At 40.3% G+C, this 275,628-nt stretch overlaps 2 protein-coding genes, 1 non-coding gene and 1 pseudogene across 7 annotated transcripts; 2 read left to right on the forward strand and 2 right to left on the reverse strand.

Moving 5' to 3' along the window:
• The first annotated feature begins 42,980 nt into the window (after positions 1 to 42,980).
• CXHXorf66 (chromosome X CXorf66 homolog) lies at positions 42,981 to 46,064 on the forward strand. The gene is made up of 3 exons (XM_087859638.1): positions 42,981 to 43,068; positions 43,732 to 43,888; positions 45,176 to 46,064. The coding sequence occupies exons 1-3, from the start codon at positions 42,981 to 42,983 to the stop codon at positions 46,062 to 46,064; spliced, it is 1,134 nt and encodes a 377-aa protein (XP_087715764.1).
• A 20,679-nt stretch (positions 46,065 to 66,743) lies between these two features.
• Positions 66,744 to 243,094, forward strand: ATP11C (ATPase phospholipid transporting 11C (ATP11C blood group)). Of its 5 annotated transcripts, none has more exons than XM_045805124.2 (30): positions 66,744 to 66,959; positions 149,369 to 149,488; positions 155,000 to 155,089; positions 157,440 to 157,520; positions 159,447 to 159,554; positions 171,399 to 171,527; positions 173,536 to 173,639; positions 175,807 to 175,857; positions 176,842 to 176,906; positions 177,246 to 177,327; positions 178,458 to 178,608; positions 179,453 to 179,650; positions 184,753 to 184,914; positions 185,606 to 185,757; positions 186,747 to 186,818; positions 188,685 to 188,758; positions 190,492 to 190,595; positions 191,027 to 191,208; positions 192,686 to 192,949; positions 196,573 to 196,747; positions 201,556 to 201,658; positions 203,063 to 203,208; positions 209,800 to 209,859; positions 218,709 to 218,836; positions 223,698 to 223,833; positions 226,003 to 226,068; positions 228,236 to 228,339; positions 231,310 to 231,463; positions 231,584 to 231,649; positions 240,354 to 243,094. In XM_045805124.2, exons 1-29 carry the CDS (start codon positions 66,933 to 66,935, stop codon positions 231,611 to 231,613), a joined length of 3,318 nt encoding a protein of 1,105 aa, XP_045661080.1. In that variant the 5' UTR covers positions 66,744 to 66,932; the 3' UTR covers positions 231,614 to 231,649; positions 240,354 to 243,094. The 5 variants fall into 5 exon arrangements, with proteins under 5 accessions (XP_045661080.1, XP_087715818.1, XP_045661078.1 ...); XM_087859692.1 differs by lacking the exon at positions 231,584 to 231,649 and adding an exon at positions 236,887 to 236,977; XM_045805122.2 differs by lacking the exon at positions 231,584 to 231,649 and adding an exon at positions 237,667 to 237,771.
• Positions 102,674 to 102,798, reverse strand: LOC123797328 (U6atac minor spliceosomal RNA). The gene has a single exon (XR_006780927.1). It is a non-coding gene; the product is annotated as a U6atac minor spliceosomal RNA (small nuclear RNA).
• LOC123797323 (small ribosomal subunit protein eS26 pseudogene) lies at positions 161,605 to 161,954 on the reverse strand (annotated as a pseudogene).
• Positions 243,095 to 275,628: the final 32,534 nt, after the last annotated feature.

The following is a 275,628-nucleotide window of genomic DNA, read 5'->3' on the forward strand; positions in this document are numbered from 1 at the left end:
AAAAAAGTCACAGGGTTGCAGATTGGATAAAAAGAAATGACCCATCCATTTGCTGTCTACAAGAGACTCATTTCGAACCCAAAGATGCATTCAGACTGAGAGTAAGGGGATGGAGTACCATCTTTCACGCAAATGGACCTCAAAAGAAAGCTGGGGTAGCAATTCTCAGATAGATTGGATTTTAAATTAGAGACTATAGTTAGAGATGCAGAAGGGCACTATATTACTCTTAAGGGAAGTATTCAACAAGTGGATATGACAATTATAAATATATATGCCCCCAACAGGGGAGCAGCAAGATACACAAGCCAACTCTTAACCAGAATAAAGAGACATATAGATAAAAATACATTAATAGTAGGGGACCTCAACACTCCACTATCAGAAATAGACAGAACACCCTGGCAAAGACTAAGCAAAGAATCAAAGGCTTTGAATGCCATACTCGACGAGTTGGACCTCATAGATATATATAGAACACTACACCCCAGAACCAAAGAATACTCATTCTATTCTAATGCCCATGGAACATTCTCAAGAATAGACCATGTTCTGGGACACAAAACAGGTCTCAACCGATACCAAAAGATTGAAATTATCCCCTGCATATTCTCAGACCACAACGCTCTGAAATTGGAACTCAACCACAAGGAAAAATTTGGAAGAAACTCAAACACTTGGAGACTAAGAACCATCCTGCTCAGGAATGACTCGATAAACCAGGAAATCAAAAATCAACTTAAACAATTTATGGAGACCAATGAGAATGAAAATACAACAGTCCAAAACCTATGGGATACTGCAAAGGCAGTCCTAAGGGGGAAATACATAGCCATCCAAGCCTCACTCAAAAGAATAGAAAAATCTAAAATGCAGTTTTTATATTCTCACCTCAAGAAGCTGGAACAGCAACAGAGGGACAGGCCTAATCCACACACGAGGAAGCAGTTGACCAAGATGAGAGCAGAAATCAATGAATTAGAAACCAGAAGCACAGTAGAGCAAATCAACAGGACTAGAAGCTGGTTCTTTGAGAGAATCAATAAAATTGACAGACCACTGGCAAGACTTATCCAAGAGAAAAGAGAAAGGACCCAGATTATTAAAATTATGAATGAAAAAGGAGACGTCATGACCAACACCAATGAAATTGGAAGGATTATTAGAAACTATTATCAACAGCTATATGCCAAAAAACTAAGCAATCTGGAAGAGATGGAGGCCTTCCTGGAAACCTATAAACTACCAAGACTGAAACAGGAAGAAATTGATTTCTTAAACAGGCCAATTAATTATGAAGAGATTGAGTCAGTGATAAACAACCTTCCAAATAACAAAACTCCAGGCCCGGACGGTTTTCCTGGGGAATTCTACCAAACATTCAAAGAAGAAATAATACCTATTCTCCTAAAGCTATTTCAAAAAATAGAAACAGAAGGAAAGCTACCAAACTCATTCTATGAGGCCAATATTACCTTGATCCCCAAACCAGGCAAAGACCCCATCAAAAAGGAGAATTACAGACCAATTTTCCTAATGAATATGGACGCCAAAATCCTCAACAAGATCCTTGCTAATAGAATCCAACAGTACATTAAAAGGATTATCCATTATGACCAAGTGGGATTCATACCTGGGATGCAAGCGTGGTTCAACATTCACAAATCGATCAGTGTGATACATCATATCAACAAGAAAAGACTCAGGAACCATATGATCCTCTCAATTGATGCAGAAAAAGCATTTGTCAAAAATACAGCATCCTTTCCTGATTAAAACCCTTCAGAGTGTAGGAATAGAGGGTACATTTCTCAATCTCATAAAAGCCATCTATGAAAAGGCTACAGCAAATATTATTCTCAATGGGGAAAAGCTGGAAGCCTTTCCCTTAAGATCAGGAACATGACAAGGATGCCCACTCTCACCACTATTATTCAACATAGTACTAGAAGTCCTTGCAACAGCAATCAGACAACAAAAAGGGATCAAAGGTATCCAAATCGGCAGAGAAGAAGTCAAAATGTCTCTCTTCGCAGATGACATGATACTCTATATGGAAAACCCAAAAGAATCCACTCCCAAACTATTAGAAGTTATAGAGCAATTCAGTAATGTGGCGGGATACAAAATCAATGCTCAGAAATCAGTTGCATTTCTATACACGAATAATGAGACTGAAGAAAGAGAAATTAGGGAATCCATCCCATTTACAATAGCACCAAAAACCATACGTTACCTTGGAATTAACTTAACCACAGACGTAAAGGACCTATATTCTAGAAACTATGAATCACTCTTGAAAGACATTGAGGAAGACATAAAAAGATGGAAAGATATTCCATGCTCATGGATCGGAAGAATTAACATAGTTAAAATGTCCATGCTACCCAGAGCAATCTACACTTTCAATGCTATCCCGATCAAAATACCGAGAACATTTTTCAAAGAACTGGAACAAATAGTCCTTAAATTTGTATGGAAACAGAAAAGGCCCCAAATCGCCAAGGAACTGTTGAAAAGGAAAAACAAAGCTGGGAGCATCACAATGCCGGATTTCGAGCTGTACTACAAAGCTGTGATCACAAAGACAGCATGGTACTGGCACAAAAACAGACACATAGACCAATAGAACAGAATAGAGAGCCCAGAAATGGACCCTTGGCTCTTTGGGCAACTAATATTTGATAAAGCAGGAAAAAACATCTGGTGGAAAAAAGACAGTCTCTTCAATAAATGGTGCTGGGAAAATTGGACAGCTACATGCAAAAGAATGAAACTTGACCACTATCTCACACCATACACAAAGATAAACTCCAAATGGATGAAAGACCTTGATGTGAGACAGGAATCCATCAAAATTCTAGAGGAGAACATAGGCAGCAACCTCTATGACATCGGCCAAAGCAACCTTTTTCATGACACATCCCCAAAGGCAAGAGAAACAAAAGATAAAATGAACTTATGGGACTTCATCAAGATAAAAAGCTTCTGCACAGGCAAGGAAACAGTCAAAATAACTAAGAGGAAGCCCACGGAATGGGAGAATATATTTGCAAATGACACTACAGATAAAGGACTGGTATCCAAGACCTACAAAGAACTTCTCAAACTCAATACACGAGAAACAAATAAACAAATCAAAAAATGGGCAGAAGATATGAACAGACACTTTTCCAATGAAGACATACAAATGGCTAACAGACACATGAAAAAATGTTCAAAATCATTAGCCATCAGGGAAATTGAAATCAAAACCACACTGAGATACCACCTTACACCAGTTAGAATGGCAAAAATAGACAAGGCAAGAAACAACAATTGTTGGAGAGGATGTGGAGAAAGGGGATCCCTCCTACATTGTTGGTGGGAATGCAAGTTGGTACAGCCACTCTGGAAAACAGTGTGGAGGTCCCTTAAAAAGTTATAAACTGAGGGGCGCCTGGGTAGCGCAGTCGTTAAAGCGTCTGCCTTCGGCTCAGGGCGTGATCCCGGCGTACCGGGATCGAGTCCCACATCGGGCTCCTCCGCTATGAGCCTGCTTCTTCCTCTCCCACTCCCCCGGCTGTGTTCCCTCTCTCACTGGCTGTCTCTCTGTCACATAAATAAATAAAATCTTTAAAAAAAAAAAAAGTTATAAACTGAGCTACCCTATGATCCAGCCATTGCACTACTGGGTGTTTACCCCAAAGATACAGATGTAGTGAAGAGAAGGGCCATATGCACCCCAATGTTCATAGCAGCAATGTCCACAATAGCTAAATTGTGGAAAGAGCCGAGATGCCCTTCAACAGATGACTGGATTAAGAAGTTGTGGTCCATATATACAATGGAATATTACTCAGCTATCAGAAAGAACGAATTCTCAACATTTGCTGCAACATGGACGGCACTGGAGGAGACAATGCTAAGTGAAATAAGTCAAGCAGAGAAAGACAACTATCATATGATTTCTCTCATCTATGGAACATAAGAACTAGGAAGATCGGTAGGGGAAGAAAGGGATAAAGAAAGGGGGGGTAATCAGAAGGGGGAATGAAACATGAGAGACTATGGACTATGAGAAACAAACTGAGGGCCTCAGAGGGGAGGAGGGGTGGGGGAATGGGATAGGAAGATCGGTAGGAGAAGAAAGGGAAGAAGAAAGGGGGGTAAACAAAAGGGGGGATGAACCACAAGAGACTATGGACTCTGGGAAACAAACTGAGGGCTTCGGGGGCGAATGGCATAGGCTGGTAATGGGTATTAAGGAGGGCACGTATTGCATGGTGCACTGGGTATTATACACAAGTAATGAATCATGGAATTTTACATCAAAAACTAGGGATGTACTGTATGGTGACTAACATAATATACTAAAAAAAGTTTAAAAAAAAGAATACAGTATGTAATATATAACATACAAAATACACATATTATGATACATATATATATATTACAATACATACATACAAAATATTGGTTGTTTATGTTATCAGTAAGGCTCTGGTCGACAATAAGCTATCAGTAGTTAAGTTTTGGGGGGGGTCAAAAGTTACATGCTGATTTTTGAGTGTGTCAGGGGTCAGTGCCCCTAACCCCTATGTTGTTCAAGGGTCAACTCTATGGTCAATAATACTGTAGTAACTGTATAGTGATATGGCAATAAGGCATTGTAGAAATAATTTCATAATGGATAAAAATATCGAAGCACTGTATACCTGAAAATAACAGGATATTGTATATCAATTATACTTCAATTTAAAAAGAAATAATGTATTAGAAATATAGCAAAAAAACCCTACACCCCATCACTCTCCAGTCCTATGTCTCCTGGAGTCCTGCAGTGGCCATGAATCATCTTTGTGCATATTTTTGTACTTTTCATACATATGAATGTAAGCAATATATTGTTTCACATAGTCCCCAAAAAAAAAAAATTTCTAAGTAGGCTTCCAAACCCAGTGTGGAGCCCAATGCAGGGCTTGAACTCACAACCCTGAGCTCAAGACCTGAGCTAAATCAAGAGTTGGACATTTAATTGACTGACCCACCCAGGCGCCCCAGCCTCAAAAAAGTTTAAATTGCATGATCCACATTTTACCCTTTTGTACCTTCCATGAAACATTATTTCTAAACCTTATTCATATTGATTAATGTTTCCCTGACAGTTGCCCTAGTTCATTCATTTTTAACAACTATATAGCATTCCATTCTATGACTAAATCACAGCTTATTTACACCTTCCCCAACTGAGGGACAACTAGGGTGATTTTACTTTTTAATTTTTATTTCATATTTCACTATTACGAAGAGTCCTGAAGAAAATGCTTTCATACGTGTTTCTTTGTGCCCATTTCTAAGAGTTTCACTAGAAAGGTACTGGTACAATTCCATATCCAAAATTGCTGGGTCATAGGATATACACATTTCAAATTTACTAGATTTTTGCCAAATTGTTCTCCAAAGCACTGCTCTGTTCTAAGCACTTTACATGTATTAACTCGTTGTACCTCACAACAACCATAGGAAGCAATTACTATTATACTCCTTTCCACAGATGAGGAAATAGAAGCTAGGAGAAGTTAAGTGACTTTGTCCAAAGTCACATGGCTAGCAAGATACAAAGCTTGTATTTGTATAGAGGAAGTCTAGTTCTAATAACCATACTTTTAAACACTATACTGCTCTATCTCCTATTCCAACCCCCTATTGTTTTAATTTGCATTTTTCCCATTACTAAATGAGGTTGAAAATCTCTTCTACCTTTTTTTCCCCCAGGAACAATGAGTACTACAGAAGCAGAGAGTGGTAAAGAAAAACAAGCCATGGCCCACCCACAAAGGCAGTGAGATCTCACAGAAGCCAGGCAAGTGATTTATCCAATAATGGATTAATATTCAAAATATATAAAGAACTTATACAACTGAACACCAAAACACAATCTGATTAAAAAATGGGCAAAGGATCTGAATAGACAATTTCTCCAAAGAAGACATACAGATGGCCAACAGACACACGAAAAGATGCTCACTATCACATCTTATGTGATCACATCATATCCCTATCACAGGGAACTGAAAATCAAAGCCACAATGAGATTATCACCTCACACCTGTCAGAATAGCTAATATCAAAAAGACAAGAAACAACAGTGTTGGTGAGGATGTGAAGAAAAAGGAACCCTCCTTCATGCACTGTTGGTGGTAATGTAAAGTGGTACATTCACTGTGGAAAACAGTACAAATTTCCTCAAAAAATTAAAAATTAAAATCGACATGATCCAATAATTCCACTATTGGGAATTTATGCAGGGAAAACAAAAACATTAACTTGAAAATATATATGCACCCCTATGTTTATTGCAGCATTACTTACAATATCCAAGACATGGAAGCAACATAAGTGTCCTTCAACAGACAAACGGATAAAGAAAATATGGTATATAAACACAATGGAATATTACACGGCCATAAAAAAGGATGAGCTCATGCCATTTGAGACAATGTGGATGGACCTGGAGAGTATCATGCTAAGTGAAATAAGTCAGACCGCGAAAGACAAATACCGTATTATTCCACTCATAAATGGAATCTAAAAAAAATAAATGAATAAGCAAACAAAAAGCAGAGTTAGAACTATTAGAGAACAAACTGATGGTTGCCAGAGGGGAAGGAAGTGGAGGGTTGGACAAAATGGGTGAAGAGGAGAGGGAGATACAAGCCTCCAGATATGGAATGAGTAAGTCACAAGAATAAAAAGCAGAGTGTAAGGAATACAGTCAATGATATCATAATAGTAATGTAATGGGATAGATGGTAGCTACAGTTGTGGTGAACATAGTATAATGTATAAACTTGTTAAATCACTAAGTTGTACACCTGAAGCTAATATAACACTGTGTATTAACTACACTCAAAAAAACCAACAAAAAACAAAGAAAAGCAACAGTCCTTTCCCCTTGGCATCTTGTGCTGCCAGAAACTAATGTCAGAGAATGATACAGACATCTCAAGAGAATACAGAAGCCAGCGGGCTTCCAGTGGTGAAATGTGGAATAATCTATTCATCAAAACAAATAATGATGGTAATGGGTTATAATGCATTGAATAAAATAAGAACACATGAGTCCATTCTTACATTAGTTAACTAAATTGTTAATTATTGGGTGAGAGGGAAAAGCTTTTCCTTAGAGTAAAATTCAAACATAAAAGGAATGATGGAGTTACAAAATCATTAATGGATGGCTGAACTAGTAGGTGAAATTTTGATAAAGAAAAAATATTTATGTAACATCAAAGTAGTTCCCCACGATTATTTATTAATTACAAAGGGGAAATAGTAACTTGACAGTGGAGGAGCCTGGTGGTTACCACATGTCTTAGTCCATTCAGCCTGCTATAACAAAATAACAAACTGGGTAGCTTACAAACAATAAATATTTATTTCTCACAGTTCTGGAGCCTGAGAAGTCTAAGTTCATGGCTCTGGCAGATCTGGTGAGGGCCTGCTTCCTCTTAGGTGGTCTGTTCACTGTAAACTCTCATGGCAGAAAGGGCAAGGAAGCTGGCTCTCTTTTGCCTATTTTACAAGGACACTAATCCCAATCATGATGGCTCCACCCTCATTACCTAATCACATTCCAAAGACCCCACCTCCTAATACCATTACCTCAGGGAGTAGGATTTCAACATATGGATTTCAGGGGGACACATTCAGATCCTAACACTACCTAAACCAAGAGATCAAGGCTGACAGAAGCAATATTGAGACAAACTAAAATCATGTACCTCTTGATATGACAAACAGAGAAAGATAAAATCTTACTTTTGTTATTCTTGCTGATATAACTATTTGGAAACAGCAGAAAAATGCAAATTTAGAGACAAAATGACAGGCCTTATTCTTCAAATATTCTAAGGTCTAAAAAAAGCCAAAGAGAAACTGAGGAATTGTTCCAGATTAAAGGAGATTAAGGAGACATGATAAATAATTGCAATGTATATCCTAGATTAGATCCAGGACCCAGAAAAAAAGAAGCTCTGAAGAATACTACTGGGACAATTGATTTGAATATTAACTATAGTTTAGATAATAGTATTATTTCAATGCTACATTTTCTGGTTTTGATAATCATACTGTGGTTATGTATATGGTTATGTACATGTACAAGAATGTCCTTGTTCTTAGGAAATACAGCCTAAAGTATTTAGGAGTAAATAAGCATGATGTCTTTATTACTTTCAAATGGTTCATGGAAGAGAGAGAGAATGATAAAATAACTGTGCCTCACAGACTGCCTACACTAGGGAGCATAGCTGGCCAAGCAGCACACCTGGTCAACCAATTTGTATAGATGACAAAGTGGCCTCAGGTGAAAATATATACAGACTATTGGTCAGTGGTCAATGGCTAGCCATGTGTTAAGGACCTGAAAGGAAAAGGACTAAAGATCAGGGATAAGTCATTCTGTATAGAGGCATGTGGATGGATATAAGGGAATGAGTATAAATAGGCACCGCAGAGGTGGCACTGAACAACCTAGTAGACAAGATAACCTGGAGAGTTAACATTAGCCAGCCATTGTCACCACCACTCCAGAACTTCCAAGATGAATATATGAATAGAATGGTTATAGTGGCAAAGACAGAAGGTACATATGAGCCCATCAGTATGAACTCCCACCAAAGAAGTCCAATCTAGTATCGTTACCTCTAAATACCCAATGTATTTGCAATACAGACCAACACTGTATGATACTATTTCTTGAAGACACCACTGGCCACTTGTTGGCAAGTTGGACTATATTGGCCTCCCCCCAATCCTAAAAGGGCCAGCAGTTCATCCACACAGAGATAGGTACTTACCCAGACACGAGTTTGCCTTTAAGCCTACTTGCTAGCTGCACTATCTGTGGGCTTTTGGAATTCCTGATCCATAGGCCTGGTATCCACACAGCATAGCATCTAACGAGACTACCCCCTATAGCAAGGGAGGTGATGGAATGGACCAATGGTCATGGTCCACTGGTCACATGACATACCATACCAGGCAGAGGTAGGTGGTCTCAAACAATGCTGCAACAGTTTTCTAAAGCTACAACTGAAGTGTCAGCTTAGAACAAACACTCTGAAAATAGAGCAAATCTTAAATGTATCGTGTATTTATTAAATCACAGACCTCTTTATGGGGTGTACCCCAGTATTAAGGATACATGAATCCGGGAACCTAGAGTTGGAAGTCGAGTGGCGTCAATTGTCTTTACTTCTAATGACCCACTGAGGGACTTACGCTTTCTGGCCCCTCAACTATGGGCTCTGTAAGGCTGGAGGTTCTGTTTCCCAAAGTGGGTACACTTTTCCAGGGGACACAGCAAAGTTCCCAATGAAATACAAGTCAGAGCTGATCCCAGAGCACTTCGGATTCCTTGTGCCCAGGGACCAGGAAGTGAGAGGACGAGTCACCACCCCGGCAAGGGTAATGGATCCTGGTGTTCTGGAGGAGGCAGAGCGGCTTTTACACAATGGTGGCAAGGAAGAATTACATGTGTATCCCAGGTGCTCTGCGTGGGTACCTCCTATTACTCCCTTGACCCACTGTAACTGTGAACGGAGAAATACAGAAATCCCAGACAGAGAAAGCCTCATACCACTCATGAACGAAGGTTTGGGTCCCAACCAGGTAAGGACCAAGATCTGCGGTAGAAACAGCTGAGGGCCAGGTAAATTTAGAATGGGTAGTGCACGAGGGAGAGGATGAATGCCAGTTGTGTCCCCAGGACCCACTGCAGTCACGGGTTTTAGTCCATCCCTCTAACTACCTTCTTCTGAGCTCTCCCTGGGAAAGAAACGTCCATGGGAACTACACAGAAGTGACTCCACAAACGTGTGGAGTTTATCTGTGTGACTGATGGTGGTGGCCATACAGTGTACCTCACAGACCTCCTACCACAGGGAACATAACGAACCAAGGGCCTCAGCTGTTGCACGAAGGCCACACCTCCCTCTGGCCACTACTCAATGCTGACTTAGTGGGACCTAGTGAGCAGAACTCCTCTGTCAACTGACTTTGGCTCAAAATTCCCTGAAGGCAGGGAATTTCTCAGACCAGACAGCAATCTATGATAATTTTCACTCAAGTCTTTCTCCTAGTCTCCTTCATCCAGAGTCAAAATTTCATTGCAGTCTGACGAAACTCTCAGACTCTCCAAGATCTTTCCTTACTTCCTTTCATACAGGCATTTTCCTTAGTAAAATTCTTGCACATTTAATCATTCATTGGCATCTGCTTTTCAGAGGATCTGGATTAACCCTGGGGGAAGATGTATATAACTGGTAAATCTTGGAAAAGGGTACACAGGTGTTCTTTTACTACTATCACAACCCTTCTTTAAGTTTGAAATTATATCAAAATAGAAAGTTAAAAACAACTGACCCCATGTGTTTAAAGGCACTTAGAATAAAAAAAAGTCAAATGCGAATCCTTTCTTTGTTCATAGATGAGAAGAGTTCAAGCTTGAGTACAATACTCAGATCACAGAAGAACATTTGGTCATTTTCTCCACCTGAATTTTATTTATTTCTTAATTAAATTTTTTTAGAGAGAAAGTATGCACATGGCGGGGGAGCAGAGGGAGAGGGAAAGAAAGAATCTTAAGCAGGCCCTACGACCAGTGCAGAGCCTGTCATGGGGCTCCATGTCACAACCCTGAGATCATGACCTAAGCCAAAATCGAGAATCAGATGCTTAACCGACTGAGCCATCCAGGCGCCCCTCCACCTGAATTTTAGAATTTGACTTCAGAGTACCAACCTTAATATTATATCCTTAAATGAAAGGTTTCTATCTACCTTCTCCGTACAGTTAAACCCAGATAAGTTTCTCAGTGTCAGCACTGGGGCTGAAAGCCCACACCTTCTTCCATACTTTTGACAAAGAAGGCAGCTTTTATGTGGAATTTATCTAGTCGCATGCCCAGACCCACATCTCTCTTCTTTCTTCTATGAGCAAACGCTTGCTGATGTTTACACACTGGTCCCGTTTTCCCTCTTTGCTGGTCTGTTTCTGCAGTGTTACCATTTTCAGTGGATATGTGCAATAAACAGAAGGCCCTATCCATTGTTTCCTTCCACTATGGTATTTGCCTATTGTCAGAGCTGCTCTGGCATGGCTGTGTTAGCTGTAAGAAAGATGGGGTTGCTTTTCCTGCTCCAACTCAAGCAAAAATTCTGGTAGAAACAATCTTTAAACTTATATTCACCTTTTAAAATCTTAAGTACTTTGAGTGATCTTTAAATACATGTACAGAAAAAAAGGACTGAGGGCTAAAAAAGAGACCTTGGAGACCATCTCACCCACCCTCTTCATTTTACCCATGGAGAAACAGAGGCACAGAATGGGGATATCACTTGACCATGGTGGCAGAGCTGGGATTAAAATCCAGGTCCCCAGATTTCTCAAACAAGTCCCCATTCAACTGCATCATAATGTCTCCCTGCTGACAACTTTTAAAATTATAATTTGCGGGGCATCTGGGTGGCTCAGTTGGTTAAGCGTCTGCCTTCGGGTCAGGTCATGATCCCAGGGTACTGGGATTGGGTCCCGTATTGGGCTCCCTGCTCAGCGGGGAGTCTGCTTCTCCCTCTCCCTCTCCCCCTCCACCCTGCTTGTGCGCTCTCTCTGTCTCTCTCTCTCTCTCTCATGCTCTCTCTCTCAAATAAATAAAATATTTTTAAAAAATTATAATTTGCAAAAACAGTATCATTGTATCCTTATTAATCAAAGTAGGATATACACACATACAAACATAGCTACTGACAAAAATGTTATAACAGCATTAAAAGAAAACTCAGAAAGCAGAGGGGAAACATAAACCATAATGTCACTGTTCTAACTTAACATCTTGGTTAATGGTCTGCAAGTGGCATAATTTCAACTACCACAAACACCTTACTGGCATGGCACATACACTATTCTTATGCTCTTCTTCTTTCTTTCTTTTTTTAATATTTTATTTATTTATTTGACAGAGCAGGAGAGCACAAGCAGCAGGAACAGCAGGCAGAAGCAGGCTCCCCACTGTGCAGAGAGCCCAATGTGGGGCTCGATCCCAGAACCCTGGGATCATGACCTGAGCCGAAGGCAGATGCTTAACTGATTGAGCCACCCAGGCTCCCCCTTACGCTCTTTTTGTTAAAGTAGTTCGTTCTGCCTGTCTTCATTACTAGTTTAAATCTGCACTGTCAGACATTTTGAACATATCTAGATTGTAACTCATTATATTTTTTAATGGATCATTTAAAATCCATGCCTTCACATTGTAAGAAAACATCCAAGTTGTGTGAATACAGATACGGAAAGTCGTACATTATTAAAATGCAGTTATAAAAGACCACAGGTCACATCCTAACCCTTTGGACGATGATGTTAATCTACTTTTTCACTACTGAAGGTGAGTTTTAGGACACAGCTGTTATCATTGCTGTAAGGATAGATTTTTGTTCTGATGCTTTAAGGATTCAGGAGGGCAATCTAAGACTTTTGAAATATATGTCTTTCAGATAAAGGGATGAAATTATTTTCTTTTACTAAAATGCATTCATTTTTTAAATTTTAAGATTGTTCTCACTTTAAGCAAACTCAAACCCAGAATTCAACCTGCAGAGCAGTACATTTGAAAAATTTGAGTTGCAAAGCATAACATTTTTACATAGTACATGAGAATTGTGTGTTAAACAAAGTGACCTCTACTGGGGGGGAAATGTGACTTGTTTTAGAAGTAAACTGTATTTAGGAGGAAAATAAACTTTAGACAAAAGCCTCTACACCTTTGTCTCCACAAAGCTGCAAAGAACCTAAGGAGACCACCTACTGAAGCCACCTGCCCTTCAGAGTAATTGTGTCCCTCTTGGTCTCCTCACCTACGCTCCCATAACTAATCCCCACCAAGGCAGTTGCTTAGTCGCATGGCTCGAGACGATAATGAAAGAATTTCAGGCACTTGACATGTGATGAGAAAAAGCTTTTCGGACAAGAAAGCCTTCCAGGTGCCCCTTAAACCACACAGTTTCAGTCCTTCCCACTTTCTTTGTTATTACCCACAAATGTATTTCTGAGCTTGATCTTCAACTCTTGCTAAACATGGTCAGAATTCGGAAAGGCACTTTGAGATATCTGACACAACTTATAAGCTACCTGAAATCACTTACAGGCCACTCTAAACTATTTCAAAATAGCTATTTCAATAAGACTTGTGTAAAGCTTCAAGGTTATCTCAAATTGCATTAGACTGTGCTTAGGAAACCAGGCCGGCAGCAATCAACTTGCGGTGTTTTTCGTTGCCTGACAATCAGCTTTGGTTGTTTGTTTATTGATTTGCACGTAGGGTAACTGCCTTTGTTAAACATTAAATTAAAAACATGTTATAAAGCAATTAGGCCCATTTCACTCACTAGCACTATCTCTGACCTTCCAATACACATTTCTAAGAAAAAAAAAGTGAGCCAGAAAAATATCTAACTAACCAGGTTCTCAAAAGTTGTTTTGAATGAACGGATGATATTAGGGCTTAATTAAACAATATGTTAACCAATTCCCTCTCCCCTTAATTTCCAGCCGATTTTTCTTAAGCATACTTGACAGGAAAAGAGAAAGATATTTTAAGGAAAAAGATATTCAATTAAAGCCTCCAATTAGCAGACCTCCAATGATGGACAGCACAGTGAAGAAAGAGCAAAAAATCTCTCTAGGCTATGCAGCAGAAGTCTGCAGTCTCAGCCCTGACTGCCCTGCCTTGAGCAAATCATTTCCAATCCCTGAGTCTCAGTTTTCTCTTCCTAATCCCTTTCAACTTCAAAAGTCTATGTATGAATGATGTTAAGGGAAAACTATTCTTTAAATTTCAAACTTCTAGGATATCAGTTGTATTAAACATATATACAAATGATTTTTCAAAAACCAGGGTGGCTATTCATCTCAAATGTTAATTTGACTATCTCTAGGTGGTGTGTTTCTGGGCAATATTTTTTATTTATGTTTCCAATTTTAAGAATAGTGAACATACACAGCGAAGGAAGCCACCAGTGAAATGAAAAGGCAACCTACCAAGTGGAAAAGATATGTGTAAATGACATACCCAATAAGGAGTTAATATCCAAAATATACAAAGAAGGGTGCCTGGGTGGCTCAGTCCGTTAAGTGGCTGACTCTTGATTTCGGCTCAGGTCATGATCTCAGGATCATGAGATAGAGCCCCACGTTTGTTTCTGCACTGAGCACGTGGAGCCTGCTTAAGATTTTCTCTTTCTCTCCCTCAGCCCCTCCCCCAGCTTGCACTTGCTCTCTCTATCTCTCTAAAATAAATAAATAAATACAATCTTTAAAAAAAAACAAAATACACAAAGAACTCACACAACTCAACACCAAAAAAACAAACAATCTGATGAATAAGTCAGGGGAATAAAAGGCATAGCACAGGGAATATAGCCAGTGATATTGTAATAGTGTTGTATGGCGACAGATGGTAGCTTTACCTGTGGTGAGCATAGCATAACATATAAATAAGTTGAATCTCGGGGCACCCGGGTGACTCAGTTGGTTGGGTGTTTGCCTTCGGCTCAGGTCATGATCCCAGGACTGGGATCAAGTCCCACATCGGGCTCCCTGCTCAGCTCCCAGACGCTCTACTTCTCCCTCTGCTTCTCCCTCTGCCTCCCCGCCCCCCCCAATTGGGCTCACATGCACACTCTCTCTCTCAAATAAATAAAAATAAAATCTTTAAAAAAAAAAGAAGTTGAATCTCTGTGTTGTAGACCTGGAACTAATGTAACATTGTGTGTCAACTATACTTAAATAAAAAAATTTTCTTTAAATGGGCAGAGGACCTGAATACATTTTTCCAAAAAGATGTATAGATGGCCAACAGACCTATGAAAAGATGCTCAACATCACTAATCATGAGGGAAATGTAAATAAAAACCACAGTGAGATATTACTGCACACCTAGCATCACAAAGACAGGAAATAACAAGTATTGGGAAAGATGTGGAGGAAAGGGAACCTTCATGCCATGTTGGTAGGAATGCAAATTGGTATGGCCACTGTGGAAAACCATACGAAGTTCCCTCCAAAAAGTAAAAACAGAAATACCATATTGGGGCGCCTGGGTGGCACAGCGCTTAAGCGTCTGCCTTCGGCTCAGGGCGTGATCATGGCGTTATGGGATCGAGCCCCACATCAGGCTCTTCTGCTGGGAGCCTGCTTCTTCCTCTCCCACTCCCCCTGCTTGTGTTCCCTCTCTCGCTGGCTGTCTCTATCTCTGTCAAATAAATAAATAAAATCTTTAAAAAAAAAGAAATACCATATTATCCAGGAATATTTATCCAAAGAAAACAAAAACACTAATTTGAAAGGATATATGTACCTCTATGTTTATTGCAGCATTATTTACAATAGCCAAGATATGGGAGTAATGGAGTATTACCTAGCCATAAAACAGAATGAGATCTTACTATTTGCCACAATATGGGTGGACCTAAAGGGTACTATGCTAAATGAAATAAGTCAGAGAAAGACAAATACCATGTGATTTCACTTATATGTAGAATCTAAAAAACAAAACAAAACAGAAATAGACGGATAAACAGGAAACAGACTTATGGTTGCCAGAAGGGAAGGAAGTAAGGGGATGGGCAAAATAGGTAAAGGGGATTAAGGGGTACAAACTTCCAGTTATAAAATAAATGAATCATGGGGATGAAAAGTACAGTATAGGGAATAAAGTCAGTAACATTGTAATAACTTTGTATGGTGATAGATGGTAACTGCACTTACTTATCATTGTAAGTATTTTGCATATATAAATGTCAAATCATTACGCTGTACACCTGAAACTGCTATAATATTGTACATCAACTATACTTCAACTAAAATTAAATAAATTATTCTAAAAATAAAATTAAAAATTAAAAAATAAAAACTCAGTGCCATCTCTAACAAGGAGAAAAAGATTTTTTTTAATTTGCTCTCAAATAATAACAATGCAGAACCATTAAACAAACTCTTACAATAAACAAATCTTTTCAAAAGTAAATAAAACCAAATCATGAACATAGGTACTTTATTCAAAAAAATAAACCTTTTTTTTTTTTGAGAGAGAGAGACAGCATGTGCCCGTGAGCTGGGGAGGGGCAGAGGAAGAGGGAGAGAAAGAATCTCCACCCAGTGAGCGTGGAGCCTGATGCGGGTCTCAATTCCACGACCCTGAGATCATGACCTGAGCTGAAATCAGGAGTCAGATGCTTAACCAAGTGAGCCACCGAGGTGCCCCCCAAAATAAACATTTTTTAAACTTTCAGTCTAATCATAATGATTCAGAAACTTGACATTATCTTAGAGTACAGCATTAAGTTTGCTTCTCATGAGTTGAAGACTTTATCTTGATAATCCCCAGAGCATCCCTGTGAGGATGGTGGATGGTGTCTCATTTCTGTAAATGAACAGTTCTCAACTGGAGTTCTGCAAGGAAATTAATCCCTGATCCCTAAGATATCCATTCTATGTAATGAATTAACTTTTCTCCTACGCATCTATAGTGGTATTAGTCATTTCTCCTTGGGAGTCATTTCTCCTTGGGAGAAATTGAGAAAATAGTCACTCAAACATTTCTATGTTCAACGTTCAGCTGAGGAACCCCAGCTGAAAAAAGATACACAGCAGGCGAACAAACCCTCACCTGAACATTTGGTTAGTAGTGTCTTAAATTAGACTTTGAGTCAGGTTAGCAAAACGTTTTGAATGAATTTTAATTACCACTCAAGGTTCCAGGAATGTACATAGAATGCTCTAAAGATTCTTTTTCCCTGGGTATTCTGAATTACTGAAATTTCCAGTGGCTTAAACAACAAACCTTTTTATCAGCACAATTTATTGATGTGATTAGTCGGGCTTTTAATGCACAAAGCACCTGTAAGAGCTCTCAAGTGAGCAGGAAACTTTTTTAGATAGAAAGAGAAAACTGAATAAGATCAGAGTCCAAAGGTAATGGTTTACCAAATCGAACAACTCCTAAAGTAGCTGATCATGGATCACATGGTTTCTTCTCGGTTGCATCCAGATCTTCATTTGCTGTATAAGTCTGAATTCCAAATGATGATGATGATGAGGAGGAGGAGGAGGAGGAGGAGGAGGAGGAGGATGATGATGGTAATGATGATAGCAGCTAAGAACTTCATCTATTCCTCAACAACCCCACCATTTTACAAAGAAACCAATGCTTAGCCACTTGAGTTAACTTCTTGAAGGCTTCAGTCTAATAATTGGTGGAGCTTGGGTTATTTGTGTCTTTCTAAGTTGCTGAATTTATGGGCATACATTTGTTTGTAATATTTCTTTATTATCCTTTTAGTATCTGTGGAATTTGTAGTGACAGAACTTTTCTCATTCCTGTTACTGGTCATTTGTGTCTTCTCTCTTTCTTCTGGTAAGTCCGGCTAGTGGCTTATCAATTTTAATGATTTTCTCAAAGAATCAACAGCATCTGGTTTCACTGACTTTTCCTCTATTTTGTTATTGTTGTTTCACATTTCATTTACATCTGCTCCGATCTTTATTGTTTCCTTTCTTCTGCTTATGTTGAGTTTAATTTGCTCTCCTTTTTCTAGTTTCTTATGCTAGAAGCTGAGGTCATTGACTTGAGACCATTCTCCTTTTCTAACATAGGCATTTAGTGCTATAAATTTCCCCCAAGCACCACTTTTTAGTAGCATCCTACAAATTTTAGTATGCTGTATTTTCATTTTCATTCATTTCAAAATACTTTCCGATTTCTCTTCTGATATCTCTTTTTGACCCACGGATTATTTAGAAATGTGTTATTTAGTTCCCAAATATATGGAGGATTTTCGATATATTTTTGTTATTGATCTTTAATTCATTATTGTAAAATAGTACAGTTTAAATCCTTTTAAATTTATTAAGACTTATTTTATGACATGGTGTATGTTCTATGTAAGTAAATGTTTCATGGACACTTGAAAAGAATGTGTATTCTGTTGTGGTTGGGTAGAATCTTCTATGAACGGCAATTAGGACAAGTTGGTTCATAGTGTTGCTTAATTCCTCTACATGCTTCCAGATTTTCCACCTGATTGTTCTATCAATAATTGAAGAAGAACTAAAATTTCCCCCTGTAATTTTATTTCTCTTTGCTGTTCTTCTGGTATTGCCTCATACATTTGGAGCTCTGGTTTTAGGCACATAAATGTTTGGATTATTTTTGCCTCTTGATGAATTGACCCTTTTATGATTACAAAGCAACTTCATTCACCTTCAATAATATTCTTTGGTCCTAAATCTACTTTGACATTAATATAACCATTCTAGCTTTCATTTGTCCAGTGTTATCATGGCATATCTTATTCCATCTGTTTGCTTTTAACCTGTTTGTGTCTTTATATTTAAAGTAGGTTTCTTGGGGCACCAGGGTGGCTCAATCAGTTAAGCATCTGACTCTTGATTTGGCTCAGGTCATGATCTCAGGGTCGTGGGATCCAGCCCTGTGTCAGGCTCCACACTCAGCATGGAGTCTCCTTGTCCCTCTCCCTCCTTCTCTGCCCCTCCCCTGACTCTCTCAAGAGTGCAATTGGGGAGCTCCTTGAAGATTGACAAATATCAAAAAAAATTGTCTTAGCTAATGACAGATGAGTGACCAGGTATATGAAATACTTGAAGGTAATAGCTTGGAGCTGAATGTGAAGCAGGTCCCCAGATGACAGGCAGAGTCTGAGGCAAGCCAAAAAGCCAAAGACTGTAGGAGATAGGTCAATAACAGTAATACAAGTGAATGGTGACTCTTCAGACCATAACTTGCTTGTTGTGGGTAGACAATGGAAAGCAAGCATTCTTGCAGACTCTATGTAAACTGGGACTCAGAGAGAGAGTAGGTTGAGTAATTTTCAGCTTTCACAAAAGGCTAGTTTGGCTAATTGCTGATTATCTAATAAAAATAAATTCCTTTTTTTTAAGATTTTATTTATTTATTTAACAGAGATACAGCCAGTGACAGAGGGAACACAGGCAGGGGGAGTGGGAGAGGAAGAAGCAGGCTCCCAGCAGAGGAGCCTGATGTGGGGCTCGATCCCAGGACTGTGGGATCATGCCCTGAGCTGAAGGCAGACGCTTAACCGCTGTGCCCCAAAATAAATTCCTATATGCAAAATAATTCAGCCACTCTGGAAAACAGTATGGAAGTTCCTCAAAGAGTTAAAAAATAGAACTACCCTATGACTCACCAATTGCACTACTAGGTATTTATCTAAAGGATACAAAAATACTGATTCGAAGGGGCACATGAACCCTAATGCTTATAGCAGCACTATAAACAATAGTCAAATTATGGAAAGATCCCAATGTCAATAAACTGATGAATGGATAAAGAAGATGTGGTATATATATATATATATATATAGTATGGACTATTACTCAGCCATCAAAAAGAATGAAATCTTGCCATTTGCAACGATGTGGATGGAACTAGAGTGTATTATGCTAAGCAAAATAAGTCAGTCAGCGAAAGACAAATACCATGTGATTTCACTTATATGTGGAATTTAAGAAACAAAACAGATGAACATAGGGGAAGAGAAAGAAAAATAAAATAAGATGAAAACATACAAACCAAAAAAGAGACTCTTAACTATAGAGAACAAACTGAGGGTTGATGGAGGGGAGGTGGGTGGGGGATGGGCTACAGGAGTGATGGGCATTAAGGAGGGCACATGCTGTGATGAGCACTGGGTGTTATATGTAAGTGATGAATCAATAAATTCTATTCCTAAAACCAAAAAATTAATTAATTATAGCTTTTTGAAATGACATTTATTCCTATAGCTTTATTTATTTATTTATTTTTTTAGAGAGAAAGAGAGAGCGAGCTCACACACAAGTGGGGAGGGGCAGTGGGAGAGGGAGAGAGAGAATCCCAAGCAGGCTCCATACCCAGCACAGGGCCTGATGCAGGGCTCAATCTCATGACCCTGAGATCATGGCCTGAGCTGAAATCAAGAGTTGGATGCTTAACCAACTGAGCCACCCAGGTGCTCCTCTTTCTATAGCTTTAAAGTAATCAGGATGTTTATGGTTATTTTATCTGCATAACAAACCTGGGAAGAGATAGGTACCATTTTGTCCTAATAAAGGAAATTTGTATATCAGGACCCACAAAATGGATGCTTCCCAGTGGCCTGGCCCACGTCATAAATCTACACCTAAGTCAGCCCACACATATGGGGACTGCCTCACTGTCCAGGAAACCTAACATACACCAAGCATGATCCTCCAACTCAGCTTTAGCTAGTTCACCTTACCCTATAAAACAGGACCTGCTAGTCTTACCAGAAAATCCAAAGGCAATCATGCTGTTTCCACAGTGCCTCTTCTAACATTCTATAAAACTCACTCTTGCCCAAAATCCCTGGGGAAGAGTGCTCCACTGCTTGTGAGGCACTGTACTCCCCTGACCCATGAACTGTTTGCTCTTAACTAAAGCACATCAAGGGGCACCTGCACCCCATTGATTATAGCAGCAATGTCTACAATAGCCAAACTACAGAAAGAGCCCAGATGTCCATCGACAGATGAATGGATTAAGAAGATGTGGTACATCTATCTATCTATACACAATGGAATATTACTCAGCCATCAAAAAATGAAATCTTGTCATTTGCAACAATGTAGATGGAACAAGAGGGTATTATGCTAAGTGAAATAAGTCAGTCACAGAAAGATAATTATATGATTTCACTCATGTGGAATTTAAGAAACAAAACACAGACACATAGGGAAAGGGAGGGAAAAATAAAATAAGACGAAATCAGAGAAGGAGACAAACCATAAGACACTCTTAATCATAGGAAACAAACTGAGAGTTGCTGGAGGGGAAGGGGATTGGGGGTGGGGCCACTGAGTGTTAGACATTAAGAAGGGCACGTGATGCAATGAGCACTGGGTGTGATATAGGACTGACAAATCAATGAACTCTACCTCTGAAACTAATAATATACTATATGTTAATTAATTGAATTTAAATTTTAAAATATAATTAAAAATTTTTTTAAATAAACAAGGAAAAAATAAAGAACATCAAACTCATTACTAAATTGTATTATTTTTGTCATTTGACTCTCATTTGACAGATTAACAAATTAAAGTCACAAAATGCTTAGATGACCTATGAAAGTTCTAAGCAGGAATTTGATCTGAGGGCCATCTGACTCCACAACCTAGACCTCAACGATTATCTGCTGCACTGCCAAAGCCTTTATTTAATTTATGTTTTAATATTTTGAAATACTAATTTTTTCTATTTTATTTTTTATTTTGATTGATTTGTTTTTACATTATTTTTTATTTTATAGAGAGGTACTTTATGGCTATGGGTCCTGAATATATATATATGGCAGCATGAGGTCATTTTGTTTAGAGGAGTAGATGAACAATGAAAGCCAGAAGCCAGAAGAGGTGTTTCAGCTACCTATTTTGCATAACAAAAAACCCTAAAACTTAATGGCTTAAAACAGCAACTATTTTATTATCTCACATGTTCTGTGAGTGAACTTGGCTCAGCTGAGCATTTCTTTTGCTGGTCTCACTTGAGGTTTCTGATTTGGCTGTAGTTAGATAGCAAGATAAAAGCTGCAGTCATTTGAAGGCCTGGCTGGAAAGGTTGGCCCTTTTTCCTTCTCCTTGTATCTCGAGGCCTCTCCACTCCAGGTGGCCTTTCCACCAGCAGGGTAGACTTCTTACATCTTGGCTAAGAAATCTCAAAAATAAATGTTTCCTTCAGCCTTCACTAACTGTTTCTACAAGGCCATTTCAGCTTTTGCTTGCTGCCACATGTTTTCAATTTTTGTTACATCAGCACTTCACTTTCACATACTGTAATATTGTGGTTTATAAGAAATATATATTTGGTTATTCAGATGGCCAAAATGTATTTCTTCTATAAATTTGGTCTTCATCCACAGTTCCTGACTCACAGCTCCCAAACCCTTGGAATTTCCAAAGCAATAAGAGCAATGGGACCATATTTGTCATAATATTTGGTCTCTTGTCCTCAGTTCCTGAAATAGTTTCAGAGCATAAAGGTGAAATGAGTGTCTTCTTATTCATAACTCTCCTTTCCACTACAACTGTATTTACGCCAATGAGTTGACTTTTGGAAAGCGCTTAAGGATGGGGATTTGTTGCCCAGGGGAACTAATCAAGTGATTAGAGAGTCAGAACTTTCAGTCCTATTTTCTCGACATCCAGGGAGAGGAGAGGGGCTTGAAATTGAGTTCAATCGCCAATGGCCAATGATTTAATCAACCATGCCTACATATTGAAGCCTCCATAAAAGCCCAAAAGGACAGGGTTCAGAGAGCTTCTGCGTTGATGAATATATGGAGATCTGGGAAAAGTGGCATGCTTGGAAGCTCTGTGCCCCTTCCCCATACCTTGTCCTATGCATCTCCTCCATCTGGCTGCACTGGTATCCTTTTAAAATAAACTGGTGATCTTGGGGTGTCTGGTTGGCTCAGTCAATAGAGCATGCAACTCTCAATCTCAAGGTTGTGAGCTCAAGCCCCACATTGGGCATGGAGCCTACTTAAAAGAAGCTAAAATAAACTAGAAAAATGTTTGTCTGAGTTCTGGGAGCCATTCTAGCAAATTAATCAAACTCAAGGAAGGAGTCGTGGGAACCTCTGATTTACAGCCAGTCAGTCAAAAGCACAGGTAATAATCTGTGCTTGTGATTGTGTCACCAGCTAGACCCCAAGACCTGACCTTTACTGCTCACCCGTTTGTACAATATATGCGTATATCGAATTCATCACATCGTATACCTTAAATTTACACAGTATTATACGTCAATTATATCTCAATAAAGCTAGAAAAAATGTTGAATGAAAAAAAAAGACTGGGTCTGACATGAAAAAATGTTCAAAATCATTAGCCATCAAGGAAATTCAAATCAAAACCACACTGAGATACCACCTTACGCCAGTTAGAATGGCAAAAATAGACAAGGCAAGAAACAACAATTGTTGGAGAGGATGTGGAGAAAGGGGATCCCTCCTACATTGTCGGTGGGAATGCAAGTTGGTACAGCCACTCTGGAAAACAGTGTGGAGGTCCCTTAAAAAGTTAAAAATTGAGCTACCCTATGACCCAGCCATTGCACTACTGGGTGTTTACCCCAAAGATACAGATGTAGTGAAGAGAAGGGCCATATGCACCCCAATGTTCATAGCAGCAATGTCCACAATAGCTAAATCGTGGAAGGAGCCGAGATGCCCTTCAACAGATGACTGGATTAAGAAGTTGTGGTCCCTATATACAATGGAATATTACTCAGCTATCAGAAAGAACGAATTCTCAACATTTGCTGCAACATGGACAGCACTGGAAGAGATAATGCTAAGTGAAATAAGTCAAGCAGAGAAAGACAACTATCATATGATTTCTCTCATCTATGGAACATAAGAACTAGGAAGATCGGTAGGGGAAGAAAGGGATAAAGAAAGGGGGGGTAATCAGAAGGGGGAATGAAACACGAGAGACTATGGACTATGAGAAACAAACTGAGGGCCTCAGAGGGGAGGGGGGTGGGGGAATGGGAGAGGCTGGTGATGGGTAGTAAGGAGGGCACGTATTGCATGGTGCACTGGGTGTTATACGCAACTAATGAATCATCGAACTTCACATCGGAAACTGGGGATGTACTGTATGGTGACTAACATAATATAATAAAAAATCATTAAAAAAAAAAAAGACTGGCTCTGGAACCAACACAGTATTCTTTCCACAGCATTCTACAGGTCAATGCAGCAGGGACTGCACAAGGACATGAATACCAGATAGTGTAGTTCATTGAGGGCCATCATCAGAATCTAGCTACTATAGACAGCCAAAGGCAAACATCACTTAGTTCATGATCATTAAAACCCTTATCTTGGGCTCTGTTTTTTATGTCTATATGTTGCAATCCAATGGGGAAAACCTGAGCTAGACCATCAGACTCACTCAACCAGCATCTCAATCTCCCAAAGAACAAAGATAACCATAATTTACAGCTGCTGAGTTTATAGGGTCTCTCCCTGTTCTGGGCCAAAGAAATGAAAGATAATTTTTAGTTCTAAAATAAATTCTTGAAAATTCATTCTCACACATCCTTCAGAACTCCACATGAGAGTCCACACGCATTTCAAAAATCAATTTTAAAGTAGCTTGATAATCAGGGGCGCCTGGCTAGCTTAGTCAGTAGTGTTTGCAAGTCTTGATCTCTGGGTTGTAAGTTCGAGTCCCACATTGAGTGTAGAGATTATTTAAAAATCAAATTTAAAAAATAAATAAATAAATAAAAAGTTGCTTGATGATCAAAGAAGGACTGGCAATGAACCAGTGATGGAATGATAAGAAAGATATTTTGAAATAAACTTCTGGAAGTTCATCCAAATGTTAAAGCTATCTGATAAAAGGAGAGTAAGACCCAGTTTGAATCGGCTTGGTTAAAGTTAAAACACAATTTCACCATATTATATGATGCAATAATTGAGAGCTGGCCAGAAGAGATCAGGCCTGGTAGGTGGGTTCTGGCAGATTCCACAGGTCAAATCAGGCAAGATGTGACCTACTGAGAGGTTAGCTAACAAGGCAGGGTCAAACTCATTATTCTCCATCTTAGTGACTTTTTTTTTTTCCTGTTCTATAAATGCACCAACCTCTTCCCTGACTGATAATCCTTTCTGCTATGGTCTAAATGTTTGTTTCCTCAGAATTCATATGCTGAAATCCTAATGCCCAATATGATGGTGTTAGGAGGTAGAACCTTTGGGAGGTGATTAGGTCATGAGGGTGGAGCCCACATAAATGGGATTAGTGACCTTCTAGAAAGGCTCCCAGAGAGCCCTAGTCCCTTCTGCCATGTGAGGACACAATGAGAAGTCTGTAACCACGGAGAGGGCCCTCACCCAACCATGGTGGCACTCTGATCTTGGACTTGCAGCCCACATAATTGTGAGAAATAAATTTCTTTTTTTTTTAAGCCACCCAGTCTGTGGTATTTTGTTACAGCAACTTGAATAGACAAAGATATTTTCCTAAGCGGTTCCCTCTGTCTAGAATGCTGTCTCTTTACCTCATCCAGTGATCCAGCTTCATGTCACTAAACTCGAAAACATACAAATTTTACAAACTCCTAGAAATCATACTGGCATACCATTTTGCACCCACTAATTTGGCCAAAATTTAAAGTTCTGGCAACTTCAAATGATAGCAAAGATTTGCACCAATGGGAACTTTCACACTCTGGTGGGAATGTAAATTAATACAACCACTTTAGAAAAGAATTTTAGATTATCATATAAAAGTTGAATATTTACATTCCCTGTCATGCAGCCATTCTCCTCCAGGTATATTCCCTAGAGGACCTCTTATACACACGCACCACGAGTCAAGTACATGGACATTTATAGCAACATTGGATGTAACAGTGGAAAGCTGGAAAACAAGCTAAGTGTCCACTAACAAGAGAATCGATGAGTACATTCTGGTGCTTTCATTTAATAGAGGCCTAAACATCAGTGAAAAAAAAGAACTACAAATACATACAGCAACATAGATGGAAGTCAAAGCAATTGTGAGTGAATAAAGGAGTCACAGAAGAAACGTAAAATATCTTTCCATTTTTATACATTTCAGAATTAAGCAAAACTAGGGACACACACTTTTTGAAATAAAATGTTAACGAAATTCAAGGAAATGAAAACAAGTCAGAATCTAAGGGCAGGGAGGCAGGAGCATAAGGACACACAAGGAACCTCGATGGTGTGGATGGTACTCTTTTCTGAAGTTAGTGGATTCATGAGCACTCATTTTATTATTTAACTTCATAGTTGATATATACATCACCTATATTTCTTTGTATGTAATGTCCTAATAAAATTTTTTATTTTATATTGCCCTCCCCTTTATTTTCAAAACATCCTGGCTCTGCTACTTACTAGCTTTGGGAACTGGGGCATACTACTCAGCCAGCCGTAAGCCTCACTAAGCTCATCTAAAAATGAAAATAATGCAATGATAATGCCTACCCAGCTGGCCACTGGGAAGACTACTATAGGAATTCTTTGCCGGGCACCTGGTAGCACTAAGTGCTAGCCCCTCAGAGAGACACTGCGTTCAGATGAGCAAGCCCCCCAGCCGGAACTAGTTGTAAAGATTCGGTGAAAGTAGGCAATCTTCCTTGATTTGGGACTCATATTTTCTCCCAGTGTCCTTCCCCCCTACTCCTCCACCCCTGAAGAGAAAAGTATCTCTAATCATTAGAACTCTTTTCAAATGAAAGTTGGATCATTATCTCCATAGCATTTGTGCTTCTTGTCCACACGATGGCAGAACAGGCAAAAACAGTTAAATGGATACTGGACTGACAAGATCTCCTTCTGCGGATGTTCAAGACCTTCTAGAAAACAACCTATTGCAATTTCATTAATGTCTGTGACGGAATAAATTGAGATTGGACAGGCAGTCGAGATCAAAACTGCTTTCCGCCCTTTATGTGGTAATAACTAGAGCACATTAACAGGCATATAGGATCAAAAAATAAAACATAATTTCTAGTCCTACAGATGCTTCCTATAAGTTCTCACCTGAGGTGTCATATATTTATGTATGTGTTTGTGAAGGTGCTTGAGAGTACACATTTGGACACATGTTGTGAGTGTGTGTAGGAGAGAACACACATGCTTTTGCACTGGCAGGAAAGTCTTATTGGTAAGCACAGAGGCATAAGGAGGGACAGCTGATAACAGTCTTCTTTTCTAAAAAGCTCAAGACTGCAAAGAGGAAGTATGCTGGTAACTGCTGGTAGGAGGAATGTGAAATTCCAGTGAACAGCGGCCTCAGTCTTGTTCTAACTCAGTAGCTTGTCCTGTGCTACAGAGGGGTAGCAGGGGGCTACTGTCCTGAGACCAAGCATATTAGGCCTGCTTTTGGCCTACTGATCTGAATTTATAGCTCAGGGCACCCTGTGGTATCATCCTATTGTTTACACACACACCACACCAATTTATATTAGTTCAAAATCTTATGGTTGCAAATGACGTAAGCCCAATTCGGATCAGCAAAACAAAAGAGGGAATATATGGATACATATAATCAAACCACCAAAAAGGCAGGAATGCAGTGGCCTCAGTAACAACTGGAATTGTGACTCTCCTTGGAAAACTCTCTCCATCATTCATGTTGATGTTTCTCTTTATAAGAGTTTTATTCTTTCAAATTAGCTTACTCCGGCCAACAGGGGCCATGGCACAAGCAACTTTGAATTCACACCCTAGTTGTTTGAAAAAACTGGGCGAAGACCTCTGATTGGCCTCTCCTGGGTCATATGGCAAACCGCAAACCAATCACTGTGGCCAGGGATAGAAAACTATTACTGGTCTAGCCTGAGCCACATGCCCACCCTTATGGCTTGGAGAGAGGAAATTGTATGATTGCTGGACCTTATTAGGACCAGGTTGAGGGGTGGAAAAGTACTTTTCCAAAATATTGGATTCCCTGTTCAAAGCAGATAAAAAAAAAGTCATCATGCTGTGAGAAAAAAGAGGGGGTGCAAAGTTCCCTGTATAAGATTGACTCTGTTGTGTTGTTTGTGGCTTCTACCTCCTTAATAATTTTGTGTCTATTTGATTTGTCTTGTAATGAGAGTAGTCTATTAAATTCTCCTTTATTACTATGCTTTAATCTGTGTTTCCTTGTATCTCCTCTACTTTTTTTTTCCCCATAAAGATGAATGCCAGATTTGATTGGCAGCCACTCACTTTTCTTTCTGGGGCTCCTCTGCTGTCCTTTCTGGCCCCCATCCTCAAATTCCCTCTAGCCCCTACTTCCTGCTTTTAATGTCACAGATATTATCTGCTATACTTGTATTATTTAATTTAATACTCAGTGCAGCCCCCACTCAGAAGCCCCCATTAACCCAGGCTGGCTCTAGACCTACGTTCTGTAATGTACGTAAATGCACAAAAAAGGAATTGAAAGGACGCACACCAGACTGTTTGAAAGCCATTACCTCAGGAGAGCAGAATAGGATGGGAAAGCGATCAATGGGGTCACTCGTGCTTTACACTGTAAATGTTTACATGTGAGTCTTCTACAAGGAAACCATTTAGGTATTAGTTGTGCAATTTTTTCTATTTTTTATTGAGGTAGAATACACACAACATAAAATTTACCATTTTAACCCTTTTGAGTGCAGAATTTAGTGGCATTAAATACATTCAGACTGCTGTACAACTATCTACAGAACTTTTCTATCATTCCAAACTGAAACTCTGTATCCATTAAACAATAGCTTTGCATTCTCCCCTCTGCCCAAACCCTAGTATCCACCATTCTACTTTCTGTTTCTATGAATTTGACTACTCTAGATACCTCATATAAGTAGACTCATGCAGTATTTGTCCTTTTGTGACGGGCTTATTTCATAGCATAATATCTTCAAGATTCTTTCATATTGTAGCATGTCTCAGAATTTAATTCCTTTTTAAGGTGAATAACATCCCACTGTATGCATATGCCACATTTTGTTTATCTATTCATCTGTCGATGAACATTTGGGTTGTTTCCTCCTTTTGGTTATTGTGAAAAATGCTGCTGTGAACATGGGTATACAAACAATTGTGCAAATTTTAAAACCCCAAAAAACAATATTTACAGAACGATCCCATTTATGTTTGGTATGTGTGTGTACATTATGTACATGATATGTATGTAAATGTGTAAAAAAAGATCTGTGAGACGCACCTGAAACTTTGAGTCATTATCTCTAGAATGGCAAAAGAGTGGGATAGTAAAAGAAAGGACTCTGTAATTTTTCATTCTGCATATTTCTGTATTTTTTATTTTTCATAATGAGAATAGACTAACATATTCCTCATGCAATTTTAAAATGCAATTAAAAATAAAGATGAAGATCTCAGGCATCTTGGCAGGCCATGAGTAAGGAATATTTAGAACAATTTTCAAAGGGTCAGAAGAACCGAAGGGATAAAGGAATGCTGAAATACCTCTGTGTGGCTTGAGATTTTTATAAGGTACATATGTTATTTTTCTAGTTAAAAAAATCTAATGGGGGGGCGCCTGGGTGGCACAGCGGTTGAGCGTCTGCCTTCGGCTCAGGGCGTGATCCCGGCGTTGTGGGGTCGAGCCCCACATCAGGCTCCTCTGCTATGAGCCTGCTTCTTCCTCTCCCACTCCCCCTGCTTGTGTTCCCTCTCTCGCTGGCTGTCTCTATCCTGTCGAATAAATAAATAAAATCTTTAAAAAAAAAAAAATCTAATGGGAAAATAACTGAAAGCCGAAGTGGGGTTGCACTGGCAATTAAGGCCCACAGGAGGGCAGTAGAAAGCCATGAGGTGGAAAACACAGAAAGGTTGTTCTGTGTCTCATTAGGAAAAGGGCAGAGGATTCATATTTGCCTTGTGGGAGCTAGGACAAGCTTGGGTACTACTGATTCCAATGGGAACGATGCTTGCCAGACTTTGGGAGCAAGACAATCAGATAAAAGGGGGAAAATCAGGAAAGTGGCAAGGGTTCGGCTAAGGAGAGCCAAGGAGAAAGAAAGTGGGAAGAGGCATTCTTTACAGAGAATCAGCAAACAGCCTCCCAGGAGCACAGCCCTGGGGCAGATGACCTAGAGAGATTTCTAGGGGTCTTGAGGACAAAGCCCTGTTTGGAAGCACTGGCTGAGTCCTTGACCCTGACCCTCTTCTTTTTAAAGTGGACAAGGATATTTTTTTAAAAAATGTTGGGGCAACTGGGTGGCTCAGTCAATTAACTGTCCAACTCTTGATTTCAGCTCAGGTCATGATCTCAGGGTCATGAGAACAAGCCCCAAGTCCTGCTCCATGCTCAGTGGGGAGTCTGCTTGAGATTCTCTCCCTCTGCCCCACCCCACGCAGCACTCTCTCTCTCAAATAAATCTTTTTTAAATTAATAAATAAATCTTTTACAAAAATGTTCCTAAAGTGGACAAGGATAAGGATAACCCTACAGGATAAAGATGCAGAGACAGGACTAGGGAGCAAGTACAGGGTCAGATCATATCTTTATTTAAAATGTTTGACATTTTTTACATCGTGGATTTTTTGCATTAATTTTTATTTTAAAATACTGCATTAAAATATTATTTATCTGTATTATTCAGTGTTTGAGCACCCCTTAAATTTTGTGCCAGAGGCAAGTGCTTCACTGGGCATCAGCCTAGTTCTGGCAACAATAATAATAATAACAAACCCAAAGCAACAAATGGGATTTTAAGTACATCTATTATGCACAATTTTAATCAAAATTCTACCCCAGAATTTCTTTTAAGATTTTATTTATTCATTTGAGACAGAGAGAGAGAGCATGGGCAGGGGAAGAGGCAGAAGGAGAGGGAGAAGCAGACTCCGCACTGAGTGGGGAGCCCGACGTGGGGCTCGATCCCAGGACTTGGGAGATCATGACCTAAGCCAAAGGCAGACGCTTAACCATCTGAACCACCCAGGTGCCTCTAAAATTCCACCCTGGAATTTCTAAGTGAAATCAATTTCTCTAACACGCCAGTCATGGAAACCTACAAATAAAATCATATGTATCTGCGTTAAAGCAAAAAAAAAAAAAAAAAAAAAGACAAGTGTTTTTGTAGCCATTGTGAATATGATGTTAATACTCAAATTAATTTGGAAGCTATTTCTGAAATATTGGCTTTAAGATATTGCCTATTGAAGACTAAAATAATATCAAGCATCTTTTCTGACCACAATGGCATAAAACTAGAAATCAATTACAAGAAAAAAACTGGAAAGAACACAAACACATGGAAGCTAAACAACATGTTACTAAACAACCAATGGGTCAATGAACAAATCAAAAAGGAAACCAAAAAGTACATGGAGACATGGGCACCTGGGTGGCTCAGTCAGTTAAGCACCCAACTCTTGATCTCAGCTCAGGTCTTGATCTCAGAGTTGTGAGTTCAAGCCCGTGTTGGGCTCCATGCTGGGTGTGGAGCCTACTTATAAATGAATGGATGAATGAATGAATATAAAAAATACATGGAGGCAAGTGAAAATAAAAACACAATGGTCCAAAATCTTTGGGACATAACAAAAGCAGTTCTAAGAGAAGTTTATAGCAATACAGGCTTACCTCAATAAACGAGAAAAGCCTTAAATAAATAATCTAACCTTATGCTAAATGTACTAGAAAAAGAAGAACAAACAGAGCCCAAAGTTAGTAGAAAAGGGAAATCAAGATTAAAGTGGAAATAAATTAAATAGAAACTAAAAACACAATAGAAAGGTTCAACGAAACCAAGAGCTGGTTTCTTGTAAAGATTAAAAAGGTGACAAACCTTCAGCAGACTCATCAAGAAAAAAAGACAGAGGACTCAAATAAATAAAATCAGAAATAAAAGAGGAAAAATAACAGCCAACACCATAGAAATACAAATAGTTATAAGAAAATATTATGAAAAATTATATGTCAACAAATTGGACAACCTAGAAGAAATGGATAAACTTCTAGAAACAATCTTCCAAAAATGAAATAGAAAGAAATAGAAAATTTGGACAGACCAAATATAAATAATGAAATTTAATCAGTCATCAAAAACCTCCCAGGAAATAGAAGTCCAGGACCAGATGGTTTCACAGGTAAATTCTATGGAACATTTATTAATAAAAGTTAATACCAATTCTTCTCCAACTATTCCAAAAAAATAGAAAAGTAAGGAAAACTTCCAAATTCATTCTACAAAGCCAGCATTACCCTGATACCAAAACCAGACAGACACTACAAAAAAAAAGAAAAAAAGAAAGAAAGAAAGAAAGCTATAGGCTGACCTCCCTGATGAACATAGATGTGAAAATCCCCAACAAAATAGTACCAAACCAAATTCAGCAATACATTAAAAGGATAGTTGACCACGACAAGGTGGGATTTATTCCAGGTATGCAAGGATGGTAGAAAATTCACAAATCAATTGATCTCATACATCATATTAACAAGAGGAAGAATGAAAACCATATCACCATCTCAGTAGATGCAGAAAAGGCATTTGACAAAATACAAAATCTGTTCATGATAAAAAAAAAAAACCTCTTAACATAGTAGGTTTATAGGGAACATACCTTCACATAATAAAGGCCATATATAAAAAAACCCAGAGCTAACATCACACTCAATGGTGAAAAACTGATTTTTTTTCTCTAAGATCAGGAATAAGACAGAATGTCCACTGTCACCACTTTTATTCAACATAATACTGCAAATCCTAGCTGCAGCAATCAGACAAGAAAAAGAAATAAAAGGTATCCAAATTGGTAAGGAAGAAGTAAAACTGTCACTATTTGCAGATAACATGATACTGTATATAGAAAACCCTCAAGACTCTACTAAAAAAAAATAGAACTAATAAATTAATTCCATAAAGAAGCAGGATATAAAATTAATATACAGAAATCTGTTCTATTTCCATACACTAATAATAAAGTAACAGAAGGAGAAATTAAGGAAACAATCCAATTTATAACTGCACCAAAAAGAATAAAATACTTAAGAATAAATTTAACCAAGGAGGTGAAAGACCTATACTCTGAAAACTATAAGACACTGATAAATGAAATTGAAGAAAACAGAAACAAATGGAAAGATATACCATGCTTATGGATTGGAAGAATATTGTTAAAATGTCCATACTTTCCAAAGCAATCTACAGATTCAATGCAATCCCTATCAAAATACCAAATAGCATTTTTCACAGAGCTAGAAAAAAATAATCCTAAAATTTATAAGAACCACAAAACACCCTAATAACCAAAGCAATCTTGAGGAAGAAGAACAAAGGTGTAGGTATCACAATCCCAGATTTCAGTATATACTACAAAGTTATAGCAATCAAAACAGTATGGCACTGGCACAAAAATAGACACATAGATCAACAGAACAGGATAAAGAGCCCAGAAAGAAACCCACAGTTATATGGTCAATTAATCTATGACAAAGGAGGCAAGAATATACAATGGAGAAAAGACAATCTTTTCAATAGATGGTGCTGGGGAAACTGGATAGCTACATGCAAAAGAATGAAACTGGACCACTTCCTCAGGCGATAGACAAAAATAAACTTAAAATGGGTTAAAGACCTCAACGTGGGGGCGCCTGGGGGGCTCAGTCGTTAAGCGTCTGCCTTTGGCTCAGGGCGTGATCCTGGTGTTATGGGACCGAGCCCCACATCGGGCTCCTCCTCTGGGAGCCTGCTTCTTCCTCTCCCACTCCCCCTGCTTGTGTTCCCTCTCTCACTGGCTGTCTCTCTCTGTCAAATAAACAAATAAAATCTTAAAAAAAAAAAAAAAAAGACCTCAACGTGAAACCTGAAACCATAAAATTCCTATAAAGAAACATAGGCAGTAATCTCATGGACATCAGTCTTAGCAATATATATATGGATATACCCCCTCAGGCAAAGGAAACCAAAGCAAAAATAAACAATTGGGACTACATCAAAATAAAAAGCTTTTGCACAGTGAAGGAAACCATCTACAACAATAAAAAAGGGCAACCTACTGAATGAGAGAAGATATTTCCAAATGATATATCCGATAAAGGGGTTAAATATCCAAAATATATAAAGAACTTATATAACCAACAGCAAAAAAACAAATATCAGATTAAAAAATGGGCAGAGAACCTAAATAGGCATTTTTCCAAAGAAGACAAACAGATGAGAAACAGACATATGAAAAGGTGCTCAACATCACTAATCATCAGGAAATGTAAATCAAAACCACAATGGGGGCACCAGGGTGGCTCAGTTGCTTAGGCGTCTGCCTTCAGCTTGGGTCATGATCCTGGGGTCCTGGGATGGAGCCCCGTGTTGGGCTCCATGCTCAGTGGGGAGTCTGCTTCCCCTCTCCCTGTGACCCTCCCCCCGCTCATGTGCATTCTCTCGTTCTCTCTCTCTAAAATAAATAAAGAAAATCCTTAAAAAAGAGAGAAACCACAATGAAATATTACCTCACACCAGTCAGAACGGCTAGCAACAAAAAGACAAAAAATAACAAGTGTTGGTGAGAATGTGAAGAAAAGGGAGCCTTGGTGCGTTACTGGTGGGAATAAAAATTGGTGTGGCCACTGTGAAGAACACTACGGAAGTTCCTCAAAAAATTAAAAATAGAAATACCACATGATCTAGTAATTCCATTCTGGGTATTTACCCAAAGAAAATGAAACCTTAATTTGAAAAGATATATGCACCCCTATGTTTATTGCAGCATTACTGCAGCCAAGACATGGAAGCCACCTAAGTGTCCATCAATAGATGAATGGATAGAAAAGACATGGTATATATACATACACACAATGAAATACTACCCAACCATAAAAAAGAATGAAATCTTCCCATTTGTGACAATATGGATAGATGGGGGGGGGGGTATTACGCTAAATGAAGGGTTAGGGGATAGGCAAAATAGGTGAAGGGGATTAAGAAATACAAACTTCCGGCTGTCAAATAAATAAGTCATGGAGATGAAAAGTACACCATAGGGAATATAGTCAATAATATTGTTTAAAAAAAGATATTGTTGGGGCGCCTGGGTGGCACAGCGGTTAAGCGTCTGCCTTCGGCTCAGGGCGTGATCCCGGCATTGTGGGATCGAGCCCCACATCAGGCTCCTCCGCTATGAGCCTGCTTCTTCCTCTCCCACTCCCCCTGCTTGTGTTCCCTCTCTCGCTGGCTGTCTCTATCTCTGTCAAATAAATAAATAAAATCTTTAAAAAAAAAAAAAGATATTGTCTACCAACTACCCATCATTAGAAAAAGAACTGACTTAAAGAGTTGACAAATATATTCTTTCACTTTATAAGCATTAAATTAAGATCATCTTATTTAAAAAGCAATAAAATAAAATTTTCCTTTTTTAGTTTTCTTTCTAGTTTTATGGAGATATAATTGATATGTAGCATTATATAAAAATAACATTTTCTGATCTTTATATTGTTAAAAGGTATTTGAGCAGTTATTTAGAGCTTAAGGGTAAAAGTGAGTTGTATTTTTCAAAGAATATTTAATTTTGTTCTATTCCAATGATCCCAAAAGTATGATTTCAAAGACTGCTACCCTTGTAAACCATGTCCTTTCATCACTTTCCTATTCATTTTAGAGATGAGGAAAAAGACTTAAAGAAAGGCCTTTTGTAAGGGTTACACTGCCCACCCACTCCAGCTTCATTTCCTGCTATCTCTCCCCACATTCTTCATTTTGGCCACATGGAAAAGAAATTCCCTCAACCATGCTTTGCACATGTTGATTTATCTGTCTGCAATACAACATTCTTTTCCTCCCTTTTGGGTTCAAGGAATTCCTACCCATATTAAAAAACAAATGAATTAAAAACCACGTCTCATGGGAAGCATGGGTGGCTCAGTTGTTTAAGTGTCTGCCTTTGGTTCAGGTCATGATCTCAGGGTCCTGGAATTGAGCCCAGGGTGGCATGGAGCCTGCTTCTTTCTCTCCTTCTCCCTTTGCCCCCCTCCCCCAGCTCATGTGTGCTCTCACACGCTCTCTCTCTTTCTCTCTCTCAAATAAATAAAATCTTAAAACACACACACACACACACACACACACACACACACACACATCTCACCTCAAGGGTCACCTTCTCCAGGGGTCCCCACTCTGAATAGATACTCTTTTTGTGTGTTCCTGTGACATCATACCTGCATGACATTACACACCTATGCTGCCTAGTGATTGGTTATTTCACTGTCTCTCCCATTAGATTCCAAACTCCTTGAAGGTAGGGACTATGTCTTTTTGAATGCTCCCTGCCTAACACAAAGCTTCCTGTCACATAATAGACAAGTCTTTTGTTGAATGAGTAATCAACCTTGATACCTCCCTCCACCTCATGCCCCAAAGCAAACCCATCAAGTCCTACCCACCATCAAAATATTTCTCAAATTCATCAATTTTTCTCCATCTTCACCACCACCACTATGCTTCAAGCCACCATCTTCTATCACCACTGTAACAGCCTCCTAATTATCTTACTATTTTCTCCTACTTGTGCCCCTCCAATCTATTTCCCATACAACAGCCATTGTGATTTTTCTAAAATGCAGATTTTATTATGTCAGTCTCTAAGCCAGAAACTCTTCAATGAAATCCCACTGTCCTTAGATTAGTTCAATGCACTTAAGCTGACCTACAAGGCCCAAACCTCTCGTCTCCACTCTCTTACCTTCCTTTGGGGTCTCCAACTTTCTGCTCTCCCTCCCACCACAGGCCCTTTGCCTTTGTGTCTCCTCCACTTAGGACATTCTCTCTCTTCTTTTCTTGATTCACTCCCACTCATATTTCAGAACACTGCCCCAGTGTTGCTTCCTTACGAAAGCTTCCCCTGACCCTCTTGATGAAATCAAACTTGCTATTGACTTTCCCAGAACCTTTATAGTATCTATCACTGCTTGTTTTTGTTTAATGTCCGTTTCCCACTCCCCTCAATTGTCTCTACCACTGAAACTCCAAAGGCTCATAAGAAACCCTCAATAAATGTTTGAAAATGACTTATTGTTATGCAACACAAAACTGAAAGAGCCAGTCCATTTGGGAAAACGCTTTCACCGTCGCCACAGGATCATCCAACCACACACACCTCTCAGGGAAAATTTCCTACAAATAGACTGTTCTTGTTCATATGTGAAGCTGAAATTAGGGCAGGCAGAGGACAGGCTGAACAAAGGGAGACCAGAGCATCTACCAAGCAAAGGTGTTGTGGTTACCCTGCTTTAAGGGCCTAGACTTCAGAGTTCCAAGATGAGTAAGCTCCTTGAACAGTATGCACTGGTTCATTAGTTATATATCCACAGAAAACGGGTGTCAGGGAAAACTTTTCAGAAAGTTAAATGCTACATTATGCAGCAGCCCTTAGTTATTTCCCAAGTAGTATTCATTATGCTGATTAATTTTTTAGCTTAGTAAACACGTCAACTACTATAGAAATAATTTATCATTAAAGGGAAACATATTTTTCTCATTAAGCCAGAGAAAGGGCAAAATTCCCAACCATATCTCATCAGATAGTTTCTTCAGTCTTTCTGTTCTCCACAGCATCTATTCAAAACTCTCTCCAGTCCTCAAACATCTCCCCCTTCTCCTTGCAAAGGATGAGTCCCCTTGTCATTCACTAGGAAAACAGAAGCCATCAGATTCTTCAAATTCCTCCCCCAGCCCCTTATTCCCCTTATTCCCATCCCTACTCCCATCTTCAATGGCTCTGTATCAGATTACAGCTTTTCCATCTGCAATTCTGTTCACTGGGAGCAGTGAAGTTCTATCACATTCTATACTGCCCCCCTAAGAAGCCTGCCTCTATCTCCTCTCTGTTTGGTGGCTTCCACACCTTCCCCCATAACTAGCTCTTTCTCATCAGCTTTTAATTGAGCTGGGCTTCTCCATTTTACAAAATGTCCTCCCTAGGGCTACCATATCCCTCCAGCAACCACCCTATATCCCCCCTTTGCAGTCAAACTTGAAAGAATTGTCTACACCAACGAACTTCACTTAGCTCTCAATTACTCTTCAACCCACTGAAATCTGGCCTCTGGCTCTACCTTTCCACTGAAAGAGTACTCTTGCCTAGATCACTAGTGACCTTTTCTTTATTCAATCCATTTTAACTCCTTGTCAGACATTTAGTAGTACTTTTCATTGTTGGCTACTCCTCATACCTTAAACAACTCTCTTCTCATGGTTTCTAGGACCTTATACTTTGTTTTCCTCCCTACCTCTCTGCCACTTCCTTTTTTTTTTTTTAAGTTTTTATTTAAATTCCAGTTAGGTCACATACAGTGTTATATGAGTTTCAGTAGTACAATAAAGTGATTCAACAATTCCATACATCACCAGGTGCTCATCACAAGCGCACGCCTTCATCCCCATTACCTATTTCACCCATCCTTCCATCCCCCACCCTTTGGTAACCATCCGTTTGCTCTCTATCCTTCAGAGTCTGTTTCTTTAGTTTGCCTCTCTCCTTTTTTTCCCCCTGTGCTCCTTTATTTTGTTTCTTAAATTTCACATATGAGTGAACTCATATGGAATTTCTTGATTTTCTTTGCTAGATCAGCCTCCTTTACTCAATTTCTAAATGTTGAGGTTCCTCGGGGTTTGGTCCTAGGCACTTTTCCCTCTCTACCTTCTCTCCTTGGGTTGATCATATCCATTCCAATGGGCTTCAGTTAGCTTCTAGATTGGGTTTCTGACTTGGGTACATGAATCAAATTCAGACAATTTGTAAACTTGAACAGGTAAAAACAGATTTTTTATTTTCACCAATCTCTAATGAAAATTTAGTATTTCTCCTAATAACGAATGTAGGCAACAAACCACGGTAGTATAACCAGTGTCAGTGACTTTGCCATTATTAGAAATCATGTATAGTTTAATATATCATATTTGTTACAAATATCTCAAAATATTTTTATGCTTATAATTATTTCAGTTCATAGCAGTTACTAGATCCACCACTAGATCTCTTTATTTAATGAACCAATAATTACATGTATTATTGCATCACAATTTTTGTATTTGATAACTATTTCAGTATAATTCACTTCGTTTATAATCCTATGCATTTCATTTTGTACATTTAAAAACATTATTCTGAGACGGGGTTCACAGGCTTCCCCAGATTGCCAAAGGCACAAAAAGTGTTAAGAAGCCTGTTCTATAAACTGAGGGCTTCAGAGGGGTGGGGGGTGGGGGAATGGGATAGACTGGTGATGGGTAGTAAGGAGGGCACGTATTGCATGGTGCACTGGGTGTTATACGCAACTAATGAATCATTGAACTTTACATCAAAAACCAGGGATGTACTGTATGGTGACTAACATAATAAAAAAATATTTTAAAAAAAGAAGCCTGTTCTAGATGCTGATGACTCCCACCCTGAATCCATCTTCTGAACTTCCAGTCCATATATTTAACTGGCTTTTGGACATGTGTACTTGGATATCTCATAAAAGCCTTAAGCTCAATATAACCCAGACTGAACTCATCAACTTCTACTACCCCCATTCTCCTCAAAGTCCAACTTCGCCTGTGTCCTCTGTCTCAATGAATAGGACCAATAGTCACTCAGTTATTTGAGCCAGAACTCTGAGCTATCCTCAACTCTTCCCTTTCCTTCCTTTGAACAATCATGAACCAAATCATGTCAATTCAATTTCTTTAATATTTCTAAAAATTCATCCATTTATCTCTATCCTCAGTACCTCAATTTTGGGAACCATCTTCTCTCTTCTTCCTAGTGGTCTCCCCAACAGACTGAGTTCCCTTTTAATCCATACTTTCCAATAACTGTTAGAATGATCTTTCACTCCCCAAGGACTGTGCTTTGTCTTAATATAGCCCACTTCACACTATCTTGTAATTACTTGTATTCTCTACTTGAATATAAGTTCCAGGGGTACAAGAATTTTTATCTTGCCTATTTGGGGATGTGCAGCATTAAGCATGGTATCTCGCATTATAGGAGCACTCCGTAAGTGTTTGTTGAGTAAATGAATGATTGGACTGAGCTTCAGCCTGATGGTTAGCAGCAGCTCAATAAAAAGGTTAAAGGATTATTCAAACCTTAATATTTTTTTCTGACAGATAAATAAGGTTACTGAAGTATAAGAGGTGGGGAAAGTTAATTTTAATTACTTTATTTGAAAACTTAAATTTTGGGGCACCTGGTTAAGCATCTGCCTTTGGCTCAGGTCATGATCTTGGGGTCCTGGAATCGAGCCCCTCATCGGGTTCCCTGCTCAGTGGAGAGTCTGCTTCTCCCTCTCCCTCTACCCCTTTCCCCTGCTTGTGCTCTCGCTCACTCTCTCACACTTGCATTCACTCTCTCTCAAATAAATCAATAAAATCTTTAAAAAAAAAAGCAAATTTAAATTAAAATTAAATTAAATTTTGTGAGTGGGTAGTGTGGCTTAGGAAAATTGACAAGACCCATTCCCTCAGTAATATTCATTTTTTTGTCAAAACATTTATGCCTGCCCCTAGAGTTTTATACTTGCGCAGAGTCAGGTTTTATTCTGGAGCTTGTGGCAGCAGCTTTAGTTGCTTTGCACAATAATCACACAGAACAAAGGCACCTCTTTGCTTTACCTGGTGTTTACTCTGTCAATTGGTAGATTTAATAAACAGAGAAAGGAACTAAGGTAAGGTGCACCAGAACAATGTGTAAATAACACTTCAGAATTAACAATAGAGGAGTTGAACACAGACAGCTTCTAATCAGCATCCAAAAATTGAACATTTTAAGGGAGCAATACAGATATGCTCAGTGTGGCAGTCAAGTTAATCCAAAGAATGAACTTCAGCTTTTCAACATTAATTTCAAAGCATTAAGAACACCGATGTCTAGGGGCACCTTGCTGGCTTAGTCAATAGAGAGTGCAACTCTTGATCTTGAGGTTGTGAGTTTGAACCCCACGTTGGGTGTAGAGATTACTTAAAAATAAAATCTTTTTTTTTAAAAAGAGAACACTGATTTCTAATCTTTACTGCCTTATATTAACTACAGACATCATTATTTTCACCAGCATTCACTAATCATTACAATTTGGGAGTGGGAGGTCAGAGGGGGAAGGAGAAAGAGAATCTTAAGCAGGCTCCATACCCAGTGCAGAGCCCCATTTGGGGCTGGACCCTGAGATCATTACCTGAGCCAAAATCAAGAGTCAGATGTTTAACTGACTGAGCCACCCAGGCTCCCCCATTACAATTCATTTTTAAGTAAAAAAACAGTTACTGTATTATAAAAGAATAGTTTGGGGCACTCTGAAACTTAGTTCACAAGGAAAAGATGAGGAGATCTTGAGGAAAAGATGAGATTCTCTGTATCATACCAAACCTTGATATGAATTGTAATTATTAATTTCTTTTTACCCCTTTTTAAATCATTTTATTATTTTTTCCATCATGATAAGTGTACTCTTTAATTCCCAACCCCTATTTCATCCATTCCCCCACCTAACTCCCCTCTGGTAACCATCAGTTTGTTCTCTATAGTTAAGAGTTCGTTTCTTGGTTTGCCTTATTTTTCTTTGCTCATTTGTTTTGTTTCTTAAGTTCCACATATGAGTGAAATCATGTGGTATTTGTCTTCCTCTGACTGACTTATTTCACTTAGCATCATACTCTCTAGCTCCATCCATGTCATTGCAAATGGCAAGATTTCATTCTTTTTTACGGCTCAATAATATTCCATTGTGTATATATACCACATCTTCTTTATCCATTCATCTATCAGTGGACACTTGGGCTGCTTCCATAGTTTGGCTATTGTAAGTAATGCAGCAATAAACATAGGGGTGCTTGTATCCCTTCAAATTAGTGTATTTGTATTTTGAGGGGAAAATACCCAATTATGCAATGATTGGATTGTAGGGTAATTCTATTTCTAATTTTTGAGGACCCTCCACACTGTTTTCCACAGTGGCTGCAGCAGTTTGCATTCCCACCAACAGTGCAAAAGGGTTCCTTTTTCTCTACAACCTTGCCGATACTTGTTGTTTCTTGTGTTTTTCATTTTAGCCATTCTGACAGGTGTGAGGTGATATCTCATCGTGGTTTTGATTTACACTTCCCTATGATGAGTGATGTTGAGCATCTTTTCATGTGCCTGTTGGCCATCTGGATGTCTTCTTTGAAGAAAACTCTGTTCATGTCTTCTGACCATATTTTAATTGGATTACTTGTTTTTTGTGTATTGAGTTGTCTAAGTTCTTTATATATTTTGGATACTAATGCTTTATTGAATAAACTATTTGCAAATATCTTCTCCCATTCAGTAGGTTGACTTTTTAGGGTTTTTTAATTGTTTCCTTCACTGTGCAGAAGTTTTTATTTTTATGTAGTCCCAATAGTTTATTTTTGCTCTTATTTCCTTTGCCTCAGGAGACATATCTAGAAAAGTGTTATTATGGCCAATGTCAGAGAGATTATTGCCTATGCTTTCCTCAAGGATTTTTATGGTTTCAGGTCTCACATTTAGGTCTTTAATCCATTTTGAGTTTATTTTTGTGTATGGTGAAAGAAAGTGGTCCACTTTCATTCTTTTGCATGTGGCTGCCCAGCTTTTCCACTGTATATTCACTCCTCCTTTGTCAAAGATTAATTGACCACATGATTGTGGGTTTATTTTTGGGCTGTTATATTCCATTGAATCTATGTGTCCATCTTTATGCCAGTACCATACTGTTTTAATTATTACTGCTTTGTAATATCTTAATTTTGTTAAGAAAAAAAAAAATCCGGGCGCCTGGGTAGCGCAGTCGTTAAAGCGTCTGCCTTCGGCTCAAGGCGTGATCCCGGCGTACCGGGATCAAGTCCCACATGGGGCTCCTCCGCTGTGAGCCTGCTTCTTCCTCTCCCACTCCCCCTGCTGTGTTCCCTCTCTCGCTGGCTGTCTCTCTGTCACATAAATAAATAAATAAAATCTTAAAAAAAAAAAAATCCTATCGACTTATACCCTAGGATGATTTAACCCCTACAACACTTAAGAATTACTACAGGCTGCAAAGTGTCTCCTTACCATTTAATAAGGAGAAATAGTTCTTCAATATCTAAAGCAATCCCATTTTACCTATCTTCTCTAAATATCTCCCTCTGTGCTTTTAATAATGCCCCAATCTTCTTGATTTGATTTTGATAGAATATTTGATGTGGAGAAATAAACTGTTAAAAAACATTTGACAGTATTTATACACAGAAGCTCAGGCTTCTCCATGGTGAGATTATGTTGTCAGAATATGACACAAAATGCTAATGATGTCATAAACCCCTAGAGCAGGCTGAACCATATCAAATACAGTAGTTTCCTTGGTAGAAGAAACATTTGAACAAATCCCTGGACATGAATCTTTTTATTTATGTCCTACTTTTGTCCATTTGGACAAACAGTTGTTTAAATACAAACCAAAGTGATGGATCTTCTACTACAGGTATGTGCCTAACCTTAAAACTTAGAAATGAGGATCTATTATATTACACACTTGAGCCTTAATTAGACAGCTAGCTGTGTTTAAGAAATCTGCTGTTTCTTGTATGTTACCATTAGTAGGTCTTTAAGAATTTCTAGGAAAACACCTGAGAATTTTACTTATGTGTGAAAAATCCAAGCAACATAGAAGCATAGGGTATAGACATATTGTCCCCCTTCACTCCCCTTCCCCACCCAAATCCACCAACCCCTGTCCTCAACTAATCTGGCATGGTACCTAACATATAGTAGGCTTCAACAAGAGTTTTTTCTTGTCCTATCTCCTTTTCCACCATACACATTCACACACAAACATTAACACTCAAGTGCATTCACATGTGCAAGACATACATACATTCAAAATCAGGTAATGGGGTGAGCAAGCCATGATGCAGGGGTAACCAAGGTAACTGTACTGATTAGCCAGCGATGCCTCTCATATTTGGCATCTAGACTATGGCTGGGGATGTGATAGAGGGAGGAAAATGACAGTGGAACACTTATCATGCTTTAAAAAATCAGTGATGAAAAGATTTGATTTTGACCTTTAATGGCAAACCACTATCAAATGGAAGAAAACTGGATTACCTAACACATTTTTCTGGTGAAACAGTCTCTTTGACAGGACCTAAGCACGTTGAATCAATGGAGACTAAAATGGACAATTTTAGGAGACGTCTACTCGTTATCATAATTGGTATTATGATCATTGCTTTTGTCTTTACCTGCTTTTGTTTTCTCCATTACAATTGTATGAGCGACGATGCACCCAAAGCAGGAACGTAAGTTTTACACCCTTAAATTAAGAATGCAAGGTGTGGGTATACATATGGTAGAGATTTCACTGTTGTTATGGTTACTTAATGTTAACCCTAGACTTCTAAAGAGCTCATCTTATGGGTGGATACCCTCACTTCAATATCAGCTCTTAAATATTCTCAAGTACGTTATCAATTTTAGCGTATTCTAAAACTATCTCCTACTGAGGGTTCAGCTGAGCCCCAGGCTATTAATTTCATTATAAATTGAGTCTAGGAAAAGAGGGCTTGACTTTCCGAATAAGACAGGGAGAATAAAGAAGGGGAGAGACTGAAACCAGTATTGCACTGTATGTTATCTAACTAGAATGTAAATAAATAATTTGAAAAGAAAAAAAAAAAGAAGGAGAGAGAGAGTTGGGTCTGTGCATTTCAAAAACAATAAAATATTTTGGATAATCCACCATTTTAAGACATAATAGCAAAAATTATTCACTGTCTTTTTTCTCATTGTCTCACTCCCTGCCTTTCATATAGGAGGATTAGGCTGGCCCTGATAAAATTTCCCAATATAAGGACCAATGACTAAAATATACCAGTGCTCTATTCCTTTAGTTTTAGCGGAAAATTGTGAATATAAATATGCATGGATAGATAACTTGATGGTGTAAATATGAGAGGAAACAGTGAATCTGGTCTAAAGAGTTTATTCTGTCCTTATGACAAGTTGTGACAGTTGTGTATGAGTTACATATCAACCTGTGACTTTTTTTAAAAAAAGATTTCATTTATTTGAGAGAAAGAGAGAGCACAAGGGCGGGCAGGAGAGGGAGAAGCAGACTACTCCGCTGAGCAGGGAGCCTGATGAAGGGCTCCATCCCAGGACCCTGGGATCATGACCTGAGCCAAAGTCAGATGCTTAACTGACTGAGCCACCCAGGCACCCCCAACCTGTGACTTTTTTTTTAAAGTTTAATTTCTAGAACAAGTGAAGCTCTCTCTCTCCTTCTCAACAATAGACCAGAAACAACTTTGTGTCATTCCATATGTAGGCTATATGGTTATCTAATGCATCTGAAATAGTAAAAATACTCTCAAGAAAAATAAAAAGTATTCAGCATGAGTTCATATCTATGTCATACCCAAGTCATGGTTTTTACTACACTTCAATTCTTACTGTGTTCAATTTTTCTACTAGAGCCAAAAAAAGACCAAGAAGTCTAAACTGACAGAGTAGCCTTTGTTTTCTAGTGACAGCAACAGTACTCTTTTGTTTAAAGATGTCACATTCCAAATTTTCTATATTTTCAGGGTCAAGAAAGAAGATATGACAGCCAAGTCATCCAGATCATCCAAAATATCACTTAGTGAATCCAAGATAGCCAGTCCATGCAGTCTAGAAAAACAATCTATGCTATCCAGTATAGACAAGTTTTCTGGGCCCTCAAGTCCAGAAAAGTTATCCATACCATCCAGTGCAGAAAAGTTTATCAGGCCCTTGAGTCCAGGAAAGCAATGTATATCATCTAGTACAGAAAAGTTAAACAGGCTACCAAGTCAAGAAAAGTCATATAAGCCATCAAAAACACAAAAAATACTCAGGTCATCCCACCCAGGAAAGTCATATAGAACACGTAATCTAGAAAAGCCACATAAGCTAGCTCATGCCCGTAAGCTAGGTCGTCAGGCCTGTTCATCCTATCCAAATAAGACAGTGAAGCCACCTTGGGCAGCTAGTCTACAATATCCAGTCAGGCCAACCAAGCCACCCCGTCCACAAAAGCAAATCTTGCCACCCAAGCGATCCAGTTTACAGAAACTAACCAAATCCCCTAGATATCGTAATCTAAAAAGGTCAGTTAGTACAGGTAAGGCAGGCATGTTATCTAGGCCTCGGTTAATCAGGTCTTGTCGATGCTATAAGGAAAAATGCCTTGTTTGCAGAAATTCTTCTGAGCCTTGGGTCAATAATATTTCTGAGGCAAAAGGTAGAAATGCTCAAAATTCACCTTCTCCAAGTGAAGCGAAGTCTTTTTCCAAGTCCCTTCATGAGGGAGATTACAGAAACAATGTATTCTGTGGCAATGTGAGTAGCAGTGATATCATGACATATGACAGTGATGACAGTGAAAGGGAGATAACCATTATTTGCAACATAAAATGCAATGAAGCCATCCTTAAAGGCACCCAAGAGAATTAAGGACTCAATAAAAATAAAAACCACATGTGAAAAAGCAAACTTATGCTAACTATTTTATGCTCACCATCCTTTAAAACACTGATAGTAGGAAATCTATCTGCAATCATTGTTGACATTAGTCCTATTCATCTTGGAAGCAATTTATTTAAAAAATAGTAATTAAATGCATGACATAAATGGTTTTACTGTAATTATTATTGCATTTTAGAGGCAAAAGATTCTTTTGATGTATCTTACTTAGATCTGGTCACTTAGATGGGAACCATGAGCATATGCACATACACAAATCTAAAAAGGAATTGCAAAATGGGTACCCTAGACTCCTATTTCCCTTGGATTAGCCTTCACATGAAGTCTCAACCCAATTAAGTTTTTTTTCAAGTTGATTTTTTAATGTTTACACACAGTCCTCGCAGTTTAAGACTATCTTCCTATAGCGCCCAGTGCTTGGCAGAAATGGCTCTGTGTGCTTAGTTCTGGTGGAGTTAGGGAAACACCTGATAGCCATTTCTAACATCACTGTCCCCTTGACTGCTACTTATCGTGGTAACCATTTAATAAGGTATGCAAATATGGAATCACTATGTTGTATGCCTGAAACTAATACAATATTGTATGTCAATTATTCTTCAATTAAAAAAAGAAATACTGGATTCAACAAAATTAATCAGGTCATGTTAACAAGAATAAAATAAATAAAAATCATTGTGGCGCTATGGATTTGATTTCCTACTGATATTGCCCTTTTTTAAAAGACAAACTATAAAGGATTAGAATTTTTCTGGGTTAGGGGCGCCTGGGTGGCACAGCGGTTAAGCGTCTGCCTTCAGCTCAGGGCGTGATCTTGGCATTATGGGATCGAGCCCCACATCGGGCTCCTCTGCTATGAGCCTGCTTCTTCCTCTCCCACTTCCCCTGCTTGTGTTCCCTCTCTTGCTGGCTGTCTCTATCCTGTCAAATAAATAAATAAAATCTTAAAAAAAAAAAAAAAAGAAAGAATTATTCTGGGTTAGAAAAGCCTGGTCTTTTAAAAATTCACAAATACAAGTGAAAATTCCTTTTTTTTTTTAAGATTTTACTATCCACTTGACAGAGAGAGAGACAGCTAGTGAGAGAGGGAACACAAGCAGGGGGAGTGGAAGAGGAAGAAGCAGGCTCTCGGCGGAGAAGCCTGATGCGGGGCTCGATCCCAGGACTCCGGGATCACACCCCAAGCCGAAGGCGGACGCTTAATGACTGAGCCACCCAGGCGCCCCAACAAGTGAAAATTCTGATTAAAATTTTAAACTGTTCACTATTTTAAAAAGTTCAAACATACACAAAAGTAGCTAGAGCAAGTATATAATGAACGCCCACATAAGCATTGCTCAGATTGAATAGTTATCATTATGTGGCCAATCTTATTTCATTTATACTCTTATCCATTCCCCTTCCCATTTATATCTTTAATGATGATGACTTTTAAAAATACATACACACAGGGGCACCTGGCTGGCTCTGTTGGTGGAGCATGTGATGCTTGATCTTGGGGTTGTGAGCTTGAGCTCCATGTTGGGTATAGAGATTACTTTTTAAAAAGTACATTCACACACTACCATTATCTCACCCAAAAATTAACAATAATTCCTTAATAATAATTATCTAGTCAGTATTCAAATTTCCCCATCCATCTCCTAATTTTTTTTTAATGGCTGCTCTGTTCAAATGATCTGATCAGGATTTGACAGCATCTAAGCCTGTTTTCAAAATTACAATTTCACTGGCTAATCTAGCTTCATATTGTGCAATGATTTTGGAGTTAATCTGAGTTGTTAGTAGCCTGGAAAATTGTAAAAGTTGAAATTGTATGGTTTTCAGTTTAAATTCAACCAACGCCTTAGTAGGCAAAACCAAATAATCTAAGCTCTATTCTCTTTCTCACTTTGAAGCCTAGAGATTTGTAATACTTTAAAATCTGTGAATATTAATATCTAATTAAAATGACTAACTGCCAGTGACAACCAATGATAATGACATCGTAAGAACAAGTTATCTGCATGAGTATCTATGTTCCTTTCTAAACCACATTTAATTATAGAGCAGGAGTCCACAGAATATTTGAAGCTCATTCAATATGCAAAATTCTAATGCATTAATGGGGGCTTCACACATAAAGCCAGTATAGAATAAGTAATAAAAATATGTACCATGAGTCAGAGAAGAACTTTAGCAAAAAAAAAGGAAAAAAAAGTTTACCAGTAGAAACTTGCCCAACCTAAGTAACTAAGTCCTATCACTTTAACAGATAGTCTTAGTACTTCTTGGAAATGTCCTGATTTAAGTAAAAGAGTCCTAAACTTCTATTTCCTGGCTTTCTTGTGGCATTGTCTCATCTCTCACGGTACTTTACTCCTTCCTTCTCTCTCGCTCTGTTTTCTTTTCTGCTGTTCAGCAAGTCAGGATCATATGCTTGGTGGGCCCATGGCTTCCTTATATTTCCATTCTCCCTCCAGAAGGCACTGTGACACCAGTTTCAAACATTGCACTTCCCTCTCAGACCATCCCCACTCTCTTCCTGTTGAATCCACCTTCCTTAACACTCATCTCCACAACTCATACCTTGCTCCTGGCTATGGGACTGAAATGGAATTGTATTTTGCTCCTTTTATTTAGTACAGCTTTTTCTAAAAACTTTTAAACATCACTTTAAAAAAAGGTGCTAAAAGATTAGATTTCAAACATTTCTCACATATATTTTCTACATGAAACTATATGATCATGGAGCTGAAACGATGCTTTGAGATCCTCTCTTCTATCCTCCTGCTTGAAGAGCTGAAGGAATATTCATTCAGCAAGAAGACCACTTTTTACCAGGGGTGGGGAGGCCAGATGAGCATTGCATGGTGCCAGGGATCACAGATCTTTAAGTGGCCAGAAAGAAGTGATACATCGCAAGTGGGATGTTTATGGTAGTATCAAGTAGTGAGTCAGTAAAAGTCTTCAGCTTTATCAATTCCCCAAATCCTACAGTCCCTGCCACACTGCATGCAATCCCTAAAAATTAAAAGTAGCATAGGAAGGAAAAGAGAAGTCAGAAAAAAGCTCCGTTGGATCTTCAGCCAAGTATCTCCTTAATTGTAACTCAATATACAACCCTCAATTATTCCTGTGCTGCTGTGACCTTAGAAAACAAGGGTTAAGCATGATTAATTGGTTTTGCAATTATTTATATAATGCACGGAAAGGACCATTTTTGAAACAAGCAAGGGCTAATTATAGCTTACATCTAAGAACTTTCAGATAGCTCTACTTGTTTAGAATTATCCTCTTATGTGCCTGAATCAAAATAACACATTGAAAAGGCTGAGGAAGGAGAAAAAATAAATTGCGATAAATGTCATACTTTAAAAAATAAAATGAAAATTTTAAAAATTAAACATTAAGGGGGCGCCTGGGTGGTGCAGTCATTAGCGTCTGCCTTCGAAGCAGGGCGTGATCCCAGCGTTCTGGGACTGAGCCCCGCATCAGGCTCCTCTGGTGGGAGCCTGCTTCTTCCTCTCCCACTCCCCCTGCTTGTGTTCCCTCTCTCACTGGCTGTCTCTCTCTGTCAAATAAATAAATAAAATCTTTAAAAAAAATTAAACATTAAAAAATTAAAAATTGAAAATAAAATATAGGGCACCTGGGTGACTCAGTTGGTTGGGCAGCTGCCTTCAGCTCAGGTCAGATCCCAGGTTTCTGGGATCGAGTCCTCCGTTGGACTCCCTGCATCTCCCTCTGCCCTTCACCCTGCTTGTGCTCTCTCTCTCTCACTCTCTCTCAAATAAATAAAAATCTTTTTTAAAAATTAAAAATTAAATATAGAAACAATATAGCCATTTTCTCTGAAGAGTAGAAATTTACTGATAAAAAAATTCATATATATCCTCTATCATCAACCTCTTCCCTTAGTCACCTATTTTCCTAGGCAAATGCACTAGTTTTTAGTAACTTATTGAAATGACCAAAGACAGGTAATCACAAAGAGTTAAAAGAAGAAACAAAGGCCTATGATGATGAATGGCTGGAATAATTAGTCCTGGAAATATTAATAGTGGACTGTATCTCTCTGCCATTTTGCAAAATAAGAAAATCAAGAGGTGCCTGGTTGGCTCAGTCAGTAGAGTATGCTACTCTTGATCTCAGGGCTGTGAGTTCAAGCCCCACATTGGGTGTGGAGATAAAACGAAAAAAGTCTTTTAAAAAATAAAAATTAAAAATAAATAAATTAAATAAATAAATAAATAAAAATAAAAATAAATAAAGAAAATCAATGTTAAATTGCTTGGCTACAAACTGGAATACAAGAATGTGACTGAGCTTCTTACCTTTAATTTCCACATATTCATCTAAATAAATATAAAGGCATTCACAGCAAAGTTAAATAAAATTCTAATGTACTACAGAACTAATGGCAGATACTACAGATTATTAACAATAAAGGCAGCCAACTTCTTTTTTTTTATTAAATTTTTTTTTAAGATTTTATTTACTTATTCGACAGAGATAGAGACAGCCAGCAAGAGAGGGAACACAAGCAGGGGGAGTGGGAGAGGAAGAAGCAGGCTCATAGCGGAGGAGCCTGATGTGGGGCTCGATCCCATAACGCCAGGATCACGCCCTGAGCTGAAGGCAGACGCTTAACCGCTGTGCCACCCAGGCGCCCCAGGCAGCCAACTTCTGAAAGTGATAGTTGTTGGTAAGTGATAGTAGTTTTGTTGAAAGAACAGCAATGACAAAGAGTGGAATTGCTGAAAACAAAGCTTTCTATGCTGATTTCTTGAGGTTACTATAAGAAATAATAAGAGTAGGGGTGCCTGGGTGGCTCAGTTGGTTGAGTGTCAGCCTTCGGCTCAGGTCATGATCCCGGGGTCCTGGGATTTAGCCCCATGTTAGGCTCCCTGCTCAGCGGGGAGACTGCTTCTCCCTCTCTCTCCCTCTGCCCCTTTCCCTGCTCCTGTTCTCTCTCTCTCAAATAAATAAATTTTTAAAATCTTGAAAAAAAAATAATAAGAGCATATTATATATCGACTTAAAAAATTGAAGTGATGGGGGTAAGCTATTTCAGGATCCATATGACAATTGCTAGACTAGCAGACTGTCAGTAAACCAGTCTGAACTACTATACTTTAATTCAAGCCACTTTTCTTGTTTCATTTACTGTTACCATGCACCAAACAATACACATCTAAAATAGAGATTTATGGTGCTCTAGAGTTTTAAACCACTTTTATGTTGTGGCCAGTCTCCCAAAGAATGCCTCTCCTATTCATTAAGTAGGTACTCGATGCTGGACAGGATGGAAAAAATATTTTTGTGTGACTATGACATCCCATGGGTCCTGTATATATGCCAGATTTTGTTAGTTTCTTTTTCTAAAGCTCACATTTTGTTATATACCTCTGTTGTACCACAGGTAATACAAGTTTTATTCAAGCATAAGGCCTCAGAAGGTCTGCCACACAAACCTCCACACTGAAACACTTTGTAAGAAGTACTCGAATAAGAGCAGAAAGAAATCCAGGAGATGCTGCAAGAGATACATGGTTTATAGGCTGAATTATGCCTCTCCACCAAATTCATATGTTGAAGTCCCAACCCCAGTATCTCAGAATGTAGCTTTATTTGGAAATAAGGTCGCTGTAAGTATAATCAGTTAAGATGAGGTCATACCATACTAGAGTGGGCCCCTAATCCCATATGACTGGTGCTATTATAAAAGGGGGAAAGCTGGACCCAAACAAGAAAACGGAGAATGCCATGTGAAGTTTGAAGTTAAGCTGCTATAAGCCAACAAACTACCAGAAGCTGGGAGAGAGACCTGGAAAAGATCCTTCTGTAAGTGACTTCAGAGGGGGGCACAACCCTATTGACACCTTAATCTCAGACTTCTAGCCTCTAGAACTGTGAGATAATAAATTTCTATTGTTTCAGCCACCCAGTTTGTGGTACTTTGCTATGGCAGTCCTAAGAAACTAATATACTTGGTGAAGATTGCTATTGCCTAGGGGGCCTGGGTGGCTCAGTCAGTTAAGCGTCTGCCTTCGGCTCAGGTCATGATCTCAGGGTCCTGGGATCAAGCCCCACTCAGGCAGCAGTCTGCTTTTCCTTCTCCCTCTGCCCCTCCCCCACCCCCACTCATGCACTCTCTTTCTTTCTCTCTCAAATAAATAAATAAAATCTTTTAAAAAAAAAGGTTGCTGGGGTGCCTGGCTGGCTCAGTCAGTTCAGCATCTGCCTTTGGCTCAGGTCAGGATCTCAGGGTCCTGGGACTGAGCCCCATGTAGGGCTCCCTGCTTAGTGGGGAATCTTCTTCTCCCACTCCCTCTGCCTTTCCCCCTGCTTGTGCTCACCCCCCCAATAAAGAATAAAATTTTTACAAAGATTAAAAAAAGGTTGCTATTGCCTAAAAAAAAATAGTTAAAATCAAATAACAGAAAAATATGAGGGGAGTGCTAAGGAGGAATGTGTCCTTTACACTCATCAATTGCACTGACTCCTCCCCCTAGGAAAAGGAGCGACTAATCTGATTGTTCAGAGGTTAGCATGCATTAGGTCACACGTCACTAGCAGATAAGGTCACTGCCTTGAAGGGTGATTCATGTTTCCCATGTTCTTTGCGTAACCTATGACTGGGTATGTGAGACAGCTCTGGGGTCCTCATCCATTGTGCTGGTTGGGCAAGCTAGACACTCTCTCCATACATGAATATACAGGTTGGCCCCAAGATTACAATTCCAGTGGAAAGATGGAGGCCCCCTTCCTAAGTGGAAAGTGTAAGTGGCATCTACAATCAACCTCATAATGGCACGTTGTGGTGGGTTATTGGGTCTTAGCCAGCCACTAATGAATAAATCAGTCCTCTGTAATCAGTACATTGCTTTTGATTTGGTTACTGAAGAGGAATGAGTAGTCCTGAAAACCTAAAACAAAGCCTACCCAAGAGCCACAAGCCCTGGTCAACACCACTTTAACTTCTTTTAAGAAACTCTTCCAGGAAAGCTATTTTTTGAAATTGTGACATTTGTTATGTATTCATGATGCTCCAAACACTATTGAGTGATGTACATAGAAATAACATTAGTTAGACTCTGCCCCCAAACAGCTTGATTTTATTTACTTATTTATTTATTTGAGGTGGGGGAGGAGCCAAGGGAGAGAGAATCTCAAGCAAACTCCTCACTGAGCACAGAGCACACCCAGCCCAAGGAGAGGCTGGATTCCCCCAACCCTGAGATTATGACTGAGCCAAAACCAAAAGTCGTACACTTAACTGACTGAGCCACCCAAGCACCCCAGCTTCTATTCTGTGGAAGAGATAGTCCATTCCCCTCCCCCCGGAAAAACTCTACTAAAATCAGCCTGAAAGAAAATAGCAAGTCTTCTAATATAGAGCCAATAATAGTAAAACATACAATATTCTAAACTTGCACTATTGCTGTGGACATACTGAATCTCTAACAGAGATATTTTAGTTTAGGATTTTTACCCACACTCTAAGGTAACAGCTATGACTTACTGGGAAAATGTCACTGTACCAGCTCAAGGAGTGAGTCCAGACGAAGACTCGGGGATAGGATTGACAGATGCAACAAATAAAAATACAGGATGCCAGGGCTCCTGGGTGGCTCAGTCAGTTAAGCAGTCAACTCTTGATTTCAGCTTGGGTCATGATCTCAGGGTTGTGAGATGGAGGCCTGCATGGAGCCCCACATCAAGCCTCGAATCAGGCTCCGAGCTCAACAGGGAGTCTGCTTCTCTCTCTCTCTCTCTCTCTCCCTCTTCCTCTGCCCCTCTCCCCACTTGTGCTCTCTTTCTCTAAAATAAATAAATAAATAAATCTTTAAAAACTACAGGATGCCCAGTTAAGTGTGAATTTCATCTAAACAATGAATAATTTTTTGGTATGCATAGGTCAAAGAATATTCATAATTAACCTGAAATTCAAATTTAATTGGGCATCCTGTATTTTATCTGGCAACTCTACTCAGGGAGGACAAATAGGAGAATATACGTAAGCAGATTAGATAGTCAATCTGCCAACTTCTTCAGGTATAACCTGCAGAAGCTTATAGCTTCTAAGAGGGACAGCCCTTCCTACAATGTGATTCCACTCCCCTAACCTCCACTCCCCCAACCCTGAAGAACCAAAAGTAGACAACTGGATACTTCCTAGAAGCCCATAACTTAGTTGGCCATCAGACATAGTTTCTTGAGGATTTTCAGTAAGAGACACAGGGACTCTAGAGAACTATGTGGATGTTTGAATTAAATAACATGTACAGTAAGGCTGGGAAGGCATGTTAGGGAGAAAGTAGATGATAGTTAAAAGAAAGAGGAGACAGAGCATAGAAGAGAGATACTATGTGGTCACTGAGAGAAAGAGCAAGCAAGCTGTTTTTGCTTGACAATTCTAGTTTCAATCATTCTATGGCCTGGCTATTCTTTATAGTCCAGACATTTGTAATATTGTCTGTTGTATTTTTATAATAAATGTCCCTTTTTAAAACTGGTTTGAGTAAGTTTGTACTCCTTGTCACCACTGATCCTTGACTAAGACATGGCATGAACTCTTAAGGTTAGAACAAGAATGACAAAAGGCTTCCATCTCAGGTGATCACTCTGATCGATTCATATAGCTGTGTAAGACGCCAGGATTGCAAAAGATCATGGGTTTACTTCCAAATTCAGTGACAAAGAGTACCAAGATTGACTAGCATTGTCTGCTATGAACTTGGGAGTGGGAAGTGACAACATATGTGCCATATATTTGCCATCCCTGCAACTGAGGAAGAAATTGAAATAAGCATACGTCTTCCTCCAAAATATGCTAAAGGTCATTGTGTAGCTACCTGAGGGAAATATAAGGTACACAGAAAACTCCAAATATATATAATTTCATCACCTATAATCACAGCAGTTTGTTGAACGTTTACCTGTTTCTATCTATTCTTTATAGTTATGCAATCCTTAATCTCTTTCTATGGAAGGTCACCCACAGAAATGAATATAAATCATTTATTTTCCTGGCAGGTTTCGTTTGGACTATATTGATATTTAAACAGTTCATGGAAAAGTATGTCGAGGCTATAAATAAATTCTCTGTACATTTGAGATCATGAATATTGTTTATGATTCGGGCCAAGAACAAAAGCTGATTAGGGAAATTACCATATATTCCTGAGACAGCTTTGGTTTAAACCAAAGAAGATATTGATTTTTCCCACTAAATAATAATTATTAATAACAACAGCTAATATTAATATGATAGAGTGGGCACTTAGTTAGATATGAGCAGGGAACAAATACTTTCTAACTGAATAAAAGGGAGGAAACCAAGTTCCAAACCACAGCTAAAGACTGGGGGAGGAATATGCATGCATTGTTCCCTATAACCACTGCCCTACAGCAACCTATAGCTTCGTTAAAATACATTTACACTGCAGTTTTAACCCTCCCTCCTCCCCCCACCAAGGGGGATGCCTGCCATGACAGTCCCGACAAGGACGACAAGGACCTTATAGGGCCAAAACTCGCCCTTTAGACCGATAGGAGCAGTCCCTTAGATGATTGGAAGCAACTTCAGTCAGAGACCACCCTAGTTATGATCAATAACCTATGCAAACATAAAAAGAAAAGACAACCCTGACCCCCAGTGCACTTGCCATCTCTGTGCCTGCCCACTCTCCCATTTTGAGAGTGTACTTTCTTGTTAACTGCTATTAAACTCTTGCTCACTTGAGAGTTTGGCTCTGAATTCTATCTTAGTCGAACTCAAGAACCACGGTTGGCATGGAGGCAGAAAAGGGACTCACTGTTGACAAATATGGCACGTCACAGACTGCCAAAATGTGAAACAGTCTCACATCTCTCTATTAAATACAAAATTGCTGATATCAGGACTCTGTACATATTACAAATACACCATCCAGGAAGCACTATCCTAAATTGTAGTGAATCAGGGCAATTACAGAGAGTCCTGCACTTTAGGGAACACTAAACTTGTGGTACACTGAGAAATAATTAATGGATGCAGCCCAAAGGAGATAATGATCTAGTGAGCACTTAAAAAGAAAAAGAAAACTGTTGCCTGACAAATATACACATATTTGGTTCATTGATCTATCAACCCTTCTGTAATTTTTCTATTCCTTTAACTGAATTTCATTTGGATAATCATGTTGGGTTGGGGAGGGGAGTGTGTCTGATGGAACCTCATAGTGATTAGACCTGGCTAAAAACGTCCTATGGAAGCCTGAGGGTCAGTAAAAGTATGCCTGCCCCATGGTAATGTAAAACAGTCATTAATGATAGGAGATTGCCCAGTAATCACAAAATGACAGTTACCAGAGAAATAGACTAACTATTAATTATGACTTTATAGCTGAGAAGGAGTTGAGACATTACCAATCACAGTCTCAGAAGTGATCTGTAGGAGAGGAGCTAATTAACTTCTTGTGAAGAATGACAAGACCATTATTCCTTTGAAGTCCATATTCTATCTGGTTGCCTGGGTGATTATGTCCAATCTATATGTACGTACACACAGAGAAAGAAGCAGTTTTACTCTGAATATTAATGAAATGTACAGTGTAAGTACTTAATTTATTTGATGGGTTCAGTCTTTTTTTTAAATTGGTGGGTGTTCTCTGTTCAAGCCAGGATTGGTTAGGAAAATTCTCATAAACCACAGATATGGCAGTGTGGTATAAGGAGGGTGGAACAAGAAGGAGGTACTGAATATCGAAAAGTAGGCTGAATGGGGCAGAGAGGACACTTGGCTTTCCCCACAACTGTAAAGAAGGTATTGGGCAGAGTAGCTGGCAGTCTCAATGTGTGAGCTGAAAGGCAGGGAGTGAGGGACACTTCACTACACACCTAAATAGTTTACCTATTGATACTTAAATCCCATCACCATAGACTCTTTACTTTGGTTTAGCATTGCTCATTCCCTGTGGTTCTTTATAAACATCTAAACACATTTCAAAGTCTCCAAATTCTTAGATTGAAGAGGTTTATCAGATCTCATTCCTCTATTCATAAGGGAGGATTGCAGAAGAGCCTTGGGCTCTTCAGGTGGGGGCTAGGAAAAGGCGTTTGAAAGTGAAGGGCATGAGAGTTTGAGAAAGTCTAGTAGACACCTGTTGGGATGTCTGTCTTGCTCACCTCAACTGATTTCCGATTTTGCTGGGAGCTCTCCTTTTGAGAAGAATCTCCTGGTTTGCTGATGGTTTTCTGGGGGAGACTGAATGCCTGGCTAGGTGAGGATAAAGACACAGGTTGCCGATCACAAACAGTGTCATCTAATCTGCCTGCCCATAAAGTCTGGTGTGCTGAGAACTATTCCATCATCCTGTGAAAGATGTATATGTGGGATAGAGCTGTAACGAACTAATAGGAGTTTGCTCCTTGGTAAGTCACAGAAACTACACAAGGTAGCGTGGTAGCACAAGGGAAACTTGATTTGCAGCAAATAATGAGATCACAGGGAATAACTTCCAAAGCTGTGACTCCCTAAGCGACAGTGAATGGGATCCTTTAATTTAGGGTTAGGATGAATATTGAATAGGGGAGCCTTGTCATCATATGTAGAGGTGGGCATAAGGTGGCGCATGAGCCTTAAGGAAACGTGCCTATGCATACATCATATGTTATATAAATGAGACGTGTGCTCCTCCTTGGGCAGAGATTTTTAGTATTATAATGCGGTAAAGGTAACTGTCAGTCACTTCATGGTCCACCTGTGCAGGTGTGAGTTGGGAGTTAAGTTCAAGCTGGTCTGGGTGCTCTAGGGTGACCGGAAACTTTTTGTCTGGACAGTTGCTTTTGCTTGAGGGGTAGTTTCGGTTTCCACCACAGGATGCTATGCCCTTTGGGTCTCTTGTTAAGAGATAAGCTGGAAAGAAGAGCTTAAGGAAAAATATGGGACAAAGGTTGGTGCGTCCAAGCAGGTGAGCAGTAGAGAACACGTCTTGGGGTCTAGCTGGTGACAGAGCCCGAGCAGCCCTGAAGGCATATGTTAGTTCCATACATGGGTGGCCCAGACTCCCACGGGCCCTTCCTCAATCCATACCTGTGGCTTCCTGGTAAGTTACCTATGACCAAATGACTTAAGATAAAAAAGAAATACATCAGCCTGGTTATACGTAACTTTGCATATTTAACCTGGCACCATCTGAAAGTAAAAGTAGATGACTGTAGCACTACAACCCCACCATGGGGTACCCTAAAAAGATACCAGGGAAGGGAAATCTTCCTAGTGGACAGAGGTTTGAGTAGCACCTCTGGTTGTCTACTTATGTCTAGGAGAGATTACCTGAGGTACAGATCTACTCTGTAGATCTGACCAATGAGTTAGTCAGGGACTTAGACAAGTTTCAAACAGCAATCCAAATAGTGCCACCCGGAAACCTGAAATTTTATCAGCTTAAAAATGGTAAATGTAAAATTTACCCTCATAAAATCCCCTCGTCTTCCCATGGAGAAAATAAGGTCCAGAGAATGTATGTGATTCGTTCAAGGGAAGCTCTAGATAACAACCGGAATTGACATCTCCTGGATCTCAGTTTAGGTCTCTCCCCAGAACAGCACACAGATTATCATTCATTCCTTTGTCAGCATTTCTTGAGCTTTAACAACATGTCACACTCTTCCCTGGAAATAGGGATACAGATAAATACGGCATGGCCCTGCCCTCGAGAAGCTCTTGTGTTTGTTATGTGTTTTGTGCATGTTGGTGTATTATAGTTATATCCTGTGACAAGAAATAAGTGAAACCAAAATGGCAAATACCTTTTCAAGTAGGACAGACTAAATACTTGCTGAAGAGTGCCAAATGAAATTAAAAATGCTAGAAAGTGAGCCAGTAAGAACTATATGACTTAAAACGGACACCAACAGAGATATTAATTAATTCAAGGTTGGATTTGATTGTTAAGGGGAGTTTACATCACTATCACTGCTGGGAAGAGAGCCATTTTTAATGGATTTTGATGGCATCCTGCCTGAGTCTTAGTACCTAAATGTTAGCCTGGGTGAGATAAAATTTGAATTAAGTGATCAGGAAGACTGATGGATGGTGCAATCTGCAATTATTTTAAACAGTAGAAAGTGGTGAAATAGGACCGTTGAGTACCCAAAAGCCTTGTTAATTTTCAGATCTGAACTTCAAATTTTATTCTTTGATTCCTTATGAGGATCCACCTTCTTCCCCAATTGACCTTCTCAGAAAAACTAAGCTCTACTCAAAAATAGATGCTCACTCCTGTGCATCCTCTTCATCTAAGACCATTTGATTCACTCTCAGCCTTCTTTACTGTCTTAGAGGAAAAAGGGTCCCTCCTCACCCCTCAACCCTGAGCCTCATGCCCTTACCTCATTTCACACCCTCCTTTCTCAATTATCTTCTCTTTCTGAAATCTTTAGCTTCTCCTTTCTACAGAATCCTTCCCTCTCTGCTTTTACACATATATAGGTCTCCTTCTGTTTGGAAAAAAAAGTTGCTTATCCTTACGGCCCACTTGTTATTGTACAATTTTTTTTCTTCTTTAACCATCAAGCTTTGAGAATGAATGGTTTACACCTATAAGCTACAATCTGGCTTCTGGCCCAACTACCATTGGAAGTATACTCCTAAAGCTCATGCATACTTTCTGAAGCATGAAATGAAATAGGCTTTCTTAGTCCTGATTTCCCTTGACCAGGGATAGATTTCTGAGGTTACAGCATCTTATACCAAGCTCTAATACCACATTTTCCTTGCATACTGGACATTTTCGAGCATTCTATTGCTACTTCAACGTAGTTAAAAACCGAACTCACAATTTTCTCCACCGATATTCCCACAAATGATTCTCCTATGTATGACTAATGGCAAGCTCTATGAGACAGGGATCACATCACTTCCATTCATTGCTGTAGCTTCACTGCGCTGCTTGGATGCAGTCAATTGTTAAAATGAATAAATATCATTCTCCCACTCACAGAGCCTTAATTCCTTAGAGTCATTTTGAATTCACCTCTCTCCTTTGTCCCATAAATTAAACCAGTGATCAAATGTTGTCAATTATGCCTTCAAAATATGGTGGTTTAGGGTATGGATTTGCAGTCTAGTAGATCTTTTTGACTCGTTGCTCTGCTATTTTCTAACTGTGACTTTGGGCAAGTTCCCTAACTTCTCCATTTCTTCATCTATAAAATGAGGATAATAGTGGTACCATATGGGGTTAGTGAAAATAAATGGGATAGTGTGTATAAAGTGCTCAGCACAGTACCTGACACATAGCAAGTGCTCAATAATTGATAGCTATTAAAATTATCTTTCACTACTCCCCATTGTGAACCCACACTCTGCTAGGGACATCTACTTACTACTTCATATTTTTGCAGTTTGTCTTGGCTAGAATGCTCTCCTTCCTTTCTGCCCATTTAGAATGCTATTTATCTTTTTATTAATGCTTATTTTTTTGAAAGTGATGCATATTCATAAAGTTATTAGGTTAATAAGACTTATAAAGAAAAAAGCAAACCCCTATTCCATCTCTCCAACTTCTGATCTGTACTACTAAAGCAACTACTGGAAAAATTTTAGCTATTTCTTCTAGTATTTACTTCCATATTTCTATATAATGTACTTATACTGATGTTTCTTAATCTTTCAATTTTTAGATAGTACTTATTGTCTTCTTCTTATGGAAGATACAGATTTAGACCTCTTACAACATTACCCTTTCCAACTTGTGTGCCCTTCATCCTACAAAAGAGTTGCAATTTAGTAAATCAGTAAGACAGTGTTTTCATTGTTACGGCTATGTAAATGGCTTTCACTTTGGAGCCAAGTAGCATTTTATCATGACTCATTTACTTTTTTGTGCAACTTTCAGTTTTTCCTGGAGTTACAAAGTGCCTTGGTTTTTCTTAGTTGGCTTTATTTTCTATGTATCAACCACTAATTCTTCACTAATTTCCCACAGAATTGTAAAACCTTTCTGAATACTATTCTCCACACGGTCAAACATATCAGGTAATCTATCAGTTAATTTTAAAAAATTTTTTCTCTAGAGACGTCCCTCCTATATCCCTCCATCTTCCCACTCTCCTTTAGCCTTGTTGCTCCCTAGGTGTGCCACACCGCTGTCTACCTCAAACTTTCTTTTATTACCATGTCGGGAATTCTCTTCACCTCTCTTTTATGTTTATCCCATTTTCTAGATCTCATGACTTCCTCTTTCTTGGTTTACTCTCTCACATGATGGAATGTGTATTCTATTTGCTTCCTGAGAAGGGAGGTTTAAATTTTACATCATTTACTACTCCTCAACATGGACCCATTGCTCCTGTAGGCAGGACTGCTTACCATTTACTGGAGTATTTTCACCTCCACATCTTTGCCATTTATCTTGGTTAGAATGTTCTCCTACTTCCTGTCTACATGTCCAAATGTTATTTGTATTTTCAAATTTATTTTTATTTTTATGAAAATAACGTATGCTCATAGTTTAAAAGTTAGTTATAAGGCTTATAAAGAGAAAACAGAGAAGTCCCTTAACCCATTCTTTTCCATTCTCAATCTATGCATCCAGAGGCAAGTATTTTTCATTATTTTAGCTGTTTCTCCTGGTGTTTACCTCCTTACTTCTAAATAATATAACTATACTGATATATTTTGACTTAATGACTTATTATGGAAGATAAAGGTTTACTCTTTTTGTGCCATATCATCTTCTCTGTCTCTAGTCTCTGTCTATCTTTCCAATATAGTTTGGGAGGATATAGAATTTTGAATTAGAAATCATTTTCTCAGAATTTTAAAGGCCAAACTATACCTCAGTGAATTCACTGTGGTTCCTATAGATTGCCTCTTCCACTGTACTAAAATACCCCATCCTTTTAATAGTCAGAGTTCTAGCTTGCATGCCTTTGGTATCATGATTATTAGAATACACCTTTTAATAGTCCGAGTTCTAACTTGCATGCCTTTGGTATCCTTTTAATAGTCAGAGTTCTAACTTTGGTATTATGATTACTAGAATACACCTGCTTCCCCATTTTGAAAAGCAAAACAACATTAGATGATCTACGATCCCTTTGGACTTCTGCTGTTCTCCATGATTACTAACCTCATTTGTCAGTGCCCTCGATGTAATTAATATGGGCTATTTGGAGCACTACAACAGGGAGCCCTGATCTTATCTGACAAAGTGACATCTAAGCTGAGATCTGAAGGATGAATAGCAAAGTCCATGAAAGCATTCCAGTGGAGATGGTTGCATGTGCAAAACTGTCAGGGGAAAAGAAGCTTTGGGAACTCAAGGGATGAAAGGTGACCAGTGGGGTGGAGCTTGGTGACTGAGGGGGGAGTAGGACCACTTTTAGGCTAGAGAAGAAGGCAGGGGTCAGAGAATTCAGGGCCTTGTAAGTGATGCTAAGGCAAGATTTGGGACTTTCCCTAAGAGTGATGAGAAGCTACTGAAAAGTCATTAAGTAGGGGAGTGATCTGATCTGTCTTCCAAAGATTTCTGGGGTTGCAGTGTGCAGAATGAATTGGAGAGAGCCAATAATTAGGAAGATATGGATAAAATCAGTCTCAAGTAAGTGTTAGGGCCAGACCTGGAAGGGAGAAAGAAATTTCAAATGGGTAAAATGTAGTCTTATAAAGTATGTTTGAAAACTCAGCAGAGACCGTTAAATTTTTTCAACTTGCTGATGGCAGTGATTTAGATGATGATATACCAGCTTCATTTTTTTTTCTTTTTTTAGTATTAGGTGGAAAAAGTGTCTCCTTCTCACCATTCCCTTCCTGATGGATCCATGAATTGCTGATCAACTGAGTGATCCCAGAAGCAGTTTGCTCCTCTCCTTCCCAGGTGTGGACAGCATCCTGTGCCCTAGTGGTTGTTCTGCCCATTCGCCATGGTGAGATTTCTGAGGGGTTGAGGTAGAAGGTGGGAAAGAGTAAGGGAAGCAATAGAGAAGGGCTTCTGAGGGGCTTGCGTAGAAATGGGGCAGCAGAATTGAAATGGTGGAGGAAGAACACTTTCCCTTTTTCTGACGGTAAGCATTGTATGTAATCAAGATGGTAATAAGGACAGAAGACTGCTTCCTCAGAATTCCTGCCTGCAGGAGACTGGGGCTTCTGCTGTAGTCAGCTGATACACCACAAGAGCTGGTGTTAATATACCACAGGTTCTGACAGTTTAGGCAGGAGGAAGTTAGTTTTTGCGGTTCTGTTTATGCAGTTGGCCAAATGAAAAATGCTGGCGGATGGGTTTGCTTTTCATAGTCATTGACAACAGCTTTCTACAACACCTAGGTTTTCTTTGGAAACTGTGAAGAGGTACTGAAAAGAAGAAAAATAATTTCTTCTTGTCTTAAAGAAGCTCACAAAGGAAAGTAGTTCTAAAGGGCTCTTATGAGAGTAATTTTAATTTCAAGTTAGGTTTGGATATGGGAAAAAATTACCTTGCATAAATTTTGTGTTTTGCTGAGCATATTTTGATTTGTGTATTGCATTTTTATAGTCAAGCAAATTAGTCTGGACCCATGAGTATAGGTGTTGTGATGAAACAATTAGGACATAGAGATAACAAAATTACAGTAACAAATGAAAATGTGACCAGCAATATTGCTATATCTTGGGGGATCCTAAATGCCTTGCTTTTAAACTGGACAACATAGCAACGGCATGTGAGATAATACACAATGGTGTGTGAGAGAATACTGCAAAATAATTTCTAGTTCTTTAATTTTTTAATTCAAATTTTTTTCTTTTTTAAAGTAATCTCTACACCCAATGTTGGGGGGGCGGTGGGGTCAAATTCATGTCCCGGAGATCAGAGTCACTTGCTCTATGGGCTAAGCCAGCCAGGCACCCCTAGTTCTCCAGTTTTTTTAAGAAGTTGATCTATTTGAGAGACACCTGGCTGGCTCAGCTGATAGAAGCATGTGACTCTTGATCTCCAGGTGTGAGTTTGAACCCTTCCCCCAACACTGGGTGTAGAGATTACTTAAAAAAAGAAGAAAAATTTTTTTGAAAAGTTGATCTGTTTGAATCTATAAGTACATTTTTTCCTTTTGTTTAACAAAATTTTATGTAGAAAGATATTACTTATTATTTACTAGTAAGTACTTGCATCTCCAACATCTAAATTCATTTTCTATTACCTATTTTATTGATAAGGATGTATTTTATTGATAAGAATTCTAGACTTATTCCTAGAACAAATGATAATCACTGCTCCCGCCTCCAAATTCCAGTATCTAGAACAGAGCCTGCCACATAGTAGGTGCTCAACAAATGGTTAGTGAATTAAATTATATTAGTTGCTGTGTTCAATAAAGCCAGAAAATAAACTCTATTCGAAAATTAATCTTTGAAATTGTAGAGAACAAAACCTTAGATCCATTTTGCCAAAATAAAATATCCTAATATCTGATTAATATACATCTAACATAAATCTTAAACATCATTAGATGCTAGCCTCAAGTGTGAAAAAACAGAAGGAACCATAATAGGGAAAGAATTGGCAATGTTTCCCATCGTATTACTTCTTGGCAATTAAGACAATTTGGGAACATACCTCAAGTCTCCTGCATTGGCACTTCATTGGGGGTGGGCTACTCAGTGCTCGCAGAATCAAGTTCAAACTTCATAGGGTGTTACTGAAGATCCTTTCGGGTTTTAATGTTCATTCGCGCCGCCCCACCCACACATCCCGGGCGTCTGCCAAGGCTGTGTGTTCTTTTTCTTAGCTTGCACGGCGCCTTCTCGCCCTCGGCCTGGACTTTGCCCACTGGGCTCCTTCGGTCACACCCTCTAAAACCTTCCCATTTTTCAAGGTCCAGTTCAATCTCCAGAGCCTTCAGGAAAGCTTCCCCAGCCCTTTTTCAGATGCAATACCGCTCTGCTGAATTTCCCTCAGCACTGGGAGTCTCTACTGGAGCAGCCATTACTTCAAACGTGGATTTTGCATGTCGCTATCCCCCCCCCCCCACATTAGATTGCAACCACCCTGGTGGGGAGGTCTTTTAAGAAGTCGCCGTGTCCAGCCCCTCACACGGTGCCTGGTACAAAGAAAATGCCCAGTAAAGATTTGCTGAAACGAATCTAAACCCCAGAGAGGAAAAGAAGCGCCTGTGCCCAGCGGCAAAGGCGCTTCACGACCTGAGGGGAGGCCTGTGGTGTAGCGGGACCCTGTCCCCAGCTCTAAACTGGCAGGAGAATGTGGTGCGGCAGGAGGCTGGTGTCAATGCTTCTCAACTCTCCACTTACTTCATCTTTACTTTTATAGAGGAATCTGAAAGTTCTTCTCCAGCAGCCTCGGGGCAAGCCAACAGGGCGGTGTAAACCGGCTGAGGTGGGGGTTGGGATGCCCGGTCTCGTGGTAATTCTAGATTCAGATTTTATATTTAATTTTTTAAGTTTCACAAATTCCAGTTCTAAACTAGGAGCCGAGAGTGTAGAGGGTTTCCTGGAGCATACATTTTGAGTTCTAGGGAAGGCTCCCAGCATTCAGGGATTTGCCTCGTTTATCCTCCTCACATTTCTCACCGCGGGAATCTACCGAGCACTCCTGGCCACCACATCCAGTCGGTGCCGAGAACCGCGGTTCGGCCCAGCGGTCTCAGCCGCTTCCTCCTTCAACCCTCTGGGCAAACCCCGTCCGGGCGAGTGGGGGAGCTCCCAGCCCGCAGTACGAGGCGGAACGGGAACACGGTTGGACTACAACTCCCAGGATGCTCTGGGAGATGCGCGGAGGAGGGGGCCAGGGGGAGGGGTTTGGGGTGGGGGGGTGGCAGGGAAATCCCGCCCCGCTGCGCAGCAGCAGCGACACAAAGCCTGACTTTACAACCTCATAGAGAAAGTGGAAGTAAGACGGTTTAGGTGGGGAGGCAGGACGGGAGAAAGAACTGGAGGAGGGAGAGCCGCGTAGGTGGGAGCGGAGCGAAGCGAGGGTAGTGGGGAGACCCGCGCCTTTGCAGATGAGGAGGGGGCGGCTTTCATAACTAATCCCCCCCGCTCCGCCCCGGGGTCTCCACGGTGCCCTGCCTGTCCCCACTCCTCACTGCGAGCCCGGCTCCTCCCCCGCCGCGTAGCGGGCAGCCCGGCTGCCTCGCGTGCTCCGGGCGGGCCGGCGGACTGCACAGTGGTTCCCCAGCCCGGGTGCGGGACGAAAGCGCGGGGCGGAGCGGCTGCCGCGGACCAAGAAAGGGCTGCGAGCGAAGCGGTGCCGCGGTCGAGTTAGGGCCGGGGCAGGGGAGTAGTGTGGAGCTGAGGCGAGGTGGGGCGCGGGGTGCCCCGGGGGGGTCCCCCGTGCCCCAAGTGGGGCGGAAGCACGCGGGCTAGCTGCCGAGGCCGGCGGGGAGGGAGGGCGGGCGGTGGCGCTGCGCCGGGGAAGAGTGCAGACAGCGGGGTGCCGAGCCCGGCGCAGGCGGAGAGATTGGGGCGCCCCCCTCCCCGCGGGAGGAGCCTAGTGCTCCTCCGCCATCCCTCCCCCGCGCGCCAAGCTCGCCTTCTCGGCGGGCTGCTGAGGGAGCAGCGGGGCGGCGGTACTCGGGCCAGACCAGGGGGAGCGGCGGGGCCGCCGCCCCCGGGACGGGCGGGCCGGGGGCGGGCTGTGAGTGAGGCGGGGCGGGAGCGGGGCGGGGGGGCCCGCGGGCGCCAGGGCGCGAGGGCGCGGGCGGCTGGGGGGCGGGGGAAGCGCGGAGAGCCTAGGAGGGCAGGCGGTGGCGGGGCCGACCGCCTCGCAGTCCGCTTCACGCCGCCGGCCCACGCCGCAGTGTGTTTTGTGGACGGCACCTTCCCAGACAGCTCAGTAGAGCCCAGCTCGGCGCCCGGCAACCTTCGTCGCGATGTTCCGCCGGAGCTTTAATCGTTTTGTAAGTACACTCGCTGCGGCTCCACGCGTGCGGTTTGCTTGCTCGCCAGCCCTTCGCTGGGTCCCTCGGAGCAATTTTCTAAGGGGATAATTGCATCTCTGGGAGCCACCACCACCACCCTCCTTTAGATTTTAACTGAACCACGTTGCCCGGGCGGCCGGGGTGGGGAGGCAGGTAGGGCTCCCAGAGTCCCCCTCCCCCCGGACAATTTAACCAGAGCTTCCCGGGGTGTTGCAAACTCTGTCTCCGACGGGGGGCCGCCCTCCGGCCGCATGGTGGTGGGATTCGTGGAGGGACCGGTCCAGGGGCCCCTCCGTTTGCCAATTAGTCGAAAATGGCGTTTTATTATCAGGGAGGTTGCGTTCTTTTGTTTCCTCTGCCACGAGCACATGGAGGTAAACCTAGACCTGTCACTGTGTCCCAAAAAAAGACCTGGGGGTTGAGGCGGCTGGAGGCGAGGGCAGGACTCATCCTTGCCCGGGGATCGGCCGGGCGGGGGTCTGCTGACCAGAGGCCGAGCAAACTTTGGAGACCCAGCCTAAGAACCTCACCTTTAGGGTATAATAAGAGCGAAGGCGATTGTCAGAGTGGGCTGGGTGGATGTGGAGACGCGAGGAGGCTGCACCGCGGCGTCTGAAACCTCACCGAGCACTGAACGCCCCGTACATTGAGCCCGTGAGAAAAAGCAGGCTCCGGCTGGATTCCTCCGTCCACGTTTACCTTGCAAATCCCCAGAAAAGGGAACTGCATTTCCGTGGGAGTTTGGCATTAGGGAAAAGCGATTTCTGGCTACTGACTTTTTTTTGAGTAACCTGTTTACTCCTAGAGAGTACATTAAGAATGGAGCAAAGCCGGGACCATTTACTTCTATGCTGCTATTTGTAGCAACTTCCTTAATTTCAAGAAGATGAGGTGGCGGGAATAGGATTTTATTTCTGCCAATGATGTGAAGGAAAGGGCTCATCTGTAAATTTTGATTTTTCAGTCGTTCAGAAAAATGGTTGAGTGCTGTGCGCTCCCACCCACCCCCATTAAAATACATGTTTGAGAACTTGTCGATTTGGCCCTTTCCATGTGATTATTCCTTATCAAAGCATTGCTAACATTTTTCAGGCGTCGGATGAATTTGCTCTCATTTTTTTGCTGCATTTGAAACTTTCACAAATGAACACTGGCTGAAAGAAATAATTGTACATCCCTTTTGAGGATATTATCACAGTAGTTCTATGTTAATGTTTTTCTAAATGTTTACCTCACCCAGAAAGAAACCTGTCTTATGAAATTGGAGCAGATTACCTGTGGCACAGAGCAAAAGAGGTTGTACATATCAAGAATCTTGAAATCTATAGGAATTGGCTTGTACTGGATGCTTTGCCAAAGCAAGTGACTAAAATTGGTTTCTCACATTTAGCCTGAGAAGGTACAAAAGCATTGTACTTCATAGTTCTGTTTCACATAGATTCTTGTGATCTCGGAGTGTTGTTTGGGGCTGACAAAAAGGGAAAGGTGACAAAGAGAGCTAATTGTAATAATTGGAGAAGGTTAATCTTTTCCCAGGGCACTTGAATAGTCGAAAACAACTGGACTCTGGTTCCTAATGAAGTCATTATCTTAAAATTGAGGTGCTGACATCCCCAGTGTGTTTTTTAAGGATTTGAACATTTGAAACCATACAACCCAAGTGTTGGTCTAAAAGCCCCCTTTGCTTTTCTTTTGCTAAGAGTGATCTGCATTGTATCAGAGTCTGTAATTAAGCAGTGCTGGCCCAGGAAGCTAGGGCATGCAGTAGAATTTGCAGCAGTCGTTGAGGTGCCAGCCTGCAGGTTTAAGGCCAGTACTTTGCATCCCCGACCAGGATCTCTGCAGAGAATCACTTACACGCACACTGAAATGAGCTTTGACCTCATTGTTCGCCTGAAATACCCGGCTGCTCACATTTTCCTACACAACCATGACTATGGTAAGTCTTGGGAATTTGTACCAGTGCAATAAGCTGGAAGGTTCTCAGGAGTTGTAGCTGAGCCGTAGGCCTAGGGCAAGGAATTAATCTGCAAACCATTGGACTGAATGTGAATTATGGTATTGAATACTCATTGCTAAAGAACGAATTGGAAATTGGGGAGGGGGGGCAAATTTTATCTCCCCTAGATCAGTAAGTCCGCTGTCCTCATCTTTTGCCTGGTAGAGATTATTTGAAGAGCACTTACATTTAAATCACTAGAAGGCTACAATTCAAGATTTAGGTTGTACTTTGAGACTTGCACAGCAATGTTGATATAGTCCAAGTTGTATGCTGTCTTATGATGGCTTTCATATTTCACAAGTGGGGCTGCGAATTCCTTTCAAAATTGTTTTTTTTGTGTGTACCTATATGTGTCTAAAATTGACTTTGAACATGACAGGAATTACAGTGGTGGTGATTGTAGTTGCTGGTCACTGAAAACTAGATATATGTTGCCATAGGGCTTTACATTTTAAACCTGAGGTGGAAAGTAAGTATCTCTTGGGAGTAGCATCATCTTCTATGGCTCAGTAGTGTTTGCTGAATCGTCTTAAAAATGCCATTTATTTCTTCAGGTTCTCCAATTTCAAGCTAAAAGAAATAGTACTTCATTGTATTTCTTAAAGACATGGCCTTGACTTCTTTTTTTTCCAATGAATTATGACTTTTGGTAGTTTTGAGGTAGAAAGAAATTTGGTGGATTTGGTGTAGGATTTTAGGGTTTAGGCATGTAGGGGGTGTCTTAAAAGATTTAAGAGTTGGGTGTCTGAGTATAATAAAAGCACCATCTGTTCCCAATCAACATCTCCATTTTCCATAAATACAATAATAAATAGTAGCTTTGTCTATACAATGTATTTCCTTTAAAGGCATGCCTAATTGGAAGTCTGGACTAGTTGAGACTTAGGGGTCAGGGACTTTTATGTTATCCTTTTAACTCTTCATGAAATTCCTAGTGATTACAGTAGCATTTTTTTTTTTTTAAAGATTGTATTTATTTGACAGAGAGAGAAAGCTAGTGAGAGCATAAGCAGGGGGCTGGGGAGAGGGAGAAGCAGCCTCCTGGCTAAGCAGGGATCCTGACTCCAGACTCCATCCCAGGACCTGATCCTGAGCCAATGGCAGACGCTTAACGACCAAGCCACCCAGGCGCCCCTACAGTAGCATTTTCACATGGGTTTTAAAGGCTTAATGAGAGGCTAAACAATGTGAGTCCCCCCCCTTTTTTAAAGAGATGTTTTATTTTACATAAGCTCCACACCCAATGTGGGGCTCAAACTCACCACTCCTAGATCAAGGGTCCATGCTCCACCGACTGAGCCAGCCAGGTGCCCCACCCCCAGACCTTTTTGACATTATTTCAGGCTAAAGATTCAAAATTAGACATTCCTTGATAAAGTAGGTTCAGGAGAGTTGGCCAAGTAGGTGCTGTCAATTTAGCTTGTCAGAGTGATATTAAACAGGCATGAATTTCTAGGTCATTGATAAATGAAAGCTTAAATTGTGAGTGTAAAATACTGGAAACAATTTGTCTCTGATTCTAGAAGCTCTCAAACTGCTTTGGTTCCATGAAGCATGCAGCATATAGTGATACCACACAGAAAATGTCGTCGAATCAAAGAGGCCCAGAACTGGAAGGCAATTAGACTGCATAAGGTGGAATGAAAATTCAAAATAAGACCAAAAATATTAAAAATAATTAATGAAATCGGTAACTAATTTATTACTTTGAGTCCAAGGCAAGGCCAGTCCAGTGAAGCAATGTTGGAGGCAATTAATAAAATAATTCAGGTAATTGCTGTTGTCTTTTTCTTTTTCTTTTTTTTGTTTTTGTTTTTGGAGCAAGAAGGTTCTCGGTTTCCTCCTTCAATTATCAGGGTAATTAAGCTTTTGTTCCCCCTGTTTCACTTCACTAAAACCCTTGCCCTGACATTGCTGAGCCTGGAAAATATGGATGAATTCATTTTATTATGTTTAGAAATTTACTCAGATGTGTGTATTGCAGTATTTTACATTCACACAAGCCTTAGAAGTAGTCTGTGCATCTTGGCTTCTACCAGGTAGTTCATACATGGCTGGATTTTTTTTTTTAATTCCAGCATACAGTGTTCCATTAGTTTCAGGTGTACAGTATAGTGATTGAACACTTCCATATATTACTCAGTGCTCATCAAGATTAGTGTGCTCTTCATCCCCTTCACCTATTTCACCCATCCCTCCATCCACCCATACATAGCTAGGTTTAACAGTTGAATTTGACCTTACTAAAAGCAACATTTTTTTATCTTACTGTAATTTCCTTTTAACTTGTGTGGCACCCTAGATCAGTTTTTTTTCCTTGATCAGTTTTTAAGAATTAAGCCCTCATGCCCTAGGGCATCCATTGCGTATAATAAACTGTATCCTATGCATGCATCCGCACATGAGGAATTCCAGTTGAGAAAGGCTGCCCTAACCTGAAAGCTGGTGGGGGCAGAAACAGCATTGTGCCAGGTGCATAGTAGGAGTTCGATAAGTATTTTTTGAATGAACAGCTTTTATGTGTTCCACATAAATAATAACTATCACTTATAGACAGTGATATTTAGAGCAAATTCCTTCTTATGAAGAATAATTAAAGAATGAGTTCTAGTTAATTGGGTATGATATTGTGATTTGTAAGAAGACATACATATTTGGTCTCCGTCCCCATTTCCGGCACAGAGCTCCTAAAATCCTTGGAATTTCCTGTGATGACAGCAATAAAGGTGCCTTTTGTTATGTTAATGAGGCGACTTTTTAGAAAGCACCTCTGGTTGGGGGCTGGTTGCCTGGGGATCCAACCTTGTGTTCAGAGGGTTGGAACTTTGAGTCCCACCCCCAGACCTCAGGAGGGTAGAGGGCCTGAAGTGTGAGATCTCTCACCAATGGCCAATGAGTTATGATACCAGTCCTGCCTCTGTAACAAAGCCTCCATAAAAACCCAAAAGGACAGGGTTTGAAGACCTTCCAGGTTGGTGAACATGTGGAAATTTGGGGAGAGTGGTGCCCCTGTGAGGACGCGGAAGCTCTGCACCCTTACCCCAGACCTTGCCCTGTGCTGCTCTTCCATCTGGCTGTTCCTGTGTTATATCCTCTTATAATAGACCAGTAGTCTAGTGAAATGTTTCTCTGAGTCCTGTGAGTAGCTCTAGCAAATTAATCGAACCTGAGGAGGAAGCTGTGGACTTGTGTGTGGTGGCTGAAACCCTAGGTGGGGGTCTTTGGAACCTCCAGTTGGCAGTCGGGTGGTCAGAAGCACAGATGTTAATGTGGACTTGAGACTGGCATCTGAAGTGTGGGGAGGTGGGCAGTGTTGTAGGATTGAGCCCTTAACTGGAGCCATCTGATGCTATCTCTGGGTAGATACTTCCAGAATTGAGTTGAATTGTAAGACACCACAGCTGGTATCTGGTCTGAGAATTGCTTGTTGGTGGAGGGGACCCCCCCCCACAACACACAAATTGGAATTGAGTGATCAGAACCTAAACATTGGGGTATACCATATACTGATTACCAATTTTCTAAATACTAGAATAAATACACCTAATGCCTAAACTATACTGACCATAGTATAATCTTTATTAGATGATTGTGTTATTTTATGATCTTGTAGAGCATTATTTCATTCAACAAATATTCACTGAACACCTACTCTGTGTAGGGCACTATGATAGGCCCTGTGGACACATGGGTGAGCAAGTCAAAGGCCCTGTCTTCAGAAGCTTTCATTATCATTATTACATGCACAGCTATAGAGAGGACATGGTGACTACACTATCTCCAACACATTTATGACGTACCACGAAACTTGATTTTCTTTCTTTTTTTTTTTTTTTTAAAGATTGTATTTATTTATTTGACAGAGAGAGACAGCCAGCGAGAGAGGGAACACAAGCAGGGGGAGTGGGAGAGGAAGAAGCAGGCTCCCAGCGGAGGAGCCTGATGTGGGGCTCAATCCCAGAACGCCGGGGTCACGCCCTGAGCCGAAGGCAGACACTTAATGACTGCGCCACCCAGGCGCCCCGAAACTTGATTTTCATGAAGAAGTTACTGTTGTATGCTTACTTATCAGTTGTCTTTCTACCAAAAATAGAGTGTATAATCCCATTATATTCCTGGTTGTTTGGATTTCAGATAAAAAGGAATTTGTTGTGTTTGACCCTCGGATATGACCTATACGTGGCACACTGCTCTTCTGCAAATAGATGCTAGTCTGATTCTGTGTAAGGTGGGAAATCTATTTAGGGATGAGTCTCTATTACTTGAAATAAATACTGTTTATTTACTATTGAATTATATATTAAATAGCCTGAAAACAAATTCGGTCCTTTTTTCCTGATTTTTTTTTTTTTTTTTGATTAAGCAACATAAAATTCTGAAGGTCTTCTAAATACCTTCTATAAAGGTTTACCGTTTGCTCCTGTTTATGACTGTGGCTCATTATTCAACCCTTTATTAGTGGGCAATATTGAGTGCCTACAAATCAGGTAGTTTCCAGTGCTCTTAATGAACTTTTAGCAGAGGTAAGATTTGGGCAGGTGAAGCTGGCCATTTTCATACTGATGCAGCTCTCCAAACGAGCTTGTTTCCTCACCTACTTTACCAGTTAACCACCAGCTGGGCAATGTGTTCTGGTAGGTAAAGGATGGCCAGTGGCCCCTGGGAGAGCCATGACTAACTTCCTTGTGTTTGGATGATATGTGAAGAACTAGCCCATGAGTGAATTCATATACTGGTTTATGGGGAAAATCATCAAGGCTGATTGCTTGTCTAATATGGTTGATCAGTTCTTCCCAGGGCGAAGGCATGGGACACAAAATAAAAATACTGTTTTGTTTTGTTTTTTCCATCGAGGAGGTGGAGTTTCCTGTACATCTGTAGTGCTTTATACGGATTAATCTTTTGCATCTGGACTCTGAGATTGAGAGGAATTTTCTAATTGGGTGGAGGGAGTTCCTGGGCTTCCATAAGTGAGTTAGGTGCCGTTTTCAAGTTTATTTCTGTTCACTTCACACTTAACCTTCTTGGCTTAGAACAGGGGTGGATCAGTGGTGATTGTAAAACAAACATTAGCATGGCTGCAGCATATGTTAACACTACTGCAGTTTAATGATGAATGAGCGCTCAGCATTGCAGATATGGGTGTGGGTTGCCCTATGCCAGCACATTGGCAAACAGCCCCTCGATTACTGCAGTGTATGGATGGATTGCTGGTTTGGCTGACTTCTTGATTATCTGGCTTATAGATAATGTTGGACCGTGGATATCCAGATTTGGGAGGTTAATCTGTATTTGTGAAGTACACATTGTCATCACATTTTTTGCCCCATATATATTTAATAGAATATAGGATTAGTGAGGCCTATCCTGTTCAAGCAGATATTTCTTTTTTTAGCCTCCTTCATTGTATGTTTAAGTATTATGGTGGCTTATTTTTCTAGTCTCTTCTTTGTCTAGGTATTCCTGAAAAAATCAGTCTTCTTGATAATAATCTTGCAGCTAGTGTAGCTTCAAGTAAAACAGTAGATGCTCAATAAATACTTCCAGTTTTGTTGTGAACTGAATTTTTTTTTAAGGTTTTATTCATTTGAGAGAGAGACACAGAGAGCACAAGCAGGGAGAGAGGCAGATAGAGAGGGAGAAGCAGACTCCCTGCGGAACAGGGAGCCTGATATGGGGCTCAATTCCAGGACCTGGAGCTCATGACCTGAGCCGAAGGCAGACACTTAACCATCTGAGCCACCCAGGTGCCCTGAACTGAATTGTTAACACAGTCTGAATCTGTAGTCGCAGGTGAAAATGATCAGAAAAAAAGTAATACTTTCATGCCTGCTTGAAAAGTAATCAGAAAAACCTTAGCGTTTACATGAGGCCGTTTTCCTAATTCAGAAGATTATTTGTAGTACCTCCCTCTTCCTTGGCCATACATAAAAAGCTATAATTAATATACTGTCCTCAACTTCTAAAATTATAAGCAAATTTATATATTTTTTGTTAAATGCCGTTCATAAGCTTATATTTTCTGTTGCCACCAGCACATCAAGTCTTTTCTGAAAAACAAAGCTGCAGTGTTTACTCTTCAAGAGCTGTGTATCTTTTGACTTTCCCTGGTAAGTGTGCATTATTTTAATTCAGGATATCACTTAGTATTTGGTGCTGGGAATGTAAAATACTTTCCTGTTTGCACCTCATTGCCATTAGTTGGGTGGATACCTGTAGCCAGAAGACAGCAGACCAGATGAACTATAGAGTTGAAGGGATTTGGAAGGAGTTTGTTATGAAAAGAGATTTAGTCTTGTTAAAAGGGTTGGTGCAAGTTCTAGTTCTGCCATTTACTGCCCAGCTTGGGAAATTGGGCACTGTGGTTCATAGACATCAATGCATTGATCAAAATGTCATCTTTGGACTCCTTGCATAAGAATCATCTGGGGTGCTTATTGTAAACAAATTCTAAGGACTCAAGCCTCCTGAATCCGAGTCTCAGGTGATAGGTCCCTGAAAACTGCATTTTTAGCAAGCACTCCAGATGGTTCTGAAATTCACTAAAATTTAAGAACACCAATGTCATAAACATTGAAATATTTATTTTCTGTATACATTCTCTGTTCACCTGTCTGAACTTTACTTTTCCTCATCAACAGAATGAATGTAATACTTCTTGAGGTTGTTGGGAAAATGTGTGGTAGACTATTGCACATTATTCCAGTTGTGTCAGAGGTCCCCAAAACCACTCCCAGGTTTCATGGTTTACTGGCAGAACTCATAGGACTTAGCATATAGTGGTGCTCACAGCAATGATTTATTAAGAGCAAAAGGATACAAAGCAAAGTCAGCAGAGGGAAAGGGCGCATGGGGCCAAGTCTGGAGGAAACCAGGTGCAGCTTCCAGTGGTCCTCTCCCACTGGGGTCACACAGGTTGTGCTTAATTCCTCCAGCAACGAGTTGTGATAACTTGTATAAAATGTTGTCTACCAAGGAAGCTCATTAGAGACTCCGTGCCCAGGGTTTTTATTGGGACCTGGTCATGTAGACCCCCTCTGCCTGGTATGTGCCAAAATTCCAGACTCCCAGAAGGAAAACAGGATTTAGCATAAACCATATTGTTTGTGTCAAGAGTTTAAGCACAGCTGGCTACTCTTAACCATTTAGGGTGGTGGGAACCTTCCCCAAATCCAAATCCCCAGCTGGATAGCAGCTTTGTAAGCAGGCCTTTTTTAAGAATAGCAGTCTCAGGCCTGCTATATTAGCTCTTTCCTGCACATTAATGTTACAAAATACTGGTATTTTTCAATGAAGGGAAATGACTTGGCCATGGTCTTTAAGCTAATCAGCAGAGTTGAGACTGAGACTCAGCAATCACCACCACCTTTTCTTTGCTGCACGCAGCCATGCTTCTGGATTACGGGTCATCGTTTTTCATATTGTTGCATGCGTTCACTTTTTGACTTTTTGTCACTTGCAGCAGAAGAGCAGCCTGCCGCTGGTAAATTGATGCCCCCAGTGGGGGAGCCAGGAAGTATTGATGTTTCTGCCAGTTTAGCGTCAACACTTGCTGGTTTCCTCTCTGGAGCATCACCAAGTTCGTGGATTTTCATTTTCTCCTGACTTTTGGATTTTCATGACTACCCCTCCCCTCCTTATTCCATTCATTTACCCATAGTCCCGACACTCATTTGCATCATTACCTCATTGCATTCTGTACGTGGCTAGCTGTTAGCTCATAGGCAGCTGACTTAAAAATTTGGGGGTGGGAGGTAACACAATTCAGAGTGCAGGCATACTGAAGAGTATTTTGTGAAGGATGACTATATAGGAAAAACCTACCAAAAGAAAAAAAAGGAATGAAATTCTTGGGTTAATAAATGAATTTTATGGCAATACTTATAAATATTGTTTGAATCCAGGAGTGTTTGGTTTTACAGTCATGAAAAACCCCAGGGATATCTCTGTTTATTCTTAAGTTTTTTTTTTTTTTGCTGTTATCAAAAAGGAAAATTAATAATTGTTTTATGATTTGGGCAAGGAATAAATCAGGAACTCGTACTGAAAGATGTAGTAATCCGACAAATCAACAGGGAGCAGAAGCCAGGAGCGAACTGTCACAAATAAGTAACAGCTGGGTAGAGCAGATTATGTAAGTGACACCTGTTGTGTAAGCAGTGGGGATGTTCTTTAAGCTTCACAATTAATGTAGTTGGCAATAGTATGGATTAAGGGATCTATATTATAGTGCAGAATTTACTCTGGCTTCTTTTCTGAAAAGATTCATATGAATCACACAGGCTTCCTTTGAACACTCATGCCCTGTGTGTCCTGTAGAAGTATATGTAAGGCACAGCCCTGCTCTCCAGTAGCTTGCAGTCTATTAGAGACAAGCTAATGTGCAAGACCAGCCTCCCTACAAGGCATTTGGTCATCGATCAGTGCTGCTCTCCTTTTAAGAGGCACACACAGTAAGTGTGACGGACTTTCAGAAGAGGGCGCTGAATCTCACTCTGCTGTGGCTGGGGGAGGGATTGGTAGAGAAGGTAGCATATGAATTGGGTGGTAAGGGACCCAGAGTATTGAAGTTAATGGAATTTTTGGGACGGACAGCCTCATTACAGGAAGAAGCAATTACCAGAGCAATTGGGCCAAGTTATTGCTTATGGTGCTTAGAGCAGCGGAACCAGTCAACGTCGAAGGCACAGGTTCCACCTCCATGCTGGAGAAAGACCAAAACCTTGGTCTTCAATGCCTTATGTTTGCTGCGGTGAAATTTAAACTTTAAAAAAGGGAAAACTAAAAATGGAGTTCAGGCAGCTTTTGGTCTTCAAAACAATAGCTACAGGAATCTTCCTGTAGACTCTTCTGAAATCCATGACTCCAGTGATGGTGGTCATCGGTCTTCTGATTTGGTGTGGGAGCCATAAGGTAGGAACTAGGATGGAAGCATCTGGGGTAATATTTCAAGACACTGCTTCATGTAGTATATAGTTATTTGACCTGCTTATATAATGAGTGCATACTTTCAGAAACTTTTACTATGTGGGGACGTTGTGGTCGATAGTTCATCATCTTGAGTACTGATGGTCATTTATTATTTTTTAAAAATATTTTATTTATTTATTTGACAGAGAGAGCACAAGTAGGTAGAGGGGCAGGCAGAGGGAGAGGGAGAAGCAGGCTCTTTGCTGAGCAGGGAGCCTGATGCGGGGCTCAGTCCCAGGACCCGGGATCATGACCTGAGCCAAAGGCAGACGCTTAACTGACTGAGCCACCCAGGCACCCCACTGATAGTCATTTATAGGCATACCCGGTTTTTTTGTGCTTTGCAGATACTGTATGTTTCTACAAATCAAAGGTTTATGGCAACCCAGTGTTGAGCGTACCTGTTAGCACCATTTTTCCAACAGCATTTGCTCACTTTGTGTCTCTGTCACATTTTGTTAGTTCTCACAGTATTTCAAACTTTTTCATCATTATTATGTTTGTTATGGTGATCTGTGAAGTGATTATGACTGGCTGAAAGCTCAGATGATGGTTAGCATTTTTTTTTTTAGCAATAAAGATTTTAGCAATAACATTTTAAAATTAGGGTATGTACATTGTTAATGCTATTGTACACTTAATAGACTACAGTATATTGTAAACATAATTTTTTTAAAGATTTTATTTTTAAGTCCTCTCTAAACCCAAGGTGGGGCTCAGACTCACAACCCCGGGATCAAGAGTCACATGCTCTGCTGACTGAGCCTGTGTAAATGTAACTTTTATATGCCCTGGGAAACCAGAAAATTAATGTGACTCACTTTATTGTGATATTTACTTTATTGTTGTGGTCTGGAACTGACCCTGCAGTGTCTCCAAGGTATGACTGGATTTAAAAAGCTGAGGATCAGGCCTTGGTCCAGGAGCACATTCTTCACAGTAACACTTCTGTTTCACTACCACTAGACAGCATGGCTCTTTAATAGACATTCAGCCTTGACCATGTCATTGTGCATTACCGCAACACGAGTTACATCTTATTCCCTCAACCAGTGTGTCTCCACATGATGTTGATGCACTTTTCTTTTTCTCATCATGACTGCTACTCTAGTCCAAGCCATCAACATCTCTCCTCTTTCATATTTGTTCCTCCTCCAGTCTTCCTCTTTCAGTAAATGACACCATCCCCGACCCACTTGTTCAAGCTAGAAACGGAGCAGTCATCCTTAACACCGCCTTTCCCTTCATCTCCCACATCTAATCTCACAGCAAATCTGGTAGGTTTGGTTTCTGAAAGAGCTCTCTAAGCTGTGCACTTCTCTGCATGTCCATCACTACCCAGGCCATTGGAGTAGATGATCTCATCTACTCTTGCCCTCTCTAGTGTATCCTCCATGCAGCATCAGAGGGATCTTTTACAAATGCGTATCTGAAAGCCTTCAGTGACTTTCCTCTGCTCCCTGGATAAAAACCCAACCAGTATAAGCTTGTACTCTTCTTCACTGTTTGTTGTTGTTCACTGTTGTTGTTCACTTTTAAAAATTGAGATATAATTCACATAGCAAACAATTCACTATTTTATTTTCTTTTTTTTAAAGATTTTATTTATTTGAGAGAGAGGGAGAGCATAAGCCACAGGTAGGGGCAGGGGGAGCGAGAGAAGCAGACTCCCACTGAGCAGGGAGCCTGATGTGGGGCTCAATCCCAGGGCCCTGAGATCATGACCTGAGCCGAAGGCAGACACTTAACCAACTGAGCCACCCAGGTGCCCCAACAATTCACCATTTTAAAGTGTATACTTAGGTGGGGTCTTTGGGGGGGGGGTGTTTCTTCAAGTTTTTATTTAAATTCCAGTTAGTTAATATATAGTATAATATTAGTTTCAGGTGTAGAATGTAGTGATTCATCATTAAGTGGTTTTTAGCATATTAAGTATTTTGTGCAACATTACCACAGTCTAATTTCAGAACGTTTTCATCACCCCAAAAAGAAATCATGTACCTATTAACTGTTAGTCCCAATCCCTCCCTCGAGGTTTGGCAACCACCCGTTTACTTTATCATCACTGTGGATTTGCCTGTTCTGGACATTTCATGTAAATGGACTCATCTAGTATTTGCTCTTTTGTGATTGACTTCTTTCATTTAGTGTGATATTCTCACGGTTTTTTACTCCATGTTGTAGCGTCTGTCAGTACTTCATCCCTTTCTGTGGCTCAGTAATCCACCACATGGATGCACCACATTTTGTTTGTCCATTGATCAGGTAGGTGATGGTCATTTGGATTATGGACACGTTACCATCATTATGAAAGATGCCACTTTGAACATTATTGTACATGTTTTGTGTGGGCATATGTTTTCAGTTCTCTTGGGTATATACCTAGTAATGCAATTACTAGGTTATGTGGTAATTCTGTGTTTAACTTTTTGAGGAACTGCCAAACTTTCCCACAGCTCTTCCTCACTTCTTACTTTTTTTAAGAGAGAAAAATTGGGGGGTGGTGCCTGGGTGGCCCAGTGGGTTAAGCATCCGACTCTTGGTTTCCGCTCAGGTTATGATCTCAGGGTCATGAGATCGAGCCCTGCAAATGGGGCTCCGCGCTGAGCTTGGGGTCTCCTTAAGACTCTCTCTCTGTCTTCCTCTGGCCCTCCCCCCCAAGATAGATTAAATAAATCTTTTTTAAAATTAAAAAAAAATTTTAATTGTGGTAAAAGCACATAGCATAAAATTTACCATCCTAAACTTTTTTTTTTTTAAAGATTTTATTTATTTATCCAACAGAGATAGAGACAGCCAGCGAGAGAGGGAACACAAGCAGGGGGAGTGGGAGAGGAAGAAGCAGGCTCCTAGCGGAGGAGCCCGAGGTGGGGCTCGATCCCAGAACGCCGGGATCACGCCCTGAGCCGAAGGCAGACGCTTAACCGCTGTGCCACCCAGGCGCCCCACCATCCTAAACTTTTTTAAGTGTATAGTTCAGTAGTGTTCATCACATTCTTGTGCAACAGATATACAAAACTTTTTCGTCTTGCAAAACTGAAACTTTATACCCATTAAACAGCAACTCCTCATTTCCCTCATTATCCCCACCATCCCCCCAAGCCCCTGGCAACTACCATTCTAATTTCTATTTTATGAATTTAACTACTGTAGATACTTGTATAAATGGAGTCATACTGTATTTTTCTTTTTGTGACTGGCTTATGTCACTTTTCTTGAGATTCATCCATGCAGTAGCATGTGACAAGACTTCTTCCTTTTTAAGGCTGTATGTATATAGCTCATTTGTTTATCCGTCCGTCCATTGATAGATGTTTGGGTTGTTTCCACCTCTTGACTATGGTGAATAATGCTGCTGTTAACAGAGGTGTGCAAATGTCTCTTCAGGATAATGATTTTAATTATTTGGGCTGTATACCCAGAAGTAGAATTGCTAGGTCAGGGGCGCCTGGGTGGCACAGCGTCTGCCTTCGGCTCAGGGTGTGATCCCGGCGATCTGGGATCGAGCCCCACATCAGGCTCTTCTGCTATGAGCCTGCTTCTTCCTCTCCCACTCCCCCTGCTTGTGTTCCCTCTCTCGCTGGCTGTCTCTATCTCTGTCGAATAAATAAATAAAATCTTTAAAAAAAACAGAATTGCTAGGTCATATGGTAGTTTTATGTTTATTTTTTTGAGACACCTCTGAAGTTCTCCAAAGTAGCTGAACCATTTTGCATTCCATCACCATCGCAGAAGGTTTCCAACTTCTCCCAAGTCCTAGCCAACACTTTTTTAATAGCAGCCATTTTAATTGGTGTGTGGTGATATTTCACTGTGGTTTAGATTTGCATTTCTCAAATGATTAGTGATGTTAAGCATCTTTTCACATGCTTTTGGCCATTTGTATATCATTGAAGAAATGTGTGTTCAAAGTGGTTTCCCGATTTTTTACCAAGTCATTTGGGTTTTTGTGTTCTGTTGTAGCAGTTCTTTATATACTCTAGATATTAACCCTTATATGCTCTAGATGTTGACCCTTTATCAGATATGTGATTTACAAACATGTTCTTTTATTCCATAGGTTGCCTTTTCACTTTGTTGATTGTTTCCTTTGATGCATAGCAGTTTTTTAATTTGATGTCCCATTTGTCTTTTTGCTTTTGTTTCTTGGGCTTTTTAGTGATATATCCAAGAAATAATTACCAAATCCAGTGTGTTGTGAAGCTTTTCCCCTATGTATTCTTCCATGATTTTTATCATTTTAGGTCTTACATTTAGGTTTTTAATCCATTTTGAATTGACTTTTGTATGTGGTGTAAGGTAAGGATCCAGCTTCATTCTTTTGCACGTGGATATCCAGCTTTCCCAGTGCCATTTGTTGAAAAGATTGTCTTTTACTTGTTGAGAGGCCTTGGCATTCTTTTTGAAGATCTTTTGACCATATACATGAGGGTTTACTTCTGCGTTCTATTTATTCCATTGGTCTGTATGCCTGTCTTTATGCCTGTACTACATTGTTTTCATTACTGTAGCTTTGTGATATCTTTGGAAATCCTCCAACTTTGTTCTTGTTCTTTTTTTTTTTTTTTAAAGATTTTATTTATTTGAGAGAGAGAGAGAGAACAGGGAGGAGCAGAGGGAGAGGGACAAGCAGACTCCATGCTGAGCGTGGAGCCCAACATGAGGCTGGATCCCACGACTGAGATCATGACTTGAGCCAAAATCAAGAGTCAGAATCTTAACCAACTGAGCCATCCAGGTGCCCCTGTTCTTTTTCAAGATTGTTTTGGCTATCTGGGGTCCCTGGAGATTCCATGTGGATTTTAGGATGGGTTTTTCTATTTCTGCAAAAAATACTCCTCATTTTTTGTGTTCTCTCTGCCACAGGACCTTTGTATATATATCATTTCTCTTGTCTGGTAAACTTCTCTATGGCAGTCAGTTGCCTCAATTCTTGCTCATATCTCAGAGCTCAGCTTAATCATCATTTCCCCCAAGGAAGCTGTCCCTGCCCTTCTCTCAGTGCCAGGTTTGCAGGTTCTCATAGCATTATGAACCTTCCCTTTATACTCTTATCACAATTGGCTTTACATTTGTATATTAAATTCCTTTGCTAACATATTTAGTATCAACCTCCTCCCTACATAGTGTTTCGTGAAGGTAAGAACTGTGACCATTTTTGGTTATTGCTGTGTCACTAATGCCTCAGTGCCTGATTTAAGCCTTTAATACATGAGGATGGAAATAATCTTATTATTTTATATGGATCAGAATTTGAAATGGGTTTTATTATTTTTTGATTTTTCATTTTACCTTCAGTACAGGCATTTGTGTTCTGTTAGGCTGTGTGCAGAAATAATTATTCCAGTCAGTACCTTGAATTACTGATCCTTGGCTTCAGTGATACACTGTAGGTTTATGGAATTTAGTTGTAAGTTGTCTTTGTCTATCGTTATAACAACAGCTAAAACCAGAGTGGTAAGTTCCTGGCATTAAGTGCTCTACAAGCATTCGTTCATTATATGCATTTGCTTATTGTAGATATGGTTTTCCAGAGAAAACAAGAGTCAGCAGGCTCTGTATGTGTGCGTGTAAATATTTAATGTTTAGTGTTATTTATATGTGTATATATAAATAAATTTCTTCATATATATTAGAACTTCATATATACGTGTATGTATATACGTATAAACTTAAGGAAATGACTCATGATTATGGAATTTGACAAGTCCTGAGACCCTCAGTCAGCAGCCTAGAGACCCAAGAGAGCCAATGGTATAATCTGAGTGGGAAGGCCCAAGAACCAGGAGAGCTGACAGTGGAAGTTCCAATTCCAGAGCCATTGTTTCAGTTTGAGACCAAAGGCAGGTTAAACCAATGTCCCAGCTCAGAAGGCTATTAGGCAGGAGGAGTTCCCCCTTACTGGGGGTGAGGGGAAGGCCGAGGAGGGGAGTCAGTCATTTTGTTCTCTTCACGCTTTCAGTTGATTCGATGAGGTCCACTAGCATTATGGAGGACAGTCTGCTTTACTGTCTCTGCCAATTCAGGTAGTAATGTTATCCAGAAATACCCTCACAGACACACCCAGTATGTTTGACCAAATATCTGGGCAGTACATGGCCTGGTCAACATAATGCATAAAATTAACCATCACACTTGGTTTTTTTTTTTTTTTTTAAGATTTTATTTATTTATTTGGCAGAGAGAAACAGCGAGAGAGGGAACACAAGCGGGGAGAGTGGGAAAGGGAGAAGCAGGCCTCCCACTGAGCAGGGAGCCTGATGCGGGGCTCGATCCCAGCACCCTGGGATCATGACCTGAGCCAAAGGCAGACGCTTAACCACTGAGTCACCCAGGTGCCCTAGCCATCACACTTATGTGATCATGTGAAGGTGAATGAACAATCTTAAGTGTATATAGATCAGGAATGAAAGACCTTACCATAAATAACTAATTTGCTATACTTTCCATCTATCAAATGAGGGGCTTAGACTGCTACGTGGTCTGTAAAGGCTCAGCGAGTCCTAGAACTGGTAAAGAGTCTTAGAGACCATCCAGTTTTCTAGCCTCTTCATTTTACAGCAGAGAAAGCGGACAGAGAGGGCAAGTGGCTTATCCATGATTATTCAGTGAATGGGAGTTCAGAAATACCAAATTCCAGGCCCAGCTTTGTCATCCATGTCCTGTTTCCTCTTCTGTGAATGTGAGGGCTCTTGGGTCATCTGTATTTAAGTTCTCTCCTAGCTTGATAATTCTGTTTTAAGCTTCATAGTCAAGCAGTGAAATTTTGTTAATGTTTTCTATTGGGTTGTTTATCAGTGTTATTCCTCAGGTCTCCGTCTCTTGATTGTTCATTTGACTGTACTCTACCCCAAACTTCAGTTTCTTTAATGAGCGTAGACTAAACTGCCTATACTTTGAATGGGAACAATGACAAATTTTAGGCTGTTCATTGGCTTTTAGTAGTGGTTATACTTTTTGGTTTTACACTGACCTGAATGGGGATCAAATGTAGACCTGTGCCTTTGTTAGTACTATGTTCTAGAATTAAACTCAATTCTGATTATATTGACCTTTAGCTAACAGCTCAAATGAAGGAGAGCATTTTTGGTGATGGTAAAATATGATAGGCAGTCTTCCTGGGGAGCACCACCCTTGTCTTTTTTGCTAGTGGCCACCTGACATTATTTCCCAAAGACATTCTTACTAGTCTGTACTCATGAACACAATTACACAGTAGTAGATGGAGAGGCAGCCCTTGGATTGGCTGAGTGACAGCTGTTAGAAGACAGTAGGGTGCAGTGAGTAGACAATTCGTATGTATAAATTTTAGAACCAATAGTACGGTGGGGTAGAATTCGGTGCTTGCTGTGTTTATTATAGCCAGTGATTCAACCAGAGGATAATAACCATGGCAAGGGAGCAGTTTCATGAAATGGCATTCTATAAATCTATTTTAAAAGTCATAATTATTTGTTTATTTAGGTTAGATCCTAGACCTTAATGGAAAGTATCAGTATAATATATATCCCTGTTTTAAAATATAAGGCAGTGCGATTAAAATATTCTTGTGCAAAATAAGGCATATTACATATGACATATTAAAGTTACTAATGAAAGCAGTGTAATCAAAATCAAATGAAATCAGTCAAAAGATTTATAGAATACATGTTTGGAATTAATAATTTAAGAAGTCATGAAACTCATGTTGCATCAACAGTTGTCTCTTTAGTTCCCAGTATAAACCTAATATTGTGGAAGTTGTCTGAGATACGGGACTGGAAACTTTTCTGTTCTCGTGCCTCCATTCACCATCAGTATAGCCTTAGGAAAATCACTTCCATATTGAAGAAATTATCTTTGTAAAATGTAATCTTTGGTGCATACAGAATATATTTGAAATATATGCATAATAATAAAATGAATACCTATATACCTACCACCTAACTTGAAAATGAGACCATTACCAATATAATTCTTTCTACCTCTGTGTTACCTTCTTGTCTCATCCTCCTGTCTCCCTCCCACATCCTCCTGCCTCCCCTCTACTCTTTAACAATTAACTGTTTCTAGGGGTCATTCCATTGCTTGAAAAAATAGTTTTAACACATATGTATGCAAACCTAGATAATATATTGTTTTGTTTTCTTAATTTGAGCTTTATAGAAATGGTATACTGTTTTTTTCTTACTCAGTATTGTATTTCTATGATTCCTTATAAGGTTTTACATAGCTGTGTTTCATTCATTGTCAGTACAGAGTAATATTCATTTGGAAATATACCAGAATTTATTCATTCTTCTGTCAGTGGACCTTTAGGTTGTTTGCAGGTGTTTTTTTTTCCTCATATGATCAGAAAATATGTGTCTTTTGGTGTATATTTGTAATGGGTGTTTTCCTGTGAGTCCGTGTATGTGTATGTAGAGGCTACACATACACACATGCAAACACACACACTTGGGTGTAAATATAAGAAGACATGCACACTCAATGATAGGTCTTGAAATGTGCAGCTGTACAAGAAGAGGTAAAATTGTTCTCCAAAATGGTTTTACCAGTATGCACTCCCATTAGCAACATATGAATTCCTATTGCTTCATACTTTTCGACACTTGGTATCGTCTGACTTATTTTTTGCCAATTCTCTGATTACTGATGAAGTCAAGCATCTTTGCATATGTTTATGGGCCATTTATGTTTCCCTTTGAAGTACTTATTTATGTCTTTTGACTATTTTCTCTTGGGTTTCGGACTGAATTATAATTATGAATCCTTTCTTTTTTTAAGATTTTATTTATTCATTTGAGAGAGGGGGAGAGGCAGAGGGAGAGGGCAAAGGAGACTCCCGCTGAGCTGGGAGCCTGACGTGGGACTCCATCCCAGGACCTGGAGCTGAAGGCAAACACTTAACCCTCTGAGCCACCCAGGCGCCCCTATGAATCCTTTTTATATTTGGGGTATTAATCCTTTGTTGGTTATATTTGTTGCAGATATTGTCTCAGTTGGTGACTTGTCCTTTCACTATTTTGTTTGGTGTCTTTTAATAAACAGGTTCTTAATTTTAATGTGGTTAAAAATTCAGTCTCTTTACAGTTAGTGCTTTATCTTGTTTAAGCAATCCTTGGCTATGCCAAAATTGGAAAGCTAGTCGTCTTTTTTTTCTAAAAGTTTTCAAGTTTGGCAAATTATTTCTTGAGCCTCATTTTTCAGATTTTTAAAATGCAAGGGCTTGAACTAGGTTTTCTGTAACAGCCTTTTATGCTTTGACATTGTGACCTGAAGTAGACTGTGAGGATATGTACTTGTATTTTCTGAGAGTGCAGTGTAATGTAGTAATCTGTCCCACTGTGAAGTTTCATGTTCACTCCTGCTTTCCTTCTCTTTGACTCATTTCCCCACCCTCTTCCTTCCTGTTTTCTTCAGAAACATAACCAGTTGAATTCTGCAGCATCCTAGAGTTTCTGTTGTTGAAGCAGCATTTTGAAATTGAAATTTGTATTGTGATAATTGTAGCTATGCATGCAGTTGTAAGAAATAGTAGAGAGCCCTCGTGTACCCTTTACCCTGTTTCTCCCAAAGGTAACATTTTTCAAAACCAGTGTAATGTCAAAATCAGAGTGTTGACATTGGTAATAGCCACCAATCTTACTCAGATTTTTCTAGTTATACTTGGCATTTGTGTGTGTGTGTGTGTGTGTGTGTGAGAGAGAGATATTCTGGTAAAAGCTGCTTTTGGTCCATCATACCAATAGGAGTCATTTCAAATTCTACCTGGTTGTTAGCAACTAAAAACTCATAGTGGAAGGGAGGAATGATAATCCTTCTAACACTTAAAAGTATACCAGAATGTGCATTAGTTTATATCCCCGTAGATAGAAACTTGCATTATTGTCAGGGTGGTAGTCAAGGACATTTGAAGACTGCGTTTATGTGAAGCTACATATGCTTTAACTCATGTCTACCTCAAAATATTTAAAAACAGTCATCTTTAGTGCATTCATTCATTCACCCCTTTATCGACTTCTGACCAGCCCAGCACTATGCTAAGCACCTCCCCGGAACCAAGTAGTGAGTAAAAACGGAAGTGGTCCGTGCCCTTATGGAGCTTATAATCTAATTTACAATTTAAAATCAAGCCAACAAATACTGTACTTACTCATTTTCATAACTTGTGAGTAAAATGAATAGAAACAGAAATAGGGTCTGTTTTTGATAAGAGTAGTGAACAGGTTCCACCTGAGGAGATAACATTTAAACAGATAGCTGAGGGAATGACGGACTACTTCTGCAAAGGAGCCTGGGAGTAGGTATTGGAACCAGCTTGTTCAGAGGCCCTGAGTTGGGCAAGAGCCTGGCACGTTGGGAAACTGAAAGGAGGCTCATGGGGCTAAAGGGCACACTCAGTGGAGGAGTGGGGACATGGAAGTGAATGGGGTATAGGAACTTCTGGGTCACTGTCTTGGGAGCAATTTGAATCTTGTAATCTGGACTTCTTGAATCCATAAAGGTGATTGGGGGAGATGAGGAGGAGTAATGATAGTAAAGTCTGTTTAATAATCAATTCATAAATATTTACTGAGTAGTCACTAAGTGTCAGGCACTATTCTAGCTCGGGATGAACTGGTGAGCAAGAGAGACAAAAACGCCTACCCCTATGGACCTTATATATTTTTTTAATTTTATTTTTTTATGTAATCTCTACCCCCAATGTGGGGCTCAAACTCACAACCCCGAGATCAAGAGTCGCATGCTTTACGGACTGAGCCAGCCAGGTGCCTCTGACCTTACATTTTAATGTGGGAGGGTGTTGTTAGGGCAAAGGGTAAACTGATGTAACAGAGAGCTCCAAAATGCAGTGGCCTTAAAAAGGTAAGCGTTTGTTTCTCTGGAGTAATAGCCCGCAGCAAAGAACCAGCCTTTGTTCCATGAGGTCATTCAGGGTCCCAGGCTAATGGGGCAGTTTTAACCTTCCTTAGCAGTTGATTTTCAAGTTCCAGCCAGCCAGAAGGAAAGAGGGAGTTCTGTGCAAACGTCTTTATGAAAATGACCAGTGAAGTTTCACACATCTCTATTACACACATACCTTTGAAGAAATCTTTTTCATACAGTCCACCCTAGTTGCAAGGGAGACACGAAATGTAGTTTCTAGCTGAAAACCCAGGTGCTCAAGAAGAATGAAGAACAGATTTGGAGGAGAGGACAATCAGTAGACAGGGAAACAAACAATAAACAAGATAAATGATGGAATAGCTTGTATGTGGGTGATGAGTGATGAAGGGAAAACGAAGCAGGGAAGGGAAGATAGGAAGTATCAGGTGGCAGGAGGTTGCCGCTTTTCACAGGGTGACAAAGGAAAGCCTCACTGAGAAGGTGCCTTTTGTTTTTTGTTTTGTTTTGTTTTTTTTTTTAAAGATTTTATTTATTTGACAGAGATAGAGACAGCCAGCGAGAGAGGGAACGCAAGCAGGAGGAGTGGGAGAGGAAGAAGCAGGCTCATAGCGGAAGAGCCTGATGTGGGGCTCGATCCCATAACGCCAGGATCACGCCCTGAGCCGAAGGCAGACGCTTAACCGCTGTGCCACCCAGGCGCCCCATGAGAAGGTGCCTTTTGAATAAAACCCTGAATGAAGTCTATGAGCAGGAAATACCATTCTGAGTTGTTGTAAGGCCCACTACCATAATGCCGGGCTGCCTTTAACATGCTCGAATCTTAGACCTTATCTGAAAGTGGCTAGTGGAAAGGCACCATTATGCCAGTTTCACTGAGAGCAAGCAATACAAGAAGGTCTTAACCGATGAATGCTGGATTGGTGGATTATAATGCTAGGACCCGGACTGAGACATTGGTCACAGATTTTGGATTATGGGATTTTGTCTTGACTCTTCAAGAGATGGTAAGCTTAACTCCCTGAGAAAGAAGGAACTAAGATCCCTTTGCAACACTCAGTTTAGACTGTTGCACATACTTGTTTTATGGGGGTTTTGTGGGGGGTTGGAGGGTGTGATTTTTTTTTTTCCTAAGAGTTAGAATTATTTATGACCTGAGCCTGCTGTAGAACTCACATTAATTTTAGTCAGCTGTTGTCAGTGCAGTTTTAGGGATGTGGTGACATTAAAAAGAATGGAAGTATTTTCCATGTTCCCCCTTGGTCATCCAAATGTTGTTTAAGTTGTTCTTCCAGTTACAGAAAGCAGTGCTTTACAACCCTTCACTATTTTCGTTATATTCCAGTGCTGATTTAAGTATATTCCAATGTAAAATACATAAATGAGCACCTTTTTCTACGCCTGTGCACCATTTTTAAAGGACAACCCATTTGGTTAGTGGGACGAAAGGAAAGGATTTTTTGCCTATTTTTTTTCTCTAATCCCCTTCCCACCTCCAGCACCCCTAGATTTCAGGACATAGATTGTCTCTGGAATTTCTTACTGTTGTAGTAATTATTATTTTTCATTAGAGAACTTACAGTTTAGAAAAAGAGAATGAGATACATAGAATATGTATCAAAAATACAAGGCAGAAAGCGATAGATGCCATGCAAAAAGGTAAAAATTAAATACTCTTCTAAATGTGAGGAGTAACCCTGTCGGTCTTGCTTCCACAGTAGTGAAAGGAGACAATAAGGTTCACTTTGGGCTTAATGTAGAATGCTCTCAAAAGGAATTTTCCCTTCTTGGAAAAGGGAAGCATCTGATCTGTCATCCTGCTGTTTATTTTTGTGAGTTGTCTCTTCCTAGGCACAGAGAACAACACAAGTCAGATTGGACAAGCATAATCCCTTCACAGCATATTATACAGTCGTAGAAGTTACCCTTGATTCTTTCCTTCACTCTCTCATTCCAGCTTATGCAGTCCATCACCAGATTCCAACATTATGCCTTCTGAATATTTTTTGGACTCACTCTTGCCACTCTTAACCCATCTCTGCAAAGCAGCTAGACTGATTTTTTAACTTACGTTAAAGTCATTTTCATGATAAGACTCCCTTGTGGGCTCTCCTCACACGTAGGGTTAGATTTAAACTCCTTCTTATCATGCCTGCCAGGCTCTGCCTGCCTGTGCAACATCTCTGACCTCTGACCCTTCCCTTGTGCATTGCAGTCACAGTGGCCTTCCCTCAGGGTTCTACCCTCCTGCTGCACACTGCTCCCGCCGTGTGGAACCCTCTCCCCAAAGACCCCATTCTTCAGAACTAAGCTCAAGTGTCACTTCCTAAAGGAAGTCTTCCCTTACCCCCTCCGAGGTCAGGCTACCCAGTCTCACAGGGTCACATAGCCCCTTGTACTTATCTTAAGTAGGTCTTTCTGCAGTTGTGATTAATAATGAGTCTTGAAATTGGTTATTAGCTGCCTCCCCCTGTAGAACCAGATCTAAGAGGCCAGGTGTGCTTTTACTTATTCGCTGCTCTATATCTAGAGTCAGTGTCGAGTGTAATCCTGGGCGCTGGAATAAACACTCAAAAAATATTTGTTTGCTGAAGAAAAAGAGCAGAAGATTCCCAAATCATTTAAATTTGGTTTTGGATTTTATTTAGGATCGTAGGTTTTCTAATGTCGGAATGTTGACAAAAGACAGGTATCAGCTCACGTTGGGAGCTGTCAGAGATGGAATTGTGAGGCCTCTGATTCAGACCTACTGCATCACAACCTCTGGGTGGGGCCTGGCAACCTGTGTTTCAACAAACCCTCCGGGTGATGCTGATGCATAATAATGTTTGAGAACCAGTGTTCTATAAATATATTGACTGAAGACTGACTCCGGCTAAATAAAATACGAAGTGCTGTTTTAAGCCAATTTTGAAATTAAGTTACATTGTTTCTAACCAACAATAGGCCATAAACAACTACTCAGCCGCTACCCTCCCTCTCCTGCTATTTTATCAGTTGATGTCTTCAGAGGTCCACTGCAATGTAGACAAGGCCGACTTGATCAGTCAACCCAAACCTGGACTTTAAAAATTGTATAGTATTTTCCAGCCTTCACCTCTGAATCTGACTTTTATCTAGTGTCATCCAATTCCAGGAAATGATTGTAAAACCGATAATGCCCACGATTCACATGTTGGAGCTCTGTGTTTGAAATTATACAGGGTCAAAAGTATTTTTTTGCTAAAGCTTAGGATGTCATAGTTTCTAGACTTATATCTAAAGCGTTTTGAAGTATTAGCAAGGTTTGATGTGCATATTCTTGGCTACATTTAGATTCTGGGGCTGTGCTACACCATCATACTGCTGATGGATTGACTACATTGTTAAAGGTCACTCGTCCTTGATTTTGCTTTTGACTTTTTTTTTTAAGATTTTATTTATTATTTTTTTTTTTTGAGAGAGAGAGAGAGTACGAGCAGGGGGAGCGGCAGGCAGAGGGAGAGGGAGAACCAGAAGCAGGCTCCCTACTGAGCAGGGAGCCGGAAGCCAGGCTCAATCTCAGGACCCTGAGATCATGACCTGAGCCAAAGGCAGATGCTTAACCGACTGAGCCACCCAGATGTCCCTTACCATTGGCTTTAAATTTGCTCCTTGTTTGACTCTAGGCCACTATTTTGACAAGACCATTCCCACCTGGTGACTATTAGGTGATACATAGAAAATTAATTGCAGGTGTTTTTTTTTTTTTAAGATTTTATTTATTTGACAGAGAGAGACAGCGAGAGAGGGAACACAAGCAGAGGGAGTGGGAGAGGAAGAAGCAGGCTCCCAGCGGAGAAGCCTGATGTGGGGCTCGATCCCAGAATGCCGGGATCACGCCCTGAGCCGAAGGCGGACGCTTAACGACTGTGCCACCCAGGCGCCCCTTGACTGTTTTCCTTATGATTAGACTGGGGCTATTGAGTTTTGGGAGGAAGATGGGGAGGTGAAGTGCCATTTGCATCACACCATATCAAGAGTACATATCCTCAACATAATTGCTGTGGGTGTTGACCTTAATCACTGTCTAAAACAATGTTTACCAGGTTCTGCCACTGTGAAGCTACTATTTTTTCTCCTTTCCATACTAAACTCTTTGGAAATAAGACTAAGTATATTCCGAGAGATTTTTTAAAAAGAAGATTGATTTATTTGAGAGAGCATGAGCGGGAGGGGCAGAGAGAATCTCTAGCAGACTCCCTGCTGAGCACAGAGCCTGCCTTGGGGGACACAGGATCTGTGGGTCTCAATCTCATGACCCTGAGATCATGACCTGTGCCAAAACCAAGAGGCCACTCTTAACTGACTGCGTCACCCAGGCTCCCCCAAGAGATTTTTTTAAAGTAAACTCTACCCCCAACGTCGGGCTCGAACTCATGACCCTGAGATCAACAGTCACATACTCTATTGACTGAGCCAACCAGATGCCCCCAAGAGATTTTTATTTATTTATTTATTTTTATTTTTTATTTATTCGACAGAGAGACACGGTGCGAGAGGGAACACAAGCAGGGGAGAAGCAGGTTTCCTGCTGAGCAAGGAGCCTGATGTGGGGCTCGATCCCAGGATCCTGGGATCATGACCTGAGCCGAAGGCAGACGCTTAACGACTGAGCTACCCAGGCGCTTCAAGAGATTGTTCTTTAAATGTGAGATTCCACATAACATCATTCTTACTGGGTGGAATCTCCTCCATTATTTTGTGGTATCTTCCTTTAAGTTTTTTTTTTTTTTAATCAGAGACAGGTATATGCAACTGACAAATTTCAAATGCTTATTTAAATTGTGAAGTGTATTCAGTTGGTGAAGGGATGTGAAATTAATGAAGATTTTTGTGAATATTTGTGCTGGGGGCAGTTAGTTAATGTGTTTTCAAATGTTCCCATGTCCAGTTGTTGCCCACATCCGCTCTTATTCCTCAGCTTCCAAGCCTCTGTTTGTCTGTAGATGTACCTAGAATTCAATTGCCAGCTAGCTAAAACCACTGGGAAAACACTTAGGTAGATAGAGTGGCGCAGGATTTTTTTTGCTTGGCAGGAACTCACTTGCTAAGGTGGTCTCTAATATGTTGTGCCTCTCTGCTATGCTTCTTTTGCCAGAATAGATGCAACTCTAAAGATTGTCTTGTCTTCCTAACTCCTTTTTTAATATCTCATAGCAGTGACTGAGCTATTGATCTGAAGGGATAATAACAACCCTGCATGTGCTTTTTGCAAGTTCCAATATTTTAAGAACTGAGAGCTTTGAAAAAGAACATTGCTTTACTTCACATAAACACAAAGCTTCTTCCAAACCAAATAATATACAGCATGTGTCATAAAAAAAGTTCGTTCCTAGAAATCGCCAGATTCAGAGGGAGCAAAGGATGATGGAGAAGGAATTCAAGCAAGTGATAATACTTGCTCAATGACTGATAACCAGGGTCAGCTACCTGGAAACATGGCCTGCAGCAGCCCCACTCCCTCTTTCCCCACCCATCCCTGATTCATGTTCTTGGCATCTGACAGACACTTAAAGCACTTCTCAGAAAGATGGTTCCAGAAGGAAAGGCACACAGAAAGTAAACAATTAGGTTTTTTGCTCAAGTTAAGCTTTAGTACATTAGTAATAGTTTTGGGGTTCTAGTTTGACTCCTCAGTAGAGGAAATAACGAGCAGCATGCCTTATTATGATTAGATATATTTTATATAACCGAAAACAACACGTTTGCCATAAGGCAAATAGAAAAAAATGGGTGGTTTTTTTTGTTTTGTTTTGTTTTTTGCTGCATGTATTTATTAATGTAAGTTCTGGCTAATGGGGTCTAAGAGGACTCCCTGAATTTGAGAGAGATGCCAAAAAGGGAGAGCTAAAGAGTATTTAGGTTTATACTCTTGATTTCTCAAGGTCACTGTCTGATATCTTTATTATATATCATAGCTATTCACTACATGTAAGAATCCAGTACTTATTTTTTTTAAAAGATTTTATTTATTTATTTATTTATTTATTTATTTATTTATTTGACAGAGAGCGAGCACAAGCAGGGGGAGCCACAGGCCAAGGCAGAGGGAGAAGTAAGCTCCCCGCTGAGCAGGGAGTCGGATGTGGGACTCCATCCCAGGACCCTGGGATCATGAACTGAGCCTAAGACAGATGCTTAACTGACTGAGCCATCCAGGCGCCCATCTAGTACTCATTTTCAAAATTTGTTTTTAACTTCTGTTAGTAAACTATTTTAGAATAGTTTTAGATTTACAGGAAATTTGCAAAGATGATACAGGGAGTTCGCATATATGCCCCACACCCAGTTTCCCTGTATCTTACATCAGTCAGTACAGTATATTTGTCACAGTTAATGAACCAATATAGATATTCTCTGAAGTCCGTACTTTTATCTTATCTCTTTAGCTAGTCCCTAATATCCTTTTTCTGTTCAGAATCGCATCTAGGATACCGTATTATATTTAGTCATCACGTCTCCTTAGGCTCCTCTTGGCTGTGACAGTTTCTCAGACTTTCCTTGGTTTTGATGACATTGACAGTTTTGAAGAGTACTGATTAGGGATTTTGTAGAATATCCCTCAGTTAAGATTTGTCTGATATTTTCCTCAAGGTAAGACATGGGTTATGGCTTTTTAGGAAGAAGACTAGAGAAGTAAAGGGCTGTTCTCATCGTATTGTACCCACCAAATATAGTATCAGTATGACCACTGATGGTATGAACTTGATCACCTAGCTGGGGTAGTATTTGTCAAATTTCTTCATTGTAAAGTACCCTTTTTTAAAATAGAGATTTTTATTGATTTTCTTACCTCTGTGATTCTGGAGATGAATGTGGTTCATTTCACTTATTTATTCAACAGAAGTTATTGTGAGTTAAAGAAAATGTGGTTTTAGGTGAATTTTAGGGTTTTTTATTCAAGGCCCACTCATTGGAAAAATAAAGCATACTTAAGGAAACAGCCTATACTTTGTAGGTAACGAAAGTTGGTCAAGGTTAAGTTTTGGTGTGCCATGTATATTTGTTTAGCTTTTCTAAATATACCAAGTTTTTCAACAAAATTCTATTTGATTACAGATGAATATTGTTAAATAATTTAAGTCACATTTTTCAAATGTTATAGCAACTCAATTATTCATGATTTGCCGGTTATTAGACTTTCTCACCTTCTCTTTTCATTTACTTTATATTCACAAGTAACAGTGAAAAGTATTCCTGTAAATGAGACCCTTTCTATCTCCCCAGCTTTTCATATAAGTACAAAGGATTATATAGATATTAGGGATCAAGCAACCTCCTGCTTATTTACATTTCTTCAAATGCTAGTCATAGTAACAGATGAAGATCAGAAAGTACTAGGAAAAGAAGTTACCAGCACATCTTGTGTTGAAATTTGTCGGGGAGTGTCGATATCAAGGAATGAGTGTGTCACGCAGCAGATGAGCCTCTAGGATGAATTTGATTAATTCTCCAAAGCAGCAAAATCTCATAATCAGATGGTGTTGCTTGAGGCTTTCTCTTGCTTTCAAGTTGGATAATCTAAATTGTGTAACCTCTAGTGGATTTCCATTCTGTCAATGTATCAAAGAATGTCTGTGCAGATGGAAGGAGATTTTCTGTTGGGCTATGTGTGAGCTCAGTGGGAAGGGTTAAAAATTAGAAGTGAATGCATTTTAACTCAATTTTGCTTCCTAATGACTGGTATCTCTACCAGATTTGTTGACACTGCAGACGTGGAAGGAGCAAAGGCATTTGGGTTGTATTGCTGGGTCTGCCACTAGTTTGTTGTGTAATTTTTGAGGTAGTTTTTTATGTAACTTTCCTCAGTGGTCCTCAGACTTTCATCTGTACAGTGAGAGTAGATAGGCCAGAGCATTGCTTAAACCCCTTAAGAACGTGTAAGTTGGTGTTTCGGAATGGGAAGCAAGAGTCGCAATATGGGCCGTCCCCTCAGTTACACGTTCATGATCATCCATGATCATGATACAGTACATTAGGAAAAAATGTGGGAATCTGATCTTCCCACAAAACGTTGTATATGCAGTTGGGGGCATGAATCTTGACCACGGAACTGATGCCTGATAAAAAGTGGACAGAGAAGATCTCTGTAATCGGAATTCTGTGTTACTCTTCCTTGCTCTTTCCCATGTGACACACTGTCTCTCTCTTTCGTTGGTATTCTTTTCTGCTCATGGCCTTGCCTCATGCTGTCTGATGTTGGGAGAGCCCTGAGCCCTGCTGACTTCCATGTCTTCACAGCTCTCTGGTGGACAGAGTTGGGGCAGGTCAGCCCTGAACCAGGCTCTGGGCCCCAGCCTGTTCTGAATTGGGGAGAATTTCAGGAACCTTAAGCTGCTTAGCTCAGCAGGTCAGCATGTCTGCTAGTCTCATTCTGACTTTGTGTGCTTAGGTTTTTGTAAGGCTTCTCTTGCTTAGTTCCTTGTGATTAAGACTGGATTTGTATTTCTGTGCTAGAAACTGGGCCCTGTTCTGTTTCATCTCTGTGAAGTCCTTATCTGGGTACAGTGCTTGGTACCCCAGGGTAGGAATATGCTTTCTTTTATCCAGGCCTCTTGGGAACTTCAGCTTTGCCTAGACCCATGCCTGTCATTGGGACTTTGCCAACCATTGATGGTAATGTTGATGCTTACTGCCTAATTGCTTTTTACCAGATTTTCCCTGTTGTCATCTTCTGTCTGTTTTCTCCTTGCTCAGTATCCTGGTGCTCACTGCTCACCTATGTGGACCTCTGCCTATTGCTGCCTACTCTCCTTTTCTAATTATGCACTCTTGCCTACTTCGATCTCCTTCTAGACCTTGCTTCTGGGTTTACACTCTCCCTCCCTCTAATATGGAAGGGCCTGATATGTACCTCACTGCCTGCCTTCAGAAGCTTAATTCTGACAATCAGTTGTTTTCTTTCCCTAGGGACTTTATAAAAAAAAAATCTATCAGCTTTTATTTCATTTTATTTTATTTTAAGATTTTTATTTATTTGAGAGAGACAAGCAGGGGGAGGTATAGAGGGAGAGGGAGAAACAGACTCCCCGCTGAGCCAGGAGCCCAAGGACGTGGGGCTTAATCCCATGACCCTGAGATCATGACCCGAGCCAAAGGCAGACACTTAACCGACTGAGCCACCCAGGCACCCCCAAAAATCTGTCAGCTTTTAGCTGTCTTAGTTATTTCCTGATATTACAAACTCACCCCTTGACATTTTTCATTGGACCAATTTTTTAGCTTTCTTTAGAACATCTCACATAGTCCTTTTTCAGCCATTTATTACTTTCACAGGGGAGTGGCCTTGAATCCTAAGATCTTCACATTGGAAGAGACTTCCAAAGGTATCCAGTTCAAATTTCCATGTAACGGGTAGCTTATCAACTTCCAAAATAACCCATCAGTGGCATTTTACAACAGCTCTCTAATGGTTTCTTGGGCCCAAACTATCAATTCAGTCACTTATTTATTTACTCATTCAGTCAGCCAACACAGTTACTAAACATCTATTGTTAGCCAAGCACTGGAAGTGTGTGTGTTTGTGTGTGTATACTACCATTCCTGTCCTTAGGAAAATGCTACTCTAGTGGGGGATAGAGAAATAAGCAATCACAATTGCTAGCTAGAGATGTACCATGGGTAGGAGAATGGGTCATTCCTTCTGCGTGACTGAGGTTTGGTTTGTGAAGGGGCTCTCTCCGCTGCCTCAATTAACACCATCTTTTTCTGGTCCACCACCAGTTTTTCAGCTACCTAAAAAAGAAAGGAGGGGGGACTTCTCTGCGTCTACCTTCTGCCTCTGTCTATCCTTGACTTGCCCTTGGAATCATCTTTCTAAATGCAAATCTTGGTTTGTTACTCTTCTGTTAATAGGCTTCCCATTGTCTCCCCTTCAAACTGACATCTAACTCTTTGGCACAACTTACAAAGCCTCAACCTTTCTGGTTCATGCCTACCTCTCTGGTCTCATCATACACCATTTTCACCAGACTCTCAGCGCCCCAGAACTTCGTGCAATTTCCTGGCTATATCATTTTACTTACTTACCTTTCTGTCATACATGCTGTTCCTGCTACCTGGAACGACTACCAGTCTTGTCGTCTTGGTGAACTCCGGGGCACTGAGAGCTAATCGAAAGTGGTGTGCAAGAAAGAATTAATCAAAACTGTAGATCTCCTCTTCAGTGAAGGTACACTCTGGCCTGTCGACTGGTGTTGCACCTGATACCTCTCGTTCATGCCCACCAGCAGATTGCAAGCTAATCTAGGCCAGGAATTGATCTCTGTCTTCAGCCTTAACGAGAGGCTGCCAGAGAATAGGCAACCAGTAAATATTTGTTGAACAAATGAGTGAAGAAATGAGGGCAAGTCTTCTATAGTTTATTTTTCAGTTTAGGTCTGTCTTGGGCTCTGAGAATGCTACTTACAAGACTCCTACCACTGTTTTGACAAGAGCTCCTTGCAAACCCAGGACCTTGCGTGCTGGTTTATCCACTGCTAGACACCTGCCTGCAACTATAACTAAATAGCCTGCCAAACAGGGAGAAAGGCCCTGTGGGGGGCTTGGGGCAACTCTTCACCTTCTTGCACCCTTACAGCCTTTGCTGCCAAGATAAGCTTCTACTGTGAGTCTGAAAAATTCTAATCAAGACAAAGAAATTGCATAGAATGAAAATGCTTCTTCCCTGCTCTTGTAAATCAGAACAGTTGTAAAATGAAGAAAATTAGTACTTTAACATTCCTGTCTCCTCAAGCAGTTGTTTTAAGTGAGTCATCTACAAACTCAAGCAATTGGTAAGGACAGTTAGTGGCCGTTTATCATCTTAAGTTGATTTGTTTCAAATAAATAGCAAATGGGCTATTTTGGTCCTAAATTATGCATTTATCACCTTCCTACCCGAGCCCTTTTTTACACAACGATATCAACGAACAGTGAAGGAGACACAGACAAAACTGTCATGATCCTTGTCAGTCTTCCCTTTCTGTCCTTTAATCACAATTCCTAAACTTATAATCAAAACTCAGCACTTTTCATTCTGATTAGTTGTAGATCTCTGCCTAAAATAGATGTCCATTTCTGAGGTGGTATGCATTTTTTTTTCTGGTTTATTGAGGTATAATTTACATACAGTAAAATTCACCCTTTTTGGGTATTTACAAATCTACGAATTTTGACAAAATTCTATAGGTTGTGCTTCCACTGAAATCAAGATAATAGAACTTTCTGTCACCCAAAATATTCCCTCCCTTTGTAGTTAACCCCCTCCCTATATGGCCAACTACTGCTGTTAACTTCTGTCTCTATAGTAGTTTTATCATTTCTAGAATTTCCTGTAAATGGGATCAAAATGTGTAGTCTTTGAGTTTGCTTATTTCACTTAACATAATGCTTATTTTAAAAAGAAGATTTTACTTATTTATTATTTAGAGAGTGAGTGAGTGTGAGCAAGGGGAAGGGCAGAGGGAGAGGGAAAGAGAAAATCCCAAGCGGACTTCCCGCTGAGCATTGGGGCCCAACATGGGGCTCGATCCCACAACCCCAAGATCATGACCTGAGCTGAAATCAAGAATTGGGCACTTAACCAGCTGAGCCACCCAGGTGCGCCTAACATAATGCTTTTGAGTCATCCATGTTGTTGCATTTATCCATAGTTTGCTGCCTTTTACTGCTGAGTAAAATTCCATTATATGAATGTATCAAAATTTGTTTATCCATTCACCATGATGGACATTTGGATCATTTAATTTTTTTTGTTATGAATAAAGTTGCTATAAACACTTATATTCAGGTTTTTGTGTGGATATATGTCTTTATTTCTCAGGTAAATACCAAGGAGTGGGATACCTGGGTTTTAGAATGTGTGTTTTTAACTTTATAAGGAATTGTCAAACTGCACTGTTGCTGATTCCTGCCAGCAATATAAGGTTCCAGTTGCTCCATATCCTTGACACTGTTGTTATTGTATGTCTTTTTCAATTTTAGACATTGTAGTAGATAGCTAGTGATATCTTTTTGTAATTTTATTCCGCATTTTTCCTAATGACTAATGATTTTGAGCAAGTGTCTCTTAACTGTTTCTCATTGGGTAAGTTTTTTTTTTTAATACAATTTTAAGGGTTCTTTATATATTCTGGTTATCAGCCCTTTATCACACTTGTTTTCTAAATATTTTTCGCAGTCTGTGGCTTGTCTGTTTTTTTGGGGTTTTTTCCTTACTGTCTTCCAAAGAGCAAAAGTTTTAAATTTTGATGAAATTCACATGATCAATTTTTTTTCTTTTATGGTTCATGTTTCTTCTCTCTTGTACATAATTACCAGATGTAAGATCATGAAGATGTGCTTGTATTTTTTTCTAGAAGTTTTTTAGCTGTAGGGTTTACATTTCAGTCTATGATCAATTTCAAGTTGTATGTCTAGAGTGTGGTTTGGGTTGAGGTTCACTGAAATATAAATATACCCCATTATTCCATCATTATTTATTGAAAGACTAAGACTGTCCTTTGTCTATTGAATGAAGTTGGCATTTTTGTCAAAAATCAATTGACTGTATATGGGTGGATCAATTTCTGGACTGTCTACTCTGCTCCATTGATCTATGTGTTTATTTTTTTGCCAGTATCACACTTTTTGAATAGTTGTAGCTTCATAGTAAGCTTGAAATCAGTGGGTTTGAGTCCTCCAACTTTTTCAAAATTGCTTTGGTAGTCCTAGCTTATTTGTTTTTCCATATAACTTTTAGAATCACCTTGTAAATTTTTTTTTAATTTTTTTTTTACCTTGTAAATTTCTTTAAAAAGAAGGTTGCTTGGATTTTATTGAGTGTTGGATTGAATACTGAGTTGGAGTTGAATTGAATCTATAGATGAATTTGGGAGAGAATTGCAATATTGATAATATTGAGTCCTCTGATCCATGAACATGTAGCTCTCTACTAGTATCTTGACTTCACTCATCAATGTTTTTCGTAGTTTTCAACATATAAATCTTACAGTACTTTGTTACATTGAGTATTGCATATTTTATTGGTGCTACATAGCAAATGGTGCTTTTAAAAATTTCAGTTGCCAGTTATTCAGTGCTGTGTATAAAAACAAAATTCAGTTTTGTATAGTGATCTTATATTTTCCAACCTTGGTGATGTCATTTACTAGATCTAGTAGTTTTTTTGTAGGTTCTTTTGGATTTTCTACTTAGATTGTTATGTTTTCTGTGAGGAAAGGCAGTTTTATTTCTCCTCTCCAGTTTTATCTGTATTTTTTTCTGTGCCTTACTGCATTAGCTAGGACTTCTATCCAGTATGATGTTGAATACAAGTGGTAAGTGTGGTTGCCCTGCATTGTTCCTGATCTTAAGAGGGAAATCATTCAGTCCTAACACCATTAAGTATGAGGTAGCTATAGGCTTGCTCTTCTTTTTCTCTTTTTTTTTTTGAAGATTTTATTTATTTGTCAGAGAGAGTGTGGGCAAGCAGAGGGAGAAGCAGATTCCCCGCTGAGCAAGGAGCCCGATGCAGGACTCATCCTAACACCCTGGGATCATGACCAGAGCCAAAGGCAGATGCTTAACTGACTGAGCCACCTAGGCATCCCTATAGGTTTTTTTCATAGATGTTCTTTATCAGGCTGAGGAAGTTACCTTTCATTTCTAGTTAACTTGAGTATTTTTAAAAATCAGGAATGGCTGTTGAACAAATGTCATACTTTTTCTGCATCTATATAAATAATCGTATGGATTTTCTTTCTTTGTCGTTATTGTCAGTGGCGTTGCTTGAGTTACAAATGTTGAACCAACCTTGAATTCCTAGACTAAATCCCCTGTGACCATTATATATTATTCTCTTACATTTTATAGATAAAAATTGTAGTTAGATGCCACAAAGTTGTTGGCAATTCCTTAATCATATGTGTGTTTTATAGGTCACTAGAACCACCTCCGTCTTTATTAAGGGAAGTTCTAACCTTACCTATAATGTAATATAGGTAGAGTGCTTTTCTTCATCTTCAATTGTTCTTTAAGCCATTAAAAGAGCAAGGGAACAGGCAACAAATATAGCAGGTGTCTTTGTACTAGGCAATGAGTACATTTATTTACTTTAACCTTATTTAATGGGAAATTGAGGTCCAACAAATAATTTGTATCATTGAAGTCTTGCAGTAAATGGTTACGGTCAGAACTTAAATGCATGTTTGTTTGGTAAAACTCCTATCAGCCCACTAGATTATATTGCCTCTCTCTGGTAATGAATGCATGTGTGGGGGGTGTTGGGGGTGGGCAGAGACAAGGGAGGGTGGGGGAGAGAGTGAGATAAGGAAAGGGAGAAATGTTCTACCACCTTTTATTGCTATTTGAAAATCTGGGCTTTTAGATAAGATATCTTGTTTGTTTGGTTTTTTTTTTTTTTAAGATTTTATTTATTTATTTGAGAGAGAGTGAGCACAAGCAGAGGGAACAGCAGACAGAGGGAAAAGCTGAGCAGGGAGCCTGATGCCGGACTCGACCCAAGGACCCTGGGATCATGACCTGAGCTGAAGGCAGACACTTTAGCCGACTGAGCCACCCAGGCACCCCTGGATAGCTTGGTTTTATAGCTCAGCTCTGCCATTTACTTGATTTGTGGCACATTTGTCTCCCTGAGACTCATTTTTTTTTTTTTAATCTGAAATGTAGAGGCACCTGAGTGGCTCAGTCGGTTAAGCGTCCAACTCTTGATTTCGGCTCAGGTCATGATCTTGGGGTCCTGAGATTAAGCCCTGCATTGGGCTCCGATCAGCAGGGGAGTCTGCTGGAGATTCTCTCCCTCTGCTCTTCCCTCCCATTCACACACGTGCTCGCTCTCGCTCTCTCTCTCTCTCTCTCAAATAAATAAATCTTTAAAAAAGTCTGAAATGTAAACTGTTAGCACAGGTTGTTATGAGGAGTACAGATGATATTCGTAAAGTGCCTTGCACATAGAATGTGCTCAATATAGTCATGTCCAATGTGCTCAATATAGTGGTGTCCATTACTATCACTAATTTCTTACCAGGAAATGCATTTTATAACTGGAAATAATTAATTTGGGTTTGGAAAATGCCAAATGGAACTTAAGATGATTTCTGTAGTTTATTCAGTTCTTTTACCAAAATAGCCTACAGCAAGTTCCTTTTTATAAAAATGGACTTAATTTCCTGTACTTTTTACCTACCTCCTCCCTAAGTCAAAACAATACCAATTTACTAAATCATTTTGCAAATTTGGAAGGCTTAAAAGGTACAGCCGAATGCTTTAGGCTCTGTGCTTGTGTGGTCTAGAAGTGATTGTCTTAACCAGGAGGACTAGAGATGCCATTTTCATTTTACATGGGCAACCAACCATGGATAGCTAGCTCTAGTCCCTTGGCTCATGCAGATCTGACCATTTCTGAATCACCGAAACTCACTTCTCTTAACTTGCACAAGCCAGTTCAGACTGTTTGAAGGTAGTGATTCCTTTCTTCAGTAAGGTGGTTTTGGTTATCACAAGTAGGGCCCAAGAGCTGTGTTTTCATCAGTCAAGTCAGGGAGGTAACAATTTTTAAAAATGGCTGAGTCTAAGAAAGGGCATCAGGCCATCATCAAATGGCCTTTCAGTGTCCAGGACCTCAGGAGGGCTGTTGGCTCTGGCTGCGGCTCCGGCTGCGGCAATCCATGGCTTCTGGGAACTGATTGTCATTGTTACTTAATTTCCTAGCAGTATCCTTCCAACTAAAAGTGCTGTTTGACAGATGAAAGTAAAGGAAAGTCTATTGTATTTCGGGATTTTTGTATAATATCATACCATTGCTTGGTGGTGTTGTAAATCAGAATTGGTAATCATTAGTCCTTTTAAATCAGGTTTATCGAACTGTGATCATTTTACAAAATACCGTGTATATATTTAATGTACACAATTTGATGGGTTCTGAACATATGCATACACCCTTGAAATCATCACCACAATCAGGGTAAATGTACATATTCATCATCTCCCAGAGGCTCCTCCTGCTGCCCTTATATTTGTTTGGGGGGTGGGGGGTAGGAACTCCTAAGTTGAGATCTACCATTCTAACAAATTAGTGACAATACAATAGTTCACATACACTGTTTTCAAAGCACATTGACCACATCTTCTAATTTAATTTTCACCTTATAAATTAAGGTCTTATTTCTCCTTTATGATGAAAAAAATAGACCTTAGCAATATGTTTTCTCAAAGATCACCGATATTGCACCAGTATCCGGAACCCAGTTCTGATTTTTGTTCAGTGTTCTTTGCATAAGACCTCTGGGCCTTGATCCTTATGTGACTCTAAACTTCATTGACCTGGTAAACATTCAAAAACTAAATAACTAATGACCTTTGTCTTTGCAATTAGGATCAGCAAATGTGATTAGATGCCGGGCTTCAAAGAGAGTTCATGAAATACCTAATTAGTGGAGGATAAAGTTTGAGGAGTAACTTCTACCCGTCATACATGCAACTTTCTTTTTCTAGATTGGCTAGACAGAGTTCCAGTGTCCAAGCAGGAATGTTCAAAGGCTGGTCATTAAACTTTTGAAAGGTGGTTTAATTTAAAATGTTGGGCAGTAAGGTGAGGCCCAGCCTGATAGATTTGCTGGGGTCTCTTGAGTAACTACTTTGTGTTAAACACTATTCCTATCAGTACGGGGGCACAGAGATTAAAACCAAAAAAATTTTAAAAATCTGATTCCACTCATTAGGACTTCACAAGCTATCAGACAAGGTGGAAGCATATGCAAAGAGGCTTCCATATTGTGCTTCCTCTAGTCCATCCTCCATTCTGCCAGTGGAACAATCTTTTGAAAACACATACCCTTTCCCTGCTTAAAACTTTCTGGTGGTTCCCTGTCTCCCAGAGGAACATGTCCAAGTTTCTTATCAGACATACAAAGCCTTCTCTGATTTGGCCCAGATTATTCTCCCTCTGTACCCACAGCTCCACAGCAAGCTCTAGGCACATACCACTCCTTGGGGCACTCAGAGCAGCTCATGATTTTTCGTGCCTCTGAGTGACTCATGCTGGGCGCTCTGGAGAATGCTGTCTTCATCTGGGTCCTCTGAGAAGCAGAAATTTAGGATTAAACTGGCAAGGATTTTGTTAAGGAAAACCACCACCTGTGTGAAAGACCACGAGGAGGGAGATGAGAAGGATGGGAGTGCCATTAGTCTATGATGCAAGTCTGACCCCTAGTGAAGAGAAGAGAGAGTAGCTTAGGCAGAAGCTTTCTAGGCTGCTATGCCTTTGAAGGAAGGTTCAGAAAAGCCTTTGGGTAATCCAGGTCAGTGGAGTCCTACCCCTGCTGTGTATTCACTCATGGGTCGGGTGCAGCCCATTGGAAGTATGGCTTCAGCACAAACATTAGGATGAATTTCTGAGGCAGCAGCTCAGTTGCGCTGCCTGTAATTGGAGGCCTCTTAGCCTCCGCAAATGCCTTTCTTCTTCCTTCTAATTCCTCTCACTTGTCCTTAAAAGGCCAGCTTTAAATAAATGCTTCCTCTTCTGGGGAATTTCTCCTTGAAGGAAATTCTCAGCAGGTCACAATGATGGTCCCACTGCCTACAATGACCATCCCTTAATTTCTGCCTGGTTAATCCCTAATACACTTATTTGAAGCCCTACTAGCTATTACAGAACCAAAAAAACTAGGAGGTGGTCAGGAAATATTTGTTGAATGAATGAATGAATTGGTAGGACTTGGATGAGCAGATCTAAAGGAGAAGATAAGTTGAGGCAAAGTGAACTGCTTGAGCAAAGCCATATCGGGACAAGAATGAAGAATTTATTCTGCCGTTTTCTTCTTTGCAAATGTGTCCCAAACCCATCATTTTAGGGAAAGTATATTATGATGCAAAACGGTGGGGGAAGGAGTATCTTCCTGGCACTTGAAAATGATTCATATTTGAGAACTTTGTTGAGAACAATGTTTTGAATATTTCCTGAGAGACTTCTTTCCTGAGAGGAAACAGTTGATGGAAATGGAATTTTACTGCTGCCAGGAAGAGTGCGATAAAGATCAAATCTCATACAACTACTACCAGAATAGAAATTTCCATAGAGCAAAGAGATTTCAAAGTCCCACCTAATGGCTCATATGTATTTAGTATTCATTGCAGCTGAACTGTAATTCTGTAATGGAATTTGACCAATTTGGACACTCCAGTTTGTAATGTATGAATTAGTGAAGACTCATTCATCTTGACGTTTGCTGACTGCCAGATGTTGGTCATATTTCTGATGGAAAGAAACAGCTGGCCAGCATCCCAAATCTCAGTACCACTGATGGCTGGCCACCGGCACATATTGCCAGAGGAAAGAGACCTGCTGAAGATAAGGTCCCACAAAATCACTATCGGCAACTAGAGATTTAGCCCCTTATCCTTATGTAGTGGTCTACCCCGGTGACCTGGGTTGAACCATGTATGAAGCCAGTGCTCCTTTTTGCCCAGGTCCGTGTCTGTCCTATGCAATCTCCCTCATGTCTTACTTCTCCAGAGTTTCCACTTGAAGGGATCCGGGTTTCTTATCTGCAGTGTGGGGGTGAATAATGGCACCTCCATCACGGGCTTGTTGTTAGGATTCAACCAGGTAATTCATGCTAAGGGCTTTAGACTGTGCTTGACATAGAGTATTTATCCAATAAATGGTAGCTAGGTTTTATTATGATTATGCAGTAGAAGCAGGGGTCTGAGGGTAAAACTTATGTTTCTCTATGAGTATTGTCAAAGTGGGTTCTTCATGCATTTGGTGAGTGCCTGTTCTGTGATAAAGCAGCAAGGGACTCTAGGGACTTGGGCTGTTATGCCTGTTCTGTAATTAATCTAACACAGTTGCTGATGTCCATCTCTTCTCTCAAGTGAGGACAGTTCATTTTGGCTTATACATAAGCAAAACCACTTGCTCCTCCGCTGTAGTCTGACCTGCTGTGGAGTACTTCTTCTTTTTCTCATTGACTTATCTCTCTCACCTTCAGATTTCTACTATAATTCTTCTTGAGGTGCATATAACTACTGTGTCCCAGACGTGTGAAAAAGATGGTTGCATGATGCATTCCCTTCCATGATGTTTGTTGATCGGGTTGAGAAGCTTTGACCTACGAGCCTTTGTCTTACATATCTTTTCCATTTTAGTAGAATAGTTCACTTGGGATGGTATTCGTTTACTTCTGTCTTTCACTACTACCGGTTGTTAATTTCACCAAAGAGCTTCCCCTTTATGTGTGTTTATACACATCTCTGTCTCTTTCTCTCTTTTTTTTTCCCCAGAAAACAGATTTTGTTGTTGTTGTTGTTAACATATAATGTATTACTTGTTTCAGGGGTACAGGTCTGTGATTCATCAGTCTTACACAACACACAGCGCTCGCCACAACACATACCCTATGCAGTGTCCATTACCTAGCCACCCTGTCCCCCCACCCCCCTCCCCTTCAGCAGCCCTCAGTTTGTTTCCTAAGATTAAGAGTCTCTTATGGTTTGTCTCCTTCTCTGGTTTCGTCTTGTTTCATTTTTTCCTCTCTTAACCATCTTCCTCCTTTCTTCCAAGTCTTACCATTACATCAAGAACTATTCCTGTCTTTTCTTTAAAGCCAGAAATATGAATCGAAATGAATTATGAGCGATAGGGAATAGAATATTACTATCAATAGATGTGTACCAGGGCAAAGGAAAGCCATAAATTTAAAAGGGCGGAAAGTAGTATTCGAAGTCCCAGAAGTATCAACATGTCCAAATCTGAACTCACTTATCTCTTCTCTAAGCCTTTGGCAGTCAGCTCTAAAGATGTATCTCAAATGGGTTTATCTCCTCACTCCCACTGTCCTTGCTCTGACCCTCATCATCGTTTATTTTTAGAGGCAATACCTTCTTTCTTATCTTCCTTCTAGTTCCCTCTTTTCCCCAGTCTGATTGTAATGTCACAAGAGGGTGTTTGCTTTCTCAGCTTTTTTTATTATAAGACTATGCAAGGATTCAACAAACCAAACAACCAAATACGTAGCTTAATACAATATTACAAGGCAATCATACTTAAAATCTCCATCCAGATCAAAAAAATAGAACCTTGAAGCCAGCCCAGAAGTCCCTCCAGGTGCCCCATCCCAGTCGTAAACCCACCCTCCATCCAAAATAACTATTATCCTGAGTTTGTTTTTTTTTAAGATTTTATTTACTTACTTTGAGAGAGAGCTTGCTGCACAAGTGCGGGGAGGGGTAGAAGGGAAAAAACTTTTTTTTTTTTTTAAAGATTGTATTTATTTATTTGACAGAGACAGCCAGCAAGAGAGGGAACACAAGCAGGGGGAGTGGGAGAGGAAGAAGCAGGCTCCCAGTGGAGAAGCCTGATGTGGGGCTCGATCCCAGAACGCTGGGATCACGCCCTGAGCCGAAGGCAGACGCTTAAGGACTGCGCCACCCAGGCGCCCCGGGGAAAAAAACTCTTAACCAGACTCCATGCCCAGTGGGAGCCCAAGGCAGGGCTTGATCTCGTCATCCTGAGATCATGACCTGAGCCGAAACCAAGAGGCAGATACTTAAGGGACAAAACCAAGAGGCAGATACTTAAGGGACTGAGCCACCCAAGCGCTCTTACCCTGACTTTTAAAGTAGTTATTTTCTTGGATTTATCACGAGGGTGCTTTTTAAAAAACGTGAGTCTGCCCTGTTCGATTACCTCTATGCTAAAGCCTAAGGGTGCTGAAATTCCTCTCAGGTTTTCTCGGGCCTTCCGTGGAGCCTCCTTGCCATGACTCCTCCTTTCCCCAATACCCTGGTCTCTGGCCATACTGGATTATTTGCAGGCTCCCAGGTAACTCAAGACACCTCTAGGGGTTTGCCAGATATCTCCAGGTATTTGCTCCTGCTGTTCCCGCTTTCTGAAGTTGTCTTTCTTCCCATTCCCTGATGAAGTCCTAGACCCAACTCAAATGACGTTTCTTCTGTGAAGCTGTCCTGAATCTCCCCTCTCAGACAGTTCCTGGGCCAGAATGAATCTCTTCCGCCTCTGAGCCCTGTGCCCATTTTAGCATTTTGCACATACTTCTGTTTTTATCATTTATCATTGTCTCTGGTACCTAACGTTGCTTAGTGTGTAGTAAATGTTCAATAAATGTTTGTTGAATGAATGAATCTATGCCGATGCTCTTGAAAGCCCTTTCAGGGTGTCATATTTTCTTCATAATTGACCCAGAAATTATATACTTAATCATATGATCAAGCTTACTTTTCCTTAGGTATTCCTGTTAACACATTTAAGAAAAGTTGTTTTACGGCGCCTGGGTGGCTCAGTCGTTAAGCGTCTGTTTTCGGCTCAGGTCATGATCCTGGAGTCCTGGGATCGAGCCCCATATTGGGCTCCTCCACTGGGAGCCTGCTTCCCCCTGTCCCACTCCTTCTGCTGGTGTTCCCCTCTCGCCGTGTCTCTCTCTGTCCAATAAATAAATAAAATCTTTTTAAAAAATTTTATTTTGTTAGTAACTAATATTTCCAGTATTTGGTTTTACTATTTTTTTTCTTTCTTAAAGTTTGCTATTTTGCCCACATTATTAGTCAGATAGGCCTTTTTCGGTTTTTTTGGCTACCTACACATCATTTTCATTGTTTTCATGGTAACAGCTAGTAATTATTGAGCTCCAGCTATGTGCCAGGCACTGTGCCAGGACCTGTCTGTGCATTCATTATATACTGACTCCTCTCCATATTTTCAGTGGGAACTGATGAAACAATGTAAAGTCATTAAAGCTTTCAAGGGGTAAAGGTAGGGTTCAAACCCAAGCAGCCTGACTATCAGTGTAAAACTCTTGTTCTTTTTACCGTTCTGTGTTACCTCTTGATAAGAAAGATAATGTGTTCCCAGTTGCAACACAGTGGGTTTTTGCAAGGCATCTGTGGCGCATGGCTGATTTGTGGAAGTGTGTTACCTATTACCTTCCTGGATTCTAGTCAGTTCTTTAACTTCTTTATTGCTTCTGTTCAGGATCCTGTCACCTGTACTGTCATTAGGTGTGTTTAGCTTGTGGTTAGTGGGCTGCAGCCTGGTCAGTGGTTCTCAGTGAGCGACTGAGCCACAAATAAGGACATTGCTCTCGTATTGACCATGTGTATTATTTAGCCTATGGCTGCCACCTTAAAGGTTGTTACCACCACAAATGATACAGCCTGTGCTTGGCAGGGTGATAAGTTGTGTCTTTTAAAATATCAGTCAATAATTTTTTTCTTTTTAAAAACTTTTTAATTTATTTGACACAGAGAGAGAGAGCACAAGCAGGGGGAGCGGCAGAGGGAGAGGGAGAAGCAGACACCCCGCTGAGCAGGGAGTCCAACATGGGGCTCAATCCCAGGACCCTTGGGATCTTGACCTGAGCTGAAGGCAGATGCTCAACCGACTGAGCCATCCAGGTGCCCCCAGTCATTAATGTTAATTGCTATTTCTTAACTTCCCTTTGAGGTGCTAAAAGGAAATCCAAGTATAAATAATTAAACAATGACGTGGAACAATGCCAGTAGAGGAATGGTTTTTTTTGGTTTTTTGGTTTTTTTAAATTTTTTAAAAGATTTTGTTTCTTAGACGATGGGGGGCGGTCACAGGGAGAGGGAGAAGCAGACTCCCTGCATGGGGCTCGATCCCAGGACCCTGAGATCATGACCTTGCCTGAAGTCAGACACAGCTTAGCCAACTGAGCCACCAAGGTGCCCCCAGTCATTAATGTTAATTGCTATTTCTTAACTTCCCTTTGAGGCGCTAAAAGGAAATCCAAGTATAAACAATTAAACAATGATGTGGAAGAATGCCAGTAGAGGAATTTTTTTTTTAATTTTTTAAAAGATTTATGCTCTAAGGAGCATGAGGAGGTGAGGGGGGGTCAGAGGGAGACGGAAAAGCAGACTCCCTGCTGAGCAGGGAGCCCAGCATGGGGCTTAATCCTGGGACCCTGAGATCATGACCTCAGCTGAAGTCAGACACAGTTTAACCAACTGAGCCAGCCACCCAGGTGCTCCCAGGAATGGTTTAATAGTTGATACCACACATGGGCCATGGGCCTTACAGAAACCCAGACCAGGGACCCTTTAAGAATTGGGTCTGGGACAGCAGCGGTAGGGCCTGAGCCCTTGCTGGTCACTGGCAAATGGGTGGAGAGGAACACAGATGCATGATGTGTGCCCTGTGTGGGTGTGGGTGTGTGGTAGTGTCAGTGTCTTTTTCTCTTGGTAGTATGTTCCATGGATAGGTCAGTGCTCACCTGCTAGCATTTCTTCTCTGTTTTAAAGAACTCTCTTATTGCATTTTGGTTTTTAAAGTCAGCTTTCCATTTCAATAAATTACCAGGATTAATCTACAATGTTTGATTGTGTTAAACTTTATTGCATGTAACTTTTTCTTAAAACTAACAGCAATGACAGCAGCTAAATGCTAGGTGCTGTTTCAAGTGCTTCACACACAGTTATCTCCCAGAATCCTCTCACAGATCCTTGGAGGTGCGTGATATTATTATTCCTGCTGTAAAGCTCTGGATGCAGATGTGTTATCACTTGCAGCTTAGATTTCTTCTTAAGAAGAAAGTCATTGTATTAGGAATTCGAACTGCACTTTCTGCCTCAGGTTCTGCTTTGTTTGGAAAGAGAACTTGAAAAACTTGATGTGGCTGGTAGGGTGCTTCTGGAGATAATGGTTTTCTCTAGGGTCACTTATATGTAATCATTTCAGGAAAAAACACCATTTTTGTTGATGTTCCTCTTGTTAGAAAAGTGGCTCTGGTGTTTTCTTTCAGTTGATACTTTATCAATAACTTTTCTAGTAAGTTGGGAGTGAAGGTTCAAGGTTAGGTGTTGCTGTTCTTGTTTCTTTTCCCAAACTGCCCTACTTCCTATTACAGTCTAAGCACTAGGGAAGGTTTTAGTGGCTGGTGGCAGACCGTTTGGCCCTTTTGTCAGTTCTTGATAACTGCAGATGAAATATTGTGTTTTCTTGTCAGGTAAAATGTATAAGGCTGCTGTTCACTTGACAGGAAGAATGAGCTAGAAGCACTTCTCAGAGAAAAGCATTTCTGAGAAAACTTGTGACTTTTCCTTTTTCATTTTCCAACCTTGTCTTCCTGTGTCCTAAAGAAAATTCCACACTTCCCCAAAGGCCAGGGTACTCTTCAGGTTAATAACGCTCCAGGATTATTGTCATTGTTCTCAAAGAGTCCCCAGGTTGGTATCTTGTTTTCCCTGAGGAAGGTTCTTCAAAGGTGCTTTTCTTTGCTTGGTTAAAGAGCATGAGAAGACCAATACCAAGACTTCAGTGGCTAGCTGAGAATCCAGGTAGATCCCAGAAATGGATATTAAAATACCTAAGTGTGTGCAGTTTTATTCTGAGTACATGACATTTGGTTTCATCTTCTTTTCCCACAATGGAAGTAAATAAACTGGTAATGAAAGTGGTATGATGGCAAGAGAATTGAGTCCTAAATTTGGCTTTTCCATCAAAGAATGAGATTAGGAGGAGGAGGAGGAGTGGTAAGAGAGGGAAGAAAATTAAATTAGACAAGACATTTGGCTGGTCGTGTAAATAGATGTCAAGATCCATGTACCATCTGCTGGTAAAGTTAATCAAGCAAGAGAAATTAGGAAGCCTTACTGCAGAGCCAGATCCCCTTTGGTTTGCCTTTCCCCTCATTTTGTCTGATTAGGGTCATATATGGATGTGATCCCCAAGTCTTACCCCCAAAGATTAGGATTCATGAGGTTTGGCTTGGGGCTGAGAGCTCTGCATGTTGACCAAATTCCCTGGGGATTCACTTTTTGCCCTTCTCAGAAACATCCTTTGAGAAAACCTGGATTCAACCTAGAGTCCACAAACCCCATAATTGGTCATCCTTTGGGGAGAACGCCTGGAATCAGCACTGAGTGTTGGTTTACAGCCACACACATCCACTTGTCCTCTTAAAACCTTTGCCAAAATGGGCACCAGTGTCTCTCTCTTCAGTTTGGGAAAATCAACTTTGTATATTCATGTGGTTGCTAATAATAGCTAGGGTTTACTGAGTGTCATGTGTACTCGACAGGTATTCTTTCAGTAATCTGTAGAAAAACCTGGTGAGGGGGGTGCCTGGGGGGCTCGGTCGGTTAAGCGTCTGACTCTTGGTTTCAGCCCAGGTCAGGATTTCAGGGTCATGAGATAGAGCCCCCGCATCACTCCACATCAGGCTCTGTGCTCAGCAGGGAGCTGGCTTGATACTCTTTCTGTCCTTTTCCCTCCCCCCCTCCACCCCCACCTCACATGTGTGCATGCACTCCCTCTCTCTCAGATAAATAAATGACCTTTTTAAAAAAGAAAAACCGGGTGAGATTTAAGTACTGTTATTTTCCATATTTTACAGAGAAGGAAACTGAAGCTCAAAGTTTAAATGACTTGTCCAAGTCACATAGGAGCAGAACTGGAAGTTAATCCAGATAAGCTGTGCCCATAGCACTCTATTTCTGTTCTTAATGGTCTTCAGGCTCAAGGAATTGGAATCATAATAATCCTTGGTTTGGTACTCGTTGGAGGCACTCTAACCCCAGTGTCGTTGGAGCCAGTCAGCTTTTTTTGGTAATGCTTCAGAAACAAGCCGATTCAGTTTTGTGGAACTATTTTAATTGTGGTAAAATACACACAACAAAAATTACCGTCTTAACTACTTTTAAGTGTATGGTTCTGTGGCATTAAGTGCGTTCACACTGTTCTGCAATGGTTGCCACCATCCATTTTCAGAATTATTTTTATCTTGTAAAACTGTACCATTAAAAAATTCCTCATTCACTCCTCCATCTCCTATCAACCACCACTCTACTTGCTGTCCTTAGGATGGAGCCAGTCAACATTTATGTTAAGAGTGCACCATTAATCTCCATTGTCATGCTGTTGATTTTTTTAGATAAAAATATTACAAATCAAGGGGCGCCTGGGTGGCTTTGTCAGCTGGGTGTCTGTCTTTGGCTTGGGTCATGATCTTGGGGTCCTGGGATCGAGCCCGGCTTCAGGCTTCCTGCTCAGCCAGGAGTGTGCTGCTCCCTCTCCCTTGGCCCCTCCCCTCCTGCTCATGCTTGCGTGCTCGCTCCCTCTCTCTCTCTCAAATAAATACATAAAATCTTTAAAAAAATATATTACGAATCAAACCCAGATTTACAAACATGTACTCAGTGTTGAAACAAAAAGCCATAGACATTTTAAATAGAATTTAGCATTCCTTGAACAATGTGCGATTGTATCACCGCACTTGAGGTCCGCCCTGTTGTATAAAACAACTATAGAGATTCATATTTGGCAACTTGCAGATAAGAAAGCTGCATTGAAAAGAAAAACAAGCCCTGTAGCTGGGTGGTTCCTTTACTCTTGGGAGGTCATTTTCTTTGAAAAATAAACACATTTCTGGTCACATGAATTCATGCGAATTGCTGCATCAGACTAAAAATTCGTTACGCTCAGTAACTTTAAATAACTAGATTGTATATTTGGGGATGCTTTGGACAAGGCAAAGCATTATATGCTAAAAGTACTGATTATAAAAGCTGAAGCCCCACTTTCTCACTGAAGCCCCCTTCACTCTTTCCACACATCAAATTTTTAAGTGACTTGTCCAGAAGTACCTAATACTTAGAAGATTGTATTGTCTAGATATAGGGGTGTAATACTTTCATTTCAAGCATTTGAAGATAAAGTTCCCCCACTCCACCCCCTTTTTCTTGTCTTTCTTGGAAAATCCTGAAAGTAGAAATTTCCTTTAATATTGTCGTAGAGCAGATTAGATGACAGTACAATAGAACCATAGGAAACCCATGGGGGGAGGGAGAGTATTTGGTAGGTTATAGGAACTGTTAATAAAGTTGGATTTTTACTTGGTGTCTTGGTGAGTCTTCGTCTACATCAAGCTTACTGTTGATCATTTCAGATGCTGCTGTTCTTTTGAAAGTTATTTTGGTCAAAATCCATTTTTAGTTGTTTAAAGATATCACTCCTGTACTTTAATTCCTTGGGTTGTCTTAAAATACTCAAGTTAGGGGCGCCTGGGTGGCACAGCGGTTAAGCGTCTGCCTTTGGCTCAGGGCGTGATCCCAGCGTTATGGGATCGAGCCCCACATCAGGCTCCTCTGCTGTGAGCCTGCTTCTTCCTCTCCCACTCCCCCTGCTGTGTTCCCTCTCTTGCTGGCTGTCTCTCTCTCTGTCAATGAATGGATAAAATCTTAAAAAAAAAAAAAAACTCAAGTTATGTCAGCCAAGCACAGACTAAAGTGCACTTTATTAATAACATAGAATTTAGATAAATTTTTATCTAATCCTTAAACCAATAACAGTGATTTCTTTTAATCCAGGGTCTGTCTCTTTAATTTGCATTTTAGGTAACTAGGATAGCTATGTTTGAGAAAAATTTCTTTGGCAATCAATAGTCAGTATTTTTTTAAGTTGAAAAGTATTCTATGTGGTTAAACATTTTTTAAACTAGAAGGTATAGGAACGCCTGGGTGGCTCAGTCCGTTAAGCCTCTGACTCTTGATCTCCACTCAGGTCCTGAGGTCAACCCGCCTCAGGCTCTGTGCTTATTGGGGAGTCTGCTGGAGATTCTCTCCCTCTCCCTCTGCCCCTCCCACTGTGCGTGAGCGCTCTCTTTCTCGCTCAATAGATGAATCTTAAAAAAAAAAAAAAAGCTAGAAGGTATAAAAAAGTTGACATCACGCCTTCATTTGCAGCCCTATTCCTCAGAGGTAACCACTGTTAAATTTCTTATTTATGTTTGTGGGAGTATAAACACACACATGTGCACGCATATGTTTTTTCTATACAGTTGGTGTCATACAATATATCGTATTTTTCAATTTGCTTTTTTACCTAATATATGTTAGAGATGATTGCATATTGATACATATTAAGCTACTCATGTATTTTAACAGTTGCACAGTAGTCCATTATTTGACTATTCCATAGTTAATTTAAATAGTACTCTCCTGATGGACTTTTGGATTTATTTAGTTCATTTTTTAAATATTATAAACAATGCTGTTAAACATTCATCTACATTTTACTCTTGTTTGTAGAATCACACAAACTATTTTTGTTTTCAAAGATTGTATTTATTTGAGCGAGAGAGAAAGCGTGAGCACAAGCAGGGGGCAGGGGCAGAGGGAGAAGCAGACCCCTCTCTGAGCAGGGAGCCTGACTGTGGGGCTGATCCCAGGGCCCTGGGGGCATGACCTGAGCTGAAGGCAGATGCTTAACCAACTGAGCTACCCAGGTTCCCCCACACAAGCTATTTTTAAAAATCGGACTAATGATATTATTATTAAAAGCTTCTATTTTGATAGTTCTATTTGATACTTCATAATTTGAAAATAAAGCCCCTGTAAAAACAACTTTTGGAACAATAAGAATGAAAATCATCATCACATACTTGAACATATATATCTAAAAATGTGTTTAAATATTATTTTGAGGGGCTCCTGGTTGGCTCAGTTGGTTAAGCATTTGCCTCCGGCTCAGGTCATGATCCCAGGATCCTGGGATCGAATCCTGCATTGGGCTCCCTGCTCAGCGGGAAGTCTGCTTCTCCCTCTCCCTCTGCCCCTCACCCCTGCTTGTGCTCTCATATGTGCATGCTCTCGCTCTCAAATAAATAAATATTATTTTGAATAATAATAGCTGTCATTTAATGATCACCAACATTATATAATCCTCACAACACTCTGGAGTAGGTGCTATTATTGTTCCCAATTTATAGGTGAGGTAACTGATAAGAGAAAGGTTAAATGCCTTGTTCAAGGTCCCACAGGTAGTAAGCATCAGAGTGAAAGCTCCAAAACAGTGTGTGTTCAACAATAAAAAGACAAATAATCCAACTGAAAAATGGGCCAAGGATTTTAATAGACAGTTTCTCCAAAGAAGATAAACAAGTGGCCAAAAAAGGTACTCAACATCATTAGTTGTTCAGGAAGTGCAAATCAAAACTACAAGATACTATTTCACACCCAGTAGGGTGACCATTTGGAAGAAAAAAGGAAATAACTAGTGTTGGTGAGGATGCAGAGAAATTGGAACCCACATACCTTGTTATTTGGAATGCAAATGGTGCCTCATTGTGAAAAACAGCTTGCCAGTTCCTTAAAAAGTTAATCATGAAATTACCATATGACCTACCAATTCCATTTCTAAGTGTATGCCCAAGAGAAATGAAAACATATGTCCACGGAAAAAGTTTTACACAAGTGTTCATAACAGCATTGTTTATAATAGCGAAAAGGTGAAAACAACCCAAATGTCCACCAACTCATGAATACATGTTCATACAACAGATATTGTACATCCATAGTAAGGAACAAAGTACTGATACATGCTTCAATACGGATGAATCTTGGAAACGTTATGCTAAGTGAAAGAAGCCAAACACAGAAGACCGCATGTTGTATGATTCCATTTATAGAAAAGGCTCAGAATAGGCAGAAAGTAAATTACTGATAACCTGGGGCTTGCGGGAGGTGGGGAGTGACTGCTAACAGTTAACAGAGGTTGATTATAGGGCATGAAAATGTTATGAAACTGGATTGTGGATGGTTGCCCAACTTTGAACATGCTGTAGACCATTGAATTATATATACCTTTTATGTATGGATTGTATATATTGTCCAGTTTTATAAAACCATAGAAAGCCCTTAAAATATTGTTCCTTAAAAGATCTGTCCTTGACTCTCTTTTTGTGGGGTGATGTGCAAAGTCATGCCCTCAGTTGTCAAATGTGGGCAGGTGAAGAATAAATCTCTTTACCAGCCCAGTGCTCTCCTGAGCTATGGACCCGTATTTGGGACTGCCTACTGCAGGGGTCCATTTAGCTTTCCTATAGGCCCCTCAGAAGCAACACTATGTCCAAAACAGCTCATTATCACCTTTATTCACAGATCTGGTCCTCCTGCTTTCCCTATGTGAGTGGGTGATGCCACCATTTGCCATCATCCAAGCAATAGGCCTCCAAATCCTATCAGTTCTTTGCTCAAACAACTCCATTTACTCTTTACCGTCCTCAGAGCAGCAGCTTGTGGTCCAGTCCCTCAGTAGTTTCTGCTGAGGTCACTGCAGTCATTGGTCCCTGTCCTGCCTCACCTCTCACCTTTCTTTTCCCTACACATTTTCCTTCAGCAATAGGACAACTCCTGTAGGTCACTCAATCATTCCATGCCATCTTCTGTCCTTGGGCCTTTGCACATGCTGGATCCTCTGCTAGATCTTCCCTCTTCTTAGTCTGTCTAACCCCTACTCAGCTTGGTAGGACTTGTTTCAGGCATCACATTCAGTAATTTGTTGCCAACCCCTAACTTGTTTTGAGTTAGGCACCCTTTCTGCCCCCTCTTCCCTGTAGCTCTTCTGAAGTTATATTCACCACACTGGGTTATAATCATCTATTTGAGTGCCTGTCTTCACTACTGCCTTTTGAGTTTTTAGAGACCACAGCCATGGGGGGAAATCCTTAGTTTCTTTGTGTCCGTGTGTGAGCAAAGTGGGGAGTCCCTCCTTTAGTCATGATGTCTCCTCAGGGAAGCCTTCCTTCGAAATTGTGACCTCCCCCAACACTTTCCTTCTTTAATTACTGCTCTTTAGCACTTACTACTATCTACAGTACTATATATTTTACTTATTTGTTTATTGACTGTCTTCTACTAGAATACAAGCTCCATGAGGATTTTTGTTATCTTTTGTTAACTGCCCTATTCTCACAGTCTAAACCAGTACCAGGCACATGGTAAGCACTCAGTGAAAATTTGTTGAGTGATTTAAAGAATGTTCACTTCAGCTGCCTTGGAGAGTATATGTTAAGAGTGTACCATCTAGGTGCATCTGGGTGGCTCAGTCGATTAAGTGTCCAACTCTTGATTTTGGCTCAGGTCATGATCTCAGGGTTGTGAGATTGAACCTGTGTGGGCTCTGCACTGGGCGTGGAACCTGCTTAAGATTCTCTCAGCAGCACCTGGATGGCTCAGTTAAGCGTTTGCTTTCAGCTGAGGTTATGATCCTGAGGTCCTAGGATGGAGGCCCACATCGGGCTCCCTGCTCAACAAGGAGGCTGCTTCTCTCTCTGCCTCTCTCCTCATTCCTGCTCTCTTGCTCTCTTTCAAATAAATAAAATCTTAAAAAAAAGAAAAAAAAAGATCCTCTCCCTGTGCCCCTGCGTGTGCGTTCATTCTTTCTCTCTCTCTCAAAAAAAAAAAAAAAAAAAAAGTGTTCTACCTGAAGCCAGAATGTCTGACTTCATATCCTGCTCATGACCTTTTATCTGTAAGCATGGACAGGTTACATAATTACTCTATGCCTCAGTCTTCTTTTCTGTAAAATGGGGCTAATAGTCATATTTACTACAAAGTTGTCACAATGGTTAAATAGATCTATATAACATGTTACAAGAGTACCTGGTATGTGGTAAGTGTTCGATAAGTATTATTGTTACCCGTCTTTTAGGGTGTTGGCCTTAGAGAGATACTCAGTATAGCTACGTGTTTATCTTTGCATTTCCAGAGCTGGGTCTAGTATTGTACACTTGAAAGTATCAAATAATTCTTTGTGAAATAAAGGTTTGAATGGAATTTAAACAGATTTATCAAAACTATTTTGTCATATTAGTGTTTGGGGTTTTTAATAATTACTGTAGCAGTCTGTGTTTAAATTAGATACATGAATAGCTCAAGGAAAACCATAAATCTTTTAGGCAAAAATGGGAACGTTTGAACTTTGGCTTTTATTAGAGCAGTAAGCCCACTCAGAGTCCGAGCTTAGAAGCCCGCCCCTTCCGTTTCTGAGGCATATTGATGCTATTATAGAATTCCAGGCTGGGCTTGGGCTAGTGGATCTGTCTCACTTGAGATCCTTTTTTTTTTTTTTTTAACTCGTTGCTTCGTTTTCTTTTCCTTTTTTTTTTTTTTTTTAAGATTTTAATTTGAGAGAGAGAAAGCGAGGGACAGAGCGTGAGTAGAGGGGGATAGGGAGAAGCACCACCACCCCCACCACCCCATCCCTGGTGAGGCGGGAGCTCGAGGGGGGGCTCACCTGGGATTGTGACCTGAGCAGACGCTTAACCGACTGAGCCAACCAGGCACCCCACCTTGCTTCATTTTCACAAGCTTCAAAGCCCTCCATCTCTTGCAGGTAGGAAAGAAATTGTTCCAGGCTTGTAAAGACTGGCATCTAGTTAGAATAGGCAAATATTCTTTTTCCTGAAACCTGATGCTGAAAAGGCAGAAAACTATCCATCTTGGTATTTTGGAAAGTGGAACTGTGTATGTACTAAGCTCCATCTGGCAAAGTAGTATTTAATTTTTTTCTCCCCAGAAAATGGAGACGTGGGTGGTGGGTGATAGAAATTAACACTTACTGAGTGCCAACTGTGTATGGGTCAGGCACTATATGTGTGTTATTTTGTTGAATCCTTCTAGGAATATAGTATGGCTCCAATTTACGTATAGGACAAGTGAGGTACAGAGTGGTTAAGTAACTTGCCAAATGTGATATACCTTGCAAATAAGAGGCAGGGCCAGGGTTTTGACCCAAGGTGTTTTTGACCCCCAGTATCTTGTATCTGTGACACGCTTGGGTAAGAAATCCTAGACCGTTGTCATTTATCTCAAACGTTGATAATTTGTCCTGATTGGCAAGTTTTTGCTACTTTTCAAAACTTGGCACAAAGTAAAAATAGCCTTGCATTTCTTAAAGTTGAGAAACTTGTAGCACTATTCGCGAGCAGTTAAATCTCAAAAATATACTGGAAAGGATATTCAATGTGTAAATTAAAAATTAATAGCTCTTAAACTATAATATTTATATCACACATACACTGATTGATTTTATGTAATATAAACTACATAATTTTAGATATGCAAAGAATCTTCAACATGGTTACATATGTTTTAGTTATTCTAAAATACTTTTTTTGCTAGTACTTTTAAAAATATTTTGAGGAATTTTTTTTTCACCAATTTTTGGAAATGTTGAATTTTCCATGAATACAACCTTCTTAGTCTCCCCTCTCATTCCGAAGCAGTGTTTCTGTATATCATCAGTTGTTGACATTTGAATAAAGCATCTTAGTAATTCCCTACCACTCAGGCTGCTGTGTGGCCCTGATGAGTGCTATTTTAATATGCTTCTCAGGAATGCTGAAAACAAATCTGTTTTCCTAAGTGGTAGAATTCATAGGTAAAATCACTTTGAAATTAAAGTCCACAGGTAACAGAATTCTCATCCCCGAACAAGGCTCTGTGTGGCACACAGAGTAATTACAGCAGATCCCAACTACACTGCCCACAGAACCAGGATGTCAGTCTTTTGTCCTGTTTGTCTTCTCCTCCGGGGCTCTCTGTTCTTATCAAAACAAATCGAAGTGCAGTGTGTATTGCCAGTCCTGAAGAATTACTAGTTTCTGTGGTAACTATTTAATGCAGACGCAGATGCTGCTGCCGTTACTCCCGAGGTACTGCATGCCTACGGCATTTTTAAAAACTCTTAATATGTTTTCGGTATGATGCTACTACTCAGGAAGAACTCTATACCTAGTGGTTCACTTTTCCACTGTGGTTAGAGCTGCCGTTTCTAATCGAGAAAGAGATTTATGGCCGATTCCAATTTGTATTCTAGCTCTGCTACTCAACTGGAAGACTTTGAGTGATTTAGTTATCATCTCTGCCCCTCAGTTTCCTCCTTCCTAAATTGGGGATGATAAAACCTACTTCATAGCTTTGCTCTGATTGACTATCATCCAGGACGACGTGATCTTGATTTATGCATTTGTTTAAGACAGTGTAGTATTGGGGTGGAGGTTGTAGGCTTGAGTCAGTTTATCAACATGCAAATCTTGGCTCTGTTTCTTTCTGGCCACTTAATGTTAGAAAAGTCATATAATCTCTTGGTGCTTCAGTTGCCTCATCTATAAAATGGGAAAACTAAGAGCCCCCTACTTCATAGGTTTGTCGTAAAGAGTAAAGGAGTTAATATGTATGAAATGCACTGGACAATACTTGGCACGCAGTAGATCTTTAATAGGTGTGAACCATTATTGTCGTCATTATTGCGATCTCCACTTGCCGGCATGCGGTATCACTGTTTGTTTGCTGTGCTCACTAAATTGAGACCTCCTTGGAATATTAGACAGAATCTTATTCTTCTTTATATCCTCTGGACCTGGCAGATAGTAGGTACTTAATTTTTAAGATATTCGAAATGGCTGAATTAGTGAGTGAAGGAATACTGTCATGCTTTCTCAGATTTACCCTTTCCCCCCTCTCCACTTGTTTTGGAACTAATCTCTTTCTGCCATGACTCACATGGTTTTTGCAGCTGGGCTCACCATGTTTTCTAGAACAGAAATTGGAGTCTGAACTTGGTCCAAAAACAGAACAATCTTGTTAAATCCGTGCTGATATTCTGCCTTAATTAGATATATGTCTCCTCCCTACTTAACTGTGAGGTAAGGGGTAGCGTCTTCTTCCTCTCTAGTCTCCAGCACCCAATGCAGAATCTAGGACATAGTAGGTGCTCAGTTAATGATTGCTGACTTGAGCAAGGTGTCTTCAGGCCTCCAGTAGATGAGTTCAACCTCATCATACTTCATCCCAGATGGGAATAAAGAGCTGCCCTTTCACACCAATGATGGTTTCAAGGTTATTAGGAGCTGTGGGATCCGAATCTGATTTACTTTGAAGTAACACATTTTGAACCTCAAATGAGGCACGGTATATATAGAAGGGAAGAGCCAGAAATAAGACATGTGAAAGAATTGTTTCATAAAATTAGATACTGATGCTTTTCGTTAGTGGTGGTTCTTTTCTCCTATCACTTATAAACTGTATATCTGTTTTATTGCTTTTTCTTTCTTGGTCTTTCCCAAGTCTTTAAATGGTAAATTAGATTGGAAATCACTCATTAGCACTTTGCAGTCACCAGGCCAGGAAAGCTGGGGTCAACAGCGCAGTATGCTGCGTCTCTTCACCTGCAGCAGCATGGAAATACCTTCTCTAATTATAGTCATTAAAAGGTTAATGAACTCTTCTGTTTTAAAAAAGCCTTTTTCATCTTATTCTCTTAAACAGTTTCTTTTCCTTTGTGTCATTTATGCAGTTGATAATTGCCATTTACACACTCTTCTGCTTTTAAGCAATTGGTTTCATTTTTCATGTAACTAGACACATGCATCGTGTAAAATTGTGCATGTAAGGAGAGGTCATTTTTCAGTCTACTAAAGATATTCTCCTTTTCACTGTTATTCATGTGAGGATTGAGTGTGTCTGCCTTCTGGTAACACATTAAGGCTGCAGTATTTGTCTAGTTATAGGAATATTTAGCTCCTTCTTGTTTGAATTTGCTGGAGCATATGCATAAATCCAATCCTGGTAGAAAACTCCCTTTTAAGCACGTTAAAAAGAATCTTTTGTATTGTAAAAGCTAATACATGTACATTTTTTAAAAAAGAAACCATTTTTGTCTTAACTGGCTTAACTGATTGTATTTATTTGTTTTTTTGAATGTAATTATCTTGAATGTAATTATCTTAAAAAGTTTCAGTTTCTAAAGTAAAAGCTTAAAAGTACTCATCAGGGGTGCCTGGCTGGCTCAGTTGGAAGAGCGTGTGACTCTTAATTTCAGAGTCATGAGTTCAAGCCCCACATTGGGTGTAGAGATTACTGAAAATGGGGTGTGTGGGTTGCTCAGTTGGTTAAACGTCCCACTCTTGGTTTCAGCTCAGGTCATAATCTCATGGGTTGTGAGATTGAGCCCCTCCTTGGGCTCTGCGCTCAGCAGGGAGTCTGCTTGAAGATTCTCTCCCTCTCCCTCTGCCCCTCCCCTCTTTCTCTCAAATAAATAAATAAGTAAATCTTTTTTTAAAAAAGATTACTTTTAAAAAAAAGTACTCCTATCAGTGACTGCTAATGAATGGGTACCAGGTTTCTTTTTGAGGTGGTGAAAATGTTCTAAAATTATGGGACACCTAGGTGGCACAGTCGGTTAAGCATCTGACTCTTGGTTTCAGCTCAGGTCATGATCTCATGGGTTCTGGGATCAGTTAAACCCCGAGTCGGGCTCCATGCTGAGCATGGTCTGCTTGGGATTCTCTCTCTCTCCCTCTGCCCCTCCTGCTCGTGCTCTCTCTCTCTCAAATAAATCTTAAAAAAAAAAAAAAATCTTCTACAATTAGATTGTGGGGATCGTCGCACAAGATTCTGCACATACTGAAAACTATTGCATCATTAAACAAATGAATTCTATGATATGTGAATGATATAGCAATAAAGCTGTTATTTTTAAAAGTACTCGTAGCACTGTTTTACCAGCTGTACCACTTAGTAGCTGTCTACGTGGCCTTGAGCAAGTTGCTTTCCTTTCTTGTCTTGACTTCCTTACTTTTACATGGTGAGAATAATAGTACCTTCCTAGTAGATTGGTTGTGAGTACTAAATGAGGAAATACGTGTAAAGAGCTTAGAACTGCAATTTGGAACATAAGCCCTCAAAATTGCCAGTGGTTGTCATTGTTTTCCTCTGTGTGTAGAGCTCAGAAGAGAAATCTGGGCTGAAGATACATACCTTTTTTGGTGTCATCAGCATGTAGATAATTAAAGCCATGCATGTAGATTAGGTTTCCTAGGGAGAGCATGCAGAATGGTGGAGGACAGAGAGCTGAGGGCTGAGTCTAGGGAAATACCAGCATTTAGTAATTTAATATGCGGGGCTGGATAAGCAGAGTTGGCAAAGGAGACTTAAAAGGAATGTCCAGAGAGGTAAGAGGAGGTGTGATGTTGTGGAAGCAGAGAAGAAAACAGTCTTCCAAGAAGGAGATAATAGTTTCATAGTGTCGGTATTAGAGAGGTTAAATAAGGAACTGTTCATTCAGTTTGGCAAGTTAGAGCTGTGGGTGTATAAGTTAGCGGTGTGGGCGTATGGGGGCAGGAAGCAGCTTACAGACAGAGGGCTTAATGAATGGAGAGAAGGTGAGAAAGTAGACATAGTGCATGTATTCTTTTGAGGGCGCTACAAATTCATTCAGCAATTATTTATTGAACGCCTACTATGTGCCTGGCCCTTCTCTACCGTAGTGGTATGCCAGTGAACAACACAAAACAAAAAATCCCTGCCCTAAAGGAGCTTTATTTTTAATATTGGGCTTATGTAGGGAAGGAAAGAGTTAAGGCTGGAAGAGGGTACTCTGTCAAGGAAAGTGTGTGAAGTGTGTGTTTAAGAAAATCAGGACCCTAAGATACTTGAGCTAAGGAGGCATGGGGAAGGTAGAGAGTAAATGTGAAGTCATTGACAATATAGGGGAGATGGGATAATTATTGGTGCAAAAAGATGGTGCAAACAAGAACATAGGGGGAAGCTCTTTAGCGGTCTTGAACAGGAGAAATCTCCTCTTCTGAAATGAGAGGGAAAGCTGATGTGCACACTCAAGGAAATGTGAGGCAAGGCCTGCCGGGTGACCCTGATTTTTTAAAGGGGTGTAGGAGCAAGGTGTCCCTTATAGAGAGGAGTGTGGTAGGGTACCTGAGGAGAGTCATAAAGCTTAGGGCATTTTGTGTAAGTGGAGAGTGAGGTGAACAAGGACAGGTAGGTGTGTGCAGTGACACCGAGGAATTTGTAATGGCATCATTCTTCGCATTAGTGTGGTTTTTATCAAAAACGGTTCTAGCTCCTTCATGCAGGAATAAAGAAAGCAGTTTCTGAGACTGGTCGTGGATTTAGGGCTTTGTAGGTCAATCATGGCAGAAAGCCAGTTTGGGAAGGAATTGAGGCTAGTGAGAGAATAGGTTCCATGAGTGAGCATGGTGTTCAGACTTCTTAGGGGAAATAAAGGTAAGGAGTTTGGCAAAGAGACTAGAGGTTTTAAAGAGCTTTTGTAGTAGGAGTGAAAGAGCTGAAAAGCTGAGAGAGAGAGAGACCTATTGTTTTTTGAGGTATCAGGGGTGAAACAGTAGGTGATAACAAATCCTAGTCTGTCCAAAGAGTAGCTGGCTAAAGTAGAGCAAAGGTGAAGATCCCTTAGAGCAAAAGAGGCCTGGAACTTGAAAATCTAGCTTTCTGGGTGAGTTGACCACGTGATTGATGGAATTTCCAACGGTGTGGCAAGAGTTGGCATAGAGAATAAGACTAAAAGCCAAATTTCAAAGTCTCCAGTCATTATCACTGTGTGATCAGAGAGCTGATTGATAAAGATAATGAAGGATAGTAAAGGTCACTAGAGATCGAGAAGTCCAAGAACTATGAAAGGAGTTTGGAGTGTGTCGTTCACATGAACATTAAAATTTCATAGGATAATGGCAGGGGATGGGATGGAAAGGCTGCTAGTGACCCAAATGAATGAAGGGAAATGACCAGGACACATGATATCCGTGACACAGAGGGGTTAAAAGCTTGTATCTCCAGAGGGTGTGAGCCCCAAGGGAGGAGGGACTTTTCATGAGGTTGGATTAATGGACCGTATAAGCAATGGGGAGGCAAAAGGAGGTTGACTTCTACCCCTCTAGGAAAGAGTCTTCAGAAGAGAGTCAGGTTTCCCAAAATACAGTGAGCTTTGTACATGCTGAGCAGCACCACAGCCATTGCTGAGGCCTAGGCTCGCCTGGACTGCAAGTTTGACCTCTCATATGCCAAGTGTGCCTTTGTTCACTGTATATGAATGGGGCATGGAGGAAGGAGAGTTTTCTCAGGCTCCCATGAGGACATGGCTGGCTGCCCTTGAGCAGGATTATGAGGAGGTTGGGGCAGATAGTGGTGGGGGAGAGGATGAGAGTAATAACCTGTCTGCTGCAATTTTACACTCCATTATCCCGGGACCGTCTTGTTTCTGTTCTGGAAGCTGTCCATTGTGGCCCTAACTTGTCAATACAAGTGATGTTTCTATTTAAAAAGAAAAGAAAGCCAGTCTCAGGGAAGCCAAGTATTTGTAGGGGAGGTTTTCTGATGTTAAGGCTGTAGAGAGTTTGATTAACAAGGATGGCAGATTGTGTGGCCCACAGTTGAATCAGTGGTTTAGGAGAGAGGGAGGGAAGGGGAACAGTGTGGAGTTCGGAATAGGAGGTGGAGAAAAGCACAGAGCAGTAGGAGGATGAGGATGGGCAGTTGGATGAGAGTCCTGGGTTGAAGTAATTGGTTTGGGGGTTCCCAAATTTTTTTGGTTGACATCTGTAGTAAATGCCACGTGAATAGTCCAGAGTGCCATAGGAGTACCTGGCAATTGGCTCTCATTAGTCTTTTCTCTCTGCAGATGCTCTTTGGGTCTGAGCCTGAATAGAGTTCTAGTTTATGTGTTTCTTGCCCCAAACTCTGACGTTTATTTTAACTAATGAGAGTCTGCTTTGTTCAAATTATAAATTGTAACAATAAACGTACTGTTCTAGAAGTGCAGCCAAAATCCTTAGTTATGGTATATTTCATGTTACTTTCAATTTTTTTTCCCCAACTATATTGAAATTCACCTGACATACAACATTGGGACACCTGGGTGACTCAGTTAAGTGTCTGATTCCTGATTTCGGGTCAGGTCATGATCTCAGGGACATGAGATCGAGCCCTGTGTCAGGCTCCATGCTCAGCGAGACGTTTGCTGGAGATTCTTCCTCTCCCTCTCCCCATGCTAGTGCTCTCTTCCATCTCTCTAAATAAATAAAAACAAAATCTTAAAAAAAATTTTTTTAACATTGTGTAAATGTAAGGCATACAACCTAATGATTTGAAATACGTATATATTGAGAAATGATGACTACAGTAAGATTAGCTAACCCATCCATCACCTTGCATAGTTAGTTTTTTTAAACAAATTTTAAATGTTTATTCCTGGGAGTAAATGAAGGAATTTCTTCATAGTATTTTATGGTCACCATCAAAGCCCAAGTCCTGTTTTCCCTATAGCAACTGGGTGGTTGGGTGTTTATTCATTTGAATAAATGTATCTATTTATTTATTTATAAAGAAAAAGAAAGAACAATGGCAAAAGTAAACCTTAGGAGTTAGTTGGGATTGCATTATGCCATGGACAATTAATTGCTGAACCCAGCCTTACTTAAACATTTACAAAGCCAGTTTTGATTAGCTCTTTAATCCTGATTATCAGGTAGACTTCAGTCTACTAAACCAAGTCCAGGGTGATTAATACTGAGATTTATAGCCAGTGATACCACAAAATCTCAGAATTTAGCTGTTGAGGAATTCGGCGGGGGGGTATTATTTAAGAAAGCAAATCTTTCTCCAGTTTGTTATATACCAGGTAACAGGTAGAGGCTAAGGTCAAGCAATGTATACTCCTTTACTATAAACCTTTAGGTATAAATGTATAAGACAAACTTACTTTTGGAAGATCACATTAAAATTAGAAGATTCATAATGAAAGTTATATGATAGAGATTATCACACAACAGATTGAGCGATCTGTAGTGGCCTACAACTTCGCTCTTGTTGTAGGAGTTGATTTCTTAATTATTCCCAAAGCAAATCCATTTAAACATCAAAAATGAATGGGACAGGGGCGACTGGGTGGCTCAGTCGTTAAGCGTCTGCCTTCGGCCCAGGGTGTGACATCCCAGCATTCTGGGATCGAACCCCCACATCAGGCTCCTCTCAGGCTCCTCCGCAGGAAGCCTGCTTCTTCCTCTCCCACTCCCCCTGCTTGTGTTCCCTCTCTCACTGGCTGTCTCTCTCTCTCTGCCAAATAAATAAATAAAATCTTTAAAAAAAAAATGAATGGGACAGCCTATGTGGCAAGCATAAGCATGTTTTAAAAATGATTTCAAAGATTTGTAAAGATTAACTGTTAAACACATTAATGAAAAAGCAGAAATATTTATGGTGATTTATCTAAATCTCTCTCACTTTTTTTTTTAAGAGAAGGAGAGAGGTGGAGGAGGAGCAGAGGGAGGGAGAGGATTTTAAGCAGGCTCCAGGGCCAGCACAGAGCCTGACTCCTGGCTCCATCCCACGACCCTGAAATCATGACCTGAGCTGAAACCAAGAGTCAGATGCTTAACCTACTGTGCCACCCAGGCACCCCAGTTTCTCTAAATATCTTGAAAACAGGAGTTTAGCATAGGAATGATGGTTATCACTGTGCCTGCCTCTTTTGATGCTCTTTACATGTTTGTTTCAGTTTTAGAAAAGGATAGGCCTTTGGTTTAGGGGATCTCCACCTCTGGACATATTATTTGATTTTTTGTGAAGGAACAGGGGGAGAAGGTGAATGTCTGAGGCCAGCTGTTTCCAGGACTAAACCTGTGGTTCTCTCTTTGTCCACAGCATCCCGTAGCTCTGACCACCTCCTCCTCCCCTAAGGTCAGGATGGGAGGTTTTCTCACACTGTCTGCCTGTGTCTGCCCTTTCCTCTTACTCTCAGCACCCAGCGTTCCCTGCATTGCAGGTGTTGCAGAGCTGTGTGCTATTTCATAGCTGGGTAGTACACTTGCTGTTTATTCCTGCTTTCAGCCTAGTGCTTAAGCCAGAGCCCTCCCCTCTCTGATACTCCCTGAATTCCAACCCTAAGCTGAGTCATTTACCATAACCTTTGAGGAGCCTTTTGAAATTGGCTCTAGTTTTTTTTTGTTTTTTTTTTTTTTGCAAGTATTGTGAATGACCTATAGGTCTTCTAGTTCCATTGAAATCCTAAGCGAAGTCAAAATGTACTATTCTGTCTTATGCTCATATGCTAATTAAGTATTATCTGGTCGGTGTGGCATAGGTCACTTAAATATCCATCATCACTTTGATTTTATAAGCATGCTTTCTTTCTCTCTGTTCCCACTTTACAAGGATTGTATCTCTTTTTTTATTCTGGTTATGAAAATGTTCACGTTGATTTCATTTGTGCCACTGTGTTGCAAGTGTAATAACCCTGCAGATATATTTCAGCTATTAGGATTACATCTTTTTTATGTAGACATGTTTTTTCGGTGTTGGAAGCAACTGGTCAGTGGCAGCAAAGGAATTTGTTATTTCCGTGTGCTATATAACAGCAACTAACATTTGAGTATTTATTTAGTGTTTGAAGGCACTGTCTCTTAATTGTCTCATAAATTATCACCAGCATCATACTCTTTTATACAGATAAGAAAACTGAGACATAATGTGGTTAAGGAATTTGGCCAAGGTCGCTTAGCTAGTAAGGGGCAGAACTAGGATTTGAACCCAGATATCTGGCTCCAGAACCCATATACCCAGCCAGTATGCTCGTCTTTCTTTCTCATCTCTTGTATAACCACTTTGAAACCACTTTGTATTTGCCAGGCTCTCTGAAAGAAGGTCATGAGAGTGGAAAGTGTCAGAATGCCTCTGATTTTTGAACATCAAAATTAGACCCATTAGAAGATATGAGATGATTAAACTTTGAGACTCTAGCCTTGGTCAGATTGTATTCTCGTCTCAGTTCATAGCTTGATGATCCTTGGTAATCTCAAAGGGCTCTAAATGATATACTGATTTTGGGGCCAGGCTGTTGAGTCAAATGATGAGCCATATCTGTTTCTCTGTAATTCTGTCACTCTGTCCATCTACTTTTCTATCCATCTATAGAATTCTTCATCTCTTTATAACATACTTAGGTGTTGCTTATCCTTATTGAGGAAGCAAATCACAAATGTATACTAGAAGAATGAGACAAAGAGCTCCAAGAACCAGTGGGTAATCACCTTGAGGGGAAAGCCAATATGTAAAGGTTTGCCAATTTTATGTACCTACAGCCCTCCGTATGTCACAGGGTCTTTTGATTAGACTGCTGAATTTGGCATAGTTGAACCTTCAGGTTACTTTCAAGGAGACTCATGCAGGTAATTTCAGTCCAGGGGAACAGCAGTTGGGAATAAGCTGAGATACTTAGAAAATGAGGAGGGAGACTAGTTTGATAGGAGCAGAGCCTTCTTGCCCGGGATTTCTAGTAGAAAATGTAGTTGGAATGGCTAGGAAAGGTCAGGCTTGTGTTAGAGAAGCCCTGAAACCAAGCACAGTATGTGACTAAAAATAAAATCCTCTTGTCATTGTATCCAAAATCTAGTTTTGGAACATGGCACATGTGAAATATATAATAGATTTGAAAATGAACTTAATCATAGTCTGGATTAAAAGAGGTCAAAGTTCCCCAAGGCTCTGACATGCATTAATCTGGAAATCTTCCTGCACTAACTCTACCTGGCCCTAGTCAGCCTCTGCATTTCAGCAAATCTTATTCTTCCTCCCTACTTGTGTGTTTACTTAGCAGTGTGCCACAAGTGGATTTATATGCTTCCTTCTCTTATGTCCTACTTGTATTCTTTGGTCAACCCCATGAGATTGTATGTCAGGAATTGGGGTGCAACCCCAGCTAAGAGGTCAGTGAGAGGTAACATACAGGGGACAAAGGAGCTAAATGATTGGGGTGTACCCCAGTCTGCCCCTGCTTCCTGACTAATGACCTCCCATGGTGGCAAATGGTTAAAGGGTAAAGAAGGGGGAAAGTTGTTGACTGGCAGGGTGGCAGGGGGAAGATTGTTAACCTTGGAGGGGTCAGGTAGAGGGTCTGGAGTTTCAAATGTGCTCATTTATTTTGGGCAAGGCAAGCTATGTGGGGGCCTAGGGAGCCCCCTAGGCTCATCTTCTTTGAGTTATAACCTGAGATTTCCCAGTCTCAGAAACATAGTTAGCTAGGGGGAATAGTAAGAAGGAAGGATTTTCTTTAGGGAAATTACCACTTAATTTGTTTGAGCACAAGCAGGGGAAGGGGCAGAGGGAGAGGGAAAAGCAGACTCCTGCAGGGAGCGGGGTACAAGGGCTCTATCCCAGGATCCTGGGATCATGACCTGAGCCCAAGGTAGATGCTTAACCAACTGAGCCACCCAGGCGCCTCTGGGAAAATGACCACTTAGAAACCAAAAAACAAACAAACAAAAAAACCCACATCTTTCTAGGTTCCATTATTTGTCAGCTCCAGAGCATTTAACTTTTTTTTTTTTTTTTTGCTTTTTGCCTTTTCTGCTATCAGAATGGCTAAAAATTTTTAAATATACCACTTGTGTGTTTGAGTTGTTTTTCTACAAAAGGTCCACTGTAGTCTCGGCATAGGAATAGCAAAAACTGAAGGGAGAAAATTCACTAGGTTGTTTTTTGAATATTGATGAAAGGAGAGATTTTCCTTATGGCTGTGCTGCTCTTGAATGTTGGGCTCTAATATTCTTATCTGAAGTTTCATTTGAACAAATAGATTTCTTTGACAGCCCATTGTACCAACAGCCATATCAACCTGAAAACTACTGAAAAAAAACGAACTAGTCCTGGTTTTCACTTGGAGTAGGGTATCTGGATTTTGTGTTGATTTCTCAATAGTGTTCTTTAAGACTGGAAGCTATGATCCAAGAAATAGTGGTGCTGCTTACATGCTGTTGTTTACTTATTAGTAAACCCTTTATGCAAGCCTCATTACAAATTGTTATATCAAATACTATATAAATAGTATCTGTTAATCATTGAGATGTTACTCTTAAAATGCAGTTTATTTTCACTTCCCAAAAGCACAGGGATAATCTTAATATTGTATAAATGTCCTTTGACAGCTTTAGCAGAGTCTTTTTGTGTGGGACTTTCTGTATGTTAGTAATACTTCTCTGTGCTTTTCCTGCAGAGAAATCAGTGCTGCAAAAAATACCCTGCCCCAGTTTATGATTATTGAATGAGGTAGACTTGAAAAGAACAGTGCATGGCCGGCTGATTTGAATTGTGTTTGCCTTGGACCTAGCCTCTGTTTCACAGTGCATACTAGCTAGTTGGTGGGCCCTCCTGAAAACCTTCTATAACTTGTCCTTGTACATTATGGCAGGTTATATTCATGGAAGTCAAAGTAATATAAGTCTAATCTAATTTTCTTCACAGAAACAATATTACATTGAGGATTATATTCCTGGCCTGATGCCTGACTTTTTTTTTTTTTTAACAGAAATGACCATAACCACCATTTTTAATCAACTGTTTAATCAACTGCGATTGATGAATCTGAATACTGCTGTGCATAAAATTGTCTGAAGTGTATATAAATCAGTTAACAAAGCATCACAATAACCAGCCACATTAAATTATGTTTAATGAGCTTGTGTCAGTAGACAATACAAAGTTCTTATTGCCACAATCACTGCCTTGTTTTTATTGAAACTAATCAGAAGGTTTAAGAAAACACACTTTCTGCAAAGTCAAGGAATTCACAAAGGATTTCTTTGGCTGAATGTCAGAGGAGAATTTTGGGGAGACTTGGAGTTAGGGCTTTTTGAAAAGCTGAATTCAGATTTTCTTTTTGCTTTGTTCATTGTAAATTTCTGTAGCAGGCATAGATTTTGGAGAAAAGGTTATTGGTCTCTCTTCATTTGAATTGCCATCAGGGAAGGCTTTCAGGAGAAAGTGATAGTTGAGAGATCTAATGGGTGACTACAGGTTAAGAAGGTGCAGGGGAGACGGAAGAGTATTCAATTCGATTAGGAGCCCTGGAGCAGGAAGGATGGAAGTGGGTTGGAAGGAAGGCCAGTGGGCTGTAACAGAGAAAACAAGGCAGAGAGGCTTGGGGCACGACAAGGTTGGAGAAACAGGAGGAAGAGACCTGGCTCTGCAAGACCTTGCAGGTCAGAGTAAGGATTTTAATTTTCAGTTCTAAGATCAGTGGGAAGCTATGAAAGCGGGGACTGGAGGAGCGGTCTATCTGATCAGGCTTTTGTTGTGTGTGGTGGTCACGTGGTCCTGGCTGGGTCAGCTCTCCGAACGCTACGCAGCCATCATTCCTGCTACTTAGCTGATTTGTGTAAGTATTTGATTAATATCTGGTCTCCCCCACTACACTCCAAGCTCCTTAAAGGCAGAAAGGGTGTCAGTTTTTTATTCATCACTTTATCTACAGTATCTTGCATAGTAGTAAATACCAGTTGAATGGAGGCATCAATTGTATTAACAATTTTGCCTCGTGACCTGCTATAAGGCACAGGTGTTACTTTCTTTTATTGTGGTGAAATTCACGTAACATAAAATTAATAATTTTAAAAATGATTCTGTGGGATTTAGTGCATTCACACGTGAAACCACCAAATCCATCACGTTCTGTAGCATTTTCATCATCTCAAAAGGAAAATTCATAACCCTTAAGTAGTCAGTCCCCAGTCTGCCTTCCTTCCAGCTCCTGACAGCCACCAACTTGCTTTCTCTTTTTATGGATTTACCTGTTCTGAATATTTTATCTAAATGGAATCATATAATATGTGACCTTTTGTGTCTGTTTCTCTCACTTAGTGTAATCTTTATAAGGTTCATTTCTATGGTATAGCATATATCAGTAGTCACTCCTTTCTACGCTTGAATAGTATTCCATTGGATGGATAGACCACACTTTGTCTATCCATTCATCAGTTGATAGATATTTCAGTGGTTTCCACTTTTTGATTGTATTGTAAATAGTTCTGTATGAACATCAGTGCATAAGTTTTTGCTTGAACACCTGTTTTCAGTTCTTTTGGGGTATATACATAAGAGTAAAATAGCTGGCTCATGATAATTCCTTGTTTAGCTCCAATATCTTCATATCCTCACCAACACTTTTTGTTTTCCATGTCATTTGAAAATTCCAGCCACCCTAGAAGACTGTTATCTTTAAAATACGTGAACGAGGGACACCTGTGTGGCTCAGTCAGTTAAGCATCTGCCTTCGGCTTGGGTCGTGATCCCTGAGTCCTGGGATCTGACTCCCTGCTCACTGGGTAGTCTACTTCTCCCTTTTCCTCTGCCCCCCCCCCACTGCTTGTGCTCTTTCTCTCTCAAATATGTAAAATCTAATTTAATTCAATGCATGAATGAACCTCCCCTTATTTGCATTGAATATTTCATTCTTTGATACCTTATCACATTGTTGCTCAATATTATGAAACGTTACAGTGAAGCTCAAAGGGGCACACTGGACTGAATTGGATTCTAAATCTGTAAAATCAGTGTCCAACATCATTCTGGTACATTGCCTTCTAAGAAAAGCTTGCAAGTATTAGGAGAACCCAACCTTTTCGTCTTACCCACCATTTTTAGGATCAAAGATGAGGTCTAAAAGACTAATCTGACATCTAAAGAAATTTCTTCCTTTTGAGTGTATGTGTTGCTTAAAAACTCTTCTACTGGAGATGTCTTTTGCGAGTTGCATTGAGAATGCTGAGGAAGCCCCATGCAATCTTAGAGCAGAACGTTCTCATCACAGGTAATTTTCTTTTGGTTTGACACATTTATATTTCTACCCATTTCCTTGTTCTTTCCCTTTATTCCTCTTTTTTTTTTTTTTTAAGCTAACTGTGCCCAGCGCCCAGGGAAGAAATGTACCTGCTTATCTTTGGTCCAGGGCAGAGACCATAGCAAATGGCTGGGAACCAAATGGACAGAAACAGGACATCTTAGAATACTTAAGTGCACTATAAGATTATTCCTGCCCATCCGTAGTTATCAGTCCACAACAATTGGCCCTCAGTAATAATGCTAACATGTGCAGATGCTTTTTAATTTCTAACCTTCAAGAATCATCTGCGTTCTCTTAGGTTCTGCCATTTTCTACCCTTAACTAATGCTGTAATTGTTTATTCTTTGTTGGTGTTTAGAAGGTTTTACATTGTATCTGAGTTTACAGAGTAGAGTAAGAATAGACTTAGAAATGTATTAACACATTTGCATACACATATGCCTTTTATAATAAAGTGAAGTAGAGTGAAATGCATTGCAATCAGGAGAATTGAGTCTTTGTGCACATTTAATTATCGAGTACTCGTCACAACTAATCTGCTGTGTTCCACTGAGCACCAATCACTTAATGCTACAACCACTGTGCTGTTTCATGATTTAGCTGAAAGCATTTTTCCTGTTCAGAGCTTGCCAGGTATTTTTAATGTTGGCTGTAAAATTCTTATAATTGTTCTAAATACCCCCTATGTGTGCTTTGGAAATATCTGACTGCTATTTTCAATCATGTACTTGAACAGAACCTCAAATTACTGTTTGTCCTATTTGGTAAAAAACAAAACAAAAAAATGTTTGGTCTGGGGGTGGTATGACCTTTAGTGTGAGTAGTGCTTGTTTTTGAGAAGTCATACATTTTGAATGTGTCTGCTCTAATAAAAATTCTTTCAAGTGGTTTTATATCTCTGCGTGTGTTTCATTTTATAGTAAAAAACCTTTGTACAAGTAAAATTTGTAATTCTAAGTGCTTCATAAATTTTTTAAATTGTTCTTAATGGCGGTTAATCCTAACCTGTTTTAACTTGAGGTTGTTTGTACCCTGACTGCCGGGACATAAAGTTCATTCTATTTTATCAGAAGAATAAACTGTTTTCCTTGGGTCACAGGCACATTTGAGAAGGCATTCATTTTTTCACTTATAAAGGTTACCATTAAATAAATTGACACTGTGGTAGTTTAAATGGGCATCCTTAAAGCCCCGAAAAGCTAATGTACCTTTTAGCGTACCAAAATTATCACCCTTAAGGCACATGAGCCTTTCCTTGGTCTTGGTGACCTGTGTTTCCTTTATTTTTCCCTCCTTTTCTACTTTGAAGCCTATGAATAAATTGCATCCTGAAAACATTATCTTCTCATGTGTATTGGTTTGTAAATTACTCTTTTTCCTCAAACAAGTAATCTCTTCCCTCCCTTGAATAGTTTTTTGTTGTTGTTGTTTTGGTCCAGGCTGAAACAGGTGGCAAATGATACAACATCCAAAACCACATTTCATGTTTTATTGCTAGAAATCTGGCCCCAATTCCCCTGATCTTTTTAGGTTACTTAGTCAAGCTCTCCTTGAGTTACCTAGAAAGACATCAATTCTCGGACTTCCCCAAGACACACACAGACTAATCGGTAGAAGGCAATTAGAACCAAGATCTCCTGGTTTCTTGCCTCTCATAATTAAGCCTTAGAAGCAGAAGGACCCACTTGGGATCATGGCCAAACAGTTAATTTTCCTTATCTATTTTTGGCATGCATGGAGAGAAGTTGTCACAAATTTAACAATTATCGCACCTCATACTCTTGAGTGCCTTGCCAATATTGAGTGCTTTGCCGAAATTACTGATTGTGAAGAGGTTAAGAAATATATTAGAATAACATTTCCCAGGGGTACCTGGGTGGTGCAGTGGATTAAGCATTCGACTCTTAGTTTCAGCTTAGGTCATGATCCCAGGGTCGTGAGGTCGAGCCCCATGTTGAGTCCTATGTCGGGCTCCATGCTCAGCATGGGGTCTGCTTGAGATTCTCTCTCCCTCTGCCCCTCCCACTCCTGTGCATGCGCTCTTGCTCTAAAATAAATAAATCTTTAAAAAAAAGAAAAGATGGGGCGCCTGGGTGGCACAGCGGTTAAGCGTCTGCCTTCGGCTCAGGGCGTGATCCTGGCGTTGCGGGATCGAGCCCCACATCAGGCTCCTCCGCTGTGAGCCTGCTTCTTCCTCTCCCACTCCCCCTGCTTGTGTTCCCTCTCTCGCTGGCTGTCTCTCTCTCTGTCAAATAAATGAATAAAATCTTTAAAAAAAATAAAAAAATTAAAAAAAAGAAAAGAAAAAGGAATAGCATTGCCCAGTAGGGAGGATTACGGGAGCAGCCTTTCCCCTTCTCTGAGAAACCATTATTGTCCCATGTAATGCAGTTTGGGAAACATTGTGTGATGTATTCTGATATTCTTCGCAGTCCATTTTATGGTGACATTCCTAGTTGGCACTACCCAAAGGCATATTAAAATTTCACAAATCAGGGTGCTTGGATTGCTCAGTCAGTTAAGTGTCTGTCTGACTCTTGATTTTGTCTCAAGTGATGATCTCAGGGTTGTGAGATGGAGCCCCAAGTCAGGCTCCACACCCAGCTTAAGATTCATTCTCTCGCTCTGTCTCCCTCTCCCCCCCCCCCAACGCCCCTCCTTCCCCCTAAAAATTTTTTTCACGAATCAGTTTTTATTATACACAAATAATACACATATGTAATACAGTGAAACTATAAGTATTTATTTGATGTGGTCTTTCTTCAGTATACTGAAAGTTATACATTATGCTTCAAACATATTGCTAATTTCTGATGAGTCTTTTAAGCATGTTTTAGGGATAATTACAGGTCAACTGTTAAATTTATAGCAGCACCCAATCTTTATAGTGCACAGCAGCTTCGAGTCCAAAGCTTTTGGGAGGAGAGAAGGGAGATTTAGAGACACCATCAGTATGTCCAGGACAGTTCCCAAGTGACCATGTGCTCTGCCACGAAGGGAGAAATGGTTTGCTAATTTTACATCCATGACGTCAGATCAACAGTTCCAAAGGACTAATGGCCTATGTTATAGACAACAGGCACCAGGGGACTCCTTGAGTGGCCCTCACTCGTGGGCAGATGTGTCACCTGACAACCCCCCTGGCCAGCTGTAGTCCTCTTCATGCACGCTAAGGAGCAGTGTTTTCAACGCCAAGCACTCTCTGCCAATGGGCCATAATTCACCCCATCCCTTTGTGTAGGGATGACCTCAGAATTGCCTATGCCTCTTGTATAGAGCCAGAAACTTTCTTGCTGTAAATAACACATTTACACCTGAATTATGTTGAGACCATTGCCTAGTTCTGTGCTGCTGACCCAGTTCCTGGAATTTTATATTCACATAGTTGGTTAGTATCTGCAAGCTTCATCCTCTTCTCAAGTAAATAGCCTTTACAGTCCTTTAAGGTGATCTCTGGGTGTTTTGTTCATCCTACAATAAGCAGTCTTTTCAGTTCTGTGACCTTCTTTTGCTGTTAAGAAAGTGGAGGGTCACCTAAGTCATAGGTATATACTAAGGTGTATAATACAAGCATAGGTATCAATAATACTTCCCAGGGTCATGTCTTTATTGCTTCTTCTGTTCCCTCCAAACCTTGCCCTGAAAGCCTTCACCTATAGGGAGGGTGCTGTTTTCAAGAACAGACTTCTTTAAAGACATTGTAATTTGAGCCAAGAAGGTTGCCACAAAAACATGGTTCAGTGGAAGGTGAGAAATACTTCACTCTAGAAGGAGCTACCTTTTGTGAGGCTTGAGTCACAACTCAGCCCCTCCCCCTTATTTTCTTGATTATTCAACTCAACCTTCCTCCACAGTGGAATCTTGTTTTTTACCTCTTTTGTTGGGCATGTTAAAATAATAGTTATAGCCTGGATCTGCTATTTAAACCAATTACGTTTACATGCTGGACATTTATTTTCTAGCTAGTTTGCTTTCTGTGTAATGTTTAACAAAACCGGGGGGGGGGATGCATTCATTGGTTCCACTGGACATACTCCAGCATACATTTGAGCTGTTAGACCTTTCTAAAAACTTATTATCACCTTTATAGTAGTGATGCTATCATTGAAATGGGAGATAAAACCCCGTTCGGGACTTCAGACACCTCTTTTACAGTATATATATATATATATATATTTTTTGCTCTTGCCAGGGTTTATCTCTTTCTACGCTGTAATGAAAATTCTTCTCTGGTGACCTAGAAAGTGATATTTGGATGAGAATTTGTCTCTTCTAGGTGGATATTGGTAAAGGCATTTTTCTACTCTAATATCCAGTGGTTCCTTTCCTTGCCATTGTTAGACATTACTGTTTGCTGCTGAGATAAAACTTTCTTCCCTGTGAGATCTCTAAAAAGTGATAAAAAAAAAAATCCTTCAGCCCTAAGGGACTTTTCCACAAAAACCATTTGCTTAGCATATATATATATATATATATATATATATTGCTACACGTTTTTGAATCTTCAGTATACAGTAATAGTCACTCTCTGTTGGTGGGGTGACTCAGTGTATCAGAGAGAATGCCTACATTGTATCTCTTCCTCTTAAACTATTTACCTGATGAGAACCCAGAGTTCAATTGAACTTTTGTCAAAAGTTTGATATTTTTAGTTCCACTTCTTGTCACGGTCCATCTATTGTAGGCATGGGTTAGAAAAGAACTTTACAAGATGTGGAGAAAAATACTCAAAATACTCTGTGGTACAAGATATTAACATTTTAAAACGGATACTTTGAAATCAGAAGTTACAAAGGCAAATCAGGTGTTTGGAGAAGAGTAACAAAAAAGATGGCAAATGGTGCGATAACAGAGGCCAGGACACCGGCGTGTTGCTTCAAAGTCTTAAGGAACAAACCGGCCTTCTAGTGCTGCCTTTGCCGCCTCCCTCGGAGGTACAGAAACTTGCAAGCCACAGTTGGCTGTCTTCCCGAATTCTGAGAAACTTGACAAGGATCGCAGGGGTTGGTACAAGTTGCTTGATAATCTGCAGCGTTTTCTCTGCGATTTAGCTGCCTTTGTGTTAGCACGTTTTCACATGTCGGTATGCAGATGGTCGCAAGCACGGTTTCACATGTTGGTATGCAGATGGTCGCATCTTTCCCTCCTGCCTCTGAGGTTTGTGATCTATATTTTATTCTGATCTCTTTTCAGCCAGGTTGGTCTTTGAGGTCTTGGGGCCTTGTTGCTTTCTATTTGCATATACATTTTTATCCATTTCCTTAGGGCTATGGTAAATGCTTAGCAGGATTATCAGTCAGTGTCACTGTTGTTCCTATCCTTAGAAGCTTTGTGCCTCTCTATTTAAATTTTGAAAGTTTTTTAAGTTTTTAGGTTGGTTTGGAATGCAGGGTGGTATGTAGCTATGGATAGTGAAAGTGAAAAGTAACTTCCCAAGCCTTACAGACCTGTATGCTGAGTTCATCTCAAATTTGTGTGCATATTGTCAGGCTCTAGGGTAAGAGCTGTCAACAAGGAAAGTGGAGTTGCTGAGCCCCAGCCACAACTTTTAAGAATCTCAGGTTACTTTCTGTAAATGGAAGAATCTCTAAATCATTAAGAAAATTCCTGTTAGAGTCTTGAATTACTAAATGCTTATAGCAGTTTTGATTAGTCGATTATTAGCCATCCTAAAGACAGCTGTGTTTCATCTTTAGAGCCACATTTCTGTAGCCCTGAGGTTCTTGGAGTAAAGGGATGGTGGGGAGGGGGATCAGATTGAGAACACTTAGAACTGATTGTCCCTGGTGAAATTAAACTGCTCAGTGGATCACATTTTTGATAATCAAAGTCTAACTCTTGAGTTTCGAAGCGAGGTATTGTTCTTACCTAAGTCCTAAGCATTGTGCTTGCTGATTTTAGGTTTTGTGGGGTTTAATATCCATTTCCTATAGCAGATTCTGTTCAGTTAAATGTGCTGCCATCAGGTAATGCCTAGTTAGAGACAGTCTTTGTGCCTAGGGATGTACTTTGAATATTCAGTTGTCTTTTGATCAGGTATTTGAGATTTTTGGTTAATATGACCATAATTAAGCTTTAAAGGGCAAGACAACACAAAATGTCTTCTCCTGGTCTTGCTTCACTACCCCTGGCAAAGGAGAGAGACGGCTTAATCACTTAAGAAGATGCCGTAAAAGCAAAATCTGAAAAGTGCGATTTTAAGGCTCCTTTTAGAGTTATAACTATCAATTACACATCAAGACTATTCTTCTTGGCTTGCTATAATGGAGTGGGCTTGGAAACCTTAGCAATGTGACCACTGAATACCTTGTAGCAATTTTAACCAAGAGACTTAATACACTGGAAATGTTCCCTGGCAATGTGGTGCCTCTCCTCCCCTGCCCCTCACCCCTCCAACCCTAGGACAGAAATACTGACTTTTAGGAGCATTTTAATAGACGCCTGAAATTTTGATTGAAACGCTAGTTCTTTCTTTCAATTTTGAGTTCATTTGACCTTTTTAAGACTGATTATGCTGTTCAAAAATACTAGTGCTTCAGAAAAGAAAATAGCTTTAGGGCTGGGATGCAGAGAACAGTTTTAAATCGTTGCCAGGTTTTCAGAATTTTAATAATCCGTTTTTGTTCATTTCTGAGCAAATACTTAACATTTGCTTTAATAACTCACAAAGAACAGTCTGATGACCAATAAAAATAATGCTGTGGGGCTTCTAGGCGGCTCAGTGGGTTGAGCCTCTTGATCTCGGCTTGGGTCTCCATCTCAGGGGGAGTTCAGGACCCATGCTGGGCGCCATGGAGCCTACTTTAAAAAATTTTTAAATATAAAAATTAATAAGTAAAAACAATGCTGTAATTGCCAGGGATGACATCAGTGAGGATTTACTGACAACCTGAGTAGCTTTGCATTATATCAGGGCCTATAATTTTCATTATCTATGATCTAAATAATTGATAGTAGATTAACCACATGCAAAAGAAGTATTGAAGGGGAATCTCATTTTGTGAGCAGCTTAAAGCGATTGGAGGAGGCACTATTTGAGGGTTATTTGTATTTTTATGCTTTGAAAAGCAGGTTGTTTAAATTATTTTAATTACTTTAAAAATGTGGGATTATGGCTGGTGTACTAAAAACTTGTAAGATCTTAGTTAAGAGCAGTCACTAATTCAGGGTGAAAGACTATAGCAGTTTTCATAGGCATGGGCTGCAAATTAGTGTTATCACCTGGGGAGCTTCCAGAAAAATTAAATATTAAATAAGACGGAGACATTGGTGTTATGTTTAAAGCCAATGTGTGGCCAGAATTAAGAACCACTGATCTATAACTAAGTGATACATTTTAAGTCTGCAAGCACCTGGAAAGGATGAGGACATGAGCTCTGTTTTAGATTCTGTGCCAGCTTTTATAGTGACAGTCTTATATTGAGGTCTCTATTTTCTCTCAGTTCTTATTGAGTAGTCTAGAGGCAATCAAGAAACAAATTATACTTTCAACAGCTTTTTATGTGTTACGACAAGCTAAGGCATGGGATTTTAAGATGGTACTAGTTGAATAATAGTGCCATTTCACTGATTTTTATTGAGACACTATGTTTTGGTATAAATTACTTACCTTTTTTCCCCCCTACAATACTGTTTATATTATGGAAGTATAAATCAAGGGCACAAAAGGGTGGCTTTTATCTTGAGGAAAAAAACTGAATTGCTTTCTCTGTTAACTCATATATTATATTTTTTAATATTTTCCCATACTTTTTTTTTTTAAGATTTTATTTATTTATTCAACAGAGATAGAGACAGCCAGCGAGAGAGGGAACACAAGCAGGGGGAGTGGGAGAGGAAGAAGCAGGCTCATAGCGGAGGAGCCTGATGTGGGGCTCGATCCAAGAACGCTGGGATCACGTCCTGAGCCGAAGGCAGACGCTTAACCGCTGTGCCACCCAGGCGCCCCTCCCATACTTTTTATTGTAGTGTATGACGTGTCATTAAAGTGGAATCCATGCCAGCATATTTCAGTTTTTTAAAAATGCCATTTCTAAGGACATTTGGTTGGGAAGCAGTTCAACACAGGATGGACTCTTAATAAATTAAAATTCATTATGAGATGGCAGGAATCATACATTCCCACTCCAGACAACATCGTGTGCCATCCAAAAGGGAATTTTTTTTTATGATTCCTACTTGGAGTTTCTCTGCCCTGGCTAAAGCACCTACATTATTCACAATCACGGGAACCTAAAACTACTGTTTTTAACACTCAACATTGGCAGCAAGTGGAAAATTACAGAGAAATTTATGCTTGAGTTCAGCACTGCCATTTTTATGCAAACAACAATGTTATAAGTTAGAGCAAATTCTACCAGAAATTGTAGGTTCTTCAGATTTTAGGGTGAAGCAGGCATGGAAAAGTCCTCTATTTCACCCCACTCCAGCCCCAGTCCCAGGCAGCTGCAAACCCAAATCTGCCTGGGCTGAGGAGGCTTTGTCCTTTTTTAAAAAATGCTCAGGAGTGGACATTACACAGCTCCTCTCAGGCCCCTATTTCATCATCTAACAATGATCACTGCCGGGAGCACCCTCCCCCACCCTCCCAAACCTACACAGCAATTTCAATCCATTTTCTCCAACTTAATAGAGATAGAGGTCACATAGGCCTTATTTGAAAGTGATCAGAGAGATAATGTATGGGGAAAGCTCTTAGTAAAACTAAATGCCATTCAAATGTAGGGAATTCATAAAAATATTATGTGCCTGAAAAACTGTGTTAAGCTTGTTCCTTCCTTTTGTTCTCTGGAATGCCATTACCTGCCAGAAAAGAAAGTTGAAGACAATTCAGAATTGGGGAACTACTGGTTCATTTCTCTTTTAAGCTTAATCAGTGGCCACTGTTAACCAAGGGGAACAATCTATATTAGCAGTGCAGGAAACATCCCGCTTCACTGACCCCACTACCTCTTCTCCTTTCTTCTTCCTCCTTTTCATTTGTAGAATGATCTAAGAACTGGCATAAAAGGTAACTCTTCCTTATTTACTCTATAGTGTCTTCTTGGTTGTGTGAAAAACTAAACAACCATACAAATATTAAAGGTTGTATATGTATATGCAGAATTGTCAAGTAATTTGACAATTTCCGTAATTCAAATCTGTACATTATAAGGTTCAGGTCTGTTGTAGAGACTACAGCAAAGACCATAATTTGCAACAGAAGGGGAGGGTAAGGGTGAAGCAGAATGAGCTTTACTTTAGCAAGGTGTATTCACTTTCTGTTTACAATTTGCAAAATGGAGATTATGGAAAATTTAGTGCTCTTACCAGTAAGCTATGTCAGACCTTGTATGTTACAGTTGCAAACAAAGAAGTTGGTCCCTGAATCAAAATGTATATAGCTGCCATTCTTTTCATTTTTTTATGACTTTATTAGAGGGAGAAAGAGAGTGCATGGGGGAGCAGTAGAGGGAGAGGGAGAAGCAGACTCCCCACTGAGCAGGGAGCCCAATGCGTGGCTTGATCTTACGACCCATGAGATCATCACCTGAGCCAAAGGCAGACACTTAACCGGCTGAGCCACCCAGGCGTCCCCTATAGCTGCCATTCTGATAAAGGTATTGTTTATTGGAACGATAACCAGGAACTGTTTGAAAATTTACCATGGAGTCTTAGCATGCGAAGGACCTTGTACAATCAGTTGTTCTAATAATGTCCTGTCTTTGTGTGAGTGGGTAAATAGCTAAGCTGTCTAGCACAGATACTTACTGACTTTTTCTACATTGCCATGGATAGAGATTCTGTTCACCCATGCCAGGGTTATCCCAATTACTTTTTGATTGATTCCCTACAGAGTTTGAAAGCAGTACCCCACTAAATAATTATTTAATAAGCTTTAATGAAAATGAAGAGTCAAGAGTTCTTATCTCTACCTTTGTTTGATTTTTACTTTTTAAACTGCAAAATCATTTTCCCTGTAATATCGATATAAGGTACAAAAATTTAGATTGAAATACATCCAAACAAACATTTGGAGAACTTTGCAATCTCTAAGTAGTCTTGCTTAAAATAATTACTTTGGGGGGGCGCCTGGGTAGCGCAGTCGTTAAAGCGTCTGCCTTCGGCTCAGGGCGTGATCCTGGCGTACCGGGATCGAGTCCCACATCAGGCTCCTCTGCTATGAGCCTGCTTCTTCCTCTCCCACTCCCCCTGCTTGTGTTCCCTCTCTCGCTGGCTGTCTCTCTCTGTCAAATAAATAAATAAAAAATCTTTAAAAAAAAATAATAATTACTTTGGGGTCAGGATTATTACATCTTTGGCTTTTTAAATAGATCATTGAAAGGAAGGAAAATCCTTGAGCCTACGTACTTTAAAACTTTCTGGGTTAGGGAATGATCTTTTTAAAAAATAATGGAAATATGTACGTAGATATTGGTTCCTATCTTTTTTTTTTTTTTTGACTTAAATATATGGTTGTCTCAAACATGATAATATAGTACCATCAAAGAAGACTATCCCAAGGGCGCCTGGGTGGCGCAGTGGCGGTTGGTTTAAAAGTCTGCCTTCTGCTCAGGTCTTGATCTCAGGGTCCTGGGATCAAGCCCCGCCTCAGGCTCCCTGCTCAGTGGGGAGTCTGCTTTTCCCTCTCCTTTGCCGCCGCCCTCCACCCACCCCCACTCGTGCACTCTCTCTCTCAAATAAAATCTTTTTTAAAAAGTGTGTTATCCTGAAGAGTAGAGGCATGGCAGCTCAGCCGGAGAGCAGTGGGTCTGAGAGAGGAGTGGTCACTGCTGGAGAGGATGGTGCTGGAGAGCTGGCCCGCATCGTGAAGGTGCAGCTTCCCGAATATCTAAAGCATCTCCCTGTCCCCGAGAGCATTACAGTTCATTTAGCCCACAGTTTCAGAATGGCTTCGGTTATTGCTTTTTTTGAGGGTACTTGCGCTACTTGGCTACCTTGCAATTTATCCATTCCTCTCAAAGAAAAAACGATAGCTTGATTAGTTTTTTAAAATTATTTATTCATTTATTTGCAAGAGAGAGCGCACGCGCGCACGCGCGAGAGCAAGCGTGGGGTTGGGCGGGGGGGGGCGGGGCAGAGGGGGAGGGAGAGAGAAACATAAGCAGACTTGAAACTGATTGGGAGCCCGTGGCAGGGTTCTATCGCATGACCCTGAGTTCATGATATGAGCCAAAACCAAGAGTCACCACCCCGGCGCCCCAAGCATGATTAATCTTAAAATACAAAAGGAAAATCCCAAAGTGGTGAATGAAATAAACGTTGAAGATTTGTGTCTTATTAAAGCAGCATATTATAGGTGTTGACGTTCCAAGACTTTCCTGCATGTGATGGTTCACATAATAAACACAGTGAATTGATAGGGGATGATGTGGGTCCACTGGTACTGAAGAAGAAAGAATAATAGTAATGAATTAGAATTGAATTCCGTTGTATGCTGTAAAATCGTGTAACAACATTTTTTTCATTCTTGGTGTACAGAATATCTTTCAGATGGTTGTCTTAATTATTGCTACTGGTTGAGTAAATTATTTCTGCCAATTTATTTTCTTGCTACACTACTGTTTATATTTGATGCTTTGTATATTTAGTCATTTATATAGAAATTAAATTGTATGGTTCTTTCATTCTTACTTCAAAGACTTAATGTATCTTCCTAAATAAACACTCTTGGTTTTAATTAACTGAGAAAAAAATCTGAGTTTTTGGCAATGGGTCCAAAGCTATTCCTTTGAATATCAATATTTTCAATAGAATCTATACTTAAAATTTTTCTCCCTACACTATTAAATGTATTATTTTTCAGACCTCTTCTGTTTTGATTATTTGAAGTGATTTTTCCTCTTTGACCTTCCACACTCTGTTCTTTTCCGATCAATAAGAAAAATATTGCTCTCAAGAATTACCTGAGTTTGCAAAGAGATAAAAGCTTTGCTTTGTAAAGATTGTGTCTAATGTGTGTGAATATCCCAATTTCAGAAAAGGCATGAACTGGATATAGAAAGTTCCAAAAGGGAACTGTTATTTACATTATAAAAGATTTGTTTACTTCATAAAAGGCTTGTTTATGTCTGTTTATGTGTGTGTTTTGTGTTTGTATCTGTCTGTATCTTGAACTTTGACTCAGTGACAGTAGGATGGGGTGGCAAGAATACTTACACTAAACTCATGAGCTGCTGCATTTGAAGGTCAATTAGAAATAAACTGAAGTATATCTGAATTCATGTTAAAATGATAAATAGTTCAGTGTTCAAAATTGTATAAATTTTTCTAAATTGTAAGCCAATAAAATATAAAATGCAAAAAATTTACAAAATAAATTTATTGGAGAATCTTTAAAAAAATGGAGTAAAACCTCAGTGAAGTAAAAGGGTAAGGTAAAATGGAGCTCAACCTTCGAACTTCTAGATTCTACAACTTCTAGAACCTACTTTTAAAAAATGTAAAAGTGGGGGCACCTGGGTGGCTCAGTTGGTTAAGCAACCGACTCTTGATTTTGGCTGGGGTTGTGGTCTCAGGGTTGTGAGATCAAGCCCTGCATCGGGCTTTATGCTGGCTATGGAGCCTGCTCTGGAATTCTCTCTCTCTCCTTCTTCCTCTGCCCCTCCCCATCTCCGTCTCTAAAAATAAATAAATAAATAAATAAATAAATAAATAAATAAATAAATAAGGGCATTAGAGATATATTGTGTGAAATGGGACTTTTTGACAGTAGGCTCTGAGAAATCACTAAGGATGTCTTTCCTGTAAAACCAAAGAATTTCAACTTCTCTTTGTAGAAATAGTTGATCATCATTAGAGACAGCCATTCTATTTTGCTATACTCACAAGTAATTATTTTCTGTTTGGAAGCAATTTGCATTCTGCTTTATGTTCTCTGGTAAGGAATTGACAAGATGGTCTTCAATAGTTGTCATATGATAAATTAAATATTCCCAATCTGACCTTTTGAGTGTGTTGCTGTGATGGTGATGGTTGAGATTTTGTGGAAGAAAGAAAAATGGCAGTAAAAATACTGGTTTTCTAGGATTAATTTTAATTTAAGTATTTTAAAATAGCAGGGTTGGCCTCAGAACAGTTGTCTCAAGCAACCCTCCCACTAATCTTCACTAAGTCAGCAACTAAGAGCCTAGTGGAGTTTGAGTAACCTAACAAGGTTTTCTTCCCCTCTCTGGTACTCTGTCTTGTCTTCTCTCTGTCTCTAGAGGATTGTCAGATGTGCTTAGGTGAGAATTCTGAGCTCAGTAGAAGCATGGACAAATGTGATAAGAAACTGACTTTTCCCCCCTTTCTCTTGGTCAGTGTGCTGGAGAAGAGAAAAGAGTTGGTACACGCACAGTGTTCGTTGGCAATCATCCAGTTTCAGAAACAGAAGCTTACATTGCACAAAGATTTTGTGATAATAGAATAGTCTCATCTAAGGTAAGTTGTTTTTTTAATTCAATAGATACATGTAGTGATTCAGATAATGGCACTTCTTTATGCTTCCAAGGAAGCTGGTGTGTTTATATATGCATACACAGATGTGTACCTATTCCGTATACAAACTGTGGTCATTATGCCACCAAAAGGCTGTTTTTCTTAAACAGTATCACTCTGTCTTGTCATAGCTGAAATATTAGTCACTTGCTTTCCCTTGTTATTCATAGTGCCTGTTGATGATACATATTACGTTAAGCCTTAAAGGGTGCTAAAACTAGGAATTATTTGCTTGCCCAAAGCTTCCTGAATTTCTCTTAAGTGGATGGACTAGGTTCTAAATAATTTACATTCTTTCGGAGGGTGCTATCCTAGAATGACATTTATAGCTGATGTTCCATAAGCAGTCTCTATAGTTTCTAGTACCCGGTCGTCCTCATTTTACTAATATCAGCTTGCTAATCTTTACCTTTGGCTGACCAGGTTAAGTACTAGGTGCTAGATGGCAGGTAATTGATAGATTGACAGATCTCGATAGACTTTCCTCACTTCCTCATGTAGCCTGGCAAGGCAGATGTAAAACGTTAGTGACAACTGGATCACTGCAAGTTTGCAAACACCTAAGACCTGAAACAAAATTATTCCCTTTCTTTAAAAATTTAACATTTGGTTTTCAAACATGTGTGATTTCTCTTGAGGTAGTGATATATAGTACAGATTATATTTAGGTAGGAGATTAACATGTAAAATATGGACAGAATGAGTGAAAACTGTTGCCTAATGAGCCCAGGTCTATTGGCCTATAGAACGCTTTGAGTGTCTTTGGGTAAAATGTCTATTTCCTGTTCACCTTGAACCTTATGGCAGAAAATTTGTCCTCAGCCAGAAGTTTTCATACCTGTGCCCAGGATAGTGAATGGTCCTTTGATTGAAAATTGTAACTCACCCTGTAGGATCCAAGACAACAGTAGTAGTCCTTTGACTCAGAATCATAGACTTACAGAACTGGAAGATCCTGGGAGATTATCGGTTCAACTTGCTGACTCTACAGATGGAGAAAGCAAGCCCAGAGAAATTAAGTTAGTGCCATGGTCACCAAGCAGAGTGAGCAATAAAGTCAGGAGCAGAACTGCTTTATCAGGTCTCGTGGTTCTGAATAAAAATCCCTTTTCACATCATTGTGCTATTGGGGCTCCTTTCTCTGTTTTCTCTTGCATTTTGCATCAAACAAAATCTAAAATACTTTCTAGGGAATTATTGTTTCCCATAGTGTTTTATGTGAAAGATGATAATGTCACACACTGATGGTAAAGTGACTTTCGTTGAACTAATGATAACCATTTTCTTGTAATATACTTTGCAATTTCACATTGTAAAAGAACTAGAAGACTCTGTTTAATTGTCAAATCTTTTCATATTTAATATAATATTTCTCATATTTTATCTAGCTTCAGCTTTGCCAGTAGGCAAAACAATCCATGAGGATATTTTTTTTAATAGTCAAGAGCTCATGGGGCAAATAAAGATTGTTTCTGAACAGATTTGCATATATATCTCTGTGTGTATCTTTTAGAAATCAGAATAAAGAAGTGCACATTTCTACACTGATAAACTAACACCTGTCTTTTCTCTGTAAATATTACATGTTTACAGTTTTTCTAGTTTACTGGCCATGTAGTTTACCAGTGATCCGCTTTTTCCTAAAAGCTCTAGAGCAGAAAAAGGAACTGACGGAATACTAACTTCAGAAAAAGAATGAAATCTTAATACAATGAATAATTAGAAGAGGAGAGCATATGTATAGCGTAGTGGTAAAGAGCTTCATCCTTGTAGACAGAAGACCTGGGTTTGAATTTAAAGTAAGGCATAGAACCCTTCTGTGTCTCAGTTTTCTTATCTGTAAAATGGAAATATTAACAGTACTTACCTCAGAGGATTGTGGTGAGGGTAAAATAATCCACAGTTTAAGCGCTGTGCTCGGCCTATAGTAACGACTCCGTAAATGGTAGGTGGTATTGTTAAATTACATTTCTGTGATTACTATTACTACGGTCCTGAGCAGTACATGTGTTTTGATTGTGTGGTGTGATCTCTCTTTAAAAGAGGCCTTTGGGTCCATTCTGGAGAGAACAATATTTTGATAATTGGAACTTTTCCTTCCTCACAGTGTCTTTTGGCTGTTTGTATTTTCACCAGAATCTTTTAATTGAAGAAATGTACAATTTATATAGCATATGTTAGCTGCCTTCCAACTTTGTAGCAAGTGTTGATTTCCTTTTTTAACCCTTTGATGAAAAAAATACCTTTCTCTTAATGGATGCTTTTTGTTTACCAATGCCATCCATAATGCCAGTATAACACTGGGAATAAATCTTATTAATGCAGGGAACACTGAAGATCAATACTGTGACCTACTTTAAATTTTACTTACTGATAAAATTAGTGTTCTTTTCTTCTTGGGGAACACAATACTTTTCATAAAAAACCTTGTTCTCTGCAGCCTTCCTACTTGAATACAATCAGCAGGAACCTTTGGGAATCACCCGAATTTTGTAGCTGGTACGACATTTGGAAATCCCCTTCTTTAGCCAAAGGAGCCCTGGCTGCTTGCTGCTAGGATCTGTAGTTTCCATCATATTGCCCCATTACACATTTTTTCCCTTAAAAAATTCTGAGCCTCAATCTTGAAGGTGCTACAGTGGGTTAAGAATCCGTGAGCTCCACCTAACACTTCGAAGGTATGCCCAAGGTTAAATTTAGAACTCCTATGTGAAAGACTGTCTTGAATTAAAGCTTCAAGCCTAAAATTACACTAGCATTCTACCTCATTTTAAAACTCAGATTGTCAGTAGAATTTATTGGATATCTCTTTGAATCTTTTCACACTCCCTGGATGGTGCCTTTTTAGCTGAAGTTACTAAATCCTAGTGTGGTGGTGACTCCCTTTACTCTTCCGAATTCACGGGAGAAAGAGTGGTACTTAAAAAAAGAGAAAGTTCTACTTCACATTGGTGTGGAGCAGTGGAGTAAATGGCCAACACTTAAGATCAAGATTTCTTGTGCCTTCTATGTACCAAACATTGTTCTAGGCAGCTGTGGTTAAGGGGGCTTACGATATGTTCCCTGACATCTTAATAGCTCATGACCTGATGCAGGAAAGAAGAGAGCATATAGCAATAGTTTCCTATAATGGTAATAGTCAGAGTTCCCCAAGGAAGCAGTTCATTTAATAAGTTAAAACAGTGGTAAACAAACCGTGGGGGCCTAGAAACAACAACAAAAATGTTCCCTTTTGATGTGTTAACACCCCACAGAGGACTCTAACAGTCCCTGATGTTTGTTTGTTTAATTAAAAACCCCTTAGTTAGGGAACAGAAGGTCAACAAGCCAGAAGCTCAGCTGTTAGCCTGTTGTGGGAGTTTAGCTTATTGTTTTAGAAAATTGATCCTAAGTAATTGGGACAGTCAAGTGCTGATCCTGGACTACATCAGCTTCAAAGGGACTGGATCAGTGGTTTTGATCCCTTTTGTTTTTGGTTACAAGCTGCCTTGGGAACCTGATAAAAAGTGTGGATTCTCTTCCCCCAATTGCTGCATATCCACACAATTCTGTATTTCATTTTTCATTGTTGTTTATTAAGGCCTTAAATTCCAGTTTAGTTAGCATGCAGTGCAATGTTAGTTTCGGGTGCGTGGTGTAGTGATTGAACGCTCCTGTACATTACCCGGTGCTCATCACGACAAGCGTGCTCCTTAATCCCCATCCCCTGTTTTACCCATCCCCCTGCCCCCCTCCCCCCTGGTAACCATCAGTTTGTTCTCTAGAGTTAACAGTCTGTTTCTTGGTTTGTCTCTCTTTTTTTTTTACCTTTGTTTTGTTTCTTAAAGTCCACATCCGTATGAAATCATGGTATTTGTCTTTCTCTGACTTATTTCACTTAGCATTATACTCTCTAGTTCCATCCATGTTGTTACAAGTGGCAAGATTTCATCCTTTTTATGGCTGAGTAGTATTCCATTGTGTATATATTACCACCTCTTCTTTATCCATTCATCTATCGATGGACACTTGGGCTGCTTCCATAATTTGGCTATTGTAAATAGTGCTGCTATAAACATAGGGGTGCATGTATCCCTTTGTATTAGTGTTTTGTATTTTGTGTGTAAATACCTAGTAGTGCAAGTACTGGATCATAGGGTAGTTCTATTTTTTATCTTTTTGAGGACCCTCCATACTGTTTTCCACAGTGGCTGCACCAGTTTGCATTCCCACCAACAGTGCAAGAGGAACGGTTCCTTTTTTCTCCACATCCTCACCAATACCCGTAGTTCCTTATGTTTTCTGTTTTAGCCATTGTGACAGGTGTGAGGTGATATCTCACTGTAATTTTGTACTTCATTTTGAATGAGCTTCCTTGAAGCGCTTCTATGAATCCGGGGGAAGAACCTTCTAGGTTGGCTGTTGGTTGTAATGCAGCTCCTTTACTGAATATGTTTGCCTCCATTTATCTTCATTTTCTTGGGATTCCCTGAATCTTGAGCCCATAAGCCTTTTAAAGAGAGGTTAGTAAATTCACGTATATTGTGTCATGCTCTGCAACTATGGCATTTCAGTCATCTTACCTAATTCAATGGATATTTTCTCACCATATTTGTGGTGGAGATCATCTAAGTATAAATTTAGATCTTTTAGGTTAAGAAACACTTCTTTCTTTCTGGTTTCTGGTCTTTATTAAGATATCTAGAAAATGCAACTTCTTATGGTGATTTTTAAATGACCTCATCCTTGAGCTTAAGATATTAGCGAGAAAGTCTTATGTGATTCAACAGTTGGCCCAGGAGTTTTCTTCTCCTGCCCATGTACTACTTAGCATCAAACCTTTAACCTATTACCAGTTACCAAAGCCCAGTATGGCATGTTGTTGATTAAAGTGAAAGCCTCTATGACCTAAGGTTATGTGTATACCTCGACTGTCATGGAGGTGGGGGTCAGAGTTATATTGGTGATGATGATCCAGACTCCAGTGGTTAGATGAGCCAGAGGGATTAATTTGTTCATTCATTCATCCAGCTAATTTATTGAGTGTCTACTTTGTGTCTGCTAGGTGTTGGAGGAAAAGTAATGAAAAGACAAATGAACAGCCTGTCCTTATGGAACTTACTGCCTATTGAGTGAGCAAGCAACTTTAATAAAAAATGCACACATCTGTAGTTATTCACTGTAATGAGTATTATCAAGGAAGTATAGGATGACCTGAGAACACCTAACAAGGAACCTAATTTAGATCAGGTCAGGGAAAGCAAAGACTGGGGACTAAATGGCCCAGTTGTGATACTCCAAATGAAAACTTTATTTCTTATATAGTATACCTCTAAGTGTATGCTTATTTGTATGTGTGAAGTCTGGGTTTTAACATGTTTTCAAAGTATTGTGATAATCTGGCCCATATGAGTTGTTATTAGAATTTTTCAAGTTTCCTTTCTAGTGATACTCTTTTTTCTTTCTCCCGTACAGTATACACTTTGGAATTTCCTCCCAAAGAATCTGTTTGAACAGTTTAGAAGAATTGCAAATTTTTATTTTCTCATCATTTTCCTTGTGCAGGTAAGAGCTCCATAAACAACCACTCCCCTTTTAGAAACATAATTACTCCAAACAGATTTTCAATCCATTTCTAACTTTAAAATGCCCTGTGTCTAAAAAGATGTTTTAGGGCTTGTTTTAATAAAACTTTTTAAAGTACTAATATTACAGTTTAAGATTTATATGATTTTATAAATTTCCAAAGTAGCATTTTTACTAGGAAACCTGTTGAGAATTTGTTACTTTGTTTAAAAACTTTCATGGATTTCATATCTTTGTTCATCCTAGAAGGACATATATTGTGTACCATTAAATACAATAGCATGTATTAAAATTGAAAATAGTTCAAATTAAATTTTACTTCATTAAACACCAGATTCAGCTTAATTGAAAAGTTATCACTTTTCTTCCTGATACCTGTTTTGCTCTCCCTCATTCATTTAAGTGTGAAAGCCTGGTGGACTTGATCTTCTCTCTGTTCCTGCTAATGTTTTGTGTTTTAAATCTTAGACATCTTAAATTGCTTCTTCCATCTTTAAGTCTATGAGTCATTATAAGTTGTCCCTCACCAAAATTACCCCCAGAAAATTTTATTACAGTAAGGGTGTTTTTTCCCTCGTTTCATTTTGTAAACGAAGCAGAAACATCCCAGTGAAATTGCTCCAATGCCTTGTTAATGTTAAGTGCTTCTGTTTATCCACTTTGAGGCTTTGAGTAAATGGCACTGTAATTTAATTTAGCCCTGCTACTTAAAACCAATCTGGGTTGTGATATGGGAAAGGGCTAATTTCAGTCTTAAATGATGGGGCATTTGAAAAGGAGCTACTCTAGATCCATGGTAAGATACCTTACAAAACACATAAAATAAACTGCATACAAAATTATGCTCAGAAGAGTCGTTCTTTGTCCCGTGAAACACCGTTCAGTTCGGTTCAGTGAATGTATACCAAGCACCTACTGTGTGCCTTGCAGTATTCCAGATAATAAAGATTCTAGCAGATACAATGAAGATCAAGATACGGCTTTTCTGTCCTTAAGGAATGTATGTTACAGTCATGTATCCATTTAATTTAATGCAGTACAAATCATAAAAGTAGCACGAGCATCATGCTCTGGAGATACAGTGGAAGTTAATATGTCTTTCTAACCGAGAGGAGCTTAAGAAGGCTTTAAAGAGTAGATGATATCTGAACTAAGCCTTGAAAGATTAGAGCAAGTTGACCTGGTGAAGAATGCCAGATGGGTGTCTCACGCTGTGCATGAAGGCCCACAGCCACGTAAAAGCCTGTGTCCCTAACTCGGGGGGTGTGGTAGAGCCCAGCCTGGGTGGGGATAGAGATGAAAGTGAGTAGTAGGGGCAGATTGAACTCCTGGTCCTCCGTCCCTCAGGTCTAGTCCTCTCTCGGTATTTGTTGTTTCAGTGAACGACGACAACATCTACCCAGCCGTGTTCACCGGACACTTAGAAGTCATCTTTAATCACCCCTGACAAGAAATTCCTTGCCATTCCTACCATTTTAACCCCTAACTATCCGTGGAAGTTATTTGCATGTCTGTTGCTGCCCCCCCTTGTCCAAGCCATCATCTTGTACGTGCATTATGGCAGTAGCCTCGTACGTGAACTCCCCACCTTCACGCTTACATTCTATTTTCCACAAATCGGGGAGAGTGATCTTCTCAAAATGCAGTTCTGTTCATGGGAGCTCTCCTTGCCTAAAAGCTTCAGCTCTTTCCCACCGTGGGATAAACAGTGAACTCTAGCCTAGAGGGCCCTGCTTGGGCTTTCCTCTGTCCCCCTCTCCAGCCCCATCTTACACCACACTCTGTCCTGCCTCTGGCTTCCTTTCTTTCTTTACATGTGCGCCCCCCCACCCACTGCCCTCCTACTGTAGAGACTTTGTATATGCTGTCCTGTGTGCTTGCCTGAAAGTCCATCTTTCATCTAGTTAACTCTGCTTTACTCTTTAGATTTCAGCGTTTCATTTGTTCGACTGTCTAGTTTTCCTGTAAGCTGTTAGCTTTACAAGGGCAGGGACTACTCTCTATCTTATCTAAAGCAACATCTCTAGAGCCTGGCCTCTGATAGCACAGGGGCTGAAAGAATGGTACTCAACAAAGAGATGGTAAATGATTGGTTCTATTTCATTGAAGGCGTGAATCCAAACTGGAATGAAAACTAAGCCTGAATTAGAACTGGTTCCTTACACTAACTGCTCTGTGGATTGCTTTTGTTTTAATGAAAGTTAACACTGGCCCTGCTACCAGGATATGTTTTGTCTGTACTTCTGCCTGAAATGGTGGCAGCATGTGAGTCCTTCATATAAGTGAATGGCTTATTTTCCTTTTATATTCAATTTCATTCTTTACCTAGGTCACAGTAGACACACCAACTAGCCCGGTTACCAGTGGACTTCCGCTTTTCTTTGTTATAACTGTTACAGCCATCAAGCAGGTAAATTTCTTATTTCCAATTATGCCTGCATTTCAGTCCCATCTGGTTTGAGTATCATTGCCCAAGTTCCTTTTTCATATTCATATAGAGTGAGCAGCATCCTTGATGGATTTAGTTTATATTTGATTTCCTATTGAAAACATATTAAAATGACCGTAAGGTACATCTTTAATTGCCCCTTTTTTCCTCAGTATTTGTGTTGTGGGGTTGTAACCCTAAAAGAAAGAAGGCAGAAGGTACAGCTCAGTCAGGAAATGAGAGGTGAATTTTTAATGTGTATGAATTTTTTTCAGTGTGGCATATCTTTGTGAAAAATTCCCATTCTAGTGAATTGTTGTTGTTGTTGCCTAAAGCAGAGAACTCAAGAGCACGAGTACTCGATATTTGTTGTCTTCCCTGATGCTGCCAAAGTGGGTGGTGGCCAGAGGAGACTTTTATTCTTGTTTTTCATCAAAGCTGACAATTGCCATGGTGTCTGACGCTGACGTCTTTGAAGTATTTTGACCAGTTTATATGATAGTACCTTTGAAAAATTCCACATGAAATTGAAAGTGGAAATGGGAAAGTGGAGGTAAAGGATGGGTCAGCAACGTTTATCATGTACTGGACAGTCCATTGGACCTGACTAATTGCAAACATACTTTTAGACAGTACTTACCAAAGAGCTTTAAAAACTATCCTCAAGAACTTCGAAAGTGATGGTCTGTTTAATGGTATTTTGAACGAGCTTACCTTTCCTCTTGGGGTTATCTGGTCTTCTATCTTGCCTACCAGAAACTGCAAGAATATTTTATCAAGTGTTTGGTTGCTAAATAAAGACTTTTGGAATGTTCTTTCCCTTCGGCTGTTAGGATTATTTTCTTTAACATCATAGAATTGCTGGTTCCAAGAATAGCCTGTATGGTTTACAGAAGCTCTTACTGATTCATTTTACTCCCTATACTAGTTCATGTTAGGCCTTTCTTTCCTCACTGACATCACAGAAAGTGCCATAGGAAGTGATAGCCTAGCATTGTCATAAAGAGGAACAGAACAAGAATGAATATAGCCCTGGAGAAAAAAAGCGGAAGGCGATCAAGAGATTTTTTTTTAAACAGTTACATTTGAAAAGGTACAGACATTATTCTAAAGAAAAAAAGCAATGTGATGTAAAAAGGAGAAGAGGTCATGCTCAAACAAATGAACATCCTCCTTCCTTAGTTCTTTTGGCTTAAATTTACTTCATACAAAAAACCCAAACTAAAATGAGCCATTAGACCTTTCCCTGATTACTTTTAACTCTAAAAAATGACCACCAATTTATGGCTTCCTTTACCACCGTCAATGGAGAAGTTTAACTGTTGACCTCCAAAACCTTATCTGTTGACCTCCTTATCATGGATTCTGTGCCAAAATAATCCTAACTTGCCTTTTCTGTTCTCTGTCACTGGGGAGGAATTACATTTCCTTGGTGATGATCACTCCCAATAGTCTACTACAGAAGAATATATTTAAGTATAAATATAAATAATATATAATAAGTATAAATATAAATAAGAATATATTTAAGTGAGCTATAAGAAAATCCAGAAAAAAATTGTCAAATTAAAAAGTACAGAAATTAACATTAACTTGAATAAGAGTAGAATTAGAAGAATAAATCATAGCCTTTCACGGTTGAAGAATATTAAGCTTCTGATGCCTATATTTTCATTGATACTTATCTGTAGAATGGAGAAACCAGTAAAGCTATTTACCTAAAGGGTATTTTGAAAACATATCTTAGTTCTTGCTGTAAAAATGAACAATGTTGTCTCTTTAGCACTGTGAGTTGAGATTAATACTATAAGTATAAATATCTGCTGGTGACTCATAGAGGGGGTTATAGAAATTTATTAACAACTTCACTGTATTATGTGAGCTTAACTATAGTTATTTTTATTCTAGGGATATGAGGATTGGCTAAGACACAGAGCTGACAATGAAGTCAACAAGAGCACTGTTTACATAATTGAAAATGCAAAGCGAGTGAGAAAAGAGAGTGAAAAAATCAAGGTATTTTTGTAGTTCTTTTTTTTTTATTGTGGTAAAAACACAGCATTTTAAAACATACAATTTAGTGACATTTAGTACATTCACATTGTTATACAAATGCCAACACTATCTAGTTCCAGAACATTTTCATCACCCCAAAAGGTAACCCCCGTAGGCATTAAGTAGTCATGCCACATTCCTCCTCACCCAGGCCCTGGCAACCACTAATCTTCTTTCTGTCTCTATGGATTTACCTATTCTAGATTATTTCATGTAAATGGAATCAGACACTATGTGGCCTTTTGTGTCTGCCTTCTCTCAATGTTCTCAGGGTCTGTTATTATTGTAGCATGTGTTAGTAATTCTTGCTTTTTATGGCTAAATATTCCATCATATGGCTCTACCATTTTTTCTTTATCCATTCATCAGTTGATGGACATTTAGGGGGTTTTTCCACCTGTTGGCTGTTATGAACATTGCTGGTATGAACATTCATGGACAAGTTTTTGTTTGAACACTTGTTTTCAGTTCTTTGGGATATATACTAGGAGTAGAAGTGCTACATGATATGGTAGTTCTGTGTTCAACTTTTTCACGAACCACCAAGTTGTTTTCCACAGCAGTTGTGCCATTTTGCATTCTACCAGCAATGTATGAGAATTGGAAGATAGTATTATTTTTTACTATCAGCCAAGATCCAAGTTAATCATTGTTGATTATTACCTAATAAGATCCCAGTCAATAAGATTTTAGACCTGTGCATATCAAATAATCTTTTTTGCTCCCAACAGATTATATTTTAATTAATAATAAACTTTACTTTTTTAGAGCAGTTTTGGGTTCACAGCAAAATGGAGGAAAGTACAGATTTCACATATACCCTCTTTCCCCACATGTGTACAACTTCCCTCGCTATCAGCATTCCATAGTGGTATTTTTGTTGCAATCCATGAACCTACACTGGCACAATCATCATCACCCAAAGTCCATAGTTTTCATTAGGGTTCACTCTTCCAAATTCAGTGGCCTTAGACAAATGTCTAATGAGAAGTATCCATACCATTATTAGTATCCTATAGAATCATTTCACTGCCCTAAACATCCTTTGTGTGAGCTTTGCCTCGTCATCCCTTCATCCCGCCAACCCCAAGTCACCACTAATCTTTTTACTCTCTCCATAGTTTTGCTTTTCCATAATATTATACTGTTAGAATCATATACAGTATGTAGCCTTTTCAGATTGGCTTCTTTAACTTAACAATATGCATTTAAGTTTATGCCATGTCTTTTCATGTCTCAATGGCTCATTTCTTGTTAGCACTGAATAATACTCCATTGTCTAGATGGACCAGTTTATATATCCATTCACCTTCTAAGGGACATCTTCGTTGCTTCCAAATTGTAGCAATTATGAACAAGGCTGCTATAAACATTTCTTCGCAAGTTTTTGCATGGACATAAGATTTTAATTTATTTGGGTAAATATCAAGGAGTGTGCTTATTGGATTGGATTGTAAAAGCATGTTTAATTTTGTGAGAAACTGCCAAGCTATCTCCAAAGACGCTGTTCATTTTGCATTCCCATCAGCACTGAATGAGAGTTTCTGTTTCTCCACATCCTGGCCAGCATTTGTTGTCAAGTGTTTTGAATTTTGGCAATTCTAATAGGTGTGTAGTGGGTATCTCGTTTTTGTTTTAATTTGCATTCCCCTGATGACATATGGTGTTCAGCATTTCTTCATATGCGTCCTTGACATCTGAATATCTTCTTTCATAAGGTTGTCTATTCAGGTCTGTACCCATTGTTTAATCAGAGTGCTCATTTTATCGTTGAGTTTTAAAAGATTTTTTTAAAATATTTTGGATAACAGTCTTTTATCACATAATGTGCTTTATAAATATTTTATCTCAGTCTCAAAGTATTATTTATTTTTTTATTTCATTTTGTTATTGTGATCAAGAAGCATATAACATTAAATTGACCATCTTAACCATTTTTTTAAAGTATAATCTCCATTTTATTTTTTTTTCTAGACAACAGTTTTTCTTCAGTGCTTAAGGACTTAGCTGCTTACCTGGGCTTTGGTGGGGGTGGTGGGGTAGCACCCGCGGGTCTAAATCGGGGTAGGTGTGGGAGTGTTGGGTTCTTCCATGTTTCAGGAGAGCGATTCTGGGCTTCCTTGCTGTGAATGGCGCAGCTCACCCAGTAATGTAGTCTCACAGACAGCAGTCTCACATAGGCCTAGAAGACCTTCGCTTTGGAAATGGCCCTGATGGCGGTGGCCTCTACTCTGGTCCCAGTAACAAACTTCTCAATGGCCTTGACCTTCGGCAGGCAACTGCACAGTTGATACTGTGAGTAGCCTGCACATGGCTGCGGCCCTTTGTGGCACAACCATTATTCCTTCTTTTCTTGGTCATCTTGAAAGTGAGGCCCCAAGAGGGCCCATCTTAACCAATTTTTTTTTTGTTTTTATTTATTTTTTGTGAAGATTTATTATTTTGGGGGGTGGTTAGGGAGAAGCAGAGGAAGAGATTCTTAAGGGACACTCCCTGCTGACCACGGAACCTGACAACGCTGGGGCTCCATCCCAGGACGCATGAGACCATGACCTGAGCTGAAACCAAGAGTCAGCAGCTTAACCGACTGAGCCACCCAGACGCCACTAAGATTTTATTGTTTTAAAAAAATCCTACACCCATTGTGGGGCTCAAATTCACAACCCTGAGATCAAGAATCACATGCTCCACCGACTAAGCCAGCCAGGTATCCCCCCCTCATCTTAACTAACCATTTTTAGTGTACAGTTCAGTAGTGTTAGTATATTCACATTGTTGTACAGCAGATCTCCAGAATCTTTTCATCTTGTACTACTAAAACTTTATACCCATTAAACACAAACTCCCCCTGCTTCCAGCCCCTTGGTAAACACCTTTCTACTTTCTGTTTCTATGACTGAGTGCTTTTGAGAAATACTTCTACGAATGGAATCATACAGTATTTGTCCTTTTGTGACTGGCTTATTTCACTTAGCGTCCTGTCTTCAAGGTTCATCCATGTTGTAGCATATGACAGAAATTCCTCTCTTTTAAGACTACGTAATATTCCTTAGTATGCATACTGTCTTTTCTTTATCAATTCATTTGTTGGACATTTGAGTTGCTTCCACCTCTTAGTAGTTGGACATTTGAGTTGCTTCCACCTCTTAGTAGTTGGACATTTGAGTTGCTTCCACCTCTTAGTAATGTAGATAATGCTGTGACAAGCACAGGTGTACAAATAACTCTTTCAGATCCTGCTTTGAATTATGTTAGATATATACCCAAAAATAAAATTTCTTAATCATATGGTAATTCTGTTTTTAAGTTTTTGAGGAACCTGCATACTGTTTTCCATATGGATATATCATGTTACCTTTGCACTTGGAGTGTGCAAGGGTTTCAACTTCTCCACATCCTCTCCGGCGCTTGTTAGTTTCTGTTCTTTTGATGGTGGCCATCCTGATGGGTGTGAAATATTTCATTGTGTTTTTGACTTACATTTCCCAAATGATTAGAGATGTGGAACATCTTTTCATGTGCGTTTTGGCCATTTGTATATCTTATTTGGAGAAATGTCTACTCAGATCCTTTGCCTGTTTTTTAACTGGGGTATTTGTTTATTGTTGAGTTGTAGAAGTCTAATATATAGTCTGGATATTAACTCCTTATCAGATATATGATTGGCAAGTATTTTCTCCCATCCCATAGGTTACCTTTTCATTCTATTGATTGTTTCCTTTGGTGCAAAGTTTTTAAGTTTGATACATTCCCATTTCTTTTTTTTTTTTTAAGTAGGCTCCACACCCAGCATGGAGCCCAACACAGGGCCCGAATTCACGACTCTGAAATCAAAAACCTGAGCCAACACCAAGAGTTAGATGCTTAACCGACCGACACCTGGGTGCCCCAATATATTCCCATTTCTAACGTTGATTTTTTTTTTTTTAACCTTCACTTTTGGTGTATGTCCAGGAAATCATTACTGAATCCAATGTCCTGAATTCAGCTTTTCCCTGATGTTCTTCTAGGAGTCTAAAAAGTTTAGGACTTACATTTAGGTCTTTTTATTTTTCTATAATTTTATTTATTTTTTTGAGAGAGAGAAAGCATAAGCAGGGGGAGCAGCACGCAGAGGGAGAAGCAGAGACCCTGCTGAGCAGGGAGCCCGATGTGGGGCTTGATCCCAGGACCCTGAGATAATGACCTGAGCCGAAGGCAGACACTTAACCAACTGAGCCACCCACGTGCCCCTTATATTTAGGCCTTTAATTCATTTTGAGTAATTTTTGTATGTGGTGTAAGGTAAGAGTCGAACCTCATTGTTTGCATATGGATATCCAGCTTTCCCAACACCATTTGTTGAAGAGACTGTCCTTTCCCTATTGCATAGTCTTGGGACCCTTGTTGAAAATCATTTGGCCATGTATGCTAAGGGTTTATTTGTGGTTTCTCTCTTCATTGGTCTATATATTTGTCTTTATGCCAGTACCATACTGTCTTAATTACTGTTGCTTTGTAGTTTGTTTTGAAGTCTGGAGTGTGAAGACTCCCCAAGTTTGTTTTTTCTTTTCAAGATTGTTTTCTGTATTTGGGGTCCCTTGAGATTCCATATGACTTATAGGAATTTTTTTCTATGTCTGCAAAAAATGTCATTGGCATATTGGTATGAATTACATTGAGTTTGCAGATTGCTTGAATGGTATAGGCATTTAAACAGTCTTAAGTCTTCCAATTCATGAACATGAAGTGGCTTTCCATTTATTTTCATTATCTTTGATTTCTTTTAGCAGTTCTTTGTAGCTTTCAATGTGCAAGTCTTTAACTTCTTTGGTCAAGTTTATTCCAAAATGGTTTCTCTCTTTTGATGCTATTATAAATAGAGATTGCTTTTTTAATTTCCTTTTTGGATTGGTCATTGTTAGTGTATAGAAATGCAACTGATTTCGAGTGTTGATTTTATATCCTGCAACTTTGTTGAATTCATTTATTAATTCTAATAGGTTTTTGTGTGTGTGGAATCTAGGGTTTTTTATGTATAATGTTATGTCATCTGCAAACCAGAATAATTTTACTGCTTTTCCAACTTGTATGCCTTTTTTGGGGGGTGGGGGCAGGTGTAATTGCTCTGGCTAGCACTTCCCAGTACAATGTTGAATAGCCATGCTGGGAGTGGATATCTTTGCTTTGTTCCTGATACTACAGGAAAAGCTTTCACTCTTTCCTCACTGAGTATGATATTAGCTGCGGGCTTTTCATATATGGCTTTTATTATGTTGAGGTCATTTTTCTTTCTCTTTCTAGTTCATTGAGTGTTTTTATCATGAAAGAGTATTGAATTATGTCAAATGCTTTTTCTGCATTGATTTGAGATGATTATATAGCTTTTGTCTATTGTTGTTATGTGTTGCATTACACTGATTGATTTTTGTGTATATCCTTTCATTCCCAAGGATACATCCCATTTGGTCATGGTGTATGATCATTTTAATGTGCTGTTGGATTTGGTTGGGTAGTATTTGTTCAGGATTTTTTCATCAATATTCATTGAAGATATTGGTCTGTAGTCTTCTTCTCTTATACTGTCTTTTCCTGGTAAAATGGTATCAGTAATTCTGGCCTTATAGAACAAGTTTGGGAGTATTCCCTCCTCTTTGATTCTTCAGAAGAGTTTGAGAAGAATTAGTGTTATTACTTCTTTAAATGTTTGGCATAATTCTCCTATGAGGTCATCTAGCCCTAAGGTTTTCCTGCTTCAATCTCCTCACTAGCTTTGGGTCTGTTCAGATTTTTTATATTTTCATGATTCAGTTTTGGCAGGTTGTATGTTTCTAGGTGTTTATCTATTTATTCTAGGTTATCCTATTTGTTGGCATATAGTTGTTTGTAGTAGTCTCTTTTTTTTTTAAATGATTTTTTTATTATATTATGTTAGTCACCATACAGTACATCCCCGGTTTCCGATGTAAAGTTCGATGATTCATTAGTTGCATATAACACCCAGTGCTCCATGCAATACGTGCCCTCCTTACTACCCATCACCGGTCTATCCCATTCCCCCACCCCCCTCCCCTCTGAGGCCCTCAGTTTGTTTCTCATAGTCCATAGTCTCTCATGTTCCATTCCCCCTTCTGATTACCCCCCCTTTCTTTATCCCTTTCTTCTCCTACCGATCTTCCTAGTTTTTATGTTCCATAGATGAGAGCAATCATATGATAGTTGTCTTTCTCTGCTTGACTTATTTCACTTAGCATTATCTCCTCCAGTGCCTGTTTGTAGTAGTCTCTTACAATCCTTTTTATTTCTGTGGCATCAGATGTAATGTCTTTTTTCGTTATTTGAGTCTTTCTTTTTTTCTTAGTCTAGCTAAGGGTGTGTTGATTTTATTGATCTTCCAAGATACAATTTTTTAAAAAATATTTCTATATGAATATGGATTAAAATATGACAGGTAATAGGAATCAAATTCTCCAGAACAAGGAAAGAAGATGGGTGGAACAGAAAGAGAAGAGGGTAGGTGAAAATACCATTCCCAAAAGGTTCAGAGTTGTGATAGGAATTAATTAAAAATGGTACTCTCTTCCCTGTACTTTTATCAAGTATTATCAGTGCTGAATTATTTATTAAATACCGGGAATGGTTGGACATAAGTTCTCCATATTTACAGCAATAGGTAACTTGTCTCGCATCTTCTTTTAGTAATAATGGGGAAAAGGCTACAGAGTGGGAAAGTTACCTGAGATTGACATAGAATGTCTATCACCCTTCTTTCTTTTCTGCATTCTCTGCATCCCATAGGGAAGACCTTCAACTAGAGTGGTTAGGATCTGAAGTTGCCAAACCGGTCTTAGAAACCCAACATTGTTGTTCAGCATAAGAAGCCTAAATGATTCATAGCATTAAGTCTGTTGCTCCCAGGGCCCTAAGTAAAATTGTGAAGCAATTAAATGTTTCCCACATCTCTCCCTTTCTCTTGTTTCCTCTTTCTGATTTTGCTGTCACCCCCACCCTCTTAGAAAGACCCCCACCCCATTTTCCACCTTCTGTTCATCAGGCTCCTTTGCCTTGAGGCTGATCTCAACCAGGTATAATCTTAATTAAATCAGCTGATGTTGTTGTATGAAATGCTGTTTGATTCAGCCCTTTCTGGAATATTTGTGTGTGGCAAGAAATGCCTATAAACTAAAAGTATCTAAATGTTTGCTTGCCTGGGGGAGTGGGTAGGCTATTGTTGAGTAAGAGAGTAACTTGTGTGTATCCTCGATGCAGTGGAAATTTTTTGAATAGTTTCAAAACCAGGGAGTGACAGTAGTAGAGATAACAATAATAAAAATAGTAGTTAACATTTATATATAAACGTGAATATGCCAGGCATTCCCTTTCACGTTCTATTAACTGATTTAGTCCTTACTTTATAACAGTCCTATGAAGTAGGTACTTTGATTATTCCCTCTTTACAAATGATAAAACTGAGGCACAGGGAGATTAAGAAACTTGTCCATGGGGGCGCCTGGGTGGCACAGCGGTTAAGCATCTGCCTTCGGCTCAGGGCGTGATCCCGGCGTTCTGGGTTCGAGCCCCACATCAGGCTCCTCCGCTATGAGCCTGCTTCTTCCTCTCCCACTCCCCCTGCTTGTGTTCCCTCTCTCGCTGGCTGTCTCAATCTCTGTCAAATAAATAAAATCTTTAAAAAAAAAAAAAAAAAAAGAAACTTGTCCATGACGAGTAAGTGGAAAACCTGGATTTGAAACAAGTTTGGGTTATGAGTTGTGCTTATAACCATGACTTTGTACCACCTGTCTCATGATTAAGATAAATGGATATATTCAGGATATTTTTTGGAGGTAGAATCATCAGGACTTAGTGATGTACTAGATGCAGGGAGGGAGAAAAAGAGCAAAAAAGAATAAGGATAACCTTCTTGGTTTCGGCCTGAGCAACTGGGTGAATTAAGTAGAGCTATTAAACAAAATTCTGGTTATTAAATAAGCTGGAGAAGGCTGGGAGAAGAATAGGTTTAGTGACATGTAAGAGTGAAAGGGAAATCGAAAATTCCATTTTAGCCATGTTCAGTTTGAGATACCTGTTAGACATCCAGATGGGATTGTCAAGCCTGGAGCTTAGAGATGTTTGAGCTGGCAATTGAAATTTGGATTTCGTCGACATGTAGATGGTACATGAAGCCATGGGACTGGATCGAATCCTAGAATATAGAGAAGAAAGCTGGCAAAGAGGACTTGAGGAATTCCAAGGTAAAAGTATGGTTCTGTGTAAGGAAGGGAATATGGGTTTTGGTATTAGAAATACTGGAAGAGTTTCTTCAGGTTTTCTGATTATTTCCTTTTTTGTATCTAGTCCGCTGATAAGCCCATGGAAGGAAATCTTTTTCCTTTTGACTTTTTTTAGAGTTTCCATCTCTGCCCAGATTCCTCATCTACACATGTATGTTGTCTGCCTTTTCCACGAAATATTTCAGTATCTTAATCATAGCGATTTTTATTTTTACATGCCTGTTTCATAATCCAAATTCTCAACGTTTCTGGGATTGGGCCTGTGCTGACTCCTTTATATCTTGATGTTAGGTCATTTTTGTCATGTGTTCTGTGTGTCTTGTATTTTTTTTTTAATTGAATTTTGGACATTGTATGTAAAACAGTGCTTCAAACCAAGGTAAATAGAATTTATGATCTGAAATGGGCACAGCTCTTCCGTCGGTGCGTGGATGTAAAGGTTAAGTCAGTCTAGTTGGGAGTCGCGAGCTAGCTTTGGTGTTCGTTGGAGCTATTGCTGCTTCCCGTACCCCACTGGAAATTCCAGTCCTGGGAGTGCTGCTTTGCTGTTGCTTCGTGCTTTGTGTAGGACCTGGGGGGCCAGAGGGCCTTGCTCAGTACTCCTGTTCCTCCCCTGGCGGTAGATTGCTATTTCTTATTGTTATTAGTATTGCAAGGCTCCTGGGAGGAACAGAGTGTTTCTTGGTTCTCCTGCTCCAATGGCAGTATTAAGCGGTGCGTATGCACCTTTGCCTCACTACTGAATACTTGGTCTCAGTGCTCCCACCCCACCTCCAATGGCAGTTGAATTTTGCCTTTTATTAGCCCTAGGGCCCCGAGACCCATGGGTTTTCTGTCCCATCCCCAGCAGCAGACGGTGTTTGTTCTGTCTCCTCTAGCAGTGGTGTTGTTTTCCCGAGACTAGGCCAGGGAGGCTTTCTTGCCTTTCTCCTACACATAGATGGCTTTTGCCTCAAACGAGAGAAGGCGCCACGATTCTGGCATATTTTGCCTCTGTCTCTGCAGTGGTCAGTCACAACTGGCATGCCCGTACTGGTGAGGGAAGGCTCCTGTCCTCTCCTGCCCTCGTGTTTTCTCACAAGCACCCAATGGATGCCTGGAAAGAAGAAATGATAAGTGGTGATGATTTCCTCTTTTCTCTCAGGTTTGCAGATTTCACAGTGTCACATTAGCTCCTACCAAACCTTTCAGAATCGGTTCGAATCTGATTGTTTTCTTCTTCTGCCCTTTTATGGCAGTCATCTCTTGCTCCTGTGCCTTGTCAATTGTGAAACAGTGCGTTTCTCTTGTGTCTCCTCGGAAGGACTTTTCGCCCTTTGAAATTCAGTTCACTTGGTTGCCTCGCAACCTCAGCTCTCTGATGAACTAAAAAAACACATAATTGTGTAGATTATCTAGCCTTTTCGAACACTTATCATGAGGGATGGTGATGTTCTCTTACTGTTTTTAACATGCTAAATGGAAAGGGCCCAAGTTGAGTGTCTCAGTGGACCCTGTTGTTCCCTTTCTTTAAAAGCCCCTTCCCACCCTGCCCCCCTTGCCTTAGGGTAAGGCCTAACCTGAGCCTGGGCTGCCAGCCCTCTGAGATCTGCCCTCTGGCCATCTCACCAGCCTCAACTTGCACTCCAGGTATAGAACCTTTATAGTTCCTATCTGAGCAAATCATACGTGTTGTAGAAGAAATTGTCTATTCGTGGGTTTTATGTGCCCGAGAATTATCTTCCATTCTTTAATGAGAGTTTCATTCTTCTGAGATGATTTAGGATTTTGTTTGTTATTTGTCTTCTGTGTATTTAATCATAGATTGTGGTTTTATGTAAGCAACATAAGTGTTTATGTGAGGAAGGGAAGATCCAACAAAATATTATTTACAAATTAGTTCAGTTATTGATGCTATTGCTCTTGGCTGCGATTAAGATTGGCAAGAAAATAAAATTGTTCCCAAATAGGTCTTGAAATCCTCATCTTTCTCTGCCAAATCATGTAGTAAATAGAAGACAGGTGTGTCATTTACTCAGCACCCAAAGTGGGTTGTCTTCTGCCAAGGACAGCTTCCTCCCTTTATCTGAGGTGCTGTACAAAGCGGACACTTAATCATTTTCTCTGTGTGCCACGGTATGAAAAAGTTCGGGAAGCACTGAATTCTGGACGATTTCTTATATCCTTCCCCACAACTGTTAGCACTGTTCATAGGTTGGGAGTAGAGTAGTTGCCATGTATTCATAATAATTATCAAATGGTGAATATGTGCCAGGTACTTGGCTAACCACTTTACCTGTGTCCTCATTTCATGCTCAAACCAATCCTTCGAGGGAGTTCATATCATCTGAGGCACTCACCCGAGCTTATGTGGTGAAGTGGCAGAGCTGGGCCATAAAGTCAGGTTACAAAGTCCTACCTTCTGGGGCGCCTGGGTGGCTCAGTGGGTTAAGCATCTGACTCTTGATTTCGGCTCAGGTCATGTTCTCAGGGTCAGGAGATCGAGCCCCACATTGGACTCGCGCTGAGCATGGAATCTACTTGTCCCTCTCCCTCTGCTCCTCCCCCCCAAAATACATAAATAAAATCTTTAAGAAAAAGTTCGACCTTTTAACCATTATGATTTATTCCTTACATTTTAAATTATCTGTACTAGAAATGGTTCATGATTTCTTCTCATGTTTTTCCTGTACTTGAGCTTTGGGTACTTGCTGAGAGGAAATTGTTTCTCATGGCTATATTAATGGATTATTCTGGTAGCAGATGAATTATTGGAAAGTGACCTATTTGAAAATTATTTTTTTTTTTTGTCAAATGTTATGGGAAAAATAGGTGCCCCTCTAATTAACCAAGTTTTTCCGAGCACTAAAGAGGGACTCGGCACCCAACAGTAACAGCTATTAGCACGTGGAAGGCAAAGCATATTAAAATATACACGACGCAGAGGAGGACAGTGGCTGCCCAGTGTTCAAGGAAGTGCTCAGGTTGAGACACGCAGATTTTCTTGATTCATTCATGAACTGATAATGGTCGTTGTCTTATCAAACAGCAGTGCCAAAAACATCAGAGAGCGGGGGCGCCTGGGTGGCACAGCGGTTAAGCGCCTGCCTTCGGCTCAGGGCGTGATCCCGGCGTGATGGGATCGAGCCCGACATCAGGCTCCTCCGCTATGAGCCTGCTTCTTCCTCTCCCACTCCCCCTGCTTGTGTTCCCTCTCTCGCTGGCTGTCTCTATCTCTATCAAATAAATAAATAAAATCTTTAAAAAAAAAAAAAACATCAGAGAGCGAATGGGTGCCTGGGTACTGAAATCGTCTGTATGAAAGTAAAGTTCAATAGTAAGGTAATCTGACTGCATCAGTCAGTCCTTGTGACCTTACAGAGGATTCCAAATGTTGAATGATATTCTTTCATTATCTTTCACGTGGCATGGGATGCTGAGACCCTCTCTAGGAGCAGGAGAAGTCTCTCGCTGCTCTTTTGGCTTTAGTTTGAGGTATAATGAATGCTTTGTTTGGAATTACGAATATTTATATTTCTTTTTCTCTCTCTACTAGGTTGGTGATGTAGTAGAAGTACAGGCAGATGAAACTTTCCCCTGTGATCTTATTCTTCTCTCCTCCTGCACTGGTGATGGAACCTGTTACGTTACTACAGCCAGTCTCGATGGGGAATCCAATTGCAAGGTAATGGAAAGTAAACCTTGCCTGAACATCTCGAGCTCAGGATAGTTAATCATATTCTAGTGCTTCCCACTGCTCCCAGTCTTTTATCTTATTTTTTCCTCTTTGGGCAAGTTTTATACTTGAAGGCAGCTTTTATATAATTGTGTTTGAACTTTTTTTTTTTTTTTTTAAGATTTTCTTTATTTATTTGACAGAGAGAGAGAGAGCCAGCGAGAGAGGGAACACAAGCAGGGGGAGTGGGAGAGGAAGAAGCAGGCTCCCAGCGCTCCCGGTGGAGCAGGGAGCCTGATGCGGGGCTCGATCCCAGCACCCTGGGATCACGCCCTGAGCCGAAGGCAGACGCTTAGCAACTGAGCCACCCAGGCGCCCCTGTGTTTGAACTTCTAAGCAATTATTCAACTTTAGGGAAAAGGCTGGTGTTCATCGAGGAAAATCCATGCCCCAAATAAAAGCCACCACGTTTTTTGTAGCACTGTTTGCATTTGATATTGACATATCCCATATGATGTTTTATTTTGGCTTTTTTAAATGAATGTCATTATAGGCTTAAACTATGTAATTATAAAAATAACTTCATGTACTCTAACCACCGATCTATTTTTATTTTAAAAGTGATGAATATTTTCTTTAAAAATGTTTACTCGTGGCATATAGAAACTCTGTCTTGGAGTAGTTTGATTGCTTTTTAAAAAAATACCTTAGGGTTTTGTTTGGCAAATATTTGTTCATTGCAGCTAGGAAGAATTATAAGTGAGCTAAAGTAAGTTTGCTCAAATTGGAGGATAACTTATTTCCATGGTACTTTCTGGCAATCAGTTCTTGGCCGTTGTCCAGAGCTCCACAGGGTATGAAAATGTATCCTCTGTATGCTGCCTTTAAGGAAGGGCACTAATGTGCTCACCTCTGGGTGTATCCTTGAAGGCTTTTCTCTGCTTGTTTTTTCCATCTGGAGTCGAGAACCAGGAGTCAGTATGTGAAACAGGAACTGAAATGCCTGTTAGATGACTAATTCTGTACTTCAAGGGCATGGTGATGAACTAGTGCATTTAAACTGTTCAAAAACAAAGTTAATTTGAGGAAACGTCAAGATAAAAATCAAGAAATCTACCTAAAGATTCCCTAGTAGGGGAAAAAGTTGTTTAGAGGAAGAAAACTTTTAAGTGATTTCTTTTTTCAGTTAAGTTGATCCAATCAAATCAGCTAAAAGTACATAGGTCTTCAGAATCAGAGGAGAGCTTTAAATAGAGCTCAGGCAGTTCCGTAATATTCCCAGAAGACCATGCAACAGCTTTCCCTTCTGTGTAAGTGGTGCAGTCTTTGAGTCTGTGTTAGCCCTCCTTTGATGATTTATAAATGGGTTTTTGGGAGCCTGCCTTAAGTTCTGGGTAAATCAAGTGCATAATAAACACTAGTAGACAATTCCAACTGTCTGACTAAAGCAAGACACATCATATCACTGCTCCTCCTATGAAATGTAGCCTCTTTGAGCATTTTCAAGATAATTAATTATGCTATTTGTATAGTGGAAGTATTAATGAATTTTTTCTTTCTATTGGTAAAATGTTAGCCTTCTTATGACCCAGAGGGTTATTTATGTTCAATTCATATCACATTGATATCCCCATACTCTATGGTGAACAGAATAACAGGTCTCAGTTCTATAAATAAGAGAAAAAGCAAATGGATTAAATTTTTCACTGGGTTTTCAGTTAAGGATATGCATGCTACAAATGGAATTCTCCCTGCTGTCACTATCAGGAAAAGCTTTTAGTTTTTTCATTATCTTTTAAATCCCTTTGCAGCAGGGTTATCTTTCTAATTATTTGTAATATATTTGAAGAATAATACCATAAAATTTAGTTAGTGGGAAATGTGCATCAATATTTATATTATTCTACCAAAGCCTCTAACTAAAACATACTGTGTTGCTGGAATAAGGTGGGTGTACGATTATGGAAAGAATCCCTTTTTCTTGGTTTTGCTTGTTCTTCTGCGTGTTTTCATCTAGACACATTATGCGGTACGGGATACCATTGCACTATGTACAGCCGAGTCCATTGATACCCTCCGAGCAGCAATTGAATGTGAGCAGCCTCAGCCTGACCTCTACAAGTAAGAATCACCTGGTTGCATTCTACAGCTGTCTGATAGTCTGTTGACTCTGCTGCTCTTTGCCACCAATATTGCAAAGTAACACCCACCACTTTCCAGCCCTCCTCCATTCGTGTTTCTATGAGCTGTTCTTTCCTTCTGGCAGGGAAATGAATCAAATCAGCCTTGTTCACTACCAGCCTAAGATAAATCACTGTGGGCCCAGACACTGTACTTGTGATTTTTCTTGTATTTTTGTTATTTGTAAACATGACCATCTATCAAATTTTAAGATTATGTTATCTCATAAGGCTTCTCTGTCAGATTCATGCATTAATCAGAGCTAATTAGAACAAAAATAAACCACTTGATATGTCATCCAGCATTAAAGAGAGGAAGTGGATATGGGGCCCTGCACTATCCTTTTTTATGATGATTATGATGAACTGAGTATTTCAAATAGGCTGCTTTTTGTCTACAGTAAACAGTTAAGTTGAGGGAGCCGTGAAATGGTGTACTTTCCTCTATTTTACTATACTTAGGCTTTCTGGAGTAGATTTGCTGGTTGACAGTCATTGTGGGTTGTCAGAAATTTGGCATTGGATTGTTAAGACTGGTTAGTTTGGTTGATTAGAGCATGCTGTTAAGGAGGGTAGAGTAACAAGCTTTATCCCCACGTGGGCCAATTAATTTCATTCTATTCCCTCTTACAGATGGCATCAATTTCCCATGCCAGGCATCTTGTTAATGAATTCTGTTGGTCATAATGGGGGACCAAATGGTTGGATGTGGCTTAACACCAGCGCACAGTAGTGGAAAAACAAAGTATTCATCCTACCACGAGAACAATGCCTTCCCTCCTTCCCGTCATTCCTTCTTTCCTCTTTCCTTTCTTCTGTATCCACCTTGAGAGTAGGAACTGGGACCATAAAACAAAACAGCTGTTCCCTGCCTGCAGGGAGCTCAGAGTTTTCAGGGCAGATAAAATATATATTAAAGCTAGGCCTATGGTATAGCGACATAATAGAATGGAGTAAAAGGCCCATGGAATCACAGAAAAAGGAGTGACTGATTCTGCCTGTGTTAGAGACCAATATACATTTTTGCATGTTTATATGGCAACTCCAAAATTTTTCATTTACCTTAAATATGAAGGAGAATTTTAGGGCAGGGAAGGTTATTCCTGATTTCCCTGGACTGGATTCAGTGCCCTTGCTTTGTGACTTCAGAATACCTGTATTTACACCACCTGTGTGGTGATGGTTTACATTGTAATTGCCTGTTAACTTGTCTGTCTGTAGTGGAAGGAACATGTCTTTCTGGCTTACTCGTGCGTCTCCAGCACCTACCACAACACTGGCACAATTAATATGTGGTGAATAAATGAGCAGACCGTCATACATTGTGTATATAGTAATAATAGTTCAATTTGCCTGGAAAACAATGATAATGCAAATTATAAAATACTCATAACTCTCTTGTTAAGGAGAGTTAGGCCTTCTTGCCCCATTTTTGGAGAAATGCAGATTTTCATGTGCCTAGCCATATTAAGTGATCAGATCAAGCTCAGTATTGAGATCAGCCGAAAGGCACAGGTTGGAGATTTCCAAGATGGTAATCAAATGTTTGCCTTCTAAGACTAATGCAGTGGTTCTCAAAGTGTGATCTTGGGCTAGCACAGCGTCACCTGGGAACTTGTTGGAAATGCAGATTCTCACCTGAATCAAAAGCTTGGGGATGGGGCCCTGAAATCCCCAGTGTAGTAAGCACTCCAGTGAGTCTGATGCCTGCACAAGTGGAAGAACCACTGAACTAAGGGTTTTGGAAGTTGTGCGTTAGCACCGGAAACCTTTCTTCACATGAATCTGAACTAGAGGTTAATTATTTATGTAACGTATAAATGAGTGCGGGTGCTGTGTGCATGCACAGGGCCAACTAGCGTTTGAAAATCAATTTCAAATCCTTGTGTTCTTATAATCCATAATATTATTTTTTAAATTATATGGAAATGTTACACATCCTGTTGGTTCAGCATAACTTTTTTTTCCCAGAAATATAATAGGTTTTTGAAGTTCATTCAGTCTTATCTCTTTTGTATTATTTGTATTTTGATTCATTCTCGTTTACGTGGTATATAGATTTTTACCTTGATATAGAAGACACATTTGCCGTTATGTTCTTTTCGCAGGTTTGTTGGGCGAATCAATATCTATAGTAATAGTCTTGAGGCGGTTGCCAGGTTAGTTTGTTGTTCCTTTAATCTGTCCTATTCGGGAGGAGGCGGGTATATTTCTCTTTAAAGCCCCTTAAAATACCCAAATACTTTTCTTTAGAGAAAAGGATGTAGAGGTGAATAAACCTGGATTAACTAGCCAGCATCCCAGTAGTGAGTCTTAAGTAATGTAACCTTGGGATGGGTAGGGGCTCTGTGTGTGGGTGGAGGGGGTGGTGTTGCAAATGGTGCCGAGGGTGTCCAAAATCGCAGAGCTCCAGGCCCTTGGACTGATACTCCCAGATCTATTCTGGGCACTGTGCTTTCGGTTCTTGGTTGTGCAGTGACAGACTCTGTTGCGAGTATACCTGCAGAACAGTGGCTAAGGGAGAGCAATTGAGGGGTAAGGCAGTAGATAAAAAGCTGAGAGAATTACCTGGACTGAAGCAAAATGAAAGGCTAATCATTTATAATGAAGCAATTTATATAAAAAGGGATGTTTTCTTCCCTCTTCTATCATCCAGTTAATTACCTCAATTTTTCCACTTGGCCTTTATAGCCATGCTCGAAAGGAATTTAAACGCCGGGCGCCCAATGATTGCCCCAAAGGCGGGCTTACTCTCTCTAAATATGTCAGTGTGTCTTTCCCACTTTGATGGCTGCTTTCCCCAGTCTTCTATTTGTCACTTTTTCTTTCTGCTTCTTGCTGTCTGCTGCTCTGTACTGTTCTTGCTGTCTGTGACTCAGAACCCTTTTATCTCTGTGCACCTCTTTACCTCTGTGTGTTGCTGGCTCCTGCTGGGCTATGCTTCCATCTGGGCTGTACCCTCAAGTAAGTTCAGAGGGAAAGATCTTTCAGCTCATCCTGGGGAGTAAGCATATGATATAAGCGGAAAGATACATTCTGAACCCCTTGGAGATAGATGTGTGTTAGGGTAAAATATGTCCCCAGAGTTGATGATGCTATATTTATTGGGCTGTTTGGATAAGCTGTGTTCATTTTTCATTTAGGTCTTTGGGACCTGAAAATCTCTTGTTGAAAGGAGCTACACTAAAAAATACCAAGAAGATATATGGTGAACAATTTTTAAGATCTCCTTATCAGAAATACACTTTGTAAAGCCTGTGCATAAATAGTGCATGTTAAAAATTGGACATTGCTGATAATTGCCACTCAGTCTAAGCCTATTTTTAGGTGTTAGGAATTTATAAGATGGTAAATAAACTAACTTTAAATATGACAAATAAGGTATATAGAATTAAAATTATATTATAAATGATATGTCAGCTGGTAACTAAGGTTTAGAATGCCTACTTTTATAGATGGGGGGGAAATGGATAGACCCAACTTAGTGGGGAGTTGGTTGACAGTCGTACTTGTAACCTAGTTTTCATTGTATTCTTTTATTCCTTAGGAGTTGCTGTTTACACTGGGATGGAAACCAAAATGGCTTTGAACTACCAAGGGAAATCTCAGAAGCGTTCTGCTGTTGAAAAGTTAGTGTGGGGACACCTGGGTGGCTCCGTCAGTTAAGCGTCTGCCTTCAGCTCACGTCATGATCCCGGGGTCCTAGGATCGAGCCCCGCATCGGGCTCCCTGCTCAGTAGGGAGCCTGCTTCTCCCTCTACCTGTCGCTCTCCTTGCTTGTGCACGCACTCTAACAAATAAAAAAATAAAATCTTTAAAAAAAAGAAAGAAAAGTTAGTGTGTACCACAATTTCTTTAGTAGCAACTGAACTGTAATATAGTTACTTTTCAGTAATTCTGAATAACAACCATAACAAAAAACACCAATTATTAATAATAGCAGCTACCACACTGAGCACTTTTTATGTTCCAGAATTGTGCTCAGTGATTTGTATGTCTGATTCTGTTTAATCCTCTGAGCAGCTCCATAGAGTAACTCCTATTAGCCTGTCTGCTTTACAGATGAAGAAATGGTCTCTGAGATGAGTGATTTGCCTAAGCTCGTGTAGCTATTCAAAGGCAACATTTAGTTGAAATATAAATTTATTCCCTTTTGCTGCTGGATAGTGGTTTGGGTTCCTCTGGTTGCTGTATGTAAGGAAGTTCAACAACATAGATAATAGTCTCCAGCTAGAGCTTCAAGCCAATTGCTACAGCATGGATCTCGCTCTGTTGTTGCCATGGATATCCCATGTATCAGTGTTAACCTCTCCGTAGCCCTACTTTCAGATTAAAAGAATCCATACTAAGTTTGAGGATTTCACATTTGTTCCCCCACCTTCTGCAAACTCTTAGGATTTAGGGAAATGGAAACAACCTACTCTTTCTATAAGGGTTGAGTAGATACTATATATGCATGTGTGTCTCCTGTCACTTTATAGGATCCTTATTTAAAAAAAAAAAAAGGTGTGTTAAGCTCGTCAGCCACTGCACTTTGGGGAGCATCGGTGGCCAACAGACAGGTCAGAGCTGTCCTTTCCACTTTACCACCTGAAAATTAGGGTCCTGCAGTGATAACTGAGGATCATACGTCCAGGTTTGTGCTGTGGTTACACATCGTGCACACAAGAGAAGCTTTAGGAAACTTTAATGGTTTAATTTATACGTGTTTGATATCTTAATTGTATAGTTTTTAAATCCGTAATATCTTATTTTTCAGATCCATTAATGCCTTCCTGATTGTGTATTTATTTATCTTACTGACCAAAGCTGCAGTGTGCACTACTCTAAAGTACGTTTGGCAAAGTACCCCCTATAACGATGAACCTTGGTATAACCAAAAGACTCAGAAAGAGCGGGAAACTTTGAAGGTAATCGATTTTGTGTTGGAACTTGTAACTCTTGCTAAAAATTTTAACTCTAGAACTTTGTGACCAAGCCACCCTTTATTGAAATGTTGTTCAGATAATGATAGCTCTTGTTAGCTTCTGGGTTTTCTCTTGGTTGTATGGTAGCCCTAAGCTATTAGATACTTAAGAAGTTTTATAGTATTTTTTTTTCTTGTACTTCAGGCATCTGTGCTTATCTTTAGCTCTTTAGTTAAGAGTTTTAAACAACTCAGGGGCGCCTGGGTGGCACAGCGGTTGGGCGTCTGCCTTCGGCTCAGGGCGTGATCCCGGTGTTGTGGGATCGAGCCCCGCATCGGGCTCCTCCGCTATGAGCCTGCTTCTTCCTCTCCCACTCCCCCTGCTTGTGTTCCCTCTCTCGCTGGCTGTCTCTATCTCTGTCAAATAAATAAATAAAATCTTAAAAAAAAAAAAAAAAGAGTTTTAAACAACTCACCAAGGTTCTCTGGCATGTGACTATATGTGAGCTTGTGATATATCACGATAGGAACATAATACATAGATGCCTACACAGAAGCTTTGATCCTACATTCATATTGGGGAGAGGGCAGAGAATTTAGGAAATGAAAAAGCGTGAAGTCAAAAGGTACCTTTACTGAAGTATAATGACAAAATTGAGGGTGTTTTTAAATGTTGTCACAGACTGTGATAAGGATTTTGGCCAACAACATTTAAAAACACCCTCAATAAAATAGCAGCAGCAGTGCTTTCAGCATTGAAATAAAAAGAAAGTTAATTAGTTCTTTATTTTGTACTTGTTTGATAGAACTGTGTATCTAATCAGCACAAACTATTTCTTTTGTTTTAGGTTTTGAAAATGTTCACTGACTTCCTGTCATTTATGGTTCTGTTCAACTTTATCATTCCTGTATCCATGTATGTCACGGTAGAAATGCAGAAATTCTTGGGCTCCTTCTTCATTTCATGGGATAAGGACTTCTATGATGAAGAAATTAATGAAGGAGCCCTGGTCAACACATCAGACCTTAATGAAGAACTTGGTCAGGTTAGAATATATTTTTACTTAAAATAATATAGTGAAAATATCTGTTCTTATACTTTGGCTTACCAATGTATGTGACCATTTCACATTTGGAAATGTGATTCAGATGTTCCTTTATGCATAAAAAAGACAAGCAATGTTTTCATAGCTGTGGCATTAATTATTTATTTATTTTGCTGGCATTTTTGAGGAGTATCCTGATTTGTATATTAAATTTGAGTGTTACAGAAATTTTCTTTAAAACTGACCCGGTGATGTTGTTAGATTACGGGCTCTTGCTTTGGAACAGACCCATGTAGTTGGTCTTCATCACCATCTATTACCATTTAGGGATAGACTATGGGGTAGTAAATAAAGCTGTTTTATAAATGTGTTTTGTTCCATAAGCAACATTGACCAGAGTTGTCCTCTTGACATTTTCTTGGTACGTTTCTGATAAGACGGAATATGGTCCTAGCAAGCAGCGTTGTTGATTCCAGCGCAGGAATTTAAATGAAGGCAAAATGTGAGGGCATGTACTCCTCACAATGCTTTTTGCTTCATATACCAGTGCAGCCCAGGCTGTGGCCTCATTTCTAACCCAGGTGCATTTGTTTCCCAACGCAGTGCAGTCTAGCTGTAATTCTTCACAGGATGACTTTGTAGGTGCTTTTCTCATCAGTGTTGAGAAAGTTTTTCCCTTTGTCTGAATTTACTGTGTGTCACGTAATGATCTTCACAAGCTGGGGAAATTTTTTGGCTTTCATTTAATTCTCTTGATATTTAGAATGTCAAGGCTGTGGAAATGTCATTTCTGTGACTGGGAGATGCAGATTCAGTTACTGGAACTGTGCGGCTGGAACAGGGCCTCACACTGGTTTTAAATGGTGCCAAGTTGCATCCACACCTCAAAACTCTCTTCCTGAATTTAGCCCCCCGCTGCCCCCGCTCTTTCTGTTCTTTACCCAGCCTTGCCTAAACCGAAGTGCCATCTTCACAACGACAGTCACAAGGGTGAAAGGACACTCCAGATATCATTTTTGTTGAGACCTGACTCCATGACTCCAGGATCCCAGACTGTGGAATGTGCATCCCACAGAGATACTGAGTCACTGAGGATAAAATGAGAAATGAATGAACAAATGCTTTATCCCCTTAGATATTGTTCCCAGAAGATTCTTTTGAAGGTGACTTCAGCTGCCACAGCTGACCTTACTTAGTCTTTTTAAACCAGAAGATTTCATCCAGAAACAGAGCTGTCTGAACAGAACTACTCTAGTCCCAGTAAAAAGCATCAATCTACAGCATTGTTGCGTGGGAAAAAAAAAAAATTGAGTCACAAGCCACCTCTGGTGAACTTTCCCTGACAGGTGATTCAGTTGAGTAAATCTGCCGATTCTAGATCCAGTGCCTGGCTCTGTGGATTCACCTATCCAAGGATGAATGCGGCCATAGCCCCAGGATACTGCAAATAGAACAGCCATCATGCCGCATGTGACTTCTAATGCTCACTAGAGACAGGCAGAATATCCAAGGCAGGTGCCACTAAATGAGATTCTTACATCTTCAGATCCCCACCTCAGCAGATTCCATATTACCTATAGGAATGTAATCTCATCCCTATCATTCAGGCTGTATTCACACTGCAGAAAATAAAGTAGAGCTTTGGGTAATGATCTGGTAAATTTGATCAGTGAAAAGAAACTACAGTTTTCATTTCAGCTACCACTTCTTTCCCCTACCCAAACCTGCCTTTCTGGGTGTGATTGTCATTTAGTCAAATCACTGAGTTAATAGCCAGACCACCACTTTAATTTATATGGTGTAAAAACAACTTGACTTCATTATCAGCTTATATGTGCAGAAGCTACCTGAATGAAAATGCAAAGAAGTCTTGAAATAGTTTCCTAGGCCATTTAGCATTCAATGGACCAGTACACACAAAATTAAGTGTAACCAGTTTCCTCCTTGATGAGTCGTAATTTCAGATCTGTAGGACTTTTTATGTTATAAAAAGTAGTGTCAATTAGGTCCCATCAATACCATTGCAAATACTTGCTTAATCTCTTTTAAAATGACCCACACTGAGGGGTGACTGGGTGGCTCAGTCGGTTGAGTGTCCAGCTCTTGGTCTTGGCTCAGGTCTTGATCTCGGGATCATGGGTTTGGGCCCTGCATTGGGCTCCATGCTGGGCGTGGAGCCCAACTTTAAAAAAATGACCCACACTGATATTGAAAAAACGGGAAAATATGTTTAGGACAGTGTTTGACTTGAGAAACAAAAAGAAGTAGGGGCAGCTGGGTGGCACAGTCGGTTGAGCAACCGACTCTTGGTTTCACCTCAGGTCGTGATCTCCAGGTTGTGAGATCCAGCCCCAGGTCAGGCTCTGCGCCCAGCGTGGGGTCCACTTGAGATTCTCTCTCCCTTGCCCTCTTCCCCTCCCACTTGTGCGCTCACGCGCGCACTCTCTCCCTCTAAAATAAATAAATATTTTAAAAAAACAACAACAACAGAAGTAGCCTGTTCAGTTCAGTTGGACAAGAATGGAGTCTTTTATAATCAGGCATCAGTCTTTAGGCAACCAGATGGTTTCAACCCATCTTGAAAATATTTTGGGGTAGCCTCCTGCTTTATATCCCCTTCAAGTCTTACAGCTATGCCTAATGGTGTGTCTGGGTATTTACTCTGGTTCCAGTAATTCAGTCCCATTGTTAATGTATTGGACTTGCACTGTATATCAAGAATATGTTCGTGGTACTGAGGTTACTATTACAAAGTAAACCAGAAGTCCTCAAGTTGTTCACCATTCAGTTAGGGAAACACACATATCATACCTAACTATAGTAATGTGATGATAATTGATCAGAAAAATAGGGCATGTGAGATATGGAAAGAGTCCAGTACTGTGTGATTTTGGTCAAGTTAACAGCAGTGACTATCAGCATCGATATAATACCTTATCATTTATAAACATTTATTGTTGTACTTTATTTTCCAATCTTTACAGCCTTGTGCAGCAGGGTTGGTTATTTAAGGTTAATACTTAAAGTTTACAGAGATGAGAATTTTCCAAGGTCACAAAGTTAATAGGTGGTGAAACCAAGACACCAATCCAGATGTTCCACTAGGATGAACGATATGAAAATTTTTGACCCACAAAATAGGAATTTCCATGCATTCATGAACCTTTAGTTCAGGGCTCTTTCCAGTCTGGAACAGCTGTCTCACTTTAGGCTTTGCATCCATAAAATGAAGAGTTTGAGCTTGCCGATAGCGAAGTACCTTTCCAGCAGGCTCAAACCCACCAGTAGAGGGGAAGTGGCTATGGAGAGTCAGGCAAGCAGCAGCCTCTCACTCTTTAGTCCTCTTTCTCCTTTAAATATGAGAATACTTTTTAGCAACAGCCGATCCTCTCCTCCGCCTTTGCCGAGTACAGGGCACGTATTAGAGCAGTGGTGCTCAAAGTACAATCCCTGGACCAGCAGCATCAGCATCACCTGGGAACGTAATTAGAAGTGCACATTACCTAGCCGTGCCCCAGAGCTGCTGAATCAGAAACTGCGGAATAGAGGCCAGCGATCTGAGTTTTAACAAGCCCTCCGAGTGAGTGTGATGCACACTGTGATTTGATAATTACTGTGTTAGGGTATAGTTTGTTGGCCTATACCTATGAGCTTAATCATATGCAGATCCATGCTGCATAAAATGTTGTATGTAGGGAAACAATTGCACGATATATTTTTTTAAACTACCACCTTTGACACTTATAAAAGATTTCTAGATGCGTTAATGCTCACCCAAGTGTAGGAGCTGCAGTAACCCAGGACAACCTTCAGGGGAAAATGAAGGTAAATAATTTTGATCAGAAAAAAGTCCCGAAGGGTTTTATTTAAACTGGAAAAATCTAGATGATACAGGAATAATACCACTTGGATTAATTTAAAGAGAGAATTCAAACTTGGCTGGCTAACAGAGCAAAAAAAGGAAGATCGAAATGCTATATTTGTGCCAGTGCTGCTCCCGTGAAAAGCTTTGAAAAATAATTAGAAAGCAACTACTGCTGGAGTTCATCTCTTTCTCCCTTACATAATGAAAACCTTCATCTTGTGCTTATGCTTGTTCCTGTCAGCCCATAATTTTAACTATTTAAGCATAAATTGCCAAAAAGGAGGACAAAATTGTGGGTTTCCAAAAGCCAGATGTTATAAATAGAAGAGATAAAAACTGAGATAAAATGGAAATGCTCAAAATGGTTTATTTTGCATGGAAAGTTTATTTCATAGCTTACTTTTTCCATTATTTATGAAAGAATGCTTATATTATACTTTTTTTGCTTATATTATATTTTAACCTATTATTATAAACTGGTTTTTTTTTAACTTGGAAACTTTTTTCAGGAGTATCTAAAAATATACACAGTATGTGGAAAGAAACTTCAATTATGTTTTTGAACGTTAGTAGCTGTTAATATTTTTCCTGACCATCGATACTCTGTGATTCTGTCTGCATTATATAGTACATTTTACTTCAATCCAGTATATTCATAGAAAATTTTACTTTTCGAGGAAAAGTTTTGTTACATCCCAGTTAATTTAAGTTCCTGTCAAATAATTTTTTTCTGTGTGTGTATAATAAGTGGTCAGTATATTCTTATTTCCCACTTGGAAAAATTTTTATTTTAGAACTTCTTTACATCAAAATCGATGAGTAATAAGCTGAAAGTTTCTTAGTTTGATAAAATACCCACATTTTTCTTTCCTATTTATCTTCTGTATTCGAGTGTGTCTACCTTGGACATGTGATACCGCATTTAAAGATACTTGTTCAGGGGCATCTGGCTGGCTCAGTCAGTGGAGCATACAACTCTTTAATTTGGGGTTGTGAGTTGGAACCCCACATGTGGTATGGAGTTTACTTAAAATAATTTTTTTTTAATTGAAAAAAAATTCTTATTCCTTTCACACTCTTCTCATAATATTGCTTTTGTAACTACCTGACATTTGACGAGAAGTCTTAGAAACACTGCTTTGCTATGGATATGAAAAGAGCCCTGCCTTACAGCTTAAAGAAAAATTAATCACACCGAAGAAGGTAAAACTGCATATGTTTGTGTCCTTGTTTTTAGGTGGATTATATATTTACAGACAAAACTGGAACACTCACTGAAAATAGCATGGAATTCATCGAGTGCTGCATAGATGGGCACAAGTATAAAGGTGCAGCTCAGGAGACTGATGGACTCTCTCAAACTGATGGACCCTTAACTTATTTTGACAAAGCAGATAAGGTGGCATTTTCTGAATTACCATTTTACCTTGAGAAATCAAACTCTGTGTGCATGTGTTAACTTTGTGTAGTAGAAATGAAGATTCCGAGTGCATGACAGCGACTTGGGAATAACCATTTGCTCTTTTGACTTCAACTTTCTTGTTTCACGAACACCTCTGGAAATTGTTAACAAGTAGAATTTATAAATAGGGAGGATTGTGGAAAACGGCTTTTGGGCAAAAATTTCACTTGCCTGTCTGATCATAATGATCATAATTCTTTATGCTTTGTCTTTAAAAATACGAGCTGCTCCAAGAATGAAGTCTTTTGAAATCATTCAAGTCCCAGGAGTGTCTAGACGTTAAATGAACCCAAGTCTCCCTGCACCTGAGCTATTGCCAAGTTGTGAATTGGATACTGAATGAACTCTTTTAGGCCATAAAGAATTCACTGATTTAGTATGAGGTGGCGCGACAGTAACCTGAATGAGTTAACACAGCCCTTGGGTACGTTAGCTGAGAACCAGGGATGCCGTTAGGTCCAAGGGAGGATACAGAGCTCATTTGAGTATTAGGGATTTAGAAATTTCTGCTACTCAGTTTGCTGGAGGTTATAACATTTTCTCTCGTTAATACCTTGTCTCTGTTCACTGACTACCAAATGATCAAAAGGGAAAATAATAGAGTCATTTTTCTGTTACTGTTCAACAGAACCGAGAAGAGCTCTTTCTGCGTGCCTTGTGTTTATGTCATACTGTAGAGATTAAAACAAATGATGCCGTTGACGGACCTACAGAGTCGGCTGAATTAACTTACATGTCCTCTTCACCAGATGAAATCGCTTTGGTGAAAGGAGCTAAAAAGTAAGCACGTCTGTTAGGCTGGATGAATAAATTCTAGAGATCCGCTGTACAGCGTTGTACCCATAGTTAACACAGTGCTTTGCACTTCAGAATTTGTTAAGAGGGTAGATCTCATGTTAAGTGTTTGCCACAAACAACAGAACACCAGTGGGACGCAGGGAAGCTGTGAGCGGTGTTGGATAGGTCTCTTACCTTGCCTCTGGTAAGAATCCCATGGGGGTTTGCACGTGTCCGAACTTCTCAAATTGCACACATTAAATATGTGTAGTTCTTGTATATCAGTCATACCTCAATAAGGCCGTTTTAAAAACCCTGAGGTAAGTTGTAGAGAAATACATTAGCATTTTTGAAGAGTAAAAAAAAGAAGTAAGCACTTCTTGTACTTCTGAGAAAGTGAAATCACAGGAGGACTGGAGTTGTTTTTTCTCTGTTTGCTTCAATAACCTTATCTTCTAAATATTTGTTAATAAAAAGCTGAACTGCTTTATCTGAAGGTTTTAGAAAATTCCCCAAACCTAGCCAATTAAGACCGAAAAGAAAATAGCAACGCATAGATGTAACTTGCGTTACTATGTATGCATACCAAACAGAAGTCCAAGTGTTCATATTATACTCCGCAAATTATATAACAGTGGCCGCTTTTTGTACACCACATGTCACTTCTGAAGTGCTCTCAGCAATTTGGACGTCACTTTGTAACTGACAGTCCTGTTTTACCCTTGAGGCCTGAGATGATTAAGTGGTTAAAAGGTCGCCCAATGTGTTTGCTACAGAATTGGAATTACAAATTGCCTCTTGATTACAAGTTGTGACTGGGCTTTGACTTCCTCTTTCCTGTCTTCTCCGCCAGTAAAGAGAAGTCTAGTTATAGACTGATTTTTTTCACATGAGAGAGAAGAAAACAATAAACAAGTATGAGTAACCCCAGTGCAGGGGAAAATTAATCGTTCTTCAGAGATACACAAAGGTCTTTTTGTTGCTTTTGACAGGTATGGGTTCACATTTGTGGGAATTCGGAATGGCCATATGAGAGTAGAGAACCAAAGAAAAGAAATAGAAGAGTAAGTAGCACTTTGTGTTTAATGTTTATCACGTCTTAACCCCACAGTCAACCTTGGGTGCCTTTAAGATGGGCAACAAAGGAAACGCATTACATCTATAAGTGTGTAAGACTCTGCTTTCCCGGTTGGAGTTTTGTGTAGAGGTAGTTGGAGCAGAAGACATTTTTCATAGAGAGGTAGAAACTGGGACTTGCGGTGGAAATTATTCCTATGTGGTTTACATGTAGGTCCAATAGCCCGAATGAGAGTCGGCCTGGACTTTCTTTCTGAAACACAGTTGCCAATTTTAGGTCTCCAGCACACACTGCAAGAAGAATCCATGAACTTGCATGGAACCTTCTGCTATCTAGAACCCAGCCAATCACTCTGGGATTGCAAGCTCAGCCAGTCGTGGCAGCTTTGGTGTCAGATGCTTTGTCTTATTCTCCATGCTCAAGTGTGAGCCCCAGGGCAAGTACCCTGAGGCAGCAGTGTTTTGGATGTTGGTTTGTTTTTTTTTCCCCTGTAGAGATCCCAGTGAACAAAACCACCTTGGCTTTAATAGCAGATTTTAATTAGGCTCTGTGATTAATTTGAATTCCTTCATCTGAACTTGAAATGTAATTATCTTATCTGACTTCTATTCTGGCCTCTAGCATCTCATGAGACCCATCTCAGAAACCTGTAATATGTGTAGATGCGTTTGGGGAATGTACCCCTTTGGGAAGTGATGCTTAAAAGCCAGGCAAAGGCTCTTTGGCCTGACTACCAGGAGCCCGGGGCCTTTAATTAAAGTCCAGATTCTAGCCAGTTCACAACAGTGCCCCCATCTGGTCAACACCAAATGACAATGCTACATGAAGATCTCTTAACATACATCCCAGAGCTGGTGACCTGCTCACTCCCATCAGAAACAGGCTTCATGGTAAATATTTTTAGGTCACATACTTGTGTCCAAGTTGCTCATTTTCAAAAAATATTTCCCCACGTTTTTGTAATAATTAACTCTTATTTTTACTCTTCTGCATTCTTTCATCTGATTTATTAGCTCAGTACAAATCTGATCATATCATTCCACTGTTTAAACCCTTCAGTAAATTCCTATTGCTCTTAGGATAAAATTCCAAACCTCTGAAATGGCCCACAGTGTTCTTAGCTCCCAGCCCTTGCTTAGCCCTCTTGCTGTGCCCCTATCAACTAGTTTCACGCTTTAGTGAACTATTTTGCACATGCCCTTTTCTCTACTCATGATGCCAGGACACCCTTTTTTCATCATGTCGCTCTGCAGAAGACAGCCCAGGCACTACCTCTTCCAGGAAGCCTTCCTTCAGATATCTTCTTTCTGCACTTTCACATCCGCCCTGTGAGTTCCTTTATTATAGCGTATGGCAGATTGAGAGGGAGTCAGCTCATCACCCTCCGCTTCCCTTCTCACGCGATGAGCCTCTCGAGGGAAGGAACTCAGGCAGATTCATGTCTGTTTTCCAGTACCTAGCATTGTGCTCGACCAATAGTAAACACCCCATCGATGGTTAAAATGATTGGCAGGGTGAGACTATTTCTAGACCCCTCCAGCTCTTTATCCGCCAGTCCTGTGTAGTCACTCTCTCCTTACCATTTGCAGTAATCTAATGAGAGGATATAGATATCCCTTAACCAACACTGGCATCCTCTGACACCACATTCTAAGTGCAGAAAAATTTCAGAGGCCCAACGGAAAGCGCCAGTTGTGCACTCGGCCGGCAACCCTTACCAAAAGGGGAGAATTCTATTCAGGATGTTTCTGTGGCAGTTTATTTTTCTCACTGTGTTCTAGGTATTTTCTTTTTCTCATTTTTCTCCTCATAAATGTATGAACTTCTTTTTCTCATTTTTCTGCTCATAAAGGTATGAACTTCTTCACACCTTAAACTTCGATTCTGTCCGTCGTCGCATGAGTGTCATTGTGAAGACTCAAGCAGGTATACATTTTAAACACTTGACTTTTTCTCTTTTTCCATTTGTAGATTTGTATGTTGATCACTTATTTTAAGAAAGGAAAACATCTCATGTAGTAATAGATGACTGCCTGGAGTCATGCAAAGCGGTAACTAACATGTATGCCTTAATGTATTTATATAAGCACATATGTTCAGTTTGCCAAATTGTCAGTGGCAGAACCCCTCGTATGACAGTATATGCATTTTCTTGGAAACTGACTCTACTCTCCAGTCCTGAGTGTCCAAACAGAAACTGAAAGGGTGACTCTTTATAGTTCATGGTACTGACCAATCACCAGTAATGTCGACATGCAGCAGCCCCATACAATTGGTTGGTTTGAGATTAACTAGCAGTAGAATTCTTGAGTGTTAGACAATTGCTGGCTCTCCCTGTCTGACCTTCCTCCTCATTCATTCCCTACTGCTTTATAATTCCGGGGAACAGGCAAGCTAGGGATGACTAAGGGCCAGACTGCTGGGGAAAAGGGTATGGTGGCTTTACTCCAGCATGCTGGGCTCTTTGTTTGGCAAAGGGATGAAGCTTGCCCTTTGCATTGGAACCAGTACCATCATCCCAGGGTTCCCCCTTGTCCTTTGGAAGAGCCGTGGTAGCTGAGATACCTTCTGCTCAGATTGAGCAAGAGCCATGGGGGAGCACTCCTGCCTTATTTGCAGGCTCCCACATGCCTCTGCGTGTGTGTGTGTGTGTGTGTGTGTGAAAGAGAGAGACTGTAACTGTCTGTCCCTAGGTGGTTTTTCAAAATTTCCTTGATTTATAATCCCAGTAATTTACCTTTTAGTGTTAAATCTATCCGAAATTCCTTAGCGTGAGAATGGGAAGATATGGCAGACCCTTGAGGGAACGTTTCCCACTTTATTCATACTTTGTGGTGTGACTGCCGGTCATGAAATTGATTTCATTATGTGAATGCCAAATTTGTTTTGTGACTTTTAAATACACTGTGGATGTGTGAGAGAAAATTAAAAAAGAAAACCACTTAACATTTGAAATACTTGGTGTTCTTACCTGTACACATGCATGTATGCATTCCACTGCAAATAGTGTGACGTCTGGGGAAGTGGTCTGTCAAGGGCCTTGACCTCAGAGCTATACTTCTTTTTAACTTCTTGAACTCAGCATTTTGCTTTATAAGGTGAAGTGTGTTTCTTAATGCTCAACAGTGACTACTTCGCCGGATGCATGGACTGATATAAAGCCATACTTATACTGGCATTCTACGGTGCTATTTTCAAGTTTCCAGTACAAACTGCCAAGCCACTGTTTTTAAAAGCAACCTCAATAGTTTATTCAAAATGATTTTATTTTATTTGCTCTTGGGTTTGGTCCTTGACATCTGTAGATGCCATGTGTGCACTTTAGAACATGCTTGACAACATTTTCAGAGAATTCAGAAGGAGCTCCTTGACATAAGTACAGTCTCCCATGATTCCCTGAAAGGAAGTACATTCTAACAGAGGTACTTGGTGTACACTCTTGAGTTACTTGTGTCCATATCGGTCTTAAGAGGTAGTGAGCTTTGTCCTATGAAAGTAAAGGTCAAGATGTCTCATTCCATTTGGGGGAACATTGCAGGGCAGGCTGAGGATACACAGTAGCTGAGTGGGAGAGGCCACCTTGATAGGTACCTGTTAGTAAAATCCCAATACCAGTCTTAAAATTCTGAGTTGAGAACTTGTTTTTTTATTTATTTTAGGAGACATACTTCTCTTTTGTAAAGGAGCAGACTCAGCAGTCTTCCCCAGGGTGCAAAATCACGAAATTGAGTTAACTAAAGCCCATGTGGAACGTAATGCAATGGTGAGCCTATATCCCTCTAGAGATGCTAAAGATGACTATTTTATGGGATTGCTATTTAAATGTTAGAATGAATTTTAGCTTATTTTTTATGGTCCATTTTTATTGGGGGATTTAGAAATATTATGTTCCTTACTTTAATGTAAAACGTTATCCTGGAGCAAGTTTCTGTTCAGAATTTGCAGACTTGAAGACTTTTCAAGAATCTTTGGTTTATGTTCTGCTTTTTTTTCTTTTAACTCTAAAAGCTATTATTTTGTTATTCTGAACCTAACTGAATGTTACCTTTTTAGTTGCAATCTCTTAGTGTTTTTTATTTTAACTAAACATATATCAGAATTTCTTTTGTACAGTGAAATGAGAGTATTTGAAGAGAGTGCGGAATTTTTTTTTCAATTATTTGGATAACTAGAGATCTCCTACTTTGTTTCTAGGACGGGTATCGGACACTTTGTGTAGCCTTCAAAGAAATCGCTCCAGATGATTATGAAAGAATTAACAGACAGCTCATAGAGGCAAAAATGGCCTTACAAGACAGAGAAGAAAAAATGGAAAAGGTTTTTGATGATATTGAGACAAACATGAATTTAATTGGAGCCACTGCGGTGGAAGACAAGTAATTACAAAATGATATTCTTGTCATTTTAATGACCATTTAGGGTGGTATCTGTCCAGATTGGTAATTTATTCTCAGATTTTGAAATCTTCTATTCAGATCTGTTGATAGACCAGACTTTGAACTATTTGTGGGAATGATTTTTTTTTAAGTTAAATATTTGTGGTCTAGAAGAATGATGGGGCGCCTGGGTGGCGCAGTCGTTAAGCGTCTGCCTTCGGCTCAGGGCGTAATCCTGGCATTCCGGGATCGAGCCCCACATCAGGCTCCTCCACTAGGAGCCTGCTTCTTCCTCTCCCACTCCCCCTGCTTGTGTTCCCTCTCTCGCTGGCTGTCTCTGTCTAATAAATAAATAAATAAATCTTAAAAAAAAAAAAAGAATGAATCTGTCGTCTCTAAGATCTTTTGAATGTTTACAAAGCCATCCATTTATTTATGCAGATATTTATGAAATAGGCTTATGATGTATTGAGAGCTTTGTGCTAGAGGCATCCTTTGAGCTGGTGCCTGATAGAATTGCTAAGATTTTGACAGAAATGAGCGGAAAGGAAATTCAAGTGAGAGCAAACAACGTAAGAGCTCATTCTAACCTGGTTCGACAGGCTAGAGCATGTTTTTGCATACTTTCAAAGAATTTGCTTTAACTCTCCAGGCTGAGCTCCACTAGACAGGATTGTAGGGCTCTAGCATTGATCTCCCTGAAAGAATACATTTTAGACTCTTAATATTTTAGGAGTTTTGAAGAAATTATAAATGCAAATTATGAGACTTCACCAAAAAAAGTTACATATATATATGTACACAAACATACATATGTATGTATATGTATGTATACATATGTCTGTATACGTACATATATATATGTATATTCAGCCACATTAGAAGGTTTTAAAATTTTAATGGGATTCCTTTAGTCTAATTTCTTTCTTGTTCTCTGACCAAAGGGAACTCAGAGAAAGTATTCTTCTCTCTGTGCCTTTCGGATTTATGCTTAAATTCTCTCTCGGGATGGTTGGCTTTCCTATTCTCAAAGCTCCTCGGCAATGGGGATTCACTAACTTCCCTTGATATCTCACTAGGTTTGGCCCTTTCCATTTCGAACCATGTTAAGTATTTATATGGTGAGATATAAAATTTAATGAACTATAGTAAAGTGACAGTGAATAAGAATGTCTGGTGAGTTTATGAACATTTTAGCTAAGAGGGATGGTTCTCCATTCCGCCATTGGATACCAGTTACCTGAAGAGATGTCGTTAACTTTTCCAAACCTCACTGCTTGAAATTCATTTTGGTAAGTAAAACCATGCCAGAGATAATACTCCCAGCAAGAGTAGAGAATATATAAGAAAACCAACTGATAATGTGTCAGGACTCCAGAATTGCTGTGAATTGTAAAAATATCCTCTTTTGCAAGCCTTCTTGCAGAATCTCTGTGAGGAATCTCTGAGGATAGCAAGGTTTCCTTTGTGTTCCCAGGCTACAGGATCAAGCAGCTGAGACCATCGAAGCTCTGCATGCAGCAGGTCTGAAAGTCTGGGTGCTTACTGGGGACAAGATGGAGACGGCCAAATCCACCTGCTATGCATGCCGCCTCTTCCAAACCAGCACTGAGCTCTTGGAACTGACTACAAAAACCATCGAAGAAAGTGAAAGGAAAGAAGATCGATTACATGAACTGTTGATAGAATATCGTAAGAAGTTGCTGCATGATTTTCCTAAAAGTACTAGAAGCCTTAAAAAGTAAGAGAGTGCACCAGTTTCTTATACTTAGGCGTGGGTATAAATGTAAATCACAGCTGTTTATGCAGAAGGTTCCGTTTTCTATGATTTATCATTCTTTGTTTGCAGGTGTTTTGTCCTTTTAAGTTAAAACCTTCCCTGAGGACTTGGGCCGATGGCTCCTTTGAGATTATTTAGCACTTTTCACCTCTCCTTTAATTCAAAAGACAATCCTGTATTTCTCAAGGTTTAGAAAAGTAGTTCAATTTCTTCATGTTTAGGGTTTGGGTATTTAGCACTGATCCTCCAGCTTGGTCCATGGCAAGAAAAAAATACTCCTTTTTGTGGTCTTTTCAATTGAATATAAGGAAACCAGTCTCTATAACACTTTCCACGTAATTTGAGGTCCTGGAGCCATTTTTTCTGTGGATTTACATGCCCCAGAACTCCTCCGGGAACCAAATAGCTGTTAATAACATGGCCACTTCAACTCTGCTTTCAACTGGCTGCTTAGGAAGAGCTTATAGAACTTAAGGGTCTCAAGGAAAGCCACTGATACATAATAATTCCGTGCCCAGAGATCATTGACCAAGGCTTAGCCTTGCCTAAACCAGGTGCTGGAATTTACTATGGCTATAAGCAAATCAGCTGCCTCTTCTGGAATGCCACGGGATGTGCTCGCACTAAATCCAGAGACCCCCTAGATGATATTATTTTACATTTCTTGAGCATACCCTTTGTTTCAGGAACAATATTAGCACTTTATATAATTATTCTCACTTCGTCTTCATCGCAGCCCAGTAAGGCTATCTATTTCCTTCATTTTACAGATAGAGTAAGGCTCAGAGAGATGCAGTAACTTATATAAGATCACACAGCTAATAAGGGGTGGAACAAGTCTATCCAAATCCAGAGCCCATGTTTTTAACAGCTGTGCTCTATCTGGATCCTCATGTCTAATATTTGAACAGGCTTTACAGACAACTTTCCCGCCTTCATGAGGCTGTGGCCCATTCTAAACCAGCCATTGTTTTGGCACTTGGGCATCTGTGAGAGTAAACATGGTCTCATTGATTGCTTGTCATAAATATTTCCTTTCTTTAGCCAAATGGTATCTATAAAGGCAGTCCAAATTCCATGTTACTTGTCCATTTGTCTTCATCTGTTCTGGCTAACGTAACAAAATATCATAGACTGGGCGGCTTAAACAGTAGAAACTTATTTCTCATATTTCTGGAGTCCAGTTCCAGTGAGGTCCCTCTCCCTGGCTTACAGAGAGCTACCTTCTCACTGCGTTTTTACATGGCACAGACAGATGAAGGTCTAGTATCTCTTCTTATAAGGGCACTAATCTCATCATAAGGGCTCCACCCTCGTGACTTCACTTAAACCTAGTCACAGATACCGTCACATGGGGGGTTAGAGCTTCAACGTAGGACTTGGGAAGGGGGCGGGGCACCGGACACGGTTCAGTCCATAACACCATTCAGCAGCTCTGGGGTACTTCTGTAAAAGCCAGGGCTTCAGAAAAACTTAACTCACCATCTCAGAACATTCCCTCTTACGGTTCATCTGTTGGAGTGGGGCACAGACTTCCCTCAAGTTATATAAGCATCAGACTCAGAATCACTTTTGTCAGCTTCTGTTTCTTTGTCCTTTCCGCTTCACATCAGCCACCGAGCCTTATTCAGGTTTCCAGTTTCCCCGCTAGTGCTGCACTTCAAATTCCTAGCAACTCTTGCCTTGAATCCCTCAAGTCCCTCTGCCAGATGAGTGGTTCTCCGTTATACACAGAATGAGGTCGCAGCAAAGGCCTCAGGTGACCTTTTCACCTTGCTTTCCTAGTGCACCACAGCATACTTCTCTCCCCTCATCTCATTCTGCCTTGTCCTTCAGTTCCACTGGTCTTTTCTGTGTGTATTTACTGTCCCAACCTCTGGCTATTAGCCAGTTAGTATCTTGTTTGTTTGCATATATTCTCCCATGTATACTTCTGTCACCTCAAGGAAGTTTCTCTGTTCTCCCGGGAAAGATGCGTTAATGATTCTTCCCATTCTTCTTATATGTCCTACTTAGGATTGATGCTTATAAATATTGCTTGATTTGTTATTGAGCCACTGCTCTCTGCACATTAAGTCAGCTCTGTGAGTAGAGGAGCAAAGGAGAACACATGATTGATAGCTCTGTAATTAGTGAATAAAACATGCTTCTAAGATTATGAAGCGGAGTATGGACAAGCACAAAATACCATAGTGTTAGTATATACACTGAGGGAATATGGAATAAACGAATGAGGAGGCATATTAGGCTCTCACTACTCAAACATTTGCTCCATGGAACAGCGCTCCATTATCACTAGAAGCTTGTCAGAAATGCAGAATCTCCTGTCCCACCACCAACCTAGTGAGTCAGAATCTACACTTGAACAAAATTCTCAGGAATTTTAACAAGATTCCCTTAAACATTAAGCTTCAGGAAGGCTAAAATTAGACAAACGAATCGATAATGATGAGGTCGTGCTGTGTCTAATACTTGCGCTGCACTGGTCCTCCAGTGGCATCCAGGATTCCCTGAGCAAAAATTGATTAATCACTGTTTTTTTCTTAATTGCAAAAAAAAATGACATGTTAATTGGTAGAATTTTCTCAGTCGTAAGTTTTCCCTCATATGGTTTTTTCTTTTTAAAGATTAATTTATTTATTTTAGAGACAGAGGGCATGCACACCGGGGTGGGGGGGGGTTGGAGAGGGCGAGCGGAGCCCGTCATGGGGTTCGATCTCACGACCCTGAGATCATGACCTGAGGCGAGACCAAGAGTCAGTCCCTTGACTGACTGTGCCACCCAGGAGCCCCTCCCACATGTTATTCTTAAGTACTTGCACCTGTTATATTTGTCTTTCCTAGCACCTAATATCTCTTAGTCGTCCTAGCTATGCATGAGAATCACCTACAGAGCTTTCTGAAACATAAACCTGTAAATAACCAAGCGCTGCCCAAGATACTCTGATTTAATTTGTCTGGGAATAGACCTCAGGCATGGGCAATTTTTTAAAGCTGTCCAGGTGATTCTAATGGGAAGGCTGTGGTTGAGAACCACTAATCCAGTATAAAATGATGCTTATTTAAGGAACATATATCATTATTGAATGGTATATTTTAATGAGCACCATGTCTTTTTAGGCTCTCCATCATTTTTGAGAAGCCAGATCTGTTGACAGGCTTTGTCATTCAGGAAGAGGTCTTCTGTGATTTGTATACCCAAAGCCATTTTGTCTTTTTTCCTCTATTACTAAGAAGTTTTTAGATTAATGATTTGTCTCCATATCAGAGTTTGAGTGACCGATCTGTAATTTCCACAGTTCGCCTTGAGTTTCTTACACAGAGACCAGCTGCTAAAGTCCATTATTTCTATACCTTTTAGAACTTAGCATCTATATGGGCAGCTTGAGTCTCAAAGACGTCATGGGAAAATGTCTGTTGTGCCTTCATTAAAAACAGTTGCTTCTCTACAGTTTATAGGTTCAGGAACCAGATTGATGATGATTTTTATTCAGGACCCTCCTCTTTGTGGTTTGAAAAACAATCAGGTTTCAAAATAGGAATGTATAGGAGATTCAATTAACAGCGTTGTTTTTCTTTTCCAGAGCATGGACAGAACATCAGGAATATGGATTAATCATCGATGGCTCCACATTGTCACTCATATTAAATTCTAGTCAAGACTCCAGTTCTAACAATTACAAAAGCATTTTCTTGCAGATATGCATGAAGTGCACTGCAGTGCTCTGCTGCCGGATGGCGCCATTACAGAAAGCCCAGGTAACGGATATTAGATAATGTTCCGTTCCGGGGATTTCTATACACATATGTGCAAATGTTCACTTCACTTTTGTTTCTTCAAAGAGCCCTTTTTACCTTATTACATCTTCCCAGGCTGCTGCTTCTTCGCGGTCAAATTCAGAGGTCTGCCCACCAGTGTGAATGAACCCATGCTTCTTGTCCCCTCAAGCTGCCTGTCCAATTCCTTGCCTTCCAGACTTCTCTAATGAGTGCTTGGTGCGTGCTGCCTCCATTCCACTGCTCCTCACTCCTCTGTGACATTAGCCCCGTGTGTTCTTTCTTCTCCTCATGTCATCACGTCCGTTGGATCACCTGGAGGCCAGCAGTGACCTCCTTGCCAAATCCATCGCGCTGTCTTTTGTTCTCCTCCTCGTTTCTCTGCCACAGTTAACACTATCAGTCATATCCTCCTTAAAACTTTCCTCCCTGGGTTTCTGTCTATAGTCCACAGTCTTGACTTTTTTTTTTTTTGTCCTACTTGGCAACCTAGTGTCTTTTTATTTTGTGTCATCTTCTCACTTCTCACTAATTATCATTTTTCTCTGGGGCTAAGTCTTCCTTCTGCTTTTCACTTATAGCTTGTCTCTCTAAACATGAATTTCTAGGACTCTCATTGACAGTCTCTGGTACTGACTTTTCCTTTACATGAAATCTTGTATTTCTAGCTGCCTGCTAGACAGCTCCATGTGGAATCCCCACTGTCATATTAAATTCTAGTGTCCAAGACAGATCTTATAATTTTCACCTTCAGGCCAGTGTATTTTCTCCCTTGTCTTCATTATTCTTGTCTCCAGCACCACATTTTTTTTTTGCTCCCTAAGTCACCAAACGACCTTTGACCCCTGTCTTCTCCCTCACTCTCTATCTAGTCACTGTGCCCCATTGATCCTACCTTTTATCATAGCTCTCATTTATGTGCCATCTTTTTAAACCTTTCACTTCCATCCCAGTCCAAGTCCTGTGACTTCACACACAGACTCTGTGATTTAGCCTCCTCGTCAGTCTCCTGGCTTTCCCCCTTCCCCCTTCAATCTCTTGCCACACTCCCAAATTAATTTTGTTAAAACACCATTTCTCCCATTATATATTCTTTCTCAGATCCTTTCATAGTTTCCTAGTCCCTGAGGATGAAAGGCAGATGACTCTGGCATTCAGGCTCACCTATGTTGGCCCTTATCGTGTCTCTACGTGCTCTGTCCACTGTCATTCCCGTACCCAGCCTGAGTCCTCCACTCCTTTTGGTTGGTCCTCCCTTTGTGTCCCTTCCCCTTTCTGTGCTCATGCCAACCTCCAAAGCTTTCCTCATCTGGAATTCTCTCTGAATTCCTCTTGGCCTAACGGAAATTTTACTCATAATTAAACCCAATTCAAGGGCCACCTCCCATATGCTCTTTTCTCCAGCTCCTCCAGCCCGCGTTGATCTGCTTCACCTTGCTTTTTTGCACTTGGTACAAAGAACCTCAGAGTCTCAGTTACAAATTTCTTCACTTCTGTACACACTGTATTCTTTCACATGCCTTCATGTTACTTCTTCATAGTCTTCAACTGCTTACTCTAGACCCAAGGAATGGCTGTGTCCTTGGTTTGTCCTTCACACGAACTCTACTCCCTGCTTCACACACGCACACACACAGCCCATCCTAATTTAGGGCATTGTCTCTGTCTACTTTCTTCTCACTCTCAATCCCCACCACAATCGGGTGCTCTTTTTTTCCTTCAACCTTCAGAGCCTTGATTAGCCCCAATTGAGGAAGAAGATCCTACCAGAGCCATAGCCATAGAAATCTGTCCCTTTAGTCAGAGGCAATCTCTCTTTTTTTCCCCCCTACATTTATTGTCTGTTGCTCAGGTTGCTCATAGGATTCTGGCTACTCACTGCCCAGGTGGTTATTTGAATTCCTAACCCCATACTGCTTCTCCCAGCCAAAGTATGGAGCCCCCCTGTAGTTCAGTCCTCGGCCTGTTTTCTTTCCTTCGCTCTAATCCCATCTTCCGGGATATCACCCACTCTCCTGTTAGGTCCATACAGGTGATCTTGCAGTCGCTTCTCCAATCCAAATACTTAGGCTTTTACTTTCTTCTCCAGCTGCCTACTGAACACGTCTTCTTGGGTGTTGTCATTACTATCTCGACCCAGCTCTCTTTAGAGCCCATCGTCTTCCTTATCTTCTTTTGCATCAGTTACTGAGCTCACTGTACTTCCAGGTTTCTAGATTGAGAACCTTGAAATCTGTGGTGACTTCCCCCATGCTTTACTCTTCCATGTGGTTTCAGTCACCAAATTCTGTCCGTTTTCTAGTACGTTGTCTTTTTCATTTCTTCTTTCCTGGCAGATGGCAAGCCTTTAACTGCTCATTGAACTCTACCTGTAACTAGCCACCTAACTTGGCTCTTTGCCTGCAGTCTTGTCTTTTCTTCCTGTTCCTCCTGCACCCTGCGACCACTTTCATAGTATCGCTGTCTGTTGATCTGGACCCAGATGTAGCTGTCCATGCCCCCCGTATGAAAACGCACTGATCTGGTCGAGCCAGTCTGTCTTTTGAGCGTATATTGTACTTAATCTGGCTGTGTGCCTTAGAGCATGCCATTCCCTCTCTCTGGAGTATTCTCCCAAGCCTCTTTTTCCCATCCACACAGATCTTTAACCATCTTTCATGATTTAAATAAAATTACTCTCCCTTCTGTGAAATCATTCCTGGATTACTCTGGCATGTAGTGTCTTCTCCCTTCTCTGCCATCATGGGCATTTTTATGTGAACAACTTAGACAACAGTGTTATATATTCCCTTGCACAGATACTTCACACTGTTAGTGTTTATTGTTAATCTGGTTGCCTAATATTCTTGTATTCATTCCCTGTCTCTACTGTTCCATCAGATGTTTCTTAAGGTGTGTGACCAGCCTTCTGTCTTTCTTGGATATTTGCACATGACATTGCACGTTGCATTGTGTGCAGTTGTGGTTGGTCGATACATAGTTTTTGGCAAATTGATTTCTTTCGCATGAAGCTACCTTAGAGATTGAGGAGAAGTTCTTAATCCAGGTGACCCGGGGCACAGTAAAAAAAAAAAACCAAAACAAAACAAAAAAAACCCCTGTGTTTCTCTAACCAAATCTTTCATGATTTTATAGTCCATGATTATATATCTTTTTATCTTTCCACAAGGACGACCTTTAATCTTCTTAATCTGTATTTTCATGCAGAAGCTGTCACCCTTGCTAATTTTATCGCCTTCCCTAGACCTTTCTGGGCTGCACTTTTTCTTCCTTGAGGTACAAATCATTACTGCACAAGTTTCATAGGTGCAATTAGGTTAACCATAATTGTAGGCCATCAAACACAAAAGTTAGTGTGGGTTCTTTAAGTTTGTCTTTGACTCATTTACAGATTATTTCTGAGAGTCTCTCAAAATTTTTTCAAAGAACCAAGTTGAGGGGAGGGAATAGGGGAAAGCTGGCCTGCCACAATAACACTATTTTCGTGTTCAATGGAATTGGATGTGGGTTTTCTGTATGCAATTTAGTAAACTAAAACCTGACTGAATTTTGTTTAAAGAAAAGACTGTGGGGTGGCTTAGCCTCATGTCAGTTATTTTTAATCACTTATGTTGAAAATGGATTTTATTTATGTTAACTGGTGAAAGCAATTCTGAGGACAGAATTTCTGCAAGGCATTAGTTAGCTTCTGCATTATAGACACTTTTTTTAAAGCTGCCAGATTCTAGAGGGTTTTGAGGGGTGACGCATAAAGCAGTCATTATCTAAAACATAGGGTGGGAGGGCGGCTGCTTACCCAATATACTTCCACAAGTGACTCCACCAGGAGAAGGTTTCTTTTATTCGGTACCTGCCGTGAGCACAGCAGTGAGCTGCATTGTGCCGTTGACACATCTTGAAGAGACACTCAGGGAATAGTGACAGGCTTTATACACATACCTCAGGGAACTTTCTGCTCATCTCACCACCTTTAAGATGCCCCCATTTAAAAACGCAGCTATCTGTAGAAGAGATGAAATTATACTGGGTATTGGGAGATTTGGTAAAGTTTAGTTGGCAGCTGGATGGGTGTAAGAATTTACCATTGGGGGGGGGTGCGAGGGCGGCTCAGTCGTTAAGCATCTGCCTTCGGCTCAGATCATGATCCCAGAATCCTGGGATCGAGCCCTGCATCGGGCTCCCTGCTCAGTGGGAAGCCTGCTTCTCCCTCTCAAACCCCCCTTGCTTGTGTTCCCTCTCTCGCTGTCTCTGTCTCTCAACTAAATAAATAAAATCTTCAAAAAAAAAAAAAAAAAGAATTTACCACTGGGGAAGTCCCTGGGAATATGGGAATGCACCGAAGGGAGTGGTTGTATCTGCAGAGAGGAGAGATGGAGAGGTTCTAGAAGCGTTGTTCTCTAACTTCTACTCTTATTCCACTAACCCTATGCGTGTTACCTCAAATGAGCTTCCTGGTCTCCACTGTCACATTCAACACCTCATCTGAAAGGACACATGAAGCAAGGACAAGGAAATATGTTGGCCTCTACTATAGATAGGAGGCAAGGTTTTCTGACACTTCGTATATGCATGGAACCAAAAAAAAAAAGTGGGCACTGGTGTGACATTTGAAAAGCTATGTTATTTTACCTCTGAGAATTCAAGGCTATTGTACATGATATGCACAAACTACCTTTCTGTTTGTTCGCAAGGCCTCCATTTACAAGTGTGAACGAGGCATATACGTGCAATATAGTAGTCTCACATTCTGCTTTGACCTGTTCTGTACCTCTTTTATATTTAATGTTTAGATTGTCAGAATGGTGAAGAATTTAAAAGGCAGCCCGATAACACTGTCGATAGGTGATGGTGCCAATGATGTTAGTATGATCTTGGAATCCCATGTGGGAATAGGTAAGAACCACCTAATGAGATGGCGGCTGTAAGGTATCAGTATTGCTTGTTAGGTCGCTCAGTCTTCTATTCTAGAGAGAATGTTTTGGTTGCTCATCTTGAATTTTAATTTGGGAATGATAATTATTCATTTAATGAAGGTCCTCATCTAATGTGTCCATCCCAAAGTCCTACCCCTGGTGGAAACGTAGCAATACAAAGTTAGAGGATATTTTTATATTAGCCAAGTAAAGTGAATTTCCCAGACCTACTGGCACTGCAGTTGATCATTTAGCTCTCACCTTGACAGCATGCATGAAATTTTATTGATTTTCTGCCCCCGGCCACATCGCCTGCTTATGTTGCTGCACTATATCTTCTGAGATTCTTAACTGTTTGGGACTAAGAAATGATCATTGGTTGGCTGGTTTTCCACATGGCAATATTTATGGGTACTTAGGGCTGTAGTGTCAAATTTATATGTTGGCATGCAACAACAGCTTTTTCTACTGCCTGCACCATTTTTTTTTCCCATGTCAGGCTGCTGATAGGCAGGAATCCTAACACCCCGGCAAGGTTTTTTTTGGTTTTGGTTTTGGTTTTTTGTTTGTTTGTTTTTTGAAGGGAAGAAATAATGGTATAGGTATCTTGGGAATTATTATTACTGCAGTTTGGATTCCCAAATTCTTTCCATCTGGAAGTAACCCGATTTATTGTGGAACTCTCAGTTGTACTCATTAGTTATTCAATGTGGAAAGGGCCTTGAGCTCATGGAATACTTGCGCTACTACTCAGAGTTTCATTCAGTGATGGGACTTCACCATTTCATTGTAACTCTTCAGTTCTGAGCTCCTAGACCACAAACCCCAGGTCTCTAAGCTGCTAAAGCAATCTAGCCCCTTGTGTAGGGGCATGTACGTGTACGCACTAAGTGCCTTTTTTTCAGATAAATTTTCAGATATAATTTTTTCCTTAATTTTTGCCTTGAATGATTAAAACAATGATTCTATTTAATTGTTTATATCATGTTATAAATAAGTAATTACCAACTAAGTTTTACTTTTTATTGGTGACACTCAATGTCACTGTTACAGCACTTTTTGGTTAAAAAAATTTATACGAGGGGCGCCTGGGTGGCACAGCGGTGAAGCGTCTGCCTTCGGCTCAGGGCGTGATCCTGGTCTTGTGGGATCGAGCCCCACATCAGGCTCCTCCGCTGGGAGCCTGCTTCTTCCTCTCCCACTCCCCCTGCTTGTGTTCCCTCTCTCGCTGGCTGTCTCTATCTCTGTCAAATAAATAAATAAAATCTTTAAAAAAAATGTATACGAGTGAACTATGCCACATAAACAAGTTAAAAGTGTGAAAACAACAAATCAGGAGGTTGTTTATTTTATAAAATACTCATAGAGATTTTCTCTCTTTCAGGTATTAAAGGCAAAGAAGGTCGCCAAGCAGCCAGGAATAGCGATTATGCTGTTCCGAAGTTTAAACATTTAAAGAAACTGCTCTTGGCTCACGGACATCTATATTATGTGAGAATAGCACACCTTGTACAGTATTTCTTCTATAAGGTATGGAACGAAATATCTGTAATTGAACTTACCACCATCTTACCCAGCATTGGTTCAGCTTGGTCATAGTATTTTCCTCCCACCTTTCATAGTTCTTTTGCTATCTTAGTACTGAGATTTGTAGTCGACAAAACATAGGTGATCTATCTAATGAATCAGAAACTAGAAAACGTAGGTGATCTATCTAATGGATCAGAAACTAGAAATTCCTGGGGCTCCTGGATGGCTCAGTTGGTAAAGCGTCCGACTCTTGATTTCGGCTCAGGGTCGTGAGATCAAGCCTTGCTCAGTGGGGACTCCGCTTGAGCTTCTCTCCCTCTACCTCTGCCCCCCCATGCACTCTGTCAAATAAATAAAAAATCTTTAAAAAAAAAAAAGAAAGAAAGAAACTAGAAATTCCTTTTAATGCGAGCAATTTGGGATGAAATTTTTAAGTCAGCTTTCTTGAAGTGGAGTTTAAATACAGTAAAATGTACCCATTAAAAGTGTACAGTTCCATTTTGACAAATGTATACATCCATGTAACCATCACCCCAGAAAGTTCCCATGTGCTCTTTCCCGGTCAGACTCCTCTACCTTGCACCAGTGACTAATCTGATTTATATTGCTATACAATATATAGTGATACTTAACAACATATAATATAAATTTAGGTATGATTTATGCAGTGTGCACATTATAGAGTTGCCTGTTTTAGAACTCCATATAAATAAAATCATATGTGCTCTTTTGTGTCTGGCCTATTTCCCTTAGCATAATGTGTTTATGCTTCATCCACATTGTACCATTTTTATCAATAGTTGGTTCCCTTTTTATCCTAAACAGTATTCCAAACTACTCTTTTTAGTAGCAGAGTCCTCTTTTCAAGTGAAATTACACAGGTGAAGCAGATAGAAGCAGAATTGCATACATTGAAGGATGATGGATCCAGGGCTGTTTCCTTGCTCTATTTCCTTGTCTTGCCCACAGATTCCTCAGGGCACAATTTGGAGTCCCATGAATATAGAACAAGCCACTCATTTATGCCTCATGAACCTGGCGTACATGAAGGTGAAGTAACGTCTAAAGTATGAAAATCATTTTAAGCCGACATAGGCCAGAACTTGATCTCTTGTCCTGTGTTCTGTTCGGTATAATTTTTAAAGTTTTTTTCACTTTTTGTGTTGAAATAATTTCAGACTTTAAAAAAGTGAAATTAGTGAAATAATTTTCATATACTCTTTGTCATACTGTTAACACCTTAGATAACACACAACATAGTTATCAAGATCTGTAAATTGAAATTAATTGGCATGTTATTAACTTGTCTACATGTAGTATTGGAGTTTTGCCAGTGGTCCCACTGATAATCTCTTTGTGGTCCATTTCAGGCTCATGATTGCATTTAGCTGTCCTATCTTAGTCTTCTTTACACTGGAATACTCCTGGCTTCTTTGTCTTCGTCATCTTAACATTTTTGAAGAGTACTGGCCAGTTTGTAGAATGTCCCTCAATTTGGGTGTCTAATGTTTGCTTATCTTGAGATTCAGGTTATGCTTTTTTGGCACCAATACCATAGAAGCAGTGTTGTAACCTGCTTAGTGCATCATACCAGGAGGCGTGTGTTGTCAGTAGTCTCCCTCAGGATAATGTTAACTTCGATAACTTGATTCAGATGGTGTTTTGGGGTTCTAAAGAGCATTCTGCTACTAAAATACATACTTTATTCTATGAGTTAAAGATCTGTTCCTGTTGTTATTTATTCTCTTAACTCAGATTGTCACAAATTTAGCCTGTGTTCTTTCAACATATCCCCATCGTTCTTTATAGTGATAAGAATGTCTAACATGAGCTCTTCCCGCTTAACAGATTGATTTTTTTAAAAGATTTTATTTATTTATTTGACAGAGAGAGACAGCCAGCGAGAGAGGGAACACAAGCAGGGGAGTGGGAGAGGAAGAAGCAGGGTCCCAGCAGAGCAGGGAGCCCAATGCGGGGCTTGATCCCAGGACCCTGGGATCACGCCCTGAGCCGAAGGCAGACGCTTAACGACTGAGCCACCCAGGCGCCCCCAGATTTTGAAACGTCCGATACAGTATTGTTAGCTGTAGGTACAGTGGTGTACAGCAGAGCTCTAAAACTTGCCTTGCAAAACGAAAACCTTAGACCTACTGAGCATCAACTCCCTATTCTCCCCCACTCCCCAACCTTTTTTGAAGACTTATTTTCTGGGACTGTATGATATTCTATGCTCATCTTGTATTTTTTCCTGCTCTAGTCCTGGATTCAGACATTTCTCCAAGGAACACTGGTTCCTTTTATTTGCCAATGGCATTTAGAAATCAAGATCTGGGTGCTAATTGTGCTCGTTGCTGCTGAGCTGCGGTTGGTTCTAGGCCTTGTCAGTGGATAGATCTAGGAAATATGTATGGGTATACACACAAATCTGTTTATATCTGTGTATATGTGTGTGTGTGTGCATACACAGCTACGTTGGGCCAGAATCATAGGTAGCAGTATGAACCCAGAATGTGAACTCAGTTTATACTGGTCCTTTGATTCCAGCCAACACCACAAAGTTTCATTCTGCCCTTCCCCTTTTCCTTACTTGTAACTCATTTCTCCAGTGGTGAGAACCCCAGTTCTCATTATCCTCAGTATGTTTATTTACTTGCTTAATCCTAGAATACTCATAGTTTCAGAATTGCTAACTCATAATCCTGTGAGCAACCAACTTACCTTGAGTGATATATTTGTTATGTACTTCTTTTTGTCTTCAGCCTTATAGTCAAAATACTATTTCCAAGGTTACTTTTTTTTCCTTTTCCACCATTTCTGTGTGGTTATGTTATTTATGTGTAATAGAGGTAGGTTAAATTTTTGTTTGCATACCATTTTGGTCCTTCCTCTCTAATCCTGATTGATTTTAATTATTTTTTAAGTATGTAAAACATTGGCATGGTTCTCTTCAAGAGGAGGTTCTCTGAGAATCTTGCTTAGTGACTTAATGCTCTAATCGAAAGGAAAATCATGCAACAGTGACTTTTCTCAAATCCCTCTTATATATAACTCTTTTTCCAAAATGAAGATTTTGAAGTCATCTGTAATTATAATCGTACCCACAGAGAGAACCAATGGTGACATTTTATGTGAACTGTTCTATATAAATGGAATTGTGTTGACATCGGTTTTGGGTTGGGGGGGGTGTTTTTTCTTTCTTTTTTCAAGTAAGCTCTATGCCCAACCTGGGGCCTGAACTCAATCCCAAGATCAAGAGTCACATGCTCCACCAACCAATATAGGTGCCCCTGTATTGTTTTTATACCCTACTGGGGCTTTTTTTCAATTTTTATATTGAGATATACTTCACATAACAGAAATCACTATCATACACTTAAAGTGTACAATACGGTGTCATTTAGTGTAGTCGCTATGATGAGCAACCATTGCCAGTAATTCCAGAACATTTCCATCACCCCGTAAGAATCCCCATACTTACTAGGAGTCAGTCCTAAACCATACTGTTTTGCACTTTGCCCTTTTCACTTAATAATATATTGTGAACAATTTTCTCACCCAGTTAATTATTCACCTAAAACACGATAATGGTGTGGGATTCCAAACCCCTATGACTGGACACTGAGGTCATTTTCCCAGCAGTACCTTGGTTTTCTTTTATCACCAAGCATTAGAGTTCATGTTAAACTGAGCCTGCCTACTCATTTTCGTCTACCAGGGGATAGAAATTACCAAAATTCTTAATTAGATTCTACTTTGTAGGTGCATTACCAAGTTCATGTGCAGGTGAAATGATTCAAACCTTTATGGTGTTTGGATTTCATGCCCTATATTTCACAGAAGGGAAAGCACAGCAACTGTTTTTGTGTGTCAGTTTTCTGTGATCAATTCCCGGGCTTACTAGCTTTATATTTTCTAAAAGACATACATAACTGTGAGGGGCACCTGGCTGGCTCAGTCAGTAGAGCATGGAACTCTTGATCACAGGGTTGTGAGTGTGAGCCCTATGTTTAGCATGGAGCGTACTTTAAAAAATGTTTAAAAAAAAATGTGTTGGGGTGCCTGGCTGGCTCAGTCAGTGGAGTGTGTGACTCTTGATCTCGGGATTGTGAGTTTGAGCCCCACGTTGGGTGTAGAGACTACTTAAAAATAAAATCTTAAAAAATAAGTAAATACATACGTAAGTGTGAACCCGGGTTTACAGGTTTGCTAAGACCCTGTCATCCAGTATCAGCTGGTATCCAGGCCAAACATAGATGATGGTGATAATGATGATTAACCCAGTATGTGTAAGATACTTCGCTGGTTGACAAAAGCACTTTATTTTCTTAGGCAATCCTCACAAATCTCCTATGAGCAATTACTATTATTTTCATTTAAAATATGTGGAAAGCAGAGCTCAGAGAGTTTACGAAACTTGCCTTTCCCCTCTTCAGCTCAGAGGTGGCAGAGCTAGATTTGCACAATAGGTTTATTTACTCTCAGTCCAGGACTCTGTACATCACAGTTAGGGTTCTCTCAGGCCTTGAACTCAGTAATTTAACAGCCCCACTTGGGGAGGTGGTTATTCTTACTTACCCCTAGTAGGAGAGCCCATGAAGATTTGCCATGCATATCTGCCTAGCGCTCTGAACCCATTTCTGAGGCCTGGTTTGCCTCAAGATTTTGGCCTGCAATTCAGGCGCCTACCACCAGATGGAAGGAATGCTCTGCTAAGGAAAACAAAACAAGCATTGACCCGGCTGTTTACCAGTGGCCAGTAATTAACATATCCCTGTTCCCAATTTAGGGAATTACTTGCGTAGCTAATGCCCTCTGTCTTCATTAGGATGTCTGTGCCCATTATCATCTTAGTCACTGACTTAGCAGTATTCCTTTTCTACTGCTGCCTTTTATCCCAGGGTGACTTCTAATACTTTCAACCCTCTTTGGCTGGGCTGAAAAGCCTTCCTTCCCCTTCCCTTGCCAGTGCATCTTCAAGTAATAATTGCTTCACTCCTGAAGTGCTTCAGTGACTGTTGTTCCTGCCTTCTGTTTCTCCGCTCAGTCCACCTTGCATCATTCAGCCAAGTCAATGTTGGGAAACTGCCACTTTTTAACCTGTGCTCCAGAAACTTCACTCTCCATTGTCTAAGGATTAGTCTGCCTTTTAAGGCACCCCATGGTCTGACCCTGTCCTACCTTCTGTGTTTAAAATATATGTCCCTTGCCTTGGTTCCTGCTGTCAACATATCCTATCCATCTTTAACACCTTGTTCAAGTTATAATTTATTTATTCATTCAACAGATACATTTGAATGTGTTACCGTGTGCCAAGCACAGTTTTAAGACCTTAAGATTCATAATGGAATAAGACAGGCAAAGTTTCTGTTCTCATGGGACTTACATTCTAGTGGGAGAGTCAGACCTTCCCTTCCCACAAAGCACCCCCATAATCCCCACTGAGTACTGCCTCCTCCAACCTCAGAACACTTTTTTTTTTAAGTATGGTTTTACATTCTACCAAAATTGATGCATACACGTAAGTGTCACCCTTCCAAGAAATGACCTTGGGAGCTCTGACACGCCGATGCTGTAGGACTTAACTCAATACATGTATAGCATTTTTCTTTAGGAACATCCTCCAGAGCCTGTAGTATATTTACCTAAATATCCTCAGTTATGGCAGATGTTCATCCTTCGAGGAGACATTGGATTTTTAAAAACAGCTTCAAGTCTCCTAGCCTGGTAAATTAGCTAAGTGAGAATATGTGACAGAAGGAAAGAGACTAGTGTTCTGACATAGCCCAAAAATGGGCTCTTGAAGAGCTACCCAAAGAGAAGTCCAGAGACATCATGAACAAGTGACAGCAGCACTCAAATAAGGTCCCATCCTACCCTGACAGATGGCACTCATTTGAAAATACTAGTTCTGATGATTTTGCCTGAAGACATTAATTTCAGTATTTATAGTCCTACCTAGTGGCTTTTACTGTCTTGTGAATTCTCAGCTTATATTTTTTCCTGTTTGTTTTTAGTGTTCTCCCAATTAAATAAGTCCCTTAGGGGGTAAGAAGCTTTGTTCTGTTTTCTCTTGTATTACCCACAATACCATCTTTGCAAATAATGGGTGATCAGTAATATGTCAGTTGTTCGATGAGGCAGTAATAAAGACAGTAAAGCATCAGCTGATACTGTTAGTGTCAACATATACTGTGACAGTATCCTCGCTGTTTATTGGCATTAATTGACTTGAAACGTACACTTGGAGCTTTATGTCAGTCTACCTTACGTTGATATTGCAAATCACATTGGCATTTAAGGGGTAATACCTAAATGTTTGTATTTGTATGAACTTATTTCTTCCCTCAAGGAAGAATAGCAAGAGGTTCTCCTAAACTGAGATCCTCTTTCTGCTTGGTAAGGCAAAAGTTGGTATTCACACGAGTTAATCACTTGTCTTTGAGTTGTTTGCTTACAACTCTAGTAGAGATTTATTGTGTTGTGGTATTAGAAGGGCTTGGGATTGACCGTAGACTATTTGGAGTACAGTATCCTGTGTTAGTTTAGAAAGTTCAAGTGAAAACATTAACTCTTTTTTACATTTTTTTCCAGAACCTTTGTTTCATTTTGCCACAATTTTTATACCAGTTCTTCTGTGGATTCTCACAACAGGTTTGTTTCCCTAGTTATTTGTTATAATGTACTTTATGTTGGCTATTAATAAATTACCATTTTATGTATTGGATTGTAAAGATGAGAGAGGTATGTTCAAAGTAAAAGAATTTTATTTTATTTCTTAATTTTTTGGTTCAACAGTTGATCTTCTTGCCCTAGTTTTTGACAAGAGCAAATGTTTATGTCTTTGCTTTAGTGATGTTCTTATTACTTTCTTCTTGAAAGTTATTTGGTGCCTCCTCTTGGAGTTGAGATAACCTTAAGAGTATTTCTTTTACTCAGTATAAACCATGTTTTCCAATAATCCTAAAATGGTGTAGTTTAATATTTCATCGAATAAAATCTCACACCTTTGCAGTTTCTCAGGTTGATTTTCTAGAAAAATGTTGATATTTCAACCGGCCAAGAAGCCGTGATCCCTGGATAGAGCCTTGGATTACTTGAGCAGCTCTACATTTTTTGTCCTTTATTGTTTTCTGAACATCTGTTATTACATAAAGAATAGGATGTTATTTTGATACATCAGTGGTGGGATGGGCATGCACATTTATAGCTTTAACAACTGAAATGGATCTTGCGTTGCTTCTAGTGGAAGTATAGCCCGATACAGGAGCTGTATTACTCAATGACTTAGATATTTTGTAGTTAATCTATGAGAATTCAGTGATTTTGCCAAGCTGAGCTAATGGTAGCATCGCCACAGACATTAGAGACCCAGTTTCTAAATTTCAAGGCATGCTTCCTTCCTCCTGCTAGGAAGTGATTTTTTTTTTCCTAATTTCATGGCAGTATTTTTAACAGTGCATTCTTCTGAATGGGAAGTGACTGCTCTCTTTCCCTAGAACTTGCCTCTTCATTTGGTACGTTATCTCTTACATCAGTGCCATGTCACCAAGTCCGTGGTGCCAGTTCAGCAGGATGCTTTATGAATTAATCATCTACCAGCTGTAGGAAGTGCCAGCGGCCTTCTTGTATGCAAAACTAACAGTATTAGTTACAGAGAGTTTTCTAAATTCTGATGAATCTGCTTTGTCTGAACGTTCAGATTACTACTGATGAAATGTTTCATATTCCTCACTTCCGTGGATGAGTGCAAGTATTAAACAGACGTTCCAGGGGTGCCTGGGTGGCTCAGTGGGTTAAGCATCTGCCGTCAGCTCAGGTCATGATTCCAGGGTCCTGGGATCAAGTCCTGCATCGCGCTTTTCCCTCTCTGCCCTTCCCCCTGCTTGTACTTTCTCTCTTTCTCACTCTCTTCTTTCCTCTCTCTGTCAAATAAATAAAATCTTTTTTTTTTAAGATTTTATTTATTTATGTGACAGAGAGACAGCAGCGAGAGAGGGAACACAGCAGCAGGCTCCCAGCAGAGGAGCCCGATGTGGGACTCAATCCCGGAACGCCAGGATCACGCCCTGAGCGGAAGGCAGACGATTAACGACTGTGCTACCCAGGCGCCCCTAAATAAAATCTTTTTAAAAATAAAAAGACATTTCAAATTTTGTAGCAAAGTGCTAAGAGGAAATTGGCTTAATCTGGTTAAAACGTTTTTAATTTGAAAAGAGTGTGTTTACAAGTTGTATGAAGAAGGGACTTATTCCTTATAAAGCCAGATGAGACTCAGACCCTAGTCTGTCTGGGGTCTGCTTAGATTACCTTAGGTGTTGAGGTTTCCATAGGAGTTGATGTTTGGCTTCCTCAGTTGCTCAGATGGTAGGTTCATTCATTTAATGAGTATCTCTTGAGTGCCTACTGTATGCCAGGCTAAGTGCCGGGGATATAACATTGATCAAAGCAAAGTCTTACCCCATGGAGTTTGCAGTATGGTGTTAGGGGGACAGACTGCAGTCATACAAATGTCAGGTAGTAAAGCATTATAAACTGGTAGAGTATGAATGCAGAAGTCTGCTGTTTTAGAGATGATCTGGAAAGTTCTCTCTGAGGTGACATTTGGGCAGAGATCTGAAGGAGAGGAGGGAGGGAGCTGTTAGACATCTTAGAGAAAAGGTGTGGGGTAAAAAGAAGGTCTCCCGGAGGTGGTGGCATGATGTGCAGTACCTTTATTTTTTACTTTGGCCTTGTGCTAGTGCTGGATGTAGCAACCATTATTGCAAATCTGTTTAGAGTACATACAGGGAGACAGCCTTTTTCAGCTGAACTCCACATCACATGTTCTCTCCAACCCTGGAAATTGGAGAGCAAGCTACAGAGAATGTAGAAATGGGACCAGGATTCAGATTCTTTTAAGCCAAAAGCAACTCTTTCTTTAGCAAAGCTAGGATAGTACTGGTCTTTTTCCTATGTGAAAAGAAATCATTTGTAGCATGTTTAATAAGAAACTATTATCAAAAGAAAGAAACTATTATCAATTAAACCTGTTGTTTGTTTTGAGAACATTCTGTCTCCTAATTATGCATCTAAGAATTACAATTATCTCTCATGTAACATCGAAGTACCCATAGTGGAACAAAAGTAGATTGATGCTGCTTTTGTTTGAGTGAAATTCAAGACTAAATTACTCACCAGGCAATCTTTTTGTTTGTTGTTTTCAATTTTCTCATTAGTGAAAATGGGGTAGTTTCCGACGAAAATATAGTATTGTGTGCCAACAAACTAATCCTCTCCCTTGAAAATTAAAAGGAACAAAACACCTATTTGGGGGTTCTTTTCAATTCAGTAGATAATTTTTGCTGAGTTTAAATCTTCGTGAAGGAGTTGGGATGGTGGAGCATTTGGGCGACCCTAAGTATGTCTTTTCCCTTGAACACAGCTACATAGTTACAAATCATTCTGAACACCCAAGAAATCAACCAGAGGGGGGTCTGAGAGAACAAAAACTGCAAGTCCACAAGTAGAAAAGCAAACACCTTTTGGAAGGTAGGAGGTACGGAGAGTTGAACTGGGGGAGATACAGCTGTGGATATAGTGGCGGGGAGGGAGCCTATTTAGAGTCTACTGCAAAGTATCATAAGCGGCAGAGTGCAAAAATCTGAACTTTTCAAAGTCAGCTACGGTGGAGGATGTGCCCAGCTTAAAGGTGCTCAGGTAGCAAAGCAGGGCGTAATCCCGGGACTGACACGGTGGTCTGAGAATCCCCTGGGTCGCGAGAACAGTGAGTCTTGGTGCCAGCTTTCTGCTCTGTTTTGCCATATACTGCGAACCCCTGCACGGTTGTGTGACCGCTTTCCTGGCAGGGGCTGGCAACCAGCAAAAGTGTGGCAAGACCCTCCCCCAGAAGAACCATGCACATCTGTGCTGTGGTAGTCCCTAAAATTTGGAGTTTTGAAACTCAGTCGTGTGCCTGAGATTAAAGAAAAAAAAAGCTCGAACACAGACCAGTTGAACGCAGGGTTCTGCTGGAAATCAGGGACACAGGAGTGATTGACTGCTCTTCTATGAGGGCTCACTGAGGAGTGAGGGGCCAGGAACTTTCAGCTCTGGGGCTAGAGTGGTGCACCACCATATTCATCCCACCCATCCGTGCTGAAAGCCTTCAGGGAGCAAAACAGCACCACCTAGTGGAATCTGGAGCTGCTTACACCAAGCCCCGCCCCCCTGCTCCCTGGAGGCGCATTTCCACTAGGACAAGTCCACCTGAGAATCATTATGACAGGCTGCTCTCCCAGAAAACCAGCACAAACAACTCGCTTGCACCAAGTTTACTGCTCATAAAGTGCTGCAAAGCTTCAGTTCTAGAGGAAAATAGGATCTAGCTTCCTTTTTACTTTTTATTCTTTATTTTTTTATTATTTTTCATTTATTTTCTTATTTTTTCAATTCATTTTGTAGAATTTTTATTAATTTTTAAAATTTTTATTTATATATGCTTTATATTTTTGTATTTCTTTGTTTATTTTTATTATTTATTTAAATAACTTTGGGATCTAGAGTCTTTTAACCACCAGACCAAAACACACCCAGGATCTAGGTTTTTGGGGAGAGTTTTGGATTTTTTGGGTTTTTCTTTTTTATTGTTTTTTTGTGGGGTTTTTTGTTTTCTTTCTTTTCTGGACAAAATTACAAGATGGAGAAATTCACCCCAAAAGAAAGAACAGGAAGTGGAACTCAGGGCTAGGATTTAATCAATACAGATACAAATAAGATGTCTGAACTAGAATTTTTAAAAATGATTATAAAATACTAGCTGGGCTTGAAAAAAGCATAGAAGACACTAGAGAATCCTTTACTATGGAGATAAAAGAACTTAAATCTAGTCAGGCCGAAAATAAAAATGCTATAACCAAGATGTAGTCCCAAGTGGAGACCGTAAAGATGAGGATGGATGAAGCGGAGGAGTCAATCAGTGATATAGAAGATAAAATTATTGAAAATAATGAAGCTGAAAAGAAGAGGGAAAGAAAGGTAATGAACCACAAACATAGGCTTAGGGAACTAAGTGACTTATTAAAACATAACATTCGTATCATAGGAGTCCCAGAAGGTGAAGAGAGAGAAAAAGGGGCGGAAGGTTTATTCAAATAAATTATAGCTGAAAACTTCCCTAATTTGGGGAAGGACACAGACATCAAAATCCAAGAACCACAGAGAACTCCCATTAAATTCAACAAAAGCTGACCCTAGCCAAGGTATGTCATAGTCAAATTCACAAAATACAGACAAGGAAAGAATCCTGAAAACAGTGAGGGGGGATAAAAGTCCTTCACCTACAAGGGAAGAAAGATGAGGTTTGCAGCAGGTCTGTCCACAGAAACGTGACAGGCCAGAAAGAAGTGGCAGGAAATATTCAACATGCTGAATGGGAAAAATATGCAGCCAGGAATTCTTTATCCAGCAAGGCTATCATTCATAATAGGAGAGAGAAATTATTTCCCACACAAACAAAAACTAAAGGAGTTCATGACCACTAAATCAGCCCTGCAAGAAATTTTAAGGGGGACTCACTGAGTAGAGAAAAAAAAAGAGATCAAAATCAACAAAGACTAAAAAGGACCAGAGAACATCACCAGAAACACCAACTCTGCAGGTGACACAATAGCACTAAACTCATCTCTTTCAATAATCACTGTGAATGTAAATGGACTGAATGCTCCAATCAAAAGACATAGGTATCAGAATGGATAAAAAACAAGATCCATCTATATGCTGCTTACAAGGGACTCATTTTAGACCTAAAGATACCTGTAGATTGAAAGTGAAGGGATGGGGGTGCCTGGGTGGCTCAGTTGGTTAAGTGTCTGACTGTTGATTTCAGCCCAGGTCATGATCTCAGGGTCATGAGATCGAGCCCCATGTCGGGCTCCACACTGGGTGTGGAGCCTGCTTAAGATTCTTTCTCCCTCTCCCTGTACCCCTCCCCCCCATTTTCACACTCTCTCTCAAAAAAAAAAAAGAAAGAAAAGAAAGTGGAGGGATGGAGAATCATCTGACATGCTAATGGACGTCAAAAGGAAACCAGAGTAGCCATACTTATATCAGATAAACTAGATTTTTTTTTTAAGATTTATTTATTCATCTTAGAGAATGAGAGAGAGCGTGGTGGGGAGAGGCAGAAGGAGAGGGAGAGAGAGTCCCAGGTGGACTCTGTGCTGATCACTGAGCCCTGGGGCTCAGTCTCATGACCCTGAGATCACAACACAAGCCGAAACCAAGAGTCGGACACTTAACCAACTGCACCACCCAGGTGCCCCAGACAAACTAGATTTTAAAACAAAGACTGTAACAAGAGATGGAAAAGAGCATTATATCATAATTAAGGGATATATCCATCAAAAAGATCTAAGAATTATAAATATGTCCTCAGCTTGGGAACACCCAAATATATAAATCAATAATAAATGTAAAGAAACTCCCTGACAGTAATACAATAATAGTAGGGGATTTTAACACCCCACTCACAGCAATGGACAGATCATCTAAGCAGAAGATCAGCAAGGAAACGATGGCTTTGAATGACACACTGGACCAGATGGACTTCACAAATATATTCAGAACATTTCATCCTAAAGCAACAGAATACACATTCTTTTCGAGTGCACATGGAACATTCTCCAGGATAGATCACATACTGGGTCACAGAACAGGCCTCAGAAAGTACAAAAAGATTGAGATCATGCCATGCATATTTTCAGACCACAGTGCTATGAAACTTGAAGTCAACCACAAGAAAATATTTGAAAGGACCACAAATACATGCAGGTTAAAGAACATCCTACTAAAGAATGAATGGGTCAACCAGGAAATTAAAGAAGAAATTTTTAAAAATACATGGAAGCAAATGGAAATGATAACATGACAGTCCAAAACCTTTGGGATGCAGCAAAGGCCGTCATAATAAGGAATTATATTGCCATAGAGTCCCACCTCAGGAAGCAAGAAAAATCTCAAATACACAGCCTAACCTTACACCTAAAGGAGCTAGAAAACGAACAGCAAATAAAGCCTAAAGCCAGCAAAAGAAGGGAAATAATGAAAATTACAGCAGAAATAAATGATACAGAAACAAACAAAAAAAACCAGAACAGGTTAATGAAACAACATGAGGTACAATGGAGCCTCTCAGGAAGAGAGTATTAGAAAAATCTTAGATTTGGGCTTGGGACACCTGACTGACTCTGTCAGAGTGTGCAACTCTTGATCTCGAGGTTGTGAGTTCGAGCCCTGTGTTGAGTGTAGAGATTACTTAAAAATAAAATCCTTAAAAAAAAAAAGATTTGAGCTTGAATTAGGCCATTTGGGGAAAAGTTTAAGATGGGGGGCTTCCTCTTGATTGGATGCTGTCAGTAGGTGGGGGTAAGCATTTCAGTACATCTTACCAGGAGGATTGAAGACTCGGAGGCTACTGGTGTCATTGGTCAAGAAACAACAGTCACCCCTATTCACTAGAACAGGGATATTGGTTAATGTTCTGATTTGGACAATATTCATATTCTGTGTTCAGCGTGATTATGGAGTGGTCATGTTCTTGTCTTGATCCGTCATGGTGACAGAATAGCCTTATTTCATGTTGTTATTCTATGAAATTGTTCGTGTTCGACAGGAGAACACCAGTGCCTAGCTTGCGAGTGCCAGGACAGTCTGGATATGGGGCGCTGCCTTGCTTTTCTCAAGTTATGCCTGTCAATAAAGTAAATAAAAATCCCTGCCCACATAGAGCTTGAATTCTAGTGTAAAGAGAGACAGTAAAAATAATAAATGTATAACATAAGATCAAAGGTGATTGGTGCTATAGGAAAATAAAAAACAAGATAACAGGAGAAATGTGTCCATGAGAAAGGGAGCGGCAACTTTAAATCAAGGTTGGTCTCTCTGAGAAGGTGACGTTTGCGCTGATACTTGTGAGTGAGGGCGTAATCCATGAGGATATCTGAAGGGAAAGTGTTCCAGGCAGGGGCAACAGCCAGGTCAAAGGAAGTCCTAAATCAGGAGTGTGCCTGACGCGTTGGAGGTACAGTGAGGAAGGCACTGCTGCTGGAGTGGGAGAGAGCTAAGAGATAAGGCCAGACAGGTAGAAGAAGCCAGATCAAGTGGGACTGTATAGCCACCCCTTTGTAGGAACTTTTTTTTTTTTTAACTTTCAGAGATAAAGGAATCCACTGCAGAGTTTGAACAAAACAGTGACTTGATTTGACTGACTTTCAGACAGAACTGCTTGGGCCATTGTGTGGACCGTAGGTCAAGGGGAAGAAGTAGGGAGCCATTTAGGAAGCTTGCAGGGAGGTAACTGTGGAGATGCTGAGAAGTGATCTGATTCTGAATATATTTGAAGGTAGAGCCAGTAAACACTTGTTAATTGACTGGATGTGGGTGTGAAAAAAGAGAAGAGTCAAGGATGCATCCAAGATTTTGGTTCTGCTTGATCACCAAGGTTTAGTTGCCCTTTCCTGAGATGGGGAATACTTCAAGAGGAGCCAGTTTGAGCTAAGGGCAGGTCAGGAGTTCAGTTCTGGATGTAGGTTTGAAATACATTTCCAGGAGGTAACAAGTGGGTAACTGGATATGTGGGGACAGGTCTGGGCCAGAGATAAATATTTGGGAATGTTCGGTGAATGGATGGTATTAAAACACGTAGCTGGTGAGATTACCTAGGGAGTGAGTATGAAGTGCCAAACACTGAGCGCTGGAACACTCCAACAGAGGGCTCAGGCAGTAGGAGACTAAGAAGAAATGGCTAGTGAGATAGGACAATCACTCATTTCAAAATATTTCTTGAGCGCCCAGGTGGTGCCAGGCACCAAGATAGCTACTCAGGTTGCCATATGGTGGGGGCTGTTCACTGAGGGAGAGAACATAGGAGAAAGCAGATTTAAGGGGAAAGTGAATGAGTTTGGTTTTAGACATTTTCAGTTGCAGATGCCTGTGGGACAGCCAGCAGAAAGGTGGAAATTTTGGTCTGGAGCCTAGGGAAGTCATGCCTGTGTACATATTTTTAGCTTTGTTTTTGTAAATACATTTATTTAATCCTTAGTAAATAGCCACATTCAGTGTCATAAATAGAACCTAGAGAAGGTTGATAGTGATACTGAAAACCATGTAAAATATTAACAACTAAACCACTATGACACAGGCTGGCCACTACCTATGCTCAGTTTCCCTGAGGGATTCCAGGCTTGTATTTCATTCGTCTTTGTTCACTGAAAGATCTTTTCAAAATCTATTAGTAAATATTTGTTAGAAATAGACCTTATTCTGAATAAGAGCCTATGTAAAGGGAGGATATATTAATACGACACATCACAATACGTTAATTTCTTTTCTGTAATTATCAGTGAGAGTGACCTTATGTATTAACTTCTTTTGCTATCACAACAAGCGTGAGAGGAAAGTGTCTTGTTTCAGCTTGTGATTTTTGCAAACACATTCATATTTTCTTCTGTTGTTTGTCCTTTCAGCCACTGTATGATGCTGCTTACCTGACAATGTACAATATCTGCTTCACATCCTTGCCCATCCTGGCCTACAGTCTGCTGGAGCAGCACATCAACATTGACACTCTGACCTCAGATCCCCGATTGTATATGTAAGTAGAACATAGAGTTAAAAACCATGTCAGACTTTCAAAATCGTGGGTTTCGTTTCATCCACTGATAGGAAGGACACAGCTGCCCACCTGATTGGATTACATGGTTCTGTTCTGAATTTTGAGCTACTTAAACCGTACGATTCAATAGGAAAATGATCTGTGTCCTAGATGTAGGTCCTGTCCATGAATATGTGTGAACCATCTAGTTGAAAATCTACTAATTCCTAAAACGTGAACCTACGTTGTCATAGAGTTCTGGAGTCTCACAGGAAGGCACACTATTTTAACTACCAAAAAAGAAAAAAGGACACACACAAAGATTTATAGAGTATTGATTCCTACCTATAATGGGTTGGACTGATATTATGTTAGACTTTCTCTTTTATTTTTTTTAAGATTTTATTGATTTATTTTAGAGAAAGAACGTGTACACACATGTGAGTGAGGGCAGGGGCAGAGGGAGAGAATCCAAAGTGGACTCAGTGAGTGTGGAGCCCAACGTGGGGCTCAGTCTCATGACCCCAAGATCATAACCTGAGCTGAAACCAGAAGTTGGTTGCTTAACCGACTGAGCCACCCAGGTGCTCCGACACTTCAACTGCCCCAGAAGCATAGGCTGCTCTACTTTGTTAGCCCTGTTCTAAGACCGTATTGCTGGAGAAACTAATGAACGCATCAAGTCATTACATCCATTTTGTGTCAGTTGTAAATGGATGTTTTTCTGTATGGATGGGGCACTTGGCCAGTTGCTTAATGCATGATTTTGTTGGATTTTTATAAGTTAAGCCTACACCTAAGGATGAAGATGTTAATTTATAGCAGATGATAAGCATTGCTAAATAGTGGATAGCAAGTGCAAGAGAGCGACGCGGGTGGTTTATTTGTATGAAGTGAAGGTGCACAAATTTAAGGGATTTCTTTAAACTTACATTTAGTAATTGCTAGACTTAACCAGCTTTATAAAATCTGTCATTATTTTAAAGACGGAAAAATTGAACATTTCAGACATGCACAGTAGTAGCAAAAATACTAGTAATAGGGGCGCCTGGGTGGCTCAGTCGTTAAGCATCTGCCTTCAGCTCAGGTCATGATCCCAGGGTCCTGGGATCGAGCCCCGCGTCAGGCTCCCTGTTCAGCGGGAAGCCTGCTTCTCCCTCTCCCGCTCCCCCTACTTGTGTTCCCTCTCTTGCTGTCTCTCTCTCTCTCTCTGTCAAATAAATAAATAAAATCTTTTAAAAAAAATACTAGTAGTAAAGTGAACTTCCCTATCCTCACTACTCAGCTTCAATAATTATCAGTTCAGGGTCTGTCCTAGTTCATGAATAACCCTGTTTCCTCTATTACAGACTTAGGCTTATTTTTACTAAATACTAAACATTATATAAGATAGTTATTTCAGTAAGTTTCTCTTAAAGAACTTAAAAAAATAATAGTACCCTATCATCCCTAAAACTTTAACAAGTCCATGATATTATCAGACATCCAGTCAAGGTTCAGATTTCTCCAGCTGACTCTTTCTTTTTTTTTTTAAGATTTTTTATTTATTTCATTTGGGAGGGAAAGAGCATGAATGGTGGGGAGGGGCAAAAGGAGAGGGAGAAGCAGACTCCTCGTTGAGTAGAGAGCCCCATATGGGGCTCGGTCCCATCCTAGAACCCAGAGATCATGACCTGAGCTGAAGGCAGATGCTTAACCATCTGAGCCACCCAGGCGCCCCCACATTGACTCATTTCTCTTTATAGCATGCCTGTTTGAATCAGAATATAAAGTCCATGTGTTTTAACCTGTAGGTTAACCTGGAAATTTATTTGTTGACAAAACTGGGTCATTTATCTTGCAGACTTTTCCCCAAACTGGAGTTTGCTGACAGCATTTTTCTGGCATTAGCGTGTTCCGCTTTTCCCTGTATTTGTGGCAAGGGGATAGTTAGATGTAGAGGGGAATCATCGAAGGCCTAGGAGAAATCTTACAGAGCATCAGTTTGCATGCTCTCTCTTTTTAAATGAGCAACCAGGGCCCAGAAATGACTGACCTAAGGACACATGGTGTAACTAGAGGCCAAATCAAGATGGGAATGGAGTCCCCCTGATGACTAGCCCCGTGTACTTTCCAGCTGGCTGGAGGTTTTCAAACACTGAGCAGCAGTGCTCTGTCTCCGGACAACAGTCACAGTGAAGTCCAGTAGTGCGGCTGCTCTGGCTAAGGTGGGATTTTGGCGGCAGGGAGCAAAATCCCTCCCATTCAGTCCCACCGAGAGCTCCAGCTAGCTTCCTGCACTCCAGTCCCGGCTCTGCTTCTTGCTAACATGTGACTTTGTCTTGTGCCTCAGTTTCACCTTCGGTAAAATATGGGTAACAGTAGCAGCCAATCACGGTGTTCTTGCGAGGATTAAATGAGTGACTACATGTAAAACAATTTAAAACAGTCCCTGGCACATCGTTTTCAAGTAGATGGGAGCTATTAATCTTATTCTAACACCCTCCTCCGCGTAACTTCAGGGCTATGCTGAGCGCTCTCATACATTAAGAATGTTGAAAACCTGAAGAAAGCTATTGAGTACAAATTATTTTAAGGGTGTCCGTGAAGTTTTAGTTAGGGAATGACAGGTGTAGGTCACAGGTGATTTTCCGTAGAGGGTCTACTTGCTACACCTGACTGAAGGAAAGCCATGAGACGCTGACCTCCGCCGGCACCTGTACTGTAGATTGCTCTGTTACCCCGATTATTCCTTTGGAAACATGAGGCCCTAGTCATCCTCTGTGGCCCTGTCTGCAGCCGTACCGCTTAATATTACGGCTGGCATCGTGTGACATACTACAAATTTCACCTGCCGGGACATAGTGACTCGGGCACTTCCCAAATATTGTGACACGAAACGGTATATTCGGATATGTTCATGCTTCTAAGAGAAATTTAAATAGTAAACTGTCGTTCTTCTGTAGAGGGAAGAGGCATAGTTTGTTTCTTCTACAGCTTTAAAAGGCGAAAAAAAGATTCCAGTACACCTGCCACTTCCCGTCATAGGCAGGTGCTTGGGCCTGTTCTTCGGGGCAACTACCCCCAAATCTTCATTTTCTCTCGTGTTCTCCTTCATGGTGGCTGTCATACTCTGAGTTTCCAACAGCTTTGTCATTCATTTGAGGGCAGCTAGAAAGCCTCGCATATCACCCAGCATAACATGATCCCCTCCCCTTCGTCTCACGGTGTGTAGTGTACTCCCAGAGACAGTCCAGTAAGACAGGATCCACTCCTGCTTCAGCCCAAATTCAATGACTCGCAAAAGCTTCCGGGGCTGGCAGTTGCTGGGCACTCATCGCAAGAATCTTTAGGAAGGTGCCTTCCCTGTGGCTCCCAGTTGCCTTGAGAATGTGACTTATTGTGTGTGGGGAGAGCTTGTTTCTTCTCGGAGAAGCAGCCACCTCTTTGCTCCTGCAGTTTTTCTGGGGCAAACAGCAACACATTGCATTATGCATCCCCCAGATTTCAAATTCCTTCATGCACCTAGAAGTCCTGGTAGGTAAAAGTTACATAATTGCCATGTTTTCGGCAATCCCCACAGTACTCAATACCAAGTGAACAAGGATCACTTGCATTTACATTATAAAGGTGTTTCTTATTCGATAAAGCCAAGTGATGTGCTGTGTGGTATCGGCAACAGTGTGCTGTATCAGTGATTACCTACCTTCTGATAAATGTTAAGAACAACTTGAGGGGCGCCTGGGTGGCTCAGTCGGTTAAGTGATCGACTTATTTCGGCTCAGGTCATGATCTCAGGGTCGTGAGATCAAGCCCCATGTCCGGCTCCTCACAGAGCATGGAACCTGCTTAAGATTCTCTCTCTCCCTGCCCCACACTCTCTTTCTTAAAAAAAAAAAAGGCAATTTGATATGGAAGCCAAAAGAATTCCTTGCACAAACCCATCTTCTTCCTGCAGCTCTGCTCCATTAGAATTAGTAGCCATATTTAACACTCCAACTTGTGCCGAGAAGATTGTGTTATTTTAACAGAGTTTAAAGTTTTGATCCACCTGCCATTTATGAAAACATGACTACACAGCTTGAAACATTATTTGACTCAATTGAAAAAAATATAAAGGGTACCCTGAGGCCTAAAAAAGGTTACATTCCCAAGAAGAAATCTTGATTAAAAGACATATGTTAGCAATTGTAGTTGGAAAAGCCGTGGTAGCTCAGTTGAGAGCATATGCATATGACTTGAAGGCAGATGAGTCTGTGGCTGTATACCAGCACGTCCCCTTACTAACTGAATGACTCGGGCGTGCTGCTACGCTGGTGTTTCTAAATTTACTGCACACTGGAGTCACCTGGGGAGCTTCAGAAATCTCTTAATGCCCAGATTACACCTCATGCCAGTTAAATCAGATTGAGGGTGGGAGTCAGGCATCAGTGTTTCTAAAGATCCCCAAGTGATTGCAGTGTGCATCGTAGTTTGGGAACCATTCTGATCCATCTTTTGGAGGCTCATTATTTGTAAATGGGACTGACAAAAGTACCTGTCTCGTGTGGTTTTTATGCGGATAGAAACGGACAATATATATAAATCTCTTAACCCGGTTTACTGACCTAGTACTCAATAAATGGGAGTTAATTATTTTTGATGATGTTATTGTTGTCAGTGGCCAGAGTTTTAAACTTAGTGCTTTGACTATTTACTCAGTCTAGAAACAATTGCACGGAGATGAACGTGTGGCTCAGTATGGCTCTCCAGTCCCTCTGGGGTACCCTCTTCATGATAACAGGGTCACACCTATATGCACGTTTGGCATTTCACTGGATCTTTAAGTAGACAGCCTACAGAGATTCATTAACCTGTGGTTTCTTTTTCCATTTCTCAATAGGAAAATTTCTGGCAATGCCATGCTACAGTTGGGACCCTTCTTATATTGGACGTTTCTAGCTGCATTTGAAGGGACAGTGTTCTTCTTTGGGACTTACTTTCTTTTTCAGACTTCATCCCTAGAAGAAAATGCAAAGGTAAAAAAATATTTCATTACATCTTGGTATTGTAAGCATGGTTTATTTTTTATCTATAGGCACTGGATTTATCATACATACAATCTAGCTGTAATAATTTTGTAAACTTTTTCTTAAGGGCAGCATTTATTTCTTAGAACTTTTTTAGAACAACAGAAGTATTGAAGTAAGAAACCACTTCCCGATCAAACTGAGGGTTACAGAAGGGAGGGGGGTGGGGGGATGGGGTAACCGAATGATGGACATTAAGGGGGGCATGTGTAGTAATGAGCACTGGGTGTGATATGCAACTAATGAGTCGTTGAACACTACATCAAAAACTAATGATGTACTGTATGCTGGCTAATTGAACATAATTTAAAAAAGAAACCACTTCCCGTGTGCATGGCTAACTAGAGAGCTTACGTGCAAACCTTCTGGAAGCTTAACTTGGCTGTAATTTTTAATAGACGAACAGAGTTCTTAGGACTTCAGAATTTAGACCCCTATACTTTCCCTTTTTTTTTTTTAAGTCAACTGTACCCCTCAACATGGGGCTTGAACTCAGGACCCCAAGATCAAGAGTCGCATGGTCTACTGACTGAGCCAGTCAGGCTCCCCAAGACTTTTCCTGTTTTAAAAGTAAAGTCTGGCCCCACTCCCTTCCTATGGTTAGTGGCCTTTCGTGCTTGGAGTTGAAGGGTGTAGCTACCATATCTTTGCCGTGTTTGCCCGATAGTTAAAGAGATGGAATTTCCTTCCCTTCCCCGTGGAAGCATAGTGTTTTCCAAAAAGACTATCCTCATCCTACCAGTGCCTTCCTAGCAAGTGAGTACATAAATCAGCGCCTGCAGTGGGATGATTTTCCCCTGGCTATGTTCTGGGAGAGCACCGCTGGTGGGGCGAGGTCTTGCCACGGCCACACGGTGAGGCTCGAGCCCACCATTTCACCTGTGCTTTCACTACGTTCATTCTTTGCTATTTCTGGACTTCCTGTTTAATGGTTACTCATTCTTTATCATTATAATGTGAAGCAAAGCTAAGGTTCAAAAATGATTTACTGAGTACAGTAACTCTGTCCAGAACCTATACAGTCAACATCTGTTGAAGAAGTAATAGGCCCAATGAATGTGAATGCTACTTTGAAATTAGGTTACTACAGGCCAAAACCTTTCTAATTTGGACTAACACAAGTCGGTTTAATATGACTCCCTTGAAATTATTAATCCCCTGGGGGCACCTGGTTGACTCAGTCAGTAGAGCATGTGACTCTTGTTCTCGGGGTCGTGAGTTCGAGCCCCACGTTGGGCATTGGGCGTAAAGGTTACTTAAAAAAAAGTATTAGTCACTGAGTAACTGTGGAGGAAATACAGATGTAGTACTTCCCCAGCCTGTGTCTTATCCATCACCCATTTTGAGTTTGTGAAAACCAAATTAGACTTGACCGTATATGTCACCATCCTTCTAAATGTTTGCTAAAATTACAGTAAGTGTAAGAACTGCTATCAGCGATTAAACAACACCATGTATGATTTGATCAGATCCTTTTTTTTTTTCGCTTCTGTTAATTTTTTTTATTGTTCTTTTAAAACGTTTTACATTTCATTTTCTGTTTTAATGTTATGCATTCAGATCTTGACAGCATTTGGTAAGCATATGTGCCATTCATTGCCATAGTTATGGACTTGTACATGCTCTCTGCTTTTCTTTGATGTGCACATGCTGACTGCTCTGATATTTACCGCCAAAAAAATCAGACTCTATTTTTAAAATGTGAGCCCCTTTGTCTACAAATTAGCCCTCATTTGAGAGCTTTAGTTCTTTATTACAGAGAAAGCCCATATCAAACTCTTTAGAGACATGAATCATTCAAATGACTTGTTTTGATGAACATTACTGTTAGTGGAATAGGGGTTTTTTTCTGCCTTTATTACACCAGTGTGTTCCCTGTTCGGTACTACATGGAGTAATGGAAATAAACCCTACCAACCGCAAGTGTGTTGTAGCTGTCCAAGAAAATTTAGGGTCACAGTAAAATCCAACATTTTGGCCTGATCTTTTGATCAGATATTTCCCTCAATATTTTATATGCAAATCTTTAGCAGTTACACCCAAGATTAAATTTGCCTTTTTATTTTCGTAAGCAGGCTTGTGTATTCATGGTGCATGTAATTGTTAAATGTTTTTCAGGTATATGGAAACTGGACTTTTGGAACCATTGTTTTTACAGTCTTAGTATTCACTGTAACTCTGAAGGTTAGATTTTTATTTATTCAAATATATTTAATGCCATTTTTGTAATTCTTTCTGGTCTCAAACTATTCTGGTTTCATACTATTGTATTGCAGGTGTTATTCAAGTCTGAATGCTTACTGAAATATGTATGATGTTAGATATTTAGACATTGGCATGCTATTTGTGATCCATTTTTTCCAGAATATTGTCTATCCTTTTTGTCTCATTTTTTGAAAAATTCGTCCACCATAGTTATGTTGAAAATCTGCCTCTTCTTTCTTCAAGACAGTATAAGTAGTATATAAATAGGCTGTGAGTGTGTGTGTGTGTTTTGTGTTTCCATGTTAAGTACTTGAATAGTTTTTAAGATTATGTATCTGTTTACAAACACCAGGCCTCAAAGGAATGGGAGTACTTAAGACAGTTGAGTAGGTATCCAGGAGCAAGATATGTGTGCAAAAGAGCTCAGTAGAGATGAAATTTTATATAATGTATTTATCACTGAAATTTATCCATATTAGTGATGAAATGCATAACAATATGCAGCAGGTAACATACAAGAATCATTGGCATTAACATGCAGTTATGTAATATACTTGAAAGCATAATCAAATTCTTTTGATGATCAGTCCAGTAATAAACGCTTCACGTGGAATCTGAGAATGAGTAAATGAATTCCAGTATGCTCAGTGGAACTAGAATTCCAGATGTATGACTGACAAAGAACCTCTAATCATTTCCTCTCTAAGTTTTTATTCCTGATGCATTTGTCATACCAAATAGAACTAACATATGTTTGCATTTTTCATCTACTATTTCAGTAATATTGTAGGACTGCAAAAGAAAATGTTACAATTCATCTCCATTTAGCCACTTACTAGCTGCTATTTTTGGGCAAGTGACTTTGTTTCTCAGTACCCTCATTTCTTCTTCTGTGAAATGGAGATAAAAGTAGTACCTTCCTCTCTTAGGATTTTTGGTGGGATGTCAATTAGTGAATACACATAAAGCGTTTAGAGTGGTGTCTGGCACATAGAATGTGATCAGAACAATAGTTGCTGGTTGTTGCTATTTATTATTAGGTTTCACAGGATCAGGATTTCAGACGGAAGCCTCCCCGCCTTTGTTTCCTCTGGTCTTGCTTATGGCCCCAAAGCCTTCATAGTTAAAGTGGGCCTTACTGTAGCATCTTTCATGTGTCCCTCAAAAGACGTTCACTCTCTCATCTTTGGATGGATATTATCGTGACCCTCTCCCTAGCAGCCCAGAGGTGGGAATTCAAGCCTGGTCTATATTAACAATGTTCTAAACAGCCTATTTATGAACAAGAAACTTAGAACAGGGAGTCAAGGACCAGGGTGTCACAGCAAGTTAAAAAAAACGGAGACACCACCTCCTCTTCAAAAATCAAATGCCCTGGATATTGGTCCACGTGGCCCAGAAATTTTAAACAAGCAGAACAGACCATACTTTTTATTTTTAGATTGCATTTGAAAATCCCAGGTGCCACAATCTAAGGAAACAATCAGCCCTGGCAGAAACATGGAGGGATTAAAATCTAAGGCAACTGAAAATGTTATTAATTTAATGGATTAGATAAGGGTTTTGCAGTTGAAAGGCACACTACCTAGTCAGGCTCGTGATTCATTGCTACATGGTGCCAGGTGTGTGGAGCTGGTTGCCTTTGCATTTAATAATCCCCATCTGTTGTGTTTGAGCTATCAAGACTCCTTCGTATGGTTGCTAACTAACCCTTCCCTCTTGTACTACTTTTCAGTATACCTGCCTCCACCAACTAGGCCTTCTCCTTTTGTCGTCAGCTTCCCAGCCACCACTACCTGAGGACTTAGGGCTCCAGTCTGAGGATATTACAGTTACCTCAGTGCCTGCCCTTCCTTCAGTAGCGAGGCCTCTGCAGCCCCTTACCTACCAGCTACTTGCTTGATCGTACCTCCAAGCCTGTCCTCTTGGGTCTAGAGGCCTTGGGACAGAACTTAGCTCGTTCTTAGCCTAGCCCTTTGAAAAGTCTGGGTTCTATTCTTCTTTTAGTTTCCCTCTCTTCTAGTTGCCTGGCCCAAGTGAGATCCTCCCATAGGTATCATATTGTATGCAAGTTCTCAGCATAGTGTACTTACTGCCTGGTGTAGGTTGTACCCATCATGAAGTCTCCTGTGTTGTATCTTTTCAGCTCGCCTTGGATACTCGTTTCTGGACATGGATAAATCACTTTGTGATTTGGGGTTCTTTAGCCTTTTATGTATTTTTCTCATTCTTCTGGGGAGGAATTATTTGGTAAGCAGCTGAACATGTGTGAGTAATATGTAAAATAACAAAGTAGATATATGTATATGTACATTGTGCAAACATTAATTATACTTTTAAAGTGTTGATTATATAAGATGGCAGGTCTTTAATATTAATGGGCTGGAAGTAAACTTCAGGTAAGATTTCAAATGCAAGTATATCGACTTATACAAGTCATTCAAAAGTCCTCCTTTCTAGTAGCCCCTGTCCAAATCTTTCCACTTGAAGGTATGTAAACATCTCTCTGTGAAGTGAAACTGCAGGTTCTAGCCCTTCGTGTGGTTTCCAGTGGAAATATTCATCCTCTGAAGTTTCTACAGGACACGGTGGCCGGTAGATACACTATTATCCATTTGGATTCTATTCTCTTTATGGTATATTACTGTCAATCTTGTCACTATACTTGTGCTCAAGGAAAGAATATATACCACTTAATATTCAGAGGGTTATATCTTAAAATCACGTCTCATTGTTTGGGGTGGGGTAAAGGCAGAATCTACAGTGTGGCCTTAAAGTTCCTTGAGTTCATCTTGGTTCGGTAGATGTTTATTCGGAATCTGTTGTGTGTGAGGCACTCTGGGAAACCAAGATGAATAGGCTGTACCCCTCCCTCTAGGAGATTAGGATCTAGTGAGAAGGACACAGAAGCTGTGACTGGGAGAGTTATAAGGAATGAAAAGAAGTCAGATTGTCATCTCCTTTTCTTACTCCCAGAGGCCTTTATTTTGTTTTTAAATATTGTAGGTGTTTTCATTAATCAGTGGCTTCTCTTGACAAGGATGCCGGCAGCAGAGAGCATGGCTAGGGGAAGCCATAGAATGAGATTCTAGGAGTACATTTTCTCACTGGTTTGAGCAAAATCACAGGTACAAAACATTCCATGTTATCACGGAGATGTGAGGCCGTGTTTATTATCCCTTGAGACTTAATTAGAAAAAATTCTTACTGTTTTGAAAAGCTTTTTAAATAAAAGCCTTAAGAAATAAAAATATGAACTACCTAATCACTTAAGCAGTTCCAAAAAATGTAATCACGCATATATTGAGCACCTATAGAGGTAATTATTGAAGCAGTGAAGCTGACAGAAGTCTCTGTTTTCTTTAATAATATATAAATTAATCAAAGTTGATTAACCTAATGTAATATACAGTTGTAACTCTGCCCAGAGCACCATAGTTCTGTCTATAAATCTGTGTAATCAGCATCTGAACTAATGCAAAATTTCCACAAGAATAAAATGTTTCTAGCAAACTAGTTTCTCTTACCACAGACTATTCCTTATTGATTAAAATAAATCCTTTAAATGATTAAGATATTGTTACACCTCTTTCTAGTCATTAGCGATACTTACTAAAAATGAAATATATCTATTTTTATTTCGTAGCCTGTAGTGCTATCCATAAGTAGAGCTGAGTTGAGCTACTACATGAATATAAAATTACAAAGCAACCAGCAAAATATGACCAGAAACTGTGTGAGATTTCAGCTAAATGCTGGTTTCAGCTATTACCTCTGGACACATTCAACCCTGAGGCATTGTGACACACCCCTCTGGGGTTTAGCAGTGAGAATGATGATTTCTGAGCTCCAGACCCAATCCAAGAATAATAGCTTTTGTTTTTTGCTCTTCCCCCATAAAGCACCATAGGTGTCAAGATAAAGAAAAATCTAGAGCTGCAGGGCAGGGGAAACAAACAAAGAAAAGAAAAAAGAAAAGAAAAGAAAAGAAAAGAAAAGAAAAGAAAAGAAAGAAAGAAAGAAAGAAAGAAAGAAAGAAAGAAAGAAAGAAAGAAAGAAAGAAAAATCTAGAGCTGTTAATTACAGAGTATTGTGAGTACTGTGCGGAATACCCAATGACTAGTTGTTAGTTGTCTACTGGACCCTTATTATGGTCAATTAACTGCCTAGAAAATAAGTCAGGGTTCCCTTCAGAATTAGAGTGAAGGGTAGAGCTCTGCATAATTCTTTTTTGGATGGTAGGGACCCTGGAAAACCTTTTTAGCCCGGACCTCATAAAATTCTCCATCTCACTGTTCTGCTCACTTCCTGTGCCACACTCTAGCCCCATATACCTAGAGCCAAAAGCTTGATTTTATTATGTTACATAAGAGTGCACAAACATCGATATTTTTTTTTAATGAGAAACCAGTTTATCTTCAGTGAGCCCAATGGGTAATCTAATAAATGAGACAACCAGTTATCTGTCCAGAGCTCCTAATCCAGGGAGAGTCTGTTGTGCATCCCAACCCTGATCAGCCACTTTACACTTCCTCCCCCTCTGCTTCCAACAACATTTAGCCTAGGGAGGCTTTTCTCTGGCCACCAGACAGTTCAGTGGATGACTTAGAATGAAATCCAACATCAGAATGAGGGGTCCTAGATTTCTGGACTCCAAGACTTAATGTCCTATTAGCAGTATTCTTCTGCCAGCTTACTTGGCGCACACTGGATACTCAGTATGTATCTGTGGATAAGAATGGTAGAAAGAGAAGCTCAACAGTCCTTTCTGTCTTTATGTAGAGTTGGGAGGGGGCATATAAAAACGTCTTAAATTTCTGAATGTAGAGCACAGTCCATTCTCATATTAACAAAACAGCTGAGAAATAAAATGCTCGTTAGCGTAAAAATTAACCGTTGCTCTTGAATATCTTTGAAGCTCCAGTATTTTCTAATGCCAATAAATATTCTCCAGGTGGCAGTTTTAAAGTTGATTGCTTGGTTTTCAACTCATGCATTTTACTGTCATTCTTCCCCTTTAATTATCACTCCTTTTTTCACTAAATATTTAGTAAATGAAATCTGTTTGGTACTTTTGGGATATTCTTAAAGAAAAATATTTCTGTTAATGTGTGTAATTAGAAGAGTCCCTGTAAATACAAAAGATAGTTTCAATTACACATCTGTTTCATATGACGGGAACTAATTTCCTTTCCATTCTGTGTGTTCTTTCCGCTCTAGGCCTTTTCTCAAACAACAGAGAATGTATTTCGTATTTGCTCAAATGCTGTCTTCTGTATCTACATGGTTGGCCATAGTTCTTCTAATATTTATCAGCCTTTTCCCTGAGATTCTCCTGATAGTATTAAAGAATGTAAGAAGAAGAAGTGCCAGGGTAAGAACTAAGTTTATATTAAAAGTTGATTTTTGGAAGGGGCTTCAATATCTGCCATGAACTAAAAACCTTATTAAATAGATTTGCATTAGTTACAGCATGTTAAACCCCTCCTTACAGGTTCATCACTTAATTTCCTCTTCTGCATAAAAAGTATAGTAAAAACTTCGTTATCCAATGCAGGTGGTAAGTAGATTCCTTAATAGTGTTCTATGTGACCTTTAGCAATCCATATGGAGTATCTCATATGCTCCATATGGAATTTTAAATGGAAAAAACGGGGTGGTTTTTTTTTTTTTTAGCCTAGAATTTTCACACCAGGAATTTCCACACCAACATTCCAGCTTTAACCTTAGAAATTTCCCTGTGGGTTGTTTGCAGATTTTTCAGTTGATAATCCCAATTTGCTTCTTTCAAACCTTTCCCCTTCCTTTAATTATAGTGCTGCTTAATCTCTGTGTCGCTTCTAGCCCTGTCTGTCCAGCAGTATATTTAAACCAAAGAGAATTCCCTAGATGTGATTTCTGCATCCTTACCCTCCTGAACACACTTGTAAAAATTAAGATTGTTTTATGAGTGTGTTTTTATTTTTGCTGCTTAAATTGTAAATTTCTTGTGGGAATGAGAAGTTATTACCCTTTGCCAGCCTAATTGCTTGGCCCTGCATTGTCGGGTATCTTTTAAACATTCCTAAAAAGCCTTTAAAGTGAAAGGGGTAGATTAGCTTGGAAAAGAAAACTTCTGGCAAATTTTGACCAACAGATTAATTAAATATGTCTTCTTCCTGCCAGCACTTAACTCATTTTGCCAAACAGAATGCTGTTTTTATCCTCTTGACACCAACTCGATTGTATAGTCCCTCCAATGCAATATTTTCAGGAAATAGTCTAAGGTATATCTCCCAGACCTATTCAATCAGATTTGCCAACCAGTTTAGCCACAAAACTGGTTTGTCTGATTTTGGTTTTGGCCTGTTGATTTCAGAGACTCCAGTGGTTGGCATCATGTAGGTGTAGGGAACTAAAATGATTATAATGAGAAAATCTTTAGTGACTAGCTGTGTTAAAGAGGACCTTCACGATCGGTAAGTCAGTATCAGCCCCAGTCAAAATCAATAGATTACCAGTGGAATCAGCCACATTGATTTTGGTATGCAAAGCCAATCCCTGTACAGTTAGGTGGTCAGAACTGGCCTTAACTCGCTGCTTCTGCATGCCTTGTGGGTGGCAGTGCCCCCAGTAACATGAGCCTAGCTAAGACCGCCTTAGTCTACTCTTTAATCCTTCCAGTAGGCCCCTACTAACTCCCTCCGGCCTGGTGTTTAGTCTTAGGATGGGAAAGTGGCATTTACTTGTCTGCATCGACCTTAGTAAAAGGTCTAAAAGGGCTAAAACAGGTATGATACAACAGGTTCTTCCCAGAATGGCTCAAGTGGCAATTTAGATCAAGCCAAATAAAAAATGTCACTGGAAGAAAGTGGTTTGGTGCCTTGTTCTAATAGACAGTTTGTCTGGGAAGGATCTCTGAGGTGCTCTTCTAGTCCCCTTATTTGGGAGTACACTTTTGGGACGCTCCTAAATGTTTTTCTTATTTGGGTTAATGGAGCTCATGCTAAGTAATGGCTCACACCCAGCTTCATGCTCTAAAGATGATACAAAAATCTCCGAAATCAAAACCTTCAAACATACCATCTTATCCTCTTCCTGAGGCCCTTTCTTTTAAAAAAACAAAAGTAGACCCTGGCTGGAGGTGACTTTGACATAAATTAAATGGAGGGAGGCTACAAAGCAGTCACAGATAAAGACGTAAAACATCTTCTTTCCATGCAAACAGGAGATGACGAACTTCTGTTGAAAGCATGAGGTTCAGCATGAAATTTGTTTGCCATGGGTTATGTCCATGATAGGAGGAATTCTAGTGTCTGTGCTATAGCTTGGCATGCTGGTGTGCTAGAACAATCAGGAAAATGTCCATAATCACCTTCATTCATTCACTCACTCATTCATTTATTCCTACCCTCATTGAACCAGAACATGTGTTGAACCGCCTACTGATGAACATCTCTCTTTACATCCAGTGTCTGAAATGCTAAATGGTTTTTCAGACTCTGCGGGATTTTTGAGAGTTGCAGATGAGACAAAAAGTTGTGGGCACTCAGCAGCACTGCCTCTTTTTTTTTTTCCCTTGTGAGAAAATGCAAGAGCAAAGTAGTGCGTATGAATGCATAAAGGCCAACTGAAACATGGCAGCCATGGCTATTCTGATGTCACATCTGTTTACATAAGGCCCTGTTTGGCCATATCAAAGAGGCAGAGGCCACTTTTAAGATGAAGGAGAAAGAGTATCTTCATCACCAGCCGTCTGACATCCCGGGTGACTTCCTTCTTGCTTTAGTATCCCTTGCTAAGGCATTGGCCTCACTTTTAAAGAGAGGCAAAAAATTCTTTTACACTGGGTCAGCCTCATACCCGACAGGCTCCCTAATGGGGTAAAGTGTGTGTCCCTACCTAGAGGTAGAAGATTCCCCCTGGACCTCAACCAGTTAGCATCTTGGATCCTTTGTGCACAGAGCCAGAAATACCTGTGGCAAGTTGGCTGCCCGTGCTGTCCTCCTGTGGGTCTTGGCAGCTGCTTTCCGAAGGAACTCAGTGGCGGGTAGTGAAAATGGCTCTGGCATTTGAATACGAAGCTAAGCCATTTACATTTAACAATTATAGAAGCAGCCTTCTGTTAGATTCCATTCAATTCAGCATACATTGCCTGAGGGTCCACTATAAGTTAGCTACTATACTAGGTCTCAGTAACTCAGGGATGAACCAGATGTAGCCCCAGCTCACAGGGAGCTCTCACTGTAGTTAAGTTATAAAGGGGATTTATAGGGAGCTCTTCTGTAAGCAGGTATAAAGCAGAATAGTAGACTCGGTGATACGGCGTGTTGTAACACATCTGAGCTATTTCGTCACGACCTCCTGAAGCCGCCAGGAAAGAGGCTGGTATGGCGGCCTCCGCCCCAGCTGAGTTCTGTCATGACATCAGCGTTGTAAGGAATTCAACTTTCTTCGAAAATAGGTTCCCTCGGTCATTTAACTCAAAGGTTCGTTTAAGCTACCTATTCCTCAGCTGTCTTTTCAGCAGTGTGGTTCATTTTTGAGCTAAAATCCTATCATTAAGGATCATAAGGCTTTTCTTTAGCTTATAAATGGACAAAGCTACATCACCGTGCTGCTGACAGGACATGGTGAAACCGCCATTGAGCACCAAACAGTGGAACAAGATAACACTTCAAAGGAAATTTAAAGTTTAGGATTTCTGGTATTTCAAAAAGTTGGGTCTCCTAGCACAGTTGTTGGGCTCTCTCTTAACCAGTGAAGTAACACCTGAACTTTCTGGCCAAGTAGTAAATACCACTCCCCATATCCAGTGGAAGACTTCTTCTCAGCACGTTATGGAAGTTTTCCCACGTAAACTACCACCATCAGAAAGGGAGGCTTGAGTTGGCCCTACTAGACCCTGGAACACTATAAGCTAATGGAAATGGACCTAGCAACACGGCCATGCCTAGCATGGGATGTCTGCACAAACTAGAAGAAATATTCCATTCTGGAGGGAGCTCTTTCGGAGTGGAAGACAGGAAAAGGAAGAATGTCAGCTGTCTGAGCAAAATTCCCAGAGAAAGCACTTGGAAAATTTGGGGGACTATAACTTATCCTTTTAATAACGGTGGTGCCAAGGCTGATGACGATTGTGATTCTCACAGTGTCCCGTACAACCGTGGGTTGTAAGGATAGATAATAGCCCTGTTAACTGGATTAGACAAAAAGTTGAATCCTAACACTGTGGCTGTTGAGATGGACCTTTATGCATTGGCCTCTTTGACATACTGCTCATTGAGCCTGAGCTGGTATCAAAGCTCTTTAGATGACTGCAAAGGAATGTGGAAATTTCATCCTCTTTTAGCTCATTATCTCGCTTCCTTCACTCCTCCCCTCCCCCCCACCACTTGCTGGCTATATCAGTTTTTGATTGCTTCAGATACTCTTTCCGTGCTCTCCACTGCCTTCTGTACTTTCATATTCCCTTTCTTTTTCCTTTATAAAGTAACCTAATCTATTAACGCCTAAAATTTCTGCTTCATAGAAGTACTTTTATCTCTGACGGTCGGATGTAAGGTTTTGAGTGCACCAAAATGTGCTTATAGTTGCAGTCTTAAATAATTAGGCTCGTATATTAAACATGGGGGTGGGGGGCTTGGTATCGTGTTCATTTTGTTGCGAGATTTTTGCCCACAAAATAGAAGGCAGAACAATTTAAATTTTTTTTCTCAGAAACTATAGATTTCTCTAGCTTTATCAATTGGTAATTTGCATGTTGCCAACATGTCACCAACTTGAAGGTAAAATATGAACAGGAAAAAATATGGTTATGTTAAAACATAATATGAATAAGTCAAAGTATTTGCCTTTAAAAGTTTTATTGTTTATTAGATTCTGCTAGATGCATATGATACTTTCGCCGGTTTTTTTTTTTAAGACCTATTTTCATTAGTCACTAAGTAGATAAAATGGGTAATCTTAATTAGCAGAATTGTTAAACTCGTCCCCATCGTTGACCACTCATCTTCTGTTTTGCTTGGGCAATGCCAAAACCAACTCTGTGACTTAGCTTATAACTTCAGGCATGGAATAAGAAGGAAAAATAATAACCTGTTGGGTTTTCTGATTAAACTTGAAGTTAACAATTTTTACTTTCTCTAGGCATTTTAAAGGAGAAATCATAGGTCTTTAGCCTACCCTTTTAAAAAGGTGTCTGTAAGAAAAGGGGGAAACCAACCAAATTATGTTAGAATAAAGGAAATTAAGCATTGGTCCAACGATAAATGGGACTGAAGTGTGGTTTCACCAGGTATCTTCCCACTGTGTTAGTTTTGTTAGGCTTTTAACCTGTACGGGCCCAAGAGCAGTCAGTCCCTTCATATTGTATCTATGCGATTGGATAGGGCAGAGAGTTCCTTCAAGGTTAGATTGGTGATGGACCCTGGACATAGCTCTCTGACCAATGGATTTTGAACAATGTAGGTTACTGAATTAAAGATTAGAAGTAAGCCTTATTTTAATGAGAAGCGTATTTTTAAATTATTTTATTCAAAATAGTCAATCTTCCCATTAACAAAATAATTTTAAACTGTTAAACAGAGAAATAGTAGTTTGCACATATAATAGAGACTATTCCCAACTCTAATTTGACTGTTACTTCAGAGAGTAATGCCTTCAAAACTAACATGTCATTTCGACTTCGAATTCTCAAGGTTTCTTTTTAAATGTCTTAGATTTCAGAGAATATTTACTTTTTTTTTTTTTTTTTTGGTTTCTGCATTTCTCTTTTTTCTACTGCAATTTTCCACCCTTTGTGCAATTGTGAACAAGGTAACGAAACGCCTCCCTTCCTCAGGAACATCTACTATCTTCATGCTTTCTCAAACTTCCAGCAATCACAGTTTCTCTTGGAGTGAATAAGGTGATTTCCTTTCTTAATGTACCAACGTGCTTGCATTCTCATTTGCTTGACGCCATTTTCTGACTCTTTATGAAAAATTATTTCTCATTACTCATTTTTATATCTTCTATTTGATACTTAAAAGAGTATTTTGTCATTTTCCTTTAATCATTTGTTCACCTTCTCAATTTGTCACATTGAAGAGGAAGTGATTTTCAAACACTTGGACTGTAAGTGTCTAGTCCCATTGATTCCTGGTCCGCAGTAGAAGCCACAGCGTGTTAGAGCTAGTCTGTTCACCAAGACAGGAATGTTTTGCATAAATTTCTCTTTGTTCGATACACTCAGCACCAGCACAACTCTCAGAGGTGTTCACCAAAAGGATGGTAAGGTTTACTAATCAAACCATATTGACTCATCTACCACATAACCAGCGTACCGGTGTCATTTCAAAAACCCCAGTTTGCCATACACTACTAATGTCTGCATACTTCTACCATGAAAACAATTCAATTCGAGTTGGAGACTTTCTTAGGCCTGTCAATATATATTCATTTAAATGTTATGCGTTTGCTGTAGTGTAATCATTTGTACTCTTGGCTGAAAGAGTAGTCTATAGGAAATGATTTTTTTCTTCTACGTTTTTATCACCAGGTAGGTTAACCAGTCTTCAAATGATTTCTTTAAGTATCTTTACCTCACTATTACAGAGAAATCTGAGCTGTAAAAGGGCATCTGACTCATTATCCGCCAGACCTTCAGTCAGACCTCTTCTTTTACGAACATTCTCAGACGAATCTAATATATTGTAACAGGTACCTAGTGTTAAACAAGCGGGCTGGCTTTTAAAGAAACAGATTAACAGCATTATAAGGAAAAAAAATGAAAATACCACTCTCTAAATTTTCTCTGCTGTTGGTGTGGTGAACTTTATACGATTCTTTACAAAAAATATAAAGATGCATTACTTGGAATATGGGAAAAATCTGTATTTGAAATTTGTTAAGCCCCCAAATAAAATGTTAGGCATTTTGCAGAGCTTGAAGGGCAATAAAAATACAATGAAAGTATATTGAATTTGTAAGGGGCAAGTTGTCATGGCGGTATTCGTTAATACTGATTAGGAAATACCATTTGGATTTTAAAAAATCATTTAGAAAATTGAAAATCAATATTCCAAAATTGCATCTGTATACTGTCAAGTCGATTTAGCATTGCATGTTCTTTTGGGAAGTATGTGGAAATAATCCGGTGTGTTTGTACCTCCATGTGCTGTGTCTGTGTGTTTGCAGGTATACACCTAATGTACTCGTAAATGTCTGATCCCCAAAATTAATGAACCAATCTAATCACTTTTTTAATGTCAAGTTTTATTCAAGCTAAATGTTTCAACTTTCAGAGGTAAAGGTAAAATCTTTCCTAGCTATTCAGGGGGATGCTAGCCTAGTTATGTAGACTGCTTCAGAATTGTTTTTTCCAAAAATGAGTAAATTCATTTTGTAACATATTGTTTCATTTACCCCCAAAAAATAGTCGGGAGGAATTGATATGCCATGGGAGGAGTCCTTGAACTCGGAATGACTCCTTTGTGTGTATTTTGTTTCCCACTGCAAGGGCCTCTGTCATCCCAGGCCTTGAGAGGTCCTTTATCCACCCGTAGGAATTCAGAGTAATTCGTGAATGAAGTTTACAAGCTTACCAGCTTGGAAAAAACTCAATACAGCTTAGGGGAGGGCCGTCTTTCATGCACACATAAAAACTAATGATCATCAGGAATGAAATTGCAGTTCAGTTCTCTTTGGAGCTAACAAGTGTGAATCCTCCTCATAGGCCCATGTTTTCATCAGCTGTCAACTCCCCCACCCCTGAGCAAAGAATAAGAACGAAGCTAATGGCACGAATACTTTGGTTCTATCGCCTACGGTTTATCATAGTCTGCATCCTCGGTGTTCTTCGGGAAGCAGACTCTTTTTGCTCCAGTCATTTTGAGTGACACCTGCTTTGTATCTTCCCTCAGTAATGATCTGCTTCCCGGTAGCCTTCAAAGTTGTTTACCTTTTTGTCCCGGATGGCCTTGTCCTAAGCTGTATGGTGCATTTTAGCCATACTGTTTCCAGCTAATTCTGTATCCCCCTGGATTGCTTTCTTTAGCTTGGTCTGTGGTTTGGGAGACTAGGTTGGGTAGCAGACACTGCTTCTGCTTTTGGCCTCTCCAGGGCCTGAAATCCTACAATAACAAAGGATGAGGAACATAGAATTGAGGAAGTTTTATTTTTTAAACAATTGTTTTATTTTTAACATAGTTATTTCTTCCACGAATATCTTTTCGTGTAGCGTTGTTTTTCCTCCGAGGAAAATACTTGGCAAGTAGTTCAGCCACTGAGTTTGTCGCTTGATGAGCGAGCTGCATGACTCCTTTTATAAGTTCTCAATGTGAACGGCAGCCTTATTTTGGTGCGGTTCAGTCACCATGACCCTGCTACGTGAAGAACTCTTAAGAAAGTAGGGAACATGAAAGAAATGGAACATATTCTAGAGGACTTCTAGTCCAGTCATGGCAAGGAAGGTGCACCAAAATGGGAAGAAAATAGCATACCCCTGAAGGCCCTCCCCTATTCCTGTTTTAAAAGTTTGGATTTTAGAGTGGAGAATGAAAGTTAGGCTCCCTCCCGAGATCGAAGACTTCCACTTCTCAACATACCTGATTTTTACTGTGTGATCAGTTGGTCTACCACGCCCTATCCCTGTAATAGCATTTGATAATGTTCAGAGGACAGAGAAGAATCTACAGATTTCGGGACATTTCTGTGGTCGCTTTTCTAAAAAGATGATGAATAAGAAAAACAGAAGCATCCATTGACTCATAGATACATGATCTACCAAAAAGAAAATTAACCTCAGCATTATATGGGGAAGAAACATGTTTCTTTCAGTAAAGGAAAAATACTTGTACAACAGCCTTTCAAAACTGAGTATATCTTTAGACTTCCTCTGTCAAAATTTACACATCCTCAAAAAACAGTAATCAATTCATTTGTTCAACATGTCCGAGTACCTGGCTAGGTGCTGGAGATAGGAAAATAAAATCTCCGTGTTTTCAAGGAGCTCACGGACCAGAGAGTCCTTGTGGGAACAGTGACAGGAGAGCCCTGGAGCATTCCAAAAGCAGAAAGCAAGTCTGAATCTATTCAGCTAACAAATGAAGAAAGGATTAAAAACTGGTTATTGTGTCAGGTTTTTTTCCCCCTGCATGTGAATAAAACTTGGCACTTTCAGATCGTTCCTTTACTCTCATAACAAAATTTACTACTTGATTTATTTTTGCAAATGCTAAACAGATGGCTTCACATTATTGTTAAAATAAACCTTTTAACTCTGTATATTTTAAATTTTTCAGAATCCGAATCTTGAACTGCCTATGTTATTGTCCTACAAGCATATTGACAATGGTTACAGCTAAAAAAGAAAGCAGGAAGAAACAACTACAAAAAGTTACCATCTCAGGATACTCAATATGCAACAAATTAAACCACTCTCTTATGTCTAGGGTTCAGAATCAATGTCCATTAAAATACCAAATGACTCTCTTAAGCATTTACAGTTACTGTTAAGTAGCCATTACGGCCAAAGCTCTAAGTTACGAATCACGTTGAAAGTTGAAAGCACGAATAATTAGAATTTCTGGCTTTAGATAGAATAATATAACTACCAAATGAGTGCTCCTTTTAACCCATGAACTCTGTGAATGGATCTAAATATAATATAAAGTAGAAGTCATACAATGGGAATGAATAGACTTTGCTAATCTTACCTTTTTTTGCCTGGCAGAAGAAATAGGCTGTTTGGATCACATTTCTTTTTCCTGATGAATGATAAATTATTTTTTTTTCAAACATATGAAAGGAATACTTGAACATACAAGAAGACTAAATGGTATCAGTACATAAGAATAGTTAATCCTTTCTGTTCACCCACATGCTAATTTTGTCTTCATAGACTATCCTTGCCAGAAAAATACCTTGAACCCTTACGTGAAAAGAATGTTCATCCTGGATATTTTTGTGAGAATCAAAAAAATTGCGTATTTTATTTTTGTTCTTCTGAATTAAATCCTACTTAATGGGTGTGTGGCTACTAGATTTGAAAATAAAACATTTCCAATCACTTAGTAAGTAGCCTGTCAAGAGAGTTAAGATAAAACAGATTTTTCCTATATTAGTTTTACTGGGATCTGAGGTGAGATAGGCAAAACCATAGTTACATAAAAAGTAAAGCCATCTGAACATCAGTCTTTTATAATTTTTTGTGGAGAGGGGGGAAAATAGCTTATTTCAAACTGTTAATGATGGTTTTTTGAAGGAGGCTGCGTTTGTGCGTATATGCAGCACTTTTTTTTTTTTTTAACTTACCAATTTGGGAAAGAGGGATCCATCCCAAGACGGTGGTGATTCAGCCTACAAAGCCATGATTCTGAACATGAATGTTTTCTCTCTTAGCAAACGTGGTTAGGTGATGGTCTCACTTTAAACCATGAGATTCACTTTGGTAAAGTCCTCAACTTACTGGACTAGAAGGAGGCTTTAGCCTCCTACTGAGTTCACTTAAAACATAAAAATAAATGTGAAACGTCTTTATTAAATGTTAAAATGAAACACGCCTTTTGGATATAAATGGCTACATTTGACGACTAGATTGAAGTGGGCTCTTAAAAAGCGTTTTCCGGGGCGCATGGCTGGCTCAGTCAGTGAAGCATGCGTCTCTTGGATCTTGGGGTCATGAGTTCAAACCCCACATTGGGCGTAGAGATTACTAGGTGTTTTCATACCGGTTTCCATGTTTGGTTGTCTTTCTGGCATGCCTGTATTATTATTAGTGTTTATATTGTACCTTGATTTAGAAAAGTATTGAATTTAGTCTCTACCAGTGTATTTATATGGTCCACGTGGCACATTGATTTTTCCATATAGATTTTGTGTTAATGTCTAGGTGTCATTTTTCTAGGAAGGACATAATTACAGTTATCAGAAACCAATCTGTCATTATGCCCCTTTTTCATTATGTCATTTGTTCTCACCGATCAGTATTATTTTGGGGTATTTTGTTAGATGTCATTCACAGCTTAGCCAGTGCGCTGTGTTCTGGTCGCCTGTATTTGAGGTAATCTACTGAAAACAAAGTCTGTATATTCTTTGCCTATTCCAAAGAGCTAAAAAAATCAGACCCAGGAAAGCTTTTGATGTTTTTTGTTGTTCTTGTTCGTGTTAGAGTCGTTGCTGTGTTGTTATTGTTGTTTCACTAAGTACTAGAGGGACTGTGAATACAAATGAGAGATCCACAGTGTAGAGAGAGACTCGTTCAGCGCAAACCATTGGAGGTTGCCATAATCAGAACATCCGGGGCAGTGGAGACGTTAACGGTGGCATGTAAAATTCCTCGCAGCCAGGAAGAAAGGCGACTAAGGGGGATTTAAAGTCCTGTCTCAGCTACACGTTACACTGCAGCTCAAATTCATGACAGTGATAATCATGGCCTAGATCGTTGAGAGGGACCCGACTTTCCTTTTTGAAAGATATTTTATTAATGAGCTGAAAAATGGCTAGCATGGGTTAGCAGATATAACCACTCGAAGTAAGCCATCCTACAGTATTCTTAGCACTACAACCTAACCACCTTATTCTGTGACAGAGAAAGGGGAAAAATGTAATAATAGGATCACATACCCATCATTTGAACAAATTTGAACTATCAAGATGTCCTTGTAATTTTCACAACTGTTGTCCAGTGTTTGAAGGTGTAACCTACTAAACATAAAACATAGATTCCGTATCTACAACATCTACACCAGCAACAGTATAAATGTAGGCCTAAATTTGCAAAATTCACAATAATTTAGTGATGGAATTTTTTAATAACATGCAGTATATAAATGTGCAGATTTTATGCAAGTGTTAACAAAATCATTTTTCAGCTTGCAAAATGGGACTGCAATATTACATTTTTCACTTAAGCAATTTTTTACATCTATGTCGTTGCTTTCTATAATGACTGTGAATGCCATCTTTTATGAATGCAACTTGCCTTTTTCATTACAGAAATTTTTGTTTGATGTATCAATAAACTTTGGTATGATATGATTGATATTTGAGCCTCTTTTTTTGGGAAGGTCTCAGTTTGACATAAAAATACAGAAGCAATATGGTGATGGGAAATTGTTTTTTAGTTTTCTCTTTGCCTGTCTCTACATGCGTTCAACTGGCATTTTAGGGCAATACCTAATTTGGGGAGGGTAGAGTTTTTCTGGGAGTTTTGAGTGGGACTGTCTGCATAGATAAAAGTGCAGCCAAATCAGTGAATACATATTGAAAATCTACTAGTGTGTGCTTGGCAGTGTGCTCTCGGCTGCCCACACATTGGAGGTAGTGTGATATGTGGTCTGTGTCTCGATCTCATTGAAATCATTTGATTCTTAAGTATCCAAACATGCAGCGATTCTACAGTCGCTTGAAATTTGGTCCAAAAGCGTGTGTGTACACCTCCCTCTCCCTGCCCCTCCTCCCGCCTCTGCATCCCTTCCCCCTCCCACCTCTGCATCCCCTCCCCCTGGCTCAGCCTGCATCTCAGATCTTGTGAAAGCCCTACTGTCCTTGACTGCTAAGAAACTGAACTTTCTCCACCATAGCTGGTTGCATTACATTTTTACACTTAAGTCTCTATGTTTTTGTAGCCTTCTGATCATGTTAAGTCTTCGACCTACGTTTAGTGAATTTCGTTTTTATTTTTATTTTTTAATTAAGCTTCTTTAATTCCAGCATAGGTAACATACTGTGTTATATTAATTTCAGGTGTCTCCTTTTTATTTTTTGGTAAGTGAGAAAGGAGCTGTATTTGGAGGTGAGACCTGAGTTAAAGTTTTCAGCGTTGTCACTTTGAGTCATTTTCCTCTCAGTCCCCTTCTCGCCTGTAAAATGGTGTCTTGGGGGTGAGCGGTGGTCAAATGAGGTAAAGGGATCAAAACTGCTTTGCAAAATACCATTTGTTATTCAGATGAAATCATTATTTTTATATTAAGGGGTGTTTTATTGCTTTGATCTTTTTAATGAATAGTTGTCATTTACCAAATTTTTATAGATGTAGCTGGGGTAGATTCTTTCTACCTTCTTGGAATTAATTAGTCTGTGCAGGCTTCCTTCCCTTCCCCCATCCAGCTTTGTGGGGAGCTGCCTCACTGCTGAGTCTCCCCAGGATTGGCCAATAAAGTAAGTATTGTGAGGGTCTGAGTGGTTTGGCCCTTCAGCAAGAAGCACATAGAAAGGTTAGGGGCTGAGGTTATCACTATGGTTATTCAGTGGGTGGGTCCACGGCTGACGAGCTGCCCGCATACTAATGAAGCTTGAAGGCCTGAGTTCTGGGAATAGTCAGAAAAACAGGGGCTAATTATTTCACAACTTTGTAAAATTGATTCGACACATTTTCCCAGCAACTTACGGGCAAGGAAACATGGGCTCGGTTCCTAGTATGTTAACCATTTGTGTTGAAGAAATGTTGCTTGTGGTTCAAGCAAGTCCTCGTGGGCTTGAAGAGCAAGTGCTAGGAGCGGGCCTCTGGCTGAAAGGAACAGTGCACCTCTTGGTGGACCAGAAAGTCTTTGGCCCTGGCTCTTCGTGTGGAGAGGGGCAAAGGATGTTCATAGTTAAAATGCCTGCTGCTTCCTTGGTCTCTTCATCAATTTGCCAGTAAAGCCACTAAAATCACAACTACTCCAAGTAACACTTAAACCGCACTTAATGTGTGCCAGGCGCTGTTCTAATGACTTATGGTGTGTACTCATGCCTTTCATAATTCAGTCTTATGAAGTAGATACTCAGATTCCTCCGTTTGACAGATAAAGAAACTGAGTCACAAACCAAGGTCACACCGTCTGGTAGAGCAAGATTTTTTTTTTTTTTTTTTTTGCAACACAAATGTATTCTCTTACAATTCTGGAAGTCCTAAAATCAAGGTGTGTTTTTCCTGGAAGCTCTAGAGGAGATCTGCTCCCTTGCCTTTTATAACTTCCAGGTTTTGTGATGGGGCGCCTGGGTGGTTCGGTTGGTTGAGCGTCTGCCTTCGGCTCGGGTTATGATCTCAGGGTCCTGGGATTGAGCCCTACATCTGGCTCCCTGCATGGTGAGGAGTCTGCTTCCTCTCTCTCTGCCCCTCATACACCCCCCCCACACACACTGCTCGTGTTCTCGCTCTCAAATAAATAAAATCTTAAAAAAAAAAAAGTAACGTGATTCCTTGTCTCATGATCCCTTCCTGGTCCATCTTCAAATCTCTCTGCTCCCATTGTCACATCTCTGAGTCTGACCCTCCTGCATTCCCTCTGTGATTACATTGGATCCATGTGGATAATCCAGGATATCTCTCCAGCTCGAGATCTTTAAGTCACATCTGCAATGTCCCTTTTTCCATGGTAAGGTGACATATTGACAGTTCAAGGAATTAGGAAGGACGTGGACATCTTCGGGGGGCTGTTATTCGGCATACCACACCATCTCAGCTGGGAAGTGAAAGGTCTTCCAGGTCATGGAACTTTAAGTGCTGACGTTAGGAAAGTTCCAGGCAAGCCTTGGAAGGTTGGTTGCCCTTAGCGAGGGGCCTTTGTTCCAGGAAGATACTTCTACGGGCTCTTGGGGAATTGAAGAGAAAAGATGGATACAAATAAGAGAACTGTAAAGAGAACAATGTTTTTCCAATAACAGTACTTAGAAGAAAAGCAACCTTTCAGCAGTCCCGCCCTGCACTACCTGGTAGAGCCAGATTTTTTTAAATTTATTTATTTTAGAGTATGCACAAGTGCACACATGAGTGGCGGGAGGGGCCGAGGGAAAGCATCTCAAGCAGACGGACATATTGAAAGCAAAGCTCAACCTGGGGCTTGATCTCACAACCCTGAAAGCATGACCTGAGCTAAAATCAAGAGTCGGGTGCTTAACGCACTGAGCCACCCAGCTGCCCCAGATTTTTTTTTTTAAGTAAAATACACCTAACATGGGGCTCAAACTCACTACATGCCAGCCAGACATCCCTGCTAGAGCCGGATTTTGAACATAGGTATTCTGACTAGAGTCCATAAGCTTAACCAGAACACTATTTCCATCATTATATCACCCCCGATGGCATGAATAAACAAGCCATCACAATATGAATGCTAATTATTAATATTAACCATAAGAAAGCATGACACCAAAACTGAGGGATAATTCTACACAATAACTGACCAGTAATCTCAAAATTATAAAGATCATGGGGGCTCCTGGCTGGCTCTGTTGGTAGAACATGCAACTTGATCTTGGTGTCATGAGTTCAAGCCCCACACTGGGCGTAGAGCTTACTTAGAAAAGACAAACGAAAATAAACGAGCATATTTTAAAAACAAAATTTAATGGGGCACTTGGGTGGCTCAGTTAAGTGTCTGACTTTGGCTCAGGTCATGATCTTGGGGTCCTGGGATTGAGTCCCGCACTGGGCTCGGTGCTCAGTAGGGAGTCTGCTAAGGATTCTCCCTCTCTCTCTCTCTCTCTCTCATAAATAGTCTTTCTAAATTTTTTTCTTTTAAATCTTATTTTTAAAAATTGGGGTGCCTAGCTGGCTCACTTGGTATGTGGTCCTCAGTTCAGTCCTGGACCAGAAATTGGACATGAGGAGGGTACTTGGTGAGTTTAACTGAGGTATATAGGCTATATGCTATCATAGGTTTTATCGATGTTAAATGATTTTTGAAACTGTGACCGTGTTATATTTTGTAGAATCTGAATAGGGAGTATATGGGAATTTTTTGTACTTTTTGCAACTTAGTCTGAATTTAGTTCTAAATTATGATTTGAAAAAAAACAGTCAAAACACAATAAATCAGGGCACCTGGCTGGCTCAGTCAGTAGCATATGCAGCTCTTGATCATGGGACCGTGAGTTCAAGCCCCACATTGGATGTAGAGCTTTAAAAAAAAAAAAAAAAGGAAAGGGAAAGAGCACAGTAAAGCATAAAAATATTAATGGGAGAGGACATTAAATTGAGCTAACTATAGAATACTCAAACTGTTAGCTATTGTCTGCATAACACTTCATGGAATGCTTTTACATACCTCATTTAATCTCCGCAGTATCTCTATGTGGAGATCATTAAACTCCAAATTCTTACAGATAAACTGAGGCTCAGGGGCGCCTGGGTGGCTCAGTCTGTTAAGCATCTGCCTTCCGCGTAGGTCATGATCCCAGGATCTTGAGATCGAGCCCCTTGTTGGGCTCCTGTCTCGGGGGGAGTCTGCTTCACTCTCTGCCCCCACCCCCCACTTGTGTGCTCACTGTGCTCTCTCTTTCGCTCTCCCAAATAAAAAGTTCTTACAAAAAAAAAAAATTGAGGCTCAGATGAGCTAATTATCTTGCCCTGGCCCCTCAGGACTGAACCCAAGTCTGACCCAATGCGTTTCTTGCTACACCCCACTGTGCAGTTTGTCCAGAACCCCAAAAGCATGTCCTGCAGAGTCTAGGATGATCAAAAAGCAAATCTTTCTGTAATCATTTTCCTGTGGGCCAGGTGCCATTGTACCGCAGCTGAAACCATGAACAGGGGTCGTGCCGATGCACTTAGCTGTGAAGCGGGTTAGCCTCAAACTGCCCCAGGCCCTGGGGCGCCTGGCTGGCCCAGTAGGTGGAACAGTGCGGCTCTTGATCTCAGAATTGTGGGTTTGAGCCCCACGTTGGGTGTAGAGATTACTTAAGAATAGAATCCTTAAAAAAAGTAATAAAATGCCCCAGGCCTGGATTTTCCCTTTCATCAAAGTTGAGGGTGTTGAACTGGGTTTCCCTCCAGTACTACTCAATCAGGTGTTTCCCAAGGTAAGTTTGCTCCTCCTACCCGTTTCCTGCCGCCTGAGTGAGCATACAAGCAAGCTCCTCCAATTTTCATAATGAGGCAGCAGGTTAGCCACCTCCGCCTGGTATCTAAAGTACGCACATCACTGGGGCGCTGGGTGGCTCAGTCGGTGAAGTGACCAGCTTGTGATTTCAGCTCAGGTCCTGATTTCAGGGTTGTGAGATTGAGCCCCAAGCTGGGCTCCCCGAGATTCTCCCTCTCCCTCTGCCCCTCTCCCCACTTGAGCACTCTCTCTCTCAAGTAAATAAATCTTTAAAAAAAAGGGGGGGGGGTAAAGTATGTTCATCACTTAAACAACATTGCTATATGGCCAACACTATTGATCTGAAATGATTCTGCCCCGCTCCTATCAAAAGCCTGCCTGAGATTACTGTTATTCACCATTTTCCAAACTGGGTTGTATGAAACATGAGAGTCCTGGGAAATGTTATTAGGTGTTCCTTGAAAAAGTGGGCTCCCTGGCTAAATAACTTTGGGAATTTCCATGTATGATTTTACCCTGTCGGACAAATTCCAATGCATTCTAGAGCATTAAAGTCTACGAAAGATCTAATATTAAAGAAACCCATGTGACTTTGTTGAACCCACTGTGTTCCAAACCAAGGATCACTTTTTGCATAGACCATGTAACAACAAATCACTGGACGCCAGTTTTTCATGGAACACCTTCAAGAAAGAAAGCAGTAGCTAGGTTCTTTAACCTGGTTGTTGTCTGAGCCTGAAGACAGTTTTCAAGCCAAAAGCAGTGGTCAAGGTCCAAACTGGAAAACAGACCATTACATGTATTTAAAATAAATGGAACTTAATACAGGGAATTGATTACACACGTGTTGGCTGAGCTAAAAAGCCAACTGGGGCTCTATGCAAAGCAACCCAGAGATTAGAGTAGGAGGCCAGAACCATCTTAGGCTTGAGGGGACAGATGGGCGGGGAAGATCCTGGAGCCTATGGCCTGGTCTTTTGGCAGGAATGGGAATCATGGTGGGCCTGTGTGGAGCAGCTGGGGTTTCAGCTGCTCTTACAGATGCAGCCTGAGGTAGAGACACCCGGGCTCCCACCTGCCCCCAAGCCTCCAGCTAGTGCTTTCCATTGGTTGGACCCAGCTGGAAGCCAGCTAACATGGGAGCATGGGAAACAGCTTGAGGGGGTCATTCCCTATCCCTACAGTACAGAGCAGAGCAGGGAAGGGTGAGGAATGCCTCTGAGAGAAAATAGACTCAAAACTAGCACATCAAGGATTTAAGGAGCCAGGTTCAAATTTCATATAATTAAATGTATATAAAGATAAAACTTTAAGGAGCTATATTTTAGCCGCTTGATAAATGTCACCCCTTGTGTTTCCCATATGAAGAAAATGTGGGGAAACTAATCGGAACTCACTGCTATAATATATTTAATGTGATACAGATAATGTTTTATGGATGCACAGATTAATGGAAGTAGAAGGCCCTTTTATAATACAGGCTTCTCAATTAGTAACAGAGACCCTGGGCATTAAAAACTGAGCTTAAAAACTAGAGCTAAATGAGGAGTAAGCGTATCTAGATAAATTCACCCACGTCTTATTCAAAAGTCAGGAACAATTCATGAGGGTCTGGATAAAAAGCTGCAATATTAATTGCAAAGGGAGTAATTTTCCCTCTCCATGTTCCTACCTCTGGCCATAAAATAGGACCTCACTCTCTACGAAGTATGTAGAATAGGGTTTCTGCTCCCCTTTCCACCCACTCAAGTAGCTAACTGGTGAGCCTGGAGAGGGGGGTATTCTCTCTCTCGCTCTCTTGCTCTCTCTCTCTGTCTCTCATGTGTGTGTGTGTGTGTGTGTGTGTGTGTGTGTTCAGCCCACTTTGGCTCTTTCTCTTTCAGAGCTGCCAGCTTGCAAGCTACTAGGTGTTCTTTTCTCCATTCCTGGATCTCCCATGCAGTAAGCCCATTGGGAGCAGTAAACCAGATTGGCAGGTGGAAGAGGTGGCTTCAGTCTTTTCTCTTTTTTTTTACTTATTTAAATTCAATTAGCCAACACACAGTATATCATTAGTTTCAGATGTAGTGTTCAATAATTTATCAGTTGCGTGTAACACCCAGTGCTCATCACATCACGTGCCCTCCTTAATGCCCATCCCCCAGTTACCCCATCCCCCCACCCACCTCCCATCCAGCGACCCTCAGTTTGGTTCCTATAGTTAAGAGTCTCTCTTGGTTTCTCTCTCTCTCTCTCTCTCTCTCTCTCTCGGATGGCTTCTCATTAAGTTTTCCCTCCCTTCCCCTATGATCATCTATGCTGTTTCTTATATTCCACACACGAGTGAAACCACATAATTGTCTTTCTCTGACTGACTTATTTTGCTCAGCATAATACCCTCCAGTCCCGTCCATGTTGCTGCAAATGTTGGATAATCGTTCCTTCTGATGGCTGAGTAATATTCCATTGTATATATGGACCACATCTTCTTTACCATTCATCTGTTGATGGACATCTATTGTGGACATTGCTGCATAAACATTGACGTACAGGTGCCCCTTCTGATCACTACGTTTGTATCTTTGGGTAAATACCTAGTAGTGCAATTGCTGGGTTGTAGGGTAGCTCTATGTTTAACTTCTTGAGGAATCTCCATACTGGTTTCCAGAGTGGGTGCACCAGCTTCCATTCCCACCAACAGTGTAGGAGGGATCCCCTTTCTCCATATCCTCTCCAACATTTGTTGTTTCCTGTCCTGTTAATTTTAGCTATTCTGACTGATGCGAAGTGGTCTCTCATTGTGGTTTTTGATTTGTGTTTCCCTGATGCCAAGTGATGTGGAGCATTTTTTCTGTGTCTGTTGGCCATTTGGATGTCGTCTTTGGAGAAATGTTCTGTTCCTGTCTTCTGCCCATTTCTTGGCTGGATTATTTGTTTTTTAGGTGTTGAGTTTGATAAGTTCTTTATAGATCTTGGATACCAGCCCTTTATCTGTCATTTGCAATCAATGGGGGAAAACTGAGAGCTTTTCTCCTAAGGTCAGGAACATGACAGGGAAGCCCACTCTCACCACTGTTGTTCAACATAGTAGTAGAAGTCCTAGCCTCAGCAATCCGACAACAAAAAGAAATAAAAGGCACTCAAACTGGCAAAGAAGAAGTCAACCTCTCACTCTTCACAGATGACATGATACTTTATGTGGAAAACCCAAGACTCCACCCCAAAATTACTAGAACTCATACAAGAATTCGGTAATGTGGCAGGACACAAAACCAATGCACAGATATCAGTTGCATTTCTATACACTAACAATGTGTGTGAAGAAAGAGAAATTAAGGAATCGATCCCATTTACAATAGCACCCAAAACCATAAGATACCTAGGAATAAACCTGACCAAAGAGGTAAAGGATCTGTACTCTAGAAACTACAGAACGCTTATGGAAGAAATCGAGGAAGACACAAACAAATGAAAAAAATGTTCCATGCTCATGGATTGGGAGAATAAATATTGTTAAAATGTCTATGCTACCCAGAGCAATTTACACATTCAATGCAATCCCTATCAAAATACCATCAACTTCTTTCACAGAGCTGGAACAAACAATTCTAAAATTTGTATGGAACCAGAAAAGACCCCAAATAGCCAGAGGAATGTTGAAAAAGAAAACCAAAGCTGGGGGCATCACAATTCTGGACTTCAAGCTCTATTACAAAGGTGTAGTCATCAAAACAGTATGGTACTGGCACAAAAACAGACACATAGATCAGTGGAACAGAAGAGAGAACCCAGAAGTGGACCCTCAACTCTATGGTTAACTAGTCTTCGACAAAGCAGGAAAGAAGATCCAATGGAAAAAGGACAGTCTCTTCAACAAATGGTGTGGGTAAAATTGGACAGCCACCTGCAGAAGAATGAACCTGGACCATTTTCTTACACCATACACAAAATAAATTCAAAACTGATGAAAGACATAAATGTGAGACCGGAATCCATCAAGATCCTGGAGGAGAACACAGGCAGCAACCTCTTCAACCTCGAAATCAGCAACTTCTTGCTAGACACGGCTCCAAAAGCAAGGGAAACAACAGCAAAAATAAATATTGGGATTTCATCAAGATAAAAAGCTTCCGGCGCGCCTGGGTGGCTCACACGGTTGACCGTCCGCCTTTGCCTCAGGTCATGGTCTCCAGGCCCTGGGATGGAGCCCTGCATCGAGGGCCTGCATCAGGCTCCCTGCTCAGCCGAGAGCCCGCTTCTCCCTCTCCCTCTGCCTCTCCCCTGCTTGTGCTCTCTCTCCCTAGCTCAAAGGAATAAATAAAACCTTTTTTTAAAAAAAGATAAAAGCTTCTGCACAGCAAAGGAAACAGTCAAGGCTTCATCCAGTCTTTCAGCCACTAAGTATCCGACTAAATGGATGAATTCATTGAGGGAAGGTCACTTTGACCTCAGGCTAGGTCAAGTTTTTTAAAATGTAACTTTGTAAAAAAATAAATAATAAAAATAAATGAAAATAAAATGTAACTTTGCGGACCCTAGATGGCTTTTTTGTCTGCTTTGGGCACTGCTGTATTCTTTCGTGCCTAAAGCAGTGCTGGGACAGTGGATGGTATTTAACCAATTTGTGTTGAATGAATAAACTTTATCTCTGACTGATGCCTGAGCCGTTTCTCAACTGACTTTGAACTCAGAGAGGAGAAAGAAATGACAATATATGCGGAGAATATTCTTCACACTTCCCCCTTTACCTTCCCCATATTCAAACAGAGAGCCAGCCCCAGCTCATTACCTTAATACATAGCACCGGGGCACCTGGGTGGCACAGCGGTTAAGCGTCTGCCTTCGGCTCAGGGCGTTGTGGGATCGAGCCCCACATCAGGCTCTTCCGCTAGGAGCCTGCTTCTTCCTCTCCCACTCCCCCTGCTTGTGTTCCCTCTCTCGCTGGCTGTCTCTATCTCTGTCAAATAAATAAATAAAATCTTAAAAAAAAAAAGTCTTGAAAAAAAAATACATAGCACCAGAGAAACAAAATTACCTGCATAGCTTACCTTCGGCTTTTGTGTTCCAAAGACAGATCATTAAGAATGTAAAAGGTTCGCAGAGGAGAGAGAAAAGGGGAATCACGGGCATACAGTGCCTTGGAAAATTACATGATTACTGAAGCCTTTCCGCAGATGGCTGAGGAGAAATGAGAAAGGGGTCTCTGAGGGCAGAGTGCAGGCAGGACCTCTGCTGTCCTGTTGAGCAGCCCTTCCAGGGACGCAGCAGAAACAGGACAACAGCAGGTTGCCTCCAGGCACCCGGGATCCCTGCCAGCCAGCCTTGGAGAAGACTTCCAAGCCTCAGCACGGGAAGAGCCAGGAGAGCTTCGGGCTGCAGGACACACCATGTAGATTGGGATGATGGACCTCACTGTGGATGATGAATGAGGCCCAGATAGGTACCCTCCCTTGTCTCCAACTCCTTGACACTGCGTCAGCTCCAAGAACGATAGAAAACCTCCTAAGGAGAAGGGGACCCAAGGAAGGACGCTTTTCATTCATTCGTTTGCTCACCCAGGCACCCCTCATATAATTTTTTTAAAGTAATCTTTCCAGGGGCGCCTGGGTGGCTCAGTCAGTGAAGCATTTGCCTCGGGCTCAGGTCATGATCCCAGGGTCCTGGAATCAACTCCCGCATCCGACTCCTTGCTCAGTGGGGAGTCTGCTTCTCCCCCGCCTGCTGCTTCCCCTACCTGTGCTCTCTCTCTCTTTCTCAAATAAATAAATAAAATCTTTAAAAAAATAAGAAGGAAAAGAAAACCGAGATGCAAAGAAGGGAAAACGATATGTCCAGAGTCACACAAACCAATGAACTGCAGAGGCAAAACCAGAGGTTGTATTTCTAGAATTGGGAAGCCAATGCGTTTCCCCTTTTGAAATACTTTCAGTGTGTTGAGTTTCTGTAATGAGCAGTTGTTAGACAGCTTCTCTTCTGTTTTTACTCCCACCTGCTGGACCCAATTTTGCTCTGGGAGTGACACAAAGCAAGATGACTCCCTCTGACAAGACAGCCTTTCACGTGTTTCAGGGCTCCTGCTCACCCCCCCACCACTTTTGCAGGATACCCATCTCCAATGCTGTCAACTCTTCTTTTGTATGACAAGCCTTCCAGAACCATCACCGTCCTGGTCACTTGTCTCTGACGAGGCTCCCATTTATCAATGAGCTCTCCTAAAAGGCGGCACTAAGGACGAAGTGCAGTATTTCAGCTCTGTGGTAGAATGGTTACTTCCCTTGATCTATTAACTCTGTTTCCATTGCTGTGGCTGAAGTCTGCATTTTGCTCTATCAGCCAGATATTTTCACATATACTGTTTCCAAACTATGTGTCCCTATATTACTTTTCTAGGGCTAGTGTAGCAAATACCACAGACTTGAAACAGTAGAAATGTGGGGCACTTGGGTGGCTCAGTTTGTTAAGCGACTGACTCAATCTCAGCTCCGGTCTTGATCTCAGGGTCACGAGTTCAAGCCGCGAACTGGGCTCCATGGTGAGCAAGAAGCCTACTTAAAAAAAGAGAAAAGAAAAACAAAAACAAAAATGGTAGAAATGTATTCTTTTGTGGTTCTGGAGGATCGAAGTCTGAGATCGAGGTGTTGACAGAACAACACTCACTCAGAAGGCTCCATAAGAATTCTTCCTTGTCATTGGGGGCCCTGGGCGGCTCAGTCGGTTGAGCATCTGACTCTTGGTTTCAGCTCAGGTCATGATCTCAGGGTCTTCAGCTCTGTGCTCAGTGGGGAGTCTGCTTCTCTCCCTCTGCCCCTCCCCCTACTCGAGTGTGCGTACGCTCTCTCGCTCTCTAAAATAAGTAAGTCTTTTAAAAAAAGAATTCTGCCTTACCTCTTCCAGCTTCCAGTGGTTCCAGAAGTTTCTTGGTTTGTGGCTGCGTCAGTCCAATCTCTGCCTCCATTTTCACATGGTCTTCTCTTCTCCCTGTGTCTCTCCTTTGTATTTCTCTTATAAGAAGACTTGTCACTGCATTTAGAGCCCACAGGGATAATCCAGGATGATCTCATCCTGAGATCCTTAATTTCATCTGCAAAAACTCTTTTACCAAATAAGGTCACATTCACAGGTTCCAGGGATTAGGATGTGGACATATATTTTGGGGGTCACCATTTAACTCACTACAACTTCCATCCCATAGTTGTACAATTGTTTTTGGAGCACAAATGCAGGGCTTTTTAATTTACCCATGTTTTATTTATTGTTGTTCTTCCTGGGTCACAGCAGCTCATTTAAAAATTGTATCACAGGGGAGCCTGGCTGGCTCAGTAGGAAGAGCATGTGACTCTTGAGCTTGGGGTTTTGAGTTCGAGCCCCATGTTGGGTGTAGAGATCACTAAAAAATAAAAACTTTAAAAAATAAAAATTGCATCGCAAGAGTAACAGTATAGTGTTTTACTGATTTTGCATTTACCTGCTACCGTAGGACCTCTAATCACCCATCAAAGTCCTGTCTCCTGCAGGCTGTCCTAAGAGCTCTCTCCCTATGACATCGGGTTTCCTCTGCTCCTACTTGGCCTCCCTACAGTGAGGTGTCCATGCCCACAAAGCTGCTGTGAAGGTACCACACTCATTTCTCTCTCACCAAGGACACCACCATGCGATTGATGCTGTCCTCCTAGCTTTCCCTGTCATAGACGGAAGCCCTCCTTCTACCTCTTCTGTGGTCCCTAAGCGATTTCCCTTGTGTCCCCTACATCTCACACAGAAGTCACAGAGTGCCATCTTTCCCTAGAAGGGAGAGAGCCCATGGGCCTGATCCCTCATGGGGCTTGAGCCAAAGGACAATCCAAGTGACAGAGACGTATGTTCCATGACCCGGGTTGGGGGCCCAGGCTAGCTGCTCCCATCACTCTCTGTGCTTCCCTTTTCACGTCACTTGTTCAACGCCGTCCTTTCCTGCTGGTCTGCAGCCTCCATTGAGGGCAGTGACTAAATCAGTTTTGTGTGCCACTGTGTCCTCATTGCTGGGTGTGACGCCTGCCCCACAGCAGGAGCCCCAGTAAATGTTTATGGAGTGAACAAATACCGAATGCCCACTGATGCTAGATCACCTGAGAGAAAGTTGCGAGAGTCACCGTCTGTCACCCCGTACGTACACCATTGTCATCCCGATGCAACACAGCATAAGAGTGAGCGTGTGGACCCTGCCACTGACTAGCAGGGTGACCTAGAGCAAGTCACTTCATATCTGAGGGCTGCAGGCTCCTCATCTCCCGATTGGAGGTGACGACAGCGCCCCCATCACTTGGTTGTGGTGTGGGTGGACTGCAGGGAAAGTGCTTAGAAGGAAAAGCACCTGGCCCAAAGCAGGCCCTATCTAAGTCTGATCAAATAACAACATCGTACTTCATTGGTTTCCGTAGTTTCCCCCACCCTACGTGTAAGCTCCCTGCTTTTGCAAGGTCCAAAAGCGGGACCCCTGTCTCTTTTTGCTCCCATATGTCCTTCCGTGCCTAGCACACTCCCTGGAAAATTATATGGGCTCCGTATTTGTTGAATAAATTAATAAATGAATTAATGAACCTACTGTACTCAGTCGTTCTCGCTTTTCCTAGGAGCTAGCCTAATTCCTGTTCCTGTGCCTTGAGGCTCCTCGGTCCCTTTCTCTAGATCGAGACCTGCTGCGAGGTCATCTTAGGGATCTAGCTACGCCCCCAGATGGATGAATCCTGAGGAAAGCACACTTTTAGGTATGAGCGGGCGTCCTCACTACGCTGGTTTTTAATCTAAACTGGCTGAGATCTCTCAGATCTTAATTCTAGAATCTCTAGGAGTAGTTACCTCCAAGCTCTGTGATATCTATAAATCTGACAGGCGTGCATTTTCAGATGTGACTCTAGTTATTGATTCAAAATAACTAACTTTGCAGGGCGCCTGGCTGGCTCAGTCGGTAGAGCGTGCAACGCTCTATCTCGGGGTCATGACTTCGAGCCCCACATTGTGCGTACAGATTACTTACAAAAATAACTAACTCTGCTTAACGGCAACCCATTACACAACGCTACCTGTTGAAAATTATGTACGGGACAAATATATATTCATTACAATAACAGGTCAACAATCATGAATGGGAAAATTCTAGAAGTAATAACTACTTTATGAATATATGATGAGTATGTGAGTATATAAAGTGACAGGCATCCGTGATTTATACTGCTAACAAATGGTGAACTCAAGAGTGCAATTTCCTGGTAAGATGGAAGTATGGGAGGGGCCACCTGGGTGGCTCAGGTGGTTAAGCGTCTGCCTGCAGCTCAGGTCATGATCCCAGGATCCTGGAATCGAGCCCTGCATCGGGCTCCCTGCTCAGCGAGAGCCTGCTTGTCCCTCTTCCTCTGCTGTTCCCCCTGCTCGTGCTCTCTCTCTCTCTGTCAAATAAATAAATGAAATCTTTTTTAAAAAAGATGGAATTATGGGAGTCAAAGCTCATATTTTCAGTACAGTTCATCAGGATACGCATTTGTGAGAGAAATTCCACTTAGAATCCTCCAATAATTAAACTCATGTGAGCCATCACAGGACAGATGGCTGTGCTATTTAAAACAAATTATAACCTTTAAGGATGAACATGTACTATTGAAATCTAAATATAAATTTGCTTTGAATTTTAATTGAATAGTACTATTGTTTAACAGGTAAAACTGATGTAAAGACCTCAGTGTTTTCTTTAATAAAGTAAGAATATGTCTTAAATGACAAAAATATTAGTCAAGCAAAGGTTATTTATGCAATTTGTCAATATTTCTGGAAGCTTTTGAAAAATCTTTTCCTGACATTTAAATTATCTGTTCTATTGAATAATTTTGGAACTAGAAAGGGATGACAGATTTTTATCTTGCTTTCTTTTCATGCCTTAAAATTGCCCTATATATAAAATTTAAATAGCAATTTTAACTTTCTTGTCAATCACTGAAATGTCATCAAAAGGTGTAACATTTTGTTCACCGGTAGCATATTTCATACTCCTCCCTGTAAAGACCCTTCTTTTGATTATTAGAAATCTTCTGACCATTTGATTGAAAGTACTGCCTGGGGCACCTGGGTGGTCAGTTGGTTAAGTGTCAGACTCTTGATTTTGGCTCAGGTCATGATCTCAGGGTTGCGAATCGAGCCCCGAGTCAGACTCTGTGCTGGGCATCGAGTCTGCTTAAGATTCTCTCTCTCCCTCTGCCCATCCCCCTCTCTAAAAAAAGAAAAGTATTACATAATCCAATGTTTGGATTTCTTCATCATGTTTTTTACCTTGATTATCCTTGCAGTATGGAAAATGCAATTTTTGTCTATGTGAAATTTTTAAAGATGACAGAGGTAGGAAAGAACACATAGTACACATGTAATCTGTTAACCTAATTTAATCAGTAGTTTGATATCGAAAGCCTAGACATGGTTTTCTTCACTCTTATTAAGATGCTATTGCCACTGGGAAATGAGTCCGCTTTAATGCTTAGTAAAAAAAAAAATATTCAAAATTATCAACAGTATGATCTCAAAATGGGAAAAAATGCCATAATATGAACCATTGTGGTCACTGAATAACACCATGGAGGCTGGGTTTTGCTTGACTCTTTATACTCTTCCATGGTTTGCAAGTCTTTTACAATGAGCGTATGTTAGTCTCATAATCAAAACAAAAAGATGCAAACACAAAAATACATCAGTTATTCTCAAAGAATAAAAGTGCAGCAAGTTCGCACAGTTTACTACTTCCATTTCTTAGGTAAAAGCTTTAATGGGAAGTCCTGTTACAACCTTGTCAGGGAACCCTTTTTATTTGAATACTGAAATACCCAGTGTTGAGCCATAAAAGCTGCTCATTTGTGGGAAACACGGTGCAAGTGAAGTGCTAGGCCGAGCACCAGGGCTGTAATATTTCTGTTGATTTACACGTTCATTTTCTTTCTTTTTTTTTTCTTCCATTTCTTTGGGGGGGAAGGGGCACAGGGAGAAGAAGAGAGAGAGAGAATCTTTTTTTTTCAACATTTATTTAATTATTTGAGAGACAGAGAGTGAGTACGCGTGGCCCGGGAGGGTCAGAGCGAGAGGGAGGGAAAGGCCCAAGCAGACTCTGCACTGAGTGCAGAGCCCGACTCAGGGCCCAATCCCCTGACCCTGAGACCATGACCTGAGCTGACACCAAGAGTTAGGTGCTTAGCTGACTGAGCCACCCAGACGCCCCGGGAGAGAGAATCTTAAGTAGGATCCACACCCCGTGTGGAGCCCAGCATGGCGCTCGATATCACAACCCTGAGACCTCGTTTTTATGACACCATTGTTTTCACTTACTTGAATATGAAAGCCAGAACTACACGATTCATTCCTAGCAGTATTTTCTACAGTAATCGATATTCTTAAAAATTAAAGTTCATGAAAAATGTAAGAGGGTAGCTGTCCAAATAGAGAGTCTCTCTCTCTCTCTTTTTTTTTTTTTAGATTTTATTTATTTATTTGAGACAGAGGTAGAGGGAGAAGCAGACTCCCCGCTGAGCAGGGAGCCCGATATGGGGCTCGATCCCAGGACCCTGGGATCATAACCAGAGCCAAAGGCAGACACTTAACCGATTGAGCCACCCAGGCACCCCGAGATTTTCTTATTGAAGAAAAAAACAGATTTTCCCCCCCTATCATGATGAAACCAAGGTTTTTGATAGATCTGAGGTATTTAATGTATGCACTACATTGGATGGATAACTAGAATTTGTCTGGATTTTTCTCACATTTTTTTTGAGCAAAGAGTCTAGTGAGACAAAGCTTTACATTTAATTTTGCTCTACAGTATTGATTGTGGAGGTAGAAAGTTTCTGGGGAGGAAGTGGGCACATTTATGTAAGGGGCATGGAGGTCATCTAAGAATGAAGCGTTAGAAACTCCAATTTTTCATTCTCTAATATACAAAGTTCTTAAAGCGTGTCAAAGTGGATCGAAAAGACCCCAATTAAGGCTCACCAAGCTGGGCAGAAAGAGGTGGAAGGAGTTGGGAGCAGCCCCTCAGGGGCTCTGTCCTTCTCCCATCTGAGCTGGGTGTCCTCCGGGCTTGCTGTCTATCTCTCCTTCTAGAATTTCCTTTGTCTCAGCTCCTGGACTGGATCATTATTTCCTAGATTTCTTGTCTTCCTCTTTACCGACTTACTTCATTTAGGGGAACACATTCTCTAGTAACTTCCTACAACAGGTTTACGAAAGATGAGCTTTTGATGTACTATTATTTGAATGGCTGAAAATGTCTTTATTTTTTTTTTTTAAGATTTTATTTATTTATTTGACAGAGATAGAGACAGCCAGCGAGAGAGGGAACACAAGCAGGGGGGTGGGAGAGGAAGAAGCAGGCTCATAGCAGAGGAGCCTGATGTGGGGCTCGATCCCATAACTCCAGGATCACGCCCTGAGCCGAAGGCAGACTCTTAACCGCTGTGCCACCCAGGCGCCCCTGAAAATGTCTTTAGTCTACTTTCATATTTGTTTGAGATTTTGGCTTAGTAAAGAATTCTAAGTTGAAAAATGTTTTCCTCATATTTTTTAATGGATTTTTCCGTTAGTTTCTAAAATCCGGTATTGCTACTGAGAAATTCAATGCCATTTTGATTCTTATTCTTTTGCAAGGGATTTTTCCCCTCTGCAAATATTTAGGTTTTTCTCCATATCCCTGGTGTCCTTAAAATTCATAAGGATGGGGCGCCTGGGTGGCTCAGACGGTTAAGTGTCTGCCTTCAGCTCAGGTCATGATCTCCAAGTCCTGGGATTGAGCCCCATGTAGGGCTCCCAGCTCAGCAGGGAGTCTGCTTCTCCCTCTCCCTCTGCCTCTCCCCCTGCTCATGCTCTCTCTCTGTATCTGTCTCAAATGAATAAATAGAATCTTTAAAAAAATTCATAAGGATGTGTTTCAATGTACTTCTTCTTCTTCTTCTTTTTTTTTTTTTTTTAAGATTGATGGATTTTTGTGTGAGAGAGAGCATGCCTGTGAGGGCATGAGCCAAGGAAGGGCAGAGGGAGAGGGAGAGAGAGAATCCTCAAGCAGACTCCCCACTAAGCACAAAGCCTAACACGGGGCTCGATCTCACGACCCCGGGATCATGACCTGAGCTGAAGTCAGACGCTTCATCGAATGAGCCACCCAGGTGTCCCCAGTGTACTTCTTTTTAAAAATCATCTAATTTGGGGACACCTGGGTGGCTTAGAGGGTGAAGCGTCTGCCTTCGGCTCAGGTCATGATCCCAGGGTCCTGGGTTCGAGCCCCGCATGGGGCTCCCTGCTCAGCGGGAAGCCTGTTTCTCCCTCTCTCACTCCCCCTGCTTGTGTTCCCTCTCTCACTGTCTCTCTCTCTGTCACATAAATAAATAAAATCTTTTTTAAAAATCGTCTAATTTTACTTTTTTTTTTTTTTTAAAGATTTTAAGAGATCTCTATATCCAATGCAGGGCTTGAATGGACAATCCCGAAATCAGGAGTCACGCACTCCACTGACTGAGCCAGCCAGGCGCCCCTCTTCTCTTTTTACTTTTGATGAGCCCCTTTAATGCAAATATTCATGTTCTTCAGTTCTAGAAAATTTTTCTTTTATTTCTTCTGTTTTTTTGAAATGCCCCTCCTCATTTTCTCTGTTTCTTTTTTGGGTTCCCGTGTGACATTGCGACTCCAGGGTTGATTTTCTGTTTCTCTTTTCTCTCAACGCTGTCAGACAATCCCACCATACTCTCTTAGAAACCCAGTTTTCCACTCTGAAATAACCATTTCATCTTTCTTTTTTCCTCAGTTCCCACACCTGCTCCTCGTTCTTCTCTTCGCTGACATTTGAAGACTGCAGTTCATGCCTTCAGAAGGAAAATAGCTACAGGAGGTGTATGAAGAGGAGGAGGATGACGGGCCAGAGGACGAAGTCAAACTGTAAAGTCTTCTCATCCACCCCGACAGGAAGTTTGGGTCATTTGTCAGAATGGCCCCTATTCAGTGCAGGGAGCTGGACCTTAATACACTGTGCTGTTCTGTTGTTGAATATGGGTTGCCCTGGGGAGGACCTTGCGTTAGGTGCCTCTTTTCCGCTGAGGCAACCCCTGCAGGGTGCTGACGGCTGGAGAATTTTCTCTCGCTGCATTTTCTTTCTTTCTTTTTTAAGATTTTATTTATTTAACAGAGAGAGAGACAGCCAGCGAGAGAGGGAACACAAGCAGGGGGAGTGGGAGAGGAAGAAGCAGGCTCCTAGCAGAGAAGCCTGATGTGGGGCTCGATCCCACAACGCCGGGATCACGCCCTGAGCCGAAGGCAGACGCTTAACGACTGCGCCACCCAGGCGCCCCTCGCTGCGTCTTCAGCAGATGGGAGAATAAATCCTTCTTTCCTGAAGGGAGATCTGATTGGCACATCACAGCTTCTAACACATCAGCCTACCTGCACCTGTCAACGGTGTGCTGGAAGCAGCTCAAACCACCTGTGAGAGCCCATTCTGTGCCTCTCTTCCCAGCCAGCGTGCAGTAACATTGAATTGGCAGCTTAAAATTGGCCCTTTCGTGGAATGTTTATTTTTTTAAGATTTTATTTATTTGACACAGAGAGAGAGAGAGAGCACAAGCAGGGGGAGCTGCAGGCAGAGGGAGAAGGAGAAGCAGGCTCTCCGCTGAGCAGGGAGCCCAATGCGGGGCTCCATCCCAGGACCCTGGGATCATGACCTGAGCCTAAGGCAGCCGCTTAACCCACTGAGGCACCCAGGTGTCCCTTTTTCATGGAATTTTTAAAGTTTTGCCAATCATTTTCAGCTCTAAGAGCTTGATTGCTTGCTTTCTTTTCCTTTCTTTCTTTTCTTTCTTTTTTCTTTTCTTTTTCCTTCCTTCCTATTTTATTCTTAAGTGATCTCTGTCCCCAACGTGGGGCTCTAACTTATAACCCCGAGATTGAGTCGAAGGTTCCACCCACTGAGCCAGCCAGGTGCCTTCCCTGTGCTCTGATTACTCCCTTTCCCTAGTATTGCAGATTGTTTACAGATTGTAATAATGACTTGAATCTTTCAGTGTATAAACAATTAGTGTTATTTTTGAAATCAGTATTGTTTTTAAAGTTCTCTGTTCCACGGAGTTTTTCATTTACCATCCATCCATATATCGACTCTTCAAATAAAGGACGTGGCACTGTTTTACGTGATGGCGAAAGGGCAGTGAGCAAGACACCTGAGGCGCTTCCGTGCTAGTGGCGGTATCAGGTAATAAACTAATAAACGTGCAAATCTCATTTCAGGAAGTCGTCTTTGCCATGAATGAAAACAAATCAGTGTAATAGATGAAGCATGTGGGAATGGGGGGTGTTGGGTTTAAATTAGAGTGGTCTGGGAAGGTGTCTCTGCAAGAGGTAACATTTGAGCAGAGTTGTGAATACAGTGTGGGAGCAAGCCAGGTAAGCCTTTGCGGGGCGAGGCAGCCCCAGGAGGCCTGGGCTTTGGAAAGCCAAGCATGCTGTGTCACAGGAACAGCAAGAAGGCTCGGGTGGCTGGGGCCAAGCGCATCAAGGAGGCACAGTGGTAGGAGAGGAGTTTGGTGAGGTAGGGGGGTGGCCAGATCGTTTTCGCTGTTTATCTTGGTCTCTCTTTGCATTTGGTAACTTTTATTAGTTAGAGGCAGGGTTCTACCAGAGAAAGCAGTAGGGGGTGTGCGTGTGTGTGTATGTGTGTGTGTAATACACATGTAAATTACCTATCTTTCTATAGGTAGAGGTCTAGAGACGGAGACTGAAACAGGAAGGTTTATTTCAAGGAATTGGCTTAGGCAATCGCAATTGTGGGGTCTCTCTGGGCTGGAAACTCTCAGGCAGGCCCTAATTCTACGGACTTGAGGCAGATTTCTTCTTCCTGGGGGAAACCTGTTTTGCCTTTCAATTGATTGGATAAGGCCGTCCAGGTTTTCAAGGACAATTTACTTTATTACAGTCAGTTGATGATAGATGTTAACCCTTTCTACAAAATACCCCGCAGCAACCCCCAGATTAGTGTTTGATTGAACAACTATCGCCTGGCCAAAGTGACACATAAAAGCAACCGTCACAGTAGTTTGCCTCAACATTTACTGACTCTTGCCAGCCTGCTTAATATCTAAAAACGAGGCCCGGGTTTATGGGAGTTTACTCAGAGGGGCTGCAAACTGACTGGGGACTTGACTGGAAGGGCTGGGAAACGACAAGCCTTTGCTTTAGGCTGAGAAAGGTGAGTAGAATCACATCCTAGGCGACCCCTAAAAAGCCACTTTCAGAATTGTTTTGAAGGCCCTTCCACCCCCCCCCCCCCGCAGAAGTCTATGTTATCTGGCAAGAGGCAGGAGTGCTGTGTGAATGCGGTGTAAGGGGTGCAGCTGGGGAGACAGTAGACGTTTCGAGTCTTTTCACGAATCTCCCCGTTATTAGGCCCCAGTTTCACTCTCGCCCTCCACAGTGTCCAGTATGTCCAAGTCCCAAGACTAGGAGGGCTCCGACAAGCACACGGGCTCCCTTTGATCCAGCCCTGTTTCTGCAGCTTGCTGGCTTTTAATCGTGTCTCTATCAACTTTTGACTTTTTCAAATTGTATTGAAATCTCTTCTCCTTTTAAAGACCCTTTCCCATTCTCTTTATCTTTATGGCTTTATAAATTATTATTATTAGTGTGCTAATTGTTGCGTGACATAGCCTTGCTTAAATGCTGGGAAGAGGCAAGGGAAAGACAGTCCTCAGCATCCTGAGAACCACAGGGACCCGGGAGGGGTCTGCAATAGAAACAGCCAGAAACAGAGGCAGGACAGGTGGCTGAGATCCAGCGCCGTGCTCCAGACTATCCAGGCTTTAACTGACATCCCAGGCCTCTGGTTCCATGGTTCCTTCGTGGTGGTGGAATTCTCCTCCAGCTGCAACGGCATTGCAAGTCACACCTAAATATCAGTATTTTATTAAAAATGGAGATACGGTAATCTTCCTCACTATATTAAAACATGCTGTTCCTCCTGAGGGAGGCTCGGATGAGGCTATTCTGACCTTCTGGGTTGACTGCCACCAGCTAGGATGACTGAGAAAGAAGGTCCTGAGAGAGAGAGAGAGTGCGAGCGCACGCACAAGCAGGGGGAGGAGCAAAGGGAGAGGGAGAATCTCAAACAGGCTCCACACTGAGTGTGGAGCCCAACTCAGGGCCCGAACTCACTATCCTCAGATCATGACCCGAGCCAAAATCAAGAGTCAGACACTTAACTGACTGAGCCACCCAGGTGCCCCCTGAGTAGAATAGATTATCATAGAAGAGGAGGGATAGGAACCTAAGAAAAGAGATCTGATTTGGGTGAAAAGCATGGAGGGAAACAGAGGGAACCTAAATCAGGGAAAAGGAGGTGGTCAAGTTCAAAGGGAAAAGCTGGGAATTGGGCCTAAGAACCTCCCAGGTACCCATCTTTCTCCTCTCATAACCCCCCATCACAACTTCCCTCTCCCCCAACCCTTTTCTTTCTTTCCTTTTTAAAGATTTATTTATTAGAGAGAGAGAGAGTGCAAGTGGGAAGAAGGGCAGAGGGAGAAGGAGAGGATCTCAAGCAGACTCCCCACTGAGTGAGGAGCCCTACTCGGGGCTCAATCCCAGGACCCTGAGACCATGACCTGAGAAGCAATCAAGAGTCCATTGCTTAGGGGCACCTGGGTGGCTCAGTTAGAGAAGCATCTGTCTTTGGTTCAAGTCATGATCCCAGGGTTCTGGGATCAAGCCCCACGTCAGGCTCCCTGCTCAGTGGGGAGCCTGCTTCCCCCCCTCCTCTCTGCTCATGCTCTCTCTCTCTCTCTCTCAAATAAATAAATACAATCTTAAAAAAAAATCCATTGCTTAACCAACCGAGCCACCCAGTTGCCTCTCCTTCAACCCTTTTCTAAACGTATGTACCCCATTCTAAGTTTCCTCCACCCCATTCTAAGAGACCTCTGGAAGCTGACCAAGAGCACAAACAGATTCTGAGAGAACAGATAGATGATTAGAAACAGGAAAAAGATGCTCAACTTCACAAGTAACCCAGAATCAGTCATTTCAACAACAATAAGAGACCTTGGAAGGATTTACACAGAGGCGAGAAGCTATTGAAATACTTTGAAAATGAATATATCTCTGGTTTGAAATTTTAAGGCAGAATATACTTCTCTGTGAACATCTCAAGATTAGATTTTTTAAATGACAGTATTCTAAGGAGAAAAATATTTTGTTAGTGCAAAAATATCAAGGTTTCAATATTTATGCATTAAAAAAACTGTCGTATCCATCAACTGATGGATGCATAAGCAAACAGTGGTCTACCCATACAATGGAATTCCGTACGATGGAATATTGTTCATCATAAAAGCAAGAAATACTGGGATGCCTGGCTCTTCTGGTTGGAATAGCGTGTGACTCTCAATCTCAGTGTCCTAGGTTCGAGCCTCACATTGGGTGTAGAGATTACTTAAATAAAGAAATAAATACTTGAATATATTTTTAAAAAAGGAATAAAGTACTGACCTATAATGTGGTTGAACCTTGAAAACACTATGCTAAGTGAAAGAAGACAGTCACAAAAGGCCACATATTATATGATTCCATTTACATAAAAATATCCCGAATAGGAAAATCCATAGAGACAGAAAGTAGATGAGTAGTTGCTTAGGGCCGGTGGTGATGGGAGACTTGGGAAGTGATGACTAAAAGGGGTACGGTCTGCTCTTTGGAGTGATGAAATTCCTTATAAGATTTATTTATTTGTTTTGAGAGAGAGAGAGTGGGGAGGGGCAGAGGGAGAGAATCTTTCAAGCAGACTCCCCACTGAGTAAGGAGCCCAACGTGGGACTCAATCCCACAACCCACAAGACCACAACCTGAGCCGAAACCAAGAGTCAGATGCCTAACTGACTGAGCCACGCAGGCGCCCCTGAAGTGATGAAAAGTTCTAAAATTAAATTATTATGGGGTTCCTAGCTGGCTCAGTCAGTAGAGCTATGGACCCTTGATCTCCAATACATGAGTTCGAGCTCCACACTGGGAGTGGAGTTTACAATGAATGAATGAATGAATGAATGAATGAATGAATATATGTATGTATGTGCTGGTTGAACATCCCTGTGACTATGCTAAAAACCATTGATCCTACTCTATGAAACTTCTTTTGTTTTTTAAAAGATTTTATTTTTTTAAGTAATGTGTATACCCAGTATGGGGCTTGAACTTAAAACACCGAGATCAAGAGTTGCATGCTCTACTGACTGAGCCAGCCAGGCCCCTCCCATGAGCCTTCTTAATAAAATGTGCCAGCAAAAAACAAAAACAAAACAAAAACAAAACATTGACTTACATACTTTAAGTGGGAGGGTTGGATGGTAAGTGAATTGTATCTCAATAAAGCTGTCACCAAAATAAAGCATTGTATACTAGAATACTAAAATATTTAATGTGGACATTGCAATCACTAAAAGGTGCATTTCTTCATGGATTGGGAAAAAAGACTTTTTTTTAGGATTTTTTTTTTAATTTAAAAAAATTTGTTTAAAGATTTTATTTGTTTATTAGAGAGAGAGACACAGCTAGCGAGAGAGGGAACACAAGCAGGGGGAGTGAGAGAGGGAGAAGCAGGCCTCCCAGTGAAGCAGGGAGCCTGACACGGGGCTCGATCCCAGGACCCTGGGATCATGCCCTGAGCCAAAGGCAGACGCTTAATGACTGAGCCACCGAGGCACCCCTTTTAGGATTTTATTTTTAAGTAATCTCAACACCCAAGTGGGGCTCAAACTCACAATCCCAAGATCAAGAGCCACACCCTCCTCCAATTGAGCCGGCCGGGTGCTCTGGAAGACGAGACTTTGTAGGTACTAACATTCCTTTATGAGAGAGGAAGCCTGAGAAATATAGAATTTTGGTCTAGAATAATAATTTCAAGCTCCAGATTTGAAAACCACAATTCATTTGTATGATTGTTTTCACTTAAGAAATGTTAACATTTGGGAGGCCTGACTGGCTCAGTTGGTGGAACAGGTGACTCTTGATCTTGGGGTCAAGAGTTCGAGTCCCACCTTGGGTGTGGAGATTAATCAGAATAAAATCTAGGGGTGCCTGGGTGGCTCAGTGGGTTAAGCATCTGCCTTCAACTCAGGTCATGATCTCAGGGTCCTGGGATTGAGCCCCACATGGGGCTCCCTGCTCAGCGAGGAGTCTGCTTCTCCCTCTCCCTCCTCTCCCTCCCACCTCCTGGCTCCTGCATGCACGCACTCTGTCTCTCTCAAATAAAGAAATAAAATCTTTTTAAAAATAACATAAAGTAAAATAAAGGGGTTGCTCTGTGGCTCTGTTGGTTAAGTGTCTGCCTTTGGCTCAGGTCGTGATCCCAGGGTCCTGGGATGGAGCCCTGCATGGGCTTCTCCCTCTGCCCCTCCCCCTGCTCCTGCTTTCTCTCTCTCTCAAATAAATAAAGTCTTTAAAAAAATAAATAAAAAATAAAATATTAAAAAATGCTAAGATTTAGTCAACAGACTTGTAGTTTAGTTCTAGTTATGCTACAGACTAATAGTATGAACTTAGGCAACCCTCAGTCTCTCAAAACCTGTTTCCTCCCTCTCCCGCTCCCCCTGCTTCTGTTCCCTCTCTAGCTGTGTCTCTCTCTGTCAAATAAATAAAAAATCTTAAAAAAACAACAACACCTGTTTCCTCACCTAGAAAGTGGGGATAGATAAACTGCATCTTTCTTACAGGTTTGTTGGAAGGACCAAATGAGACGTCGGATGAAGACGTACTTGAAGGTATGAATAAAGGTGAGGTATGAGGGGGCACCTCAGGGTCATGAGTTCAAGCCCCACGTTGGGTGTGGATCCTCCAAAAGAAAGATCAAGTGTGAAAATGAAGATGGTACCTTTATTAATTTTATTTATTTTGCCAAAATAAAATCCTTTTTATTTATTTTTAAACCTGTAATTTTTAAAGAATATATATCATTCTTTCTTTAATCATTTTTTATTATGTTCAGTTAGCCAGCATATAGTACATCATAAGCGTTTGTTGTAGTGTTCAACGATTCATTAGTTGAGTATAACACCCAGTGCTCATCCCGACACGTGCCCTCCTTAATACCCATCACCTGGCTACCCCGTCCCCCACACCCCCCTTCTGTAACCCTCAGTTTGGTTAATTTTATTATTGTTAATAACAGCAACTCCACTTATATCAGATTCAGATGGTGACCTGTGGGGACGCCCAGCTGGCTCGGTTGACGGAGGTGTGACTTTTGATCTTGGGGTTGTGAGTTCAAGCCCCACATTGGGTGTAGAGATTACTTAGAAATAAAATCTTTATTTTAAATTTTTTTAAAGATTTATTTATATATTTTAGAGAGGGGGAGGGGCAGAGGAAGAGGGAGAGAAAGTCTTAAGGAGACTCTGTGCTGAGCATGAGTCCGAGGCAGGACCCGATTTCATGACTCCGAGATCCCGATCTGAGCTGAAACCAAGAGTCTGTCGTCCAACTGCGCCACCCAGGCACCCCAGAAATATAATCTCTAAAAAAAAAAAAAAAAAAAGATGATGACGTGCTAATATTGTAGACTTGAATCTTTAAATTTGGCATTATATGATGTAAATAACATGTCATATTTTTCATTGGTCATTGGTACCAAATGATATATATTTTTGAGAAAAAAATAGGTAATATGTATAATTATGGACCTTAGATTGGGTTTATTACTTCTTTTATCCTTGTGTGAGCTATTAACCACTCTGGTGAAAGTGGTTTTCTTAAAATCAGGCTGTTTAACTTGATCATCTTTTCAGATGCCAGTTTTGAGTTCCAAACACCTTAATAAATAAGTAAATAAATATTAATAAATATTTGTACAGTATAGAAATTCAGCAGAAAGCAATCTATTTCTAACTCATTGTTTAGGCTGAAACTCATCATGGCTGATGTGGAAAGAGGCAGTCCTAGTTAGAAATTAAAGAATTGGGAAGTAATGATTCCACATTTCTACTTCTGACTCAAATTTTGTCCTAAGTACTTAACATCTACATTCCCAATATGTTCTCATAGTCTGAGAAAGTACCAGAACATTTCATAAAAGGACCGACAACATTTACAGGAGCAGTTGTTTGCTGCACAAAAGTATAACTACATTTGAAATACCCTTAAAGCATTTTAAAAGGATTTGGCTTATTTGTCAAATAAACCTCAAAGTTGAAAAAAAAAAAAGAAAAAGCATCAGGCAATCAGAACAGAGCAAAGTTAGAAGAAGTCACTTCCTTTAACGAACAACAGAAATTAAAATATCTGCCCCTGAAACAATGTTTTCCTTGGGAAGCAAAATTTTGGCTTTTAAAATGGCAACTACTGGGAAAAAAATTTAAAAATAATAACAAATGAAAAGATTTCTGTGGAATTTCCTGAGAAGGGGTGAACTTAAAGTCAATGTCAAGGACTGAACTCAGATCAACGACTTAATCTCTTCGAATTTACTTAGCCCAGGATGTCAAAGTAGCTCCTCCGTATTGAACATGCTGTTCTGGGTTTATACAAGCATCTAGGTTTCATGCCAATCCCGAATTAAATGAGATTATAGGTTGCATTAATCATGATATATATTTGGGGTTCTTGTGATTGCAAATGATAGAAACCCATCTGCAAATAGGTTTAGGCATAAAAGAAAATGTCTTGCTCTACGTAACTGAAAAATCCAGGGGGTGGCTGTTTCTTCCGGCATGGCTGGATCCAGGTGCCCCAGTGACTGCTTTCATCACACAGGTTTCCTCCTCCAGCAAGCCGCGTTTGCAGCCCTAGGCTGTTCTCATCCCTGTACCTGACAATCCCAGCGAAGAGGTATTCCCCCTTCCTTGGCTTCCAAAAGCCCTGGGATGGTATCTCATTGGTTTAAGCCTATCACAGTGGCCAAGGGACAGAACGCACTGATTTACTAGACCTGGGTCACCTTCCGAAGGGTGTGTGTGTGTGCGTATGTGTGTGTGTGTGTCTGTGTGTGTGTGTTACTGGCAATCTTGTCTGCAACACATGGATTTAGGGCGGGGCAGGGATGAGGTGCTGGGCTGGCTTAGTTGGTAAGCATGCAGCCCTTGATCTCAGGGTCGTGAGTTTGAGCCCCATGTTGAGTATAGAGATTACTTAAATAAACTCACAGAATATATATAATGGGGCAGGGAAGATTCTCCATAGGAATATTGAAATACATAGATGTGAGGCAGGCAAAAATGACAGATACCCCACATACACGGCAAAGAACGTAGCACGATGTGGAACTCCCTTTAAATCATATAATCATATTTAATCTGTACAGATTGTGAGGTTGCTATTATTTCTGTTCTCCAAATGAGCTTTTGTTTGGTAATCCTGTCACATGTCAATAGACTTCCTGAATTCCGCAGAACCTTCTCAAAATCAAAGGTAATAAGGAGCAAATAAGGATACCTTTTAATTTTACTGTTCCCTCTACTTTCCGTATTTCAGAGATTCTGGTTTCTCAAAACTTGTGTCTAATTTGCTGTAATAAAATAATATTTCCTGTTACTCAAACTCCCTCTGTTCTACCTGGGAGGGATGAGATTTATGGATTCAGGTAAATGGGATGAAATTGTTTCAAATCACTCTTACTAGAGAAAGGAATTTGTTATAAGTCTCGTTCATCCGTAGCTTTCTTCCGAGGACATGAATGAAATCCCAGAGGACCTTATTTCCAAAGATGTTAGTTATGTTGTAAAGCCTGTGGCAAGGGTCCCAAAGACTGCTCTGTAGAAAACTTGGTATAGGGGAAGTGACATACTCACCAACTGGGGAAGACTTTCTTCTTCAGCCCTGAGAAACCCTGAGGTTAGTGTTCTTTCAAATAAGGGTCCACAGTAAAATTAGGCTGTTAACCGCGCTATGAATGACACAGAAGGAGCTAACGTAAGCCCAGTCTTCTCGCTCTCTTATCAGTTTGCCTGTCTATGTATTTATCTGTCACCTGTCTACTCGATGTTTCTTCTAACATTTTTTTCAATGCTTATAGATCGCATATAGTTGAGATCATACTTCATGTTGCATACAGATAATCCAATCAATAATTTATCATGAACACTTTCTCATGTTCTTAAAAATTCTTCAAGAATGTCATTTAAAAATACATTATTTATTTATTTGCTTATGTATTTATTTATTGAGAGAGAGAGAGAGAGAGAGAGAGAGCAGGTGAGCAGGGGGAGGGGCAGAGGGAGAGGGAGAGAATCCCAAGCAGGTTGTGCTAAGCGCAGAGCCTGCCACAGGGCTCGATCTCACGACCTGGAGATCATGACCTGAGCTGAAACCAAGAGTCTGATGGTCAACTGACTGAGCCACCTAGGTGCCCCTAGATTTTTTTCTTTTAAGATAATTGTAGATTTAGAAGCAGTTGTAAGGAAGATTACAGAGAGATATCGTATACCCTTTACCCAGGTTCCCCCAATGACATTATAATACAGTATTATGACCAGTATATTGATATTGATACAATCAAGACACAGAACAATTCCATCACCACAGGGGAATGTCATTTTTTTAACTGTTTAATAATCCAATTTATAAATGTGTCACAATTTATTAATCCTGCCATTCTTTGACATGTAGGTTGCTCCCAGTTTGGGACTGTGATAAAAAATGTTGTAGAAAACATCCCGTATATAAATCTTTGCCAAAATAGCTGATTATTTCTGTAGGGGAAATTCCTTGAAGGATATTTGCTGAGTCAAAGGATATGTATATTTTAAGGTTCTCAATACTGATTGCCAAATTGCTTTCCAGAAAGGTCGCACCAATTTATACTCCTGCAGTTCTTGGCTGACCGCATGAACCGGCGTTGAGTATTAGAAGCCTTTGCCAATTTGATGAGTAAAAAATGATATCTTGGGATTTTTTTTGATATCTTGGGATTTTTTTAAAAGATTTTATTTACTTGACAGAGAGAGACACAGCGAGAGAGGGAACATAAGCAGGGGCAGAGGGAGAGGAAGAAGCAGGCTTCCCGCTGAACAGGGAGCCCGATGAGGGGCTGGATCCCCGGACCCTGGGATCATGACCTGAGCTGAAGGCAGACGCTTAACAACTGAGCTACCCAGGCGCCCCTCATTCTTTTTTCAAAGCCAAATAATATACCACTGTATGGATACGCCACAGTGTGTTTACCCATTCATCTGTTGATGGACATTTAAGTTGTTTTAACCTTTTGGTTATTATGAATAATGCTGCTACAGACATTTGTGTACAAGTCTCCGTGTAGGCATATTTTCACTCCTCCTGGGTAGCTACCTAGGAGTGGAATGGCTGGGGTCATGTGCTAACTCTGTGTTTATCTTTTTGAGGAACTGCCAGCCTGTTTTCCCACAGTGACTGAAATATTTCAATCTCAATGAAGGAGGGTTCCATTTTCCATTTTTTTCCATTTTCTCTACATTCTTACCAATCCTTGTTACCGTCTGTCTTTTTGATAGTAACCGTTCTAGTGGGAGTGAAGTGGTATTGCATTGTAGTTTTTGTGGTTTTTTAGAAGATTTTATTTTTAAGTAATCTCTACACTCAATGTAGGGCTCGAACTCATAATCCCGAGATTAAGAGTCGCATGCTCGGGCCCCTGACATGCGATTCTTGATCTTGGGGTTGTAGGTATGAGCCTCATGGTGGGTGTGGAGATCACTTAAAAATAAAATCTTACAAAAACAAATAACAAAGAGCCGCATACTGTACCGACAGAGCTAGCCAGGCACCCCCGGTAGTGCGTTATACTTTTGACCTGCATTTACCTGGTGGCTAATGATACTGAGAATCTTTCCCTATACTCTTTTTTTTTTTTTTTTTTTAAGTAGGCACCACAGGGCATGGAGCCCAAGGCGGGGCTCAGACTCCGGACCCTGAGATTAAGACCTGAGCTGAGGTCAAGAGTCGGCACTTAACCAAGTGAGCCACCCAGGCACCCCTCTTTCCATACATTTATTGACCATTTACACATCTTCTTTGAAGAAATGTCCTTTCAAATACTTTGCCCACTTTTAAATTGGTTTATTTGTCCTTTTATCTTAGAGTTGTAAGAGTTCTTTATATATTCTGGACACTAGACTCTTGTCAGATACATGATCTCGAAACATTTTCTCCCATTCTGTGAGCTGTCTTTTCATTTTCTTGATAGTGTCCTTTGAAGCACAATTTAAAATTTTTTTATGATATCCGGTTTATCTAGTTTGGCTTTTGTTGCCTGTGCTTTTGGTGTGATAGCTAAGAAACCATTGCCTAATTCAAGGTTATGAAGATTTATACCTTATTCACGGTCATGAATAGTTTGTCTTTTTAACTCTTACATGTAGGTCATTGATCTACTTTGAGTAATTTTTGTATATGATGTAAATAAACTGTGGGTCCAACTTCATTCTCTTGAATATGGATATCCAGTTGTCCCAGTACTGTTTGTCGGAAAGAAAATTCTTTCTCCATTGAATTGTCTTGGCACTCTGGTTAAAAAAAAAAAAAAAAGACTCTAGATGTAAAGGTTTGTTTCTGGATTCTCAATTATATTACGTCATATTCTTACTTTGGTCTCACACTGTTATGAATGTTGCAGCTTTGTAGCGAGGTTTGGAATCAGGAAGTGTGAGTCCTCCAACTTTGTTTTTTCAAGATTGTTTTGCCTATTCTGGGTCCTTTGAAGGATAGTCTTTATTTTATTTTTTAAAAGTAATTTCTATGCCCAACGTGGGGCTGGAACTCACCACCCCCAGAGCAAGAGTGGCATGTTCTGACTGAGCCAGCCAGGCACCCCAGGGATATTATTCTTTTGATTGCTATATTTCTTTGCAAATAACTTCCCATTTGTGGATTGACTTTATGAGTTTTAATTATATAGAAGTTGAAATACATTTTTTAAAGATTTTATTTATTTATTTATTTGACAGAGGGGGAGAGAGAGAGCATGAGCGAGAGCAAGAGCACACGAGCAGGGGGAGCAGCAGGCAGAGGGAGAGGGAAGAGCAGCCTCCCAGGACCCTGGGATCCTGACCTGAGCTGAAGGCAGACACCTAACTGACTGAGCCACTCAGGCACCCCCAGGAAGTTGAAAATTTTTGTCAATTCGTTGATCTTTTCCTTTTCAATTTTTCGTTTGCTTTTATATTTACAAAATTCATTTTCATTGTTAATTTTTAAAAGATTTCTGAACCTAGACTTAGTTTTGCTATTTATTTCCTTCTTTATTTAAAAGAGGAGTTGCAGGGGAGCCTGGCTGCCTCAGTTGGTGGAGCATGCGACTCTTGATCTTGGAGTTGTGAGTTCAAGCCCCACGTTGAGTGTAGAGATTACTTAAAAATAAAATCGTTCAAAAAATGAGTTGCAGGGGCGCCTGGGTGGCTCAGTCGTTAAGCGTCTGCCTTGGGCTCAGGTCTTGATCCCAGCATTCTGGGATCGAGCCCCGCATCAGGCTCCCTGCTCAGGGGGAGCGTGCTTCTCCCTCTCCCACTCCCCCTGCTTGTGTTCCCTCTCTCACTGCCTCTCTCTCTGTCAAATAAATAAATAAAACCTTAAAAAAATGAGTTGCAAAAAAATAAGAATAAAAAACAATTGGCCATTGTAAAAAATTTAACATTACTTATAAAGCAAAAAGCAAGAGCTCCCCCATAACCAAATGATTCCCAGTTTCACCCTCCAGAGATCACCACTGTTAGCTGTTTATATCCTTCCCAGCCATTTCCTATGCATATACATGTGTAGTGTTTAACACAGTGGGATCAAACTAGAAATATTATTTTGCATCTTT

Source organism: Ursus americanus, chromosome X, assembly GCF_024610735.1.
Source record: "Ursus americanus isolate L20-20 chromosome X, mUrsAme1.1.p, whole genome shotgun sequence".
Taxonomy (NCBI): domain Eukaryota; kingdom Metazoa; phylum Chordata; class Mammalia; order Carnivora; family Ursidae; genus Ursus; species Ursus americanus.

What these genes read in the sequence shown, in the direction of transcription:
- CXHXorf66 (XM_087859638.1), top strand. Translation starts at nt 42,981, where the DNA reads ATGAATCTTTTTATTTATGTCCTACTTTTGTCCATTTGGACAAACAGT. An exon ending in TGATGGATCTTCTACTACAG is followed by an intron (nt 43,069 to 43,731) that starts GTATGTGCCTAA and finishes TCTCTTTGACAG; the next exon opens with GACCTAAGCACGTTGAATCA. An exon ending in GATGCACCCAAAGCAGGAAC is followed by an intron (nt 43,889 to 45,175) that starts GTAAGTTTTACA and finishes CTATATTTTCAG; the next exon opens with GGTCAAGAAAGAAGATATGA.
- ATP11C (XM_045805122.2), top strand. Translation starts at nt 66,933, where the DNA reads ATGTTCCGCCGGAGCTTTAATCGTTTT. An exon ending in ATTTTGACAAAGCAGATAAG is followed by an intron (nt 184,915 to 185,605) that starts GTGGCATTTTCT and finishes ACTGTTCAACAG; the next exon opens with AACCGAGAAGAGCTCTTTCT. An exon ending in CAAAGAAAAGAAATAGAAGA is followed by an intron (nt 186,819 to 188,684) that starts GTAAGTAGCACT and finishes CTGCTCATAAAG; the next exon opens with GTATGAACTTCTTCACACCT.